Consider the following 288,358-nt stretch of genomic DNA (forward strand, 5'->3'; position numbering starts at 1 on the left):
GTAAGAGGTGATAAGATTAGATAGAGATTAAAAATCTGGAGTACTAACTAAAACCCTCCCTTTTCTAATTTCAGCTACAACACGTTTAGTAAGCACACAGGAACGGCTTCAGCAACATCCCACAACAAATAGTACAACTTCTCCTCTTTCCCCAGAACCACAAAGTAAAATGGGGCGTTTGGGTAAAGTAGATCCAAGTTCCTACTCAGAACCACAACGCATTACAACCAAACATAGTGAACTAACATGGACTGTGGATTTTGCTAAAACAAAACTTTTGGGAAGTGTGACACATCATTTCAGTGTCTTGGAAACAAATTTACCAGCTATTGTTAGTGCTGTTGACGTGTACAAGCTATTACATGCTAATTGAATTTTTTTATATCATTTCGCCTACACAGCTTTTAGATGTACGTGACATCACTGTAAAGAATGCATCCGTAATTTGCAACGGTGGATCATCTCTACCAATCAATTATTTTATAAGTGATCCTGTAAATGATATTGGTGCTAAATTGACTTTGGAACTGCCTGAGGGTACTGCCAAGGGAGAGTAAGTAAATGTTTTGTTTAAAATCATGCCATTTAACATTGGTTGGGCTCAATATGTTGTTGTTGTTGTTGGTGGTGTTGTTGTTGGTGTTGTTGTTGTTGTTGTTGTTGTTGTTGTAGCGATAAGGTTACTCCCCAAAGGATTTGGGAGCGTTATCGATGTGATGGTCCTTTGCCGGATATAGATCCTGTACGCTCCGGTAACAGAGCACCATTAAGGTGCTAGCCCGACCATCTCGGGAACGATTTATATGACCACATTAAACATTCAGGCCATCCCTCCCTCCCCATCCCCAAGTTCCATGAGGCACTTGGGGTCGCCAGAGCCTCGTCTGTTTGTGAAAGAGGATTCGCCCCGGCTACGTGAGGTTGACAATTGGGTTTGGAGAAGCTATATATAGCGCTGGCAGCCTGAAAAGCTTGCGCTACACAACCCCTTGAATCTGGTATTTTAGTCGCCTCTTACGACAGGTTCAATAGGTGATATGCTATCTTTATGGCTATACCTACCACAAGTCTTTTCTATTTGAGTGCAGCATAAATCAAATGCGCTTATCAATTTTGTACTTTAGTAGCATCTACTCACTAATGTGATATGCGGAGAATTGATAAATTCTTTTACAAAGAAAAGCAGATTTCCAGGTAGTTGGAACTTACTTTGGCTTAACTTCGACCTGGATACCTGTTAAGAATTACACCTTACATATATAGCATTCAATTGTAAGGGTGAGGCAACTCTAATAGCAGTATCTCTATGATGCAACCTTGTTGAAACTGACCGCTTCTTGTGACTTCCGTAGAACCTTTTAAATAGTTTCACTATTCTGTGGAACTACACGAGATCGACAGTAATATGTTAAAGGATAAATGTCAGTGGTTTTGACATCAAGATGCACAAAGTGACTTGCGGTCCTGAGTTATGAGCCCTATGTCGATGGCAAAAATAGAGTACTTCAAATTTATTGTTATTACTTTGACTAATCGCTTTCTTTATTTACCTAATAGCCTTTTGGTGCGCATCGAATACGAAACTTCAAATCGTGCTAGCGGTCTACAATGGTTAACACCCGAGCAAACTCTAGGCAAAAAGCATCCATATCTCTTCAGTCAATGTCAACCAATACATGCACGTTCTATTGTACCATGTCAGGATACACCTTCCATTAAGTTTACCTATAAAGCCACTGTGGAACATCCAAAAGAGCTTACCGCTCTAATGAGCGCACTATTGGAAAAGAAGGAAACCGGGATGACCACATTCAAACAGGAAGTACCAATACCGGCTTATTTGTTAGCCATTGCAATTGGTGATCTTGTCTCGCGACCTTTAGGTGAAAATTCAAATGTTTGGGCAGAAGAGGGTATTGTTGATGATTGCGCAGCCGAATTTTCAGAAACTTCGAAAATGTTAGAAACAGCGTCAGATATTTGCGGCCCTTATGTATGGAAACAGTATGATCTATTGGTTATGCCACCATCATTCCCTTTTGGTGGCATGGAGAATCCGTGTCTTACATTTGTAACACCAACATTGCTGGCGGGCGATAAATCTTTAGCCAATGTTGTAGCGCATGAAATTTCACATAGTTGGACCGGTAATTTAGTGACAAATAAAAATTGGGAACATTTCTGGTTGAATGAAGGTTTTACAGTATTTGTTGAAACGAAAATTGTGGGCCGCATGCAAGGCGAAAAGGAACGTGATTTTCAAATGCTAAGCAATTTAACGGATTTGCAGGAATGTGTGAGTGGATATGTGATTTGAAAATAATCTGTCTAATACGCTCATGTAAGATAATATAAAGTTTAATATTCTAAAACACAGTTACGCACACAATTGGCCAACACTCCCGAGCTTACCAAATTGGTTGTTGATCTATCTAATTGTGGTCCAGATGATGCTTTCTCATCGGTGCCGTATATTAAAGGTTCAACATTCTTGCGCTATATTGAAGACATACTGGGTGGGGCTAAAGTTTTCGAACCTTTCTTGCGTAGCTATTTGCAAAAATATGCATACAAATCGGTCGAAACTGATGACTTTAAAGCTACCTTATATGATTACTTCAATCAGACGGATAAAAGGGATAAGCTAACTCAAATCGATTGGGATTTGTGGCTTACGAGTGAGGGCTTGCCGCCAATAATACCAAAGTAAGCTTAAGATTTTGTTGATGTGAAACAAGAACGCTTTATTTCAGAATCCGGTCAACAAAAGCTCTAGTGAAGTATAAACTTAGTTCATATTCTGCTGAGATACAGTCTTACCTATATTCTGAGATAAAGTACTTGGCACATAATTCTAAGATAGTGTTTTTGCTATTTGCACTACTTCTGCATACCTTTACAACAATGTTTATGCATTTGTTTTCAATGCACAGATTCGATGAGACTCTTGCTAATGTTTCCAAGTTACTCGCTCAATTGTGGAGCACCAAGACGGCTGCTGAACTACTCGTTGACAGCGACATAAGTAAACCATTATCATCTCATCAACTTATAGATTTTCTTGGCAAATTAATTGAATGTAACGACATTGTTGAATTGAATGAGAATAAGATTGAGCTACTGGAGAGCACCTACAAATTAAAGAGCACAAGAAATGCTGAAGTACGTTTTCGTGTTATGCGTTTGGCTATTAGGGCGAGGTTGCTGAAACGTATCGATGAGATCATTGCATTTGCCAACTCGAATTTCCGCATGAAATTCTGTCGTCCAATTTATCGTGATTTAGCGCAATGGCCGGAGGCTAAACCAATTGCTATTGAAAACTTCCAACGTGTTAAAAATGAAATGATGACGGTTTGTGCACATACCATTGCAAAAGATTTGGGTTTGAAATGAAATATGCCTTTCTTTTTATCAACTGTTAATCTATGATTGTATTAATTTGATATAATTGAAACGTAAGTTCTTATTTAAATCTTTTGATATAACTTATAATAAAAAAGAGTAATCAAACAGAATTTTATAATTGTGTCAGCAAGGGGATTCAAGGGGATTGAAGGGGTTGTGTAGCGCAATATATAGCTTCTTCAACCCAATTGTCAACCTCGCCTTCGAGCGGCGAATACCGTTTCACTAACAGACGAGGCTCTGGCGACCCCAAGCTCCTTATGGAACTTGGGGGTGGGGTAGGGAGGGGTGGCCTGAAGGTTTAACGTGGCCATATAAATCGTTCTCGCGATGGTCCGGCTAGTACCTCAATGGTGCTGTATTACCGGAGCGTACCGGATCCGTATCCGGCAAGGGACCATCACATCGATAACACCCCGCAAAGCCTTCGGGGAGTAACCTTATTGCTACAACAACAACAACATTGGGTCTGCAAATGAGAGCAGCTATCTACTAACCTGGTTTGGAAGTGGAGAGGTTCATCCAGGCGATGAAGAGATGATGCGTGCTGATTATCTTGTCCTGCATCTTCTCCAGAACTTTATGTCAAAAACCAGTCGATTGAAGGCGCCGAGCCCGCACTGATATTGCTCAAGAAGTTCGTCGAACTTTCGCAAAAACCAAAAGTTGGATGTTGTTGTAGTATTAACGTTAAAGAGACTCCCCGAAGGTTTTGGGGAGTGTTATCGATGTTGATGGTCCTTTGCCGGATACAGATACGGCACGTTCCGGTTACAAAGCACCATAAAGGTACTAGCCCGACCATCTCGGAAACGATTAATATGACCACATCGAGGCCATACCGCCCCCCACCCGCTAGTGCAATGAGGAACTTGGGGTCACCAGAGCCTCGCCTGCTAAACATGTGTATGATACATTAATATTTGTAAAATGATTCCCCCCGCTTAGGTGAGGTTGACAATTGGGTTGCGGAAGCTTTGTATTGCGATTATCAGCCTCTTGAATCCAAAGTTGGCTCGGATTGCATTATGGCTTATCTTATAGATTCGGCTAAGCGGACTTAGGTTAGGTTAGGTTAGAGTGGCCACCGGTGTGAGCACCAGTGCACTTAGGCCCAAAAGGTCCCATTGGGATACCACGTGGATCTCTCCCCTACTCAAACCAACAGGTCGATTCAGCAAATGTCAGGAATTTCTTAGGTTCCAACTTAGCCAGATCACAAAGATCGTCAAAGAAGGGAGATCCCAGAGATTTCTTCCTCTTGCGTCAAAGCGCAGGAAAGTCGCACAGAAATTGCTTGACTGTTTTTATCTCCTTGTTGCTGTTTTTGTAGCAATGTTTCGCCCTACTTAATAGCTGCGACCGATCACAAATTGTCATCAATATCCTCTAACGGGAGTCCAAGGAAACTTGCTGTTTCGACAGGGGTGGACCATAATGAAAGGGGTGTTAGAGGCGTTGGTTCCACATTACAATTAAAGAGATGGTTGGTGTCATGTGGGGATACATTGCAAGCGGGGCATACATTTTGTATGTCGGGGTTGATTCTGGATATGTAAGAGTTCAACCTGTTACAGTATCCAGAACGAAGTTGAGCCAGAGTGACTCGCGTTTCCCTGGGGAGTATGCGTTCCTCTTCCGCAAGTTTTGGGTACTGTTCCCCGAGTACTGGATTCACCGGGCAATTCCCGGCATAAAGGTCCGAAGCCTGTTTGTGGAGTTCACCAAGCACCTGCTTGTGTTTTTTTGCTTCATACCGCTGAGTTCTCGGGTGCCGTATTTCCTCAAAATGCTTACGGAGATGACTCCTTAAGACCCTTGGCGGTGCTGGCTCATCAATCAGATGTCTGTTGGGATGCCCAGGTTTCTGGGTATTCAACAGGAACTGTTTGGTTAGCATCTCATTTCTCTCTCTGATGGTATTCTCGCCTCATTATATATGTAGATGGTGTTCTGGGGACATGAGAAGACAGCCCGTGGCAGTTCTGAGCGCAGTATTTTGGCAGGCCTGTAGCTTCTTCCAGTGGGTAGTTTTTAGGCTTGGCGACCATATAGGGGACGCGTAGCACGCAAGCGGCTGGCCAATTCCTTTGTTTGTGGTAATGAGCGTTTCTTCGTCTTTTCCCCAAGTACTGCCAGCAAGGGATTTGAGGATTTTATTACGGCTCTGAATTTTTGGAACAATTGCGGCTGCGTGCTCACCAAAATGTAGATCCTGATCAAACGGGAGGTAGCCGCTTATTCTGTTGCAAAGCTCATCGATCTTTGGGCCCGGGCCTGTGGCCCTTATTGTGCAGTCATCGGCGTAAGGAACGATAGTAGCTCCTTCTGGTGGCGAAGATAGCTTTGATGTGTAAAAATTAAACAAAAGTGGGGATAGGCGGTGGTGGTCCTATGGATTTTTCTAAAGCCATGTTGATGACAGGCTAGCTGCAAATTTGCTTTGAAGTGGGGGAGCAAAATGGCTTCAAGCGTCTTTGCTACCGGCGATAGGAGAAATATCGGGCGATATGACTCTCCTATGTTAGCTGGTTTCCCAGGCTTTAGTAGCGGGACCACCTTGGCCATTTTCCATTTTTCGGGTATGACAAAGGTGGAAAGAGACAGGTTGAAGACATGTGCTAAATATTTGAAACCCTCTTTCCCTAGGCTTTTTAGCATCGGCATGGCTATGCCGTCTGGGCCCACTGCTTTGGCTGGTTTAGCCTGACCGATGGCATCCTCAACCTCTTTGACGGTGATGGTAATTAGTGACGCGCTTAACTTATGTTTACGTGCATGTCTGTTGGCCCTCCGTCTATTTTTGTCGACCGTAGAATGCATTATGTATTGTCGGCAGAAAGGGCTCGCGCATTTTTTCGCATCCGACAGCACTTTGTCGCCAAAGGCGATGTAAACTTTGTCATTGTGCCTAGACGGATTCGATAGGGACTTTACAGTGGACCAAAGTTTACCTACACCGGCAGAGAGGTTACAACCGCTTAGGTGCTCCTCCCATTTCGCCGCTTGTGTTCATCCACAAGCAATCTGATGCGTTGGTTTATATCCCTTATTTGGGGGTCGCCGGGATCGAGCTGTCTTATAAGGTCACGTTCTCTCGCTAAACTTGCGGCCTCTGCCGGGAAGACATGTGGTCGGATGCCGAATTTCGGGAATTCTACTGGCGGGAATGAAACGAGCCTAGACGGATTCAATGACCTTGCGGAAAGCACGCTCCCCTTGGCGGGCATCAGTTGGGATAGGGAGGGCAGCAAAGCGGTTGTATGTAAAGAATTTTAATTCGTCCCACTTTCATTTTTTAAAGTTAATGAAAGTGCGTTTTTCTGCGACGATGAAGTCGGCGGGACGCTCGAGCGAAATAAGTATAGGCAGGTGGTCGGATGCCAATGTTGCTATCGGATGCCAGTTGACGCAGTTTACGAGTTCTGCGCTCACGATTGAAATATCCGGCGAACTGTGACAGCTTCCTACCATACGTGTGGGGGGTCTCCGTTTATAGTGCAGAACGTCGTTTCTTCTATTTGATCCGCTAACATCTCACCCCTACTGTTGATTGCCATAGATCGTGATGGGAATTGAAATCGCCTAAGATAATGCGATTGTTTCCAGTGAGTACGCCGCTGATATCAGGGCGGTATCCACTGGGGCAACAGGTGACAGGAGGGATGTAGATGTTGATGATTTCTAGATTTGCATCGCCCGACCGGACAGATAATCCTTGACGTTCTAAGACACTGTCACTGCGGTCGTTGCCGGGATCAAATATATGATATTGCACAGTGTGGTGTATGATAAACGTTAGGCCGCCTCCATTTCCGCTCTCGTGATCTTTTCTGTGGACATTATACCCGGAACAGGTCTGCAATGCAGATCTTGCTGTGAGTTTAGTCTCTTGAATCGCAGCAATGAGGATGTTGTGCCGCTTCATGAAGTCGACTATCTCCGTGATTTTCCCAGTTAATCCATTACAGTTTAACTGCAGAATTCTGAAGTACATAAGGGGTAAGTGACGGGTGACTACACCTGGGTTGTGGAAGGCCAGAACGCGATTGCTGTTGAGGCCCTGGGACTAGACGTCTTTGGGTAGGCATTGGGGTACCCGGTGTGTTTAGGTATGCAGCCTGGCAACATGGCGCAATGAAACCCGTCGGGGGGTTGCCGTCGCGGAGTCCAGAACATCTAGGAAAGTGGCACCGTCCATGGCAGGAGCTGCATTGGGCGGATGTAGCAAACGTATATATTCTGTGCTGGCAAACAGTGCAAAGGGAGGTAGGGACTAAGAGTCTGTTTCCCTGACCTACACAATTGCCCACCACACTTGAGTGGTGGTGGAGGTGGTTGTGTTATGTGATATTCTTTACGACATGATACTCAAATTTAATTTGGAAATTTTCCACTGCGCAATAAAATATGTATATATAAACTGGTATAAACAAATAAAAATATTGTATAAATACTGCGTAGTTAAACTCGATCTATTCAGTTGCTTATGGTAAACGTGCCAGGTTTTAAATATCTCGGACCGGGCAATAGTATATACAAAGGTGATCCATATAACGAAGCAGATTTGATAGCTCAAATTCATGATATTGATTATGCATTGGCACAAACAGATGGTGATATCAGAGCTGCAGACCTTGATGGGATAAGACATTTTCATAATATACAAAATCCATTTGATTTTGGACGGTTGTTAGGCAAATATGGTCTTGTTTTATATGGAGGAAATAAAGAAATAATGAAAAGAAATTTGGGTCAACAATTATACATTGAGCGTCAACATGAGATTCACGAAACTTTTCGTAAATTAAAAGAAGAAGGAAAATATAAGACATTATCCGAATTTTATAAAACTCCGGAATATAAAGAAATTTGCAGAGCTTATTCAAAAAATTCAGAAAATTATAAACGTATAAAATTACAATTTGAAAACGATCCATTGAATGCTGATGACAAACCTGGTACTTCTAAACAAGCTAAAAGTACCGACGCCGATCCCAATACCGAACCAGACAACAACAATAGAGCCAGTACTCCAATTTAACGAGGATCTGAACACGCTTCTGTCGATTGGGGCGATCTTGATAGGAAAGTTCGGACGAGGAAGAAGTGAACAAAGGATGTCAACTATTGGATTTAAATCCAAGTACGTCGTAAGCTGGCTCCAAGACAATGTATCTATTAGATCTATTGGAATTAATTTGGGATCCGATATTATTAGTCAAGATAAGTTTAGTGTTGAAGAAAGTAGAAAGAATATTTGTAAAACAAAGAAACTTAGAGATGAAGAGATTAGTGATACAGATCCACAACTTAATATCATGTACTGTGAGAGAAATGGAAAGTCATTCAATAGTATTAAAGAAGAGTTCGTTCAGTGCTTTCGAGAATTACCTCCGAAAAGAAGAGTCGTACACGACATTTATGAGAAGACAACTCCCTCAGGCTTTAATCGATTCGATTATTCAGACTTACGAGAAAAGCACAGAGGAGCTGTCTTCATCGTCTGTAGTCATGGAGAACATTTCCATGTTATCCATGACTGCACCTACCACAACTATTCTTGCCGATGTTCAACCATCGAACGATTTAAGTGCAACGAAGAAGTTGAAAGACGATTTTCTCGACGAACTGTTGCCAGTGTCGAATATTCAATCGAACACTGGGTCAATCTCGCAATCTATTGCGAGAGGAACGAACGACAAATTTGTTTCATGGACCTCGCCAGGAGAAACTGGGTACCATGTAATAAAGCTCGATGTATACAATTTCTCCAAAATTGTAAAGATGGAAAAGAAAAACTGGCGGAAGGAGGCGGAAATTCGATCGACTTTCTTAACGAATTCGCCTCTGGATCCCGTGTAGACCATTCAAAAGATACTGAAAAATGTGGCAGCGAATATAACAAAACTAGAGGGAACAAAGAAGATGGAAAGGCCGAAAAATTACTGGTTTGGCTCAAAAAATACCCAGTAACGCCAATTTCCCAAATTTTTTCAACTTCTTTGTGGTTAAACTCACAATGGAAATTTTTTAATAGGATGAGCCCTCTAATGATAAATATAATGAAAATTCATGGGGCCTTTTATAATGATTTAAGTATAGAAGAGTTATATACTCATTTTACTAATGTTGATCCTCAACATTTAATATTCAATGCACCACAATGTAACATTAAATACTATTATTACAATTTAGAATATTCTATTCATGTATTAAAATAATTAATTAAGTATCAATTTAATAATAATGAAGAAAATATTAAATCATTTTATATCAATTTATTTAATGTTCTAGATAAGAAAGTACCAAACAAAAATTGTATTTATATACAATTCAGGAAAACATTTTTTTTTTGATGCTATCCTTCATTACTGTATCAATTATGGTCAAATGGGTAATTTAAACAGATATTGCACATTTCCCCTAATGGAATGTGTAGATAAAAGAATTATTCTGTGGAATGAACCAACAATGGAGCCTTCAGTGTCTGAAACGCTTAAATGTATATTAGGAGGAGATACTTGCAACGCTAAAATCAAGTATCAAGGTGAAGCTGTTGTAATGAGAACTCCAGTAATTGTATTATCAAATAACGATATTTTCCCAAAGAGCGAAGCTTTTAGAAGTAGAATTTATTAATATAATTGGCGGTCTGCGCCATATTTAAAAAAATAAACACACAAACCATATCCATTAGCAATATATTTTTTATTTCAAGAATATATATTAAATAAAAAATAAAATACACATTATTTACTAAGAGTCTGTTTCCATGACCTGCACAATTGCTGCCGGAAAAGAGGGGAGAAGAAGACGGGGGCAGGGGCTGATGCTCGGCATTGCTCCTGACTCTACTACGGCGATTGTAGGTATGAGTGGGATCAGCCGTGTGAGTTGATGGCGCCGTGGGGCGCGAGCATCAGCGGGTACTTGTTGTGGCTTGCTGAGCAGCGGGACTGCTGGAAGGTAGCGGGCGGGGGGGGGGGGGGGCGCTAGGGCTCAGACTACGGGACGTCCTAGGACGTGAACAGCAAGGAGCCACAAAAGATTTATAGAAGTTACGTGGACGTCTGGTTTTGGGGTCTAGCCCAGAACAACCTGCCCAATGCAACCATCCCTTACACGAGACACACTGACAAGAGTATGACCGTCCTAAAAAGATTCTTTTCCGGCAGATGCAGCAAAACCATTTCTCAGGACCGGGATCAGGAGACGGACCCGGATTGGGTTCGATACCTTCCCGCAGCAAGAGAATATGGAGCAGTCCCGCTGCAAGGAGCTGCTGGGAGGATGACAATTTGTGGGAGGGACGCAACAAATTAAATGGGAATACACTGAAATGGCAGTCCTTGGTCGGGAAAAGTCCCGAGTCGCTCCGGTCTTCGTCTTTGCAGCTCCTGCAGTAATCATTATAGGGAGCACCCAGCCGTTGTGCATGCTTCCCGATTGCTATGTGACCGGTTATAAGTCCAAGCACCCTGCAAAAATCGTTGGACCATGTGGTCCACTGGAGTACTTACCATTCTACTCCACTGTAATGCAGCGATGGACCAACTCATGTTTCTACACGAACATGTTGTAAGCCGACCATTCCTCGTTTTTAACGATTGTAATCACTACACAATGTTTATTGGACTGTGGGTACTCCATGGATTTCTCTGATGTAATGCGGAGCTGGGTACTCCATGGATTACTCTGATGTAATGCGGAGCTGGAGTATATGGTCCGGTCCTAGGACATCGCAATGTTAATTGGACCATATTTTTTGTATGAATTGTGGTTAGTTTTAGAGCACTCGCTTGGTCCATAGCGAGTACTCCATACATGCATGCATGGAGTACTCTCGATTTTTGCATGGCACCAGAGATATGTCCCCCCTTCTAAGAAGAAGGAGAATTCTTGTACGTATCGTATTCAGGCCACACAAGCTTAGTGCTGTAGAAGGATACGAGATTGCTCCATCTCACACCTGCTTCCCTAAGAAGCTTACAGGTAGCGAGCGGCATGCTCAATCCCTTCAAGGACGACGAAAGCAGAGCGGATGTGCCCCCTCTTGCAAGTTTGTCAGCCATCTCATTGCCACGTATTTCCGAGTGTTCAGGCACCCATACCAGAATTAGGGACGTTTGCTCAGCGATCTAGTTAAGAGATTTGCGGCACTTTTCCAGTGTCCTGGACTTACATGTGACCGATCCAAACGCTTTTAGTGCAGCCTGGCTGTCAGAGTAAATACAAATTTTATTATAGCCGTGAACAGCATTCCTAAGGTGATCAACGGCCTCATTTATAGCAGCCACTTCCGCCTGGAAGACGCTGCAATGATCGGGTAGGCTAAAGGATAGATTCCACCCTAGTTGAGGTGCAAAGACCCCGCTGCCTACCTTTTTATCCAGTTTGGAGCCATATCCGGGATAACAACCTCGTACTTCAATAGTCTGACGAAGGCGAATCCAGATACTTAAGGATGGCTGCATGGCCAACCACATTATCTCTTCAGCCGGATAACTCCCGCAGCCGTAGAGCAGAAAAGGCCGCACATTGCTTGACCATTAAATCTATTGGCAACACATTAAAAAGAGTATCCAGCGCCTGCGTAGGGGTGGTGGGTAGAGCGTTACAACTGAAGGCATGCGCTCGTCTAATCATATTTTACATATGAGGATATGTATTAACTTTAAAAATATTTCACCTCCTTCCTTGAATATTTATTCCGGCCAGGATATTACTATACTCATTTGGTTGAACGTAATTTACATCTCTTTTTGTTTTACCCTGCACCTCGCTCAAGCTCTCAATTGCTACGTTACCATGGAAACTTATGAAATGAAATGATTTTTCATACAAGTTTATGATGCTTACTCAGTTTATGAATTTTGCGAAGGGGGTTTAAAGCTTTTATGAGTAGCTCTGTTATTTAGAAGAACTTGGCTTTGATGCAAATGAATTTGCTTTGGCGCTTCTTCACCTTCTTCTATCGCTATATGGCAGCTAAAGTAGACGTCAGAAAACGTTCTTTCTATAACTTATTCCATTCATCATATATCGTGCAGGGAAATGACGTCAGAGTTTATATTTGCGAGGGCATCTACCAATTTTCTTTATAAATTGCGGTTTAAATCAAAACCCCTACCAAAGAACAGTACTCGTTGCGCTAGACCTATCAAAAGCTTTTGATACGGTCTACCATGGCACGTTACTGCAAGACCTGGAAGGGTCTATCCTTCCCCCATGTCTTAAAAGGTGGACCGCAAATTATCTGGGTGGCCGACAGGCATCGGTGAAATTTAGAAACGAATCATCTAAACCAAGAAGAATTACTTACAATATGGACGTCCCAAATGTCGACCATTTTGAACATCCATGTCGATGGCACTACGCTACCGACTGTCCTACACCACAAAATGGTCGCCAAGCCTAAAAACTACTCACTGGCAGAAGCTACAGGCTTGCTAAAATACTGCTCTCAAAACCGCCACGGGCTGTCTTCTTATGTCCCCAAAACACCATCTACATAATGAGGCGAGAATACTCACCATCAGGGAGAGAAATGAGATGCTAACCAAACAGTTTCTGTTGAATACCCATAAACCTGGGCGTCCCAACAGACATCTGATTGATGAGCCAACACCGCCCAGGGGCTTAAGGAGTCATCTCCGTAAGCATTATGAGGAAATACGGCACCTGAGAACTCAGCCGTATGAAGCCCAAAAACAAAAGCAGGTCCTCAGTGAACTCCACAAATAGGCGTCGGACCTTTATGCCAGGAATCCAGTACTCAAAGAACAATACCCCAAACTTGCGGAAGAGGAACGCACACTCCCCAGGGAAATGCGAGTCACTCTAGCTCAACTTCGATCTGGATACTGTAACAGGTTAAACTCTTACCTATCCTGAATCAACCCCGACATACAAAATGTATGCCCTGCTTGCAATGTGTCCCCACATAACACCAACCATCTCTTTAATTGTAATGTGGAACCAACGCCTCTAATACCCCTCTCATTATGGTCCACCCCTGTTGAAACAGCATCTTTCCTTGGATTCCCGTTAGAGGATATTGATGACAATTTGTGATCGGTCGCAGCTATTAGATGGGGTGAAGCACTGCTACAACAACAACAACAACAACATAAAATTGTCCATGGTTATCATCATCATCACAAAAGAATGATCCTATTCGAGGCAAAAGTCAAACGTGTTTGTTCCTTAAGAATCGAACTGAACTTTTGCAACATTTCTACAGCCTAAAAACATGCTCAGTTGGTGAAAAATAAAACAAAATTTTTTATTTGTTTTTGAATGAACTTTATTTAAAAAGAAATTGCAGAAAATATTTTTTATCAGCATCATAATTTTTTTTCGTATTCTTCATGGGACTCACAAAAATTTGAATCCTCTATTTAATAATGATTTCTAATTTCTACTGGACGCAGTACACTCTCTAACAAGGAGTGTGGGGGGACTAAGAAGAATGCTGGCGCAGCCAACTTTCTCAATCGCCACACAAATTGATAATTCGTTATTTTTTTCTTTTTTGTTGGTTTATAATTTTTAATTTTAATGAATTTTTAATTTTTTGAATTATTACCTAACATAAATATGTTTGATCGTTTCCTACTTTTATTTTGTTTTCTTATTTTATTATTATTCTTTGTCCGCTTAATTTCATTATCATCATCATCTTCGTCATCATCATTAGCATCAGCATTTATTGCAGTTTTTAAATTCATTGAATTCTTAGTGGTTTTGCCTTTTTCTCATTTCATTATGTTCCGTTATTTTTCACACACATTAAAAACTATTATTTGTTATTGTTGCTATTGTTTGCGTTTTCACTTTAGTAATTTTTTATATTTTTTTTATTATGTTTTCAGCTATAAACAATTCGTTACAATTACCAAATGCATTTTGTTTGTTTTTATTTTTATAATAATAATTTTGTTTTTTTTTGTTTTCATCAGTATTCGTGTCCGAATCGAAATTCAGCTGTTTAAATTGTTTTTCATACACGCAGATAGATTATTGTTTCTTATTTTATAAATTAATATTTTATTTGCTTTATTATCATTCTTTCTCTCAGTTGCTATTATAATTAATTTTAATGATTTTTTATTCTTATATTATTTTTTTTTTAATGACAATGGGATTGTTTTTTATTGTGAACGAGTTATTGGTTTCTTTGTTTGTTGTTTTTGCAATTTTTTTTATTTATTAATTTTTTATTGTTATGCATTATATGAGGAATAAAAACTATCACGCACTAGAATTATCATTGGATCGGGATGTGGATGGGCCGGCCCCAATTTCATCGCCTAAAACGAATGTGGGACTCTGGCGGGACGTTGACGCAACTGGTTGATAATGATAGCCTTCACGGTAACGAGTATTTGGTTTCCTGGTTGTTTGTGTGTGACCCAGTGTTGGCCTTTGGTTAATTAATTCATTGGGTCTTTTGGCTGTAACGAAAAAAAACTTAATTATGATTTGTTTTAAGAAATATGCTTATTTTTTATGCCGAGTCTAGAAGTAAAAGCCCCGTCATATAAGCAGTTTTTCATATGGATGTGTCTTACTCAATCCAATGCATTATGAGAAGATTGTACGTATTTTTATGGAGAACGGTAGATTGAGCGATACTGGCGCCATCTGATATGAAAAAGTTGCCAACTCTCAAATTTTGTTGCAAGTAACCTTAAGAAAAAGAATTTGACATATTTGCTTTGGCCAAGGATGCAGGCACACTTTGGAAGTGAAATTTTTTTTACTACTCCTTGGTAACTTTTCTAGCATTTTTCGCAAATCAAAACTGTAATATAACAAATGAATACGACACAAAGAGGCTGTGTAGTGCAATATAGCAAAATAGCTTCTCCAACCCAATTGTCAACCTCACCTTCGAGCGGCGAATCCCGTTTCACTAGCAGACGAGGGTCTGGCGACCCGAAGCTCCTCATGGAACTTGGGGGTGGGCAAGGAGGGATGGCTTGAAGGTTTAATGTGGCAATATAAATCGTTCCCAAGATGGTCGGTCTAGCACCTTAATGATGCTGTGTTACCAGAGCGTGCCGGCTACAACAACAAGAACAACAACACAAAAATGTTAGCTAGTACTTTGGTTGTATAGGGAGAATGTTTATAACAGTGCTTCGCAAAATTTTCTATGTGAATAGGCAAAGCGAAATAAACTTAAATTGCCAAGTCTGAAATTCCTTCATGTTTATAAACGCAACATTTTGGTTGATTGTGGCGATGTTACTGGGAGGCATAAGCTTGTGTTAAACGCATCAATATGAAAAATTCCATTGTGTCGCGGCCTTAATAAGTGACGTAAGATATGAGAATTTTCCCTTTTTTGAGGGAAGAAGGGAATTTTTTTCTTCCATATAAAAAAATGGACTTTCTTGAAGCAAAACTATCTTTGTGTGAAAAGCAGATCATAATAAAACTAGGTGTCGTGGTGGTAGCCTGCTCCGCCTATCACAGCGAAGACCCTGGGTTCGATTCCCTGACAAAGTAACATTAAAAAATTTAGAAACAATTATTTCATTTGCACTAAGCAGCGGTTAGATCCGATTATCATATGAAAAATTCAACAAAAAATATAAATATATTTTAACCGATCGTATTACAAAACACAATTTTTTTTAATTAGAAAAAAGTGTTGGAAGAGAAGCTCTGCCTAAAATCTCATCGGAGGTTACCGCGCCCTGCATTTATTTATTTATTTAATATAACTAGAAATAATCCACACTTTTACTCAACTCTTACTATTTTTTACTTTGGCACACAGAAATATGTAAAAACAAAACTGGGATAACCTAAAGAGGTTTCTAATGTGGAGGAACTGGAGGAGTCGAATGGGTTTCCATCAAAGACGCTTACGACGGCGTATAACAGAGCTTGCCCTCTAAGAAGATTCCGAGGAAAAGCAAAGCCGCCATGGTGGAGGAATGAGCTGAGTTTTCAAAGAAGACTGGTAAAACAGATGTTAAAATTGGTAAAAGTAGCGGAAAGCGAAGCGTGCCGGACGAGTATAGGGATCTGTTTAGAATCGGCAAGCGTGAAGTTTCTAGTCTCGCACTAGCGAAACAGTGTGGTCGAGGAAAGTCGTAGCAAGGGGAAACATAGTCCGGGGCTAAGAAAGAGGTATGTAGAACGGGGAATGCTTAGGTAATACTGGAGAGTCGATTGAAGCGCTTTTCGACACACATTTTCCATTGGGTTATGATGCAAGAGAAACCTCTTATAAAATATCTAGGAATCATTATATACAGTCAGTTTTCGTGCAAACTTAACGTGGAGAGAGTGAAGTCACCTCCAAGGCACTTTATGCCTGCAAAAAAGTGTTGGGGTGTAAGAGGGGTCTATCGCCGTCACTCTATTTCTCGCATTGAGTATTTACAGCGACTGTAAAGCCTATTCTATAATATGGAGTCCTTGTTTAACCTACTTCAAATTAGAGAGGGTACGATATTTCTGGATGCCAAAATAAAAGGAAGTTCTGTGCACTGATTACGTTGGACATCAAGAATGCTTTTAACACTGCGAACTGGATGCAGATAATGGCAGCGCTGCGAAGCTTCGGCACACCAGCTAACTTACGCAGAATAATAGGTAGCTATCTTAAAGACAGAGTACTTCTTTTTGACACGGACCAAGGAGCAAAAGAGTACAAAATCAATGGAGGCATCCCACAGGGATCTGTTCTCGGTCCAACGCTTTGCAATGTAATATATGACGGGGTGCTAAAGATTGATCTACCAGAAAACACGCAAATTGTTGGATTTGCTGATGATGTAGCAGTGGTAGTAGTGGCCAAGAAACTGGACCTGCTTCAAGCATAATGTAATGACGCCGTAGGAAAGAATAAAGGAATGGCTGACCAATACGGGACTGGAGTTGGCTAACCAAAAGACGTAAGTGGTATTAGTAAGCTCCAAACGGTCGGCGAACGAGTTAGTCTTTTCTGTCGGGGATCACCAAATCACTTCAAAGGATTCTCTAAAATACTTAGGAGTACACGTTGACTCTAAGTTAACTTTCAAAGAGCACTTCAGAGCGGTGGGAGATAACATTGGGGGTCCGAGCGAAGCTACACGTCAGCTATTGTCCACAGTAATCAAGTAAATAATACTATACGCAGCACCAGTGTGGTATGGATCTAAACGAACCCATCAAAACGATATATTAGCAGCATACCAACTTGTTGCTTTAAGAATAGCAAGTGCTTATCGGACGGTGTCCGACGACGCGATCCTGGTTGTAACCCGGAAAATCCCAGTGGACTTACTGGCAAGCGAAATGGCCGATCTGTATAACATTAATATCGAGCGACCATCTGAAGAAGCCAAGAAAAGAGCAAGGACACAAACAATAGCTAAGTGGCAAGAACAGTGTGATGCCTCGAGTAAAGGGTGTTGGACCTTCACGCTAGTTTGGAACGTAGCTCAATGGAATGAGCGGAAGCACGGCGAACTGAACCACCATCTCACGCAGATACTGAGTGGAAATGGCGGTATCAAAGAATATTTATGGAAGCGTAGGATAGAGGAAGATCCTCTTTGCCCAATGTGTACCACGGAGTTAGAAAACGCAGAACACGTCTTGTTCCACTGCTCCCGTTTCCACGAGGAAAGACTTGCATAGAGTCTTTGGGGACGAACCTACCACGAGAAATTTAGTATCACAAATGTGAAACAAGAAAGAGTGCTGGACTACAATGAGCAAAATGCCATTTATAGTCATGAAACGCCTGATGGATGCTGAGAGGGAGCGCAGAGAAATGAGCATGCGAAACAGTGGCGATTAAATCGACACTCAGAGCAAATAGCGGGAACCTGGACGCAGGGACAACAGTAGGCTCTTAAAAAATAAGAAATATGTAACGCCACCCTGAAGTAATGCGAAAGTGGTACCGGGGTGGGCGACGGTTCCAAAACGGGACTGTTTTTTAGTCTACGGATACACGGTTGCTGCGACGGCAGAAAGCTACACTGTATGCCATTCTGCACGTTTCACCTGTAGATCTGGTGACAAAGAAGATAGCGTTTACACCAGCAAGGAGGCTCAGTGCCGCAGGGCAATTTGAGCGGAGATCATACGGCCATAGTAGTATAGCGTCATCAACACAGGGCGAACAGAGTACCTGACTTCGAATCTGCGCTTCGAAAGGTGTTTAAGAGCCACAATAGAGGTTCAAAAAGCGACCCTATACATGCTACAAACCCTCTCCTCCTTCACGAATTGAATTACATACCAGGTATATAAGGCTTTTGATTATAGGACGACGGCGATGATATTCGATTGTATTGTTGTTGCTGATTATTGTGATTTGTTTCGCTGTGTGCAGTGCTATTATTTCGATTGTTAAGTTCTTTTTGATGGTGTGTATTCGGCACATCAGTACTTTCGATTGGGCTCATTGGTGTCATTTCACGATCTTCGATATACATTTCGCTGCAATCGTCGGGCACCTGCCGATAATATTGTGTCCATGGCCATGAGGAAATACCAGACAGAATTAATGATTCAATGGCACAAATATAACCGAGTATCTGCAAAGAAACAATTTGCCAAATTTCAATATCGTTATTATCATCTAAGTGATCCTATTATGACTTAGCACTTAACATACCGCCGTAGTAAAGAGTGTATCTTTTGAGTGCTTGTTCACTAGTATGTATTCTTCAGCGTAAAGCACCATATGCGTTACAAGCGTCGAGCTCAATATTAATATCAAACCAATGCTCAGGTACATCCATGTATTCTGAAAAATATATAAAATTTGACAATTAAAAGTGGTTCTCTGTTCTCTGAGGCACGCCTCTTTTTGTCTAAACTCTTCCCTTATTGTATGTGACCCTATTGGCACGATGGGCTCGGATCCTATTGGCTTTCCGGCCGCTGCCAACCCGGCAAGCTCGTCCGCTCGCTCGTTACCATCTACTCCTCTGTGTCCAAGTACCCATGCTAGTCGGATGGTGTTATTGACTCCTAGACTGTTTAACCTCTCTACGCACTCAAGGACTGTTGATGATTTAATCTCAACTGAAGATAATGCCTTGAGCGCAGCCTGACTGCCGCTGAGTATAGCGATTTTCTCGTTGGTATATCCCTGCACACCGGCTTATGGCGGCAACTTCGGCTTGGAAGAAGCTCGGATATTTTCCGAGTGCTAGGGATATTTTGGTTCGGGGGCCGAAGATCCCCGCTCCTATGCCCTCCGGTACCTTCGAGCCATCGGAGTACCATATTATAGTGTGTTCCTGGTGAAGCGCTTCAATCCTGGAGGTGCCCACGCACACCTGTTCCCCAGCTCTATTTTGAAGCGCTTCTCAAACTTAATTATCTTCCTCGTGTCATCTCTGGGAAGTTGGAAGAGTGGAATCTGCTCCTTTAGCTTCTCCATATTTCGTGACTGTATCACTTTGCCTCTTCCACATCACTCTTTAGCTATGTTTACTAAAGTACTCTTGGCTGCCTGTCAATTATTATATGTAGAAGAACTTGGAATTAATTTACTTCCAAAAAGCTGCAATTGATCATTCCTGAGACGGATTTACATAGAACCGCGTTACTTCGCGAATGACGGCGCCATAAGTTAAGAATATCTTAACATTTTGCCTCGCTTCTTATCCCACGAGCTTTGTGTAGCAAGATACATATACGGCCATTCATTCAACTCATCTATCAGGCGAAGCAATGCAACAAAGCGCTCTATGTTAATCCTGGTTAAAGTGATGTCTTGGTACGCAAAGTTTCTAGAGCATCAATCGAACCGAAACGCACTCAGCTCTTCTAACAAAGTTGAAGCTCTTTCAGAGCTTTCCTTGTGAAGCCAGCCCTATTCCAAAATATATTTTACTCATCCAAAGATATTTTGAGTTCTCATTTCAAGGTACGTTATTGATCCGCACACATGCCTTGTCAATCCAGCATCGAAACTTTGACTCTTTTGAATTTGAAACTATCGCTTGCATGATGCTTGTAGAGCGATTCTTGATATGAGTATCGAATCAATCCTTTGCTTTCGATATCATGTCCCTACCGGCGACGCGTGGCACTTGAACGTTACACCTAAGATCTTTGGGTGACTGATTGTCGGTAACGTTCTATCGTGGACATGAAGGGTCAATATTTGCGTTATCTGTTCCTTCCACGTCGTAAACAGGTCGGTCGTGGACTTGGCCGGTGATAGTGTCAGACCGCACGAGTTGAAAATAGTGGAAGTTAACTATTGTTTTGGAAACTAATTCGTCTATTGGAGTACCAGGGCTTGTTGCCAGTATCGTGCAGTCGTTGCCATCGGCAGTGATGTATTACATATATAAACAAATTAGCGGTACCCGACAGATGATGTTCTGGGTCACCCTAGTCCACACTTTGGTCTCAATAACGCCTTCACATATACAACTAAGGGCCACTCTCTTTTAAAACTCTCATTAATACCTTTCATTTATTGTCCATGGCATACAAACATATTCCAGGGTTACCCTAGGTTCATTTTTCTACATGGTGATTTTCCCTTATTTGACAGAGGATGAAGGAAAAACGTTCGAAAAACCTCACCCTTGGTCTACAATTTGGTCGATATTTCCCAAACGTATGTGATATGGAATTAAAAACCACTTATAAACCATCTACGAAACTCTACGAAACCTACGCAGCTAAGCTCTCAGCTGAGTATGTAATGTTCGGTTACACCCGAACTTACTTATTTTTTTATTGACATTTTTTTTAAATTACTTTATATCCATAAATTTACTTACAACTTTAGTCCAATTGAAAGGGAACATGAGTGCTATATGTGAAATGTCTAAAAATAACATTAGACAGGTGATTAATAAAGAGAAGATCGCACAGAAGACCATTAATCTCAAGCGTCCAATGAGTGGCAGTAAAAAGAGGCCGACTTGTACTGTACCGGCGGAACATTCGCAGGCAAGACAAGCGGCTGATGATAACTGAAAAAGAATATACACGTGAAAAATTTGTATTACGGACATTTTTGTGGATTAATAAGAATTCAAACCTACCACCAAAAGAATTCTCACAATCCCTGTAGGCGTTTTTAAATGTTGCGGATCACAGTGTAGGGCTACACCCCATGGCAGTGGCGTTTGGCCGCTGCGCTGTTTATAATTGGCGTGCGAGTCCCAGGACGTGCACGTGCCCAGCGGTGATTCTAAGGATATTGACAGCTCACCGGCTCTGCTGCCAGCTATTTCAAAATCCTGTTCATCATCCAGCTGACAGCAGACCGGTTCTAATTCGCGTATTTCGTCCAGTAGGAGTTCTATCTCGTCCGTCCCATATAAATCAGATAAAGACGGTATATAACGTTGGGTTTGTTGCATTTCCCGTTCCGGGGGTTGTCCCACATCACCGGATCTTGTGCGAAATTATGATGATTTTAAAAATGACCAAATACCACACTTCAACCGCCAATTTGAACGTTTTTATATTAACTTGCTTGTGTTGTTGTTAGTGTTAAAAAGTATTACTTCTGAACAATTGTTGCTTCTCATTGGCAGTTGTTGTTGTACAATAAAACAATATATTTGTAGATGATGGATGGGATATTTTGTATGTGTGTACGCTGCTGCAAATATTTGAAGTCTGATTGATACAGGGAGATTGGAGCCAATGTTGAAGGTTTATATATTTGATGAACGATTTTTATGATAAAATCTGCAAATAAAAAGGAAAAATTTTATTTAGATAAAATCGGGTTAAGCAACTACTTGGAGGTGCACATACAAACATCTTGTTCTACTTAAACTAGCCTTTACCCGCGGCACAGTCCGCACGAAGAAGGCCCATACTAACACTAGGAGCTATAGCATGGTTGCCGGCCACGGAAAAACGGTACAACATTGAAAGGATGAATAGAGTACGGCCGGAAGCCCTCAGAGGGATAACAGGTGCACTTAGGCCGTGTCCAACTGACGCACTTAATGTGCTTCTAAACCAGGTACCTGATGAAGCGGCTCTGACAGTGTTCGAGAGAAAAGTTCTTCGAAAGATTTTTGGACCTCTAAGCGTTGGCGATGGCGAGTACCGAAGAAGATTTAACGATGAGCTGTACGAGCTCTACGCAGACATCAACATAGTCCAGCGAATTAAAACGCAGCGGCTACGCTGACTAGGCCATGTTATGCGACTGAAAGATGACGCTCCGGCCAAGAAGTGTTTCTATCGGAACACGCCTATGGAAGCAGAGGTAGAGGGCGGCCCCACTCCGCTGAAAGGACCAGTTGGAAAACGATTTAAACTCCGTTGGTGTGATTAATTGGCGACGGATCCAAAATGGACTGCGGACAGTCCGTCTACCCAACTTTGCTAGTATCTTCCAAACGGAAGTTCTGGGTATAAGAAGGACGTGTACATCTCTGCCGGAGGACTCGGTGAGGGTTGGGGGGGGGGCAGGTGTGTATTTACTCAGATAGCCAAGCAACGCTCATGTCGGTTAACTCCGCGATCAGTTCGTCTGAGGCCGTCAGCAGCTGCAAGAAGTCGGTTCAACCCGCAGCGAAATTCGCAAACATTACTGTTACATGAGTACCTGGTCACAGGAACATCGAAGGCAAGGAGAAAGTGAACGAACTTGCATGGTCAGGGGCACTGCTAGAGGCAGGGGAGATGATCGAGTTGCATCGTGCACTTACATCAATCAAAAGAAACATACATCGAGATTCATGGAGTTAGCGGTCTCATACTGGTATTCCTCCGACATCTGCAACATAACCAAGCAAACATGGACGAATTACGATAGTAGGAGAACAGAGTACCTACTAAATAGGTCGAGGAAACAAATCTTTTGGATCACTGCCACAATCACGGGACACTGGCCGCTTAGCCTGCACGCCTCGAGTGTAAGGATCCCTTTTATCAGAATTTTCAGGAGCTGCGGCGAGGGGAGCAATAAAGAAACAGTTGCGCACCACCTGTATGAATGCCCAGCTCTATCATATACTGGGTTTCTAACTATGGGCAGGTATATAACTCCGGAACTTAAAGAAATAGCTAAATGCTCTGTAAAAGAAATGAGCAGGTTCATCGGCCGCACCAAGCGGTTCAACAAACTAAGTACCGACTAGCCATACTAAAACAGTATCAATTTGTTACAGGACAAATATGCATCAAAATGGCTCGGGTCTTCGGCGTCCGGGCGATATGGTCCCGATATGATCCTGAAAACAGTGTCACGGAACTGGACAGGACATAAACTTGAAATATTCCGAAATTATTACGCAAACAATCATCAAATAGTCCGGAGATAAACCCACAATGATCTCAAAATATTCCAAATTTATTCAGGAAACAATTCCAGAACAAACCGGCGAAAGTCCTGAAATCATTCTGAAATAGTCAAGCCTAAAGAAAACCCCAGAAAAAGAATGTGTAAAATATCTAGAAATAGTACCGAAACAGCTATAATCTAATCATCCAAAGAAAGTCAAGAGCGATCAGGAGATAGTCTCGAAAAGATCCTTTAATTAAGCTGAAAACTGCCCACTCTAAAAAAAAGGTTTAGACGGAAATATAACATGAGCTATATATTAGTAATGCCAAAGTTTGGATGTTTGTATGTACAGATAGGTAATAGTCTCGAAGGATATATAGGACTAAATTTTTCGAAGGAAGTTACCAATTGCCCCTTGAGTTTTCGGTTTCAAAAGGAACAAAAATAACCTCGAAAACAACCTTGAAATTCTAAGGAGGCAATTTCGAGACGGTTACGAAATTCATCCGTTGATATTACAACGAAAACAACGAAGAAACTGGTCCGAAAGGATCCGAAAACAATCACTAAATTGTCCTGACACAGTCTAATAATCTTGAAATAGCCTCTAAAAGGTCCTTAAAGCAATAATGAAAAGAACTCTAAAAGTCTTGAATTTAACTTGAAATAGTCACAAAATGATTATAAACACATTCCCGAAATAGTCTTGAAATGAGTATAGTCCCGAAACAGTGCGAAATAGTTCCGAATTTATCCTGAATCGATCCAGAAAACAGTCCACAATGATGGCAATCCCGATGTTTACATCAAGACTCCCGAAAAGATTCTTAAACTGATGCGAAAGTTGTCCCGAAGTTATCGGAAGATTCTAAAATAGTCCTGAAAAATCTTGAACTAGGGCTCAAGAAATAACTTGAAGAATTCCAAAACGGTGCATATATATTCCCGAAACAGTATTGAAAACCAAAAGATCCCGAACCCAATCCCAAAACATTTCGGAAATAGTTTAAAAAATTATTTAGAAATAGTCCTGAGCACATCCTGAAAATGGTAAAAAATAGCCTCGAAGTTGTCCCGAAAATCATTCCAAAATACTTCCGAAATTATTTTGGAACCACCTCGGTGTAATCCTTAAATGATATCGATATGATTCTAAAAACGATCATTAAAAAAATCGGCACACTCAAGCTTGGCAACCCTGTTGACGGACCTAAATACGCGACTGTGATGGATTCGTCTATCTTGCAAACAGCATTACCAGCGGAAACGTATCGGCTTATTAATCAAACGGAGAATAACTTTTGTCCACAGGTGCTATTTTGGACTGAGTAGGCAATTGAGAAATTAAGTCCTCTCGTGACGAACGGCTCTACAAGTCGCTCATCATACCTGTCCTAATGTATGACTACCGAATCATGGAAGGTGTTGATAGAAAGTGAGATGGCCCTTGAAATGTTCGACAGAACAGTTCTCCGGAAGATTTATGGTACTATCAGTGATGCCGACGGCAAGTATCGGAGGAGTACGAGCTTTATCTTGATATGAAGGTAGTGCTGCTAATAAAATTCCCAAATTTTAAATGGTTACGATGACGCTCTGGTCAGGAAGGTAATTTTATCTACACCTGTTTTTGGAAGGAGAGGAAGCTTGGACCTCCACTAGGGTGGAAGCAAAAGGTACAGGGGCTCTGTAGCGCAACACCTTCGAATGGTTGCCAACGCAGCTTTGTAGCTTCTACAACCGAATTTTCAATCTCACCTACCTATTGCGAATCCTGTTTATTAACAGACGAGCCCAAAAACGTCACGGGTAGGGAGAGGGGGGGGGGTGGGGTTGGATGACCTAGAAGGTTCAACGTGGTCATATAAAAACGTTTCCACGGTAGTCGGGCTAGGACCTTAATAGTACTATTTTACGGAACTTACCGGATCAATAACCGGCAAAGGACCATCAACAACGATAAACCCCCACAAAACCTTCGGGACTCTTTATCGATACAAGCAGAAGAAGAAGGAAGGTGAGGAATATTTGACTTCCCTTAATGTGCTACCAACTGGGGCCAGTTATCGCTAGCTTACTTGATACTCCAAACTCTCCTAAGTGTTTAAGCGCCTATTAATGATGGTGATGATCTGGCATTCAATTTGTGGGTAAAAACGGAAGCGAGGCAGTATATGTTCGCACTGCAGCATGGCAATGTTTCTCATCTGTCTTGTCTTGCTCTATTCAAAGAATATTCTTGTTATAAACTGTAAACCATGTCGCCACTGTTACACACAGAGATGCCTTTTGGTTAAGCGACGACGCTTCAATGGCTCGGAAACCTTAAACTTAAGCAAAGTGAAAGATCCTCTTAGTAAATAGTAAATACCACTACCCACATTGCCATTTAGTTTGGAGCCATGGCATAGGTCTTACAAAGCTTCTAGTATTTGTAATGAAGACAGAGTTATTTTATAACATAGGCCCTGGGTTTTGTTAATGGCTTTCAGTTTGGTAGTTGAGAAAACTTCTGTTCAGTTCAACCTAGCCTAGCCTTGGAGTGATCCATGAAATGAGTATGGTATGATGTCCAAGACAACTCCTAGGTATTAAACTTCTATATCTCAAGCAGTAAACATTTCATGAGTAAATTCTATACTAAATTTTTTTCCACAATTATCCTAATCATTATATATATAATTTCTGATTGCTGTTTTTATGTTCGGGTCCCTTTTTCGCTCTTATTTGGAATCCAAATCTATAAATAAAGTTTTCGTTGTAATGATAGAGATTCGGGCTATTAGCGAGCTTTGGGCAATTTTGGTCGAAGTGCTTTTGTTTAGCTATATTTTATTAAAACAAACTAAACTAAAACTACAAAAAATGTTGCGTCTGTATTCGAAGCTCTGCTGGTTTTGTGCACCACTGATGTAAAGAGTTCAAGGTTGATTTCACTTGTTAACATTTCACTCCAAGAAGTCCCCAAATAATTTATATGTCACCATAAAAGCCTTTGAACATACATACATACATACTTTCATACATCCATATATATTGATATTATTAAAAATGTTTTTTAAACTATTTACCGCAACACGTTTTTCCAAAACTTAAGAGTACGCCATCAACCTTTACAAAATGTTTTCTTTACACACAAATCGAGTTCATAAATAACTAACGAGGTATGTATGTACACACACCGAGAGAAGTGTACTATAATACGGCCAAGTCAACTTAGAATGCAGCTTATGCATATTACCGTTATATCGTTAAGTGTACATGTGACTTGTGCGACAACAATAATGACTATGCAACAATGCAATAATATATCTGCATATTATACCCGAGGTGCAACTACTATCTTAATGGATACAGAAAACCAACTAACCCAACCAAACCAGCCTAAACCCACAAATTCACGAGCCCAAAGTATTCAGCTCAGTCAGTCTGAGTTGAATAGGCGCTTGAAGGAGTTGCATATTAAGAGATCTGAAAAAAAAAAAAATAATAACTAGGCTTTTATGCACTTCAATTGACAAATTTAGTAGTACGATGCGCCGGATGCAGATGTGCACAAATGGGTGGTTTGACCGGAATTAAAAGGGGGTTTAACGTTAAACCAGTTTATATGCAGATGAGCATAATTGATTTCATATTGAATGCATCCAACACGAACATACATGTCATATTTATTTGAATAGACGAGTACATACACATGTAGTACATAAATATGATGATAGGGTGTCATGTGTATGAAATACCCATCGAGAAATGCATGACAATCCTAACAAATGCGAAAAAAAGTTGAGACCATAATTTCAGTTCATTGAATATATCATGCTTATCCTAGAGTTCATTGGGGGGTCTCAGAAAAGGCTGACTACAGTCACAGTGCACTAAGCAAACGCTCAGTAGATGCTCAATGGTTTTCTTTACCGGCTAAAATGTCAATTGACCATGGCTGGGCATGAGTTAGCACCTGCTAAGCGGCCATATAGGTATACGACGAGCGAAAGAATAATAACTACTTCGTCAAAATCAACGACCAAACACATTTAGTTTGATTTCGACGTCCGTACAATAAGGAAGTGTCGCAATTCCTCTTATTTTCAACCTTTTACTAACGTTCGAATCACTAAACTGTTGAATAAATAACTCCACTATTCAATAATGCAAAATGGTTGGTCCATACCGAGTACTCCATACATGCATGCATGGAGTACTCGCGATTTTTACAGGGATCAACCAAGATGTTGCGTTTGTAAATATGAAGGAACTTCAGACTTGGCAATTGAAGTTTATTACGCCTTGCCCATTCACATAGAAAATTTTGCGAAGCATTGTTGTAAACATTCTCCCTATACAACAAAAATACTTGCTAACATATTTTGTGTCGTATTCGATTGCTATATTACAGTTTTTACTTGCGAAAAATGTTAGAAAATTTACCAACCAGTGGGAAAAATAATTTCACTTGCAAAGTGTGTCAACACCCTTAACCAAAACAAATGTCACATTCTTCTTCTTATGCTTTGCTTGTAACAAAATTTGGGAGATGGCTACTTTTCAATATCAGATGGCGCCAGTGTCGCTCTTTCTACCGTTCTCCATAAAAATACGTGCATTCTACTCATAATGCATAAGCTTGTGTTAAACTCATCTATATGAAAAAGTGCTTATGTGTCGGGGCTTTAAATAAATATTAGATTTTGCATTCGTACTCGCCACGTGTTCGTGTATACTAACACATTCTCAATTTGGTAATCGCTGCAATTGACATTATGAACAATGCAAATGGCCATAAGATCATTTGGTTTTATGTTTATATTATCATTAGGTCAATTGAATTTGTGACCTTTCTTAATTATGGTCATTTAGGAAATTGCGTTTTGTTCATATGACCATTTCTGAAAAAAAAAAAATAAATAAATAATAATATAACCGTAGGCAATAATTTAAGATTAGCTAAAAAATAAAAACTTTCGCAGAATGGGTTAGACGTTTAGTTGAATATATTCTTCCTACTACAAATGAATCTTCACCAGCCCAGCTTGTTCTGAAATTAAACCAGAATTACGAAAAGTAGAGCCGCAGATTTTCTCTAAACTTTTAGTTGAATAAATTTTTTTCATCTCCATTGAGTTAGTTTTTTATCCGATTTTTCGATAGAACGGGACTAAAATATAGGAAAAGGAGCGACGTATTCGAAAATTTTAATTAAACAAATTTCTCTTTTCATCTGACTAAACGAAAATATAGCAAAAACAATAAAACTTAACTGTAATTCAAAACTTATTAGAATTTTAGTATGTGGAGGAGCGTAATAAAATAATTGACCTCACTTGAAGAAAAAAGCCAGAGTTGAGAGGCGTCATGAGTCCCATCGATGCGATCTTCCTTCGTCAGAAAAACCAAATGTCACTCGCCAAATTCTTGTCCATTCCATACATTGACCAAGGAGATTTAACGATTATTCTAAATGATCCGCGAGCTCAAACAGTCACCTTGCTATGGGATACATCGTTACAGGGATCTTTTTTATCCAGTTATGATGTCATCGTGGTGTAGTTAAAGTGTTCCAGTCTAACTATCTAAGACTCAAGTGAAGCACAATTAACATAAAAGCATTCTAGAAATTTTCATAAAACATGGTTGTCTCTCGAAAGTAGAAAGAGGTTGCTATAGTTCCCGGCCCATCTTCCGAAGCTTAGGGGCAAAGGCGTAAGTCCCGAGGCCTAAGGACACCTTGAGATACAGTTTTCTTGATAGAGAGTTCGATCGTTGCTTATTCTGATCTAATTGCCACTACGATAGCACCACAGCCAGATCATTGCACTTTCTCTAGCATATTCTTCTTGGAGTTCGCGCTGACTGACTTCCACCAAACCAGTGCTGCATATGTTAAAATCGATTAACTAATCGTCTTTGACATTATATGTGTCATAAGCACTTTTAAGTATTTGGTATTTAGCAGACATCTCCTGCCTCAGACCGCATGGTTTTTTTTTTTTTGGATAGTTTTGTAAGCCCGTCTCAGCTCGTACTCTATGTTTATTCTCCAGTTCGGCATAGGGGTCAGAAGCACTTCTAAGTATTTTGCACTAAGCAGACTTAATTGGTGACCTGAATATCAAAACTGAAAATATTCGTCCTTGTGTTAAAGAGCAGTCATAAGAGTACTGTATTTAAAGGGTTAACGGTAATAAGTTAAGGGTTAAGGGTTAATAAGTCCTGGCGTCTCCGCCTAGTTACACTGCTTCTTAAGTGAACAACATCCACAGCGAAGGCCACTATTTTAGGCACAATTCTGTTGCGTTTTCGGAGTATGCTGGCTGTAAAGATGAGCCGGCTTAGTAGGGAAAGGACACCGCCCTCTGGAGTCCCTCTCCTCGGATATATTCTTAACTTTCTACCACTCAGGTTAAATTCAATCATTCACAGCTGCAGTTTAAGACTTCCGGTCTCTTAAGACCATATTAAGTTTTCAAAACGATCGTCGAAACCAAGGACATAGAGACATTTTTTTTGCTTGCATGCGAACATTATTAGAAAGACATCTTTTGTCCCCGAATGCAGCCAGAGCAATCAATTTGTTCTGAAGGTAGACGCCATCTTATGGAGTGGGGCAGTCTTTGTTGAGTGACCCCTGAGTTGGTCTGTTGGATGCCCCGAGGTATGCAACCTATTAAGAATAAAGCCAATGTTCGGGGAGTAACCTTATCGCTACAACAACAATAAAGCCAATGTGTCATCATTAATGCAATTTCAAAAAATTATTATAAGTGTGCAAATATTGTTAAATTGTTGGTTGTCATGTCATTAAAACTTGACTCCCTGAAGATGATGCCAAGTCATCAAAACGCGTAAGGCCACAACTCAGTAAATAAGATATACTCTTTTGCTTTTATAAAGATAATCGGAGACACATTTAAATTTACTAACCCTTAAGTCTACTTACAGTCTGATCACCGGTATGAATTACTTCGATTTGAAAATCACAATCGCATGTTTCACAGCATTAAAGTTGTCCGAGAAGGATTCATAGCCGAATTCTCTTTTTTTTGCTGGTTTAACCCTGCCGGATTACAATCATGCGTAATTTCCTACAGGGTTATTAGCGAATCATATTATAATCCTTCGATACATATAACGTATAGGATGCATATTAGGCTGGGTCAAAAATAACTAAACTTGATGTTTAGTAGGGGGGGGGGGGGTCTCTCGTAAGTGTAAGGCGCAAGTGTAAGTGTAGTCTCTACACTGCAGCGTAATGTAGCGAAATGCGATAGCAAATTAGTTAATGGAAATTGACGAAGTCTGAAGAACAAATAGATCATATAAATGGGTATTTAAAACGACAAAGAGAAGGAAGTGTAAAGAAGAAAGGAAGAAAAAAGCAGTATAATAGCGATTTCGATAGTCATGTCGATGATGATAATAACGATGCTTATGGTTATCGTCATGTTTGCGACGGCAAAGAATCGAAAGAAACAGTCGAGAAAGGTATGGAAAGAAGAAATGTAGGGTACAATAAATAAAAGATAAGAAGTCAAAACCGGAGCCAAAACCGAACCACAGGTGAATCCGGACGGTGTGTTATCAATTTGTTATCGAAGTCTTAATGGTTTGTTATCGAAGTATTATAAGCCATCTATCGTTAACACATGCGCGGTTCCAGGGGGGGGGGGGAGGGACTTTTTTTGTATTGACTGTAATGAAGTATATAATACAAATCTACATAGTAGTTTCTTATCACACAACGGATTTTTACTAATTTTTAATTTTTCTTGCTTTTTTACGTTCTAGGGGGTGGGGGGGGGGGGGGGGGGGGGGGGGAACTTGTTTTTTAAATATATGTAATAATAACGTAAAAGAGCAAGAAAAATTAAAAATTAGTGAAAATCCGTTGTGTGATAAGAAACTACTATGTAGATTTGTATTATAAATTGTTTTTGTTTTTATCGGCCTATTGATAAATCATTCAAGGTTCGAATCGAGCTCAAGGCCAGAACAATAATTTTTTTTTCTAATGATAATTATTGTTATTTTTTAATTTTTCTAAATTTGAAAAATTGAATTTTGTTTTTGGAATAGTAAGTAGAAAATTTTTCAGACAAACTGCCATAGCTGCGCAGATAGATCCATTTCGAAGGGTGCTAAGCCTTCATCATCAGTACGCTTTAGGCATGCTGCGCTAACCATTTAGCTATACAGCGGTGGTTTGTTTGACTGGCAAATTTGCTACTTCTATTCCTTTTTACCAACTATATTTATTCAGTGTTGCGCCATCTGGTGCAAAGCACTGATAATGCTGGATTTTTGTTTATTGTCAATTACTTTGTTTGACATTCCCAAGTGCTCATGGTTTATTAACAATTGTTTTTGTTTTTATCGGCCTATTGATAAATCATTCAAGGTTCGAATCGAGCTCAAGGCCAGAACAATAATTTTTTTCTAATGATAATTATTGTTATTTTTTAATTTTTCTAAATTTGAAAAATTGAATTTTGTTTTTGGAATAGTAAGTAGAAAATTTTTCAGACAAACTGTCATAGCTGCGCAGATAGATCCATTTCGAAGGGTGCTAAGCCTTCATCATCAGTACGCTTTAGGCATGCTGCGCTAACCATTTAGCTATACAGCGGTGGTTTGTTTGACTGGCAAATTTGCTACTTCTATTCCTTTTTACCAACTATATTTATTCAGTGTTGCGCCATCTGGTGCAAAGCACTGATAATGCTGGATTTTTGTTTATTGTCAATTACTTTGTTTGACATTCCCAAGTGCTCATGGTTTATTAACAATTGTTTTTGTTTTTATCGGCCTATTGATAAATCATTCAAGGTTCGAATCGAGCTCAAGGCCAGAACAATAATTTTTTTCTAATGATAATTATTGTTATTTTTTAATTTTTCTAAATTTGAAAAATTGAATTTTGTTTTTGGAATAGTAAGTAGAAAATTTTTCAGACAAACTGCCATAGCTGCGCAGATAGATCCATTTCGAAGGGTGCTAAGCCTTCATCATCAGTACGCTTTAGGCATGCTGCGCTAACCATTTAGCTATACAGCGGTGGTTTGTTTGACTGGCAAATTTGCTACTTCTATTCCTTTTTACCAACTATATTTATTCAGTGTTGCGCCATCTGGTGCAAAGCACTGATAATGCTGGATTTTTGTTTATTGTCAATTACTTTGTTTGACATTCCCAAGTGCTCATGGTTTATTAACAATTGTTTTTGTTTTTATCGGCCTATTGATAAATCATTCAAGGTTCGAATCGAGCTCAAGGCCAGAACAATAATTTTTTTCTAATGATAATTATTGTTATTTTTTAATTTTTCTAAATTTGAAAAATTGAATTTTGTTTTTGGAATAGTAAGTAGAAAATTTTTCAGACAAACTGCCATAGCTGCGCAGATAGATCCATTTCGAAGGGTGCTAAGCCTTCATCATCAGTACGCTTTAGGCATGCTGCGCTAACCATTTAGCTATACAGCGGTGGTTTGTTTGACTGGCAAATTTGCTACTTCTATTCCTTTTTACCAACTATATTTATTCAGTGTTGCGCCATCTGGTGCAAAGCACTGATAATGCTGGATTTTTGTTTATTGTCAATTACTTTGTTTGACATTCCCAAGTGCTCATGGTTTATTAACAATTGTTTTTGTTTTTATCGGCCTATTGATAAATCATTCAAGGTTCGAATCGAGCTCAAGGCCAGAACAATAATTTTTTTCTAATGATAATTATTGTTATTTTTTAATTTTTCTAAATTTGAAAAATTGAATTTTGTTTTTGGAATAGTAAGTAGAAAATTTTTCAGACAAACTGCCATAGCTGCGCAGATAGATCCATTTCGAAGGGTGCTAAGCCTTCATCATCAGTACGCTTTAGGCATGCTGCGCTAACCATTTAGCTATACAGCGGTGGTTTGTTTGACTGGCAAATTTATATAGTTGGTAAAAAGGAATAGAAGTAGCAAATTTGCCAGTCAAACAAACCACCGCTGTATAGCTAAATGGTTAGCGCAGCATGCCTAAAGCGTACTGATGATGAAGGCTTAGCACCCTTCGAAATGGATCTATCTGCGCAGCTATGGCAGTTTGTCTGAAAAATTTTCTACTTACTATTCCAAAAACAAAATTCAATTTTTCAAATTTAGAAAAATTAAAAAATAACAATAATTATCATTAGAAAAAAATTATTGTTCTGGCCTTGAGCTCGATTCGAACCTTGAATGATTTATCAATAGGCCGATAAAAACAAAAACAATTGTTAATAAACCATGAGCACTTGGGAATGTCAAACAAAGTAATTGACAATAAACAAAAATCCAGCATTATCAGTGCTTTGCACCAGATGGCGCAACACTGAATAAATATAGTTGGTAAAAAGGAATAGAAGTAGCAAATTTGCCAGTCAAACAAACCACCGCTGTATAGCTAAATGGTTAGCGCAGCATGCCTAAAGCGTACTGATGATGAAGGCTTAGCACCCTTCGAAATGGATCTATCTGCGCAGCTATGGCAGTTTGTCTGAAAAATTTTCTACTTACTATTCCAAAAACAAAATTCAATTTTTCAAATTTAGAAAAATTAAAAAATAACAATAATTATCATTAGAAAAAAATTATTGTTCTGGCCTTGAGCTCGATTCGAACCTTGAATGATTTATCAATAGGCCGATAAAAACAAAAACAATTGTTAATAAACCATGAGCACTTGGGAATGTCAAACAAAGTAATTGACAATAAACAAAAATCCAGCATTATCAGTGCTTTGCACCAGATGGCGCAACACTGAATAAATATAGTTGGTAAAAAGGAATAGAAGTAGCAAATTTGCCAGTCAAACAAACCACCGCTGTATAGCTAAATGGTTAGCCCAGCATGCCTAAAGCGTACTGATGATGAAGGCTTAGCACCCTTCGAAATGGATCTATCTGCGCAGCTATGGCAGTTTGTCTGAAAAATTTTCTACTTACTATTCCAAAAACAAAATTCAATTTTTCAAATTTAGAAAAATTAAAAAATAACAATAATTATCATTAGAAAAAAATTATTGTTCTGGCCTTGAGCTCGATTCGAACCTTGAATGATTTATCAATAGGCCGATAAAAACAAAAACAATTGTTAATAAACCATGAGCACTTGGGAATGTCAAACAAAGTAATTGACAATAAACAAAAATCCAGCATTATCAGTGCTTTGCACCAGATGGCGCAACACTGAATAAATATAGTTGGTAAAAAGGAATAGAAGTAGCAAATTTGCCAGTCAAACAAACCACCGCTGTATAGCTAAATGGTTAGCGCAGCATGCCTAAAGCGTACTGATGATGAAGGCTTAGCACCCTTCGAAATGGATCTATCTGCGCAGCTATGGCAGTTTGTCTGAAAAATTTTCTACTTACTATTCCAAAAACAAAATTCAATTTTTCAAATTTAGAAAAATTAAAAAATAACAATAATTATCATTAGAAAAAAATTATTGTTCTGGCCTTGAGCTCGATTCGAACCTTGAATGATTTATCAATAGGCCGATAAAAACAAAAACAATTGTTAATAAACCATGAGCACTTGGGAATGTCAAACAAAGTAATTGACAATAAACAAAAATCCAGCATTATCAGTGCTTTGCACCAGATGGCGCAACACTGAATAAATATAGTTGGTAAAAAGGAATAGAAGTAGCAAATTTGCCAGTCAAACAAACCACCGCTGTATAGCTAAATGGTTAGCGCAGCATGCCTAAAGCGTACTGATGATGAAGGCTTAGCACCCTTCGAAATGGATCTATCTGCGCAGCTATGGCAGTTTGTCTGAAAAATTTTCTACTTACTATTCCAAAAACAAAATTCAATTTTTCAAATTTAGAAAAATTAAAAAATAACAATAATTATCATTAGAAAAAAATTATTGTTCTGGCCTTGAGCTCGATTCGAACCTTGAATGATTTATCAATAGGCCGATAAAAACAAAAACAATTGTTAATAAACCATGAGCACTTGGGAATGTCAAACAAAGTAATTGACAATAAACAAAAATCCAGCATTATCAGTGCTTTGCACCAGATGGCGCAACACTGAATAAATATAGTTGGTAAAAAGGAATAGAAGTAGCAAATTTGCCAGTCAAACAAACCACCGCTGTATAGCTAAATGGTTAGCGCAGCATGCCTAAAGCGTACTGATGATGAAGGCTTAGCACCCTTCGAAATGGATCTATCTGCGCAGCTATGGCAGTTTGTCTGAAAAATTTTCTACTTACTATTCCAAAAACAAAATTCAATTTTTCAAATTTAGAAAAATTAAAAAATAACAATAATTATCATTAGAAAAAAATTATTGTTCTGGCCTTGAGCTCGATTCGAACCTTGAATGATTTGTATTATATACTTCATTACAGTCAATACAAAAAAAGTCCCCCCCCCCCCACCCCCCCTGGAACCGCGCATGTTTAACAAAGGTAACCGATTTCTTATTCACCAGATATTGGTTTGTTGGCAAAAGTTTTTGATTATTTTAGGAAGAGTCATCTATAAAATAGCAAAAATATATCGATATATCATCGAAAAGTTATCGATTTGTAACTGAAGTTTTATCAATTAATTATCGGATTGATTTATTTTCGAAAAGTTCTCGTTTTGTTATGGAAAAGTTGTCCATTTTTATCGATGCCTTAATCGGTTTGTTATGAAATAAAAATACCGATTAAAACTTCAATATAAAATCGATGAGAACATCCGTAACTCATTGATAACAAGACGATAAAAACCAATAAGAAGCCAATGACTCGGTGATAACAAGCCGATAAAAAACCGATAGCTCGATGATAATTTCGCTTTCGATAATAAGCCGATAATAGCAAATTAACTCGTAGTTATGAAAAAATAAAAAATTGCTTCTTCCGAGGTCTTTGCAACGCTATCTTTTCTTTTCGCATGTGGACCGACCCAGTCTAATATTCATGCACCGGTGCGACATCAATGCCAATATCCATTCTTGCAAACATAAATTCGTATTGAGCAAATTTATTACGTGTGCAAGTGTGTATGTGTATGTACGAGCGCCTAATAGTATGCAAAGCAAATAACACTTTCAAGGGGCCATTGTGTGTGATATTGGTGAAGGCAATTCACGTTTTATAAGAAGGAAATGAAAAACCACTACACCAACAACAATAAAATAAAACAACAAAAGGTATTAAAAACAGTGACTGCATTTAACGGTTAACCAGAAAAATCAATTCGGTTTAACATCAATAACAACCGATATCCAAGAACGAAAAAGCGCTTTCTCAGTGAGATTTGAAATTTTTCGATCTTTCTCAGTGATTAATTTTTATTTTCAAATGTTTTCTCACTATCACTAAGATCGTTTAGTGCGATTTATTGCCCAAGGTTTTTATAAAACTGTTATTTTGCCATCGAAATGGTTGTTATACTACTTCCCGATTGTATATTTTTGGGATCATGCAGGGACTATTTCCAGGACCAACTGAAGATAACTTATGGACTGTTCGGGGATACTATTCGGACCATTTCGAGAATTTTGTAGTAATGTAGGGATCACTCCGCGACTATATTGAGATCACTTCGGAATTGTTTTAAGTACTATTTCGTGATCAATTGTGAATATGTTAGAAAACATTTTTGGATTATTTGCGCAGTTACTTCGGGATTATTTCGGGACTATTTTGAAATCGTTTTTGAATAATCTTTGGATCATTCCAGAGTAATTTCGAACGATTTCGGTTTTCTTTTGATATTATTTTGGAATTATTAAGCAGTGTTCGGAAAAAAATAATTTATGAATACACAATATTATATTACGAGCCGGATCCGTGCGCATCTTGCGCAACAAATATAAAAGTCTCATATCAAATATCAACAGAAATCAGCTGCTCTATCAATCTGGCGAATGTTAGCAACTGCCGGTAATGCAGTGTCAGTTCTACTCAAATATTTACAATAGTGCCATATTACAAATAGATTTCTTTGTGTGCTCACAATCGTTTATTTTTAACAAATTATTTTAATAAAATATAGCTAAACAAAATCACTACGACTAATAATGCCGAAAGCTCGCCAATAGCTCGAATCCCAATCTTTTCAACCAAAACTTTATTTATAGATTTGGGTTCCATATAGGAGCGAAAAAGGGACCTGTACATAAAAACAGCAATTAGAAATAATATATAAGACTATTTTTAAAGAATAGCAAGGAATTAATAAATAAGAAGGATTAGCAAGGAATTAGTAAATAAGATACGCTTAAAAAATAAGCTTGGGAATAAGTGCAGCCAACGCCCGTTCAATGCAAAACTTCGAAGCCGATATAAGAAGTTATGTAAGGAATTGAGAAAGGAAGTTCCCTTGGAGCGTGATAGCTATTATCGTAAAGAGTTCAGGTCCTCGTATGGCAACCCGAAAAAAGAATGGAGTGTCATCAATAGACTTCTGAATCGTAAGTGTAAAACAACTGATACTTGGATTGCTTTATGTAATGGTGTCGAGAGTTATTCTAACCCTACAGCAGTGGCAAATATTTTGAATAATCACTTTGTATCAGTCGGGAAAAGTCAAGCTTCAGCATCTTCATCCGAATTTTCAACGCTGAGATCTGTTTTGTCTAACTCAGACAACAGTTTTTTCTTTGAGCCTTTTACCGGCCTTGAAGTTTTGAAGGTCATTAATGTATTAAGTAACTCCAGTTCATGTGGGCATGACGGAATCTCTAATCAAGTTTTAAAACGTGTGGCATTAAATTTAATTGATATATTAACTCATCTTTTTAATAGAAGTATTTGGTCTGGATCTTTACCTGACGATTTGAAATGTGCTACTGTTATTCCATTGTTTAAAAAAGGAATCAAAACAGATGTAAACAATTACAGACCGATTTCTTTACTTCCTGCAATTTCAAAAGTTTTTGAGAAACTTGTCAAATGTAGTATTAGACAAAAAAAAAAGAACTTGCGCGGGCTTCCGTGGCTTTATATATAGTTCGTTTAAATGTTACTTGTCAGGAAGAGTGCAGAAAGTGAAGCTTGGAAGCAGTTCAAGTAATCCTGTTATGATTAACTTAGGAGTGCCTCAGGGATCTGTTTTAGGTCCGTTACTATTTTTGGTATACTTGAACTCAATTTTTTCACTGTCTTTGTCTGGGAAAATTACCACCTTCGCAGATGACCTTGCTATTGCCTATGGTTCATCGAACCAACTGGATTTGGTAGCAGGCATCAATAATGACGTACATTTGCTAAGGTTGTGGTTTGCTTCACATAAGCTTACTGTCAGCAAAAAAACGCATATGATGTACTTCAACCTACATCCAAAAATAACACCTGATATTGGAATTGTGTTCCATGCCACTGATTGCAAGCGTTTTGCACTAAATAGTTTATCGTGTTCTGATACAACTTTCAATGCGGAAATAAAGTGCTGCGATGCGTATTTCACAATCGAAAAAGTAAGCGTTTTTCTATACCAGGGTGTTTCTGTTGACCAAAATCTAAGTTGGTCTACGCATATTTCTAGTTTTGAATCTAAAGCTGTAGTCATTGGTGCCGTTTGTCGTATCGCTGTAGTCGTATCCCTAATGTAATCAGCTGTTTATCGTTACGATGGTAAACCAAAAACCAGTTGGTTGGCTACGATACGGTTACGACCTTAACGGCACCAATAATCGATTGCATTGATTCTCATAAGGTTGGTCGAATCAGCTGTTATAAAGTTACCGATACGGTTACCGATAAAGCACCAATGTCTGCAGCTTAAGAAAGATTTGCTCAAACGCTACACTCAAAAGTATTTACTATGCCTTGGTGCACTCTAAGCTCCAATATGGCATCAGCTGCTGGGGAGGTGCATCTTTCACTAAATTACAGCAACTTATAACTATACAAAAATGCGTCATAAGAAAAATATGTAATCGTAATCGATTTCACAGCTCCATGGAGTTGTTCAGAGACCTGAAAATACTTCCTGTTAAGCATTTGTACTATTTCAAAAGTCTAAATATATTTTTGGTTCGCTCTGGTTATTTACATAGCCTACATTCGGATAATTATAACCTGAGGACGAACTCACATGGACTTGTTGTTGTTCCCACTTATCGTACTACACATTTCAATAATTTCTTTACTATTTTCTTATAAGGTTTTCAATGCGTTGCCCGTGTCTATACGTATCATTAGGAACTTACGTAAATTTTTACGGAATGTTAAATCGTTTCTCTTACAACTATCACACAACGATATCAAAAATTTGCTGAACTCTAGCACCTAGTAATTTAAACGCAGTTGTTATTCTTAAATTTAACTTTTAAGTTGTTACTCTTAATCTTCATAATTTTTTTTTTATTCACCCCGCACACTTTTGTAATTCCATTAATTTAATTTTGAGATGGCATTCAATACTAAAATACTATTTTTAAAAAATGCCTTACTTTTTCTTGCATTATAATGTTATCTGTTAGCTTAATATACTTATTTGTTACATACATACTTGTGAATTTTGTAAGAAAAATGAATGAATAAATCTTAATCTTAATTATTATCGGCATATTATTGGTTTTTTATCGACGAGTTATCGGTTTGATTTAGAAAACAACTGCTCTCGAAGATTTGTCGATATATTACCGTGTTACCGGTTAATTATCGAAAAGTTATCGACTTAATATCGAAAAAATACCGGTCTGTTATCCAAAGTTAATCGATATTTAATTTGTTATCGAAAAAATATCTACTTGTTATCGAAAAAATATATATCTGCTATCGAAAACTATTGAATTGTTCTCGAAATGTCATCAATAAATATTTATCTTGTCCAAAAATATCGATAACCTTTTGATAATCGATAGGTATGTGTATAAAAGAATGCTTGTTATCAAAAAATATCGATTTTTTACAGAAAATGATGGTTCGTTATCGAAAAAGATTGAGTTGTTTCCAAATATAACCGATGTTTTATCAAAAAAATATTGGTTATTGAAAAATATCTATTTGTTATAGAAAAACAACGAATTATTATAAAAAAAAATCCAAAAGAACTCGATGTTTTCGAAAAAATATGGAATTGTTATTGAGAAAAATTGAGCTGTTATCGAAAAAAATGTATCTTGTCGAAAAGTTATCGATTTGTTATTGAAGAAATATCGATTTGCTAACAAAAAATTTGCGATACCAAATCGATATTTGTTTGATAACAAAGCAAAAACTTTTCGAAAGCAAATCGATATTTTTTTCGATAAAAAAGCATAACATATATTTTTCGGTAATCGGCTGTACTCGCACACTGGCCCCTCCTTTTATTTTGCTCGCAAAACGGGCGGTTATACTTAACATTTATTTAAATAATTGTAATTATTTGTTATAGAAAAACATCGAATTATTATCTTAGAAAATAAAAAACTCGATATTTTCGAAAAAATATAGAATTTATTTAATAATTTGGGAAAAATTTAAACAACGTGACATCAGGACGGACAAGGCGACAGCTGTTTCGATTATACCTTGTAAATCTCTTCAAAGCCTTTTCTCCCGGGAGTGGGAGTCGAACTCGCACTCCTACGATAGTTGAAATGGTTATAAACGCATTCAGCTACGTCATGCCTTAGTTGTTGTAAAGTTTTTCCCAATTGCCTTCTTTTTGCATATTTTAATCTTTTACACATTGCATACATCGTATGCAATTATGTGTTAAAGCTATGCTTGGTACGGCGGTTTTCAAAGAAACTTTGGTTTTGTTGCTGTTTTTGTTCTATTTATAGAACTACAACGAATTAACCAATTTTGTCTGTTTGTATGAAATTATAAAATTAAAAAATTGCTTCAAATAAATGTTTTCATACATTTAAAAAAGCAATATGGGCAATCCCCGATTATTAAAATCATAAAAATATAGAATTGTTATCGAAAAATTTCTATTCGCTACCGAAAAATATTGAATTTTATATATCAAAAAGTATGATAACTTTTCAACAAATCGGTATGTGTATAGAAGAATGTTTGCTATCGAAAAAATGTCGTTTTGTTATAGAAAATGAAGGTTTGTAAATGTGATCGATGTTTTATCGAAAAAATATTATTATAAAAAAAATTCAAAAGAACTCGAAATTTTCAAAAAAATATGGAATTGTTATTGAGAAAAATTAAACTGTTATCGAACAAAAATGTATCTGGTCGAAAAGTTATCGATTTCTTATTGAAAAAATATCGGTTTGCTATAAAAAAATTTGCAATACCAAATCGATATTTTTTTCGATAAAAAAGCAAGATTTATATATTTTTCGGTAATCGGCTGTTCCCGCGCACTGACCACACCTTTTATTTTGCTCTCAAAACGTCGGTCATACTTAACAGTTATTTAAATAATGACCATTAAATATGTTACGGTCTGCTGCTACGGTCTACGGCTACGATCCACTTGGGAGCGTGTTCACGTGAACACACCTAGTGATGTGGCGAAAGTTGCGATAAAAAGTATCGAAAAAGAAGAAAAAAGACAGACCGGCCATCACTAGCAAAGGAGATTAAAAATGAGTTTCCGGGAAGATAAGTAAGTGAAAGGGCGTAAAATTTTGGTGATCGAAAAACATCCTCGCCGGCTGTGCACCTACACAGGAAATTGTCGAGAAACGAGGAAAGAGTCAATAGCGCAAAGCACCGAAACCGTGCTTTCCGACAAATCTCGTTTCTACGCGGCTATTTTGGGTGGTAATAAACTCTACACAGGTTATGTTGTGTGGACACAAGGTCCAGTGGAAGTAGGTCGGCATTCGCAGTCACACTTAGCGAGATAAACCTCTTCCTCTACGTTTACTAAGAACACTACCACCTGCGGAAAAGCGTCCGACACCACCTCCGCATCCAGGGCCAGCAGTACGCCGCCGCGTAATACAATTGACGTCAAAGAGCCAAGTCATCCGGCTCATACAGGGTAGCGCGGAGCTTTATCGCCAGCCGGTTCACTCGGTCACCTTGACCCAAAGCGCCCACCACCACCAACGGCGCCTACTATTATCACGGGCATCACCATCAGTAGTATCTCCCCCAACCCATCCATTAGCGCCAACCACGAGCGCAACAACCACCAGACGTACCGCCACCGCCAGCTGCAACGCACACAGCGGGGCCGCGAACATAGGCCTGCGGCCACTAATGTTAACACCTACAACAGGCGGTACCACCGACAGCAATACTAGCCGCATCTTCATCAGCTACGTCCATACCGGCTATAACAATACTAGCGTAATCCTATCAGCTACGACTATAACGGCTACAGCAACATAGCCGCATCTTTATCAGCTACGACCATACGGGCTACAATATATCAGCTACAATGACAACCACAGGGCAGCGAACCTAGGCCTGCGGCCAGGCCAAATGCGACAGCGAATATCAGCGGTTAAAGCGGTGAGTCCGCTCCCTTATATTTTGCCTTCGCTTGAGTGAACTCATAGATAGCTCTACAAGCTTTTTTTTTACAAAACAAAGAAGGTTTGCCACCGGCACCAGGTCGATGAGGAATGACCAAAGCATACGCACCACCCTATATGAAATGGTCATATAGCTAAAGCAGCCAAAACTATGTACAAAATTTTAATAATTCACTTGTAAATGTTTCGATTTTGTATCCGACATATTTTACCGCGTTAAAAAGTTAGTTAAATTGTTTTGAACAGTGGATTAGATTTTAATATGTAAAGGCTTGTATAATGTAGGATGTCGTACATACACCTGCGAGCAATAAAATTGCAGCAACAATGATACGCAATTTTTATCATTTTCAAAGCAAAATTCTCATTGTTGTATGGAACAGAATTATATATATAACCTGGAACTCTTCTTAAATTATACTACATCGCGCTCCAAAACGGTTTCGAAATTGGTTGACAGTCATTGTCGTTTAAATCAGTAAACCCGGTCTTACAATTGAGGGAAATGGAAATAGAAGATTAATTGCTGCAACTTGCAATCCAATTTGCTACTTTTTTTTCTCGCAGATGTACCTATCATAACTATATACCACTATGCCTTTGTACTAGTATAAGCCAATTTAAAGGAGACCATTGGAATTATCTGCCAGAAAATAGACTGTCATGTCAAGGCGACAAACTTCGCTATAGCGTAATATATTTTCAATGTATAAATCCAACCAAATTGTATAATAATGCGATTAGCTTTTAAACGTATGCCATTATGGTTTATTTGTATGTACGTACGTGCAACCCTTTGCAAGCACCAATTATGCCAATGTTGAAATATTTTCCCGACAACTTTTTTTTGATTCTGGACAATCATAAAGTATTTTACAATTAACACGAATACATACCTAAATATTATACACGTATTTATTAACTTTTACTGCCTACAATTGAAGTAACATAGCATTCAGTAAGACTCATTTAAGATAGAATACATATACATGCCTAGGCCATTCAATGCCATTTGGACGAATAAAGAAACATATGTGCCCTTTATTATGAAAGTGGTCTAAGTCATTTCATTTCGTTTCAGTTCAGTGATAATATGTTTGTATTTCCTTCCGCCTCCTGTTTGTTTGAGTCCAAAAGCAAATATATACAATTCCTGTCATTAGTTTATAGTGGTTTAATGATCTACAGACGCATTGCTTTAGAAATAGCAATGCATTTAAGACCATGAGTTGGAAATGACTTAGTCCACTTTCATAATAATGGGCACATATATATATATATTTTTTTTTTGGTATGGTTAATCACTCCTACCAGTGAATATCCATTTCTTTTTCTGCATATATTTTGATTCCTTCACTTCTAACATACCTACCTACTGACATGCATGTACCGTAGTTCATGAACTAGATATTTTTTTGTTGGGTACCTTGTTGGCAGAGATAAGGAAATCAATTCATATGTAAAGAAATGTACGGATGTGCAGATTCAAAAATCTTACTAATCCCTACCTACCCAATAAGTTAAATAGACTGCTCTATGTACATAAACACGTCAATAGTAAGTTAACTTAACCAAAACTTGCTATTAGACAGATAACAGAATTTATGTACGCAAAGCAGAATAGCATTTAAAGAGGGTATTTAGAAACATAGATACCAAACACATTACTATAACAAACTTATTATGCCGATAGGTGCCAACCTATATACGTTTATGAATTTATAAAATAGTTATGTAAGCCAACCAAAATTATAACTTAGACTCCACGAAAGTAAATAAAAAAAAAAGAATCAGATTGTATTGCCTTATGAGCAGGAAGCTCGCGAAAACACATAGATATACTTAATGATATTTCAGTTTTTTTTATGATGAATTTTAAATAAATTTTGTAATTTGAAATGGGAATGCTGGCGTCGCCACTTATTTAGAAGGCACTTAGGTAAACCAGGTAAGGGGCCACCGGAATTTTAGGTGCGACGGTGGCCATGGTTTTTGAGGGTGGGATAATGCACCGGGCGTCGCAACACCACCCGCGGCGCCCCTATGTATATTCGGCCTTTTTGTTTTCCTTTTATTTGTATTTTTATTTTTCAGCGTTTTTTTTTTTATTTTGATTTTGAACTTGTGGTAACCGGTCATTTCCGGTTCGGTAAATATTTTTTTGTTGCGTTAGATATTTTTTTTTTTTGAATTTAAATTTTTGAATGTTGTAACGGTCTGTCCGTGACATCCGGTTCGGCCGGATGTTGTTTTATTTTGTATTGATAAGCGTTTTGAGTCAGTCTCTGCGCTTCTGTCAGGTTTTTTTTTTTGATTTTGACAGTTGATTTTGAATAGGCATGATAGGAACTTTTTTCTGTTTATGGCGCAGGAACAGTAAGGTTGGCAAGGACCCGCCCCAGCCGACAATGACTAGCCACTGTGCACCAACACATCATGCCGACCGCCTTCCTTACTGCTTCCACTGTAAATGCGATTCCATAAAAAATAACTGTTTTGATTGAAAATATCGCTTGGGGGAACTGCTATTTGCGAACTCTGATTAAAAATGTAAAGAAATACACCAAAAACATAGACAAAATTACAAACATATGTGGAGAAGGTTTTAAATTTGCGGTTTGTGCATATTTTGATGCCATTGTAATTTTATTGTTTTCTTTAACGCCAACTGTAAAGTGAATGCACCACTTGATGGATCAATGCATTTTGTGGAATGATGATCCATTGTATACGGAAGTGTAAACGACCGAAAAATAATGGAACAACAACACAACATATGCAAATGAAGAAAAAACAAAAGCAACCAAAATTTCACTTATTATTGTCATAATAGGGACGTTCGCTTTGCAAACGTAGCAAGGATTGCACGGAATGCATGGATTGCACGGATTGTAAAGCTAAAACAACAAAATACATGCAAAAAATTGTATGCAATCCATGCAATTTATATTATGCTCAAACCTATGTATATTTTATTGCAACGAATGTTAGAAAATTAAAATCAACGGTATTTATCTCATTCCTCTCATTTCGCTCACAAGAAATTGGTTTTCATAATTTTTTGTCGTATTTTATTAGGGCTTCATTCTTGCGAACGATAGCTCAGACGAACGACTCGCCTCCAAATGATTTCGTCTAGCAATGGTATTCTCCATCATTTTTGTTTGGCCATTACGTTTCTTATGGGGATATCTTTTCTACACGAAAATATCGCCTTCACGCCAACTCTTCAAAAAGTTGTGTTCTGTTGTAAAATCAGTGTAGCCTCAATAGAGGGCATCATTATCTTTTCTAAAAATGGCCAAAAATGCAACACTACTTGCCCTCGCTGCCATTGACGGTGCAGACAACAGTCCTGTCAATCAACTGATGAATCACATTGACAAATAAACACAGTATACTAAAAACAGTACACTAAAATTAATTTTATTTGAATAAATATAATTTGCGAAAGTTTTTGTTTATTTGGCACGAAGAAACAGCTGATTACGTGACAGGGTTACAATTTTTGTTCTTTTCGAGTCATGCAGGGTGGCACTGAACATTTTAAGTGGCTACAATTTCACAGGGCGAAGAGAATCTTAAAAATGTTTGCCCCTGAAAGTGGCGACATTTTCGTGTAGAAAAGAAAACCCCCATTACTTTATGTCAATCAGGAAGGCAAAAGCAATTGTTAATTGATATGTTGGCTTCATTTAACATAGAGCAAATAGACGAGCGATTCGTCTCTGAGGCGAAACGAATGTTGTTTTCGTAATAGAGAATTAAGCCCTTAGTTTCTATGCCAATATTTTGACGCTTGTTACTGATGCATGTAATAACTCCGCTGTCATAGTATTGCGTAGGATATACACCATCCGTGCACCATTTGCAAGACAAAGTGAATCACCCTAATATACATATTTGAACGATAGAGCACGTACTGGTAGGCTTTGAGTTGCATCTAAACGAGTGGGTTAATGAGTAGTAAAACGTGATACAAACATAAGCTCTAAGTATTTATTAAGTGATTTTGAGAAGCTTTCATCGCTATTATTGATGGTAGTCAATGGAAATTACTTAATTAAGTTTTACCCCCCTTCTAATGTACATACTCTTATAATGTGTGTGAAAATGCTTACTAAGACCACTTGTAAAGAAAGTCATTGAAAAATAGTACTTCGATTTGTGCTGCATCAGCGAAAAGATTTAGTAGCAGCTATTCATTGATTTGAAACACTTTTTTGCTTCAAATTGAGTAGAACAATGGAAAATGTTTGCGGCCACCGTGGTGCGATGGTAGCGTGCTTCGCCTACCACACCGTATGCCCTGGGTTCAAACCCCGGGCAAAGCAACATCAAAATTTTAGAAATAAGGTTTTTCAATTAGAAGAAAATTTTTCTAAGCGGGGTCGCCCCTCGGCAGTGTTTGGCAAGCGCTCCGGGTGTATTTCTGCCATGAAAAGCTCTCAGTGAAAACTCATCTGCTTGCAGATGCCGATCGGAGTCGGCATAAAACATGTAGGTCCCGTCCGGCCAATTTGTAGGGAAAATCAAGAGGAGCGCGACGCAAATTGGAAGAGAAGCTCGGCCTTAGATCTCTTCGGAGGTTATCGCACCTTACAATCTTTTTATTTATTTAATGGAAAATGTTCCATTATTAACGAATTCTATGGGAAAAAGAGTTCTTTAAGCGGGTAGTTTACACTGTGCAACAATTTAACATTAATTTCCTGGCATTGATTTGGACTATGGATAACATCTCTAGACCGATTAGTAAAGTTAAAATTCATTAATCAGAAAATATACAGTTTTGTTTGACTTATAAAACTAAATTTTGTTAAAAACTAATCAATCACACTCACACATATCCGTACCATATGAAAAGACGGCTACCGGTACCTATACGTAACATTTTCTTATTATTTCCTTGCAAAAAATGCGATTAGTCTAGGATGAATCCGGGATGAGTCGCGTATGCGAGTATGCGTCCAATGCCAGTTTCGATCTCTTTGTATGATTGAACTGTTACCTCTTGTTTGAGTACGTCCTATGAAGACTCTAATTGTACCCATTTATACCCGAAAGGGATCGATAGGACCAATCCCAATTGAACATCCACGTCAATGGCACTACGCTACCGACTGTCTTACAACCCAAAATCTTGGGTGTGACGTTCGTTCAGGATCTACATTTTGGTGAGCATGCAGCCGCAATTGTACCGAAAATCCAGAGCCGTAATAAAATCCTCAAATCTCTTTATGGCAGTTCTTTGGGAAAAGATAAAGAAACGCTCATTACCACTTACAAAGCAATTGGCCAGCCGATTGCAATGCACGCGTCCCCGATATGTTCGCCAAGCCTAAAGACTACTCACGGGAAGAAGCTAAAGGCCTGCCAAAATACTACCCTCAGAACCGACACGGGTCGTCGTCTTATGTCCCCCGAACACCATCTTACATAATGAGAGAAATGAATTTCTAACCAAAAGTTCCTGTTGAATATCCAGAAACCTTGGCATCCCAACAGACATCTGATTGATGAGCCAACACCGCCCAGGGGCTTAAGGAGTCATCTCCGTAAGCGTTATGAGGAAATACGGCAATTGAAAACACAGCCGTGTGAAGGAAAAAACACAAGCATGTCCTCAGTGAACTCCACAAACAGGCGTCGGACCTCTATGTCAGGAATTGCCCGGTGAATCCTGTACTTAAAGAACAATACCCTAAACTTGCAGAAGAGGAACGCACACTCCCTAGGGAAACGCGCGTCACTCTAACTCAACTTCGATCTGGATACTGTAGCACGTTATAATCTTACCTATCCAGAATCAACCCCGGCATACAAAATGTTTGCCCTGCTTGCAATGTGTCCGCACATAACACCAACCATCTCTTCAATTGTAATGTAGAACCAACGCCTCTAACACCCCTCTCATTATGGTCCACCCCTGTTGAAACAACAAGTTTCCTTGAACTCCCGTTAGAGGATATTGATGACAATTTGTGATCGGTCACACCTATTGGATGGGTCGAAGCACTGCTACAACAACAACAACAACCAATCCCCTTTGTACCCATATGGGCTCATATGAAGATAAGCCCTTTTCGGTTCTATAAGGACTCAAATAGGAACCAGTCACATTTTTCATGGCAGAAAAACATGGGAGTCACGCCCATTTTGAATATATCTTTTATTTTGTATTTTGTTGCACTATATCATTACTGGAGTTGAATGTTGACATAATTTTCTTATATACTGTAAAGATATTGAATTTTTTCTTAAAATTTGACTTAAAAAATTTTTGTTTAAAAACTGGGCGTACATCCGATTTTGATAATTTTTATTAAGCACACATATAGTAATAGGAGTAATGTTCCTGCCAAATTCCATCATGATATCTTCAACGACTGCGAAATTACAGCTTGCAAAACTTTGAAATTACCTTCTTTTTTTTACTAATTTTCGATTCTGCGTCATAAGTTCAACCCGCCTACCAAGTTTCATCGCTTTATATGACTTTGGTAATGAATTATCGCTCTTTTTCGATTTTTCGAAATTTTCGATATCGAAAAAGTGGGCGTGGTTATAGTCCGATATCGTTCATTTTAGCGATCTGAGATGAGTGCCCAGGAACATACATACCAAATTTCATCAAGATACCTCAAAATTTACTCAAGTTATCATGTTAACGGACAGACGGGTGGACGGACGGACATGGCTCAATCAAATTTTTTTTCGATACTGATGATTTTGATATACGGAAGTCTATATCTATCTCGATTCCTTTATACATGTACAACCAACCGTTATCCAATCAAAGTTAATATACTCTGTGTGCAAAGCACGCTGAGTACAAAAAAAAAGGAAACAATCAAAAACCTTACTTACGCTAAGGTAAGCGCGAATGCAGATGCTGCACAGTTGGCCTAGATTTACTTCAAACAAAAAAAAAATCATGAAAATTTAAAATAAAGACGAATCATCTAAAGTCATTTGTTGTCATTGTTGTTGTACGCTGTCTATACGAAGGCAAATTCTTCTTCTTTTATATACATTTTATTCTAGTTTTTATAATTCCATTGTGTATAGGTTTCTTGTTCTTGAGTGCTGCTTTCTTCAGTCATTTTGACTGCTGTTTGGCTACTTTGAGTTGTTATTGTTGCCGGTATGGCAAGTGGAGCAAGGACACGCGCGCCAACTTTTCGGAGTTGTTGCATATTCGCAAATATGTACGAAATTGACATACTAAGCTTATTTATTCGACAGACATACAAAAATGCATGAAATACTCACACACATACATACACATAAGTATTTATGTCCGTGTATAACCCCCGCGGGTTATGGGGGCTAAGAATATTTCCGCGGTAGGTAATCCTGTCGTACAAGGCGACTATAATCCTCGGGTGTGCGCTGGCTTGGAACCTGCCATTTAAAAACGCTTTCCAATGACACTTAAGAACAAGCTATGGATGAAAACTCTCTTTTGCTGAAGACGACCACGACCATCGTTTAACGGACTATAATTTTAAACTCAATGATTTGAGGCATGCATCTGAAATTTCCGAACACTTTTGGTAGGCAGTTCTAATATTCGGCTATTTCGGTTCGTTCGTCAAGCTAATGGCCGAAATTACCACCATTCGGGAAACATGATGGACGGCGCAAGGCAGGAGAACGATAAGACCTCGGAGGTCTACTACAGTGACCATGTGAATAAAAGCGCAATTCGGAGCTAAGATGTTGGTTTTACGTTGGGAAATAAACTTGGTCCCGAATACTGTTGTTTATCGCTGCGAACGAGTGTTTCGCTGCGATCCGCTTTCAGGTGAAGTTTTTTAATATCTCGTTTATATGCGCTTATGCACCAAAAGACGATGCGAACGCAAAGGATAAGGATTCATTTATGGTGGTAGGGTGGGCAAGGAATCTTTGGTTACAGTCGGAAAATTTAGCTTCCACGAACTAGAATTGGGAGATGGGGTTCAGGCTGATTGATTTTGCCGCTGCTAAAAGTACGGTCATCTAGGGTCCATGTTCCAGCATGAAAAGATACACCAAGCCACTTGTCGGTCTCCTGATCGAAGAATACTAAACCAAATCGATCACATTCTGATGGGCGTACTTTTCGAGCTGTAAATATCGACTAGGACCACTACCTTATGCTGCAAAGAAAGGGCCGCTGCCTAAAGGACCATTTTACGTCCGGAGTGTTATCGTGACGCGACGAAGGAAGAGAAAGGTTTCAATACCAGGACGTCCTGGTAACTGATGTATAGAGCGCACTTAAGTTGTGGGGGGAACACTTCTCCTCATTGCTGGCTAGTGAGGGAGACGACATACGCGATGCACCAGACTGCGGCGAAGTGAGAATGGCAATATCCTGGCTAAGGAATAACATGGTGCCGAGTAATGATAGACTATCCAACTAGCTGTTCAAGCACGGAGGCGAAGAGTTGGCGAAAAGCTTGCATGAACTCTTATGCAAAATATGGCCGGATGAGCGCATTACGAAATATAGGCATTGAGTGTGCTCTGCCACAAGAAATCGTCCGCGGTAATTACCGAGGACTCAAACGTCTTAACATCGCGTATAAGGTTTTATCCTGTGTATTGTGTAAAAGACTGAAGCTCAAAGTCAGCGAACTGATTGAACCTTATTAGTGCGGCTCTGGTACTGGCCTACTATCGACCAGTTCTTCACGATGCGCCAGACCATGGAGAAAACTTACGAGAAGAGAATCGACACTCACCATATTTTTGTCGACTGCAAAGTTAATAGGGATCTGCAAAATAATGACGAGGCTAAAAGAATAGGTCTCGCGGTAAATGAGGATAAGACGAAGTACATGATGGCATCCACGAAAAGTTCGACGCATTCGCGTCTTGGCAGCCAGGTTACTGCGAATAAAAATTTGAGACTGTGATGGACTTCGTCTCTCGGAGAATCAGTATAAACGGCAAATAACTCTTGCCAACAAATGCTACTTTGGAAGAAAGAATATGATGGGCTGCATGAGCTTTACGCAAATATGATGATAGTGCAGCGAATAAGAACCCAAAAGCTTTCATGGAAGTGTTTCAATCGAAGGCGCAGTATGCAAGCAGAGGAAGGGGGAGACCTTCATTAAATTGGGGAGGTAGCCATGACCTATCAATCGGCACCAATCATCGCGAATCTTGATACTTTTCGTGAATGTCTTAGTGATGACGACGATAAAGATACGTGTCACCAAGTTGCCATCGAAGATTTATATAGAGCACGGAGTTAGGAAAGCCACGATTGTCTTGTATTACTATAGTGCACCGTTGGAAAGCGCTGGGGGCTATCTCCAAGGGTGATTCACTGGAGGTATGTTATGTTGGTCAAGCCGATCCTCTTCGATGGAGTCTTGGTATATTGCTTAACTTACAGTTGTTCGCTAGTTTTTCGAGAAATTGTCATTTGTAGGTATGAGTTTTGTTGAGCCCCACCAACAGGGGTTTGATACTCGACGCGCTACTGTCTGATTTCTTGAAAGCTTTTGTTGAATTCTATGTTACTTCCTTTTTAATTGGCGCTTAACTCAGCCGTCCAACAAGGCGCACCAGTCGACTCTTCTCTCTGCCAACCGACGCCAATTGCTCACACCAACGGAGTTTAAATCGTTTTCCACCTAGTCCTTCCAGCAGAGTGGAGGCCGCCCTCGTCCTCTGCTTCCATAGGCGGGTTCCGATAGAAACACTTTCTTAGCCAGAGCGTCATCTTTCATTCCCATAACATTGCCTAGCCAGCTCAGCCGCTGCGTTTTAATTCGCTGGACTATGTTGATGTCTGCGTAGAGCTCGTACAGCTCATCGTTAAATCTTCTTCCGTACTCGCCATCGCTAACACGTAGAGGTCCATAAATCTTTCGAAGAACTTTTGTCTCGAACACTCCCTCTATCACCAGAACGTAAACTTGAGTAGATGGCCTCAGTTAACGAACATGTTGATCTCGGTGTTGTTTTTGACTCTTACATCACATTTACCAACCACATCTGCTACGTGCTTCCGAAGGCCTAGAGATAACCATAATATTTGAGCGGTCCTTAGCCCGGAAATCTGTATTAATCCCTTTAGTACGCTCTAAACTAGAATGTGCTTGGTCAGACAACAACGCGCGATGAACGGATATGCTAGCCGCCTTTGATGAGTGATTCCAAATATTATGCTTCCTAAGGCACGTAAAAGTTACAAGCAGGTCAGCTCAGGGATCAGTCCTTGCAACGTCAGTTACGTTGCGGTTTTCAATCTTGAAATGTCCCATGATTTATTCTTATTTGCATATGGAGATGACATTTCCGTAGTCATTACGGTGCAAAACACGGTAGAAGCAGAAATAAAATAAAATCTGGTTATGAACACGCATAATGGCGGGCTATGGGAAGTACAAAAAAAAACCCAAAGGAAGCTGCTGATGAAAATCTACATATCCATGATACTGTATGGCTACGAACTGTGAGCAAACACACTTCGGGAAAAGAATCGCTGTAAGCTTCTAACAGCTGTATAACGAACAGGAGCTTTGAGAATAGCCTCCGCTTATCGGACTGTATCAGGAACAAACGTACAAGTGATTACCGGAAAAATTTACATCGACCTTTTAGCGCCGGTGAGGGGCTTTAGAACATACCCAAGGCAGGTACGCCTGTCGAAAGAGGCGACTAAAATACTCAACCAATTCAAGGAATTGTATAGTGCAAACCTTTTCGAAGGGTTGCCAGCGCAATTTATAACTTCTCCAACTCAATTGTCGACCTCATCTACACATGGCGAATACTGATTATTTAGCAGCCAAGGCTTTGGCGGACCCAAGTTTCTCATGGAATTATGGGATTAGACGGGTTGTCTAGATGGTTCAATGTAGGCTATAAATATCGACAACACCCTTAAAAACTTTCAGGGAGTATATTTATCGCTACAAAAATAGGGGTTGAGGTTTAGGATGCTGCAAGAATGATGAGAAAATTAACAACGAGGCGGATGGTTACTACGTTATCCAAATGCTTTCTAGAAAAGGGGACTTTAAAAAATACCTGTACAAAATAAAAAGGGGCCGAATATGCTGTGGAAGTTTATGGCGATGCAGACGAGGACGATAATGAACACACTTTCTTCAAATGCTTGCGATGAGAACAGAATTGACAAATGCTCGAGGAAAGAGTCAGATAAATACTCAGAGATGAAAAGCGAAACCTGGACGCAGGAATCACAAAAGGCTCTTAAAGACGAGTATGTAATATGGACCACCATCCTGAAGTTATGCGAAAGCGGTGAAGTGGTGGGTGACGGTTACAAATGCTGTGGTTTTTAGTCTATGGATACACGCTTTATGCGACGTGCAATTATGGTGCATTAGGCATAACCCGCACAATAATGAAAATACATATTGTGGAGGATATTATCATCACTATGATGTTAGTAAATAATAACAACAATAAAAAAGAAAGCAGCCACACTTATGTACATGTACACATTAAAGCAAGCAGCAACACTTATGTACAAGGCAACGAAGAATATTCCGTACACATAATCAGCAACTCGAAGTAATTATTTCACATACACATGTGTAATCATCAGATATGAGCAGAAGTTGTTACTCAAACATACACACGCATATAGCTAAATAACCAAGTATGAGATACAACTGTTCCAGAAGGAATGTTCGTGAAAAGTCTAGACCTTAGGAAAATTATGCGAATGAAGCAACAGAGAGTATAAAAGCAGCGCAAATTGAGGACTAACTAATCAGTTTTATTTAAACGCCCTATTAGTGAAGTATAATTGTAATTGCGAAGTACTCCCGAAGTAGTCTAAATAAAGACCATTTTGTAATACTGAATATTGGAGTTATTTGTTCAAGAGTTCAGCTATTCGAACGTTAACAGATAATCAGAATTTCCCTAAATTCGTTACAATTAGGGTCAGAAGAGGAATAGTTGAATAAATTCCAGAGGACAACAACCACATGGGCAAGTGAAGTGATTTGAAGATCCGGCAACTAAAAAAGGAATTGGAGAACCGTGGATTGAATACAAGCGGCAATAAGTCTGAACTTCAAGCACGGCTGCGAGACGTTATGGAGTCGAAAGGAATTAATGTGGAGGATTATGTCTTTCATCCTAATGTGGAAGAAGCCACAACTAAAATGGAGGAGAAAAACGAAACACCGCTGACAGTGACGAACACAGACTTGAATATGATATTAGCTGCAATAACTGCAATGTTACAGAAGCGAGCATAGGATACAGATATACCAAATTAAGTTGCAAAACCACTACCAAAAAGGAAATGAAACTTTACAGAAGTGTGCGTCGGATGTCGAGAGGCTGGCCCATCTAGAGAATGCAGACGCACCCGTGGAATACACCGAGAGGGTGAAGATCAAGAGCTTTATAAATGGCATACGGGACGTGGAAACAAAGCGAGCTACATAAGCAAACCCCAAAACCTACATTCGCAGAAACGGTATAACATGCACTAATTCAGGAAACAGAATCGCTTCTGTGTAAGCCAGCTTTCAAAGTACGTCGTGTGGAAGTAGAAAGGCCAGACTGGGTGAACACAATATTGGAGGCACTGAAAGGATCGCAAAAGCAGAGTGAAAGAGCCAAGTCACATTGCACGTTATTGCGATCTTGATCCTAGTGGTTACAACAGCATGGGTGGACTTAAACACAAAACTGAAGGAGATGAGCTAAAGCGAGCCAGATGCAAGGAACGAGAGCTTGCTCCAGCTATTGAATGTCCCGTGATATCTGTATCACTTACCGTCAGAGGACATGTGGTTGGCAAGGAGCGTTTATTGACTAGAGATACGGGCGCATCTTATTCCATACTCCGATCTGATTTGGTCAACAGGAGAGTAAAACCATTACATGGATCAAGATAGCGTACGGTCACTGGCGAGTATAACCAAGTCCAGGGAGAAGGTATGTGAAGTCTTAATTGGAAAGGTCATGGTTCTACACAAATTCAGTGTGGCAGAAGGTGCATAATAAACAGAATTTCCCTAAATTCTTTACAATATTTACATACTAACAGTCATATATACATATATATATGTATATGCAAATAGTAAAGCCGTTGTTGTGGCGTTATCGATTTTCATCAGCTTGATAGTGTCCTGGGGCAGCCTGACCCTGTTGGTGACTGTCTTTAGTGTACTAAATATACAATTTTGGTTTATGAATATACATATGGATGTGTGTATTTGGTTTGACTAAGCTTTTGTTTGTATTCACGCACTACGATTAATTATTGTTATTCATTGATTTTTAAAAAAATGAAGGTATTACCCTTATGAAGCTACAAAATATTTAATCGCATGTACTATATCAAACACATCTATTGGCCTGGCCCAAAACGCAAATGACGCGTATCTATATATAGAACTCTAATTACACTTATAAAAGTAATGAATGTGAAAGAATGAGAAATTTATTGTACCACAACAAGTGTTCAACAATAAAAACAAGTAAGGAAGGTTAAGTTCGGGTGTAACCGAACATTACATACTCAGTTGAGAGCTATGGTGACAACATAAGGGAAAATAACCATGTAGGAAAATTAACCGAGGGAAAGCCTGGAATGTGTTTGTGTGACATGCGTATCAAATGAAAGGCATTAAAGAGTATTTTATGAGGGAGTGGGCCATAGTTCTATAGGTGGACGCCATTTATGGATATAGCCATAAAGGTGGATCAGGGTTGACTCTAGAATGCGTTTGTACGATATGGGTATCAAATGAAAGGTGTTAATGAGTATTTTAAAAGGGAGTAATCCTTAGTTCCATAGGTGGACGCCGTTTCGAGATATCGCCATAAAGGTGGACCAGGGGTGACCCTAGAATTTGTTTGTACAATATGGGCATCAAACGAATGGTGTTAATGAGTATTTTAAAAGGGAGTGGGCCTTAGTTCTATAGGTGGATGCCGTTTCGAAATATCGCCATAAAAGTGGACCAGGGGTGACTCTAGAATGTGTTTGTACGATATGGGTATCAAATTAAAGGTATCAATGAGGGTTTTAAAAGGGAGTGGTGGTTGTTGTATAGGTGGTCGCCTTTTCGAGATATCGCCATAAAGGTGGACCAGGGGTGACTCTAGAATGCGTTTGTACGATATGGGTATCAAATGAAAGGTGTTAATGAGTATTTTAAAAGGGAGTAATCCTTAGTTCCATAGGTGGACGCCGTTTCGAGATATCGCCATAAAGGTGGAACAGGGGTGACCCTAGAATTTGTTTGTACAATATGGGTATCAAAAGAAAGGTGTTAATGAGTATTTTAAAAGGGAGTGGTTCTTAGTTCTATAGGTGGACGCCTTTTCGAGATATCGCCATAAAGGTGGACCAGGGGTGACCCTAGAATATGTTTCTACAATATGGGCATCAAACGAAAGGTATTAATGAGTATTTTAAAAGGGAGTGGGCCTTAGTTCTATAGGTGGACGCCGTTTCGAAATATCGCCACAAAGGTGGACCAGGGGTGACTCTAGATTGTGTTTGTACGATATGGGTATCAAATTAAAGGTATCAATGAGGGTTTTAAAAGGGAGTGGTGGTTGTTGTATAGGTGGTCGCCTTTTCGAGATATCGCCATAAAGGTGGACCAGGGGTGACTCTAGAATGCGTTTGTACGATATGGGTATCAAATGAAAGGTGTTAATGAGTATTTTAAAAGGGAGTAATCCTTAGTTCCATAGGTGGACGCCGTTTCGAGATATCGCCATAAAGGTGGAACAGGGGTGACCCTAGAATTTGTTTGTACAATATGGGTATCAAAAGAAAGGTGTTAATGAGTATTTTAAAAGGGAGTGGTTCTTAGTTCTATAGGTGGACGCCTTTTCGAGATATCGCCATAAAGGTGGACCAGGGGTGACCCTAGAATATGTTTGTACAATATGGGCATCAAACGAAAGGTATTAATGAGTATTTTAAAAGGGAGTGGGCCTTCGTTCTATAGGTATTCGGCTTTTCGAGATATCGCCATAAAGGTGGACCAGGGGTGACTTTAAAATATGTTTGTACGATATGGGTATCAAATGAAAGGTGTTAATGAGTATTTTAAAAGGGCGTGGGGCTTAGTTCTATAGGTGGACGCCTTTTCGAGATATCGCCATAAAGGTGGACCAGGGGTGACTCTAGAATGAGTTTGTACGATATGGGTATCAAATTAAAGGCATTAATGAGAGTTTTAAAAGGGAGTGGTGGTAGTTGTATATGTGAAGGCGTTTTCCAGATATCGACCAAAATGTGGACCAGGGTGACCCAGAACATTATCTGTTGGATACCGCTAATTTATTTATATATGTAATACCTGCCAAGATTTTAAGGGTTTTTTATTTCGCCCTGCAGAACTTTTTCATTTTCTTCTACATAATATGGTAGGTGTCACAACCATTTTATAAAGTTTTTTCTAAAGTTATATTTCGCGTCAATAAAACAATCCAATTACCTTACCATGTTTCATCCCTTTTTTCGTATTTGGTATAGAATTATGGCATTTTTTTTCATTTTTCGTAATTTTCGATATCGAAAAAGTGGGCGTGGTCATAGTCGGATTTCGTTCATTTTTCATACCAAGATAAAGTGAGTTCAAGTAAGCACGTGAACTAAGTTCATTAAAGATATGTCGATTTTTGCTCAAGTTATCGTGTTAACGGCCATGCGGAAGGACAGACGGACGACTGTGTATAAAAACTGGGAGTGGTATCAACCGATTCCGCCCATTTTCACAGAAAACAGTTAACGTCATAAAATCTATGCCCCTACCAAATTTCAAAAGGATTGGTTAATTTTTGTTCGACTTATGGCGTTAAAAGTATCCTAGACAAATTAAATGAAAAAGGGCGGCGCCACGCCCATTTTGAAATTTTCTTTTATTTTTGTATTTTGTTGCACCACATCATTACAGGAGTTGAATGTTGACATAATTTACTTATATACTGTAAAGATATTAAATTTTTTGTTAAAACTTTACTTTAAAAAAATTTTTTTTTTAAAAGTGGGCGTGGTCCTTCTCCAATTTTGCTAATTTTTATTAAGCGTACATATAGTAATAGGAGTAACGTTCCTGCCAAATTTTATCATGATATCTTCAACGACTGCCAAATTACAGCTTGCACAAATTTTAAATTACCTTCTTTTAAAAGTGGGCGGTGCCACGCCCATAGTCCAAAATTTTACTAATTTTCTATTCTGCGTCATAAGTTCAACTCATCTACCAAGTTTCGTCGCTTTATCTGTATTTTGTAATGAATTATCGCACTTTTTCGGTTTTTCGAAATTTTCGATATCGAAAAAGTGGGCGTGGTTATAATCCGATATCGTTCATTTTAAATAGCGATCTGAGATGAGTGCACAGGAACCCACATACCAAATTTCATCAAGATACCTCAAAATTTACTCAAGTTATCGTGTTAACGGGCGGACGGACGGACGGACGGATATGGTTCAATCAGATTTTTTTTCGATCCTGATTATTTTGATATATGGAAGTCTATATCTATCTCGATTCCTTTATATATGTACAACCAACCGTTATCCAATCAAACTTAATATACTCTGTGAGCTCTGCTCAACTGAGTATAAAAAAAAGAAAACTTAAAAGCCAGCAAGGCTGCCGCACCTACCGCATCATCACCAAATGGCCGGCATAGTTAGGCAGCCAAGTAGAGTAGCGCAGTGTCAAAAGTATAGAGCGCCTGGGTCAAAATGCCGCCACCAGTCATGTTGATCAATGTTAAAGTGACGTCGTCTTATTGTCTGTCTGCATTTAATGTCATGAAAATTTCACCCTTTACACGCATTTGTTTGCTTTATGATTTTTGGTAACATAGAGGCAAATCTGGATTCAGAATCGATTGGTATTGAAAATGAGTGAAATTTGATATATAACAATTTGGAAACACACAAAAAACTGATTATTTAGTAAATAATACACCGTATATGGGCTAATTTGGATGAAGAATAGATTGGTATTTAAAATGAGTGAAATCGGATGATAACCATGCCCACTTTTTATATATATAACATTTTGGAAAACACAAAAAACTGATTATTTAGTAAATAATACGCCGCATAAGGGTTAATCTGGATGCAGAATAGATTGGTATTGCAAATGAGTGAAATCGGATGATAATCACACCCACTGTTTATATATATAAAATTTTGGAAAACACAAAAAACTGATTATTTAGTAAATAATACACCGTATAAGGGCTAATCTGGATGCAGAATAGATTGGTATTTAAAATTAGTGAAATCGGATGATAACCATGCCCACTTTTTATATATATAACATTTTGGAAAACACAAAAAACTGATTATTTAGTAAATAATACGCCGTATAAGGGTTAATCTGGATGCAGAATAGATTGGTATTTAAAATTAGTGAAATCGGATGATAACCACGCCCACTTTTTATATAAATAACATTTTGGAAAACACAAAAAACTGATTATTTAGTAAATAATACGCCGTATAAGGGCTAATCTGGATGCAGAATAGATTGGTATTGCAAATGAGTGAAATCGGAAGATAATCACACCCACTGTTTATATATATAACATTTTGGAAAACACAAAAAACTGATTATTTAGTAAATAATACGCTGTATAAGGGTTAATCTGGATGCAGAATAGATTGGTATTGCAAATGAGTGAAATCGGATGATAACCACGCCCACTTTTTATATATATAACATTTTGGAAAACACAAAAAACTGATTATTTAGTAAATAATACACCGTATACGGGCCAATCTGGATGCAGAATAGATTGGTATTGAAAATGAGTGAAATCGGATGAAATCACACCCACTTTTTATATATATAACATTTTGGAAAACACAAAAAACTGATTATTTAGTAAATAACACACCGTATACGGGTTAATCTGGATGCGGAATAGATTGGTATTGAAAATGAGTGAAATCGGATGATAACCACACCCACTGTTTATATATATATAGCATTTTGGAAAACACAAAAAACTGATTATTTAGTAAATAATACGCCGTATAAGGGTTAATCTGGATGCAGAATAGATTGGTATTAAAAATGAGTGAAATCGGATGAAATCACACCCACTTTTTATATATATAACATTTTGGAAACACACAAAAAACTGATTATTTAGTAAATAATACGCCGTATAAGGGTTAATCTGGATGCAGAATAGATTGGTATTAAAAATGAGTGAAATCGGATGAAATCACACCCACTTTTTATATATATAACATTTTGGAAAACACAAAAAACTGATTATTTAGTAAATAACACACCGTATACAGGTTAATCTGGATGCAGAATAGATTGGTATTTAAAATGAGTGAAATCGGATGATAACCACGCCCACTGTTTATATATATAACATTTTGGAAAACACAAAAAACTGATTATTTAGTAAATAGCACACCGTATACGGGCTAATGTGGATGCAGAATAGATTGGTATTAAAAATGAGTGAAATCGGATGAAATCACACCCACTTTTTATATATATAACATTTTGGAAACACACAAAAAACTGATTATTTAGTAAATAATACGCCGTATAAGGGTTAATCTGGATGCAGAATAGATTGGTATTTAAAATGAGTGAAATCGGATGATAACCACGCCCACTGTTTATATATATAACATTTTGGAAAACACAAAAAACTGATTATTTAGTAAATAGCACACCGTATACGGGCTAATGTGGATGCAGAATAGATTGGTATTAAAAATGAGTGAAATCGGATGAAATCACACCCACTTTTTATATATATAACATTTTGGAAACACACAAAAAACTGATTATTTAGTAAATAGCACACCGTATACGGGCTAATCTGGATGCAGAATAGATTGGTATTAAAAATGAGTGAAATCGGATGAAATCACACCCACTTTTTATATATATAACATTTTGGAAACACACAAAAAACTGATTATTTAGTAAATAATACGCCGTATAAGGGTTAATCTGGATGCAGAATAGATTGGTATTAAAAATGAGTGAAATCGGATGAAATCACACCCACTTTTTATATATATAACATTTTGGAAAACACAAAAAACTCATTATTTAGTAAATAACACACCGTATACAGGTTAATCTGGATGCAGAATAGATTGGTATTTAAAATGAGTGAAATCGGATGATAACCACGCCCACTGTTTATATATATAACATTTTGGAAAACACAAAAAACTGATTATTTAGTAAATAGCACACCGTATACGGGCTAATGTGGATGCAGAATAGATTGGTATTAAAAATGAGTGAAATCGGATGAAATCACACCCACTTTTTATATATATAACATTTTGGAAAACACAAAAAACTGATTATTTAGTAAATAACACACCGTATACGGGTTAATCTGGATGCAGAATAGATTGGTATTTAAAATTAGTGAAATCAGATGAAATCACACCCACTTTATATATATATAACATTTTGGAAAACACAAAAAACTGATTATTTAGTAAATAATACGCCGTATAAGGGTTAATCTGGATGCAGAATAGATTGGTATTTAAAATGAGAGAAATCTGATGATAACCACGCCCACTGTTTATATATATAACATTTTGGAAAACACAAAAAACTGATTATTTAGTAAATAATATGCCGTATAAGGGCTAATCTGGATGCAGAATAGATTGGTATTGCAAATGAGTGAAATCGGATGATAATCACACCTACTGTTTATATATATAACATTTTGGAAAACACAAAAAACTGATTATTTAGTAAATAATACGCCGTGTAAGGGCTAATCTGGATGCAGAATAGATTGGTATTAAAAATGAGTGAAATCGGATGAAATCACACCCACTTTTTATATATATAACATTTTGGAAAACACAAAAAACTGATTATTTAGTAAATAATACACCGTATACGGGTCAATCTGGATGCAGAATAGATTGGTATTGCAAATGAGTGAAATCGGATGATAACCACGCCCACTTTTTATATATATAACATTTTGGAAAACACAAAAAACTGATTATTTAGTAAATAATACGCCGTATAAGGGCTAATCTGGATGCAGAATAGATTGGTATTAAAAATGAGTGAAATCGGATGAAATCACACCCACTTTTTATATATATAACATTTTGGAAAACACAAAAAACTGATTATTTAGTAAATAATACACCGTATACGGGTCAATCTGGATGCAGAATAGATTGGTATTGCAAATGAGTGAAATCGGATGATAACCACGCCCACTTTTTATATATATAACATTTTGGAAAACACAAAAAACTGATTATTTAGTAAATAATACGCCGTATAAGGGCTAATATGGATGCAGAATAGATTGGTATTAAAAATGAGTGAAATCGGATGAAATCACACCCACTTTTTATATATATAACATTTTGGAAAACACAAAAAACTGATTATTTAGTAAATAATACGCCGTGTAAGGGCTAATCTGGATGCAGAATAGATTGGTATTAAAAATGAGTGAAATCGGATGAAATCACACCCACTTTTTATATATATAACATTTTGGAAAACACAAAAAACTGATTATTTAGTAAATAATACACCGTATACGGGTCAATCTGGATGCAGAATAGATTGGTATTGCAAATGAGTGAAATCGGATGATAACCACGCCCACTTTTTATATATATAACATTTTGGAAAACACAAAAAACTGATTATTTAGTAAATAATACGCCGTATAAGGGCTAATCTGGATGCAGAATAGATTGGTATTAAAAATGAGTGAAATCGGATGAAATCACACCCACTTTTTATATATATAACATTTTGGAAAACACAAAAAACTGATTATTTAGTAAATAATACGCCGTATAAGGGTTAATCTGGATGCAGAATAGATTGGTATTTAAAATGAGAGAAATCTGATGATAACCAGGCCTACTTTTTATTTATATAACAGTTTGGAAACACACAAAAAACTGATTATTTAGTAAATAATACGCCGTGTAAGGGCTAATCTGGATGCAGAATAGATTGGTATTAAAAATGAGTGAAATCGGAAGATAATCACACCCACTGTTTATATATATAACATTTTGGAAAACACAAAAAACTGATTATTTAGTAAATAATACGCCGTATAAGGGCTAATCTGGATGCAGAATAGATTGGTATTAAAAATGAGTGAAATCGGATGAAATCACACCCACTTTATATATATATAACAATTTGGGAAACACAAAAAACTGATTATTTAGTAAATAATACGCCGTATAAGGGTTAATCTGGATGCAGAATAGATTGGTATTTAAAATGAGAGAAATCTGATGATAACCACGCCCACTGTTTATATATATAACATTTTGGAAAACACAAAAAACTGATTATTTAGTAAATAATATGCCGTATAAGGGCTAATCTGGATGCAGAATAGATTGGTATTGCAAATGAGTGAAATCGGATGATAATCACACCTACTGTTTATATATATAACATTTTGGAAAACACAAAAAACTGATTATTTAGTAAATAATACGCCGTATAAGGGCTAATCTGGATGCAGAATAGATTGGTATTAAAAATGAGTGAAATCGGATGAAATCACACCCACTTTTTATATATATAACATTTTGGAAAACACAAAAAACTGATTATTTAGTAAATAATACACCGTATACGGGTCAATCTGGATGCAGAATAGATTGGTATTGCAAATGAGTGAAATCGGATGATAACCACGCCCACTTTTTATATATATAACATTTTGGAAAACACAAAAAACTGATTATTTAGTAAATAGCACACCGTATACGGGCTAATCTGGATGCAGAATAGAGAGGTATTGAAAATGAGTGAAATCGGATGAAATCACACCCACTTTTTATATATATATCATTTTGGAAAACACAAAAAACTGATAATTTAGTAAATAATATACCGTATACGGGTTAATCTGGATGCAGAATAGATTGGTATTGAAAATGAGTGAAATCGGATGATAACCACGCCCACTTTTTATATATATAACATTTTGGAAACACACAAAAAACTGATTTTTTAGTAAATAGCACACCGTATAGGGGCTAATCTGGATGCAGAATAGATTGGTATTGAAAATGAGTGAAATCGGATGATAACCACGCCCACTTTTTATGTACATATTGTAACGAATTTACTTGCAAATCCTCTTATTTGCAACCTTCGGCTAAGTTCGAATCACTAAACTGTAGAATAAATAACTCCAATATTTAATAAAACAAAATGGCCTTTATTAAAGTACTTCACAATAAATAACTCTACTATTGCCCGACAGATTGCGTGCTTAATCAAAACTGATTGTAGCGCCTCTACCGTTGCTGCCTTTTATACTCTTTGATTTCCTCGTTGCATCTTCTAGGCGCTTCTGTTCTAGAATCTAGTAGTTGGTTATCTGTTAAAATTATAACTACAGATGTACGTGAATAACTCTCATATGCGCGTGTGTTTGTGAGCGACACTTCCACAATTATAATTGCATATCTCAGATAAGATATCTGCATGTGTTTGTGCGTTGTTTCTCCGCTCCGCTTCCCAATTACACTGCAATTTCGGGGACAAACCATTTTTTCGTTGTGGGTTGTATAACAGTACCAAATCTCCTTCCTGAAAGCCTTCCGAATTAATTGCTTTATCGTATCTGGCTTTCATCTTGTCACTCATAATCTTGTTCGTTGCCTTATCAGATCGTGTATTTCTCTCAGCTCTCCTTCCAAATCACCAGTGGATTTCTTGACATTTCTCTCAGCATCGGCATCTCTCCCAAACTTCAAATCAGCTGGCAGTCTAAGGTCATTGCCAAAAATTACTTTTGCAGGGGTTTGACCCGTGGTCTTATGCACTACCATCAAGAATAATGGTATGCGGGTATCCCACTCTTTATGGAACTTGTCCACTACTTTCCTTAAGTGCTCCTCCAATGTTCTATTGAATCGTTCCACCATACCATCCGACTGAGGATTCAATGCAGTTGTCCGTGTTTTTCGAATGCCCAATGATTTACACATTTCCTGGAACACAGCTGATTCGAAATTCCTGCCTTGGTCAGAATGTAACTCCATTAGTACACCATACCTTGTAGCTCAATTGTTCATAAACACTTCTGCTACAGTTTCCGCTTCTTGATTTGGGATTGGGTATACCTCTGGCCATTTGCTGAAATAATCCATAACCACCAGTACATATTTGTTTCCGCAGTTGCTAGTAGGAAATGGACCTGCGACATCTATAGCGATCCTTTCAAATGGCGCACCTGAGTTATATTGCTTCATCTGGCCATGACTTCGGGTTTTGGGCATTTTCGCTCTGTTGCAAACCTCGCAGTTGGCAATCCACTCGGTGACCGACTGACAGCAACCAACCCAAAAGAATTTCTGTTTAATCTTCTCGAGCGTCTTCGAGATTCCAAGATGACCTCCTCTTGGACCATTATGCAGCTCGCTGAACACATCAGGAATCCTCTTTCCGGTAGCAACTATCAGTTTCTTTTTTCTTTGACCGCCCTCACTCTCCCATACTCGATGCAAGCAACCGGATATCAATTCTAAACTGTTCCACTGTGCCCAACAGGACTTCGCAATGGGACTCTCTGCTGACATCTCCTCTCTGCTTGGTCTTTCGTTTCGTTCGAGCCCTTGCATAACATGTGACAGATCTGTATCTTCTAGCTGACACTTTCTTAGTTGTTCCTTGTCCCATTCATCCGTACACGTTATAGTCATTAGCCGGACATCTATAATGTCTTCTTTAGCCTCGGCCTTTGAACAGTGCTTGCATTCCAAACTACATGGTCTTCGTGACATCATAGCTTTGTAGTCACTCGATCAAATTGTCCTTCCGGATTACGGAACTGCAGAAGCCATTTTAACGCTGCGTGATCTGCCCTTACACGGAATCGCTAGCCGTAGAGGTATTTGTGAAAATGTTTAATGCACTCTACCAATGCCAACAGCTCTCTCCGCGTAACGCAGTAGTTCCTCTCTGATTTTCCAATCGAATGGCTGTAATATGCAACTACCTTCTCCTGCCCATCGACCAGTTGTGATAAAACGCCTCCTATAGCATATCCACTCGCATCTGTATCTAGAATAAATGTTGCTCCTGGAATCGGATATGCTAACATTGGGGCAGTGCACAATCGCTCCTTCAATGTTTGGAAAGACACTTCTTGCTCCTTCTTCCATTCAGAAGCTTTATTTTTTCTTGTAAGCTCATGGAGGCTATGGGCTACGCTGGAAAAATTTGGTACAAATCGGCGGTAATATGTGCTCAGCCCAAGGAAACTTCTTAATTCATGTAGGTTCTGTGGTCTTGGCCAATCCTTTACAGCCTCTATCTTTTCGTTCGCAGTGCAGATGCCCTCTGTAGTTACCTTGTGACCCAAATAATTTACTTCCTTCTTAAACAGCGCACACTTTTTGGGACTTAACTTCAGACCAGCGCCAGCTATTCTCTGGAAAACTTCCTCCAAGTTCTTAAGATGTTCATCAAAGTTCTTGCCCAATACGATGATGCCGTCCAGGTACACCAAGCGTGTTTTCCAATGTAGATCTTTCAGTACCTTGTCCATGAGTCTCTCAAGAGTAGCTGGTGCATTACAAAGTACAAAAGGCATCACTGTAAATTGCCAAAGACCATCACCGACACTGAAGGCTGTTTTCTCTTTATCTTCCTCCTTCACCTCAACTTGCCAGTAGCCGCTTTTCAAGTCCAGTGTGGAAAACCATTTCGTACCAGATAGCGAGTCCAGAGTGTCGTCAATTCTTGGCAATGGGTAGCTATCCTTTTTCGTAACGCCATTCAACTTCTGGTAGTCCACGCAAAACCTCATTTTTCCATCCTTCTTCTTTACAAGTACTACCGGTGAGCTCCATGAACTAGCTGATGGTTCGATGACGCCGCTGTCGCTCATTTCTTGTATGATTTGACTCACAACTTCCCACTTCGCCAGTGGAACACTACGTGGAGCTTGACGGATCGGGCTCGCATCTCCAGTGTCAATTCCACCATCCTGGTCAAATATGTTCGCGTACTTTAGAGCAGTTGTTTTGCCTTACTCTGATAGGCTTCCTCTAGCCCCTGCGTCCATGCCGTGATGTCATTTGAAAGATTAGTATTACTAGATCAAACGTGTTCCTGGAGCTGTTCACAGTTAATAACTAATTCAGCCTCTTGGCATCTTCCCAAAATAGCTCCTTTGGTCAAATTGAGTGGTGACTTGAACTCATTGAGTACTCTTACCGGAATACGTCCATCTTGTTTTGTCATAGCCAGGGTTTTTCCTACAAGTATGTTCAGTGCTGATTTGTTTGCTGCTTCGACAACCCACAATTTGTTTGTCCCACAATCTCCATCAACCTTTGCCCAGATCACTGCTTCGGATTTTGGTGGTATTTGCTGACTCTCTTCCACCAGCACCCGTTTTCTGCTGTAGCCTTTCTCGTAGCCGAAACTAAGTGGCACATCCATGTTCTTATATCGCATCGTCTTGCTTTTCATATCGATCTTGATCGATTAAGAAGTACACTCCAATTATTATTTCATCAACAATCTCTGCCACTATAAAATTGTGTAGTACCGTGACGTTCCCAATTGCTACTTCACATGCTACTTCTCCAATTACCTGGGCGTCCCCTCCCGTGGCTGTACGTAATCTTGCTCCAAGCAATGGTCTTATCTTCTTGTTGACTAAATCTGATCGAATGATGGAATGGGATGCACCCGTATCTACAGTCAATAAACGTTCCTTTCCATCCACATGTCCTCCGACAGTAAGATTGTTTGACCTTCTTCCAATTTGTGAGATAGAGATTATGGGGCATTCAATTGAGGGAGCCAGCTGTCGCCCCTTGCGGCTGACTCGCTTTAGTTTAACGATTGATTGGTCTTGGAGATCTGATCATCTCTTTCAGCTATGCGTTTACGACCACCCACATTGTTGGAACTGTTAGGGTTGGTGTTGCAATAACGCGAAATGTGCCCTGGCTTTCCACACTTAAAGCATTTGACTGCATCATTATTCTTCTGCTGCGTACCCTTCAATGCTTCCAAAATTGTGTCTACCCACTCTGGTCTTTCTACTTCCACTCGATGAACCTTATATGCTGGTTTACTCAATAGGGAGGCAGTTTCCTGAGTCAATGCATGTGATACCGTTTCAGCAAATATTTGCTTTGGGTTCCGGTATGTGGCTCGCTTCATTTCGACGTCCCGTATGCCGTTAATAAAGCTCTGAATCTTTACCCTTTCCGTGTATTCCACGGGTGCGTCCACATTTGCAAGATGAGCCAATCTTTCAATATCTGAAGCAAACTCCTCCAATGTCTCATTTGCTTTTTGATAGCGGTTTTGCAACTTAATTTGGAATATCTGTTTCCTATGCTCGCTTCCGTAACGTCTCTCTAAAGCGCTCATCAATGTTTCGTAGTGGTTCCGCTCGTACTCTGGGATGGTCTGTAAGATTTCCGCGGCAGGCCCTTTCAGTGCCACGAACAGAGCTGCAACTTTATCTTCAGCATTCCATTGGTTCACTGCTGCGGTCTTCTCAAACTGTAGCTTAAAGACCTGAAAAGGATCAGAACCGTCAAAGGATGATGTCTTTACCTTTGGATTACTCGCTGAAACAGCTGGGCGATTTAGTTGTAGCTGCTCCATAGGACCTTTTAAATCATCTACTTCTGCCTGAAATTTAGCCATTTTTGCATCCTGCGCTTCCAGTTTTGATGATACCTGTTCCAAAATTTCTGCCGACATTTCAGATATACGTGCCTCTTGCGCTTCCAATTGAGATGCCATATATGTCTTTTGGTCTTCCAGTTGAGATGACACTTGCGACGTCATTTCTGAAATACGTGCCTCCTGTGATTCCAGTTGGGATGCCATATATGTCTTCTGTTGTTTGAGCTGTGTTTCCATCTTGGATGTTATGCGTGTCTCCTGCTATTCCAATTGTGATGCCATTTGTGACGACATTTCTGACATTTGCGACGACATTGATGCTACTGTCGATGTTTGTGCAGATATTGCAGCCAATATCATGTTCAAGTCTGTGCTGGTAACCGTCTGCGATGTTTCGTTTTTCTCTTCAATTTTTGTTGTCTCCTCGCCATCAAGATGAAAGACATACTCTTCCACGTTAATTCCTTCTGCTTCCATTGCCTTCGTAGTCGTGCCTGAAGTTCGAGTTTAATGACGCTTGTATTCAATCCACGGCTCTCCAACTCCTTCTTCAGTTGCTGGATCTTCAATTCACTGAACTTTGCCATGTCCAAGTTGTATTCAAAATCTTCGGAATTTATTCAACAATTCCTCTTCTGACACCAATTGTAACGAATTTAATTGCAAATCCTCTTATTTTCAACCTTCTGCTAAGTTCGAATCACTAAACTGTTGAATAAATAACTCCAATATTTAATAATGCAAAATGGCCTTTATTAAAGTACTTCACAATAAATAGCTCTACTATTGCCCGACAGATTGCGTGCTTGATCAAAACTGATTGTAGCGCCTCTACCGTTGCTGCCTTTTATACTCTTTGATTTCCTCGTTGCATCTTCTAGGCGCTTCTGTTCTAGAATCTACTAGTTGGTTATCTGTTATAATTATAACTACAGATGTACGTGTATAGCTCTCATATGCGTGTGTGTGTTTGTGAGCAACACTTCTACAATTATTATTGCATATCTCAGATAAGGTATCTGCATGTGTTTGTGCGTTGCTTCTCCGCTACGTGTACGTATATATGTTTAGATATAATGATTGAATTATTGATGTGCATTCACGTCACTGCTTAGCATCGGCTTAGAGATGACAGTACCCCTTAGAGTTGCTAATATTCGTTACAATATATAACATTTTGGAAAGAAACAAGAAACTGATTATTCAGTAAATAATACAACTAAAATGTTGAAATTTTATGCGTGAACTGATATTACGAATTTTGATGCAAAGTTGAAACCAATTTTGAAAATGGGCGTGGCACCGCCCACTTCTGTTAAAATCAACCTTACAAATATTATTAATCATTAATCAACAACTGTTAAACCTATCATAACAAAATTCGGCAGAGAGCTTGCCTTTGCTATAAGGAATGCTTCGAAAATTTAACGAAATCGGTTAAGGGCCACGCCCACTTTTAAATTTTTAAAGGGATCGTCGACGAATAAAATAAGCTATACAATAATTGCGTCTACACATATGTACCATGTACGTATACGAGCAGCGGAGAAACAATACACAAACACATGCATATATCTGAGATACTCCTGAAAGTATGCAATGAGAGAAGCTATAAAATCGTGCAATTGTAGTTACAGCTTGAGAGCTGATGGCAACTAGTGGATTCTGGAAGCGCCTAGAAGATGCGAACGTTGAAATCAGAGAGTATAAAAGCCAGCAAATGTAGAGGCGCTGGAATTCAGTTTGAGTTGAGCTATCAAGCAGTTTCGATTAAGACGTTATCTAGCGAGCCATAGCAGTATTATTTTGAAAGTAGAGTTTCATTTGAGCTATCAATTAGTTTGGTTGTTAAGCCAGCTAGTTGCAAAGTATAAATGTTATTGTGAAGTACTTTAATAAAGGCCATTTTTCCATTATTCAATATTGGAGTTATTTATTCAACAGTTTAGTGATTCGAACTTAGCAGAAGGGCAAATAAGAGGATTTGCAAGTAAAATCGTTACAATTGGTGTCAGAAGAGAAATTCCAGAGTACAACAAGGCAAAGTTCAGTGAATTGAAGATCCAGCAACTGAAGAAGGAGTTGGAGAACCGTGGATTGAATACAAGCGGCGTTAAACTTGAACTTCAGGCACGGCTACGAGAGGCAATGGAATCAGAAGGAGTTGATGTGGAAGAGTATGACTTTCATCTCGATGGCGAGGAAATAACAAAAATGGAAGAAACACCGCAGACAATGGCGAACACAGACCTGAACATGATATTGGCTGCAAATCGGCACAAATGTCCGAAATGTCATCATAAATATCTACCAACATGTCATCACAACTGAAATCGCAAGAAACCCGTATAACATCACAATTGGAAGAACGGAAGACATATTTGGCATCTCAACTGGAAGCGCAAGAGGCACGTATATCTGAAATGTCGGCACAAATTTCGGAACAGGTATCATCGCAGCTCTTTGTGAAACTGGAAGAGCAGGATGCAAAAATTTTACAACATTGATGCCGAGATAGAAGCGTTAAAAGGTCGTATGGAGCAGTTACAACTAAACCGCCCAGCTATTTCAGCAAGCAATCCAAAGGTAAAAACATCATCATTTGACGGTTCTGTTCCTTTTCAGGTCTTCAAGCTACAGTTTGAGAAGACCGCAGCAGTTAACAACTGGAATGCGGAAGATAAAGTTGCTGGACTGTTCATCGCGTTGAAAGTGCCAGCAGCTGAGATTTTACAAACCATTCCAGAGGGCGAACGGAACTGTTATGAAGCATTGATGGGCGCTTTAGAGATACGATACGGAACTGAGCATAGGAGACAGATATACCAAATGGAGTTGCTGAACCGCTTCCAGAGGCCTGGCGAAACATTGCAAGAGTTTGCGCGGATATTGAAAGGCTAGCACATTTAGCGAATGCCGACGCACCCGCGGAATACACCGAAAGAGTAAAAATTCAGAGCTTTATAAATGGCATACGGGACGTCGAAACAAAGCGAGCTACATACGCAAACCCAAAGCCAACATTCTCAGAAACGGTGTCACAAGCTCTGATTCAGGAAACAGCGTCGCTTCTGTGTAAGCCAGTTTTCAAAGCACGCCGTGTGGAAGTAGAAAGGCCAGAGTGGGTAGACGCAATATTGGAGGCGCTGAAAGGGTCGCAAAAGCGGAGTGAAAAAGTTATCAAATGCTTCAAATGCGGGAAGTCCGGTCACATTGCACGTCATTGCGATCTTGGTCCCGGTAGTTCCAACTTGGGTGGCCGTAAACGCAAAGCTGGATGAGCAAGAGCGTGCCAGATGGAAAAATCGAGAGCTAGCTCCAACTTTTGAATGTCCTGTGATATCTGTCTCGCAAATTGGAAGGAAATCAAGCAGTCTTACCGTCAGAGGGAATGTGGATGGCAAGGAGCGTGTACTGACTGTAGATACGGGCGCATCTCATTCCTTGATTCGATCTGATTTAGTCAACAGGAGAGTAAAACCGTTACCTGGAGAAAGGTTGCGTACGGTCACAGGCGAGTATAGCCAAGTCCAGGGAGAAGTGATTTGTAAAGTCTTGATTGGAAAGGCCACGGTTCTACACAAATTCGTTGTGGCGAAGATCGTTGAGGAAGTCATATTGGGAGTGGGCTTCTTGGTTGACCATGACATCAAGATCGATATGCAGAAAAGGGTGATGCGTTATGAGAACCAGGATATACCACTTCACTTCAAGTTGGAGAAAGGGTTCAGTAGTAATCGAGTAATGGTGGAGAAAACTCGACAAAGGCCACGAAAGTCAAAAGAAAAGGTTGATGGATTGAATGGGCCAAATAGAGCGAAATTAAAAGTACCTGCGAGAAAAAGACCGGCATCGACAAACCCTCATGGACGCACTAAAACGACTGAAAGAATTTTTCAGAAAGAATGCAAGGGTGGTTTCAAGCCAGCGCGCAATACTGTTGTGAAACGTCCAGACGATAATGATGATGCAAAGTCAATCCGTCAAGCGCAAGCTCTGCGAAGAAGTTCATTGGCCAAATAATAGAGTGCGAGAGAACGAACAAGAATAATGAGTAATAAGATGAGACGCAGGTACAATGAGAACAAAAACAGCGGAGAAAAAATGCACAAACACATGCATATATCTGAGATACTCCTGAAAGTATGCAATGAGAGAAGCTATCAAATCGTGCAATTGTAGTTACAGATGAGAAGTTTGAGAGCTGATGGCAACTAGTAGATTCTGGAAGTGCCTAGAAGATAAGAACGTTGAAATCAGAGAGTATAAAAGGCAGCAAATATAGAGGCGCTGGAATTCAGTTTGAGTTGAGCTATCAAGCAGTTTCGATTAAAACGCTATCTAGAGAGCCATAGCAGTATTATTTTGAAAGCAGAGTTTCATTTGAGCTATCAATCATTTTGGTTGTTAAGCCAGCTAGTTGCAAAGTATAAGTGTTATTGTGAAGTACTTTAATAAAGGCCATTTTTCCATTAATCAATATTGGAGTTATTTATTCAACAGTTTAGTGATTCGAACTTAGCAGAAGGGCAAATGAGAAGATTTGCAAGTAAAATCGTTACAATATCAACGCTTGCTCTAAAGCGCAAACCTGCTTGCATAATAAGAGCTTTTGGAAGACGGAAGCTGCAATCTTCCATAAGGACTTACCACGAAAGTCAGGAGTGCCTATTGAAGCACCCTCTGCTTTAGTTCTGACGTTTACAACATTGCCCAGAATGTACGGCCGACGATGCAAGGGCCGAGAATGAGCATGGGCGTGCAACAATAACTGTCTATATAGCAGTAAAATCATAGCTAGGTAGTGCACGGAGCGTTAATGCCAGGCATGCTTAACGAACGAAACGATATCATTTCGTTACGATAATCAACGCTAATAAACGAAACGAAGTCACTTCGTTTCGTTTATTAACGTTAAGATCGTCAAATTAACGTTAATTTGTCGTTCTTAACGTTAATAAACGAAACGAAATGACTTCGTTTCGTTTATTAACGTTGATTATCGTAACGAAATGATATCGTTTCGTTCGTTAAGCATGCCTGGTTAATGCACATTTCTCCAGAAATCAATTGCTGCTGTTTTAGTACGCGAGTCACTACTCCGCCCGAACTATTTGGTTCGACTTATGAACATGCTGATCTTTTTTTACAGAGCTGTTAGCTACTTCCCTAAGGTTTGGCAGTATATAACTGCATATTGTTTGAAACCTAATGTGTGCTAGGGCTGGCCACGCACACAAGTGGTGTGAGCCTGTATTTTTGCTGCCATACTTTCTGCAGCGCCTGCAAATGCTGTTAAAAGACAGTGTCTTACGATTGTGGCAGTGATCCTAAGGTTTTCGTTCACTGCCCTATTTAGTAGGTTGTTGTTGTTGTTGTAGCAGTGCTTCGCCACATCCAATAGGTGCGACCGATCACAAACTGTCATCAATTTCCTCTAACGGGAGCCCAAGGAAACTAGCTGTTTCAACAGGGGTGGACCATATGAGAGGGGTGTTAGAGGTGTTGGTTTCACAATACAGTTAAAGAGATGGTTGGTGTAATGTGGGGACACATTACAATCAGGACATACATTTTGTATGTCGGGGTTGATTCTGGATAGGTAAGAGTTTAACATGTTACAGTAACCTGTTACAGTAACCTGTTACAGTATCCAGATCGAAGTTGAGCTATAGTGACTCGCGTTTCCCTAGAGAGAGTGCGTTCCTCCTCTGCTAGTTTTGGATATTGTTCTTTGAGTACAGGATTCACCGGGAAATTACCGGCATAGAGGTCAGACGCCTGTTGTGGAGTTCACTGAGGAACTGCTTGTGGTTTTTAGCTTCATGCTGCTGTGTTCTCAGGTGCCGTATTTCCTCATAATGCTTACGGAGATGACTCCTTAAGCCCCTGCGTGGCATAGGCTCATCAATTAGATGTCTGTTGGGATGCCTAGGTTTCTGGGTATTCAACAGAAACTGTTTGGTTAGCATTTCATTTCTCTCCCTGATGGGGAGTATTCTCGTCTGATTATGTAGATGGTGTTCTGGGGATATAAGAAGACAACCCGTGGCGGTTCTGAGCGCGGTATTTTGGCAGGCCTGTAACTTCTTCCAGTGAGTAGTCTTTAGGCTTGCCAACCATATGGGGGACGCGAAGCATGCAAATAGGAGGTAGCCGTTTATTTTGTTGCATAGCTCATCGATCTGTGGGCCTGGGCCTGTGGACATTAATGTGCAGTCATCAGCGTAGGAAACGATAGTGACTCCTCCTGGTGGCGAAGGTAGCTTTCATATGTAAAAGTTAAACAAAAGTGGGGATAGGACACCAGCCTGTGGCGTCCCTTTTTTTATTCTTCTTGGTTTGGATGTTGCGTTCCTGAATTGCACCGATGCCAGCCGACCAGACAGATAATTTGCGGTCCACCTTTTAAGACTTGGGGGAAGGGTAGACCCTTCCAGGTCTTGCAATGAAGTGCCATGGTTGACCGTATCAAGTCCTATTTAGTAGGTCCTCTATTCTTTTACTATCGTTATTCGCCCAGGCTTGTTTGGTTATCTTGCAGGTGGCCGAGGAGTACCAGTTGTAGAGTTCTTACTCTTTGAATCTGCTACGTATGCTTCTTTTGATTGATGTAACGACAGGAGCGTACACGCACTTTTCATACCCAGAGCAAAGTTGGGTAGACGGACTGACAGCGACACCTTAAGATGTTCACAGAAGACACCCACTCCCACAGCGCTGTCCAATTTGGAACTATTGGCGTCATTCCTTTGCACCCCGTCTTTTTTTCAATCTCCACTTGAGGGGAACCTTATGACAGGTCTCGACAGCCTAATGTGGGCGTGTGATAATCTGACGACGAAGCCACGCCGGGAAACCTTCTGAGAATACTACTGTGGCCATACAGCCTCGAGTTCCAATATTAAGACACACGAAGTCTTACTGCAGAAGAAGCGGCAATTTCGCGTATTCATATTTTTAATGTTGTACTATTCATCCATTATTCAATCACACTGTGTTCTTTCTTTGCGATTTTTCGAAAAATATTAGTAGTAGAAATAGAAACAATTAGTTTACAAGTACCCGATAAGTACTGAACTGCTAATTCCTTAGACAATTTTTTTTTAAATTTTGTGATGAATTTATTAACCATGCCATGGTCTATTAGTGTGGAAGTTAGGTAATTTTATGAAAAGTGAGGACACCGAGAAATCGTGCACTTTTGTCAAACTATGAAGATGGTGTTCGGGAGTCATAAGGAGACATCCGGTGGCAGTTCTGATTGCAGCATTTTGACAGGCCTATAGCTTTTCCAGTGTGTATCTTTAAGACCAGGCGACCAGACCGGTGACGCGTAGCTCATGAGCGGCCGGAAAACGGCTTGAGGATTTTGTTGCGACTTTGTACTTTAGAAAGAATCTCGGTGGCATGAGCCTAGAAGGTTAGAGTATTATCGAACGTTTCCTCTAAGATCGTTGGGTGACTGACAGTCGGTAGTGTGACACCATCGACGCGTACGTCCAATATTTCCGACATCTGCTTCTTCCACGTCGTAAACAGGGTGGCCGTGGATTTTGTCGGTAATGATGTTAAGTTGCGCTAGGTGAAGAAATCGGAAAGATCGAGGAAAGAGCTATTTATTTTAGAAACTAGTTCATCGACTGAAGTTCCAGGTCCTGTAGCCATAGTCGTGCCGTCGTCAGCATAGGAAATGTTAAATGATTGTGACTCCTTCTGGTGGGGAAGGGAGTTTTGATATGCAAAAATTAAACAAAAGTGGGGATAGGACACAAGTCTGAAATTATAGAAGGGTTGAAGAAACTGATTGAAATATGAGCGATTATATAAATGTGTTCCGAATATTCAAAATTAACGGTTTATCCGGAACACTTCCATGAATACTTAAACGGAAAAGAGCTTTCCGAAATTTCGGAATAAAAAGGAAAATACTCCCTGTGTAGCAGGACCGCACAAAAGCATAACTCTTCTACCAATGTCAATGCCGGAATATAAAGTTCTAAGTCAATAAGCCATTATCTTTAATTTTTGGTTTTTGTCAGTTCATTGCCGCTGCTGAGTAGAGTATCACCCCATGTCGGCTGCCACTTCGAAATCGCCCTATCTCAAAATATTCTTCGACGATTTCAAGACTTGTCACAAAGACGCCCTATATAAGAATTACGTTGAGGAACGCCTTATCTCAGAAAACGATTTTCATTAAATCCCTCTCATGTCAAAATGCATTGAACTTACGCTCAGATAGGGAGTTTTTGAAACAAATTTTGAGATAGCGTATATTTGAATAAACTCTGACGTACGGCATCCTTCAAACAAATTGTGAAAGAATGATAAAACCAACAAAACTCTATATCAATTCACGAAAGGTTAGGTTAGGTTAGAGTGGCCGCCGGTGCGAGCAGCAATGCACTTAGGCCCAAAAAGGTCCCATTGTGATACCACGTGGATCTCTCCCCTACTCAAACCAACAGCTCGATACAGCAAACGTCAGGAGTTTTTAGGTTCCAACTTAGCCAGATCACAAAGATCGTGAAAGAAGCGAGATCCCAGAAATTTCTTCCTCTTGTGCCAAAGCGCGGGACAATCGCACAGAAAATGCTTGACTGTTTCTATCTCCTCTTCGTCTTTGCAGCTCTTGCAGTAATCATTATAGGGACACTCGGCCGTTGTGCGTGCCTCCCGATTGCTATGTGGCCGGTTATAAGTCCAACCACCAGAGATATGTCCCACCTACCTAGTAGAAGGAGACTTTTGTGCATCTCGCATCCCATTCAGGCCACACGAGCTTGGAGTGGTAGCAGGAATCAAGATTGAACCATCTCACACCCGCTTCCCTAAGGAAAATCCCTTTCAAAATAAGCTTACAGGTAGCGAGCGGCATGCTCAATCCCTTCCAGGGCGACGAAAGCGGAACGAATGTGCCCCCTCTTGCAAGTTCGTCAGCCATCTTATTGCCCGGTATATTAGAGTGTCCAGGCACCCATATCAGACTGAGGGAAGTTTGCTCAGCGATTTCGTTAAGAGATTTGCGGCACTTCTCTACTGTCCTGTACTTACATGTGACCGATCCAAGTGCTTTTAGTGCAGTCTGGCTGTCAGAGTAAATACAAATTTGGTTATAGTCGTGAGCAGCCTTCCCCTTTCCAGCAGCCTCATTTATAGCAGCCAGCTCCGCCTGAAAGACGCTGCAATGATCGGGTAGGCTAAATGATAGATTCCACCCTAGTTGAGGTGCAAAGACATCGCTACCCACTTTATAATCCAGTTTGGAGCCGTACGTATATACCTGCAGCCTATCGCTCAGGTCCAGCGGCTCCTTCAACCAATAATCCCTATCCGGGACAATAACCTCGTACTTCATATTGAAAAAATACAGTCGGAGCGCAATAGTCCGACGAAGGCGAATCCAGATACTTAAGGATAGCTGCATGGCCATCCACATTGTCTCTCCATCCGGATAACTCTCGCAGCCGCAGAGCATGAAATATTTAATAGAAAATTAATTATTCCACTTTTTCCTTACTTCGTAAAAGCAACCCGTCCAGACTTTTAAACTTGGGAGTGTCAAAATCTCTGTCATCATTGAAGAGCAAACCTGTCGTAATTGAATCATGCTATTCATCCATGTCTTTAGCTCCATATGGCCTTCATTGTAAATATCTCTATTGTTTGTAACACGATTATGCATTTCATACAAAACAAAAGAAGCACAAAAGCATTCATAGTAAAATCAAATAAAGGCAGTTGTCAAAGTTCTGTCATGTCATTCAACAAATACTAATTTATATTTTATGACAGATGTACATATGTGTTACAACATGTACATATGTATTACAACATAACTCATATATGGAGGCGCATAGTTACAACAAAATTTCATGGTATATATTTATGTATATAGGAAACATCCAACACCAGTCACAAAGTGGCCGAGCACCTGAAAGCATTTTAGGCAACATTACCATCAGTGGCCTCATTCATGGACTTCACCGACAAAGGCATACATACACTTGCAAACAAGTTTTTCATTGCATGCATACCCAGCAAACATTTTGAGTCATAAATGTGGCAGAAAGGTGTCCTAATTCGAAGCTTTGGCGCCCATTTATTTATTAGTCTACAAATTTAACAATTAATCAGACTAAATATAGTTACGGATTACAGAAGCATACAAAGTGAAATTTATATTATAAAATATGTAAATATATTATTAAATCAGTTGTCGGAATGGACTGCGATGCCGAGCAACGGGAACTGATTATTAGTGCTGTCGGAATGGACATGATTTCGAGCAGGTGGTGTATATTTAACACACATTAAGTAGGGCTGCGATGTGTGGGAGGTTGGAAAGGACTTGATACCAAGCCATCCACCCAAATCATTTCGTACTTTAGTTAGTTAGTAGATATTTTTTTATTGCGTGGAGTGAGTCACACATACAATGATTTGCAGTGCCTATTAAAATGAATACACAGACAACGTGCATTTCAAAATGCGATTTGCATGTGCTTATATGAAGCGGTTGAAATTGTCTAGATGGTCTAAAGGGAACATTAATAAAATGTCCTCCAGCAGAAACGGGCTATTTACCATCCCTCTAATAAGTTTTACTCGTAGGGAGCTGAATCAGTTTTAAACGGCAGGAGTAAAGAGGAAGAATCCTTGAGAGGTCCCACGATAAGTCCCTTAGCGAAAAATTAGGAATTGCTTTTGAACCGTCCCTAATTTGTCGCAGTGGATCTGGTAACGAGGCTTCCAGATTATCGAAGCGTATTCCAATATTGGCCTCACCAAAGCTATAAAGAGAGCTTTATAATATATGGATCATCGACCATACACTGAAAGAAAAAGACTGGTAAAATCAACCGAAATACGGGTCAATTCAATCGAAATTTCTGTCAATTTTTATCCATAGCAACAAGATGTTGAATCAACTGCGCACAAATCGTTGATTCGTAATTGACCGTTTTAGTAGTCAAATGAACAAAAAAAGTTGTTGCGAAAGCTTTGTACGAAAGTACCTATGTTGCCATATACATACATACGTAAATATGTGAATACATAAATACGCATGCTTGCTACATATACATACATATGTACGCACTTACTAACCGAACTTTAATTGGGCGCACATCAAATATGCTGGCACACATTAAACATTATACACTTTATTATTTTGTTTTATTAAACGCACTTTCACCAAATTTTATATTTTATAATTTATTAAATTTATAGTTTTGAACTTCGCTTTGCAAAGAGAAATGAAAATAGTAGTCACAAAACTGATTCTCAATTCTTTCAGTTGCAGCTCAGCTCATTCACAAACTTGTAAATTATAGAAAAGTAAAGAATCAAATCGCAGGAATGTAATTCACCACTGGAGTAACTTTACATGTAATTCGGCAAGTTTAATTTTCGTAAAACTTTAAGTTGAAACGATTCCAAAACAACTCAAACTTTTATGTTGTAGGAAACATCAACATTAAAAAAGGATGTTCCTTATTATCTTATTAGATTCATCCGCGTGAGTGAAAATTTGTAAAAACTTGAACAAAATGTTACTAACTTTGGAAAAATCCTGTTCGTTTAAACAAAAATTTTGCAACAAGAGGGCGCAATTATGCTTCTCGCTTGGAGGAGAAGTTGCAAAATTGTACCCGAAAAATAGGTGTCCCGGTATCTCATAATTTTTTGCATAGTAAATTCAAAAAAGGGGTTATCGTTTTGTATTGAAAACTGAAAAAACTAGTTTTTTGTTGTTTTCCCATTTTGTGTATTTTTTCGATTTGGTGGCTTTCTTATTTTGGTGTTTTTTTTTTTAACAAATGGCACCATCGTCATAAGTACAAAGTAGAGAGCGCAGTGATCGTAAAATTCTCTTTGAAATTTGCTCATGTATTGACAGTTGAGCGCTGTTGAAATGACCAGTGAGATCAGCTGTGTTAACAGAATCAGTTAGACTGATTAGGAATCTGTCAATTTTACAGAATTTTGTTAACTTAAGACTGACAATTTCTCCTCTGTTGAAATGACTAAACTAATTTGTTCGCTTGGCAAAGAACTCGGTCGAATTAACCATAATTCGATCAATTTCACCGAATCTCCGTTAAGCCAAGAACAACAGAACCGATTCGTTGATTTTACTTGCACCATTTCTTTCAGTATATTTTGACGAATGCCAAACTCCCTTTGGCTGTGTTAACGCAACCTTCTATGTGTGATCTAAAGTCAAGTTTTGGGTCTATCGTAATGCCAAGGTCTACGAAGCTAATGACTTGATGAATTGTATAATCATCAATCATATACTCTTGGAATTGGTAGGATTTCCTTGTGAAGCACATGAACTTGCACTTCGGCAGGTTTAGTGTCATTATATTTACACTAAACCATTCAACTAGGCTATTCAGATCCGATTAAAGATTTGATCTATCATCAGCGTACATTGGCGGCTTGCTGTACTTCAAAACATTTGGAAGGTCGTTAATGAACAGCAGAAACAGCGCAGGACCAAGGTGGCTGCCTTGAGGAACACCAAAAGTAACATCGATAGGTTTTGACCTACAGTTATTAAAAACAACTGTCCGTTTTCTATGCATCAAGTATGAAGATATCCAAGATAGAAACAAGGAAAGGAAGTCAAATCCATCTAGTTTGAACAGAAGAAGTGAATGGGAAACTTTATCGAAAGCTTTACAAAAATCAGTATAACCTTAAATCCGTTCCGCAAATGAGTTGTCAACTCAAGCAAGTTTGTCACGGTAGATTTACCCATGCAAAACCATGTTGAGACAAGTCAATAGTTTAGAATACCCTATGAGCTAGTTGCTTTGTAATTTGAAACACATGATCTGTTCCCATTTTTGTAAAGAATTATTATAAAATACTTTTTCCAATTTCTGGGAATTATACCTTGCTTTAGGGATGCGTTAAAAAGGTATGTAAGAGGTTTATACAGGAATTCAGCACACCTTTTGAGCACAAGAGATGAGTTTATGCGGAAGTTCCCTTGCGGAAGTCGTCCGACATGTGCGCAACTTCGTAAAGTATATGAGCCTAAAAAAGAGTCAATCCTACATCGGTTCATCGTTCGCAAACTGCGCCGTTGTACATCTATTCGTAACTTTGGCACCGATTCAACCGGTAATTGTGGATATCCGTCGGCCAATACGCAGATTCTTTGAATCCACCACTAACTTTACTGTTACCTATGCATTTCTTCTCTTACCAGGAACCGAGTACCTAAACAACTACCTTTCCAGTTATACTCATGAAATCTTTAAAGTATTCAGCGCAGCAAAATACAGTTTATTTTGCTTCAAAAACTTCGTGGGACAAATAAGAAAAAAAGGCGAACCCTAATTTCCATTGTACCTGAAACATAGGCATAATTTGTGAAAAGTATTGATACCGTTACTCTTATAAAATACCGGGATCAAAGTACTCATACTCAGTAAGAGGTATCGAGTATACTCGATCAAAGTGAGTATTTCGGAATTTTTATCAAAAGTGTAAAACTTTTTTTAAATGAGATCATATGTTTTGAGTTTAAAAGAAAACAAGTAAGGAAGTTTAAGTTTGGACGAAAACGAACATTATATACCTGTATGTGTTCTCTTACATATATTTTAGGGATAAATTTAAAGTGGAACGTCACGAACATTAAATGATTTCAAAGACTATTGATCGACTTCTGGCGTTTAAAAAAAAAAAAAGGTTTTCAGTTACAAGGATGTTTTTCTAAAAGGCGTAGCCCCTCGGCAGTGGTTTGGTAAGCACTCCGAGCGTATTTCTTCCATGAAAAGCTTCCCAGTGATAATACATTTGCCTTGCAGATGCCGTTCGGAATCGTCCTGAAATATGTAGCAAGAAGCAAATTGGAAGAGAAGATGGGTCTTAATCTCCTCGCAGGTGGCGTCAAGTATTTTTTTGGCATTCAACGTTTTTTGGGGAGATTAACTACTCCCTTCCTGAGCGATTTCCGCCAGGTCTGGGAGCCTGATATAAAGGACTTGGTAGCTTTTATCATGTCCTCTAAATGGTTCGAAGAGGAGGGCTAATGGTGTCTTTCTGTGGTACCACAACGGGCCAACTGATACTGGCCTATATGTGCCCATGGGGCAACCACTACTACCTAACCTATGGTGTTAATGGACTGAACTTTGTTGATCTTAAACATGTAGACCATCGGCACTCGGTAAATTATCGGGGAAAATATCGAGGTAAAGTATCGATACTTTACTCAGTACTTGGAAAAAAGCTTCGAGTACGAAATACTCGAGTATTTTTTTGGAAAAGTATCGATACTACTTACTCAGTACTTGTATCTTTCTATCACTAGGTATAATTAAACCCGACATACTTACATATTTACATATATGCTACCTCATCAAGGATGATGCACACTCTAATTACAACCAGCACGAAACTTATAGAAAAAGGAAATAAAAAACCTACATAGAATATTCTTCATTTTTAACAATCCATCACCCAACTATTTGTATGTAAGAACTAATAACGGAATTTATAATAAAAAAAGAGTGTTGTAAAACATTTCAAAACACGTCACTCATTGTTCCCAACTGAAACATCATATTTTTATTTGTTTGCATGCTTAAATTTTTGTTTGTTTCTTTGTGCACAAATGTTTCTGTGAGTTTGTCACTTTTGACGCTTTTCCACACATTTCGACATACATTTTCTTTTTCGTTTTTAACATTTAAATTTATATGATGTCGTTTCTATGTTTAACGGCGTGTAAGTGAGTACCTTCCGTAAGGCAAACATATGTATGTATGTATGTATGTATGTATTACAGAACTGCCATAAAAAAAAAAACCATACGGGATAAACTAGGTCAGATTAGGTTGAGCTGGCTATTGACAAATACTAGAAGTTTATATGGATCTAGCTTAAATGCTGCCTCAAGATCTTGCAACTCTGCCGCCCTTAGTAGCTAGAGCCCAGATCGTGTCTTGCTGCAGCTCGCACTTTCTACATCTGCTGTTACTGACGTGGCCTAACTTATAATTAAGTATGTGAGGCCAGAAGGCAGAGTGCAGTTAGTATGCTCATCGTGAGCCTTAAGTATTGTCGCTTTAGAGATATGAGTATCTTTGATATCATCATAGAAATTTTGCAACCCCTTATCTCTGTCCACGCCTTTTCTGCTTGATAGATCATATGAAACCCTTGTCTTCTTTTGATTTCCTCCAAATGGATTGGAGTGTCTACCATCGCTTCATCGAGTGCTGCACCCTCCTTTGCTAAGTTAACGGCTTTTTCGTAGCCCTCTATCTCTTTATCACCAGATACTTAGTAAAGGTGTATGGTCCGGCATGAGCGAAGCCTCTACAATGCGTCTTTGCATTCCAGGACACTTCTGTATGAAGTACTATTTGAGATTATTGCCTTGATCGCCGGCTGACTATCAATATGTATGATAACGCGACTGCTGCTTAAGCATGCTTCCTCCAGCATTTCTTCTGATTTCTTCACGACTAAAATTTCCGCCTGTGAGACACTGCAGTGATCTGGCAGCCTGAAGGATTTAATTACTTCTCGATCGACACAGTATACAACAGACCCCACCCCTTTCGTTAATTTGAAACCATCGGTATAAACGTGCATATTAAGTTCTGGCATTTCCTTGCGCAAACTCTCCCGCTATCTTGCCGTCCCAAGATCTCTTCCGAAGCTCACGCGCGAATCCCTGGCTTGGTAATCTGCACTCCCTCTCAAATTTTTTGGTAAACGTACTTATTGCATGGCTTTACGTCAAAGTAGGACCTCATAGTAAAGTACGGGCTTGAGTATTGTCGTAATTGTCCAATGGGAGAGTTTAGGCGATAGGCCCTACGTGCATCCTCGTATCCTCTTGCATGCATACAGTGCCATGTAGGATTTCTTTTCTCCCGCTTCCAATGGATTTTCGACGACAATTTTGTGCTGCATTTTTCTTGTATGGTTACCCCTCCAAGCTTAGGTTAAGTCTAATAAGGGACCATCTATTTCCTAGTAAATAATACTAGATCTATGTTTTCTTCGTTACCGATTAGGCCGACTTCGGATGGTCAAACATGTACACCCCGAAGCGCCTGATACAGCAGAGAGCTGATTTTGGGTAGAAATCTGCCACTTATCATGACGCCTACATACGCCGTGAGTTTGACTGGTAGTTTTTCGAACCGCCCAAGCAAATTGGTTGTGGCGTTGATCTGTTTACAGATTTTGTGGTCTCGCATAGGCCCAATTGCGACGTTATCATTCTGCATCTTAACAAGGAGCCGATCCAACTTGTTAATACCGGATGCACTTCAATCGAGTTGAGACTGTGTAGCTGTTTACAATAACTGTTGTTAAAATATCAGAATAAAAATTTATGAACATAATGTGTGTGCTCAAGGACATATTTCCCATCTATATAAAGGAAGAGTTTACAAATTATCTAGCTTGTTTTTATTTCCATTCCAATGGTCTTAAAGTAAAGGACGGCAGCTATGGTCGGATTTGTGGAAGAGAAGATCAGCGGTTAAACACTACACACACGACGATACTAAAATCGTGCAGCTGGGGGGCATGCTTGTTGTAAAAGGTTCCTAAAATCCACAGACCTGAAGATTCGTGAATTTAAACATATCAGTCGAGCAATTGCCAGAAGGATTGCCCACATCATAATAATCCCTCCAGGCATTGTTTTTGCAATTTCAATAACAACAACAATAACTTAAGATAATAATATTTATTTTTTGATGGAGGACGCGGTTATTCATATTCGTCGGCCGTTGCGTATACGTAACTTTTTGACGGTAGAACAAAAACTAACGAAACGAGGAGTTAAAGTTTTGTTGTTGCTGTATTAACAGTACTTCACCCTATCCAATCGCCGCTAACACTTATATAATTAATATTTTTGTCAAAACCCTCTAATACGAGTCCAAGGTTATGATATTCAACAAAAGCTGCTTGTTCTGAATTTAATTTCGCTCTTTCTAATTGCCTTGCGTGTTTCTACCTTAGTACCGTTATCTTCTTCCAAGCTCCACCTGAAAGAAAATTTAAGTTTTAATATGGCTCTGAACTTAAGAGACATTACTGGTTGCAAGTGAACGGAAACGAGACTGGCATATCTGACAGTTGGTGGCCTTGGTGTTCTATTATCTGCTCCTTCCATGATATGAATAAGGTAGCCATTGGTTGTACAAGGCAAATCCAAATCGCACGATGCGAAACAACCGGATAGACTAGGGAGATTGGATTTTCAGTTTTTTTGCCTTCCATAACCTGGCACTATCACCGAAGAAGTCCTCGGTGAAGATGGCCATACTCTACCAACGTTTTGGCATCCAAAAAAACAAAAACAAAAAATGATGTTCGATGATGTATGACGTTCGATAATTACCTGCATTTCAGATAGCGTGCAACCGAAATTACACCTAAAGTTCATAGCTGTAACAAAATCCTCAAGTTCCCTCAGAACATCATCTATACAATGAGGCGCGAATGCTCCCCATAAAAGAGAGAGACGAAGTGCTGAACAAGCAGTTCCTGTTACATACTGGGAAAGCTGGGCAGACAACTGATTCACGAGGCCCCGCAGATATTCAAGGAGTTTATAAACGCAATACAAAACTTTATAGCTTCCGCAACCCAATTATTAACCTCACATACGCGCGGGGAATCCTGTTAAAAATATGAATGTATCATGCACATATTTAGCAGGCGAGGCTCTGGCGGTCTCAAGTTCCTCAGGGATCCAGGGGGTGGTGGTGGAAATAGGAAGGTTTAGTGCGGTCATATCAATCGTTCCAAAGATGGTCATTAATGGTGCTTGTTACCGGAACGTACTGGATCTAGATCAGAAAAAGGACCGTCAACGTCGATAACACTCCCCAAACCTTCGGAGAGTGTCTTTATCGTTAATCAAACAAAAACCACAACGAGGCTGTACCCGCAATAGAGAAAAACAGGCTTTCCAGATAAACGCGCATCAGCCTGGCACAACTTCGATCGCGATACTGTAATAGGTTAAACCCTTACTTATCTAGAATCAGCTTCACCATACGCCATGAATGTCGTGTATGTGAACACACATTTCACATGCCACCAATCCTTGGTTCATCCCTACTGAAATTGCAAGTTTCCTATTACTTGCGTTAGAGGATAAGAAGGAGCAGAACTAGGGAGATACATTTTTATATTTGAGCTTATCTCATCTAAGGAACCCATCCAAGATTCAACATGTAGAAAAATGAGTTGAAGTACAGTAATGGAATGCACACTACACTGTTGAGCGACCTCTGGTAGTATGTTTATCGCTACAACAACAACTAATATCCTGGAAAAAATTGCTCCGATTATTAACATGGAAACATCTCTCAAATTTATGATCCCATTAGAATCAGTTACAACATCTTGGTTTTAAAAACGCGGAGTTCTTTCGAAGCGTATTACCTAGGCTAAGGCATCCCAACACAATTCGCAACAAAGCGAGGCATCGCTTATAGCGCTTTTGTTTTCCTTGGTTTGCGTCTCCCTCTTTCATCCTCTTTGTTGGAATCAGATCTTGAGACGTTCATCTTGACCGTAAGACTACCTGCCCAACAAGGCGGGCTCAGCGATCAAATATTAAATATTGGGAAGAGAACCGCTCGCCCCAGCGGGGCCTTTTAATATGGTAAGCATACTTTCCGAGGTGGCCTGGTATAGGGAACGCTCCTTTGGAATACAGCAACAATTTTCACTGCAGCATATTGCTACCTGAATATATGTAAGTACGTACATACAAAAAAGTGGTTGAAAGATATAAATTACACATACACATGTAAATGAACATAAACATTTTTAAATTCTGCCTTTTGTGTTATGAGAGGCGCTAAATTTGAGTGAGTACATATGTATGTGTGATTGCACTTTGTTGATTCATGTGAAAAGCGTGACCAATCGTAATATCACATTTATGGTAACGAGTCTTAAATGATGGTGACTTTGAAACCATTATATATGTATGTTCACAAAAAGATTCTGAGATGGCATATTCATATACTATGGTATGTAGGAATGTATGAGTAACTAAATGAAGCATGTGTATGTATGCATGTAGAAAAGGACATATTTTTATACTCAGTTGAGCAGAGCTCACAGAGTATATTAACTTTGATTGGATAACGGTTGGTTGTACAGGTATAAAGGAATCGAGATAGATATAGACTTCCATATATCAAAATAATCAGGATCGAAAAAAAATTTGATTGAGCCATGTCCGTCCGTCCGTCCGTCCGTCCGTTAACACGATAACTTGAGTAAATTTTGAGGTATCTTGATGAAATTTGGTATGTAGGTTCCTGAGCACTCATCTCAGATCGCTATTTAAAATGAACGATATCGGACTATAACCACGCCCACTTTTTCGATATCGAAAATTTCGAAAAACCGAAAAAATGCGATAATTCATTACCAAAGACAGATAAAGCGATGAAACTTGGTAGATGAGTTGAATTTATGACGCAGAATAGAAAACTAGCAAAATTTTGGACAATGGGCGTGGCACCGCCCACTTTTAAAAGAAGGTAATTTAAAATTTTGCAAGCTGTAATTTGTCAGTCGTTGAAGATATCATGATGAAATTTGGCAGGGACGTTACTCCTATTACTATATGTATGCCTAATAAAAATTAGCAAAATCGGAGAAGGACCACGCCCACTTTAAAAAAAAATTTTTTTTTAAAGTAAAATTTTAACAAAAAATTTAATATTTTTACAATATATAAGTAAATTATGTCAACATTCAACTCCACTAATGATATGGTGCAACAAAATACAAAAATAAAAGAAAATTTCAAAATGGGCGTTGCTCCGCCCTTTTTCATTTAATTTGTCTAGGATACTTTTAACGCCATAAGTCGAACAAAAATTAACCAATCCTTTTGAAATTTGGTAGGGGCATAGATTTTATGATGTTAACTGTTTTCTGTGAAAACGGGCGAAATCGGTTGATGCCACGCCCAGTTTTTATACACAGTCGTTCGTCTGTCCTTCCGCATGGCCGTTAACACGATAACTTGAGCAAAAATCGACATATCTTTAATGAACTTAGTTCACGTACTTACTTGAATTCACTTTATCTTGGTATGAAAAATGAACGAAATCCGACAATGACCACGTCCACTTTTTCGATATCGAAAATTACGAAAAATGAAAAAAATGCCATAATTCTATACCAAATACGAAAAAAGGGATGAAACATGGTGAGGTAATTGGATTGGTTTATTGACGCGAAATATAACTTTAGAAAAAACTTTATAAAATGGTTGTGACACCTACCATATTAAGTAGAAGAAAATGAAAATGTTCTGCAGGGCGAAATAAAAAACCCTTAAAATCTTGGCAGGTATTATATATATAAATAAATTAGCGGTATCAAACAGATGATGTTCAGGGTCACCCTGGTCCACATTTTGGTCGATATCTGGAAAACGCCTTCATATATACAACTACCACCACTCCCTTTTAAAACTCTCATTAATACCTTTAATTTGATACCCATATCGTACAAACACATTCTAGAGTCACCCCTGGACCACCTTTATGGCGATATTTCGAAACGGCGTCCACCTATAGAACTAAGGCCCACTCCCTTTTAAAATACTCATTAACACCTTTCGTTTGATGCCCATATTGTACAAACAAATTCTAGGGTCACCCCTGGTCCACCTCTATGGCGATATCTCGAAACGGCGTCCACCTATGGAACTAAGGATACTCGCTTTAAAAATACTCATTAACACCTTTCATTTGATACCCATATCGTACAAACGCATTCTAGAGTCACCCCTGGTCCACCTTTATGGCGATATTTCGAAACGGCGTCCACCTATAGAACTAAGGCCCACTCCCTTTTAAAATACTCATTAACACCATTCGTTTGATGCCCATATCGTACAAACGCATTCTAGAGTCACCCCTGGTCCACCTTTATGACGATATCTCGAAAAGGCGACCACCTATACAACTACCACCACTCCCTTTTAAAACCCTCATTAATACATTTAATTTGATACCCATATCGTACAAAAAAATTCTAGGGTCACACCTGGTCCACCTTTATGGCGATATCTCGAAACGGTGTCCACCTGTGGAACTAAGAATCACTCCCTTTTAAAATACTCATTAACACCTTTCTTTTAATACCCATATTGTACAAACAAATTCTTGGGTCACCCCAAGATATCTCGAAACGGCGTCCACCTATGGAACTAAGGATTAATCCCTTTTAAAATACTCATTAACACCTTTCTTTTGATACCCATATTATACAAACAAATTCTTGGGTCACCCCTGGTCCACCTTTATGGCGATATCCCGAAACGGCGTCCACCCATGGAACTAAGGATTAATCCCTTTTAAAATACTCATTAACACCTTTCTTTTGATACCCATATTGTACAAACAAATTCTAGGGTCACCCCTGGTCCACCTTTATGGCGATATCTCGAAACGGCGTCCACCTATGGAACAAAAGATTAATCCCTTTTAAAACACTCATTAACACCTTTCTTTTGATACCCATATTGTACAAACAAATTCTAGGGTCACCCCTGGTCCACCTTTGTGGCGATATCTCGAAGCGGGGTCCACATATGGAACTAAGGATTACTCCCTTTTAAAATACTCGTTAACACCTTTCTTTTGATACCCATATTGTACAAACAAATTCTAGGGTCACCCCTGGTCCACCTTTGTGGCGATATCTCGAAACGGCGTCCACCTATGGAACTAAGGATTACTCCCTTTTAAAATACTCATTAACACCTTTCTTTTGATACCCATATTGTACAAACAAATTCTAGGGTCACCCCTGGTCCACCTTTGTGGCGATATCTTTAAACGGCGTCCACCTATGGAACTAAGGATTATTCCCTTTTAAAATACTCATTAACACCTTTCTTTTGATACCCATATTGTACAAACAAATTCTAGGGTCACCCCTGGTCCACCTTTGTGGCGATATCTCGAAGCGGGGTCCACATATGGAACTAAGGATTACTCCCTTTTAAAATACTCGTTAACACCTTTCTTTTGATACCCATATTGTACAAACAAATTCTAGGGTCACCCCTGGTCCACCTTTGTGGCGATATCTCGAAACGGCGTCCACCTATGGAACTAAGGATTACTCCCTTTTAAAATACTCATTAACACATTTCTTTTGATACCCATATTGTACAAACAAATTCTAGGGTCACCCCTGGTCCACCTTTATGGCGATATCTCGAAAAGTCATCCACCTAGAACTAAGGCCAACTCCCTTTTAAAATACTCATTAACACCTTTCATTTGATACCCATATCGTACAAACAAATTCTAGATTCAACCCTGATCCACCTTTATGGCGATATCCCTAAATGGCGTCCACCTATAGAACTATGGCCCACTCCTTCATAAAATACTCTTTAATTCCTTTCATTTGATACACATGTCATACAAACACATTCCAGGGTTTCCCTCGGTTCATTTTCCTACATGGTTATTTTCCCTTATGTTGTCACCATAGCTCTCAACTGAGTATGTAATGTTCGGTTACACCCGAACTTAACCTTCCTTACTTGTTTATACTCAGTTGAGCAGAGCTCACAGAGTATATTAACTTTGATTGCATAACGGTTGGTTGTACAGGTATAAAGGAATCGAGATAGATATAGACTTCCATATATCAAAATCATCAGTATCGAAAAAAAAATTTGATTGAGCCATGTCCGTCCGTCTGTCCGTTAACCCGATAACTTGAGTAAATTTTGAGGTATCTTGATGAAATTGGGTATGTATGTTCCTGGGCACCCATCTCAGATCGCTATTTAAAATGAACGATATCGGACTATAACCACGCCCACTTTTTCGATATCGAAAATTTCGAAAAACCGAAAAAATGCGATAATTCATTGCCAAAGACAGACAAGGCGATGAAACTTGGTAGGTGTGTTGACCTTATGACGCAGAATAGAAAATTTGTAAAATTTTGGACAATGGGCGTGGCACCACCCACTTTTAAAAGAAGGAAATTTAAAAGTTTTGCAAGCTGTTATTTGGCAGTCGTTGAAGATATCATGATGAAATTTGGCAGGAACGTTTCCCCTATTACTATATGTCTGCTTAATAAAAATTAGCAAAATCGGAGAACGACCATGCCCACTTTTAAAAAAAATTTTTTTTAAAGTCTAATTTTAACAAAAAATTCAATATCTTTACAGTATGTAAGTAAATTATGTCAACATTCGACTCCAGTAATGATATTGTGCAATAAAATATAAAAATAAAAGAAAATTTCAAAATGGGCGTGGCTTCGCCCTTTTTCATTTCATTTGTCTAGGATACTTTTGATGCCATAAGTTGAACAAATATTTACCAATCCTTGTGAAATTTGGTAGGGGCTTAGATTATAGGACGATAATTGTTTTCAGGAAAAAATGGCGAAATCGGTTGAAGCCACGCCCATTTTTTATACACAGTCGTCCATCTGTCCTTCCGCTCGGCCGTTAATACGATAACTTGAGCAAAAATCGATATATCTTTACTAAACTCAGTTCACGTAATTATCTGAACCCACTTTGTATTGGTGTAAGAAATGGCCGAAATCCGACTATGACCACGCCTACTTTTTCGATATCGATAGTTACGAAAAATTAAAAAAAATGCCATAATTCTATACCAAATACGAAAGAAGGTATGAAACATGGTAATTGGATTGGTTTATTGACGCAAAATATAACTTTAGAAAAAAAGTTTGCAAAATGGGTGTGACACTTACCATATTAAGTAGAAGAAACTGAAAAAGTTCTGCAGGGCGAAATCAAAAGCCCTTGGAATCTTGGCAGGAATACTGTTCGTGGTATTGCATGCATAAATAAATTAGCGGTATTCGACAGATGATGTTCTGGGTTACCCTGGTCCACATTTTGGTCAATATCTCGAAAACACCTTCACATATACAACTACCACCACTGCCTTTTAAAATACTCATTAACACCTTTCATTTGATACCCATATCGTACAAACAATTTCTAGAGTCGCCCCTGGTCCACCTTTATGGCGGTATCTCGAAAAGGCGTCCACCTATAGAACTAAGGCCCACGGCCTTTTAAAATACTCATTAACACCTTTCATTTGATACCCTTATCGTACAAACAAATTATAGAGTCGCCCCTGGTCCACCTTTATTGCGATATCTCGAAAAGGCGTCCACCTATAGAACTAAGGCCCACGGCCTTTTAAAATACTCCTAAACACCTTTTATTTGATACCCATATCGTACAAACAAATTCTAGAGTCACCCCTGGTCCACCTTTATGGCGATATCTCGAAAAGGCGTCCACCTATAGAATTAAGGCCCACGGCCTTTTAAAATACTCATTAAAACCTTTCATTTGATACCCATATCGTACAAACAAATTCTAGAGTCACACCTGGTCCACCTTTATGGCGATATCTCGAAAAGGCGTCCACCTATACAACTAAGGCCCACGGGCTTTTAAAATACTCATTAACACCTTTCATTTGATACCCATATCGTACAAACAAATTATAGAGTCGCCCCTGGTCCACCTTTATGGCGATATCTCGAAAAGGCGTCCACCTATAGAACTAAGGCCCACGGCCTTTTAAAATACTCATTAACACCTTTCATTTGATACCCATATCGTACAAACAAATTCTAGAGTCACCCCTGGTCCACCTTTATGGCGATATCTCGAAAAGGCGTCCACCTATAGAACTAAGGCCCACGGCCTTTTAAAATACTCATTAAAACCTTTCATTTGATACCCATATCGTACAAACAAATTCTAGAGTCACACCTGGTCCACCTTTATGGCGATATCTCGAAAAGGCGTCCACCTATAGAACTAAGGCCCACGGCCTTTTAAAATACTCATTAACACCTTTCATTTGATACCCATATCGTACAAACAAATTATAGAGTCGCCCCTGGTCCACCTTTATGGCGATATCTCGAAAAGGCGTCCACCTATAGAACTAAGGCCCACGGCCTTTTAAAATACTCATTAACACCTTTCATTTGATACCCATATCGTACAAACAAATTATAGAGTCGCCCCTGGTCCACCTTTATGGCGATATCTCGAAAAGGCGTCCACCTATAGAACTAAGGCCCACGGCCTTTTAAAATACTCATTAACACCTTTCATTTGATACCCATATCGTACAAACAAATTCTAGAGTCACCCCTGGTCCACCTTTATGGCGATATCTCGAAAAGGCGTCCACCTATGGAACTAAGGCCCACGGCCTTTTAAAATACTCATTAAAACCTTTCATTTGATACCCATATCGTACAAACAAATTCTAGAGTCACACCTGGTCCACCTTTATGGCGATATCTCGAAAAGGCGTCCACCTATAGAACTAAGGCCCACGCCCTTTTAAAATACTCATTAACACTTTTCATTTGATACCCATATCGTACAAACAAATTCTAAAGTCACCCCTGGTCCACCTTTATGGCGATATCTCGAAAAGGCGTCCACCTATAGAACTAAGGCCCACGGCCTTTTAAAATACCCATTAACACCTTTCATTTGATACCTATATCGTACAAACAAATTCTAGAGTCACCCCTGGTCCACCTTTGTGGCGATATCTATCTTGTCTAGAATACTTTTAATGCCATAAGTCAAACAAAAATTTACCAATCCTTGTGAAATTTGGTAAAGGCTTGGTTTCCTCCAAAAGCGGCGCCGCTTTATTACGATCGCTAAAGAGCGGCCGGTATACGCATCGTTTTCAGTGGTACCGTTTTGTTGGAAACTATGAATACCTACGGCAGGCGACCCCGTAAATTTCAATTTTTCATTTTCGCTTGTTTTTTTAGTTTCCTTATTTATTTTTTAAATGCGTATGTGCGAAAGAAACATACTCAGAAAAATTAAACTTCAATAATGATGTTTATTTTATTAATAATTTCAAATATTTGACAATATGTTCACCGCTTTGCGTATAGCGGTGGGAAAAAACGTTGATGAACGAGTTTGTGCTGTCATGACGGCCGTTATATTTATTGCCCCGCCGCTATTTTACGTTACGGTGAACTTCACCGTCTTCTCACTTTCCACATAATTACTTTTACATTGAAACATTTTTGACAACGTACTCTACCGTTACATAACGGGCGCTATATAGCGGCACCGCTTTCGAGGAAACCAAGCCTTAAGGGTATGGCTTTTATGAGGATAACTGTTTTCTGTGAAAATGGGCGAAATCGGTTGAAGCCACGGCCAGTTTTTATACACAGTCGACCGTCTGTCCATCCGCTCGGCCGTTAACAGGATAACTTGAATAAAAATCGATATATCTTTACTAAACTCAGTTCACATAATTATCTGAACACACTTTGTATTGGTATAAAAAATGGCCGAAATCCGACTATGACCACGCCTAATTTTTCGATATCGAAAATTACGAAAAATGAAAAAAATGTCATAATTCTATACCAAATACGTAAAAGGGGATGAAACATGGTAATAGGATTGGTTAATTTACGCAAAATATAACTTTAGAGAAAACTTTGTAAAATGGGTGTGACACCTACCATATTAAGTAGAAGAAATGCAAAAGTTCTGCAGTTCTTCAATCTTGGCAGGAATACTGTTCGTGGATTACGGTAGTAGCGGTACCCGACAGATTTTGTTCTGGGTCACCCTGGTCCACATTTTGGGCCGATATTACGAAAACGCCTTCACATATACAACTAAGGACCACTTTCTTTTAAAACCCCCATTAATACATTTAATTTGATACCGGTATCGTACAAACACATTATAGAGTCACCCTTTTTGGGCGTGGTACCGCCCCTTTTATAACTAATTTCTATGTTTCGGGAGCATCACTTTAACGGATCGTAATAAGACTGAGAACACATATTTTGCTAATAGCAGGAAATATTTCTAGAAAAAAAGGATGAGATCGGTTGAAGACTACGCCCACATTTATAGAAAAGATATTTAGCGAAAAGTAGTTTTGTATCAATGATATTTCACTTACAGGATTTTATTTTAAGAGGAAATTGGGAGACATTTATTTTTTTTTACATGGGCGGTGCCACGCCCCTACTCCGATCAAGCATTACACAACATTTCTTGAGCCTCAAAAAAAATACAACAATAATAAGTCCTTCGTAACAAAATTTTAAAAAGTGATTTATCTGAAATGAACTGTACAATTGAAACTCACGCTGAGTGTATAAAATCCGGTTACACCCTTATCACCCTTACTTGTTTTAATATAAAGTAGACACACTAAATATTGTTGAATATTGTTTGTATTGCGACAGTGAATATTGTTATATCTACACCTACATCTACATCTACATCTTATATATATAAAAAGAAGTGTACATTTTGATTGTCACTGCATAACTCGAGAACGGATAGAAAGATTGCCATGAAATTTTTAGGAAAGATACAGGAAGGAGAGATATGTATGTCATCGATTAACTCAAAAATTGGTATATATATGTATTTTTCCACGGGGAAGGTTTATATAATGAGTACTTTGATACCGGTTGACTAGGGTCTCGAGGTATAGGCCAATACGTGAACCCGGGCACCCCTAGAATGTGTTTATACAATATGGATATCAAATGAAAGCTGTTGCTGAGAGCTTTTAAGTAATTTTCATTGTGATATTCGGTTTAGTCGCATCAACCTGGCAAAACTGATAAATATGCATGCGAATCCGAAATAAAGTCATGAATTAATAATACCCACATACCTATATACATACGTCCTATTCGATTTGCCTGAAATTTGGTATATAAATTTACCTATATTAGTATTTGCGATGCTTTTTTCCGGGAAGTAGACCAGAGACGGACTGGGACTGGGATTAGGACTGGGACTGAGACTGAGACTCGGAGTGGGACTGGGACTGAGACTCGGAATTGGATTGGAACAAAATACATACCACCCTCTGGGGCTGGCAATAAGATATGAAGAATAATGAGAAAAACTTGAGAGAACAGAAAAGAGAGAAGGAGACTGAGAAAGAGATAGAAGATGAATCGAAAAATACGGTGGGAGGAGTGAATACAAAGATTAGGAAAAAGTGTAGAGGGGCGAGGGCATATTTAGACGGAAAAAGCTTATTAAAATGTATGCAGATATACCAAATTTAGGGCAAAACAACGTCTGCCGGGTCTGCTAGTAATTTAATAAAGAGAATTACAAAAATGAAATGAATACAAAGCACGGAACTAAAGATTATTTCCAAAGCTGTAATCTGTGATATTTATTGGCTAGCAAAAGCAGACTTGAAAAATATTTACGAGTTACAATGAGCTTACTTACTTACTTTATTGCCGCCTAACCGTTTTAAAGGGATGGCCTTCCTACAGGGAGCGCCAGTCACTGCTGCGCTAACTGGGGCCAATTGGTAACACCAATAGGTCCTCTTCTTTTCATTTTATTCATCAATGATATAGGAAATTGTTTTGTGTCATCGGAGTTCTTACTTTACGCTGATAACCGAAAAGTTTTCTCCAGTATTCAAAATAGTGATGGCGCTCAGCGTCTGCAAGAAGACTTAGATAGATTAGCAATTTGGTGCCGTAATTCTTAAATCTCGAATTCTATTATGCTTGATTTTTCTTATCCAAAGTCTATTTTTCTTAATTTACTTAACTCTGTTTGGGAGCTAGGCTTAGTTATTCGTTTTAGTCAGTAAGAACCATTGTTGTTTTTGACTTTTCGAAAAATATAAATAAAATTAAATTAAAATTAAAAGAATGTAAACTGTTTTCCACCTGGTCCTTCTAGTATAGTGGGGGCAGCTCTCTTTCTCTACTTCTATAGGCGGGTTCCGATAAAAATACTTTCTTAACCGGATCATCATCTTTCATTCGCATAACACCGCCTAGCCAGCGTAGCCGCTGTGTATTAATTCGCTGGACTATGTTGGTGTCTGTGTAAAGCTCGTACAGCCCTTCAGTTAATTAATAAATCATTTTCGATATTCGACTTTCGAAGAAATTATCTCTCGATACTCTCGAAGCTGCCTAAGAAGTCATTCTCATGGTCGACGCTTCGGCACCATATAGTTTGACGGGTACGATAAGCGACTTGTTGAGCATGATTTTTGTTTGCCGAAAGTCCAAAGTAGCATTTATTGGAACGTGCCATTCTTCGTTGGATTTCAACGCTGGTGTTGTTGTTTGTGTTAATGCTGGTTCGAAATTATGGTGGCGTAGTTGCCAAGGCGTAAATGCGCTGACTCTTTGCTTTTGACAGCAGCTACGTAATTTTGTCCTCACTCACCATAAACCCATCTTTACCACTTCTTTTTCCAATTTGGAGTAAGCAAAACTTAAGGCCCGGGTGTTAAGGCCGATGATATCAGTGGCGTCAGCATATGTCAGTAATTGCAAGCTTTTATAGAATATTGTTCCAGAGCGGTTAAGTTCTGCAGTTAGTATAATTTTCTTCATCATCAAATTAAAGAAATCGCACGATAGGGGGATCCCTGTTTCAAATGTATTTTGGTTCGATCGCCTCGAAGAGGTCCTTCCTAATTCTGACTGAGCTGATGGCGCTCCTCCTCATAATTTTTTACAACCGTATAAGTTTTGCGGGGAACCAAATTCAGACAAAGCGGCATTTAGGCATCTCTTTTCGTACTGTCCAAGCCGGCTTTAAATCGACGAAGAGGTGCTGTGTGTCAATTCTTTTGCACGAGTTTTTTCCAAGATTTAGCGAATAATAAAAGTCTGGGCGTTGGTTAAATGACCAGGTCTGAATATAGTACAGGTTTACAAGTATGATATGTATGAGAAGGAAACAATTCCTTTCTCTTTCGAACACACTGCCGTTTGACACTGAACGAAGTGTCAAAATTACCGGTTTTGCTGTCGTGGAAAGCGACGCAGGGAAACAAAAAAAGGAGCGGAATATCAGACATGGGTTGCTGTGATGGTAAATTTTTTTGAACGAATTTAGTATGAAAATGTAGTGCACCTATATGGATCCTACAGAAAATTACACAAAAGTCTTAAATTGGGGTATGTGAGGATACGTAGTTATTCCAGTATTAAGAATACAAAGACCGGTGCTAAGTTTTTCTACCCGTTCAAAAGTTCTCCGCGAAAAACAGTTTGAAACCGATATCGACTGCAATAACCCGTCCAAAAATGTGGAAAGAGAAATGAAAAGACGCGTTTTGTCCTATTATCAATAGTACAAAAGCGAAAAAGTATACGAATTATTGGAAGCGAGGCAAAAACGCGTCTATTAATACCTCCCCCGACGGTTTTGGTCGTGTTTTAGCAATCGTCCCGGTAATAAAGTATGACAATGTGTTAATTAAAATTGTCCAAAACATATGGATTTTAAAGAGAGACGTAATTAAGTGCCCGCTTGAAAGTAAATAAGGATATTTATTTGCAATTTTACAACAAAAATTTTACGCAGTTTTCGTTAGCAGTTACTACACTTTTCTTGGACCTAAGAAGTACAACAGTGCCAAATAGCATCCACAAAAAAAAAAAAACGAACAAGAACAAGTATTTTATCAGGTGAGCGTGGCTGTGTATGTGCATGCTGCTACATATCCTACTTGTAGACCTGTACTATGGGTCTGAAACCACACTGATAAGGTCCAATTAGCCGATTGAAGGTACGCTTCACTCTTTCGCAAAATACGCTTGCCAGGACCTTATATGCGATATTAAGAAGGCTGTTTTCGTAACAGTTGGCGCGGTTTGTAGGATTCCCCTTCTTGTCGACTGGAAACTTTGATTCTAATAGTCGGGCATGCACGCCGTCCACAGAAGCTGCTGCATACGCCTTACCAACTCCTTGGCGCCATACTTGAATAGCTCCGCAGCCAGTCCACCAGCACCATTGATCAGTGTCTTGTGGTTTTTTAATTTGGTTATCGCTATTCTTACTTCGTCATTATGGTGTGGGGGAACGTTAATTCCTACACCATCGATTGGCTCATCATCACTGTGCGGTATATCGCTGTATCCAGTTAGCAGGAAAGTGTGCCCTCCTTAATAGAAGTACTCTCTGGACATCGGTTTACAAGGTCACCGTTTTTGTTCTTGAAGAAGTTTTCACCGGACTGAAAACCTTCCGTTCGTCTCCGAAGTTTTCTTGCAAAAATTTGGGAGCGTTATTCCTGGTGGCTAGCAGCTCAAGCTCGTCGCACTCACACCTTTCCTTTCCTTTTTCTTCCTGTAAAAGCCCATCGCTTCTCTTGTCAACTCGCAAGCATTCACACATTCTTCTTGCCGCGCTCGCTTTAAACGTAACCCTGTAGGCAGCGTCTTTTCTTTCGATTGGACCGCGGCATTCTTCTTCGTACCAGCTGTTTTTCAGTGGTAAACGGAAACAGACTTTTTTCTCGGCGGCGGTGCGAAGTGCTGTAGAGATATGCTTCCACTACTCTTGCATTCCGTCGGTTTGGCTTGTGCTCTCAGAGAGAAGGTGTGAGAGTCGAATTCGATATCATTGGCAGTCTGTTGCGATTGCAGCCTTTCGATGTCTTGACATCCTTCTGTATTTTGTTCATTAGTTTTAGCCGCGAAGAGGCGGAGGCGTATTCTGGCTGCGACGAGATAGTGATCCAAGTCAATGTTAGGCGGTCGGATAGTGCACACATCTAAAACAACGGAGGCATGCCGTCCGCCTAACACAAAATGCTCGATTTGTTTGAGGGTATTTCGATTCGAGGGCAGCCTTTTAGCTTGATGTATATTTTTATACAAGTACCTCATGCTGAATATGAGCACAGGCATAGTCGATTAGCCTGAGTCCATTTGAAAATGTTTCATTGTGTAAGCTTAACTTTCCGACACTGAAAAACACTTTATTTGCCCACCCTGACGTTAAAGTCTACAGTCTAGACTTTTGATATCATAGCGGGGCAACCCCGGCACTTTTCAAGTGTTTATAGAAAGTGTATTTCACTTCTGAGAGATGCTCTCTTCTGTCGGTGCATGGGCGCAGATGAATGATATATTAAAAAAGTCTGCTTTTATGCGGAAAGCGGCGAGACGTTCGTCCAGTGAATGTCAGTACTTGACGACAAAGTCTCATGTGCATGACCACTCCAGTAAATGTCACAACTTTAAATTTTCTTCGTGCTTTGCTTGGTCCATCCCATTTCTTGGAAGACGGTGATTTTGGCTTTTGCAGTGACGAGGAAATCAACTAGCCGAGCATCTGCACAAATCCCATTTAGGGAATGGGCATTACAGATACATGCCCTCAAATCATAGTCCTTCTAACATTGGCGAGAGCCATCATCTGTAAAGCATTGCCTTCTTATCCGAAGCCTTAATTGGTATTTATTTGAAGTGTGGTTTTATATGAGAAGTCCCAAACCCATCGCAGAACCCGTTCAGCGGGAGTGAAAATATTACTTGCAAATTTAAAAAGCGAGCCGTTTTATCCAATATAGACCAATGCAGAAAGGTTTTCTACGCAAAAATACTATGGATCCCACCCCCGGTTTTGGAGCGCTCCGGGGCCATTTTTCGGCCTTGCTTGCAGCTGCATCTTGTGGTAAATAGACGCCGCCAATAAAATCTCACCCAGAGAGTACTTGGCTGCAAGTGACCGGCTGTAGTGCGTTGCTTGATCCGCATACAAAAGAATAAAAGAATCGCTCTGGCCATTCCCTGGTAAATGGCGTTCAGAAGCTTTCCCCACTTGCGAGGAATTCTCAAACGGCTCCCTTTCGTAAAACAGACGATAATATTTCAAGCCGCGGCCCGCGGCGAAGTCGAACAACCTTAAAACGTTGGTTTTGTATATTTGGTGATAATTTACGAATGTTGAACTAAACTCTTCAATTAATCATTTTATGAGGCGTTAATCATACGATGCGTAATTGGTGCATATTTCTTTTTTTTTGGCTGGTAAGCCTGAAATCCCATTAACTATATTGCACACGCTAACAAATATTTTGATAATTGGCAATTAAAGCAGTCACATGTACTAAGTGCACAAAAATATAGAGTATGTGAAAACAACAACAAGAAAAATTAAAAACAATTAAGGGTGTCTACGTTCGGGTGTAATCTGGCATTTTCGCTAAGATATATGTAGCTTTTTATTCTAGTCTAGTCTATGACCCTTTTAGACATATCTTCTTCTATAAATCTTATAAAATAAAGTCGCTCAATGTCGTTGTACGCACATCACTTCACACAGAATGCTCCGATTTTAAAACGGTTTTTTACATTTGAAAGCTTAGCTAAGTGAGATGGATATTGTCAATATAATTTGAAGGTATATATTATAGGGGCTGGGAAAATTGCCAAAATGTAGTAAAAAATCAGAAAATTTCTGTTTACATAGCTATAACTCATAAACGGATGGATGGATTTAAAAAATTCTACTTTTCAGTAAAACCTTGAAATATTTCCCTCTGTTCTGCATCAAAAAAATTCTTGATTCCTTTCTTATATCACCCAAATTGTTTAAACAAAAGTAATATTTTTACCAAAAAATGCGTGTGTTCAGTGTCAACTGTGCGCGCAAGTTGCTTTTGAGTGAGGCATGATGCGACACGTACGTACATACATAGCATTCGCTGCGTTATTTAACTTCGGACGTAGGTTTATAGGTACACCACTACATAGTATAAAACACAGTCGCTTTTTCTGTCCCTATGTTCCTTTGAATGCTTAAACCTTTAAAAATACGCAACGGATTTTTATGCGCTTTTTTTTATAGATAAAGAGTGATTCAAGAGGAAGGAACGGATGAACATATATGGCCGAAAAAGGTGGAGGGGTAGCTAAAAGCCAGGAAACAGACATAGGATAATTTTTATCCCGTTCTGGGATATGTATGTTTGTACAATATGGGTATCAAATGGAAGCTGTTTATGAGTACTTTGATACGGGGTATTTTGCGTACCCGCAGGTGACTAAGGTCTCGAGATATAGGCGAAAACGTGGACGCGGGTACCCCTAGAATGTGTTTATACAATATGGATAACAAATGAAAGCTGTTGATGAGTGCTTTAGTACAGGGTAGTTTTCATACCTATTTGTGACTAGGGTCTCGAGATATAGTCCAAAACGTAGATCAGGGTAACACTAGGATGTGTTTTTACATTATGGGTATCAAATTGAAGCTGTTGATGAGTGCTTTAATACAGAGTAATTTTTATACCCCTGGGTGACTAGGGCCTCGAGATATAGGCCAAAACCTGGACCCGGATACCCCTAGAATGTGTGTGTATTATGGATATCAAATGAAAGCTGTTGTTGAGAGCTCTAAAGTTCATTGTGATATTCGATTTAGTCGCATCAACCTGGCAAAACTGAAAAATATGCATGCGAAGCCGAAATAAAGACATGAATTAATAATACCCACATAACTATTTACATACGTCCTATTCGATTTGCCTGGCAATAAGGGATGAAGAAGAACGGGAAGAACTTGAGAGAAGAGGAAAGAGGGAAGGAGAAGGAGACGCAGAAAGAGATAGAGTGAGACGAAGATAGAGATAGATGAAGCGAACAAGACTGAGGGAGGAGTGAATAAAAGGATTAAGAAAAAGTGAGGAGGGGAGAGTTAGATGAAAAAAGCTTGTTAAAACGTATGCAAATTTAGGACAGAACAGCGTCTGATGGGTCTGCTAGTTTTATATAAAAGTACGCGTGGTTCATTACCCGTCTCTTCCGTTCTTTCTAGAAATATTTCCTGCTATAAGGAAAATATGTGTACCCAATCTTATCACGATGCGGTAATTTCTCTTCCAGTTATGGCTCCCGAAACATAGAAAATTGATAGGCGTGGCACCGCCCGCTTTCAAAAATTTGATTTTTTTCCTATTTCTTGTTATAATTCCACTTGGGAAAAGATATATAATTGATGTATAGCTCTTGTTTGATTTTATTACAAGTGGGCGGTGCCACGCCCTGTTTCAAAATTATTTTAAAATTTTCATCAAGTGTCTCAATATGAGTAAACACATAAAATTTTAACATTATATGTGTTTTATTTACTAAATAATCAGGTTTTTATGTTTTCCAAAATGTTATATATGTATATAAAAAGTGGTGTGGTTATGATCCGATTTCGCTCATCTCAATAATGATGGAAGATGAGTGCCAAGGTACCCATATACCATGTTTCAATAAGATATATGGATCGACTTGGCTTCCAACCTAGTCTCACCCAGTGGATCTCGTCGTATCTCTGCGGTCGAACGCAAAAAGTTATTTTTAAAAATACTCTTTCAAATGTCATCGATGTTCCCTCTGGCGTCTCACATGGCAGTCATCTTGGTACAATTCTGTTCATGCGATTTATTAATGATATCTGTACCACAATAAAATATTCCAAAATCTTAATGTATGCCGATGATATAAAACTTTCTAGGTCTTTTTAGGTCCCTTGCGGATTTAAACTGCTTAGTTGCTTGGTGCAGCGTAAATTCAATGCCGCTGAACCTCAATAAATGTAAATTCATGTGCCTCTCTCGGAGATCTTTGCCAGTAGCCTCTTAGGTAATTAATAATTTTTGTCTTCTATCAGTAAAATATTTTGTGGACGATTGATGCTAAACTTAGTTCCAATTAAAGCTACTGTCAATAAGGCCAGAGGTGTTCTTTCATTCGTGAAACGGTGGTCCAAAGAATTTAGTGATACTTGTGGCCCTTATGTAACTAAAGCACTTATCACCACTTTAGTTAGGCCGAAACTAGAATACGGATCAATAATTTGGATACGAATGGATTTCTTCTTCAACGTCCCATCACAATCGTCAAGAAGTTAGAAACCTCTTCTTTTGAGACAGTGTAGAACTAATTTCGAATTAAATTAACCTTTTCGATGCTTGTTTTATGATTATAACTCTCATTTCAATTCATTTGATATAACGTATGCACTTTTAAACAAAAGGAAAACTGTCCTATCATATCTTAACTCGTAACAAAATAAAATAAATCTTTATATAAAATGAGCACTTATTTAACAATGTAGTATATGTATAATTTTTAACTATTATATATAATACTCAGCTGATGATTTTTAATGTGTAACAAACCTCCGCCTATCAACAACTCGGCAAAAACAAATCCGTGGGTCATGCGTATGCGCCTCTCGCGTCGGTGGGACGGGCTTTGGAGGGTATTAGTCCGTTGTGTATTATTATTTACTCAAGGTATATGTGCACAGACAGACGGACGGACGGAGATGGCTAAATCAACTATTTTTTCATTATGAGCAGTTTGATATATGAAAGTCTATATTCGTCTATGCCTTCTATGCCGCTACGATCAACCGTTATGTTACCAAGGTTAACAACTTCCCTGTCCAATGAATCATATGTGATTCACAAGAGCGTATTGATATAAGTTCATGAGTCACGTGTGACTCATTTATTTATACAACTTAAAGACGCTTTCTTGGTATAAACGTGTCGTTATGTATTTGTGAATTCTATGTGAGCGTATATCAAAAGACCTAAACTTTAGGAAAATGAAAGAAAATTTCGAAATTTTTTTTCTGATACCTTTTTCTCATTTTCTTAAATTTTTGTATATACTTCAAACTTCAATTAAACAAAAAAGCACACTAATATACGCTTTTGACATTTATATATCATTTTACCGTTATTGTGATTCGAAAACTTAAATTATTTCTTATGGTCCTATATGTTCACATGTGACTCATTGAACGTGGTAAACAAAATTGTTTTTGCTACGTTCAGTAGTCACATTTGCTCACAAAATAAAATAGCCAAAATAAGGTAAATATATGTCAAATTATTTATAAGAATAATATTTTATAATATATATTCATATTATTCAATTAAGCAATACAAAAAAATAATGGGCGTGGGGCATTCTCAAAGCGCTTTGTATGGGGACAGGGAAGTTGTTAATATACTCTGTGTGCAAAACACGCTAGGTATAAAAAAATATGATGGAAACTAGGAAAAGTAATGTTTTGTATTCAATGCTTAAAATGAAAGTGAAATATCAACACTATAATTTACTTGCAATTGAGGCTCGAATAAGAAATATATGCACACATACACACTTCTCAAAATGCATATAAAACTACATACATACACCAAACATTACAACCAAAGGCGTAACAAATTGACACGCAGCAAATGTAAGAATGGAAGCACAGCGTGAATTAGAATGGAAATCGTACGAAAAATGAAAGGCAAAACAAGTAAGGAAGGCTAAGTTCGGGTGTAACCGTACATTACATACTCAGCTAAGAGCTTTGGAGACAAAATAAGGGAAAATCACCATGTAGGAAAATGAACCTAGGGTAACCCTGGAATGTGTTTGTATGACATATGTATAAAATGGAAGGTACTAAAGAGTATTTTAAGAGGGAGTGGGCCATAGTCCTATAGGTAGACGCCATTTAGGGATATCGCCATAAAGGTCGACCAGGGCTTACTCTAGAATTTGTTTGTACGATATGGGTATCAAATGAAAGGTGTTACTGAGCATTTTAAGAGGGAGTGGGCCTTAGGTCTATCGGTGGACGCCTTTCGAGATATCGCCATTAAGGTGGACCAGGGGTGACTCTAGAATGTGTTTGTACGATATGGGTATCAAATGAAAGGTGGTAATGAGTATTTTAAAAGGGAATGGGCTTTAGTTCTATAGGTGAACGCCTTTTCCAGAAATCGCCATAAAGGTGGACCAGGGGTGACTCTAGAATATGTTTGTACGATATGGGTATCAAATGAAAGCTGTTAATGAGTATTTTAAAAAGGGGTGATCCTTAGTTCCATAGGTGGACGCCGTTTCGAGAAATCGCCATAAAGGTGGACCAGGGGTGACTCTAGAATACCTTTGTACAATATGGGTATCAAACGAAAGGTGGACGCCTTTTCGAGGTATCGCAATAAAGGTGGATCAGGGGTGACTATAGACTTTGTTTGTACTATATGGGTATCAAATGAAAGGTGTTAATGAGTATTTTAAAAGGTCGGGGGCCTTAGTTCCATACGTGGACGCTTTTTCCAGATATCGCCATATAGGTGGACCAAGGCTGACTCTATAATGTGTTTGTACGATATGGGTATCAAATTAAAGGTGTTAATGAGGGTTTTAAAAGAAAGTGGTCCTTAGTTGTATATGTGAAGACGTTTTCGAGATATCGACCAAAATGTGGACCAGGGTGACCCAGAACATCATCTGTCGGGTACCGCTAATTTATTTATATATGTAATACCACGACCAGTATTCCTGCCAAGATTCCAAGGGCTTCTGATGGCGCACTGCAGAACTTTTTCAATTTCTTCTATTTAATATGGTAGGTGTCACACCCATTTTACAAAGTTTTTTCGAAAGTGATTTTTAGCGTCAATAAACCAATCAAATTACCATGTTTCATCCTTTTTTCATATTTGGTATAGAATTATGGTATTTTTTTTAATTTTTCGTAATTTTCGATTTCGAAAAAGTGGGCGTCCACGCCCATTTTGAAATTTTCTTTTATTTTTGTATTTTGTTGCACCATATCATTGTTGAATGTTGACATAATTTACTTATATACAGTAAAAATATTCAATTTTTTGTTAAAATTTGACTTTTAAAATTTTTTTTTTTTAAAGTGGGGGTGTTCTCCATCCGATTTTCCTAATTTTTATTTAGCACATATATAGTAATAGTAGTAACGTTCCTGCCAAATTTCATCATTATATCTTCAATGACTGCCAAATTACAGCTTGGAAAACTTTTAAATTACCTTCTTTTAAAAGTGGGCGGTGCCACGCCCGTTGTCCAAAATTTTACTAATTTTCTATTCTGCGTCATAAGGTCAACCCACCTACCAAGTTTCATCGCTTTATCCGTCTTTGGCAATGAATTATCACATTTTTTCGGTTTTTCGAAATTTTCGATATCGAAAAAGTGGGCGTGGTTATAGTCCGATATCGTTCATTTTAAATAGCGATCTGAGATGAGTGCCCAGAAACCTACATACCAAATTTCATCAAGATACCTCAAAATTTACTCAAGTTATCGTGTTAACGGACAGACGGACGGACATGGCTCAATCAAATTTTTTTTCGATACTGATGATTTTGATATATGGAAGTCTATATCTATCTCGATTCCTTTATACCTGTACAACCAACCGTTATCCAATCAAAGTTAATATACTCTGTGAGCTCTGCTCAACTGAGTATAAAAAGCTTAAACATTTGGGCACATATGTACATGCAAAAATATTTTGATGATGATGCAGCAAGAATAAATGGCGACCGACGGACGAATTAAGATTGGCCGCGGGGTAAACGGCCGCCATAGGCGTTCTTGACTGACTTCAACTACAACAGGCGACGTAGAACACGTTTGGCACGCGCACCCGCGACAATGAAACAGTTGACAGCGATATCAACGACTTTAGACACGCGAACTCTCACACGGCAATAAATTTGCATTGCTTTTGAATGCTCGAAATTGAAAACGAATGGAAAAGTGAACAAAAATTAAATGCTTGTATGCGCATTTCGATAGACAAAATGTTAAATGGTGAGAAAAAGTAAAGGGCAGATATACAAAGCAAAAACTAAAATTTAAAGTGAACACAAAACAAGTAAAGGTGTCTAAGTTCGGGTGTAACCGAACATTATATACTCAGCGTGAGCTTCCATTGCAGATTTCATTTCAGATAAATTAATTTTCTACATAACACGTGGCACCGCCAGTTTAAAAAAAAATGTCTCCCCATTTCCATTTTACAATAAAACTTGATAAGTGAAATATCATTGATTCAAAACTGTTTTTTGCTAAGTTATAGCTTATTGTTTTCGTCTACAACCCTTTTAAAAATCTTTTATATAAAAGTGGGCGTGGTCTTTAACCGATATCGTCCATTTTTTCTAGAAATATTTCCTGCTATAAGGAAAATATGTGTATACAATTTCATTACGATCCGTTAATTTTTATTGGAGTTATGGCTCCCGAAATGGCCATAGTAGTATAGCGTCATCAATTACAAGACGAACAGACTACCTGAGTCCCTATCTGCGCTTCGAGGGAGATCTTAAGGCCACAATAGAGGTGGACGGTTGGCGCAAGGGTGCGCAAATGGCGGACGAGGCGATACATGTGTACACCGATGGTTTCAAGGTAGTGGAAGGAGTAGGGTCTGCGGTATACTGTGCTGATCCGGAAATAAGCAGATCCTGCAGGCTGCTGGATTACTGTAGCGTTTTCCAAGCGGAAATATTAGCCGTAACCAAAGCAGTAGAAACCCTGGAAGAAAATATCTTAAGCAGCAACCGTGTTAACTTTTATATTGACAGTCAAGCAGCAATTAAACCAATAATCTCGCATAGCACAGCATCTAAATGCGTGCTAGAATGTAAATAGTCTCTGGACAGAATTGGGACAACGAGAAGCATATGGGAAAGATGGGAATTAAAAAGCGAACGAACTATCTAAAAAGGGCACATCCATTGAAGCTTGCTCCGTAGACGTCCCAATTAGATTGGGCGAGATTAAGCGAAGGCGAGAGGTGCACATGATCGACCAAGCGGGAAAGGCGTGGGTTCAAGCGCGAGGCTGTAAAGTGCCGAAGATTATGTGTAGGTCTTACAACCATAGATGAACACAGTTGCTTCTATCATTAAAAAGAGAGGACTGTAGACTCATGACGGGTATTCTGACTGGACACTGCCTTCTAGCGTCACATGCCTTTAAGTTAGGCTTGGTCAGCGATAGCAGATGTAGGAAGTGCGGGTTGGAGGAGGAAACGATCGAGCACGTTCTGTGCTCGTGCCCTGAACTTGCCAGGCTAAGACTCCAGCTATTAGAAGTGATAAAGCTGTCAGATATAGAAACAGCAAGTGGCTTAAGTCCTAGGGAGCTTCTAGTATTTGCCAAGAGGACGGAGTTATTTTATAACAGTTTTTCAGTTTGGTCGTTACAACAAACTTCTGGTAACACTAAGGACTCATTCAGTCTATGTGAGGTCCTCATCGACCGGCCAGTTCAACCTAACCTAACCTATGGCTCCAGAAACATAGAAATTTGCTTAGTCATAAAAGGGGCGGTGCTACGCCCATTTTTTAACATTTCAAGTTTTTCATATTTATTGTTATAAATCCACATGGGAAATGAAATACCATTGTTATAAAGCTCTATTTTGCAAAGATATAGCTTATTTTATTCGTCCATGACTCTTTTAAAAATCTTTTACAAAAAAGTGGGCGTGGTCCTTAACCGATTTCGTTAATTTTTCTTCAAAGCATTCCTTATAGTAAATGCCGAATTTTGTTACGATGGGTTTAACGATTTTTGATTTATGATTAATAATATTTGTAAAATTGATTTTATCACAAGTGGGCGGTGCTAGGCCCATTTAAAATGTTTTTTTCAAATTTTTGTCAAGAGTCTCAATATCAGTCCACATGTCAAATTTCAACATTCTAGGTGTACTATAATCAGGTTTTTGTGTTTTCCAAAATGTTGTATATATAAAAAGTGGGCGTGGTTATCATCCGATTTCGCTCATTTTCAATACCAATCTATTCTGGGCCCAGATAAGTTTGTTTACCAAATCTGGTGAATATATCTCAATATTTGCTCAAGTTATCGTGTTAACGGACAGACGGACGTGTGTGCAAACCACGCTGAGTATAAAAATAAATAAATAATATAAAGCTTAATAGGAGAGAAAGGGTTAAATGCCGCATTTCACTTATCTTGGCTTAACCCGCTCGTTAAAACAGACAAAATGTAAAGTAAACTACAACAACACTCACAAATAAATTGTAAAATAGTAAAATGAAATAAAGAAGAAAGTGAAAAAATTTAGTTTGTGGTGGAATTGAATTTTGTATACAAATATACCCAATTGCAGGATGTCAATTTTATAAGCGAAATAGACAAATATCTGAAATTTTTGGTCACCAAAACAGAAAAAAAATCTACATAAATGACGCCCTTACTTAAAAGGGTGGAGCCGTGTCTAGAAGTCTCCGCAAGTGGGTAAGGCATCTGACCGCCATTCACCAGGGAATGCTCTGGTTGTTGTTGTTGTTGTTGTAGCGATAAGGTTACTCTCCGAAGGCTTTGGGGAATGTTATCCATGTGATGGTCCTTTGCTGGATACAGATCCGGTACGCTCCGGTAACACAACACAATGAAGGTGCTAGGTGATAGGTGAGGTTGACAATTGGGTTTAAGAGAAGCTATATGTTGCGCTGGCAACCTGAAGAGTTGCGCTACACAGCCTCTTGAATCTGGTATTTTAGTCGCCACTTACGACAGGCATACCTACCGCGGGTATCATCTGACCCCCTAACCCGCTGGGAATGCTCTGGTCATTCTCTTTTGCATGTGGTTCGAGCAGCTCACTACTGCCGGTCGTTTGCGGTCAAGTAACCTCCGGTTAGCCACTGTACATCGGTTTAGTGATGAGCTAATGTGAGAAGGCGACAACCTGGCTAGACCCCTCCGACATAATCGGTTTAGGAGTTAGCTGGGGGATTTCATCACAGCGTCTGGTGCGGCTAGATCAAGCAACTCGCTACATAAACGTGCAACTATTACTTTCATTCCCGCTGAGCGGGTTGTACGCTGATCTTGGGACCCGCCACGTAAAACCACATTCCAATGAAAACTAACAAAAAGCTGCGTTTAATGACATTCCTTTATGATAACGACCACTGCAAACGTTAAAAGGAATATGATTTGAACGTATGTACCTGGAATGTCCATTCCCTCAATGGGATTGGTGCAGATGCCCGTCTGGTGGATGTTCTTAAAACGCACATGCATACGAGCACTTCTCCCGCCATGATATAAAAGTTATGCTTGGCAACTTTAATGCAGGGGTGGGCAAAGTAGGTGTTTTTAGCCCCAAAATCGGGAAGTTCAGCCTACACAATGAAGCCTCGCAAAATGGACTGTGGCTGACCGACTTGGCCGGTGCTCGGTCGTATCTAGCAAGCTTCATGCTCCCCGATCGAAATACATAAAATCAAATCAACAACGTTGTGATACACGTACGGCATGCCTGCAGTGTTTGAGGTGTACATACGATCCAAGGATTTAACATCGTCTCTGAACAACAAGAAGAATGTGTGAGCGCTACCGCGAGTGAAGAAGAAGCGGGAAGCGAGACGCCTTTAGAGGAGGAAAAAAGCGTAGGATGAAAGGCGTGCGTGCGAGGAGCTTGGAATAATGCCCGAAAATATTACCAAAAAAATTCGCCAACTGACGGAGGGGTTTGAGTACAGGAAAAACTACTGTCAGAACGAAAACGACGACCTTGTAAGCGATGTTCATGGGCTTGTTAGATTATGGCGGAAACACTTCGCTGCTCTTCTTAATGGAAACCGCGATGTACCGCCCGGAGGTCATGAACACAAGCCCGCAATCGATGATGATGGAATTGATGTCCACCCACCTTATTATGATTAAAGAATAAATGTTCTTTGCCCACAAGAAAGACGATCTTACAAACTGCGTCAATTATCATGGAATCAACCTTCTTAATGTCGTGTCAAGCGTGTTATGCGAAAGATTGAAGTCCATCGTGAATCGCGTGATTGGACCTTATCGGTTGTAGCCCTAGTCAATCTACCATGGAACAGATTTTCACTATGCCACACATCAACTCTTCGTCAATTTTAAAGCCGCCTGTGACAGCACGATAAGGAGCTGCCTATATGCAGCTATGTCTGAATTTGGTTTTCCCACAAAACTTATACGGCTGTGCAAAATTACGTTGACCTCTTCGAGCTGTTCGATACTAAACGAGGTTTTAGACAGGGTAACACCCTATCGTGTGATTTCTTTAATTAATCTGGTGAAAACAATACAAACTACAGAACATAACCACTCTGGATCAATATTCTGTACTGGCGTATGCTGACGACATTTGTGCATGGCAGACCACTTCACTGTTGGCAGTAAAAATTACGAAATAGTAAAAGACTTCGTTTATTTGGGAACCAGTACTAACACACATAACAACATCAGATTTGAAGTCCAGTGATAAGATAAATGCTAATTTGGATTGGTAGGCAATTGAAAAGTAAAGTTCTCTCTCTACAAGTCACTTATCGTACCCGTCCTGCTATGTGATGCAGAAGCATGGACCATGGCAACATCACATGAGGCGGCTCTGGAAGTGTTCGAGGGAAAAGTTCTTAGAAGGATTTATGGGGTTTTACGTGTCAGCAACGACGAGTACTGAGGAAGATTCATTCATTTGCTGTACGAGTTTTATGTAGACTCCAACATAGTCCAGTTAGGTCATATTAAGCGAATGAAAGATGAAGCTCCGTTTGACCGTTCAAACGGGTAAGCCCCAATTAGGTAAGTAGTTTATCGAACATAAATCGGCCAATCCTCAATTTAGTATATGGATTGTTTTAATGACAAAAACCGCTTCTTTAAGGATCAACGCGACCCGTGCTTGTCTTCTTCAGATGCAGACGTAAATGTGACTGAAGAGATAGAAGAGCAATTAGGAACATGGTATAAACACAAATACAGGAGCAAATCGAGCTGCACCCAAGCGTAATAACCAGCGAATATACAAATAATGATACTACAAATACAAATAAATACACACACATCCATACTCCTTAGACTGGGTCGATTTATTAACCGATATCGCGCCATCGATTTTTCGATAGGATTTGGGCTCAGGAAAAAAAGTTCCATTACGCATACCCAAAAAAATAATTTCCGAGCCTGCGAAATTTCATTTTTTTTTACTTTTTTCGACTTTGATTTTTAAGGTTTTTTTCATGGCCTACTAAAAAATTTGCATTTGATTGTAAAATTTTCACGTACCCTGTCCGACATGTCCGCTAAAAACGTTGGCGATAACAGTTTTTTGAAAAATATTTTTTTTTTTTTTCAAAAAACTGTTATCGCCAACGTCTTAGCCGACATTTTTGGGTCGGACAGGGTATACGTATGAAAATTTTTTAGTAGGTCATGAAAAAAACCTTAAAGATCAAAGTCGAAAAAAAGCAAAAAAATGAAATTTCGCTGGCTGGAAAATTATTTTTTTTGGTTTGCGTAGCGGAACTTTTTTTCCTGAACCCAAATCCTACCGAAAAATCGAAGGCGCGAAATCGGTTAACATTACAAATCGACACACCCTAATACTCATAATGACACAAAGTAGCACATAAGTGCGCTAAAGTCAACAGCAAGTGACTCTTGCCATTGCTACAGCCGCACCCTTCCGCCATCAGTGAAAGCACCAATCAACACATATGTAAGTATGTAGTACGTGCTGGTCGGCTGGTGGACGATGTTTAACGCATTCTAACAGTTTATCCAATGCGTTTAGCCACTTTTGGTGGGGGCGCTTTGGATGTAAGCTCACATCTACGCGTATAATACGAGCAGTACGGTGCATATGTATATGTATAAGCACGTACATATGCACTTGTATTAGAGATATACGCCGCCCATAAACGCCGCCGCCGATTTTGGTCGTTTTTCGCACGCCGCCGCCGAATGTCAAAAATATCGGGGTGGCGGCGCGGCGTCCGGCGCGTTACTATATTTTCTACTCGTTTAAGACTGTTAGGCCATTTATTGTTCATGTCGAAAATTGGTCGGATATGGTCGAAAGTGGTATCAACGGATGCGCATCAGTGCCAGTTATAAGAAACTAATTGCGAAATTTCACTCTTTCTAACTGTTCAAAAGTTATTTAAAAAAACAGGCGCTTTCGATGTCAGCTTAACACGGACTTTGCATCACCCAATTCACCAAGTTATTAAACCAAAGCACTAAAAGAAAAGTTATATAAATTATGAATTTTTTTTTTTTTTGGCGACCTTTTATCTTTAAATATGTATATATAGCTGGCTTTAGGTCCGTGTTTTATAATTGAAAATTTGAAAAATACCCTTTGATTCTTCTTTTAAATCGATATATTTCGATTGCTCAACGGCAATCATCTTCAGGATTGTAGCAACTAACAAAAATAATAAACATAACAATAAACAAATTTTGCATTTTACATTTCACATAAATATATACTTTTATTAACACGTCTGCTTTGTCCGACGTGGAGTATGGTACTGTTTTTTAGTGAGCAGGTGTTTGTAGATATGTGCGCTGTGATCTACGTCGCTCTTATAGTTCAGTCGTGTGTTAGTCGGAATATTAATAATGTGTAACATTTCTAGTGTGAAGCGTTTGTTATAGTGTTGTTCCTGTTGCAGTATTTTAGTCTCATCAAAGTTTGGTGTGTGGCCGCTGTCTGCACAGTGGGCCATGAGTGCTGTTTTTTGATTATTAACTTGATGGCAAAATTTAAAATCAGACTTATGCTGTGAAATTCTCGTTTTGAGTTTGGACTTTGTAGTACCTATATATATATTATTGCACGTTTCATCGCTATTGCCTTTACATGGTATCTTGTAAACTACATTATTTTTTTCCATTATTGGTATTTTCGATTTTGTTTTGTTAAATATGTTTTTTAAAGTGTTCGTAGGTTTATGCGCAATTTTTGTAGTTTCTTTATCATAGCAGTCAGATTTTGATAAACGTTCTGATAGCTGCGGTACATAAGCCACCGACTTGAAAATAATGGGTTTATCGGGAGTTTTTGGTCTATTTAAATTTTTGGTTTTTCTTAATAAAGTTTTTATGGTTTTTTTCGGAAAATCATTGTTTCTTAGTAATGTGAAAATTTCTTTTTTAACTTCTTTGTGGTATACTTCATCTGAAGTCTGCAACATTTTCCGTATACAGCCCTTTGCTGTATTCATAATCATTGTTTTCGGATGTTTTGAATTAAAGTTTATAATTCGTCCTGATGCTGTAGGCTTTTGATACCACTTTAGTTTTAATTGATTTCCTCGTCTGTTTATTATGGAGTCCAGGTATGGTAATTCCTCGTCGTTCTCTAGTTCTATACTAAATTTTATATTTTTGTCAAAAGTGTTTAGTGTGTCAAGTGTGTTTTGTATTTCATTTTCTTTTATTATCGCGAATAGGTCGTCGACGTATTTGGTAAGTATTCTTGGTTTATGTCGCAACTTCAGCATAGTATCATCTAATAATTTTTCCATAACTATATCCGCTATTATTGGGGATGTGGGTGCACCCATCGGCATTCCTTTTAGTTGCGTATAGATAGTATCATTGAATTTGAAATATCTGCTCTCTTGAATGCAGAATTTAATTATTTCCATGAACAGCGTTTTTGGTATCTTTGTGTATTCTTTAATTGTATTCCATTTCTCTTGTATTATTTCAAGTGCCAATTGTATCGGGATGCTAGGGAAAAGCGAAACTACATCAAAGGAAATAAGCTTTTCATCTTCGTATATGTATGTATTGTTTACTCTTTTTTTAAACTCAATTGTGTTTTTAATATTGTACGTAGAACTCGCCGTTACGTTTTTTAAAATGTCTGCCATATATTTGGACAGTGTGTAAGAAGGTGATCCAATTGCTGAGCATATTGGCCTTAATGGAGTTCCTTCCTTATGAATCTTCGGGAGGCCGTAGATTCTGGGTGGCTGTGCGGTGGTTGTTATCATTCTGTTTCTCTCCATCTTTCTGATTATTTCCATGTTAAAAAGTTTTTCTACTAGTGCATTATTCTTGTTTTGTAAACGTGATGTTGGATCCTGTCTCTGAACTCTATATGTTGTTAGATCCATTAATATATCTTCCATTTTCTTATTATACTCTTCAATTTCCATTGCCACCGTTTTATTCCCTTTGTCGGATGTTAAAATTCTAATGTTTTTATTTTCATTCAGGAATTTCTTAGTTTGCTCCACTGTATCTAAAATTGCATTGTCTATTCTACAATGTTTGTTTGTTGTTGCATGATTTGATATTAATAAAGAGAGATATTAAGAGAGAGAAGCTCGCACAAAACTCTCTTTATTAATATCAAATCATGCAACAACAAACAAACATTGTACAATAGACAATGCAATTTTAGATACAGTGGAGCAAACTAAGAAATTCCTGAATGAAAATAAAAACATTAGAATTTTAACATCCGACAAAGGGAATAAAACGGTGGCAATGGAAATTGAAGAGTATAATAAGAAAATGGAAGATATATTAATGGATCTAACAACATATAGAGTTCAGAGACAGGATCCAACATCACGTTTACAAAACAAGAATAATGCACTAGTAGAAAAACTTTTTAACATGGAAATAATCAGAAAGATGGAGAGAAACAGAATGATAACAACCACCGCACAGCCACCCAGAATCTACGGCCTCCCGAAGATTCATAAGGAAGGAACTCCATTAAGGCCAATATGCTCAGCAATTGGATCACCTTCTTACACACTGTCCAAATATATGGCAGACATTTTAAAAAACGTAACGGCGAGTTCTACGTACAATATTAAAAACACAATTGAGTTTAAAAAAAGAGTAAACAATACATACATATACGAAGATGAAAAGCTTATTTCCTTTGATGTAGTTTCGCTTTTCCCTAGCATCCCGATACAATTGGCACTTGAAATAATACAAGAGAAATGGAATACAATTAAAGAATACACAAAGATACCAAAAACGCTGTTCATGGAAATAATTAAATTCTGCATTCAAGAGAGCAGATATTTCAAATTCAATGATACTATCTATACGCAACTAAAAGGAATGCCGATGGGTGCACCCACATCCCCAATAATAGCGGATATAGTTATGGAAAAATTATTAGATGATACTATGCTGAAGTTGCGACATAAACCAAGAATACTTACCAAATACGTCGACGACCTATTCGCGATAATAAAAGAAAATGAAATACAAAACACACTTGACACACTAAACACTTTTGACAAAAATATAAAATTTAGTATAGAACTAGAGAACGACGAGGAATTACCATACCTGGACTCCATAATAAACAGACGAGGAAATCAATTAAAACTAAAGTGGTATCAAAAGCCTACAGCATCAGGACGAATTATAAACTTTAATTCAAAACATCCGAAAACAATGATTATGAATACAGCAAAGGGCTGTATACGGAAAATGTTGCAGACTTCAGATGAAGTATACCACAAAGAAGTTAAAAAAGAAATTTTCACATTACTAAGAAACAATGATTTTCCGAAAAAAACCATAAAAACTTTATTAAGAAAAACCAAAAATTTAAATAGACCAAAAACTCCCGATAAACCCATTATTTTCAAGTCGGTGGCTTATGTACCGCAGCTATCAGAACGTTTATCAAAATCTGACTGCTATGATAAAGAAACTACAAAAATTGCGCATAAACCTACGAACACTTTAAAAAACATATTTAACAAAACAAAATCGAAAATACCAATAATGGAAAAAAATAATGTAGTTTACAAGATACCATGTAAAGGCAATAGCGATGAAACGTGCAATAATATATATATAGGTACTACAAAGTCCAAACTCAAAACGAGAATTTCACAGCATAAGTCTGATTTTAAATTTTGCCATCAAGTTAATAATCAAAAAACAGCACTCATGGCCCACTGTGCAGACAGCGGCCACACACCAAACTTTGATGAGACTAAAATACTGCAACAGGAACAACACTATAACAAACGCTTCACACTAGAAATGTTACACATTATTAATATTCCGACTAACACACGACTGAACTATAAGAGCGACGTAGATCACAGCGCACATATCTACAAACACCTGCTCACTAAAAAACAGTACCATACTCCACGTCGGACAAAGCAGACGTGTTAATAAAAGTATGTATTTATGTGAAATGTAAAATGCAAAATTTGTTTATTGTTATGTTTATTATTTTTGTTAGTTGCTACAATCCTGAAGATGATTGCCGTTGAGCAATCGAAATATATCGATTTAAAAGAAGAATCAAAGGGTATTTTTCAAATTTTCAATTATAAAACACGGACCTAAAGCCAGCTATATATACATATGAAAAGTTATATAATAAATTTTTATGATCACTTTGCATATTTTTTTTCAAAAAATTAATAATGAGCAATGAATTCAAATAAAATAACCCAAGTGGAACATGTTTTCAAATTGTCCTCAAGTTGTTAAATAAAGCAAATCACCCAAAAAAGTGCCGATTTTTAAAAAAATTGTATATTGCGATTAGCTGGAAGAATAAGTAATCAGTGATGCAAAATCCTTTAGTAGGTTCTAGGGGCATAATCACTCCTTTGAAATTATTCTTACCTCATACTTAAGTTGGGGATATATGTACTTATGAGAAGGGTTGGAAAAATCACTAAGTCTTGCATTCAAACATCTGTTGTTTATTTGCGAAACTATACAATAGCGTCTGAAATGTTAATTTTTATTTTCACACTTCACCCTTCAACACCCAAGTCTCCCGGTTTGATATTTCCTAAAGTTGGCGGCCCTATCCAAAACTAGTCCCTTGGAGTGAATCACATTGATTATAGCCTATCAACCAAGTTTAAATATCACCTACACGTTACGGCTCCTTTTACAATTGTGAATACGTAGGCACATATATTTAACAGGTGAGGCTTTGTCCTTCGCAAGAACATTCAAAGTGGTGAAGCAAAAGCTTTCCCAAGACAGTGGAACTAATGACCATGTGTGATACTACCCTAACGTAGTGGACAGTCGAACTTGTCTGAAAACAGAAGCTACGCGGTCATCCATAATTAGCTCCTATATAGTAAGGCCGGAAAACAGTAGTTAACAACTTTCAACTTAAAATCCGTCGACTTTCATTCTAAATTTGATTTAACGAAGACTATTGAAATCAATCAAACGTCTGCAATCTTTGGTCTACATTTTAAAAATTTTATCCAGGGTCCTTGTAAAATTTTAATCATGTAGATGCGCCGAGGATTATACGATTTTCACCCATGTCGCAATGACATCCACTTAGACTGCTTATGATTTCGAGGGCGGCATCTTTGGCCGAATAGTCACTCCCTAACGTTTCAAGGTGTAGCTCGGCAGCATAGCGCGACAAAAGCATCCGTTGGAAAGTCTTCGGAGCTACACCTAGAGCTTAAAGGAAAGTGACGTAGACGAAGGTATGAGTTCGAAGTCGCAGTCCTATAGCTTCTGTACTGGCATATGGTGTGAGGCTCAGGAGACGTGGTAGCGACTGGTGGTAGGCATTCCTACTGTTCGCACATCGGAAATTGTAGCTCCTAAAAACAGCCGAAAAAACTGGCGGCGCCCTGTGCCACGATATTCATGAGTATTAATAGACCATTCATAGCAACCCTAAGTCGCCTCTATGTATGACCGCCAAGGAGCGACAAATGATTTAAAGAAATTGTGTTCGCGACGATTATTAGGAGTTAACCCTAGGTGAAACTACGCGTTGCACGAGATATACAGGCAAAAGTGTGACTATTTTATGTATCTCTATTTATTTTCAGCAGACGCAGCAGTACCAATTCCAAAGACCGGGGTTAGGTTCGAAGCCTCTCTGGAGCATGCGAACGAGGGACAATCCCTTCGCAAGGAGCTACTCCTGAAAATGTTTGAACGGTCTGCGAGATTTTGATGCAAAAACCCCGGATCTTTGCGAAATGGCCAACACGTTGATTTCCTTAAATACATTAAACAAAACCTTTCCAAAATATAATTTTTTTAAATAGAAAAATCAAGCTTTTAAAGTAAGAACACCGGCGTACGCCGACGCGCCGCCGCCGATAAAGTGATCGGCGTAAACCTCTAACTTGTATGTTTCAACCGTATGCATACGTAAATATGCATGTAGTTGGAAAGGTAATGGGCGGAAATACAAGTAGACCGAATGTTTGTTTGTGCATATGTATGACCAAAAACTTGATGTTTTTAGAATCGGTGGTTGTGACTGGTGTGTGTATGTATGTGTGTTATGTCGTGCTGTGGAACCCCGTTGACCTTGTTCCAGTTAACTGTTTAGTATCTGCATAAACATTTTCACAGAAACCTATGCACGTATGCACATATGTATATGTATTAGGGAGATTTTATTTTGTGGCAGTTTTTGTTTCGAAACACGTCGAAAAATCTCAAAAAACTGCTCTGAAAATATGAGAATATTAAAAATATTCGACGAGTGCATAAGACCGAATCATGTACCCCGCCCTGTTTTTCTACAAAAGGCGAGGAAGGTAAGTCGTATGTACTGCAAACAGCCCAAAGACCCATTAGCTTAACATAAGTTCTACTCGTGTCCAACTGTTCACCTCAACCCAATATTCGTACACCAACGGCAAGTCGGTAGACACGTCCCTGCCCAGCGTTGTTACAATCATTTAGAAAGCCTTGAAACATAAGGAGTACATCTTAGGTGTCTTCTTAGACATTGCCAGGGCTTTCAACAATGTTTAAAACTGAGGATCATGAATGGTCTTAATTTCCTTGAAATTCATTCAGCCTTTGCTAGATAAATCGGCTGCTTGCCAAATAACAGGAAGCTTACTCGGCCCTACGGCGTGGTAGCACCTTTGCTATGAACGCTGGTTTTCAACCAACTGCTGAGGCAGTTCGACCAACTACTCAACTTACGGCGCACGTAGAAGATGTTGCAGTTGACAATGCCTTCCAACAATTAGTTTTTTGATGGTTCGGGTGGTTTGGGATACACATTCAAGGCCATCAAATGTCGGAACCGGACAAGACCCAAGATAGAAGGGGCGAACCTGCAAGAGAAACCTTGTACAATATATCCAGGAATTATTATAGACAGTAAGTTGCCGTGGAACTTTAACGTGGAGGAGAAAGTGAAGAAGGCCTGGAAACAAAAATCTACCTCAACGACACTTGTGGCTTGAAGCAGCTTGAGCGTACGGCCGTAGTAGTCGTGCACTTCTATGGGATTCTTACAGCCACAAACGAGTTGGAAGGTAGGCGCAAGGGTGCTCAAATGACGGACGAGGCGATACACGTGTACACCGATGGTTCCAAATTAATAGGAGGGGTAGGATCTGCGGCTCATGATAGTTATTCTGAATAGACACTGCCATCTGACATCGCATGCTTTCAAAATAAGTCTCGTCAGTGTAAGGAGACGATCGAACATATGTTGTGCTCGTGTCTTGCGCTTGCCAGACTAAGACTTCAGCCATAAGGAGTGGACAGCTATCAGATCTGCAGCAGAAAATGGCATAGGTCTTTGTAGCTTCTAGTACTTGCCAAGAGGACGGAGTTATTTTATAACATGGGTCCAGGTTTTTGATAGTGTTTTTCAGGTTGGTCGTTAAACAAGCTTCTTGTAAAACTATGGAATCGTTCACTTTAAGTGAGGTCCCCACGGACCAATCAGTACTAATAGCTGGAGTCTTAGATTAGCAAGCGCAGGGTACGTTTCTTTCTCCAACCCGCACTTCCTACATCTGCTATCACTGACCAAGCCTTAGTTAAAAGCATGTGACTCCAGAAGACAGTGTCCAGTCAGATAAAAATTCATGAGCAAACAGTCCTTTATTTTTAATGATAGAAGTAACTTTGTAAGTCTTAGGTTGTAAGATATGCACATGATCTTTAACATTTTGTATTACCGCGCTTGGTTCCACGCCTTTCCTGCTTGATCGATCATGTGGAGCTCTCACCTTCTTTTTATCTCGCCCAAACTGACTCGAATGCCTACGTTGACGCGGCTGCAGTTTAAGCTATTTTCCTCTAGTGTTTATACTGCTTTAGACACGGCTTCTACTTACGTAATTTGTTTTGTTTCTGGATCTGCGCAGTATATCGCAGACCCTACTCGTTCCATTACTTTGGAGCCATCGGTATACACGTGTATTGTCATTTGAGGCGCTGGTAGGGAACTAGGTTGTCTGTCCGTGCAGTATTTCATGACGCTATACTACTATGACCGTATGGTCTACGCTTTAACTGACCCGAGCCATTGAGTCTCGCTGCAGTTGTAAACGCTATATTCTTCACCACCAAGTCTACAGGTGGAGTGTTGTTTGTGTCGGTGTTGTTTTCAAGGCTCCCGTTATGCTTGGAATTTATAGCCTACATACCCCTTCTAATTTGTTGAGCTACGTACTTGTTTTTGTGGCCGTCCACAGTATGGGATGGCCTTTACAGTCACTGTAAATATCCAATGAGGTACAGAGAGCCATATACCCCGCGTACTCCCTAGCATTCCTTTACATGCACGAAGTGCCGTCGAGGCCTTCCTCACTCTCTCGTCCACGTTGAGCTTCGACGACATCATATTGTCTTGAAAGATCCCTAGATATAGGGTTCTCCTGCAGGGTCACGCATCCTAGCTTAGTCCTACATCAATTTTCAAGCAAATAGAAAGTCGCTAAAAGCGCCCCAATATTTATATATGTATGTACATATATTTATCTAAGTATGTACATGTATATGTATCTAAGTAATCGACATAAGTATATATGTTTGATTATTTAGGAGGTAGGAAAGGAAATAAATTTATATGACTGTTAACCATGGTTAGCTTTTATGACAGACGTTGGAACATATGTAAATGTGGACATTATGTGTTACGCCATTGAATCCGTGAATTGTACATTTTATGACCACAAACAGTTTATAATTAGGTATGTTTAATTAAATTAAAATTTTTTTACTTGCCAGCTGCTGGTGACCGCAGTAGGATAAAGGTTTATATAAATATTGGCATTAGTCATGCGGCAGACTTTAATTGAGGTTGTTGTTGTCGTAAAGACAAAAAAAATTCCCAGAATATTTTGGACGACCGTTTTCGGCCGGAAATGAATGAATGGATTCATAAACTTTTTTGGATTTCCAGCCGTGACGTAATTGCTTTTTACTTGTTTTGAGAAAAATATCAGAGATAAGGCGATGCTTCCTAAGTTGATTATATATGTAATAAGGCAGTATGAGATAAGCCATTTTCGAAGCAGATGTAAGGATAATGGATAACATGCTCAACGCACTTTTTTATGCTCAATAAATCAGAAGAATTACAACGTATATCTAGAAGTCCGAAGCACAATAAAGCCTCATGGTTAGACGGAATCTCAGCATTCAAGACGCTGAAAATGTGCCCAGCTTGTTGTGGAATATATAATTTCCAGGCACATGATTTTTAATTGTTATCGATTGTTTTCGGCGAGCTAAGGATATATTATCAAAAAGTGGTCGATTTGTGATTAAAAATTATCGATTTACTATCAAAAAGTTAACGATTATGTTTCGAAAATTTACACCTCGGTTTGTTATCGAGGTGTAAATAAATTTGCTACCAGGGTTATCGTTATCGACCGTTTCGTTTGTTGTCGATTTGTTATCGAAAAGTAAAACAGAAAATTTCTCGATTGATTATTGAAAACATTTCTATTATCTATCAAAAAATTATCGGTACGCTATTAAAAATTTACCGATTTACTATCGAGTTTTTTTCATTTATCAGCGTATTATCGATTTTTATTTGAGGTTATAGGAGTGCTATCGAAGAGATTTGAAAAATTACCGACTTTTTATCGCAATGGTTTTTAATTGTTATCGACTGTTTTCGGCGAGTAATCGACATATTATCAAAAAATGGTCGATTTGTGTTTAAAAAGCTATCGGTTTACTACAAAACGATTATTTTACGAAAAGTTATCGATTTTTATGGGAAATTTATCGGTTTGTGATCGAGGTGTAAATCAATTTGCTACCAGCATTATCGTAAACGATCGTTTTGTTTGTTGTTGATTTGCTATCGAAAAGTTTATTAAAAGATTATTTTTCGAAAAGTTATCGATATATTATTGCACCTCGGTTGGTTATTGAGGTGTAAATCAATTTGTTACCAGCGTATCGTTATCGACTATTTCGTTTGTTGTTGATTTGTTAACGAAAAGTAGTCGATTTTCTATAAAAAAATTTTCGAGTTATCGGTATTCTATTAAAAATTTATCGATTTACTGTCGTGACTTTGTCATTTATCAGCGTATTATCGATTTCAAAAAGTTATCTATTTTTTTTAATTTATGGATTTTCTATCAAAAAATTATTTCCATCGAAATGTTATCGATTTGTTATTGATGTGTTACCGATTTGTGAATTGTTGTCGATTTGTTATTGATGTGTTACCAATTTGTGAAATGTTATCGATTTGTTATTGATGTCTTACCGGTTTGTCTTTGACGTGTTATCAATATGTTAATGCAAAGTTATCGATTTGGTATCAAAGAGTTATAAGTTTCTGTGTGTTATCAACAGCCACTGTGGTGTGATTTTACCGGTCTATGCCTACCACATTGAATATCCTTATTTTTTTGTTGCTTTGTTACTGTTAGAACGAACGGTTAATTCCAAATAAACAATTTGTGCAAAATTTATTCAACAGCTATTTGTAATGGAAGAAAATTTACAGAAATATCGGTAGAATTGACCCGTACTTCGACTGATTTTACTAGTTTTTTTCTTTCAGTGTACATTTTATACACATATATAATAGGTATAAAGACCTTAGATTAGTAACATACGTATGTACATACAAACATATTTACAATACATATCCAATATCGTATTTAATGGCAAAAAAATGAAGAGACAAAATCAATTTTGAATAATTTCCTTGGAGTATTTATTGCATAGACACGACACTAATGGTAATTATAATAATTAGAAAACTTTTTCTTCATATTTGTTTATTGCAACTAAATGATAATAATTATGTGGAATAAAATGTGTATAAGTCTTCATCTACAGAGTCGTGTCTGTGACCTCTACAAAAAATTTCAATCAATAATTTGGCATAGCAGGAGGGAGGGCTCCACGCCATATTATTTTAGTAAGCTATACAAAATCTGAAAAAATCACAATGAGTAGTGACTATCAGTTGGGCTTAGATTCAAAAACCAAGTACTGCTGAGGTTTGATATGTAAACATACAGGTCTAGAAAACGAATGCTTTATCGAAAACTAAAAATTTCGGGATTCCTCGGCTTCTTATCGGTAACAAGAAGTCATTATTTTATTATTGGCCTATTATTGATAGCGAGTTATTATCGTTTCAATAAATTTTCGGTAGTGAACCGATAACTTTTTGACAACGAGTCGATAACTTTTCGATAGTACATCGATAAATCGATAACTTTATGAAAACAAATTGGTAAGTTGTTGATAACATGTCGAACAATTTTCGATAAATAATATGGTTTTATAATCGGCTTATTACCGATAATAAATAATAATCGTCGATCTATCGAATTTTAATTGGCTTTTTATTTGTTTATTTCCAGTCTGTCACACACTTGTCATTGATTTTATATTAAACTAAATTTTTGATGACGAAATCGGTTACTTCTCCATAACACGGCGATAACAAATTGTTTACAATTCGATAACAAAATTTTAAAGTTTTCTAAAATATATTGGTATCTTTTTTATAATATATCGATAACTTTTCATTGATTTAAAATGGATATAAACTGTGTCGGCAATCTCACAAACCTGACAATATGAAATACGAATTTACTCTGCCAAAAAGCTAATAAATAATATACACACACAATCATACATATTACTGTTATTTGAACAAACACAATGTTAATTTATCATTTCATTGTATGCCCTATAAAATTATTCCTAAACAAAACACGTAATCAAAAATATCGATACATATGTATATATGTAAGTGGCTATATCTAAGTATATATGTGCATATATACTTTTTATCACATGTCAGCAGCTAAAAGTCACACCCACATTCGCATACACACAAACTACCCTGCAAGAAATGTGATCAGTCTAGGATGAATCAGGGATGAGTCGCAAAGGAGTATGCGACCAATGCCAGTTTTGATATTGTTTAAGCGACTTAAACTTTGACTTTTTTTCTTTCGTTTGTTTCATTAGCCATTGAGTGTGATTGTTATTCTCAACTTGTTAGTGAAATATTCTAAAGATATAGTTTTAGTTTTTAATTTAAAATTGAGGTTCTTCGAGTAGAAGATGGGGTGCCAATACCTCAGAGCCCAGTGCTCGCCTCCATATCACATTTTTTAAGGGTTCTTCAAATAGAAGATGAGGTGGCTCATTAGAGCGAAACCTCAGAGCCCCCAGTGCTCGCCCCAATGAATAAATACAAGAGGTTCTTCAAATAGAAGATGAGGTGGCTCATTAGAGCGACACCTCAGAGCCCCCAGTGCTCGCCCCCAATGAATAAATACAAGAGGTTCTTCAAATAGAAGATGAGGTGGCTCATTAGAGCGAAACCTCAGAGCCCCCAGTGCTCGCCCCCAATGAATAAAAACAAGGGGTTTTTCAAAGCAAAACAAGGTGGCTCAACCCGCAGCCAATACCTTGGAACCCCCAGTGCTCGCCCCCAATGAATAAATATAAGGTGTAACAGGTACATAGTGACCTCTCTCTAAATAAATTTAAAAATAACAAACAAATACATTAAAATAAATATATCATAAATAAGGTGTACCGATGCTTTGCATCGTCCCGTATTTTAAATACACCATAAACAAAGTAAAATAACATACAGTCCATTAAAATAGTAATTTATAAAAATAAAAAAGATAATAAATTTAAAAAATGCTTGCTTGCAGTGGGCTTTGAACCCGCAACCCCAAACGTGTGAGCCGGGTACGTCATCCACTGTGCCACGACTCATACGCCTACAAGCACATCAAAAATATTCCCTTATAACTCATATTAAACTGCTCGCCCTCAACTGCCCCACGCTTAGCTAGATATCGTTATATGAGTTGAACTGTTCCCTTTTCTTTGAGCATGTCCTATGAAGAGACTAATTGTACCCATTTATACCCGAGAGGGATCGATAGGACCAATCCCCTTTGCACCCATGTGGGGATATATTGTAACGAATTTAGAGAAATTCTGATTATCTGAAACCTTCTGCTAACGTTCGAATCGTTAAACTGTTGAATAAATCACTCCAATATTTAGTATTGCAAACTGCTCTTTATTTACGTTACTTTGGGAGTAGTATTTCACAATTAAACTACACAACCAATAGCGTGGTTAAATCAAAACTGATTGCTGAATGTTCAGCTTGCGCTGCTTTTATACTCTCTCAAAGTTGCTTCGTTCGCATATTTCTCCACAGATCTAGACGTTTCATCTTCTAGAACTCTTGTATCTCCTGCTTGGTAATTAGTTATATGAGTACATGCATATTTGTAGTCTATAGCCATATGCGTGTGTATGTGTGAGTAACTACTTCGGCTGATGACCACATCTGTGTGTGTGAGATAGCTCTTCGTCACCTACATAAGGGTTGGTAGCTTTAATGTGTACATGTACACAAGAGTGGCTGCTTCATGTTTTTATTTTTGTGTGATTATTTACTAACAGCTTAGCGATGCTAATATTCGTCATAATATAAAAACTAGACCCTTTCGGTTCAATAAGGACTCAAAGAGGGGACAGTCGCATTTTTAACCCCAATGGTAAGAGAATGATTATTCAGGTACTACGCTAATGCTATTCATTGTCGTTTTTTTAATATTTCTTAAAATGGGCTACATAGCTTTCAAACCTACTAATCCCAACTGTACCCGAAAGGGACTAAAGGAGATCAATTATGCCCAAATGTAGACAAAAGAGATCAATCGGAGACCAACCTCTTTAGCGATTAATCGTACGATTTTTTGCAGGGTATGTTTTTTGTTTTGTTTTAAATACATACATATATTGTTACTGGCAACATTAATGTATGTATGCAGCTTACTAATTTATATACTTTTATATATTTTGTCCTTGCATTAGTAAGTGCATACATAATTTATATTTATACGGGAGTAATGAGCTCATAACAATGTTAACCAATTAAAATGCCAATCCATTGAGACCTGACGAAGCACAGCACACAAATGTTGATGAACAAAGACAGTACACAAATTTACTGTTTGTTCTTTAGCTTCTGATGTATCTTGTTGTGTGTGTATGTATGTATGTATTTATTTTACCATTAGATTTATGACTTAATTGGTGGTAATGGTTGCTGTCTGATGACAGTCCATAACAGAAATATCCATGCACATACTGAAGTGGGATTGTTTATTTGTTCAGGGCATATAGGGATGCGCCCTTTTTAGCTAGTTTATCGGATTTTTCATTCCCATCTACTCTACCCTAGGCATATGGAACCTAATATAGAAGTTTGCTAGAGATATACGCCGGCGATAAACGCCACCGCCACTGCCGATTCGCGTTGTTTTTCAACCATGTTTAAATATGACCTACACCTGACGGCTCCTGTTGCAAACGTGAATACGTAGGCACATTTTTTAACCAGGTTAGTATGTTCTTCGCAAGAACACTCAAAGTGGTGAAGCAAAAGCTTTCTCAAGACAGTCGAACAAATTACCGGGTGTTCTGCTACCCTAACGTAGTAGAGATATACGCCGCCGCTAAACGCCGCCGCCACCGCCGATTTTGGTCGTTTTTCGCACGCCGCCGCCGAATGTCAAAAATATCGGCGCGGCGGCGCGGCGCGTTACTATATTTTCTACTCGTTTAAGACTGTTTAGGTCATTTATTGTTCATGTCGAAAATTGGTCGGATATGGTCGAAAGTGGTATCAACGGATGCGCATCACTGCCAGTTATAAGAAACTAATTGCGAAATTTAACTCTTTATAACTATTCAAAAGTTATTTAAAATAACAGGCGCTTTCGATGTCAGCTTAACACCCAATTCAGCAAGTTATTAAAACAAAACACTAAAAGACAAGTTATATAATAAATTTATATGCTCACTTTGCATTTTTGGAAAAATTAATAATGAACAATTAATTCAAATAAAATGACCCAAGGCGAACATGTTTTAAATTGTCCTCAAGAATAAGCGAAATCAGTGATGCAAAATCCTTTGGTAGGTTCTAGAGGCATAAACACTCCTTTGAAATTATTCTTACCTCATACTTAAGTTGAGGATATATGTATGTACTTATGAGAAGGGTTTGAAAAATCACAAAGTCTTGCATTCAAACATCTGTTGTTTATTTGCGAAACTATACAATAGCGTCTGAAATGTTAATTTTTATTTTCACGCTTCATCCTTCAACACCCAAGTCTCCCGGTTTGACATTTCCTAAAGTTGGCACCCCTCTCCAAAACTAGTCCCTTGGAGTGAATCACATTGATTATAGCCTATCAACCAAGTTTAAAAATCACCTGCACGTTACGGCTCCTTTTACAAATCTGAATACGTAGACACATATATCTACCAGGTGAGGCTTTGTCCTTCGCAAGAACACTCAAAGTGGTGAAGCAAAAGCTTTCCCAAGACAGTGGAACTAAAGACCGTGTGTGATACTACCCTAACGTAGTGGACAGTCGAACTTGTCTGAAAACTGAAGCTACGCGGTCATCCATAATGAGCTCCTATATCGTAAGGCCGGAAAACAGTAGTTAACAACTTTCAACTTAAAATCCGTCGACTTTCATTCTAAATTTGATTTAACGAAGACTATTGAAATCAATGTTGAGAACACAAACGTCTGCAATCTTTGGTCTACATTTTAAAAATTTTATCCAGGGTCCTTGTACAATTTTAATTATGTAGATGCGCCGAGGATTATACGATTTTCACCCATGTCGCAATGACATCCACTTAGACTGCTTATGATTTCGAGGGCGGCATCCTTGGCCGAATAGTCACTCCCTAACGTTTCAAGGTGTTTCTCTGGTGTACCTCTACAGCATAGCGCGACAAAAGCATCCGTTGGAAAGTCTTCGGAGCTACACCTAGAGCTTCTAGGAAAGTGACGTCGACGAAGGTATGAGACCAGGGTTAGGTTCGAAGCCTCTCTGGAGCAGGCGAACGAGGGACAATCCCTTCGCAAGGAGCTACTCCTGAAAATGTTTGAACGGTCTGCGAGATTTTGATGCAAAACCCCCGGATCTTTCCGAAATGGCCAACACGTTGATTTCCTTAAATACATATAAACAAAACCTTTCCTAAATTTTATTTTTTTAAATAGAAAAATCAAGCTTTTAAAGTAAGAACACCGGCGTACGCCGGCGCGCCGCCTACGCCGCCGCCGCCGATAAAGTGATCGGCGTAAACCTCTATAATGTAGGGGATAGTTGAGCTAGTCTGAAAACTGAAGGCGATCATCCATAATGAGCTCTTATATAATAAGGCCGCAAACGAAGACTATTGAAGTAAATTTATCCAACACAAACGTCTGCAAAATGTTGGTCTATATTTTAAAACTTTTATCCACAGTCCTTGTAAGTTTAAATTATGTAGACGCGCCAAGGATTATACGATTTTCACCCATGAGTTACGCAATGACTGTTTGTGATGTTGAGGGCGGCACCCTTCCAGAATATACTTCTAATGTTTCCAGGTGTTTTTTTGGTGTAGCTCGAAAAGTCTTCGGAGCAACACCTAGAGCTTCTAGGTAAGTGACGTCGACGAAGGTATGCGTTCGAAGTCGCAGTCCTATAGCTTATGTGCTAACATATGGTATAAGGGCCAGGATACGTGGTAGCGTGGGCGGGATTGCTACTGTTCGCACGTCGGGAATTGTAGCTGATAGAAACAGCCGAAAAAACTGAAGGCGCCCTTTTGCGCGATCAACAATAAGCAAGCATTGATGCTAATCGTTAAAACTGTGCCATGACTATTAGTAGATAATTGATAGCTACCGTAAGTCGCTTTTGGGCATGACCAGCATGTATCCACAAATGATTTAAAGAAATCGTGCCGACGACGGGTATTAGAGTTAGCCCAGAACATCTCCTTCAGTGAAACTGAAATTTTCTGAACGATCCGCGAGCTTTTGAGTCAAAAACCGCGGATCTCTCGGAAATGGCCGAAACGTCGATTTCCATAAATACATATAAACAAAACCTTTCCAAATATTATTTTTTTTAGTTTTTGCTTTACAAGCCTCCCAGATACTCATCCGCAAGTTAATCATGTTGTTCCAGATCGTCAAACATACCATTGTCGTCAGCAGAATGTGTCCATGTTCATTAGTTGTGGACAATGTGATACTCTGAAGAGCAGCCATTCAATTTAGAGGTTTACGCCGATCACTTTATCGGCGCGCCAGACACGCCGCCGCCGCCGGTATATAATAGAGCCTACGCCGCCGCTGGCGGTGATTAAGTGACTGGCGCAAACCTCTAATGTATGCTTCTCCTTGTTCCGATTCTTCCCAGGGATTGCTTACACTCTAACACACTTTCAGATGCCGTGCTATGCGAGCGTACGTTAATTTCTGCTTGGATGTCAGTATAGAAGTTGACAAAGCTGCAGTTTAAGCTATTTTCTTCCAGTGTTTCTATTGATTTGGTTACGGCAAATACTTCCACTTGAAAAACGCTACAGTGATCTGGCAGTCTGTAGGATCTGTTTATTTCCGGATCAGCACAGTATACCGCAGACCCTACTCCTTCCAATAGTTTGGATCCACCTGTGTACACATGTATCGCCTCGTCTGCCATTTGGGCACCCTTGCGCCAAGCATTCACCTCTATTGTGGATTTAAGAGGCCCCCCAAAGTGCAGATAGGAAATCAGGCAGTATTTTCGTCCTGTAACTGAGGACGCTATACTACTATAGCCGTATGGTCTGCTCTAAAGCTGCCACAAGGAACTGAGCCTCGTTGCAGTTATTAACAATATGTTCTATGCTACCAGGTCTACAGGTGAAATGTGCACAAGACAGTCTAAGTTCGGGAGAAATCGAACATTATATACGCGGCTGTGTGCTCTCATACATATTAGGAGTACATATAAGGAGAAATATCACGAGCTTTATATGATATCAGATATCGGCTATCTGGGGGCCAAAATTAATCAAACACTTTTGCCCCTTTGGCGTAATTGAGCAACAGTGACAAACAATTGGGTATACCGACAACTTTCGCATTGGTAATATTAGACCACTAAAGAGCAGGCGGTCGTACAACCAAGATCATCAACTAAAAAAAAAAAAAACATAAAGTGAAGAGAGAGGGACCGTGGCGTCGTAGGTTTGGAAAAAATATAATGCTATACATAAGTGGTGAATCGGAATCCCTAAAAATCCCGATATAATCCCTAAAATTTTGTAAGAGCTCTAAAACGATCATGCAAAACTTTCCGTAAAACGGTGGGAGCAGGCCCTTTGTTGCGCCAAACTCTTGATACCGCTACTGATTTGAGAGGATCAGGCTCCGGGAGGAATAACAGAAGCAGCGGCCTACTGAAGGTGAAAAGACTGCTGAGTGCGGAATGTGCAGCCCCAGGCCCATGTGGAAATGTAGTCACGATGGCAAGATATTAATTTCTAAGGCTGGAAGTCATAGTGAGGAATATCGAGGAATCATGTACTCGAAAACTGTAAAGTAGCCATTGGGGGTAAATAGCGGTAGCGAAGAGGGGACGAAATGTTTGATAAACCAAAGCAAGCTGAAAAGGCTGCTGCGACGGAGAAGCAAAGGGGCCCTGCGCTGTGACTCCCGTTGTTCCCGACACTATGAGCGAAGTGATAAAATATCCCTTGATTGTGGCACCAAGAGATCACAGCAATTTATTTTAGCAGATAGCTACCGAAATGTGGAGTTCTCTATAAATGGAGCTGATTGGTGAAATGATCAGGATGATGCCCGCCTAACCAAATAAATTACAACCATTCTTCGTTCAGCGGGATGCTTTAATTGGTCTAAGTTGATAATATGCAACGATAGCGCGAACTTTTGTGGTGTATTCGGATGGCGTGGAAATCTCTGCGTCGGAGTCTGAGGAGTACAACATGGGATCGGAAATAATTCGCCTAAAGAGGCGCAGAACCTAGTGTTCGAACAAAATGTCCTAGCCGTTTGAAAAAAATATCCTAAAACTCACAAGAAGAGGGAACCTAGAGAACCTCCGATTGAGACAAAAGAATGCATTGGCAGAGTTATGGGAGGATTTTCTTGGGATCTTATATAATAAGGTCCAATACAGTTAAGTATTGTCGAACTCCTCCTCCCGACCATTGAGGAGAAATTGTTCGATGCAGCAATGTTACAAGAACCAGGGCTCCCATCTGGTAGGATAAGTGCGTTTATTGCGCAAAATGTAGAAAGAGAGCTTCAGTCGTGGAAAATAATTTTAGCACTAAAGCGTCCGGTGGTAGTAATCGAACAGGGAAGAAAATCCTCCTCCTCTAATATGATATTATATGGCGCATAGCGGAAAGGCCCTACCAGAAGTCTGCAAAAGGTTGCAAGTAGTTTTCGAAGTTATAGCTGTTACGTTCTTTCTGAAAAGATACATTTTTCACAATGACGTGTACTATTTACAAGAAATATTGACCCGTTGCATCTCGTAAGTTGCGCCGACTATATATACGTGGATGTGGCACGGAACTGTCTAGTTCCGCTAACGTGTTCCATGTATATGTCCCGGTACTAGAGGATGGTGTTGTTTATTATGAATCTCCTCCTGAGGCTCGGATAGTATCGCTAGATGTTGAGGAAGTTTATGCATCGTTCGTTTACAAGTTTCCCAGGGTCTCCCACTAAAGACGTCTCAACCCAGACCCCAAAGACAAGCGCCATCAGCTGCTGTCGAGCCTTTTGAAGGATTCCATTCTATTCTCAAATGGAATGAACCCAGCGAAGAGCCGCCTAACTTCGTCACGTATGACGATGTCAGGTCTTAATATGCCAGCAGTACTATGGAAGCCCTATGCTGTTCTATTTTATCTCATGTCCCCGGGATATATCAGAGCTCGAACCAGTCTATCTGAATGTTATGTCGGAATGGTTTAGTACATGGGGCAGGGTCTCCAAGATTATTCTGATTGTGCGAAGTTCTATCATGAAATGCTCCTCCGTGAAAACTTAGCTGCCCTGCAGACGCAGTTCGAAGTCGGCTTAAAATATGTGGGTCCCGTGCTGCCAATTCGTACTGGATATTTAAAAGTTGAACAGGCCGGACCGTGGAAAGCTCATATAGACTAAATGAGTTCATAGTGTTACAAGATTTGGTAGCGACCAAACTGAAAAACCCAATCAAAAACCAGGACGATTTTGGCCGTTTCGTAACAAGTCACGCAAGATATCCCTGTTTCGCGATAACTGATGCCAACTGAGAGCAACAAAGGGGTCAAGTAATCATCCGTCTGCATCTCCCAACTCAGTGGAGGTATCGCCCTTGATCTGCTTCCAAAATGCGGTGCCGACTGAAGCACTTTCTTTGTCGGATCGTCTCCTTTTCCAATCGCACAGTCAAAGAAGCCTTTGGGTTTTTATTCGCTGCTCTATCCTCATATCTGCGTACAGCCCATACAGCTCATTCCTACACCACCTTCGGTACTCGGCATTCCGGATAGAAACTTAAATCTTCCGAGAACTTTTCTATCGAACACTCAAAGAGCCATTTCATCTTCTATCGACACCGTCCATGATTCCGAGCCAGGTAGGAGGAGTGACTTGTACATCGTTGTTTTTGATCGTCGAGAAAGGACTTTACTTTTCAATTGCCTACTCAGTCCAAAGTAGCACTTGTAGGCTAGAATTATTCTTCGTTTGATTTCTAAGCTGACATTGTTTTTGCTGTTAATGGTAGCTCACAAATAGACAAAATCCTTCTCATATCCGTCAACAGTGCGAGGAGGCCAAAGCGCGTATGCGCCAAGCAAGTACATCGTCCTGTCCTCATTGTCTTCCTTTAACCAGACCTATTTTATAAAATAACTCCGTCCTCTTGTCAAATACTAGAAGTTTTCGAGGACCTATTCCACTTGCTGCTTCTGGATCTTATTGCTGTAGTCTTAGCCTTGTTATAGCTGGAGTCTTAGCCTGGCAAGCGCAGGGCATGACCACAAAACGTGCTCTAATCGTTTCAACCCGCACTTTCTACATCTGCCATCACTGACCAAGCCTAATTTAAAAGCATGTCATCCCCGAAAGCATTTTCCAGCCAGAAAGCGCCTCCTAAGTCTACAGTCCTCTATTTTCAATGATGTTAGTAGCTTTGTTAGTATAAGGTTGTAAGATCTACATATGATATTCGACACCTTACAGCAACGCGCTTGGGTCCACGCCCTTTCCGCTATGTCGATCATGTGCAACTCTCGTCTTCTCTTAATCTCGCCGAATCCAATTGGGACGTATATTCCCATATGACCTAGGACACTTGGTTCTTGGTACGTTCAATCTGTCCCGGGGCACTGAACCTCGGAGCTAAATCCTGAAAAGATATTATTTTATTTATCTGCTTTACTTTATATTTTTCTAGGACTACTCCGATTTTTGATACACTCTAATATGAAAATGTCCATACATATAAACGCACCATATGCGAGCATCGTTGTAAGTTTAATATTTAGCGTCTTCCGGAATAAAAAAAAAAAAAAACCAATGCACGCAAACCAACGAGTCAGCCAAATGGACTACCAAATCAATAAACCTCATAAGCCCAGCAGTCTGTCAATGTCTTTCAACCAGACAAAGTTTTTGTTGTGCAAAGAAATTTGTTCAGAAATTAAAAATAAATAAACAAACAAAACATACAAAAGCGAAGGAAATCAATTTTGAATAACATGAAGTAACAATGAAGAATGCTCACTTAACTCACTCACTCTCTAATACATGCATGTGTATGTGTGTTGTTCAATGTCCTTAGGAGAGCGCATTGGGATGGATTGTAATAAATGAAATGCCACAAATAGGCAAAGTTGGAGCACAAATGGATATAATGAAACGCATGCGCCATAACAGCAGAAAGCTTTTCACCATAGGACAATGAGCAGCAAAGAAAAAGGTGTAAAACAGAATAGCGTAAGAATGTTGTGTGTGTGTGTGTGAATGCGGAATATGTGGTGGCACTTCAAGGAAGTGGAAATGTTTCTATATTTTTGAGCTATAAAAAGAAACACGTTTTTGTGTGACAGCAACTGTGATGGCAGCAACGGCTGGCTGGTTGACTCTTTGCTGCTACCCAGTTATGCCTTTTATTTCATTGTGTGTGTAATTCATATGTGTAGTTATGCATAGATATGTACATTAGGGTGGGCATATTTTAATTTTTATAGCACGTGGTAAATTTCTAACTGATCACAAAGATTTGTTTATACGACATAAATCATGATATTGGGTACGTTTATATGTTATTAACTCAAAAGTCATGTTTTTTGAGTTATGACACTATTGAAGTAAATGAGCGATGTATAAGACCAACTGAACCTTAATAAATTTATGCCACGCCTCACATTTTTAGAAATTTCAACTGCCCAACGCTTTTATTTAATTGTTTGATCAACGAACTAGATTGATGAGGAGTGTGATGACTAGTACCTATGACCTACCTAATTGTTTTCTAGCTTTTAGTATTATTACTTCATGTATGTATGTATTGTTTTCAATAAAACCGTTTAACTTAAAAAGGTTTTTAATTTATTTTATTTTTACTTTTTTTCGACTTTATTAGAAAAATTTTCATATGTATACCCTGTACGACACAAAAATGTCGGCTAAAAACGTTGTCGATAACAGTTTTTTGGAAAAAAAAAATGAAATTTTTTTAGTAGGTCATGAAAGAAACCTTAAAAATGAAAGTCGAAAAAAGTAAAAAAAAAATGGAAATTTCGCAGGCTCAAAAATTATTTGTTTGAGTATGCGTAGTGGAACTTTTTTCCTGAACCTAAATCCTATCGAAAAATTGATGGCGCGCTATTGGTTAATAGATCGACCCAGTCTAATTTACATATATAGACAGATAAATAGAAATTTTAAGACCAATTTGATATTGTACTAACGTTCGAATCACTAAATTGTTGAACAAATAACTCCACTATTCAATAATGCAAAATGGCCTTTATTCAAGTACTTCACAATAACACTACTACTTCTCGACAGATAGCGTACTTACATCAAACTGATTCTCATGCCTCAGCTGCGGCTGCTTTTATACTTTTTGGTTTCCTCATTGACATATTTCTAGAATTTGCTACCAGCTATAAAATTACCGGCTATAGCATAACTACAGATGCACGTTATAGCTTCTCATATGCGCGTGTATATGTGAGTGATACTTCCACAGATAATTGCCTACTTTTGGGAGCATCTCAGATAAGATATATGCATGTGTTTGTGCGTCTCTCTCCGCTGCGTGTACGTACATATGTGTAGACATAATGATTGATTCGTTTATGCCTGCTTCATTGTTGTTGTGGCTTCAAATTCGAATTCATAACCGCTGTTTTGATTTTAAAATAATGAAGCGCAAGCCGTTTGGACGGCCATAACCGTTTAGACGGTTAAAAGCGCCAATTAAGTAAGTAAGCCGTTTTAAACACAGAAATGAGTTATAATCGGGGAAAGCAGAAAAGCTCGACTTAAGCACTTAGCTCAAAGGGGTGAAACCCGGCACCTAAAAAAATATCAGTCTTGGCGCGATTTACCTATGAGCAGATTAAGGCCAAGTTACATCTCAGTTTCGTTTCGTGCTACTTTTTAATTTTTCCTAGAAATTAGCCGAACGGCATCTGCATGCCGATGGATTTTCGCTGAGCAGCTTCCCATGGCCGAAATATACTCGTAGAATTTGCTAACCGACTGCAAAGAGACAACCCTGCTTATCATTGTTTTTCTAATTGAAAAAAAAATTGTTTCTAAAGATTTTGATGTAATTTTTCCGGCGAGCACGTTACCGCCACCAAGTCTCAAGGTACTTATAGCCATGCTTGGATAGGAAAGGCACTAGCTTCCTTCTCAAACTGAACAAATCCGCGCTGAGGGTACTCACGGGTGTCATCACAGGTCATTGTGCTATCGCACCAATGCTCCGGCGGTGGCGAATACCAACAAGTTCCCTCTGTAGAAGATGTCAGGATGACGAGGAAGAGGAGCCGGTCTACCACTTTCTCTGCTGATGTCCGGTGCTTCACAGAAGAAGGCTCAGATGTCTGGGCGCATCCGACAATCCTGCAGAGGTTGGGAAGGCGGACGTCTCGCTTCTTCTTGGGTTTATCAGGGAAAGCAAGTGGTTCGTTCCAGGAGGTGATGGTTATAAACGAATGTGCCTGTATTGACCGAACAATTTTTTTTGATGTGTGAATGTCTTTGCTCACTGTATAGGGTAATCCTGAGTTTATGCGCTGGGTGTAAAGTGTAAACGTAAGCATAAGCCTAGTACTTGTAAGTGGTATGCTATATTGGGGGTATATTTATGTATTTATTTATGAAAGCCAGGCATAGTGACTGGTATTGGTATGCTGTATGGAGTAAAATGAATGTAGGCCAAGGCGAGGCAAGGAAAGGAAAGGAAATAAAGGGAAAGGGAAGGAAATGAAAGCAAATTTTGTTAAAAATTTACTATGGACGAAATAAAGGCGAGTTATCGGTTTGTTAAAAATTTATTATCGATAAAAAACATTATCGATGAGTTGTCGGTTTGTTATAGAAAATACATCTAATTATTTTGAAAAACTTAACAATTTTAATGGCAACGCCTTATTTTTTTAGTTATCGGTGTGTTTTCGAAAATGTATCTTTGCTATCGCAAAGTTTCAATTTGTTATCATAAATTTATCAATTTGCTATTGCAAAAACTATCGATTCATTATCGCATTGATATTGAGATGTCATCGGAGTGCTACCAATTAGTTGTTGATTTGACATCACAGAATTATCGATGTGCTATCGATATATAATATCGATTGGTTGACTATCGCATTTTTACCAATTTGTTATAATTTTCGATATTTGATCACAAAGGTATGAATGTGTTAACGAAAATGTATCGATATGTTTTTCGAAGAGTTATCAATTTGTTATCGGAGTGTTATCAATTTATTATCAACGTATTATCGAGTAGTGAACGATAACCGCATGCCTATAAAACTTAAATATAAAATCGATGACACATTTGTAACCCGTCGATAACAAGCCAAGAACAAGCCAACAAGGGATTGAGTAGTGCAAACGTCTCAAGGGGTTGCCAGCACAATATATAGCTTCTTCAACCCAATTGTCAACCTCACTTACCCGTGGCGAATCCTGTTTCATTAACAGCCGAGGCTCTGGCGAGCCCGAACTCCTGATTAATCTATGGGGTGGGAGGCGGTATGACCTTGAAGGTTGCATGTGGTCATACCAAATAGTTCCCGAGATGGTATTGCTAGTACCTTTATGGTGCTTGTTAAGGGAACGTACCGGATCTGCAAAGGACCATCAACATCGATAACACTCTAGATCTATATGGAGTGATAGGGTCAACAAAAGAAAGCCTTTGTGACCCCTTCTAGTCTGTTCATGTGACAATCGTTATCAAAGCGATTACGTCGTTATAAACGACAGACATAGCGCCAATGACCTGGATGTATACACTCTACAAGGTACAAGTATCCGTTCGCACCATTATGACTTTTGGTTATACTTTTCGGTACTTACACCGGGTTTAACTCGCGAAATCGGACACTGTCACCGACAGCGACCTTATTTACAACGTGGATATAGCAAACATGGACCATATTGTACATCCACGTCAATGGCATAACGCTACCGATTGTCTTACATCAAAAAATACTGGGTGTGACGTTCGATCAGGATCTTCATTTTGGCGAATTGCAGCCACAGTTGCACCTAAATTTGAGAGCCGTAAAAAATTTGCAAATCTATTGCCACAAGCACTAAGGACAAAGATAAAGAAACGCTCATAACTACGGCCGCTGGTATCATCCACCTCCCCAATATGGTCGACGGGCCTTAAAGAAACATATTGGAGGAAACTGCAGGCCTGTCAAAACACCGTATTCAGAACTGTCATGGGATGCCTTCTTATATCTCCAGAATATCATCTACTTAAATTAAGCAATACAAGCACCCTACATCTCCCCAAGAAGAGAGAAATAAAATGCTGCACAAGCAGTTTCCGCTGAATACACTGAAACCTGGGCATCCCAACGGAACATTTCGGGATTAATTGCACGATTATAATGGGATCATATTGGATTTATTTTGTGAACACGAAAAATCATCAGCCTGTTATTATTATCGGACTGATGTTTACATTTTATTGGTTTACTATCGACGATAACTGTACTAGAAGATTTGTCGGTATGAATAAAAACCTATTTACTATCGAAAAAATATCGACTCGGTGTCCTAAAAATATGGAAAAGTATAAAAAAAATATCGATTTTTTATTGAAAAGTATCGATTTGTTATCAAAAAATTATCAATTTGTTATAACAAAAATATCAATTTACTTTCGTAAAAACATCGGAAAAAAATGTATTCATTATCGAAAAAATATCCATTTGATATCGTTATCGTCGTGCTATCGGTTTATTGTTGGAAAGTTTTAACAAAAATATCGATTTGTTACCGAAATGTAATCGATGCGTTAACAAAAAGTTTTATCGAAAATTTAACGATTTGTTATCGAAAAACATCGATTTGATATCGTAAAAACATTAATTTACTATCATAAAAATAGCGAAAAAAACCTATTTACCATCGAAAAAAATTCGATTCGGAATCCTAAAAAAATCAAAAAAGTATCAAAAAATAACGGTTTTTTATTAAAAATTATCGATTTGTTATCGCAGAACTATCGATTTGCTGCCGAAAAAATATCTGTTAGATATCTTTAGTAAAAAATATCGATTTGTTATCGAAAAAATATCAATTTGATATCGTTTTTGTCATATCTACTTCGATGTGTTATCAAAAAAATATCGATTTGATATCGAAAATATATCGATTTGCTATCTTAAAAATATTGATTTGATATCGTAAAAATATCAATTTACTATCGTAAAAATATCGAATGAAACCTATTTACTATAGAAAAAATATCGATTTAGTTTCCTAAAAATATCAAAAAGTGTCAAAAAAATAGTTTTTATTGAAAAATATTGATCTGTTATCGAAAAATTATCGATTTTTTATCGCAAAAGTATTGATTTACTGTCGTAAAAATATCGATTTGCCTACGAAAAAAAAATCTATTTAATATAGAAAAAAACAATCGATTTGATATCGTAAAAATTTCGATTTGTTAACAAAAACATATCCATTTGCTATCGAAAAAATCGATCTCTGCTTTGATCGTGCACTCATTCTACATTCCACTTTATTTTAATTTAATTCAAAGATTAATTAATAACAACAAGACCTTGTAATGAGTATTTAAGTGGAATCACCCACAAGTATAGTGAAATGTTTATTCATGTTTATTCAACAAATACATACAAATGCAGATGCAAAAAGAAAAACACGCACATACATACATACAAATCACAAGAATAGAGTTATGTCAATGTAAAATTCGATTCAATCGTTGAAAGAGCGCTCGTTCGTACATGGAGACAGAAATTTGTTACCTATTGTTACGTTGATGTTACAACAAATGTAGCAACAACAATGCAACAAGAAGACAATAGCAATATTAGCATCAACATGAGCAGGAATAGAAAGCAATAGCAGAAGCTATTGTGGCTTCAGCGGCATCAAAGTCTATGTTGGCTATGCAGACGCTATCGCTGATTTTCATATCGTAGTATGTAGTATACAAACTTACACACACACACACACAAATATTTGTACAAAGCGTATTTTGTGTGCAAATATGATGCAGCATACATTTTATATTCGCTAACATGTAAAGTCATTTTGTTTGTGTAACAAACTTTTTTGGTTTATAATGCGAATATGATTTCACGTTTATATCATATCATAGGTACACTCATGTTTATGGAATTTTGCAGGCATGTGTGAATGTATGCACATGTATGGCATGTCCTGCCGCAGGCATTCCTGGTAATTTATGAAACTGGGCACGGGCTCAAAATAAATTTATCATTGGATACTAACAATAGGTATGAAGTAAAGTTTTAGTTCATTGGAACTCTAATAACGATGCTTTTATGGTATTTTGTTTATGCGGATATATATATATTTTTACTTATACACCTTGGAGTAAAAAATTAGCAGAAAATAAATTTTTTTATAAAATTTAAATAATTGGTGTAACGAAAATGCTGGCAACCTATTTCGAAAACGATTTAAAAAAAAATAAGGACGTTATGCCAAGTACTAAAACCTAACTAATTACACGCAAATATATCTGTATCCTGAAAAGACGGATGACGTTGCGTATACGTAACATTTTTGAAATCACCCATACATTTGATAAGATGGGGTCGTTTAATGTTGTAACTCCGCACAGAAAGCTCCGATTTGAAAACGGTTTTTTTCATTTAAAAGTTTAGCAATGTGAGACAGTTAACTTGGTGTGATAAAGAATCATAAAATTGTAGTTTAGTTCATAAACTGAATGAGTCCATAGTGTTACCAGAAGTTTGCTTAACGACTAAACTGATAAACTCTATCAGAAACCAGAAGCTAAGGTATAAAATAACTCCGCCTTCTTGGCAAATACTAGAAGCTTTCTAGGACCTATAACACTTGCTGCCTCCACATCTGATAGCTGTATCACTCCAAATAGCTGGAGTCTTAACCTGACAAGCGCAGGGCATGAGTGCAAAATGTGCTCGATCGTTTCTGTTCCAACCCGCACTTCCTACAAATGACAACGCTTCATTTAAAAGCCAGAAGCCAGTACCAGACAGAATACCCATCATGAGCTAACAGCCGCTTCTTTTCAATGATAAGAAGAACTCTGTTAATCTAAACTTGTAAGAGCTGAACATGATCTTTGACACTTTACATCCATGCGCTTGGTTCCACCCCTTTAGTGCCTGGCCGATTATGTGCAGTTCTCACCTTTTTTTAATCTCGCCCAATCTGATTGGATCGTCTATGTTACGAGCTCCGAACGATGCTTGCTATTTAGCTAGCTCATCCGCTCCGAGGTATTGAGTCTCGCTGCAGTTGTTAACGCTATGTTCTTGTAGTTTATACGCCTATTAATCAGAGACGAATCATACAAACGAAATGTTTCTTACTTGCAATTGAACTTTGAAAAATTTACCGTTGCTGTTTTAGTTTTGGCCAGCTAAATTGATCCAATACCCCACCGTGCGTTATTCTGCTTTAAAAATGTAATAAATTCCTTTCTAACTATTACGTTCTTGATTATTAAGACGTACTTTCAATTAAGAGATTTAATCAATTAAAATAGGATGACTATATATATAGACAAACTACTTCACAAATAAAGTTAATATATGGAATGACAAAAATTATGGTTTTATGCCGTTAGCTGATGTCGACCGAATGACCAAATATCTCAATTTGTCTTGTCACTTTTACAGTTGTATAGGGTTGCCAACACCTCCCCTGTTTGGTTGGATACTTTACCCAGGAACGAATCGTTCCACTGGGCGACGTAAACGCCGAATGGCCGAGAATGGTCTTTTTTGCGATGATGTCGTATTCGAGTCTGTCCGGTTTGAAACTAAATTTTTATGAGTTTGTGTATCTTCATATAGATCGAATGCATCAACGAACATCGACATCGACATCGACATCGACATTGGGTTATATGGGCTTGAACGTAGATGGACAATGCCATTCTCTTCTAAAAACTGTTAAAATAACGCGCTTGTAAAAGCGTGCAAATATCTCGTTCAAGATATCAATTGTTGGTTGTGTTGTTATAGACATGGTTGGAACTATCTCTGGCCATTTGGAATACACGTCGACAATTACCAGAAAATATTCGTTTTTTATCGGTCCCGCGTAGTCAATATGTAGGCGTTCCAGGCGTGTGATGGTTTTGGCCATGGATGTAGTGACGTTTTATTTGGCATCTTGGCTGCAGAGGCACAGCTAATGCAGTTCCGTATTAGCTCTTCTATATCGAAATCAATGCGCGGCCAATATACAAAACTTCTGGCGATTGTTTGGTTCGCTCCATTCCTAGATGCCCCTTATGTATTTGTTTGATGATCCGTTTACGTAAAACTGCTGGTATTACCACACGGGGGCCTAACATAATGCAACCATCAATGATACTAAGCTCGTTGCTTCTCACCACGAATGGTTTTAATTCCGCTCCAATTTCTGTAGACTTTGGCCAGCCGTTGTCGATATAATTTGATTGTTGCTTGAGTGTTGTATTTCTTTCTGTTTCGTACTTCACCATTCTGTGCGTTACTGGTAGCTTGTCAATTGCATCCGACAGAATTTTTTTGATTTCGCCTTCGAACTTTACCGAAGCGATGATGTAGTCTTCTGAGGATTTTTTGTTTTTATTTATGAGGCGGGACAGAACGTCAGCATAACCGAACCTATTTGTTGAGATAAAGCTAATCTCAATGCTAGTAACTGCAACGCCCATCTCTGTAGTCGGTTAGCCTGATGTGCCGAAATGCCCGTTTTCTTACCAAAAATGGCGAGTAACGGCTTATGGTCCGTATGTAGCTTGAACTTTCTGCCGAATATCATCTTACGAAACTTGGTGACTGCAACAACGAGGGCGATCCCCTCTTTCTCGATCTGGCTGTACGCTTTTTCCGCTGGTGTAAGGGAACGTGAGACGTGACAGACTGCTCTTATCGAGCCATCAGCATATTCGTGGAGAATACATGCACCAAGGCCATAATTAGATGCGTCCGCTCCAACGACGATCTTTTCATTTGGGTCATAGTGTGTCAATAGCAAATATGAAGTAAGGATATCCTTGAGGCTGTTAAAACACTTGGTTTGGATGGACGTCCAATTCCATGTTACGTTTGCCTTTAGAAGCTCGTCCAACGGCCCTCTAAACTGAAGCATTTTGTTGATGAATTTCCCGTAAAAATTGATAGCGTCCAGAAAAGATCGCAGTTCGGTTACGTTGGTTGGTTCTGGCATCTCCTTAATCGCTGATATACGCTCCGGGTCAGGTCGGAGTCCGTCCTGGGATATAATGTAACCTAAGTATTTAACTTCGGTCGCCGCAAATTTGCACTTTGCAAATTTTACTTTAAATCCATAGTCTTGGATTCTTTTCAAAACTTCCCGTATGGGAACCATCATGCTCAATTTGGTCCTTTCCCGACACAAAAATATCATCTATATATGCTGCTGCACAGTTCAGGCCAGATAGCATTTTATCCATTACCTGTTGGAAGATGGCTGGGAATGTCTTTATTCCGAATGCCATTCGATTGTAACGAAATAGACCCAAATGCGTATTGATCGTGAGTAACTCCTTTGATTTGTCATCAACTTTGATCTGAAGGAAAGCATCCGACATGTCAATATGGCTAAACAATTTTGCATTGCCGAGTTTCGCAAATATATCCTCTGCCAGCGGGAGGGGATACTGGTATTCTTCGAGAGCGGCGTTTAAGCCTGTCGAAAAGTCGGCACAAATACGTATGCTGCCATTTGACTTTTTTGTCACGATTATTGGCGCAGCCCACTCAGAATTTGAAACTGGTGATATTACATTAATATTTTGTAGTCTTTGTAGCTCCTCCTCCACTAGATGCTGAATAGCGTAGGCCACTGGTCGTTTTGGTCGAAAAATTGGAGAATGCTCTGGCTTAACTACCAACTGCGCTTTTGCGCACTTGCACAGACCAAGCTTATCCTCAAAGACATCTGGAAAAGATTGTTTTAGAAGTAAAATGTTGTTATTTATATTTGTAACTTCACTTCCCCGTGGTTCTGCTATTAATTGATTGCAGATTGTATTTATGGACATGTCTTCGAGATTTAGAGATGTGATCCAGTCGAGCCCTAAAACATTCAAATCCCGGACAGGTGTAACAAAACATGTGAGTTCTAATTCTTGCTGTTTGAATTTCACATTACATTGAAATTGCATTGTTAATGGTAGCTTTCCTGTTGCGCTACGGGCTGTGTCTTTAGCTTCGACTGCGTTTAGCTTTCTAAAATTTTGTTGTCATATAATTGTCATATCAGATGCGGTATCGAGTTGTAGGGTCAGCTGTATGTTGTTTACGGTGATGTTCACAAATTTTTGGCTGCGATGTATTGATTCGGTTGACAACACAAACACTCTTTGATTGCAGACGGGAGCTTTTGGATTTATTGTTGTGCTTTTGTTTTTTTTCTTTGCACACTCTTCTTTGAATGGCAGTCGCCTTCCTTGTGACCAATTTCATTGCACTATTGGCATTTATGTTTACCGTACGAGCAGTCACGCGCGTAATGCATGCTGTCGCAAAACCAGCAAGGTGTTTTTGGTACCTGCTTTGCTTTTGCGCTGCCAGAATGCAAACGTTTTACTTGCGCTTCATTTTTCGGGGTTTCAATTAGTTTTGTGTCTGTCTTTAAATTAATAAAGCGTTGGCACTCCCTTGATAGCCCATCGAGCGTGAGGGTCGTATCAGTATCTAATTTTTTTAGCATTTTGGTTCTTACATATGTCAAGGTCACCTTCTGACTTTAGACCCATTATAAATACTAAACATCTAAATTGGTCTAATGTAAGCTCCGTGAGTTTAAATTTTTCGCAGTGCCTGTTTACGATACCTGCATATGTAACAAAGTCGGTTGTATTCTGCTTCGCTAACTGCAAACAATTGAACCTAATATTAAACAGTGACGTTTGAAGGCCAAAAAGTTGCTTAAGCTTTTCCACTGTTTTTTTAAATGATAAGTGACGAGGATGTTTAGGCAATATATAATTAATATAATTATTGTGTACGACTGTACTAAGTTTTCGCAAAAGTAGCCTGACATTAGCTGCGTCATCTAATTTTACAGCGTCGATTGTGAATAAGTCCTTGTATCTCGCATACCACATGTCGAAAGTTAGGTTAGACTCGGGATCAAAGCAGAATTCTGTGGTGTTGGATGCAAGGGCTTCTATAGTGAATTCCTGGACTTTTTCCTCTGATTGGATTGTTCGTTGTGGAATGAGTTGCTCTATTAACTCTTGCATAGTCTGTATATCACGATCATGTTGCTCTTTCATCTGCGTGAGTAGTTTTTTTACGGTTTCATCCATTGTAGAGGTTGGGGCTGACTTTTGGCGTCTAAAATTTTCCTCGTCGTCACTATTACGTTCTTGATTATTAAGACGTACTTTCAATTAAGAGATGTATTCAATTAAAATAGGATAACTATATATATAGACAAACTACTTCACAAATAAAGTCAATATATGGAATGACAAAAATTATGGTTTTATGCCGTTAGCTGATGCCGACCGAATGACCAAATATCTCAATTTGTCTTGTCACTTTTACAATTGTATAGGGTTGCCAACACTAACATAACCAAAATTGTTTAAAAAAAAGAAAGAAAGAACATGAAGCAGTTTGTTTGTGCATTCCACCACCCCAGATGTTGAATCACATCAAATGGTGCAAAAATATCATCTAGCGAAAGCAATCCTACCTATCTATGTAAGATGTTTGATTTGAGTTCGTTTTGTTTTCGGCGTCGCATACAAATTTCTGCAACCCTGTAGTTCTGCAGGTCTGCCAATAAGCATGAGGATCCTGATACTCTTTGCAGCAGCAGCAGCCCTGGCTATACACATTATATTCCATTTTAACGTTGGAATATAGTTTGAGGTGGGGTCCTGCGGGGAGGAAGAAAGGGGGGGAAATAGAGAAGGTGAAAGATACAGAGAGGGAGGAGAAAGAAGAGAAGAAGACGGAGAGGTAGGGCGATATAGAGAAAGAGAGGAGAGGGAGGAGCCAATAAAAGGAGGAGGAAAAGAGAGAGGGACAAAAATTCCTTAAAGTTCGTAGTGCCGCTTTCAATAGCATAACATGAATTTCGTTGCATCACCAGCTCACATTTACATAGTTACCACAACATTCGGGCCCACTTTAACAGCGTTCAGAGGTACACTAACAAAATGCCAAGCTATCACTTGCCTGCATTTCACTCGAGTAACAGTCGCCTAATCGCCTAGATCGTCGAAGCACTTTGCGCGAATAGACGTTATTCCCTTGTTTTGCACAAGCACGCCACTTTTGATCAGTGAGTGACCTCGGTCGGAGATTGTGTGTGAAGGAATCTAGTTGTTAATCTTTCTTTTTTCCCAGACACAGGTGCGTCCACCGCCACTGTACCTACGGGGAGAGGACACCATATAAATCACCTGGGGATACTTCCACCAATCCATCGCTTCATCAGCTGCGACTCGCCGGACCTCGATTTCACCAAACACCGGTTTTACGTTAATTTACGTAAATCAAAAATAAAAACAATTCGCAATGAATTTAAGCTGCTATTTTTTCACTCGCAAGTATATGTATGTAGATACATAGGCATATGTGAATATATATTGATAATATTACCAAGCGGTAAAAAACAAATTCTTTATTAATCATAAAAATTGAATTTACGTGTCTAGCCTTTCTTTGTGCAAACTTCAAGTTAATTAAATAATAAAAACAGATAGTCAACAAGTAAGGAAGGCTAAGTTCGGGTGTAACCGAACATTACATACTCAGCTGAGAGCTTTGGACACAAAATAAGGGAAAATCACCATTTGGGAAAATGAACCTAGGGTAACCCTGGAATGTGTTTGTATGACATGGGTATCAAATGGAAGGTATTAAAGAGCGTTTTAAAAGGGAGTGGACCATAGTTCTATAGGTGGACGCCATTTCGAGACATCGCCATAAAGGTGGATGAGGGGTGACTCTAGAGTGTGTTTGTACGATATGGTTATCAAATGAAAGGTGTTAATGAGTTTTTTGAAAGGCAATGGGCCTTAGTTCTATAGGTGGACGCCTTTTCGAGATATAACCATAAAGGTGGACCAGGGGTGACTCTAGAATGTGTTTGTACGTTATGGGTATCAAATTAAAGGTATTAATGGAGGTTCTAATAGGGAGTGGCCCTCGACGAAAATGTGGGTGACCCAGAACATCATCTGTCAGGTACCGCTAATTTATTTATATATGTAATACCACGAACAGTATTCCTGCCAAGCTTAAGAAGCCACTGCCTCTCACAGACTCGGTAACAATAAAAATTATAAATTATAAAAAATATAATAATAATAATGAATTAGGATACAAATAAAAAAAAACTATGTATGAATTAAAAAAACAAAAAAAAAAAAAACAATAACAGGATTAGCCTGGTTTCATCAGGGGAAAAAAAGGTTTCTAGACGAATTAAATGAAAAAAGGCGGAGCCACGCCCATATTGAAATTTTTTTTTTTGGATTTTGTTGCACCATATCATTACTGGAGTTGAATGTTGACATAATTTATTTATATACTGTAAAGATATTAAATTTTTTGTTAAAATTTGATTCAAAAAAATTTTTTTCTAAAAGTTGGCGTGTTCGCCATCCGATTTTGCTAATTTTTATTTAGCACACAAATAGTAATATGAGTAACGTTTCTGCTAAATTTCATCACAATATCTTCAACGACTGCCAAATTACAGCTTGCAAAACCTTTAAATTACCTTATTTTAAAAGTGGGCGGTGCCACGCCTTTGCCCAATATTTTACTAAGTTTCTATTCTGCGTCATAAGGTCAACCCACCTACCAAGTTTCATCGCTTTATCCGTCTTTAGTAATGAATTATCGCACTTTTTCTGTTTTTCGAAATTTTCGATATCGAAAAAGTGGGCGTGGTTGCAGTCCGATTTCGTTCATTTTAAATACTGATCTGAGATGAGCGCCCAGGAACCCACATACCAAATTTCATCAAGATACCTCAAAATTTACTCAAATTATCGTCTTTACGGACGGACATGGCTAAATGAATTTCTTTTTTCGCCCAGATCATTTTGATATATAGAAGTCTATACTATCTCGATTAGTTTATGCCGTTACGGATTTCCGTTATGCGAACAAAGTTAATATACTCTGTGAGCTCTGCTCAGCTGAGTATAAAAAGAAAGAAGTTTGTATTAATTCTTCTAGGGAAATGAGTTCAATCTGTATGAAATCCAGTACGGAAAAACATGAAAAATTACAGTAGCGCCTGGGTTTTTGTCAACATAGTCCAGCCAATTAAAACGTAGCGGCTGCGCTCGCTAGGCTATGTTATGCGAATGAAAGATGAGGCTCCGGCTAAGGAAGTTTTTCTATTGGAACCCGCCTATGGAAGCAGAGGAAGAGGGCGGCACCCACTCCGCTGGAAGGACCAGGCAGAAAACAATTTAAACTCCCTTAGTGTGACCAATAGGCACGAGTTGGCAGAGAAGAAGCCACTGAAGCGCCTTGTTGGACTGCCATAACCGTTAAAATAGTTAAGCGCCAATTAAGAAAGTAAGTAAGGTTTTTTTCTTTAAACTCTGTTAATGTTCTCCAAGGATGGTTTGGAATTTAGTTGAGGGAGACCTCCTTACCTCAGATGAATGCACAAGCAATTAGGAGTGGGGTGGCAGAGTTAAATACTATACAAATTTGGTGCTGTGGTACCGGAGCGTACCGGATCTGTATCCGGGAAAGGACCATCACATCGACAACACTCCCAGAAGGCTCTGGGGGTGGGGAGGGAGGGAATGGCCTGAAGGTTTAATGTGGCCACATAAATCGTTCCCGAGATGGTCGGGCTAGCACCTTAATGGTGCTGTGGGACCGGAGCGTGCCGGATCTGTATCCGGCAAAGGACCATCACATCGATAACACTCCCCAAAGCCTTCGGGGAGCAACCTTATCGCTACAACAACAACAACAAGACGAAGTTATTCTATAACATAAGTCCTGGTAACTAATTGGGGTTCTGCCGTTGATCGTCAAACAAAAATTTTGGTAGCACTATAAATGCATTCAGTATATGTGAGGTCTTTATTGACCAGCCAGTTCAACCTAACCTAACCTCTTAACGAGCAGCTTTGAAATTTCGATAGGCATACTCACGTGTCACTGCAGACTAAATGGAAACATGCACATACTATGCATATGGTCTGATAATCTCTTTCGGTTCAGTGGCAGCGAGGAAGAAGCTGCAGAACACATCCTTCGCGAATGTGATACCGTCACGAGTATAAATCTGAGGATCCTTGGAATGTTTGCAACTGGAAAATAAACATACACTCCATCTAAAGCCGGGTAGCATACTGGATTTCTTCAGGGACCTTGGCTTGGATGAAGTAATGTGAAGAGAATGGGAGCACAAAAGACCTATACGTCGCAATGTGGGACGTCAATGCTAAAAGGGTACAGAATGTGCATAGGCGGGGCTTGACCCAAAGTGACTCCTGGTACAACGTGCAAAAGAACTCTCATAACTAGTGGCTAACCTGCAGAGCTACAGAGCTATGTTCTCCCTAAAAAATTATTTTATAATTCCCTCCTCAAGCGCTACGCTTGAATTATACAATAAATAAAAAATGTGACTTGTATCCACAGAGAGTATAAAAGCAGCGCAAGCTGAGGAATGAATAATGTGTTTGATTTAAATAGGCTATCAGTTGCGAAGTGAAGTATAATTGTGAAGTATAATTGTACTACTCCCAAAGTAGTCTAATAAATACCATTTTGCAATACAGAGTATTGGAGTGATTTATTCAAAAGTTTAGCGATTCGAACGCTACCAGAAGGTATCAAATAAGAGGAAAATTCTTTACAATATTATTGCTTTGCGTGTCGTTATGCCATATCTTTAATGTGTCATTGTTCACTGGCGTTTTCATTGAACGATGGAAATTGGATTTTATTACTCCAATCTAGAAACAAAAGCGAGGTAGCAAACTACAGGTCACTCTCTAAACTATCATGTCAGCATGGGATTGTTGCTTGTCGTTCAACAGTAACAAACCTAGCTGGTTTTTCTCAATACTGTGTTTCTGCGTTTAAGGATGGGTATCAAGTTAATACTATATATCTCTAACACGTTTGATACAGTGTCCCACAAAATACTTCTGCTGAAACTTGCATACATTGGTTTCCATTCAACTTTTTTGTCATGGTTAGAGTCTCATACTTGACAAACAGAACTTTATTTGTTGAAATCGAGAATATGTGGTCCTATGAGTTCTTGGCAACTTTTGTGGTGCCACAAGGTAGTATTCTCGGTACAATCTTATTTGTTATTTTCATCGATGACGTCGGGTTATATTTAAAGCATTACTTATACTTTATGCTGATGATTTAAAACTGTTTAAGCGTATCACCTCTGCATTAGATACAACGCCCCTGCAGAAAGATTTGGATGGTCTTAATGTGTGGGATCTTAATAATCATCTGCGATTTAAAAATAGTAAATGTTGGCATATCACGTTTTCTAGATCTACTAGTACGCTTTCGTCAACATACTCTATCGCTAATATATATCTTGCCTCGGTCAAAGAATTTCGTTTACTATCTTATACCAAAATCTTGTGCTAACTTAGCTTTTTTACGGCGTTATGGGAAGGATTTTAGGGACCCATACCCCATATTGTATAATTCTTGAGTGCGATCTAAATTAGGGTACGCCTTTATCATATGGAATCCCATTTACACGACATACTCTGCAAGAACTGAAAGAGTTCAACGTAATTTCAATCGTTTTGCCCTCCTACCCCTCCATTTTGTTCATCCCTTGCCTCCCTATATATGTGCATGGTGCAGGTGCATGCTTATAAACGTTATGCCACTGCATGTCAGACGTTCAGTACAACATTTAATGTTTATTTATGATATTTTCTCTTGTACTGGGATGGACCCGGAGAGGTAGCTCAAGTAGAAGTAATGGAACAGCAGAAGTCTACTGACCAGCTTATAGCTAATCTTTTAGCGGAAGATAAAATCGCCTGGGCGATAAACAGCTTCTCGCCATACAAATCACCAGGGGTTGATGGTATTCTCCCCATCATGCAGCAGAAGACTCAAAAATTCTTGGTTAAGGAGCTAAAAGATATTTTCTCTGCACATATACGCTATAGGCACGTTCCTTTCTCTTGGAGAAAAACTAGAGTGGTCTTCATACCTAAGGCGGGAAGAACTGGCCAAGGATTTTAGGCCAATCAGTCTTACCTCTTTTGTGCTAAAGACTCTGGGGAGGTTGCTTGATGTTCATATAAGAGAATTTCTGGATAAGAGTCCTCTTTCCACGGCACAACATGCTTACCTGAGGGGAACTATACAGAGACTGCGCTACATTAGGTGACGCGGACGGTGGAGAAATCCCTCATGCATAAACAATTCACTCTAGCCGCGTTTGTTGACGTGGAGGGTGCTTTCAATAACGTGAAGGCTGACGCAATAAGATCAGCTCTCGGAAGGATAGGGGTGGAGGAACCAATAAGGAATTGGATCTCGTCTCTTCTCCTCAACCGCAAGATAACAGCTGAGCTCGGAGGAGCAAAATTGGTAAGCAGATAAGTAGAGGCACGCCACAAGGGAGGGTGCTCTCGTCTCTGCTATGGCTTACTACCATGAACGCCATTTTCACAAAACTCGCCGCTAATGGTGTGAAGGTCGTGGCGTACGCCGACGATGTGGCAATCCTGGTTTCGGGTTCTTTCCCTTCAGTGATGAGTGAAATCATGGAGAGAGCGTGGGCAAACCTAAGTCGGTGGGCACAGGGATGTGTGCTTAGGCTAAATCCGGAGAAGACGGATTTACTAGTCTTCACAAGGAGGTACAAACCACCCACCTTTGAATTACCAATGTTAAATGGCCAGCAACTAAAACTATCAAGCAGTACTAGGTTCCTGGGACTAACAATGGATTCAAAACTCAATTGGAAAGCGTTCATCGAGGAACGAGTGCGGAAGGCCTGCGTCGCTTTATATGCTTGTAATGCGATGTGCGGTAAGAAGTGGGGTCTCAGGCCGAAGATGGTCCTTTGGGTGTATGGGTTAGTAGTATGACGTATGGCTCTATAGTGTGGTGGGAAGCTCTTAGCAAGAAGTGCAACCTCACCAGCCCACAGAAGGTCCAACGAACTGCGTGCGTTGGGGCCACCGGAGCCTGCCGCACCAGCGCCACTGCGGCTTTGGGCCACATCTTAAACCTGCTACCGATTGACATGCACATACTGTGTACAGCGGCGCAGACCGCACTGAGACTTAGACAGTTGGGTGTTGGAAGGATACTCAGATGAGGCATGGCAGCATCCTTAATATACTCCCAATGGGAGCACTAAATTCCGATATAGATTATAATCCCCGCAAACTTCTGTCTGAGGGCAACATCACCACTATCATTCCAAGTAGGAATGATTGGAAAAGGGGAGCGGCTTCAGTGGGTAGCGGCATACTAATCTACACTGATGGCTCTAAGATGGGCTCAGGGATGGGAGCTGGTATCTTCACGCACTCCCTAGAAGAAGGAGATTCAGTGCCGACAACCATAGACTTATAGCTATCTGCACAGCACTGGTCACTGGGCTTTGGGCACGCTTCCGGAAAAGATGGGTATTCCGCACAATGATCACTGCAGAAGTTGTAAGGAAATATATGAAAAAGAGACTGTCGAGCATTTTCTGTATAAATGCCCGGCTCTGGCTAGAACCCGTTTAAGATCATTCGGAAGCTCTTTTTGGAAAATCTAAGAAGATTAGCGGAAATAGGGAAGGCAAACATTCTTGATTCTATAAACAACTCAGGTTGGTTGTAAAACATATCCATGTAGTACTCAGTAGGTTCAGACGAGTTTTATGGCGTCAAAACGGCTTTTCATTAGCTACTTGGGCGATCATGGTTGCAGCCATTATACCTACCTACCTACCTGGTACTATTTATTGCTCTGCTCTGCTTGGGCAGTTATATTTTGCTGTGCCTAGTACAGTACGCTCTCATAATACCTTAGCTTTGCCCCTCTCATAAGAGGCCTCGAAGTGTTTAATGATCTTTCTAGAAGGCTAAATCTTGACTTTGCCATACCCAGGTCTTTGTATAAGTTACGTATTGAGTCTTGCTATCGAGAAAATTTATCTTATCCTTGATTTAATTGTTATTTAGGTTTAAGTTAATTGGTAAACTTGTAAATCTAGTCAGTAAGGTTTCTGCCATTGACTTAATAAATACGAATATGAATATTTGCTACGACGATGTTCTGAATAACAAAATAGTTGGCGTTTATCCTGCACTGCAATACTTGCTTACATTCATACATATGTATTTACATACTTTACGTACACATTTATTACTTTTTTAGGTCACCTTTGGCAATATGTTTTCGCGAAGATTCATTTTATGATTTAATGCTTTAATGAGGGGGGGATGGGGGGATTCCCCCGGGCCGGTGTTTCTCAGGGGACCCGCGATTTAGAGGTACTAAGACATTTTTTTAATTCAGGAGAGTCTTTAGTTGTGCAAAATGTGCAAATTTTAAGCCGAATTTCAAAAGCAACGAATATTGATAATAATTTTTTGCCTGGGTGTGAGGAGACAATAAAAAAATCAAACAAAAATGTATGTTTACATGAATCCGAAATTGTAAAGTTTTCGTGGTGACACTGATGGAGGTTCATCTTAAAAAAGTCTTCCAAAAATACCACCGACTCTATATCAAAGTCCAGATTATTTAGAAGACTTCGATATCGGTACCGTGAATAATAAGTTTTTGCGATCTGAAGAAGTCAACGAAATAATTCGTCGAGGTCATCAAAAGTGTCCTGTTATTTTTCCACGTGATTGTCATGACGAGGCATTTCCTACCTCGTTGTTAAACAGAAACTTGCCAAATGGAGAGTGGAGTGTGACTGGTTAGTGTGGAGTGCCAGTAGCAATGCTTTTTATTGCCTACCATCTCGTCTGTTAAGCACCAATACTTTAAATCGCCCTAAAATTTGTTGTCCTGGCGGATATTCGAAATTCCAGGTATGGAAGGAGCTATACGATAAACTGCCATCACACGAAAATACTCAAGATCACATTAAATGTTATATTCAATGGCAAAATCTAATTCAAAAGGAGGCTACAATTGATATACTTATCAATGAACAGCTAATCACTGAAACTCAAAAGTGGAAAGAAATTTTATATAGAATTTTTGTACACTATTTAATTTTTGGGTGAAAGAGATCTAGCTTTCAAAGGCGAAAGTATATATCTTGGTGAACGAAACGATGGAAATTTTTTGGGCATCTAAGACCTCATAAGCCAATATGATCCGATAATTAGAGATCATTTGGAGAAAGTTAGGATTTCACAACAGCAGCACAAACTTTTACAAGTTCACTATCTTTCCCCAGACATTCAGAACGAGTTTATAGAAATTTTGGAAACTATATTAGATCAAGGCAAGAAAGCCAAGTATATTGCGATTATCGTTGATGCTACGTCTGATGCTAGTCACGTTGACTACGCTCATTTTGGGCTAACTCCATTTCAATTCGAAAGCAAGAAATTTTACAATTCTAGAACGGTTTTTGGCTTTCGTAAATTGTAACCAAAAAACTAGTCAGAAAATCGCTGATCTAATTCGCCATACTTGATTGAAGATTGTCGTGCACAAGGGTACGATAACGGCACCAATATGAAAGGAGCTTACAACGGAGCACTACGTCACATTCTCGACAAAAACCCGAATGCTGATTACTCGCCTTGTGCAACCCACAGTCTAAATTTATCTGGTGTTGATGCTGCAGAATGTTGTACGGCTGCAATTACTTTCTTCGGAGTTGTACAAAAATGTTTTACTATTTTCAGCAGCACTCCACAACGATAGGACATCCTCAAAAAAAATGTACCGAGCTCTCTTCATAGTCTTTCAGCCAAAAGCCAAATTTGACTGCGCAAGCATTCTCAAGTACATCAACAAGTTCGAATGTATCTTACTGTCCTCAATTTGGTTGAAAATACTGACTACCATTAATGAAAGCAACGTGGTCTTCCAAGCTAGAAACGCCACCATAGATGTTGAGGTCCGACATCTAGATGCCTTATTAGCTGATTTGAAGTTGATCAGGAACCAATGGGAAACAATTCTAAACGAATGCAAAACAGTTGCTATTCAATTGAACACCTCGCCAAAGTTTCCGGACATGCGAAAGAGAAAACCGAAAAGACGTTCTGAAGATAATTTAAATAAGATGATTACGGATGATTCAGAGTCTGATTTTAAAAACAATACATTACTGGTGATGGTTGATTCGGTAATCAGTGGCATTACTGAACGATTTACAGCTATGAGAAATTTGAGCGAGACGTTTTCCTTTTTGTGACAATTTGAAGACATGGATGAAACTACGGTTCGGGCGAGCGCAGCAAAATTTGCCGAAAAATATAAGTCGGACATTTCTCAAAGCTTAGAATATGAAATAATTCACTGGAAACACATTTACGAAGCAAATTTTGATAAAGGTCTGTCGCCATTGGAATTGCTAAATGCCATCTACATATGTTCAAAATCTGTATACGATTTTCCCCAACATTTGTGTTGCTTTACGTATCTTATACACTATACCTGTCAATGTAGCTAGTGCAGAACGTTCCTTCAGCGTCCTTTCAAGAATCTAAAACTTTCATCAATCGTGTTCATCTCAAGAGCGAGTTTCAGGACATGCCGCGCTTTGTGTTGAATCCCTTTTGGCAAGACAGTTAAATTTTGCTATTATTATAAAAATTTTGCAGCGAAAAAAGGAAGTAAAGTCACTCTTTGAACTTTCTATATTGAATAATTAAAATTTATAATCATCATTAAATTTATCAGAAATGCACTAAAATGTTACCAAATAACTAGAAAAGATTATTTAAAATAATAATAATAATACCCAACGGATTAAATCCTCAAAAGCCCGCCCGACCGGCGCGAGGGGCGCATCCGCATGACGCACGGATTTGTTATTGCCGAGTTGTTGATAGGCGGAGGTTTGTTAAGCGTCGAGATCTAAAACTGCTCAGCTACAGAATAAAAATCATCAGCTGAGTACTATACATAACTGTTAGAAATTACATAGAAATTATACATATATATACTACATTGTTAAATAAGTGAACATTTTTAATTTATTTGATTTTTTTTTTTTTTTTTTTTAAGAGTTAAGTTTTCGTTATGGTAAAAAGTGAATCCGTTATATCAAATGAATTAGAATGAGTGTTAAAATCATGACACAAACACCGAAAAGATTCATTTAATTCGAAATTAGTTCTACACTGCCTCAAAAGAAGAGGTTTGTAATGTCTTGATACCCGTGATGGGACGTTGAAATTTACTTCGTTCAAAAGAATTGGACTAGAAATCAGTCCATTCAGGAGTTTAGCCATAAATATAACGCCTAGCATTTCTCTACGACTTGCAAGAGTTGGAAGATTGATAAGCTTCAACCGACTAGTATAAGGTGGAAGATTATACGCAGAGTCCCACTAAAAATTCCTTAAAGAGAAAAGTAGAAATTGCTTTTGTATTGATTCAAGTATATCTGCATGAACTCGATATTGTGGATTCCAGACTATTGATCCGTATTCTAGTATCGGTCTAACTAAGGTGATGAAAAGGGCTTTAGTTACATAAGGGTCACTAAATTCTTTGGACCACCGTTTCACGTATGAAAGAACACCTCTAGCCTTATTTTTTAGCATCTATCGTGACTCCCAAGTCCTCAAAATAGTTTACTGATAGAAGACAAAAATTATTAATTACGTAAGAGGCTGCTGGCAAAGATCTTCGAGATAGGCACATGAATTTGCATTTATTGAGGTTCAGCGGCATTGAATTTATGTTGCACCAAGTAACTAGGCAGTTTAAATCCGCTTGAAGCAAGGGACGTTCTTCGAAACAATATGTGGCTGTTAAAAGAGAATTTTATAGCTACGTTACAATAAAATAGTATAAATAGTAAATATTCTGTGTTAATTTTATTGTAAGCTCTTAGTCTTAAAATCATTTAGTTGTTGTGGGAAAAAATTTTTTTGATGTAATCCAGCAATAATGATTCATGAATGAGACGTCATTAATTCAAGTTAATCATATGTATTAGTGAATTTTTTATAGGGGGCCGGTAAATGGTTTAGTCCCGGTCCCGGATTTTCTCTCTACGGCCCTGTGTATGTATGTAGGTATTTTTGCATTTTACTATTCCGCGCACATATTATAGGTTTCTAGGTACATGTATATGCCTTTTGTCTATTTGTATTCACCAATTGCCTGCTTGCCTGCACTTGACCCACCTTTTTCTGCAGCAATGCGCCAGCAACAACAAAAGTAATTTCGCGTGTTTTGTATCTTGACAACTTTCATTTGGTGCTTATATGAATCGGTACATTGTGTAACATTTGCTTTTTAGTATGGGTGTAAATATGTTTTATGTAGAACTGACAAAACTTTGCTCTTTTATAACATTTGTCATTTGAAGAGAAGTCATAAAACGTGCACACACAGTCACAGGTAATCCATCGTTTGATTCACAAACGTACTAAATCTCTGAAACAGGTGCATATGAATCTAACATAGGGTCGACCACTGCTCCAAAGCGTTGGACAATTCTTATCTCCCAAGCGTTTTACGATTCGTACCCTTCTCCGTTTGGATTCGTATGCCTTTCCATCCCTGAGCTCGCTGAATCTCCACTACTTTCGCTCCCCGAGTCTGACTCATGGCTTAAAGCGTTTCTAACTCCCTTTGCTTGCGACTCCCATCTCCATCTCTCATCCTCATAGTTGTTAGGTCACCATTACTTTCTGAGACGTCAAGATATTGGGAGCACTACATTCGAACACAATAGAATATCCGGCCTGGCTGCAAATCACCCATGATCGCCAAAAATTCTTGGATTAAGGCATGGTGACCGACATTCCGCCTCCGTCTATAGATAGGCGTAGACGTAGGTTCCTGAACCACTCCATCACATAGTTCGCTATGGAGTACTCACACGATCAGCAAAGGTGTCTACTCCTTAGAGAGTCACTCAGCAGTCGATATATGAACAAATTGTTTCAAAATGAAAAGCTTTGAATTGATTTGGAGCAGTTTCCAGGTAGAAAGAGAAAAAGGTGGGTCTTGCTGTGAACAGGGATGGTGAGTTAGCGATTTGGAAATGCAATGTTAGGCGATAAAAGTCTGCTCTAGGGAAATACTTTAATAATTCAGTTTATATAAAATACAGGCCAAGTCCAAACAAGAAAAGGCGTAGGGTTAGGTTAGGTTAAGAGGGCATGAGTGGGTATTACCCACACTTTCCCTCTGAGAAATTTTTGTCCATTGTGAGTGCCCTCAGTAAGTGCCGGGTGGTGGCACATTCGTTTAACCCCATTACCTCCTGGTGGTCCCCAACGAACCACTGGCAGACATCCGCCTTTCCAACCTCTGCATGGCTGTCGAAGAACCGTGCGCCCAGAAATCTGAGCCTTCTTCCTTGAAGCCTGGGAAATTGGCAGAGAAAGTGGTAGATCGACTTCTCTTCCTCCTCATCCTGACAGCTTCTGCAGAAAGAGCTTGTTGGTATTCGGAAGCGTCGGAGCATTGGTGCGGTGATGACACCCGTAAGTATATCCGCACCGCGGATTTTTTCAGTTTTAGAAGCAAACTGGTACCTTTCCTCTGCAAGTATAAGGACCTTGAGACTTCGCAGTCAACCCTGTCGGTCCATAGCAAGTCCGTTGCCCTGATCTCATATTCTCATATTCATTCCCTTCAATGGCGCTGTGCCCAGGTACCCAGCAAAGGGAGACATTGAGATGACTTATAGAAGCCGATTTTATCATGTTGAACTCTAATGCCCTTAAGTCGGAATGATTGGCCTAACTGTAGATGTGTTGAGTACATCCCAGCTCCAGTTCTGTTTTCCGTTTTCGAGCCGTCGGTGTAGATTGTAATGCTCCTGCTATTGTCTAGGGCTGCTTCCATTCCTCCCTTCAAGGATATCGTGTGTTCTGAATCTCGAAGACCAAAATCGCTGTGATGTGGTCGGTTTTGGATGTTAGTTCGGTTATTATACCGTTTAATTGTCCCTTCGTTATGTCATCCAGAATCGTCGCATGTATGCGCTTAGCTGATTTCCACATGTTGGATTATTTTAGTCGTAAAGCTCCTCCTGCTGATAATCCCTGCACGAAGACTTGCAGAAGTGTCAAGTGAAATATTATATTTAGCTCTTCCCACTTAACACTGCTCACGGCACCTGACGTTCCCAGGCATGCCAGCCTTTGCACCTTCCCGACTCTCTGTTGATTACTCTTTTTGTTTAGCGCCTTCCCCCAGACCAGAGCTCCATATATTAGTATCGGTCGAATGACTGTGTTGTACATGCCATAAATGACATGTGGTGCCAGTCCCAGTTCCGCCCAAAAGCCCTTTTGCAGGTGTAGTATGCTGCTAGAGCTTTCTTTGATCTCTCTCGACGTTCCTTCTCCAGCTTAATTTGGAATCGAATATAATGCCAAGATATTTGGCTTCCGAAGAAAAGTTTAACGTTGTGCCGTTTAGCCTCGGTAAGTCAAAGGAGAGTACCTTTGTCTTTGTCGTGAACAGGACAAGTTCGGTTTTTGTTAGGTTTACCCCCAGTCCATTTTGCCTTGTCCATCGCGAAATGCCGCAAAGTGCCGTTTCCATGAGATCGCTGATGGTTGGCAAGAATTTGCCTCTGATCAGAATCACTAAGTCGTCGGCGTATGCAACTACCTTTATTCCTTTTCTTCTAAAGATTTCTAGAATTTCATTGACCACAGGTATCCAGAGAGGAGGCGATAGCGCCCCGCCTTGGGGGGCAAGTACTCGTGAAGTTCGATGTATAAATTGATGTATATGAAGGTGTAGGTCTAGACAACTTTTAAGTTAACAAAAGCTCGCCCAGGAGCTGGAGTCAAACCACAACAGAGGAAAGTTTACCAGACAAAAATAGTTTTGGACTTTTGGAAAACAGTTTCTTTTTCTTGAGAAGAGTGGCTTCTTATCGGTAACAGCCAATACCGACATACCATTGTTTTATTATTGGCTTATTATCCATAACGAAATACTATAATGGAGTTAACGGTTTTTATTGGATCTTTACTGACGACTTACAGATGTGTTTAATCGATTTTATGTGTATTTTTTATATAACAAACCGATGAGTTGCCGATAACAAATTGGTAACGTTTCGATATCAAATCGAAAACTTTCTGATAATCAATCGATAACTCCTTGATAACAAATCGTTTAATTTTCAATTGCAAAACGATAAATTTTTCATAATATCTCAATAAATTTTCAAAAACAAATCTACAAAACGTCTTTTATAAATTAATAGCACCCCGATAGCAAATAGATAAGATTTCGGCAGCAAATCGATAACTTTGTAATGAGAAATCGATAAAAGGTGAATAATTTTTCAATACTAAGTCAATATCTTTCGATAACTTTTTGATATTGTGACGAATATCAGTATCACTAAATGATACTCACATCACTAAGCGGTTATTAAATAAAGGCACAAAAACAATAAAGCAATCTGCCACTCGTTGTACGTAAACAAATCACTCATCATTTACACACATATGTACATACAAGGCAACGAAGAGATACTCGCAAACACATGTAACCATCAGCCGCAGTAATACTCACATATACACACGCATATGGCTATGCGAGAGGCTATAAACTACAAATACACATGCATATAGCTGGTAACCAAGTAGTAGATTCTAGAAGGAGAAACGTTTAGACATTTGGAGAAATATGCGCACAAGGCAACAGAGAATATAAAAGCAGAGCAAGCTGAATAGTCAGTAATCAGTTTGATTTAAGCACGCTATTGGTTATGAAGTATAAGTATTATTGTGAAGCACTTTCAAAGTAGTCTAATAAAGACCATTTTGCATTATTGAATATTGGAGTTATTTATTCAACAGTTTAGCGATTCGAACGTTAGCAGAAGGTTTGGAATAAGCGGAATTTCCCTAAATTCGTTACAATATCGTAGCTTTAACTTTGCGATAAATTATCGATAACCTTTTGGTAATAAGTGGATAAATTGATAAATTTTCGATATAAAATCCATATGATTTTTATAATACGTATATCGATAAATTGTTGCTAACAAATCAATAAAACGCCAATAGTACATTGGTGACGCTTCAATAAAAAAGCAATAAATTGTCGACAGTAAATCGAAAACTTCCTGATGACAAATCGATAAATATAATTAAACATAATTTTTCGATAGCATGTCAATCCCTTTTTAATATAATATCGATAACTCATCGAAAATTTTGTTATAGATACAAACTTTATGACACTTCGATATCAACTCATTAATTCGTCTATAACAATCCTATAACAAACCCATAACTCGTAGATAAGAAATGAAAAACACGTCAGCAGCCCATAGCTAACGAATTGATAACTCATCGATAGCAAACTATTAACACTTCGGTAGCAAATCGATAACACGCCATCCGGTTACGGTTTTGACTTCAAATCTTTTCTTTCTCTCCCCTCACCGTTTTCCCTTTCTTTCCTTTCCTTTACTCTCTTTTTCTTTTCTTTTCTTTTCTTTTCTTTTCTTTTCTTTTCTTTTCTTTTCTTTTCTTTTCTTTTCTTTTCTTTTCTTTTCTTTTCTTTTCTTTCCTTTATTTTCCTTTCCTTTCATATTCTCTCCTATCCTTACTTTGCCCTTACTTTTTTCTCTTCCTTACTTTTCCTTTGCTTGATTTGCTGTTTGATTTCCCGCATACCAATTCTAACTTCATATTCCCCCTACACAGTATACCCCTTCGAAAGACTACACTGACGCTTACACCTACCTTACGCTCACATTTTGTGTTCGCCATACCATGGGTAAAGATGTTCACACATCAACAAGTTTCTAAATTTTATAAATGGTTTTACGAAAATTATAGAAATATTGAAAATTTTACTTCCACTTTCATGCTGAAACGTACAATGAAGTATATTATGTAGCGTTTGAGGAAAATTTAAATTTCTTACTTCTAAGTTTTCTTGTTTTGTTTTACAGTATAGTGGGTGTGTAGTGTAGTGTGGGATGCGGGCTTAGGGTGTGCCTAAAATGATGAGAGCGAAAATACGCTACTTGCGCTTAGCTGCATTTTCTTTTTGCGTTTATATGTATATGGATGTGTGTGTCAATGCTGATGTATTGTGGTCACGGTTGCCAAAACATGTTTTCATTTGGGACCAAAATTCATCGAAAAAAGGACCAAATCTCAAAAAAAAGGACCAAATTTAGGATGTTTCCATGGTTTCCTATATACAATCTTACTAGCCATAGTAAAGACTTTGCTTTAATTTAAGCTAAACAAACAAAAATAAAATGTAAAAGTTCATGGTATTATATTTTCACATTTCTATGATAAGTCTATGTCGTTCGCCAACCTAACGTTGGGAACCTAGTTTTGCTCACAAAGCTCTAAGTTCCGTCATTATGTTGTTGATTGCAATGAAATAAAATGTATAGCGCAGTTAAGTTTTAGTAAGGAATGGTTCAAATTTTCGGTTCTGGTGTTGCCGAACTATGTTGAAAACTCAGTTTAGCATAGATGAAACTAAGCAATTTTGTTAGTGCTGTTTTTATATTTACTTACTTTTCTCTTAACGTTTAAACTGTATATCATAGCCTATATTCAGTAAGTGTGAGTTTTGATACCAGGCCTCAGGGATTAATGGGGTTCTGCTAGCACCTACTGGAATAATTTTACACAAAGTATTTCTTCCAAAATCAAAAATCTTTTGCATTTGCTTCAAAAGCTGAATATAAAAATACAATTTTTTAATCGCATGCGTGGTACATTTATAAAGTTATCGCCTTCAAGAAGTATTTCTGCCTTCCAATTAAAACATTTCTTGTACCAAGATACTTCGTTTTAAAGTACCTTGCCTTGAACTCATTGAGCTGGGTGAGAACGATTTAAATATCGACGTGTAAATGTTGTAAACATTTTGAAAGTGTTAGGCTCACGACAGAGTGCTCGCTATAAGCTATGCTAGGCGTAAATCAGTTTTTATTTTCATATATAATTTACAAGCTTGAAACGTTTCTGGCACTGTCACAGTGTCACTTTAACAATTTTCTATAAAGATTCATTTTAATAGAAATCTATCTTTATATTGTAACGAATTTACTTGCAAATCCTCTTATTTGCCCTTCTGCTAAGTTCAATCACTAAACTGTTGAATAAATAACTCCAATATTGAATAATGGCCTTTATTAAAGTACTTCACAATAACACTTACACTTTGCAACTAGCTGGCTTAATAACCAAGCTGATTGATAACTTAAATGAAACTGACTTCTCGCCTCTACTGTCACGCCTTTTATACTTTTTGATTTCTCATTGCATACTTCTAGGCTTTTCCATTCCAGAACTTACTAGCTAGTTATCAGCTACAAAATCGCCAGGCACAACTACGTTTATAACATCTCATTTGAGTAATACTTGCACAAATTATTGCCCTCTCTTGTGAGCAATTCAGATAAGATATATGCATGTGTTTGTGCATTGCTTCTCCGCTGCTCGTATACGTACATATGTGTAGACGCAATTATTGATTCGTTTATGTAGATAAATTTTTCCAATTATTTTCCTTGTCGTACCTGTGTTTCATCTTACTACTCATTATCCTGGATCGTTCCCTCGCACTATGTTGTTTGGCCAATGAACTACTTCGTAGAGCTTGCGCTTGACGGATTGGCTTCGCATAATCAGTATCGGTCCCACGTTTCACAACAGTAGTACGTCCCGACTTGAAACTACCCTCGCATTCTCTCTGGGAAATTCGTTCCTTCGTTTTTGTGCATCCATTAGGGTTTGTCAATGCCAGTGTTTCTCTCGCAGGTACTTTTGATTTCGCTTTATTTGGCCCATTCGATCCATCAACCTTTACCTTTGACTTTCGTGGTCTTTGTCGAGTCTTCTCCACCAGTACCCGATTACTGCTGAACCCTTTCTCCAAACTAAAGTTAAGTGGTATATCCTGGTTCTTATAGCGCATAGTCTTTCTCCGCATATCGATCCTGATGTCATGGTCAACTAAGAAGTCCACTCCCAATATGACTTCACCAACAATCTCCGCCACAATGAATTTGTGTAGAACCATGACCTTTCCAATTAATACCTCACATACCACTTCTCCTTGTACTTGGTTTTACTCGCCAGTGACCGTACGCAACTTTGCTCCAGGTAACGGTTTTACTCTCCTGTTGACCAAATCAGATCGGATTAAGTAATGAGATGCGCCCGTATCTACAGTCAGCACACGCTCCTTGCCATCCAGCTTTCCTTCGACGGCAAGACTGCTCGAGACACAGATATCACAGGACATTCAATAGCTGGGGCAAGTTTTCGTTCTTTACATCTGACACACTCTTGCTCATCTCCTCCAACTTTGCGTTTACGGCCACCCACATTGTTGGAACTATTAGGACCAAGATCGCAATGACGTGCAATGTGACCGGGCTTCCCGCATTTGAAGCATTTGATAACTCTTTCATTCCGTTTTTGCGATCCTTTCAGCGCCTTCAATATTGCGTCTACCCACTCTGGCCTTTCTACTTCCACACGGCGTGCTTTGAAAACTGGCTTACACAGAAGCAATGCTGTTTCCTGAATCAGAGCTTGTGACACCGTTTCTGCGAATGTTGGCTTTGGTTTCGCTTTGTTTGAACGTCCCGTATGCCATTTATAAAGCTCTGAATCTTTACCCTTGCAGTGTATTCCACGGGTGCGTCCGCATTTGCAAGATGTGCCAGCCTTTCAGCATCCGACGCAAACTCTTGCAATGTTTCCCAGGTCTCTGTAAGCGAGTCAGTAACTCCATTTGATATATCTGTCTCCTATGCTCAGTTCCGTATCGCATCTCTAGAGCACTCATCAATGTTTCGTAGTTGTTCCGCTCCCCCTCGGGAATAGTCTGTAGGATTTCAGCAGCAGATCCTTTCAATGTCACGAATAGTGCAGCAAATTTATCTTCAGCACTCCAGTTGTTCACTGCTGCGATCTTCTCAAACTGAATCTTAAACACCTGGAAAGGAACAGAGCCGTCAAAAGATCTCGTCGACATCAAGATGAAAGACATACTCTTCCACGTTAATTCCTTCTGCTTCCATTGCCTCTCGTAGTCGTGCCTGAAGTTCGAGTTTAATGCCGGTTGTATTCAATCCACGGCTCTCCAACTCCTTCTTCAGTTGCTGGATCTTCAATTCACTGAACTTTGCCATGTCCTTGTGTTGAAGACCTAATATAAAATAAATTAGTTTCATACCAGTGTGCAATAAACCGAACGATTTGAATAACATTTTTTACTCAAAAACTCATGGATACTTTTCAAAATCAAATTACAAAGCGAAAACAGAAATGTTATCATTAAAACAACATTTAATATTGCAGATTAAGTCAAGTATTTAATATAATGACAGTTTATTACTCGTGTAATTAAAGATTAAAAAAGTTACCACCTAAAATGTTATGAAAAATGTGGTTGTGGACATGCCACGGTTGTGATATTTGTAGGGTATTATGAACTATAACTTCATAAAACTGATGACCAGTCAATAAAATTCAACATCAGACTTTAAAATAAACATAATTTTAACTCCATTACATTATTTAATTCATAGAAAATGCTTTAATATATTTCAAATTTCGAAAAGACAAAAAAACTGTAAGCTCGCGGAGAATCACCCATATATGTATTGTTGTCTAAAAAAATCATACAGATCGGTGGTATATAAAGTATATACTCCATATAAACCATGGTTCAACTATATGGTTGGCTCATCTGTACAGCAACAAATTATGTCTGTTCAAATTGTCAAAATCTGTGTATTGGTATTAGGCGAATGGAATGAAATGAAACATAAAACATATCAGTCTTTATGTGTGGTAAGAAAATGTTGTCAATGTGTTGGTTTCATTTTGAATTTGCCATCTCCTTTTGATAATCCCATCGACCATGCAATGATAAAAATAAAATCAGCTGATGAGATGAGCCAACTATATAATTGAGCGATGATATAAACTGTCATTTCTGCCCCCTTCTTTCTGCTAGAAGCTTCAAATTTCATCAAATACTAACGATTACGTCATATATTGTTGAAATAAGTGATTCGTGGTCATACTTTTTACGTGCAGACCACAAAAAAACGTGACACTTTGCATCCTCACACAAAGCACCTACCTATTTTTTATTATTATTATTCAACCTAATACTGTTTTCACACAGAAACTTAATGATCTCATTTCACCTGCTAATGAAATCGTAAATTTTTTGCTTTCACACAGAAGTAACTGCTCGATTAGTATGAAGGATGAGACAGACAATCATGGCGGAACGATACAAGGTGGGAGCATGGTGACATACCTACAAACATAAAAAAATTCCATGTACTTGTAAATTCGATGGACAAATGTCAAAATAGTACTGCGCCGGTAGTTGATGTATCAAATCAAATAAAAAAGGTTATAATCAACTGTTCGATGCGGCCACCTTGTATCGTTCCGCCATGCAGACAATGACATTTGCTTTGAAAACTAAGAAGCGGAAACGGAAGTGGAACGCTGCCAACAGAGTTACATTGTGCTTTTGACTTCATTAGGCATTCGATTAGCTACTAATGAAATAATAATAGATTCGAATGTTTTAGGGAAGATTGAGCTCAATAAGCTTCTTAATGTAGAAAACTGCCTTTATTATTCAATAAGCCGTCTGTGTGAAAACAGTATAACCTTTCTTGCTCCATTTGTATAAATGACGTTCTCAAAACATTTGTATCTTCTTTTATTTACTCTAATATTTATTGCTATAAGTTTATAATTTCTGACGCAACAATAAATATCGCCATTACGAGAAAAATATTAACATAGCAATCAAGTACTGTTAATAGACAATTTACATATATATTTACAAATTCGTTTCATAACATTTAACTTAGTATGTACTTAAGTATATAAAAAATAATCCGATTGTAAAATGAAAAGAAATGTGTGTAATTGATTTTAATTCTTTTTTATTTTCTTCTTTATCAATTGTACGCAAGAAATTTTGTAGAATTGCTCAAGCACAACATCTTCAACCAAAAGAATGGGCAATACGCAAGCAATGAACCTCAAACACCAAAGAATGGCAGCACAAGTGGTATACCAGGCGGTGGCATTGGAGGTAGTGATACAACGTTGAAAAATAGGCGCAGTAGTCTAGTAAAAGTTTTTGCACGTTTCGGTCAAAGAAAGCAAACTCAACAACAGCTGCAAGCGACGCCATCATCTTTCACCAACATTGCTGATGCTGCTGCCACACCCGCATCGACTTCCGCTTACGATGATTCAATCGAAGAGGAGCTGATGCTAAGGCAAAGCCATGTGGTTGTGATAAGGCAATTGGAAGATGAACAAATGGATTTCCGTAAGTTTTTTGATTCTTATTATTCTTTTACTTGTTTACCAATTTATTTTTATACTCAGCTGAGCAGAGCTCACAGAGTATATTAATTTTGTTCGCGTAACGGTAGTCCGTAATGGCATAAACTAATCGTGATAGATATAGACTTCTATATATCAAAATGATCTGGGAGAAAAAAGAAATTTATTTAGCTAGGCCCGCCCGTCCGTCCGTCCGTAAACGCGATAACTTAAGTAAATTTTGAGATAGTTTGATGAAATTTGGTATGAATGGAGACTTATCTGAGATAGCTATTTAAAATGAACGAAATCGGACTATAACCACGCCCATGTTTTCGATATCGAAAATTTCGAAAAACCGAAAAAGTGCGATAATTCATTACCAAAGACGGATAAAGCGATGAAACTTGGTAGGTGGGTTGACCTTATGTCGCAGATTATAAAATTAGTAAAATTCTGGGCAATGGGTGTGGCACCGCCCACTTTTAAAAGAAGGTAATTTAAAAGTTTTGCCAGCTGTAATTTGACAGTCGTTGAAGATATCATGATGAAATTTGTCAGAAACGTTACTCCTATTACTATATGTGTGCTAAATAAAAATTAGCAAAATCGGATTACGAACACGCCCACTTTAAAAAAAAAAAATGTTAAGTCAAAATTTAACAAAAAATTCAATATCTTTACAGTATATAGTAAATTATTTCAACATTCAATTCGAGTAATGATATGTTGCACAAAATACAAAAAAAAAAGAAATTTTCAAAATGGGCGTAGCTCCGCCCTTTTTCATTTAATTTGTCTAGAATACTTTTAATTCCATAAGTCGAACAAAAATTTACCAATCGTTGTGAAATTTTGTTAAGGGCATAGCTCCTATGCCGGTAACTGTTTTCTGTGAAAATGTTCGAAATCGGTTGAAGCCACGCCCAGTTTCTATACACAGTCGACCGTCTGTCCTTCCTTTTGGCCGTTAGCACGATAACTTGAGCAAAAATCGAAATATCTTTACTAAACTTAGTTCGCGTACTTATCTGAACTCACTTTAATTTGGTATTAAAAATGGGCGAAATCCGAGTATGACCACGCCCAATTTTTCGATATCGATAATTTCGAATAATGAAAAAAATCCCATAATTCTATACCAAATACGAAAAAAGGGATGAAATATGGTGTTTGGATTGGTTTTTTGACGCAAAATATAACATTGGAAAAAACTTTGTAAAATGGGTGTGACACCTACAATATTAAGCAGAAGAAAATGAAGAAGTTCTGCAGGGCGAAATATAACCCTTGAAATCTTGGCAGGAGTACTGTTCGTGGTATTACATATATAAATAAATTAGCGGTACCCGACAGATGATGTTCTGTTCTTTTACCTGGTTATCAATTCATTAAACTTGACGCTTCATCAGTGGCAAGCCTTGTCAAATTTCTAAGAGGCACTCGTGCATTTGAAATACATACTTTTAGCTCTACTAGTAACAAAAATCGTTCATTAAGTGTTTAATAACTGATCGATATATCTAGCCATTATTATTATAATTATTATAAAACAAGAGTTTTTTTCATAAATCGGTTGTTCCATCAACAATTAACGACAGTGTGTTTCCCAACATTTTTCTTTTCAATGCCTAGGCCATTATACAAAAAATGGAGGTAGTTCCATTTAGTGTGACGTTAGCCACTTGACTTTTGCGGGGACAATAACAATTTAACCAAAAACAAGCTACCAGATTGAAAAATGTAAAGAATTTTTCTAATTTTGATGGATTTCATATTACCGAAACGACTAAATTACTTTCATAGTTATTTTAAATAAAAAAGAAAAAAAAATAGAAATATCAGCCTAGAAAAGAACATTTTAAATAAGTTTTTCGAGCTCCCGAAAATTGTATTGGTGGAAAAAACATGGATCGAAGTATGCAAAGCAAGGGAATATAGCCTTCTTAAGTGTACGTACGTTTGCTCAGAACATGTTTGACAAAACATACACGTTTGTCAATTGCTTGCTCAAAGGAGGTCCTTATAAACCGACACCGCAATTTCTTGATAAATTAGTTACAAGTCCACCTTTTTCTTTTTTTATTTATTGTATAATTCAAGCATTAGGAGGGAATTGTTAAACAATTCTTTAGGGAGAACATTACCCTGTAGCTCTGCAGGTTAGCCACTAGTTATGAGAGTGTTTTTGCCCGTTGTACCAGGGATCATTTTGGGGCAGCCACGCCTATATACATTGTGTGCTCTTTTAGCATTGACATATTTGTGCAGACGTTGGAGGTACATTTTTCCTCAACATGCCCTGAGAAATATTCACTGTAGCGGCATGATAATAGGGCCTTTCTAGAACAACAGGATTTTTCGTGTATTTTTTTTTTTAAATTGCATATTTTGCTGTATTCTCAATCGATATATATGCACATAAATCGTGCTAAAGTATATTATTATTGTCTCAGATGATTACGTTTTCATCCTAAAGGAAATTTCCATCTCGGAAAACCACAATTTCGCCTTAAACAGTAACGGCATGGCAACGTTTCTTGCAAAACAACAATCATTATGAAATACGTCAAAAAGTTTGAGTGGAACTACCTTCTTTTTTGTATCATGGCCTAGCCTTAAATTACATATTTCCTAGGTGAAATGTTACATTTTTATTGACTGAGCAATTTTTTGTGGTGGAAAATTCGTTGAAGTAAATTCAAAACAATTAAGGAAGGTCAAGTTCGGGTGTAACCGAACATTACATACTCAGTTGCGAGCTATGGAGACAAAATAAGGGAAAATCACCATGTAGAAAAATGAACCTAGGGTAACCCTGGAATGTGTTTGTATGATATGGTTATCAAATGGAAGCTATTAAAGAGTATTTTAGGAGAGAGTAGGCCATAGTTCTATGCGTCGACGCCATTTATGGATATCGCCATAAAGGTGGACCAGGGGTGACTCTAGAATTTGTTTGTACGATATTGGTATCAAATGAAAGGTGTTAATGAGTATTTTAAAAGAGAGTAGTGGTAGTTTTATATGTGAAGGCGTTTTCGTGATATTGACCAAAATGTGGACCAGGGTGACCCAGAACATCATCTGTCAGGTACCGCTAATTTATTTATATATGTAATACCCCGAAGAGTATTCCTGCCAAGATTGCAAGGGCTTTTGATTTCGCCCAGTAGAACTTTTTCATTTTCTTCTACTTAACATGGTAGGTGTCACACCCAGTTTGCAAAGTTTTCTTCTAAAGTTATATTTTGCGTTAATAAACCAATCCAATTACCATGTTTCATCCCTTTTTTCGTATTTGGTATATAATTATGGCATTTTTTTCATTTTTCGTAATTTTCGATATCGAAAAAGTGGGCGGGGTCATAGTCGGATTTCGGCCATTTTTTACACCAATACAAAGTGAGTTCAGATAAGTACGTGAACTGAGTTTAGTAAAGATATATCGATTTTTGCTCAAGTTATCGTGTTAACGGCCGAGCGGAAGGACAGACGGTCGACTGTGTATAAAAACTGGTCGTGGCTTCAACCGATTTCGCCCTTTTTCACAGAAAACAGTTATCGTCCTAGAATCTAAGCCTCTACCAAATTTCACAAGGATTGGTAAATTTTTGTTCGACTTATGGCATTAAAAGTATCCTAGACAAATTAAATGGAAAAGGGCGCAGCCACGCCCATTTTGAAATTTTATTTTATTTTTGCATTGTGTTGCAACATATCATTACTGGAGTTGAATGTTGACATAATTTACATATATTCTGTAAAGATATAAAATTTTTTTTTTAAATTTGACTTAAAAAAATTTTTTTTAAGTGGGCGTGGTCGTTCTCCGATTTTGCTAATTTTTATTAAGCATACATATAGTAGTATGAGTAACGGTGCTGCCAAATTTCATCATGATATCTTCAACGACTGCTAAATTACAGCTAGCAAAACTTTTAAATTACCTTCTTTTAAAAGTGGGCGGTGCCACGCCCACTGTCCAAAATTTTACTAATTTTCTATTCTGCGTCATAAGTTCAACTCATACCAAGTTTCATCGCTTTATCGGTCTTTGGTAATAAATTATCGCACTTTTTCGGTTTTTCGAAATTTTCGATATCGAAAAAGTGGGCATGGTTATATCCATTATCGTTCATTTTAAAAATTGATCTGAAATGACTGCCCAGGAACCTACATACCAAATTTCATCAAGATACCTCAAATTTACTCAAGTTAACGTGTTAACGGACAGACGGACGGACGGACGGACGGACATGGCTCAATCAAATTTTTTTTTCGATACTGATGATTTTGATAAATGGAAGTCTATATCTATCTCGATTCCTTTATACCTGTACAACCAACCGTTATCCAATCAAAGTTAATATACTCTGTGAGCTCTGCTCAACTGAGTATAAAAAATTGTATATGGGTTAGCGAATATGGCACAAATTATTTGTGCAATGTTGTGAATTTTTTCCTCAGTGAAAAGGAAAGATAAGTACAAAAATCATCGCAACTGCCTAAAAAGGACCAAAATTGAAGAAAAGGGACCAGCGAACCATTTTTGGTCCAAATGGACCAAAGTGGCAACCATGATTGTGGTGCCTGCGCATGTATAAGTAGTAGTAGAGGATATCAAATATCTTTCCATTCATGCTCAACTTTCAAATTTGTTCAACACTTTTAATAGGATATTTGAGTCGTTCTAAGATTCTTCGCAGAGTTTATTTTTCGGCTTTTTGTACTTTCAACTTCATTTAACTTACGAGCACAAGTTTTTCGATTTTATTACTGCAGAATCAACGAATTTATGTACAATAAAGCGGTACACATTTCGAATGTTTTAATTTGTAAGTTTTTTCATTCAGATCATAAATATTTGTTCGCATATTTTGTTTAAATTCTTACTTCAATATTTCAGTAATATTTGTTTTACACTCTCTTGCGCGCTCACTCACTTTTCCATCACTTAAGTATTTGCCACTTTTTATTTTTGTCTACATAGTATTTTGAGCTTTTGTTCACAACTTTTCCTTTTTTCATAAATATCTTTATTTTTCAATTTTTTTTAATAATTTTGGGAAAAATTTAGGTAACGTGACATCAGGACGGACAATTTAGTTCTTTTTTTTGTGATAGTCGGCTTTACGCACTTCGGTGAACACTGCGGCTCGGTGGTACTTTCAAAAATTAATTATTCACTTGCCCTGTTAAATTAACATTTGCCTAAGGCCTCTACTCACTAACATCAACTTTGCATGGCTGAATGAATGAATGACACTGGCGAATAGCACGAGAAAGTCATTATGAAAATGAGAGGAAGAGGAAACTTTACTCATAAGGATATAATATTAGTAGAAATATGCTTATGCTTGTAACTGAAAGTGACATACATACATACATATGTACACATGTATAAACATAATTGAAATTTATATGCATATACCTATGTATGTATATGTGTGTATGTGCTTTTATTTTTACAAATATTTAGTATATAATATTGAACTCCTACAAAACTGAGCCGACATACGAATGAGTACAAGGACTATATAAAATTTTCAGCAGTTCAACCATGTGACCTACCGACCGACCAAACGACCAAGTTACTGTAAAACGTTGCACAGTGGTGTATTAGAGCAAATATTTGGTATCTTAATACAGACCATATTCAAAAAATAAAAACTTCCGCAGTACAACTTAAATGGTAATTAGAATACGAATTTTTTTGCAATTCATTATTTTGAGAGAAGATATTCTATGAGTTTAAATAATGCCGTTGATTGGTTCCTGTGCCGCCCGGACACCAACGATGCGAGCCCAAGTAGCGCATTTTAATGCACATTTCTTCTGGTTGTTGTTGATGTTGTAGCGATAAGGACACTCCCCGAAGGACCTGGGGAGTGTGAACGATGTTGATGGTCTTTTGCAGGAAGCAGATTCGGGACGTTCCAGTAACAATCACCATAAAGGTACTAGCCCGACTGTCTCGGAATCGAATTGGTAAGACCACATACAACCTTCTAGGCCACCCCCTAGATCTATCAGGAGTTTGGGGTTGCCAGAGCCTCGGCTGTTAATGAAAAACGATTCGCTACGGATAGGTGAGTTTGACAATTGCGTTGGTGAAGCTATATATTGCGCTGGCAACCCCTTGAGAGGGTTGCGCTACACAACCCCTTGAATCAATTTGGTATATTAGTGCTCAGGTTGCCAGCGCAATATATAGCTTCTACAAACCCAATTGTCAACCTCACCTATCCGTGTTGAATCCTGTTTCATTAACAGCCGAGGCTCTGGCGACCCCGAACTCCTCATGGATCTAGGCGGTTGGAGGGCGGGATGGCCAAGAAGGCGCATGTGGTCATAACAAATCGTTCCCGAGATGATCGGGCTTGGTACCGGAACGTACCGGATCTGCATCCGGCAAAGGACCATCAACATCGATAACACCCCCCAAGGCCTTCGGGGAGTGTCCTTATCGCTACGACAACAACAACAACTGCGGATATATTCTAAGCCCCTTAACCCGCTGGGACGATTCCCCTGGTACCGATTGCTGCTGTTTTGATATGAGTAATCGGTATTCCGTTCGAACCATTTGGTGCGGGTTATTACCCTGCTGATATCTTTAACATAGCATTTATCTACTTCTTTAAGTACCGGCAGTATATAACTATCCACAATTAGCACCCTAGTGTGTGCTAGAGCTGGACAGTGATTCTAAAGATTTTTTTGCTTGACCTATTTAGTAGGTCATCTGTCCTCTTAGTATCGTAATTCGGTCAGGTTTGCGTCGTTAACTGCAGATGTTCGAGGAGTAACAGTTGGAGACTGCTAACTCCATGAACCTGCTAGGTGTGTTTCTTTTTAATGATGTAAGTGGATAATGCATCCCGACCTCCTCCGTTGACTCCAGCAGTGCCTTTTACTTTAAAAGTTCGTCTGCATTCACGCTGCCCTCGATGTTGCTGTGATCAGGTACCCATATAAGAGTTATGTTTGCAAATATAGTGGCGGCTTGAAGCGACCTCTTGGAGCTACTGACGGCCTTAGACGAAGTAATGAGGGAGTTAAGCGCAATGAGCGCTGGTTGGCTATCTGAGTAAATGCACACCAACATTCGATTTCCAGCTAAGGTTGCTGTCTAGCTCGACCGCCCAGATACTTGACTCTGGTAGAGAGAGAGAGAGAGAGAGTGAGGGCACTAACATTTAGATAGGGCAGTCGAAAGTGTGGTATTTTGTTCTTGTTAGCTAATAGTATCAGCACCGGTGTACTGTGGTTTACTTTAAGGCCGGTTGTAAAGGCCAGACGTAAAGCCTTCGCAGCGCTCCGTATTGTTATTCACTTAAAGTGGTGGACCATAATAAGGACCTTATAAAGCAGTTACGACAACGTGTGCATATGCAACTACCTTCGCCGCTTGTTTATTGAGCTCCAGTAGAAACACGTTTAGCGCGACTACCCACAGAAGTTCCTCTGCTCACAAGGCAGGTAGTTGCAACTGAACCCATTTTGACTTTTATTGCGCTATTCTGCAGCATTGATTTCGTCCATTGTCAGATGAGGCTGTTTATTCAAGCCATGTTCGTGGCGTTGGTTCCTATATTGTTAAAGCATCCCTATATATCTAAAAACGCAGCCAGAGTGTATTATTTGTGGTATGTGGATCTCTCTATTGTACCTATGAGCTCAGGGAGGGCAACTACGGTAGACCTGCACTTCACGTACGCATGTTGTGCGGTAGAAACTTGTGTGCCCATCTAACGCCGACCTAATGTGGAGATCTAAGAGCCTTTTTAGAACCTTCAGCTTGAGTATTTATCGTGTTCGATTACACCTGCCTGCTTTGGGTAAGAAAATTACTTAAATCCTTCTCCAGCTTGCTTGTTCTATACACTCTTTCCAGCCAGAAAATAATAGGCTCATCAAGTTTCTGGCGCATCGCCCGAGTGATACCGCCAGGGCCCGGTGATTGGGAGGGAGAGAAGGTTTTGATAGTGAATCTTATTTTTTCCCTGCTAATGACCGAGCCCAGCAACCTGTCGCATTTCCGCAGCGGGATTACTTGCAATCAATGATTGTAGCAGAAAACTGATTGCAATCATATGAATACAAATGACAACCAAATCAGAATCTTCTAAACTAATAAATAAGTTGAATCGATCCTGGAGCCATCTCAACCAAAAAACAAGTCTGGTAATGCAAGCGAGTTTGGGCTGAAAAATGTTTGCTTTCAGAATAATCTTGCATTACTAGAAATGTACAAGTAAGTTCTGTCATGTTTAGGGAATCGGGCAACTGATCAAACTTTCACATACGTTCTTGGACGATCTTGGCCGTTGCGTAACAAGTTAGGCTAGTTATCCTCGTTTCGCGATAAATGATGCCATTTGGTAGGACCAAAAGAGTTTACTACATTGGCGTTAAACTCATACATCTCATCATTAACTTGGCCATGAATCTTACAGAGAACTTTTCTCCCGAAAAATGAATAAGCCATTCCATGTTCTTCCGACACCGTCAATGATCCTGAGCCATACAAGAAAGATTAAAAAGGCGTAATTTTTGTTTATCAAGATAGAACTTTACTTCCTCCTTTAGATGTGTAAGAATTTGAACCAATTTGTCCCCAAATTGCTCTTGAGATAGTCGAGTTTGTACCTTAAAAGTGCTATTTATCGCAATGTACTGGCTCCTTATCCGGCCATGGACTATCAACATCGACAATATAAGGGAAGGCTCAATAATACAACAAAAAATTGATCATTTACATTAAAACGTAGTGCTGGGTATGACCATGTTGGGGCCTGTATCCGTTAGGTTAGGCTTCGTCGAGTAGACTGAAGGTTGTACCTTGGTGTTGAAGTCGCATGACAGCGTTCTTATGTGGGCTATCCACATCCACCAGCGGACTTCGTTAGATTAGGTATTCTACTCCTTCTGGCATCTGAATTTTGTTTTTAAATTTTAAGTATCTGGCTTACCGGGAAGCTTCTTAAAAATCGATCACCAGGTTGTATTTCTCATCAATTATGAACCCGTGCGCCACCTAGCGAACATTTTTTCCCTGCTTTAGTTGCGCTGTCTCGGTGTAATATGTGTGAAATTTCAATTTTATAGTTCGATTGCAAACCTCTTAATAATTGATCGCAAGACTCCTCCACATTCTTAGTAAGATTTTTCTAAATAGCGCGTCAGTATTGTAGTCGTTTGAGTAGTGGAAACTAAATAAAAATTTAACGAAATATTCCAAATGTCGTACGATTTTTTATTATAACGAAGAGCGTGCTACAAGTAGAATTTTTTTCTCCTTTTGCTTGATTGTCTTGGTCCTCTAAACCATGTGTGAGGTTGCAAGTTTGTGCCCCAATGGGTTAGGTTAGGTTAGGTTGAACTGACCGGTCCATGAGCACTTCACATCGACTGAATGAGTCCGTAGTGTTACCAGCTAGAAGCTTCCTAGGACCTAAGCCACTTGCTGCTTCTAGATCTGATAGCTGTATGACTCCTAATAGCTGGAGTCCTAGCCTAGTAAGCGCAGGGTACGAGCACAGACCATGCTCGATCGTTTCCTCCTCCAACCCGCACTTCCTACATATGCTATCACTGACCAAGCCTAATTTAAAGGCATGTGACGCCAGAAGGCAGTGTCCAGTCAGAATACCAGTCATGAGTCTACAGTCCTCTCTTTGATAGAATAAACTTTGTTAGTCTAAGGTTGTAAGACCTACACATAAACTTCGACACTTTACAGCCCGGCGCTTGAACCCACCCTTTCCTGCTTGGTTGATCATGTGCACCTCTCGCCTTCGCTTAATCTCGCCCCGTCTAATTCAAGGGATAGGCCCTCTTTAGCTAGTTCATCCGCTTTTTCATTCCCATCTATTCTCATATGCCCTGGGCCCAATATAGGTGCTTCTCCCTGTCCCGATTCTCTCCAGGGACTGCTTACACTCTAATACGCATTTAGATGCTGTGGTATGCGAGATTATTGCCTTAATTGGTGTTTGACTGTCAATATAAAAGTTAATACGGTTGCAGCTTAAGCTATTCTCTTCCACGGTTTCTACTGCTTTGGTTACGGCTGATATTTCCGCTTGGAAAACACTACAGTAATCCGGCAGCCTGTAGTATCTGTTTATTTCCGGATCAGCACAGTATATCGCAGACCCTATGGGATTTTTCTTAAAACTTTATCGCCAAGTTCCTTCGATTGGCACAAACTTTCTAAATAGCTTGCTCCCGGCGCCATTTATCGACATTTGTTCCCTTATTTAATGCATTATCGTCGGGCTTCCATAGTTTATGTTCGAGGAAAGTTTCTTAAAACTCTAAAGCAAAACTTCCAAATTTGAACATCTTTTTTAATTTTCACGAACCCTGGAGCGAGCATTTTTTCCCTTATATTGCATTTTCATGGAGTTTTGAAGTACGACCTTAGTTTCAAAAATCTAGATCTACGTGAAGTTACTGTAGAGCGGTGCCAAAATTCCTTATGTTCTAAGCGGAGTTTCAAAATATCTCTAAATAAATCGATCCATGCCCCATCTAGAAAACTCATTTATCCTAAATATAATAGCCTTATAACGGAAAATTTCTTAAAACCCGAAAAAAATGTCCAAGTTCGGACGATTTTTTGAATTTTCGCGATCCCTGGACCACCTAGCAAAAATGGTTTCCCTCATATTTCTTTTTCATGGGGCTCTGAATCATGTTCTTAGTTTCAAAAATCTAGATCTACTTGAAATTACTCAAATAGCGGTCGCTAGACTTAACATGTACTAAACGAACTTTTTGAATATCTCAATCCCTGCCCATCTATAAAACTCGTTTTTGCTAAATATAATAGCCTAATAGAGCCCAACGCGGCATTCAAAGTTTCAGTTATCGGGAAGTTGCTTAAAAATCGAAAGCAGAATATCCGAGTTCGGACAATTTTTTGAATTTTTCCGTTCCCTGGATCACCCAGCAAACAATATCTTTCCTCATGTTGCATTTTCATCGGGCTTTGAATTATGTTTTTAGTTTCAAGAATATAGCTCTATGGGAAGTTCCTCAAAAAGCAGTCGCAAAATTCCACATGTAGTAATTAAATAGACTTTCTATACATCTCTAAATATCTTGATCCCTGCATCATTTGAAAAAACCACTTTTTGCTAAATATTACAACTTAGTAGAGCCTGAAGCTTCATTCAAAGTTTCAGATTTCTGCATTACTTGGAAAATCCTTAAAAATCAAGAGCAGAACTTCTAAGCTCAGGCGATTTTTCGAATTTTCACGATCCCTGGACCACCTATCAAAATTTTTTTCCGTCATGTTAATTTGACATGCGTGTTCCAAGTTTCAAGACTGTATGCTCTCCGGAAGTAACTCCAAAATGTATTGCACGCACTTGAAGCGAAATTAATATAAAGGAAGTGAAAAAAAGGCCGCCGTGATGTGATGGTAGCGTGCTGCGCCTACCACACCGTGTGCCCTGAATTCACACTCCGGGCAAAGCAACAACAAAAAAATTTTAGAAATAAGCGGTCGCCTCTCGGCAGTGTTTGGCAAGCGCTCCGAGTGTATTTCTGCCATGAAAAGCTCTCAGTGAAAACTCATCTGCTTTGCAGATGCCGTTCGGAGTCGGCATAAAACATGTAGGTCCCGTCCGGCCAATTTGTAGGGAAAATCAAGAGGAGCACGACGCAAATTGGAAGAGAAGCTCGGTCTTAGATCTCTTCGGAGGTTATCGCGCCTTACATTTATTTTTATTTAAAAAAGGAATAGTGCTGCACCACTGTGCGCTGTTGCAGCACTACCAGCCACACCAACACATTCAGCTATTTAGTAAAAAACTGATTTTTTATCCAATATCGAAAACAAACAAAATGTAATTACTTAAATATACAAAACTTGTTAAATCATGTAATGAAATTCCAAAGCAATACATTTATTTGTATGTATGTATGTATGTTTACCGTCGTTTGTTTTTTTGTGTGGGCAGCGTAACACAAAACCTTAGATCAGTTACACATTTCCGTTGCTCTTTTTGTGCTTTTACACATACTATTACATTTAACAATTTTTTTTTGCAAAATTTTCATAATTTCTTTTATATACTTTTTTCACACATAATTCACTTTTTGGATTTACATTAATCTGCACAAATTTCAAAAATATGTAATTTTTTATTCCTTTTCCTTTCTTTTTCGCCGTTGCACAATTTCTTTTCCTTTTTTCTTTGCCTTTTCTTTTTCAATTTTCAACTTTCATTCATTTTGATTTTCTGTGTAGGTGTGTGGTTAAGCTTCCGTGTGAAAAATTCGTTACCGCAGAATTTGTAATAAATATTTTTCATCAAAACATATTTTTTTAAAATTTTTTTTATTCTTTTTTATTTCATTTCTTTTTTTTTATTTTTTTTCTATTTAATCTAACAAAATCCACAACAGCAGCGCCGCGCAGCACATTAAATTATTATATTAACTACGGCAAGCACTGCGATTCTAAATTCTCTGCGATAACTACGACCAACACTCAGGAACATCTTTGCCAATACTCACCAGACCAGAAGACTTACGTATCCTGTTAACCCAATATATTAGTGGTTTGTGCAGCAAGAGTTAGCGCCCAATTGTATGCTTCTTTTTCATGCGATGTTTTCGATGTTTCTTTCACGATGGTGTTGCACAATGGGACATTACACTAAATTTGTTGGTCAAAAATCAACAAAATTTTAAATTCATTTAAAAATTATCTTAAAAGGTTTTTGCGGACTATGGGATTGATTGGGACTCTACAAGCTAGGTTAGGTTGAACTGACCAATCAATAAATATCTCATATAGACTGTGTCCACAGTGTTACCAGAATTAGTTTTACGATCAAACGTAATAACCCCAATTAGGTATCAAAACTTATGTATGTTATAAAATAAATCGTCGTCTTTGCAAATCCTAAAAGTTTTCCTTTCCTTTGTCAAGATCTGGCAACTCAGTCATCCCTAGTAGTTGGAGCTTTGACAGGACATGAACACAGACCATTCCAACCCGTTTCCTCCTGCAGCTCCCACTTCCTACATGAGTTTTAACTAACGAGGGCGAACTAAAAAGCAATTTACGCCAGGAGGCTGTAGTTTGCCCATCATGAGTCTTTAGTATTCCCTCTCTAAAGATATGAGCAACATTGTCCACGCCTTCGGTGCTTGATGGATCATATACAACTCCGGTCCCGTTTTGATTTCTTCCAAGTGGATTAGGACATCTACGGTCGCTTCATTGAGTGCTGCAACCACCTTTGCCAACACATTGGCCTTTTCATTACTTTATATCCCTGTATGGGCGTGAACCCAATATAGATGTACGCTCCGGCCTGAGAGAATTTTCTTTATATAATGTTCAAGGGTGGACTGAAACGAGGTAGAAATGAAATAAGGTAGTCGGAGTGCTGTTATAACTGCTATAAACTTTCTGCGCCGTTTTGACTTCGCGCACTTTGCGCTGGAGATGGTGGGTGGATTCCGCCTCACAATACAATCCTTACATTTTTTCTTCCAGTGTTCTTTCCAGTTTTGGGAAAAGTTCTCCTTACCTCTTATATCCTATATTTTATTAGCTTTAGGTGAGAACGATGGTGAAATACTTCTCCCAAGGCGACGAGCTAGACTGATACTGAGATGCCTAATGGACACAAGAGTCGCTCGACACCTCCAATATCCAGTATCCAAAAGGACTTTAGTGTGTTTAAGTTGGCTTAAGATTTTGAATTTGCCAAAAAGGTTAGAAATGAATATGATCGAGATACAAGACCATCACTGGGTTATCTCCCGCGGTTCGATACTTGTTTTATGGGAGGCCAAAAGGAAAGACCTTCTTTCACACAAAACAAACCTGTACTGAGAGTACATACCATCATTATAACAATTCACTGTGCTCTTACTCGCATGCTTCGACGATGGCTTATACTGACAAGCTTTTACTGCCGCAGTTGTCAGGATACCGAGGATTAGAAGTCGATTAATATGGAAAAGTAAGTGGCTTAATAAAATCTAATAAGGAAGTATCCGATTGTATCTGTGTATCTCCACTAGACTTTCTAAAAAATTTGGAAAAGCCCGAATGCATTTTTTATTATAACTTGGTTGATTGATAGTGTGTGCCTAAATCAGGCTGATAAAGCCAAAGTCATAGGGGTTGCTCTGGACGAAAAGCTGAACTGGATGGACAGCGTCAATCCGCTCAAAAAAAGAAGCGTATAAAAGAGCAATGGTGGATAGTTGTTTGGTGGTCAGCCTTAAGAAAAGCGTAAAACGGAACTTGTTGGGTAAAGTTAACAGATCTAGTATGATCAGTATAAGTGACTCTCTAAAACGCCTAATGCTAACCTTAGATCTTGCTAGTTACAGAGCAGCAACCATCATGGATGTCGCAGTTTGGATTGGAACTAAAAGGGGCCATCAAATAATTTGGTTCTTACTCGCTCAATTATGAACTAATACTAAACTGTCGCCGATCTCTTCAAGAAATGTACAACTCCCTTATGTTCCGGGGCACAAGGACATCGAAGGAAACTGCATTGCAGACGAGCTCGCTAGGCAGGGTAAGATCGACACTTCCAAGCTAACGCTAAAAGAGCACATCTACCGACAAGCCTACAAAATATGGCTACTAACTCCCGTCTGTCGGACATCTAAGCACACCGAAGATCCTGGGTTCAAACCCCGGGCGAATCAACATCAAAACTTTGTAGTTCTGCCATGAAGAGCTACTCAGTGAAAACTCATATTCCCCGCAGATTCCGTTCGAAATCGGCGTAAAACATGTAGGTCACGTCCCGCCAACTTGTAGGACAAATTTAAAGGAGAACAACGCAAATCGGAAGAGAAATTGAGCTAAAATCTCGTTGGAGGTTATCGCGCCTTACATTTATTTATTGCACAATATATTCCGTCACCTTTAGACCCTATATAAGTGAGGTAGGCATGCAGAAGGGTTGGGACGGCGTTTGCTTTGGGAGTTGAAAAGCAGACGAAGAGGAGAAAACAGTGGATCACCTCATCTGCGGCTGCCCGGCGCTGAGTGGCGCAAAACAGCTCTTCCTGACAGCTCCGTTTCCGGATAATCTACGCCAAGTCGTGGAGTACGATATTATGGACTTGGTAGCCTTTATAAGGAGGAAAGGTAATGGTGTATTTACGTGGTATCACACTGACCAATGTGAACATTTGTGTGCCCTCACTCTTTTAACCAATTAATAGTTACATTCTTTTTTTGAGGCGAGAAAGTCCGGGTCACCAACTCTGATAGTTCTATACTTATACTTTTCCATAGTAAACTTTCGACATAAAGTTGGATCCAATTGAGACAAGAAGGATTCTGTAGGAAAAAATTCGTTTCATTGGGTTAGCCGTTGCATAGTTAAATGACAGAATTTTATTGTTTTTAAAAAATAAAAGTCCCGATGAAACTTTTATTTTCGGACTTATAAATAAAAGTCCGGATTTAATAATTTCTTTCGGACTAAAAAAATTAAAGTACGGAAATAATTTTTTGAAGGACTTTTATTATAAAAGGAATAACAGTTTGGACTCCTGTTTTTAATACCTTTTTGAGATCTGGAGTCGTTTTCCCTTGTCGAGTGTTCCCTTCTAAACATAAGCTTAACTACAGGATCAGCCTTTCGCTACTTTTCAATCTCATATTCGCAACGACTCAGCCTAGTCGCGACCTCACGCCCCCTCAACTTAACCTACAAGCTCCTATAATATACTGTGTCAGTTTGGTTCAAACAGAGAAAGGTTTGATATTTGTCGAATCCTTTTCATAGGCTTCTTGAAATATCGGTCAATATTAATATTATAATATTAGGTATACTAAGCCTGAAATACCTCCGTTTTAACATATTTCAAAATATTCCTGGCTGGCCCACAGTGCGCTACAGTGCTTTTATGTGCGGTCATAATTACTCTGTTCTCTGCTACATATGTATACTCGTACTATTTACTGGGTTAGAGCATCTGAGTGTGCGTCTCTCACAGTTTACGCTTCTATTGAGTTTTCTGCGTTACAACAACAATAGTTTATATTATGTTGCTTTCCAATTATATTCACCACATTTGCTTATCCTTGCTATGCTTAATTTTCATTGCTTATATTTCTTTTGTTCTTAGTAGAGAGTGTGGTAAGCTTTCAAGCGTTATTTGATGCTCTTCATACTTGTAGTGCAGACATAGATGGCACAGGAAAAGGATAACAGTATTGATAGATTTTTTTGTTGGTGTAAGCGTAAGCGCCAATATAAAACATCGCAAGAACCATGTGCTATATGACAAGACAGGGTGATGCGTAGGAATTTTAGCTGAAACTTCAATTTAAAAGCATAAGATGAACAATATCTTAGACACCAACATTGCTATACTCCAAATCGAAATTGGGAAAAGTAGACCAAGCCGTCAGGGATTAGCAGAGTCTCTTCCCCGCACCAATATATTATTATTATTTCGAAAAAAATAAAAAATCAATGTGAAATGTACTTCCAAGCAGATTTAGGCCGATATTCTCCTCCAGTTTGTATCCTGTTACTTTTTAACTTTTCCTATTTGCAGGACAGGACCTACACGTATGTTTCATGCCGACTCCGAAAGGCATCTGCAAGCAGATGGGTTTTCCCTGAGGAGCTTTTCAGGGCTAAAATATACTTGGAGTGTTTGCCAAACCATTGCCAGGGACGGACCCGCGTAGAACTTCTTTCGAATTAAAAAAAATGTTTATGTTGCTTTACGGGGCCTTGAACCCAGGACCTTAAATGTGCTAGGCGTAGCACGCTTCCATCATACTATGTTGGTCGCCATGACCTAGACCAATATGGGTCATAGAAATCGAGGTGTAAGCATTTTTGCGAAGTAAGCGGTCTTGCCCTGCACCTCCCAATAACTCCGAGTATACATAGTTTGAGGAATAAAAAAGTTTGGATATAAAGGACAATGTCACCTATCTCTTTACGAGAATGGTTGTTTTAGGTTATAATTCGGGTTCAGATCGTGTTTTTGGAATTTCTGTTTCGACCTCGCAATGGTTTGAATTTTTCACCATTTCGGAATTATTTGGAGATGACTTTGGGGACTGTTTTTGGGATCATGTTAGGACTATTTCGGGATTCTTCTTTTGGTACAATCTACGGGTAGTTTTGGGATTGTTGTGGAAAGCATTTGGAATAATCTGGGAACCATATCAGAGTTATTTTTAAATTGTTTCCTAGATAATTTTTGGATCGATTTCGGAATCATTTTTGAAAGTATTAAGGCAATGCTTCGAGGTAAATTGTATAAAACTTCAAGATAATTTCGGAATAGTAGTCGGCATCATTTTGTGATCATCCAACGACCATTACGATGTTGATTTGTGGATTTGTGAGGAAGCATTTCGGGACTATAATCGGTATAATTTCGGGACTGTTTAGGTATAATTTCGGTATCATTTGGGGAGAGTTTCGGAAAAATTTCCTGATTGATTTCGAGCTCTTTCTAAATTGTTTTCGTTATTATTTGCGGGCTATATCCGAATAATTTTGTGATCAGTGTGAGATTATTATTTGCTCATTTCGGACCCATTTATGGATCATTTAGCACTATCTTTGAATCATTGCGGCACAGTGTCTGAGATCGTTTTTGGATAATTTGGGAACTATCTCGGGATCGTTTCTTAATTGTTTTTAGTATAGTTTTTATCTTAGGATCATTACGGAATCATTTATGGGTCATATTTTGTCTGAGGGTACTCTTAGGCCAAATATTAAATATAGAGCAGCAATTTTAACACTTTAGAATCTTAAAACTTTGACTAATAGTAAGATATAAGTCCCAACGTGAGGATCGGTGAGCAACCCAACTAAAACTTTAGCTGAATTTGAAATATTTGTGCATTTAAACACTAATAAAGGCACTGGTGAAATTTTGTATAACAAAAAAAAAAAAAAACAACAACAAGCTAAAGACACTAAAATTATTTAAAAATGAAGTAAATACCTTTGACTATATAATGATATTTTATGTATTTGTAAATAGCTTAAATTTGTACTTTATTTTTAACTTGCTCACACTGCAAAAACCAACTAATACTTATAACCTCACTTTTGAAGATATTCTTAAAGAGTACAGTTCGAATACAGCAAAAACAAATATCTATATATTAATACGCTAACTAAATTTCCATACAAACAATTGACAGGCGGTTTCGCATAGTTAGTATACGTAAAATCATATAAAAGTGATATTAATCGATTCGTATAGATCAGCCGCAGTGCATAGGCCTATTTTTGTTAACAAATATTACTCTATTTGTCTATAATTAATAGAAAAAGTTTTTTGTAAATCCAACAATCTCTGCAAATTTGGATATTTACTTTCTTGCACAAAAGCGCGCCATTTTGGACAAATAATGTAAGTGCTCTAAGCCCCAAACCTACATAAGCGTGAAAGATTAAAACATGGTTTCCCATTGTTGCAACTTACCTATAATAGCCTCTACCAAAATCCTAAATAATTGTTCCAAAATAATTTGTAGCGTACCAAAAAATCTTAAATAGAATTAAATTCTGACCTGCCCATTTTTTGTGGCAAATTTCACTTACACGTAAATACATAAGTCTTTATTTAACAGATTCTTTGTTTTTTATTTCAGTTGTTTACAAAAAAATATGAAATCGCAAATAATGAGTTAATTTTTGTTGAAACTAACTAATTTATTTATAATAATTAATGGCAAATTTGCCCCAAAATGTTTTTGCATTTGCAGATTTAATCCTCATTTTAGATAAAGTACGTCTTATACTGAACAAAAAAAAATTACAAAAATATAACATTAAATTTTTTATATTGTTTTTTATGCTAATTTATTTTATTTCTTATTTTATTATATATTCTTTTATTTCAACTTAGGTTATTATTATTTAAATGCAACTTGACTGAATCGGAATTTCACGTTGTATATTAAATGAAAAAAAAACGTCCCAAAAACGTTTTTGATTTTAGGGCAAAACGCCAACCGGCATCATGGCGGCCGTATTGTGTAGGCAGTATATTACCCACTATCTATATATTAATACGCTAACAGCATTTCCATACAAACAATTGACAGGCGGTTTCGCATAGTTAGCATACGTAAAATAATATAAAAGTGATATGAATCGATTCGTATAGATCAGCCGCAGTGTATAGGCCTATTTTTGTTAACAAATATTACTCTATTTGTTTATAATTAATAGAAAAAGTTTTTTGTAAATGCAACAATCTCTCCAAATATCGATATTTACTTTCTTGCACAAAAGCGCGCCATCTTTGCACAAATTATGTATGTAAGTGCTCTATCCGAAGATTAGAATCTTCATATTTCCACAATGATCACATTAAAAGCCGGAAAAAAGTCTAAGTGCACTTATTGCGTTTTTATATGGAACTGTTTGTTCACTTCACTTAATTTCACCATAATTCTATGTCAATTTCATTTGATTTTACATAATTTTTATATTTTTCTTTAAGGAGCTCCATACCAAAACGTTATAATTACATGTGAAAAGTTTGTAGAAAATTTAAGAAAATACAATCAAAAAGTACAAAGTCTTAGATAAAATTCAAAATTTTACAGAAAAAGTTAAGTAGGTTAGACCAGTCTGCTATATTTCCAACACTTGATGCATAGACTGAGTTGAAAAAAATACACGTTGGTCGAATTTCGACCACAGGCGATACTAGTACCTTTTAAAAGGCTGTTCTAATAAGAGATACTAACGACACATTTGGTGACAAACTTTTCACTTTGCTATTTTTATTTTTGGCCTATGGAACCGACCACTGTGCGTTGGGACAAATTTGAAATAAATTTTGCTAGATATTTTAATAAACCCAGTGGATGCAATTCTTCTTGCATATATCTTGGTTTCTACATGTTTAATATCAACTGCCACTTTCTGCCACTAACTATGCTTTGCGACAGTTTTCTGATAGCGTCACCCTGATAAATTATTATCGTATGTTATATGTCCTCATATGTAACATACGACATTATTTTATGCAGTCGACGATATGCAAATGTAACTTTTGTGTGTTTTTGTTGTTTTGTTATTGTTATGTATGCAAGATCTTTTAATAACTTTAATTTCTTTACTTATTTTGTTTAAAGCTGGCTTCAGGTCAAATTGAGTAAAACACAATATGCTTAATTGATATTAGAGAAAAATTGTAAGTTTACAAACGGCGATGGTTACTAGGACATGTTTCTGAATTTCACTTCTTCATCAGCTAGCTTTTCGGGAGCTGAGCGTTAAACTCGAATCTCCAACATTCATATCAGTGCAAAGGCTGATGCCTTTAGCTGCTAAGCCATATAAATATCCCGTTGTTCGCTGTACAATTGGTCTCTAAGAGTTGCCTTTTTGTTTATATTCCTTTTGATCACCATGTAGGCACATATACTCTGTATGTAGTTTATTCCTAAAGGTGTGGATATGATTTTTAGGCGCGCTTTTTGAAAGCTTAGTAACATTTGTTCGGATTTTTACAGTATTTGATTTTAATACTTCCGCTGTTACTATTATATCAATATGATCATATGTATTTAATTAGCGAGCTTTGCTCATATTGCTTTATACAATGGTTTTTGTAATTGATATTAGAGAAAAATTATCTAATCTAATATATACTTTCCTGAATACAGAATTTTACTATTTCCATAAATAATGGCTTTGGTACCAACTCTCTGAACGACTCGCGACCTTGAAAAACTTTTTCAACAAAACAAAATCTAAAATACCCGAAATTGAAATTCCATGCAAAGGAGATAAAAACAATGAGCCTTGCCATAGTGTTTATGTAGGAACAAGCAAACAAAAATTGAAAAGTAGACTTGCCCAACACAAGTCGGATTTAAAACATTGCCATAATGTAATGAATCATAAAAACAGCACTCATGATGCACTGTAAAATGAGAGCACATACACCAAATTTTTAAGAAACAAAGATTCTCCAGCAAGAACAACATTATAGCAAACGTTTCACTCTAGAAATGTTACATATCGTCGACAAAGATACAAACATTAGGCTCAATTATAAGACAGATATAGCGAACTGCGCGCACAGCTACAAATATTTAATTTCCAACAAGACAGTATACAGCTCCACGTCAGACAGAGCAGACGTGTAAATAAATGCAATGTATATACATATATGTATTTTGTTCAATTTTATAATTTTATAATATGTACAATTGTCAATGTTTTATTTTATTTTGTTTTGATTTTGTCAATAGTTACGCCCTGAAGACGGTTACCGGAAGAGTAACCGAAATATATTGGTAGTAAAACTTAAGCATATTGTCTTTTACTCAATTTGACCTGAAGCCAGCTTTAAACAAAATAAGTAATTAATTAAGAGGTCGCCAAAATCCCATTTATTTAATTTCTTTATTTAATTCTATTAAACATTGTATTTGCGATAGACATATCTTACCACTTTTCCACCCACATCTACTTACTTTTTGTATGCATGCGGTGAAATTGGGTGCTTGTGGGTAAAGGTATCACCCGCACCAATTTTATGAAAAAATAATTCTCACATATTTGTAAAGCCGTGACCAAAGTTTCACGTTGATATCTGTACAGGAAGTATTTTTGGCCACCAACTCCATATAAGTAAAGTACTCTCTCGGCGAACGAAAATCATACTCTACAAGTCACTTATCGTACCCGTCCTGCTATATGGGACAGAAGCATGGACCATGATATCAGCAGATGAAGCGGCTTTGGGAGTGTTCGAGAGAAAAGTTCTTGGAAAGATTTATGGACCTCTACGCGTTGGCGACGGCGAGTACCGAAGAAGATTTAACAATGAGCTGTACGAGCTATACGCAGACATCAACATAGTCCAGCGAATTAAAATGCAGCGGTTGCGCTGGCTAGGCCATGTTATGCGAATGAAAGATGATGCTCCGGCCAAGAAAGTGTTTCTATCGGAACCCGCCTATGGAAGCAGAGGTAGAGGGCGGCCTCCACTCCGTTGGAAGGACCAGGTGGAAAACGATTTAAACTCCCTTGGTGTGACCAATTGGCGCCGGTTGGCGGAGCGAAGAAGTGACTGGCGCGCCTTGTTGGACGGCCATAACCGTTTAGACGGTTAAGCGCCAATTAAGTAAGTAAGTAACTCCATATAAGACTGACCAGTGTGCAACGTTCAGCTGAACTACGAAGGCTAACATGCAAAGATGTTGAATTCGATTGGAGAGATGAACATGAACAAACGCAAAGCTTGTTGCAAACAATAATATCTGATCCTTTATAAGCAGTATTTTATGCTGAAAACCCCGTCATAGTGCAAACGGATGCAACTTAGGGTTATGCTCGGAAGCTTAATAAAAAAATACTATTTTATTTTAGGCCACGAGGTCCAGTTTATACAAGCTGGTTGGAGGTTGCTTAAAAACTAAAAACTTTATTTGAATTTACTCTTATTTATATATTTACAACAACAGCTTATATTCCAATTTCACCATATTTTGAAATACATTTGCCTTGAAAGGAAGGTATTAATTTCTTTTTGATGGGAAGTTCCATCTGAATAGATGCGCCAATATCCGATCAAGTAAACAAAGCAGAATACTTTGTATTCTTAAGGCAACAAACATGGATCATAATACTATTTTAAGTAACTTGAATCATTGATTCAAGATCAAATTCTTTAATAATTGCAGCTGTAATAACAAAGAGGTGAACTTGTGTTTATTTAAGATGCGATTTCAGTTCACAGCATGAATTGATTGAAAAGATCAATTTTGTTTACAGTTATGGTAAGGCTTGTGTGTGGAAGCTGCCGGTTACTTGCATCCAAGGATAGTCTGGGATGTGTATTCATACGAAACGGACATCCAGAAGCGTTTACCTCCCGAACCGTTAGCAGCAGTGAGCACAAAATGGGCTCAAATTGAAAAGGAGTTGCTGTCCATTGTTTCTACATGTAAGTGATTTCACTTTTTCTTATATGGGCGAGATTTTACTATCGAAAGTGATCACAAGCCACTTGAAACTTTGGCGAAGCGTGATATGAAAGACGTGAGTGCAAGGATGCAATGGATGTTCATGGTTCCTTTTAAATTATCCAAAAATGGCCGTGGTTTATAAACAGGGAAAACAAATGCTGGTTGTGAACTGTTTGTCATGGGCGCAATTGCCAAAAGTGCCAAAAAACACAAATCTATCGGGTGTTACACATTCTGTAATTTAATCAGCTTGTCTATCGCAAGGCAATTATGATTTATTTCAGTTAGCCATAGACAGGTAAAAAACGGCTGGGCAAATTATAACCTTTTGGATAAGTTGGGTAGGACATTTCATAAATTTAAAAATAAGCATCATTTTGGAAATGGGGTGCTTTGGTTGTGCCGACAGAATTACCAGGTATGATCAAGAAATGGCTGCATGCAAATAATCTGGGCATTGAGAAAACTCTCGCATGAGCGAGGATGCATTACTACTGGCCTACTGAATGAGCATATAAGAAATGTAGTTGAGTCCTATCATATATGTTAAAAGTTTGAACGAAATTATAAAAAGAAAGAACTAGCTAATGCAGATAAGCCGCAGCACCCTTTTCATGTTGTTCTATAGACCTTTTTGAATACGCGCGTCGGGATTTTTTGTCTGCCATTGGTTCTTACTCAGGGTTACTTGATTTTTGAACCATTATCAAACAAAACTTCACAACACATAATTGAAAAATTAAAACATACCTTCAACAAGCTGGAATTTCAAACTATTGTAACGAATTTAGTGCAATTCCGCTTATTTGCAACCTTCTACTAACGTTCGTATCGCTAAACTGTTGAATAAATAACTCTAATATTTAATAATGCAAAACGGCCTTTATTAAAGTACTTCACAATAACACTGATACTTCAATAGCTTGCTTAAATCAAACTGATTGCCGTGCCTCAGCGGGCGCTGCTTTTATACTCTTCGGTTTCCTCGTTTGCATATTTCTAGGCATTTCTATAATTTACTATTTGTTTACCAGCTATAAACTAGCCAGCTATAACTACAGATGCACGTTTATAGATTCTCATATGCGCGTGTATATGTGAGTGATACTTGCACAGATGATTGCCTACTTTTGTGAACATCTCAGATAACATATATGCATGTGTTTGTGCGTTTCTCTGAGTGATACTTCCATCGATGATGCCTAATTTTGGGAGTAGCTCAGATATATGCATGTGTTTGTGCGTTTCTCTCCGCTGCTTCTATGGATACAATGATTGATCCGTTTATGTGCATACAAGTAAGGATACCGGCTTAGAGATGATAGAATCCCTTAGTAGTGCTAATATTCATCACACTGCCCTCCACATAAATCTCTCGATCTAAACGCTGCTAGCCTCTCCAAATGAACCACTTTCATTTTGGTTCGTGGTTTGCCAATGGTTTGTATACGGTACACTACATCGTCGATCCATTTTACAACTTTGTATGGGCCTTCCCAATTACACTGCAAGTTCGGGGATATACCTTTTTTCGTTGTGGGTTGTATAACAGCACCAAATCTCCTTCCTAAAAACCTTCCGAATTAATTGCTTTATCGTATCTGGCTTTCATCTTGTCACTCACACCAGTGGATTTCTTAACATTTCTCTCCGCATCGTCATCTGTCCCAAACTTCAAATCAGCTGGCAGTCGAAGGTCATTGCCAAAAATTGCCTTTGCGGGAGTTTGGCCCGCTGTCTCATGAACTGCCGATCGGTAAGCCATCAAGAATAATGATATGTGGGTATCCCACTCCTTATGGTACTTGTCTACTACTTTCCTTAAATGCTCCTCCAACGTTCTATTGAAACGTTCCACCATACCATCGGACTGAGGATGCAATGCAGTTGTCCGTGTTTTTCGAATGCCCAATGATTTACACATTCCTGGAACACAGCTTATTCGAGATTCCTGCCTTGGTCAGAATGCAACTCCATTGGTACACCATACCTTGCAACCCAATTGTTTACAAACACTTCTGCTACTGTTTCTGCTTCTTGATTTGGGATTGGGTATACCTCTGGCCATTTGCTGAAATAATGCATAACCACCAGGACATATTTGTTTCCGCAGTTCCTAGTAGGAAATGGACCTGCGACATCCATGCGATCCTTTCAAATGGCGCACCTGAGTTATATTGCTTCATCTGGCCTTGACTTCGGGTTTTGGGCCCTTTCGCTCTGCTGACATCCTCGCAGTTGGCAATCCACTCAGTGACCGACTGACGGCAACCAACCCAATAGAATCTCTGCTTAATCTTCTCGAGCGTCTTTGTGATTCCAAGATGACCTCCGCTTGGACCATTATGCAGCTCGCTGAGCACGTCAGGAATCCTCTTTCTGTGAACAACTATCAGTCTTCTTGCATTGACCATCCTCATTCTCCCATACTCGATGCAAACAACCGGATATCAACTCTGAACTGTTCCACTATGCCCAATATGACTTCGCAATGGGACTCTCTGCTGACATCTCCTCTCTATTTGGTCTTTCGTTTCTTTCGATCCCTTTCATAACATGTGACAGATCTGTATCTTCTAGCTGACACTTCCTTAGTTGTTCTTTGTCCCATTCATCTGTCGTAGTCAATAGCCGGACATCTATAATGTCTTCTTTAGCCTCGGCCTTTGAACAGTGCTTGCATTCCAAACTACATGGTCTTCGTGACATTGCATCAGCATTTCCATGGGTGTACGAGATTGAGTCAGTGCAGTTCGATTAGTATGTGCTGACCGCCTTATGTATTACCGTCTACTCAAAGTATCATCTCTATGTATTTTTCATTGTCCTAACAGAATAATAATCATACGATTGTGCCGTTGTTTTTTTTTTGCGTATAAAAGGCCGGTTGGCAACAATAAAGTGTTCAGTTATTTTTATACCTTTCATGAAAATGAAATGGTATATTAATTTCGTCACGAAACCGAAAATTGTAAGTCCTTAAAGGAAAATAGATAGACCCACCATTAAGTATACCGAAATAATCAGGTTGAAGAGCTGAGTTGATTTAGCCTTGTCTGTCTGTCCGTCTGTCTGTTTGTATGCAAACTAGTCCCTCAATTTTTGAGATATCTTGATAAAATTTGGTGAGCGGGTGTATTTGGGTGTCCGATTAGACATTTGTCAGAACCGACCGGATCGGACCAATATAGCATATATCTTCCATACAACCGATTTTTCAGAAAAAGATTATTTTTGTAATATCTTACTCAATTTAACAGATTGAAGCTTCAAACTTCTCCATATAATTTCGTATATTGCACATATTGTTGCCTGAAAAAATTAATGAGATCGGTCGTATATATAGTATATATCCCCCACAACCGATTGTTCAGATAAGAAACTTTTCGTAATTTCTACCCCATTTTAACAGTTATAAGCTTCAAATTTCACCGATTGCTTACGTATATGGCATATATTGTTGTCTGAAAAAATCATAGAGATCGGTTGTATATATAGTATATATCTCATACAACCGATTGTTCAGGTAAGAAACTTTTCGCAATTTCTGTCCCATTTTTTTTTTTCTTTATTCATTGGATATCGTATACAATAATACATATGCATTCTCAAAAAAATTAAATTTTTGTGTGAGAATTTAGCTCAGATAATTAACAATTTCTACGCATACCGTCATGCAGTTGCTATTCAATTATATGTAGAGAAAAAAATAAAAATAAAAATAAAAATGAAAGATATTTAATGGTATATAAAAATGTAACACAAATTGATAAATACAGTGGAGTTAGTATAAAATATAAGGTTTTGGTTTCTTTTAATGTTTGATTAAAAGATAAAAGAGAAAGAAAGGATTTTTCAGCACAGTTAATTAAATGCATTGTATCATGAATATTGGTCGATACTGAAATCGTGTCTTTGAAGTAACAACAGAATCACTTCACGTTTAAAAGTGATAATGTTGTGAGATGTTTTAACATACTCTGGTAGTTTGTTGAACAGTTTCACACCATAATTGCGTAATGAATTTGCACTTTTTCCTGTTCGAAAGAACGTGGTTCTGATACTCGTTACCTGACGCAGACTATATACTGAACGATCTATTGTATTGAGCTTAAGGTTATGCTTTATAAGATTATTTTTGATCTTGAAAACCACTAATAGTGTTTGCAGAATACATATTTGTTTAATATCAAGCCTATTTTCATACAGACTTGTAGTGGAAGTTCGTATTGGAAGCAAGAGAATATTCTTTATTACTTTATTTTGCAAACGTTGAAGTTCATTTATTTTATGTTCTGCACACCGACTTCAAATTGGATTTAAATAACTGATCTTGGACATAAAATATGCATTATATAAGAGCCACAATTGCTTACGTGGAATGATGCCCCTATTTCTGTATAGAGCAACGTTAAAAGGAATCAATTTCAGTTTAATGTTATTTATTTGTTCGCTCCAATTTAAATTGGAGTCGAACCAGATACCTAAGTACTTTAGCTTTTCTACTCTAGAAATCTTTACATTATTAAACATTATTCCAGAAAACTCATTAATGTCCGGAAGAGGTTTGTAATTTTTGAAAACAATAAAATTGGTCTTCGAAAGGTTAATTTTCAGCATGTTTTTGTCAAACCACTGACTAATTTTTTCCAAGTCTAGTTTTATGTTTGTAATTAAATTTTCGAATGATTCTTCTGCATACATAAAGCTACCGCCATCCGTATAGAACTGCGGAGTCCCGTGAAGATTGAGTTTTAGCGCGTTGTTTATATATATGAGAAACAAGGTGGCTGCTAATTTAGAACCTTGGGGAACTCCCGTCTTTACCTGCCTTTTCGCACTTTTAACGTTGTTTATCTCAACATATTGCTCCCTATCTAATAAAAAACTTTCAAAGATTTTGAGTTCCTTATCGTTTAAACCTAACTCCACCACCTAACAACCAGTTTTCTAATCATTATATATAAGTTTACCGAGTCAAATGCTTTTGAAAGATCGATTTCCAGTAATGCTACATATTTCTTCCTGTCTAAGTTTTCATAAATATATTCAGTACACGATATGCAAGCAGACAGCGTGTTCGAGTTTTCTATGAAACCAAACTGATTTTTGTAAATGGTTTTATTTTCAAGGAGAAAGGATTTCAACCTATTGAGCAAAACACTTCTAAAAATCTTGTCGATCGTACTTAATTTTGTGATGGGTCTGTAGTCTGCACACATTTCTTTACTTCCAGATTTGTGCACTGGCACAACTGCGCATATTTTCAATTCTTTAGGATACTCACCTTTTCGGAAGCACTCATTAATAATTTGGCATAAGGTGTGGCTAAAATACTCTATATGTTAATTCATAAAACGAGCTGAAATGCCATCAGGCTCGTTCGCAGATTTTACGTTTAAGTTTCTTATGACTAACTCGATTTCTAATGGATCACATTCACTTAGGGTAAAAGGTGTATTGATATTCGTTGCTGGCTCGTCTACGTACTGAATATTTGAGGGAGAATCTATAACAGTTGTGAAATATTCGTTAAAGCAGTCTGCTATTCTTATAGGGTCTGTTACAATCTCTCCTTTGTACGATAACTGGCTGATTTCCGTAACACTGTCAGGTATTTTGCCATAAATTAGTTCTTTAAGAATAGACCAAGTTCTGTTTGCAGAGTAAAGGTTTTGCTGGATTTTTTGCCCAAAGTAGTTTTTCTTTTGGAAATGTGTTAAGTTTCTGACCTGAGTTTTGAGTCTTTTAAATTCCGTTTCAAAGTAAATATTATTTCTATACTTAGTTTTTAATTTGTATAGCCTGTTTCTTTTCCCAATTAGATTTAAAAGTTCACTACTCATCCACGGACTATTATACTTTTCACTGGACTTTTTAATAGATTTTGTTGAGTTACATATATATGCTAGAGCACAAAGACGCATGAAAATCAGAGAAGGTCCTACTGCGTATAATGTCATTGATATAACCGTTTCTCTCAAAAGCATTATAATCCAATACATCCATATAATTGCTAGAAGCTTCAAATTTCACCAAATGCTTACGTATATAACATATATTTTTGTCTGAAAAAATAATAGAGATCGGTGGTATATATATTATATACTTCATATAAACTGTCATTTTTGCCCCTTTTTTACGGCTAGAAGCTTCAAAATTCATCAAATTTCATCAAATAGTTACGTTTACGTCATATATTTTTGAAATACGTGATTCGTAGTCATAGTTTTTACATTCAGACCACAAAAAATGTGAAGCTTTGCATCCTCACACAAAGTACCTACCTATTTTTTATTTTATATTTATCTTAAAAATCGTTTAGATATGTTCAAATTTCACCAAATGTTTACGTGTATAGCATATATTGTTGTCTGAAAAAATCATAGGGCCCGGTGGTATATATAATCTCATACAACCGATTGTTCAGATAAGAAACTTTGCGAAATTTCTTCCCCATTTTAACAGCTAGAAGCTTCAAATTTCACCAAATGCTTACGTGTATAGTATATATTGTTGTTTTTACACGCAGACCACAAAAAACCTGAAACCTGAAATCCTCACACAAAGTACCTACCTATTTTTATACTCAGTTGAGCAGAGCTCACAGAGTATATTAACTTTGATTGGATAACGGTTGGTTGTACAGGTATAAAGGAATCGAGATAGATATAGACTTACATATATAAATAATCAGTATCGAAAAAAATTGATTAAGCTATGTCCGTCCGTCCGTCTGTCCGTTAACACGATAACTTGAGTAAATTTTGAGATATCTTAACGAAATTTGGTATGTAGGTTCCTGGGCGCTCATCTCAGATCGCTATTTAAAATGAACGATATCGGACTATAACCACGCCTACTTTTTCGATATCGAAAATTTCGAAAAATCGAAAAAGTGCGATAATTCATTACCAAATACGGATTAAGCGATGAAACTTGGTAGATAAGTTGAACTTATGACGCAGAAAGAAGGTAATTTAGAAGTTATGCAAGCTGTAATTTGGCAGTCGTTGAAGATATCATGATGAAATTTGGCAGGAACGTTACTCTTATTACTATATGTCTGCTCAATAAAAATTAGCAAAATCGGAGAACGATCACGCCCACTTTTTAAAAAAAATTTTTTTTAATTCAAATTTTAAAAGAAAAGTTAATATCTTTACATTATATAAGTAAATTATGTCAACATTCAACTCCAGTAATGATATGGTGCAACAAAATACAAAAATAAAAGAAAATTTCAAAATGGGCGTGGCTCCGCCCTTTTTCATTTAATTTGTCTAGGACGCTTTTAATGCCGTAAGTCGAACAAAAATTTACCAATCCTTGTGAAATTTGGTAGAGGCTTAGATTCTAGGACGGTAACTATTTTCTGTGAAAAAGGGCGAAATCGGTTGAAGCCACGCCCAGTTTTTATACACAGTCGAACGTCTGTCCTTCCGCTCGGCCGTTAACACGATAACTTGAGCAAAAATCGATATATCTTTACTAAACTCAGTTCACGTACTTATCTGAACTCACTTTATATTGGTGTAAAAAATGGTTGAAATTCGACTATGACCACTCCCACTTTTTCGATATCGAATATTACGAAAAAAGAAAAAAATGCCATAATTATATACCAAATATGAAAAAAGGGATGAAACATGGTAATTGTATTGGTCTATTGACGCAAAATATAACTTTAGAAAAAAACTTGGTAAAATGGGTGTGACATCTACCATATTAAGTAGAAGAAAATGAAAAAGATTTGCAGCGCGAAATCAAAAGCCCTTGGAATCTTGGAAGGAAGACTCTTCGTGGTATTACATATATAAATAAATTAGCGGTACGCGACAGATGATGTTCTGGATCACCCTGGCCCACATTTTGGTCGATATCTCGAAAACGCATTCACATATACAACTAAAGGCCACTCCCTTTTAAAGCCCTCATTAATACCTTTAATTTGATACCCATATCGTACAAACACATTCTAGAGTCACCCCTGGTCCACCTTTATGGCGATATCTCGAAAAGCGTCCACCTATAGAACTAAGGCCCACGCCCTTTTAAAATACTCATTAACACCTTTAATTTGATACCCATATCGTACAAACAAATTCTAGAGTCACCCCTGGTCCATCTTTATGGCGATATCTCGAAAAGGCGTCCACCTATAGAACTAAGGCCCACGCCCTTTTAAAATACTCATTAACACCTTTAATTTGATACCCATATCGTACAAACAAATTCTAGAGTCACCCCTGGTCCATCTTTATGGCGATATCTCGAAAAGGCGTCCACCTATAGAACTAAGGCCCACGCCCTTTTAAAATACTCATTAACACCTTTCATTTGATACCCATATCGTACAAACGCATTCTAGAGTCACCCCTGGTCCACGTTTATGGCGATGTCCCGAAAAGGCGTCCACCCATAGAACTAAGGCCCACTCCCTTTTAAAACACTTATTAACACCTTTCGTTGAGAGTCACCCCTGGCCCACCTTTATGGCGATATCTTAAAAAGGCAACCATCTATAGAACTAAGTCCCACTCCCTTTTAAAATACTCATTAACACCTTTCATTTGATACCCATATATTACAAACGAATTCTAGAGTCACCCCTGGTCCACCTTTATGGCGATATCTCAAAAAGGCATCCACCTATAGAACTTAGGCCCACTCCCTTTTAAAATACTCATTAACACCTTTCATTTGATACCCATATATTACAAACGAATTCTAGAGTCACCCCTGGTCCACCTTTATGGCGATATCTCGAAAAGGCGTCCACATATAGAACTAAGGCCCACGCCCTCTTAAAATGCTCATTAACACCTTTCATTTGATACTCATATCGAACAAACAAATTCTAGAGTCACCCCTGTTCCATCTTTATGGCGATATTACGAAAAGGCGTCCATCTATAGAACTTAGGCCCACGCCCTTTTAAAATACTCATTAATACCCATATCGTACAAAATAAATTCTAGAGTCACCCCTGGTCCACCTTTATGGCGATATCTCGAAAATGCCCACTCCCTTTTAAAATTATCATTAACACCTTTCATTTGATACCCATATCGTACAAACAAATTCTAGAGTCAAGCCTGGTCCACCTTTATGGCGATATCCCTAAATGGCGTCCATCTATAGAACTATGGCCCACTTCCTCTTAAAATACTCTTTAATACCTTCCATTTGATACACATGTCATACAAACACATTCCAGGGTTACCCTAGGTTCTTTTTACAACATGGTGATTTTCCCTTACTTTGTCTCCACAGCTCTCAACTGAGTATGTAATGTTCGGTTACACCCGAACTTAGCCTTCCTTACTTGTTTATTTTATATTTATCTTAGAAATCTTTTAGGTATGTAGATCTGTTCACTATATATTTCTTATCTTATACATCCGATTATTCGGAGATTACGAATGGGATAAGATTATTGTTCAGCCCCATTCATGAAAGGTATGAAGTCTTCGGCAAAGCCGAATACAGTCCCGTCCTTACTTGTTTTATCTTGTCTAATTCGCTTTTTTGGATTTATCATACATTTTTTGGTGCCTCCTGTGAGGAGTGCAAACGCGTTAATTGTTTTCAGTATTTTTAATCGTATATGTTTGTATAGTCGCGTTTAGTTTACTTGTTTAATTGAATTAAAATTTGCGAACTATCAGATTTGCAAGCGTACAACCATGGCAGCAATCAACATAAGAAGATCCGCAAGGAGCAGTATTTTGCGCATCAAATCCGAGGAGGACGCTGAAGGGTATAGCCCGGACGAGGTACAGGTAGAACACACAATCACTACGTTGGCCAGCCATTGCAATCCTTTATAGAAAACCACATGATTTTAGTGGGAGAAGCCACCTCAGAAGAGCTTGATGCACATGAGCAGCTACTAGCGCAGGTGGAGACCATATATGGCAGCATAGTTACAAAACTGCAGCGTATTCGTGTTGCTGCAAATACAACAACAAACTTTGCGTCTAGTCATTGCCAAATGGACTCAATCCTGTGAATCTACCTACATTCGATGGTAAGCAGGAAAACTGGCGTTTTCGAATCAATGGTGCACAATCGTACTGATCTAGACGATACCTACAAACTCAGCCGGTTGAGTCAGTGCGTGGATGCCCAGGCCGTGCCTATGGTTGGTGGCGTATACACTGGAGGTTATGAACAGCTATGGGCAGAGTTGAAGCGGCGCTACGACAATCCAAGGCGGTTGGTTGAGTCTCATGTGAATCGTTTATTAGACTTGCCAGAGCATCCAGCTTTAACGCAACGTAATGTTCGAAATCTTATCGACGTAATACGAAGCACACTGCGTATACTCAATGTGCTGGGATTGGCAACAGATCAATGGGATGCCATTGTATATCCCATAGTTCTCCGAAAGTTACCAAGATCAGCGGTAACTCACTGGACTGTCCTCAACCACTCGGATACGCTTCCACAGTTACAGAAAATACTAGAAGAGATCGAGACATATGCTGACACATTGAGGATGTGCTCCACTGCGCCGTTAAGACATTCTGCAGCTAACCGTTCTGTACAGTCACATGTGGTGACCCCGAAAGTGCCAATATGCGCTCTACGTGCCCACGGTGCTCCGAGTCACATCGTCTATTCAAATGCCCTCAATTTTGAGCATAAAGTCTGGATCAACGCCAACAAATGGTACGTCAATCATCGCTTTGCTTTAATTTGGGATCAGGTCACTCTGTCAGTGATTGTATCTCGGGCAATTGCAACAATTGCAAGCAGAAACACAACACGTTGCTTTGTAAGGGCAACTCGACAAGCGAGCGGGCACCAACAAACACAAGTACGGTATAGCAAACGTCATCGGGAGCCGGCACTACCGCTCCTCAAGTACTACCCCGTATTGACGCTGTTCAGTTCCTCCTGGCGCATTCCGAGGGAATCGTTCTTCTGGCAACTGCAAAGGCCTTAGTGGTAGATAGCGTGGGAGAAGAGATGGAGTGCCGCGTCTTATGTGACATGGGCTCTCAGGTAAGCTTCATTAGGGAGTCATTTTTTAACCGTCTGAGTCTCCACAGAAGACGATCCAAACTCCTTGTGGAGGGTATCGGTTCACAGAGCTCCACTACATAGCGTGGACAGACGACTATGATTATGCGTTCTTATCATGATGCGAAGTTCGAGTGCTGCTTTGAGGCACACATCTTACCGGACATTACTTCAACTATTCCATCGTCACCCATAGACATTAGCCAGGACAAGCATTTACATGGTATTACACACCAGGTATCATGTTGTTGTTGTTTTTGTAGCAATTGTTCGCCCCACCTAATAGCCACGACCGATCACAAATGGTCATCAATATCCTCTAACGGGAGTCCAAGAAAACTTGCTGTTTCGACAGGGGTGGACCATAATGAAAGGGGTGTTAGAGGCGTTGGTTCCACATTACAATTAAAGAGATGGTTGGTGTCATGTGGGTACACATTGCAAGCGGGGCATACATTTTGTATGTCGGGGTTGATTCTGGATATGTAAGAGTTTAACCTGTTACAGTATCCAGAACGAAGTTGAGCCAGAGTGACTCGTTTTTCCCTGGGGAGTATGCGTTCCTCTTCCGCAAGTTTTAGGTACTGTTGCCTGAGTACTGGATTCACCGGACAATTCCCGGCATAAAGGTCCGACGCCTGTTTGTGGAGTTCACCAAGGACCTGCTTGTGTTTTTTTGCTTCATACGGCTGAGTTCTCAGGTGCCGTATTTCCTCAAAATGCTTATCGAGATGACTCCTTAAGTCCCTAGGCGGTGTTGGCTCATCAATCAGATGTCTGTTGGGATGCCCAGGTTTCTGGGTATTCAACAGGAACTGTTTGGTTAGCAACTCGTTTCTCTCCCTGATGGGGAGTATTCTCGCCTCATTATGTAGATGGTGTTCTGGGGACATAAGAAGACAGCCCGTGGTGGTTCTGAGCGCAGTATTTTGGCAGGCCTGTAGCTTGTTCCAGTGGGTAGTTTTTAGGCTTGGCGACCATATAGGGGACGCGTAGCACGCAAACGGCTGGCTAATTCCTTTGTATGTGGTAATGAGCTTTTCTTTGTCTTTTCCCCAGGTACTGCCAGCAAGGGATTTGAGGATTTTATTACGACTCTGGATTTTCGGAACAATTGCTGCTGCGTGCTCTCCAAAATGTAGATCCTGATCAAACGTCACACCCAAGATTTTGGGGTGTAGGATAGTCGGTAGCGTAGTGCCACCGGCGAGGATGCTGAAAATGGTTGACATTTGGGACGTCCAAGTTGTAAATAAGGTCGCGGAGGATTTAGTCGGTGATAATGCCAGGTTTCGTGAGGCGAAAAAACTTGAGAGATCATGGAGGTAACCGTTTATTATATTGCAAAGCTCATCGATCTGTGGGCCGGGGCCTGTGGCCATCATTTTGCAGTCATCGGCGCAAGAAACTATAGTAACTCCTTCCGGTGGCGAAGGTAGTTTTGATATGTAAAAATTAAACAAAAGTGGGGATAGGACACCACCTTGTGGCACCCCTTGTTTAATTCTTCTTGGCTTTGATGTTTCGTTTCTGAATTGCACCGATGCCTGCCGACCACCCAGATAATTTGCGGTCCACCTTTTAAGACATGGGGGAAGGGTAGACCCTTCCAAGTCTTGCAGTAACGTGCCATGGTTGACCGTATCAAAAGCTTTTGATAGGTCTAGCGCTACGAGTACTGTTCTGTGGTAGGGCTTCTGATTTACACCACAATTTATCTGGGTGCTAATGACATTTAGCGCCGTGGTGGTGCTATGGGGTTTTCTAAAGCCATGCTGATGACAGGCTAGCTGCAAATTTGCTTTGAAGTAGGGGAGCAAAATGGCTTCAAGCGTCTTGGCTACTGGCGATAGGAGAGATATCGGGCGATATGACTCTCCTATGTTAGCTGGTTTCCCAGGCTTTAGTAGCGGGACCACCTTGGCCATTTTCCATTTTTCGGGTATGACAAAGGTGGAAAGAGACAGGTTGAAGACATGTGCTAAATATTTGAAACCCTCTTGCCCTAGGATTTTAAGCATCGGCATGGCTATGCCGCCTGGGCCCACTGCTTTGGATGGTTTAGCATGACTGTTGGCGGTGATGGTGATTGGTGGCGCTGAATTTGTGTTTATGTGCGTGTCTGTTGGCCCTCCGTCTATTTTTGTCGACCGTAGAATGCATTATGTATTTTCGGTAAAAAGCGCTCGCGCATTTTTTCGCATCCGACAGCACTTTGTCGCCAAAGGCGATGGAAACTTTGTCATTGTGCCTAGACGGATTCGAAAGGGACTTTACAGTGGTCCAAAGTTTACCTACACTGGCAGAGAGGTTACAACCGCTTAGGTGCTCCTCCCATTTCGACCGCTTGTGTTCATCCACAAGCAATCTGATGCGTTTGTTTATATTCCTTATTTGGGGATCGCCGGGATCGAGTTGTCTTATAACGTCACGTTCTCTCGCTAAAACTTGCGGCCTCTGCCAGGAAGTGGGGCCGAAATTCGGGAATTCTACCGGCGGGAATGAAACGAGCCGAGGCGGATTCAATGACCTTGCGGAATCACGCTCCCCTTGGTGGGCATAAGTTGGGATAGGGAGGGCAGCAAAGCGGTTGTCTGTAAAGGATTTGTATTCGTCCACCTTTCCTTTTTTAAAGTTAATGAAAGTGCGTTTTTCTCCGACGATGAAGTCGGCGGAGCGCTCGAACGAAATCAGTATAGGCAGGTGGTCGGATGCCAATGTTACCATCGGCTGCCAGTTGACGCAGTTTACGAGTTCTGCGCTCACGATTGAAATATCCGGCGAACTGTGACAGCTTCCTACCATACGTGTGGGGGCGTCTCCGTTTAGTGTGCAGAACGTCGTTTCTTCAATTTGATCCGCTAACATCTCACCCCTACTGTCCACCCGCAAGTTTGAATGCCATAGATCGTGATGGGCATTGAAATCGCCTAAGATAATGCGATTGTTTCCAGTGAGTACGCCGCTGATATCAGGGCGGTATCTACTGGCGCAACAGGTGACAGGAGGGATGTAGATATCGATGATTTCTAGATTTGCATCGCCCGACCGGACAGATAATCCTTGACGTTCTAAGACACTGTCCCTTCGGTCGATGTCGGGATCAAATATATGATATTGCACAGGGTGGTGTATGATAAACGCGAGGCCGCCTCCATTTCCGCTCTCGCGATCTTTTCTGTGGACATTATACCCAGAACAGGTCAGCAATGCAGATCTTGCTGTGAGTTTAGTCTCTTGAATCGCAGCAATGCGGATGTTGTGCCGCTTCATGAAGTCGACTATCTCCGTGATCTTCCCAATTAATCCATTACAGTTTAACTGCAGAATTCTGAAGTGCATAGGGGGAGACGTCGCCACTCTGGGAGTAAGTGGCGGGTGACTACGCCTGGGCTGTGGAAGGCGCGCGCCAAGGCGCAGACTACGGGACATCCTAGGACGTGAACAGCAAGGAGCCACAAAAGATTTACAGAAGTTACGTGGACGTTCGGTTTTGGGGTCTAGCCCAGAACAACCTGACCGATGCAACCATCCCTTACACGAGACACCCTGACAAGAGTATGACCGTCCTAAAAAGATTATTTTCCGGCAGATGCAGCAAAACCATTTCTCAGTACCGGGGTCAGGAGACGTACCCGGATTGGGTTCGATACCTTGCCGGAGCAAGAGAATATGGCGCAGTCCCGCTGCAAGGAGCTGCTGGGAGGATAACAATTTGTGGGAGGGACGCAACAAATTAAATGGGGTTACACTGAAATGGCAGTCCTTGGTCGGGAAAAATCCCGAGTCGCTCCGGTACATAGAACTGACGGCCTTGGAAAGCGCACCAGGTATCATCGATGTGCTCATTGGAGCTGATATTTTGGCTATGCTTCTCTTGGGTGATACTATTATCGGTGGGGCCAAGGAGCCATGTGCTCTGTACACGCTTCTTTGTTGGGTCATTTGCGGACCTATGTCACCACACTGTTCGTCACTTGTAGCCTTGGACACCCAGTCCGAAATTAGTATTGCGGAAGAGCGGCTTGATGATCTTCTACAACGCTTCTGGGAACTGTAGGAACCACCTCGTCCCAAAGCTACAGAAACCATCTGCGAAGAGATTTTTCAACAGACCGTATCACGTAAACCTGACGGTCGCTATAGTGTTCAGATACCGTTCGCTCCAAATGCGCCACGGCTCGGGGAGTCCTACATCAATACAATTCGTAGTATATTCAATCTTTAGCGGCGTCTGGGCAAAGATGAGCAATTAAGAAGTAAATATGTGGAGTTTATGCGCGAGTACGAGGGACTCGGGCACATGGAGAAGATCGCACACGAGGGGCGTGACAGCTCTCATGGCTATTTCATACCACACCACACCGTCACTGCGAAGTTCCGTGTGGTTTTTAATGCTTCGGCAAAGACCAGCAATGGTATATCCTTGAACGACATTCAGCTGGTTGGACCATCAGTTCAAGATCCACTATTCAATATTCTTCTACGCTTTCGCCGGTTTCGTGCGGCTATTACGGCAGACATCGAGAAGATGTTCCGACAGATTGAAGTCGACCCGAGGCATCGCTGTTGGCAACAAATCCTCTGGCGAGAGAATCCAAAGAACCCCTTATGTACATATCAACTCAAGACAATAACATATGGTATGGCTTGCAGTTCTTTCAATGCGACTCGGGTTCTCAATTTTAGCGCCGTTGACAACCAATTCGCTGTACTTGACGTAAAGCGAGCCAGTCGAGCACGGGAGAGTATTCTTCACAACTTCTACGTGGATGATCTACTTGATACCGCTGATACACCACATGAGGCAATCACTTTAGCGCGTGATATTTCTACAATATTGAATGAAGGTCAGTTTCGTCTTTGTAAATGGAAATCCAACATTTCCAATGTGATTGCAGCGATATCTAACCCTGAACTATCTACCTCAGCACTCAGCTTGGGCGATGCCGAGGCCAAGGTTTTTGGAACCTTCTAATAATGAGCTTCTTTATCGAGTATCGCTGCAAGATGGAAATCTTATTCCCACAAAGCGACAGGTGTTGAGTGAGGTGGCTAAAATCTTCGATCCTCTTGGACTCTTGGCTCCAATATCAGTGACAGCCAAAATTATGATGCAACTAACATGGACAGCCAAGATCGATTGGGATACGCCCTTACCACCAGAACTCCGAGAGAAGTGGTGCAAATTTCGAAGCATCCTACCAACGATCACCTCATTCATACCACGATGGATTGGGATGTCAAGATCGGCAGCTATCATGCTCCACGGTTTCTGCGATGCCAGCGAGAGAGCGTATGCTGCTGTTATATATTCGCGCAGTTGCGGCGCAGATGACGAGGTTAAGATCAGAATATTCGCAGCGAGAACAAAGATGAGCCCACTCAAAACGATGACGATTCCGCGGCTAGAATTATGTGCCACACACTTACTGACAATGACTATGGTCAGCGTACGAGAGGCGCTTCAGCTCAACAAAAATCAATGCGTTTATTGGAGCGATTCCAGCATAGGTCTGTCCTGAATCCGCAAATAACCTCATACGTTGATGCAATACGTCTCAAACCGTGTGGCATATATTCAGAAGCACTCTAATATTCCAGACTAGCATCACATTCGTACAAAGGATAATCCAGCCGACTGTGCCAGTAGGGGCATGACACCAGCACGCTCAAAAATTGGCCTTTGTGGTGGAACGGGCCAAGCATAATTTATAATGGTAATTACGATCAGGAAGAATCCCACACATTCGACAACGTAGAGCAACAGGTACACGATTCTGAGCTGAGGCCAATTCGAGCACTCCTCTGCACTACCATAACTCCGACAATACAGATTTGGTATGCCAACGATTCCTAAGCCTTCATTCCACTTGTTGACCGGTTTAGCACACTACAGCGAGTTTTGCACACAACAGCCTATGTATTACGATTTCGACCAGCTGGTAGATCCCATTGGTGTACACCAGTGATATCAGCAGAAGAGATTCGCCAAGCATTGCTGCTGCTCGTTCGCGAGGCACAAGGTAAATATTACATATCAGAAATTAATCGTTTGCGAGCTTCTTCCAGTTTTTCTGCCTCAAGCAAGTTGCTCCCTCTGAATCCCATGCTGGGTGACGATGAAGTTCTACGTGTTGGTGGTCGACTGAGAAACGCAGATCTCCCCTACGAGCAGCGTCACCCCATAATTTTGCCAAAGGAATGCACATTGGCTACCCTCTTGGTGCGCAACGCACATAACGTAACTATGCATGGTGGTATACGAGAGGTGCTACAGTATCTTCGTCGAGAATTATGGATTGTGCACGTGAGAGCTCTGGTAAAGCATTGCATACATCAGTGTAAAGTTTGCAGGTTACATCAACAGGCTATGCAACAACAACAAATGGCTGATCGTCCTCGTTCCCGCATGTTAGTTGCTCCACCATTTTCCAACAGTGGGTTGGACTACGCTTGGCCTTTTCTAGTGCGCCATGGCGGCAAACGCTCTAAGACCACCACAAAGACGTATACAGCGATTTTCGTATGCATGTGTAGCAAGGCTGTGCACATTGAATTGGCAGAGGACCTAAGCACCAGAGCATTTCTTGATGTCTTCAATAGGTTTGTCAGTCAACGAGGTTATTGTTCCAATCTCTATAGTGACAATGGCAGTCAATTTGTCGGTGCAAATCATCTACTCCAATCTGACTTGGCAAACTGGAACAACACGTGTTCCAAACAAAGACTGTCGTATGCCGGTGTCCATTGGCATTTCATAACTTCCTCAGCGCCACATCAAGGAGGTTTATGGGAGGCTGCGCTCCGCTTCGCCAAGAAGCATCTTAAGCGCATCATTGGTGACACAGTCCTCCCCTACTCTCAACTTAGTACATTGCTGGTGCGCATCGATGCCTCAATTCGAGACCGATTATCGCTGTCCATGACTATCCTGAAGGTGCTGTTGCGCTATCGCCTGGGTATTTTCTTATCGGTCGTCCATTGAATTTACGACCAGAAGCCAGTGATTCGGATGCACCTGACAACCGTCTCAAGTATTATCAGCGACTGCAGCGCATGCTCCAACATTTTTGGCAACGGTGGAAGGAGGACTACTTGGTACAGCTGCAGGTTTGTAGCAAATGGGCGCGACCTACCCCTAATATGCAGGTTGGTGACATCGTAGCTATTCAAAATGAGCAATTACCACCTTCCCGCTGGCGAATTGGTCGCATTACTGAGGTACATCCGGGGAGCGACGGATTGGTACGTGTGGTCACCATAGAATTTAGCACATTCGAAAGAGGTTTACATCGCAACCATGTGTGTTAACGCCCTGTCCAACGGGTATGCCGCTTTGTCGAATCTAGCGAAGGAATCCTAAGTCCACAGGACTCAGCCGGGGAGGATGTACGAGATTGAGTCGGTGCAGTTCGATTAGTATGTGCTGACCGCCATATGTATTACCGTCTACTCAAAGTATCATCTCTATGTATTTTTCATTGTCCTAACAGAATAATAATCATACGATTGAGCCGTTGTTTTTTTTTTGCGTATAAAAGCCGGTTGGCTACAATAAAATGTTCAGTTATTATATTATAAAGAGATTGCATATTACAGCCGTTCAACTGGAAAACCAGATAGGAACTATTGCGTTACACGGAGAGAGCTGTTGGCATTGGTAGAGTGCATTAAACATTTTCACAAATACCTCTACGGCCAGCGATTCCGCGCCAGGACAGATCAAACAGCGTTGAAATGGCTTTTGCAGTTCCGTAATCCAGAAGGACAATTAGCACGGTGGATCAAGCGACTACAAGGCTATAAAAGCTATAACTTTTCCATTGAGCATCGAAAAGATATCTTGTCTAATTCGCTTCTTTGGATTTATCATACAATGGGTACTACCTTTTACTACAAGATATCTTGTCTAATTCGCTTCTTTGGATTTATCATACAATGGGTACTACCTTTTCGATGCTCACTGGAAAAGTCATAGCTTTGTAGTCGCTTGATCCACCGTGCTAATTGTCCTTCTGGATTACGGAACTGTAGAAGCCATTTCAACGCTGTGTGATCTGTCCTGGCGCGGAATCGCTGGCCGTAGAGGTATTTGTGAAAATGTTTAATGCTCTCTCCGTGTAACGCAATAGTTCCTATCTGGTTTTCCAGTTGAACGGCTGTAATATGCAACTACCTTCTCCTGTCCATCGACCAGTTGTGACAAAACGCCTCCTATAGTATATATACTCGCATCTGCATCTTGAATAAATGTTGCTCCTGGAATCGAATATGCCAACAATGGGGCAGTGCACAAACGCTCTTTCAATGTTTGAAAAGCCACTTCTTGCTCTTTCTTCCATCCGAAAGCTTTATTTTTTCTTGTAAGCTCGTGGAGGATATGGGCTACGCTGGCAAAATTTGGCAAACATCGGCGGTAATATGTGCACAGCCAAGCAAACTTCTCAATTTATGTAGGTTCTGTAGTCTTGGTCAAACCTTTGCAGCCCCTATCTTTTCGTTCGCAGTGAAGATGCCCTCTGTCGTTACCTTGTGACCCAAATAATTTACTTCTTTTTTAAACAGCGCACACTTTTTGGACTTAGTTTCAGACCAACGCCAGCTATTCTCTGGAAAACTTCTCCAAGTTTTTAAGATGTTCATCAAAGTCCTTGCCCAATACGATGATGTCGTCCAGGTACACCAAGCATGTTTTCCAATGTAGTCCTTTCAATACCTGATCCATGAGTCTCTCAAAAGTAGCTGGTGCATTACAAAGTCTAAAAGGCATTACTGTTAAATTGCCAAAGACCATCTCCGACACAGAAGGCTGTTTTCTCTTTGTCTTTCTCCTTCACCTCCACTTGTCAGTAGGCATTTTTCAAGTCCAGTGTGGAAAACCATTTCGTACCAGAGAGCGAGTCCAGAGTGTCGTCAATTCTTGGCAGTGGGTAGCTATCCTTTTTCGTAACGTCATTCAACTTCCGGTAGTCCACGCAAAACCTCATTTTTCCATCCTTCTTCTTTAGAAATACTACGGGGAGCTCCATGGAATAGCTGATGGTTCCATGACGCCGCTGTCGCTCATTTCTTGCATGGTTTGACTCACAACTTCCCGCTTCGCAAGTGGAACACTACGTCGAGCTTGACGGATCGGCCTCGCATCTCCAGTGTCAATTTGATGTTTCACAACGTTGGTTTGGAGCCATCTTGGTCAAATATGTTCGCGTACTTTAGGAGCAGTTGTTTTGCCTTTCCTGATAGTCTTCCTCTAGCCCCTCCGTCCATGCCGTGACGTCATTTTAAAGATCAGTATTACTAGTCGAAACGTGTTCCTAGAGCTGTTCGCAGTTAATAACTACTTCAGCCTATTGGCATCTTCCCAATATAGCTCCTTTGGTCAGTTTGAGAGGTGATTTGAACTCATTGAGTACTCTTACCGGAATACGTCCATCTTGTTTTGTCATAGCCAGGGTTTTTCCTACAAGTACGTTCGGTGCTGATTTGTGTGCTGATTCCACAACCCACAATTTGTTTGTCCCACAATCTCCGTCAACCTTTGCCCAGATGACTGCTTCTGATTTTGGTGGTATTTGCTGTCTCTCTTCCACCAGCACTCATTTACTGCTGTAGTCTCTCTCATAGCCGAAATTAAGTGGCACATTCATGTTCTTATATCGCATCGTCTTGCTTTGCATGTCGATCTTGATGCCTTGGTCGATTAAGAAGTCCACTCAAATTATGATTTCATCAACAATCTCTGCCACTATAAAATTGTGTACTACCGTGATGTTCCCAATTGCGACTTCACATGCTACTTCTCCTAGAACCGGGGTGTCTTCGCCCGTGGCTGTACGCAATCTTGCTCCATGCAAAGGTCTTATCTTCTTGTTGACTAAATCCGCTCGAATGATGGAATGAGATGCACCCGCATATACAGTCAGTAAATGTTCCTTTCCATCCACATGTTCTCCGACAGTAAGATTGTTTGACCTTCTTCCAATTTGTGAGATAGATATTATGGGGCATTCAATTGAGGGAGCCAGCTGTCGCCCCTTGCGGCTGACTCTCTTTAGTTTAACGATTGAGTGGACTTGGAGATTTGCTCATCTCCTTCAGCTCTGCGTTTACGTCCACCCATATTGTTGGAACTATTAGTAACGGTGCTGCAATGACGTGCAATGTGGCCTGGGTTGCCGCACTTGAAACATTTCATAACTCCAGAGTTTTTCTGTTGTGATCCCTTCAGTGCTTCCAAAATTGTGTCCACCCAATCTGGCCTTTCTACTTCCACACGATGGGCTTTGTACACAGGCTTACTCAAAAGTGAGGCAGTTTCCTGTGTCAATGCATGGGATATCGTTTCAGCAAATGTTGGCTTTGGGTTCGCATATGTAGCTCGTTTCGTTTCGACATCCCGTATTCCATTTATAAAGCTCTGAATTTTAACCCTCTCGGTGTATTCCACGGGTACGTCTGCATTTGCGAGATGAGCCAGTCTTTAAACATCCGACGCAAACTCCTGCAAGGCAGGTAGGTTGAACTGGCCGGTCCATGAAGACCTCACATAGACTGATTGAGTCCGTAGTGTTACCAGAAGTTTGTTTTAACGACCAAACTGAAAAACCCTATCAAAAACCAGGACCTATGTTATAAAATAACTCCGTCCTCTTGGCAAATACTAGAAGCTTCCTAGGACTTAAGCCACTTGCTTCTTCTAGATCTGACAGCTGTATCACTCCCAATAGCTGGAGTCTTAGCCTGGCAAGTGTATGGCACGAGCACAGAACGTGCTCGATCGTTTCCTCCTCCAACCCGCACTTCCTACACCTGCTATCACTGACCAAGCCTGATTTAAAGGCATGTGACGCCAGAAGGCAGTGTCCAGTCAGAATACCCGTCATGAGTCTACAGTCCTCTCTTTTTAATGATAGAAGCATCTGTGTTAGTCTAAGGTTGTAAGACCTACACATAATCTTCGACACTTTACAGCCCCGCGCTTGAACCCACGCCTTTTCTGCTTGGTCGATCATGTGCACCTCTCGCCTTCCCTTAATCTCGCCCAATCTAATTGGGACGTCTACGTAGCAAGCTTCAAGGGATGCGCCCTTTTTAGCTAATTCGTCCGCTTTTTCATTCCCATCTATTCCCATATGGCCTGGTACCCAATATAGATGTATGCTTCTCCCTGTCCCGATTCTCTCCAGAGACTGCTTACACTCTAACACGCATTTAGATGCTGTGCTATGCGAGATTATTGCCTTAATTGCTGCTTGACTGTCAATATAAAAGTTAACACGGTTGCAGCTTAAGCTATTCTCTTCCAGGGTTTCTACTGCTTTGGTTACGGCTAATATTTCCGCTTGGAAAACGCTACAGTAATCCGGCAGCCTGTAGGATCTGCTTAATTCCGGATCAGCGCAGTATACCGCAGACCCTACTCCTTCCACTATTTTGGAACCATCGGTGTACACATGTATCGCCTCGTCCGCCATTTGCGCACCCTTGCGCCAACCGTCCACCTCTATTGTGGCCTTAAGATTTCCCTCGAAGCGCAGATAGGGAATCATGTAGTCTGTTCGTCTTGTGACTGAGGACGCTATACTACTATGGCCATATGGTCGGCGCTCAAGCTGCCCCGAAGCATTGAGCCTGGTTGCGGTCGTTAACGCTTTGTTCTTTGCTACCAGGTCTACAGGTGGAATGTGCAGAATGGCATACAGTGCAGCCGTCGGGGTTGTTTTCAGGGCTCCCGTAATGCAAAGCATCGATAGTCTGCATACCCCCTCTAATTTTTTGAGGTATGTTGTTTTTTGTGTGGCTTTCCACCAAACAAGAACTCCATAGTATAGAATAGGGCTTACAATCGCTGTAAAAACCCAATGAGAAAGAGAGGGCGATAGGCCCCACGTACACCCCAGCATTCTTTTACATGCATAGAGTGCCGTTGAGGCCTTCTTGACCCTCTCCTCCACGTTGAGCTTCCATGACAGCTTACTGTCTAGGATGATTCCTAGATATTTTGTGCAAGGTTTCTCCTGTAAGGTCACCGCTCCTAACTTAGGCCTGGTCCAATTTGGGACCTTGTACCTCTTTGTAAACAAGACCATATCCGTCTTATCCGCATTGACTTTCAGCCCGAAATTAGATGCCCAGGTATGAATATCCCGAAGCGCCCGATCCATCAAAGAACTAATCGTTGGAAGGCATTTTCCACTTATGACAATTGCAACGTCATCTGCGTAAGCCGTAAGTTTTACGGGTCCCTCATCGAATTGCCTGAGCAGTTGGTTGATGACCAGTGTCCACAGCAGAGGTGATAGCACCCCTCCCTGCGGCGTGCCCCTGTCCACTGATTTCGTGGCCTCGTACAATCCCCATTGTGATGTAATTATGGCAGGATGTACTTTAATGTAATTAAGCCCACCCATAATCGCCCATTTTGCAACATTATTGAAAGCCCCGGCAATGTCCAAGAAGACTCCTAGAGCATACTCCTTATATTCCAGGGATTTCTCTATGCCTTTGGTGTACGCATGCTGTGTTGTGGAGAGCAGCTTTTCATCCACGTTGGACTTTATGTACACATCTATCAGCCTCTCAAAGGTTTTGAGCAGAAATGATGTTAAGCTAATGGGTCTATAGTCTTTGGGATACACGTGACCGATCTTCCCCGCCTTTGGTAGAAAAGCTACACGAGCAGTTCTCCAAGAGTGCGGTACATGATTCAGTCTTATGCACCCATCGAATATTATTTTAAGCCATTCCACGACCGCCCTACTTGAGACTTGTAGCATGGCCGGGAATATACCATCTGGGCCCGGCGATTTAAACTTAGAAAACGTCTTCACTGCCCACTCGATCTTGGTATCGGTCACCAAGCCCGGCACCACTAGCTCCGTGATCGAAGTGTGAGTGATGTCTGCTGGTTCTTCTAAACCGTCTCCCGATGGGAAATGTGTATCGAGAAGCACCTCAAGGGATTCCTCACTATCACGTGACCATTCCCCGTTCTCTTTCTTTATTAGTCCCTGGACTATGTTTCCCTTTGCTAGGACTTTTTTCAACCGTGCTGTTTCACTGGAGCACTCTATGTCCGTACAGAAACTTTTCCATGAGTTTCTCTTCGCCCTGGTAATTTCACGCTTGTATATCCTCAGTAGATCCCTGTACTCGTCCCGACACGCTTCGCTTTCCGCGGTCTTTGCGAGTTTAAACATTTCTTTTACCTGTCTTCTTAGAAGACTCAGCTCATTGCTCCACCATGGCGGCTTTGCTTTTCCTCTGAATCTTCTTAGAGGGCAAGCTTTGTTATACGCAGTCATAAGCGTCCTTGTTAGGAATTCATTCGACTCCTCCAGTTCCTCTACATTAGCAACCTCTTTGGGTTGTCCCAGTTTCGTTTCTACATGTTTCTGGAATTTAGTCCAATTCGTTACCCTAGGGTTTCTAAAGGTTCCTCCCTTCTCTACCCTCTTTAGTGGGATGCTGAAGCTTATATACGCATGGTCGGAGAAGGATGGTCTATCGAGAACCATCCAATCATACCTTGATATATCACGCTCGGAGCTCAATGTAATATCCAGAACATTGCTGGATGTTGGACCAATGTATGTAGGAACATTTCCCCTGTTGGCTATCTGCTAATTGGTTTGCAGGATGTAACAAAATAGAGATTCGCCTCTCTCGTTCTTATCTGCTCCTCCCCACGCATTGTGGTGCGCATTTGCATCTGCGCCTATGACCAACCGCCCTTTGCGCCCTTCCTCCTGTACTAGCCTTTTGCACTCCATCGGTGGAACCTCCGCAGCATGGGCCATGTAGCAGGACGCCAGGATAAATGACTGCTTATTCTTTTGCTCAACGGCCACCGCTACGAGATCTTCGGTGGTGTAATTAGGCAGCATATATGAATGCAGCTGTTTCCTTACCATTACTACAGCTCGCACCCGTCCTTCCGTTTGTGCGTAGTAAACGCCAAACCCGCGCGCGCTAAGTCCAGAAACCTTTCCTCCCGATGAGAGCCACGGCTCCTGGATCAGCGCCACGTCAAACGAACCCTCCTCAAGGGTTAGGAGGAGTTCGCTCGACGCCACTTTACTGTGTTGGAGGTTTATCTGTAGGACTCGCAGCACCATTGGGCTGTTTGTCCCCCTCCAGCACCTTCGTCTTGACGTCGTCGTCCTCCTCTTGCCCTTTTGGTTTAGAGTATCGAGGCCCCCTTCAGCACCTCGTGAATGTTGTGCCGTGTGTTCCTCTGTGCGAGTCACAGCACCATTTAGCGGTTGGTCCTCTTCTAGCACGTTCGTGGTGACGTCGGGGACCTCCACCTGTCTTTTTTCCCTTAGGCTTCTGAGGTCCTTTTCGACTTCGCCCACTTCCAGCGTGTTAGGATTTTTATCCTCGGGACTTCTTTTCCTGAGTCGCATGTAAATTTTGCCAGTGCCAAAGGACATTTTGCCAAGCTGCGTGTACAAAATATCCTCCGCCTGCTTGTTTATTTGGAAGATGTAGAACTGACCATCCTCGGTAGGCCGAGATACAGTAAGTACCTTCCAATCCTGTGTCGGTATGTTCGGATTCTGATTCTGCAGAAGTCGCAGTGTATCCTCCGACTTCATCACGCATGGTATCCATACCTTAACTTTTGGTACCGTGGGGATTTGCGCTTTATCCAACACCTCAAACCGCGCGTTCGTGCCTTGCCTTTGGAGGTTTGGAACGACTTCATCCAGCCACCGCAAGCTCGCGATGTTGTCGCACGCTATCATCTTCACACCATTATACCATCCCCCCGAATCAAAGGTTGGAAGGGGCTTACTTGGTTGTTCCCGCATCATCTTAAGCATTAAGCTAATAAGCTTCCTTTCCACAGATCTCCACCTTTCAGTAGTCATTTGTCCGAACGGACTGCTACGATCAACCAGCGCCACAGTCAGTGACTGCTTTGCCACATCACTCATCTTCTCGGGAAAAGCAGGAGTCTTAGTGTTATCTCCCTTTGGAACCTCCGAGAACACCGGAGTCTTCGCGTTAACTCCCTTTAGCGCCTCCGAGAAAGCCGGAGTCTTAGCGTTATCTCCCTTTGGCTTATCTCCTACTTCCGTAGTTGAAACTTCCCTCTGACTCGCAGCTTTCGAGGTAGTTGCTACCTCGCCATTGGATCCCATCTGTCTTACAGCTGTGGGCCTACCTATCTTGTTTATGCGACTACCCCGCCTCGCGGCTTTAGGACTGGGTCCTTTCTGCCTCTTGAAAGCAGGCTTGTCGCCTTCTGCGGAACGTTGCCTCTTCATTCTGCCATTCGACGCTTCTTCCTCCTCGTACCGGTTGCAGAACCGAGGGTTTCTCGCAGCAAACCTTTTGAACTGCCTTCGACCTACTTCTACCGCTTCATGGGCCCATTCCAAGCGCTCGATCTCCACTTCTGTTGGGTCGACCACTGCTCCCAAGCGTTGTACAATTCTTAGTGCTGCACGGTACTGCGAGAGAGCTCTTTTACTTTACATCCTCCTTATTACGTTCAGGTAATGAGTTGTTCATCTTGGTCGTACGACCACCTGCCCGACAAGGCGGGCTCAGCGGTCCAGTATTATATACGGGGAAAGAACCGTCCGCCACAGCAGCGCCCCTTACTGCGGTAAGGCCATAAATACTTCCCGAGATGTCCCGGTATCGGGAAGGCTCCGTTCGAATACAGCCGAATTTATCCCCTGGCTGCAAATCGTCCAATAGGCACGGTCCGCATAACACCCTGGATTAGGGGGTTGGCAGTTCTTGGTCACCGACATCCCGCCGCCCTTCTATGAGGCGAAAAGGCGTAGATGTCAGTCCTAAACAGCTCCGCCTCATAGTCGGGCGCTATGGAGTTCGGCTAAGCCCTCACACCAACGACAAGGTGCCTACCCTAGTGAGGGCAAACTCCTGCAAAGTCTCATTCGCTTTTTGGTAACGGTTTTGCAACTAAATTTGGTATATCTGTTTTCTATGCTCGCTTCCATAACGTCTCTTGACAGCGGCCATCAATACTTCATAACTGTTCCGTTCGTACTCTGGAATCATCTGTGAGACTTCCGCTGCAGGCCCTTTCAATGCCACGAACAGAGCTGCAACTTTATCTTCAGCAATCTAGTTGTTCACTGCTCCAACTGTCTTCTCCAACTGTAGGTTAAAGACCTGAAAAGGAACAGAACCGTCAAAGGATGGTGTCTTTACCTTTGGATTACTAGCTGAAACTGCTGGGCGATTTATTTGCAACTCCTGTATACGACCTCTCAAAGCTTCTATTTCGGCATCCATTTTGTCCTCGAGCTTTACAATTTTTGTATTCTGTGCTTCTAACTGCGAAGACATTTGTGCCACCTGCAATGATAAGCGCTCCTCTTGTGCTTCCATCTTGCTCACAAAAGTAGGCAATCATTTGTGCAAGTATCACTCACATATACACGCTCATATGAGAAGCTATAACGTGCATCTGTGTCGGCTGGTGAGTTTATAGTTGGCAAACAAATAGTAAATTCTAGAAACGCCTAGAAATGTGCAAAGGAGGAAACCGAAGAGTATAAAAGCAGCGCCAGCTGAGGCATGGCAATCAGTTTGATTTAAGCAAGTTATTGGTTGTAAAGCATCAGTGTTATTGTGAAGTACTTTAATAAAGGCGGTTTTGCATTATTGAATATTGGAGTTATTTATTCAACAGTTTAGCGATACGAACGTCAGTAGAAGGTTGCAAATGAGCGAAATTGCACTAAATTCGTTACAATTGGTGCCAAAAGAGGAATTGTTGAATAAATTCTAGAGTTGCAGAGCACAACAAGGACATGGCGAAGTTAAGTGAATTAAGGATCCAGCAACTGAAAAAAGAGTTGGAAGCCCGTGGATTGAATACTACCGGCAATAAGATCGAACTTCAAGCACGGCTGCGAGACGCTATGGAGTCGGAAGGAATTAATGTGGACGATGATGTCTTTCATCCTGATGGGGACGAGACAACAACAAAATTTGAAGAGAAAAACGAAACATCGTAGGCAGTTACCAGCACAGACTTGAACGTGATATTGGCTGCAATATCTGCACTAACGTCGACAGTAACATCGAAGATTGAAGCACAAGAAACGCGTATTTCAGAAATGTCGATACAGATAACATCTAAGATGAGAACTCAACTGGAAGAACATAAGACATATATCACATCTCAGTTGGCTGAGCAGTTGAAAGCACAAGAAACGCGTATGGCAGAAATGTCGACACAGATTACATCAAAGATGGAGACACAACTGAAAGAACAAGAGGCACGCATAACAGTACAACTCGAAGCGCAAGAGGCGCGTATATCATCAAAACTCGAAGCACGTATGTACGAGAAAATAACGCAGTTTGAGGAAAAAATCGAAGCCGAGGTGGATGCTTTGAGAGGTCGTATACAAGAGTTGCAATTAAACCGCCCAGCTGTTTCAGCAAGCAATACAAAGGTAAAAACACCATCCTTTGACGGTTCTGTTCCTTTCCAGGTCTTTAAGCTACAGTTTGAGAAGACCGCAGCAGTGAACAACTGGAATGCGGAAGATAAAGTTGCTGCACTGTTCGTGGCATTGAAGGGGCCAGCAGCGGAAATTCTACAGACGATTCCCGAAGGAGAGCGGAACAATTATGAAGCATTGATGGCTGCTGTAGAACGACGTTATGGAAGCGAGCATAGAAAACAGATATTCCAAATTGAGTTGCAAAACCGCTACCAAAAAGCAAATGAGACATTGCAGGAGTTTGCTTCAGATATTGAAAGATTGGCTCATCTTGCAAATGCGGACGCACCCGTGGAATACACTGAAAAGGTAAAAATCCAGAGCTTTATAAATGGCATACGAGATGTGGAAACGAAGCGGGCTACATATGCGAATCCAAAACTAACATTTGCTGAAACGGTATCGCATGCTCTGATTCAGGAAACAGCGTCGCTTCTGTGTAAGCCAGTTTTCAAAGCACGCCGTGTGGAAGTAGAAAGGCCAGAGTGGGTAGATACAATTTTGGAAGCTCTGAAGGGATCACAACAGAAAAATGCCGAAGTTATGAAATGTTTCAAGTGCGGTAACCCAGGTCACATTGCACGTCATTGCAATAGCAATTCCAATAGTTCCAACAATGTGGGTGGCCGTAAACGCAAAGCTGGAGGAGATGAGCAAGAGCGAGTAAGAGGTAGAGAGCTAGATCCAGCTATTGAATGCCCTGTGAAATCTGTGTCGCAAATTGGTAGAAAATCGAGCAGTCTTACCGTCAGAGGGAATGTGGATGGTAAAGAGCGTGTACTGACTGTAGATACGGGGGCATCTCATTCCTTGATCCGATCTGACTTGGTCAATAGGAGAGTAAAACCGTTACCTGGAGCAATGTTGCGTACGGTCACTGGCGAGTATAATCAAGTCCAAGGCGAAGTGGTATGTGGGGTATTAATTGGAAAAGTCATGGTTCTACACAAATTCGTTGTGGCGGAGATCGTTGATGAAGTCATATTGGGAGTGGACTTCTTGGTTGACCATGACGCCAGGATCGATCTGCGGAGAAAAATTATGCGCTATAAGAACCAGGACATACCACTTAACTTTAGTTTGGAAAAAGGGTTCAGCAGTAATCGGGTACTGGTGGAAAAGACTAGACAAAGACCACGAAAGTCAAAGGCAAAGGTTGATAGATCGAATGGGCCAAATAAATCAAAATCAAAAGTACCTGCGAGAGAAACACTGGCATTGACAAAACCTAAAAGACGCAGGAAAACGAAGCAACGAATTTCCGAGAAAGAATGCGAGTGTAGTTTCAAGCCGGAGCGCACTACTGTTGTGAAATGTGGGAACGATACCGACTATGCAAAGCAAATCCGACCAGCGCAAGCTCTACGAAATGGTTCATTGACCAAACAACAGAGTGTGAAGGAACGGCCCAGGGTAATGAGTAGTAAGATGAAACACTGGCATGACAAGAACTTTAATTCGGAAGGTTTCTTGGCGGGAGATTTGGTACTGTTAAACAACCCTCACCGGCGGAAAGGTGTTCCAGCCAAATTTCGGTGCAGTTGGGAAGGCCCGTACAAAGTTGTGAAGAAGATCAGTGATACCATCTACCGCATACAAACCACTGGGAAACCACGGATTAGAAGAGTGGTACATTTGCAGATGCTAGCGGAAGTTAGATCGGGAGATTTGTCTGATCGGGACGATCAGACTTAGGTGGAGGGCAGTGTCACGGATATTAGCATCACTAAGCTATACCCACTAAGGCGATGCTAAGGCCATGCCAAGCAGTATTTACGTCAATAATCAAATCATGTATACACATATATAAGGCAGCGGAAAGAGATGTCACACACAGATGCATTTATTTATACGCCTATGTGTGTGCGAGAGACTGTAAACTACAAATTCACATACATCTGAGAGACGCTGAAAAGTAGAAAATTGTAAACAAGTAGAAACTATATGAGAACTATAAACACTCGAAATAGTTGGTAAGTTCTGGAAATAGAAGAGCCTAGATGTATGCAGCGTAAACTATAAAAGCGGCACAAGCGAGTAAAAAGTAATTCAGTTTGAGTTGAGCAATCAATCCTAGATGAATGGATTTGCAACTCTTTGTTTCGAGAGAGCGCTGTCAAAATGCACATTTTTTATAACATTTGTCAATGATGCCACTCCAAACAAAAATTAATAGATCTGAATATGGAGATTTTTGACATACATTTCGGCGATTATAGTTTCAATCATTTAAAAAAATGATAGTCGTAAAATATTCATTTCTTTAAACTCATTTTACAATAATACTACTAGTTGGAGTCAAATATAAACAAATCTAAGTAAAATTTACATTTTGATTAAAGTAATTAGTCAAATATTGTAACGCATTTAACTCACAGTGAAAACCATATATTCTTTTGAAATTTCAGTAAATCCGACCTATGATATAATAGTTAACATCATTCAATGGTAGGGCCTATCCTACATATCTGACGTTCCAGGTTCTGTGATCAAAATTACTGGTTGCATCGGGACTTCATATTTACAAAACCTGTTTTAGCGATAACTTTTGATCGGGAAATAATATTTACCCTCCGCCTTCGAACTAATAATATTTACACTAAAACAAGTATTTTTATCCTTTTTCCCATAATTTTCAACGCTATTCTACAGTTGTAGGTCAAACTAAAGTTTACCTAAATTTTTGGCACGTTTTTCGTTTTGGCTGGCACAGTTTTTGTTCTGGCACCCGCTTCAGCTGGCGCGAGGGATTTATCTGTGATTCTTGCCAGCATCAACTAGAAGATAAATCCCTCGTGAGAGCGAAAATATGAGAGCGTAAACAAAAGATTCGTATCAACCTAATCTATGAATCAATATTTGAGTTATCAATCAGTTTGGTTATTAAGTCAGCGAGTAGCAAAGTATAAGTGTTATTGTGAAGTATTTTAATAAAGGCCATTTTTCCATTATTCAATATTGGAGTTATTTATTCAACAGTTTAGCGATACGAACCTAGCAAAAGGGCAAATAAGAGGATTTGCAAGTAAATTCGTTACAATATATAAAAAAAAAAATTACATAAAGCCCTACAATAAAAAAAAGAAGCCCTACAATGCAAGTAGTCGAACGAACAGCCCGTATAATAAACATGCCAGAAGCACTATATGCACATTGTTTAAGGTAAGTTTCCAAATATTCGTAGAAGTCGTAGGTGTCAAGCACCTCTTTACCTATGCCGCGGGACTATCAAAGTACAGCAACGTGACCCCGACAGACGTAGAGCTTAGTGCTCAACCTACCTCCCGACGGAATACTTGACGGTGGTACCAGGGGGTAAATGGTACTCAGACGGTAGGAGGTTTAGTGCGGTTAAAGTCCCTCACTGACTCTGAGGCTTTCGATGCTTCCTCCTCGTAAAAAACTAATATAAACTTATTAAAAACCGTTCTGCATCTACAATTCACGTTTATGATCATCGTAGCTGTACTTTCTACTCAATTAATTTATCACTCGTATGAAATACAATTTGAACGGCTTCTTTTGAGTGCGCTCTTCAGCCAATGAGAGCAGAGCGCTTGTTTTTCGAATTTGTGATAAGAAAGTGTCGTAACGCAAGATCCATGATAACAACAACTAGTTGTCACAACAAATAGATTATCCCTGCAAAGCTTTTAATTCAGTTCTATATTAATACTCAAATAAAGTAGAAGAATTAATATAAACGGAAAGTATTTTATGAAAAAAAATTTAATAAGAAAATAATAAATATTCTAAATATTACGAGTGCCATAAAATTTCAAATATAAAAAAAATAACTTCCGAAAAAAGTGAAAGGAGCAGTGAATTCAAATATTTCATTAATTCCAGATGTGAATGTTTTAAGGCGAAATTTGCTGATACCACTTAAATTGTTGCAACAAATTGAAAAAAAAATAATAATCTAAAACCTATATTCACGTGTTTGTGTTTTCATATTTGTTTACATCGATTTGGTGATGTGAAAAATGGGAAAGTAAAGTATTCCAAAATCAAAACTAAATGGAACTTTTGGCTTAAAAGATGTTTTAAACTTTTGTAATACTATTTTGTTTTCATTTTAGGATATTTAACCAAATAAAATCGTTTTTCAAAACATTAATATGTTTTCTAATCGCCTGCTGTCTACTGCCGATGGTTTTTTTGTCATTTGTATGTAAGTATGGTGATCATGTGTGTGATTACTTTGATCAGACATGATCATCATTTGATATCACTAAGACCACGTTTACACAACCTTAATCTACAATAAATAGTCAATAGATAATCTACGCATTTACATATCTTCCATCCCTGGGAATTAAATTTTCTTCTGTCATATTTTCGCGTTTCTTTTTTATTTTGTGCTTCCAATTAAAAATTACACTCTAGAGGTGGAACTGCTCATCTCTAAATTTGTTCATCTCTAAAATTTGTTCATAATTACCGATTGTCGAAGGAAAAAAACTAAAAAAATAGTATGGGAAATCTCGTTTTATAATTAACGATTAGGAGTGAAACACATTAAAAATAATATAAAAAAAATGTTAAGCACGTCCTTTATATAAATAGACAAAAATCAGCGAAAATGTCTCCTTATATAAAGACATATTCTTGCTAAATGTTGATTTTTAAATTTTGACATAGAAATTGCAAAAATATTTATGAGAAGTAAAAATATAAAAGTGGAACACACATTACTTGGATTGGAAAGTTGGCAGGAAAGGAGATATTATTAGTCAATCAATTGCGCTCCACCTTTATATTTTTACTTCTCATAAATATGTTTGCAATTTCTATGTCAAAATTTAAAAATCCACGTTTAGCAAGAATGTGTATTTATATAAGGAGACATTTTGCGCTGGTTTTTGTCTATTTATATAAAGGAAGTGCTTAAAATTTGTTTATTTTGTTTTTATTTTCTCCTTTTCTTACATTTTCTCGGTGTCTTGACCTATCTGTTAAGTTTTACGCTTGTAGCTCAATGAGAACTTACATAAAAATGAATCCCAAAATTCCCTCCGTTTCGTTTGGTTTTTCTAAATATCTCAGTCCGTGCGCCCCTAGCGAAACTTTTTGTATTGTGTCATCGGCTGTCGTCGACCTCTGAATTAAGCTCTAAATTTTTAGCCTCTAGCTCATCGAGAAGTTACTTAAAACCCGGTTTCAAATTTCCAAATTATTATCTAATTTTTTCGATCCGTGCGTCACCTAACGGAATTTTTTTCTCCTTTTGTTCCTTTGTCACGCTGTCTTAACCTGTCTCTGAGGTTTCATGTTTGTAGCTCAAGGAGGAGTTACTTTAAAATCGATCTCAAAACACCAAATTTCCAAATTCTTATCTAATTATTTCAATCCGTGCGCCACCTAACGGAACTTTTTTCTCCTTTTCTGAAATTTTCTCGGCGTCTTATCCTATCTGTGAAGTTTTACAGTTGTAGCTCAATGAGAACTTACATAAAAATCAATCCCAAAATTCTCTCCGTTTCGTACGATTTTTCTAAATATCTCATCCCGTGCGCCCCTACTGATTTTGTTTGTATCGTGTAATCGGCTGGCATCGACCTCTGAATTAATTTTGAAATTTTAAGTCTCTAGCTCATCGAGAAGTTACTTAAAAGCTGGTTTGGAAATTTTCAAATTCTTATCTAATTATTTCGATCCGTACGTCACCTAACGGATGTTTTCCTTTTGTTGCATTGTCACGGTGTTCTAACCTATGTGTAAAGTTTCACGTTTGTAGCTCAATGAGAAGCAAGATTTGTATGAAAAGCGGACAAACATTCAACCGACCTAATATAAAGGAAGTAAAATGGAGATAATCTCTTTATATGTAAACTAAGTCTAATAGTGGATAACTAACCCTAAAGGTCCTGGCAAAGTTGACATAGGCATAATGACATGTTTTCACGTAGTTGTATCTTTGGACATAAGGAAGATTCCATGAGAAAGTTAACCTTGGTGCGGAGATAATTTGTCTTAATAAACTGGAGTCCGTGTGGATAAAAATGTTGTAAAAACCTTCAATCAACCGAAATATATGAAATTTATTTTTGAAATGCATTTTCAACACTCTTTTTTCCTCTCAAAGGAATATGTTGATTGAACATAATCTATAAGATAGAAAAAGCTTGTTTTCAAAAATCTGTCAAAACATTTGTGATTTAACACTCGAGTGAATGATAAGAAAAACAACTGCATTGACTCATCATTGTTTAATGGGGCTGATTAAAATACAAAATTATATTAGTCATATATTCTTATTATAAGATCTATCGAATAGTATTAGCTTTGTCCTTCCCGTGACAAAAAAAAGTCAAAGGTTGTTGTTCTAAATTCATGACGTTCTCTTATTTCGTATTTATTTTACAATGTTAGAAACTCGTTTTAAAGAAATCTAACAATTCAGATTTGGTTTCTTTGAAGTTGTTAACGAATTCAACAATAAAGTTTGTCCCACCCGTTACAAGTAAACTGTTGTTAATAAGTATAGTTTAAAATACTAAAAAACATGCCGTAGCACATCTAGCATACAATAGCAACTGCCGGTAATGCAGTGCAAATATTCACAATATTGCCAGAGTACAAATAAATTTCATGTGCTCACAATCGTTTATTTTTAACAAATTAGTTTAATAAAATATAGCTAAACAAACGCACTACGACCAAAATTTCCCAAAGTTCGCAATAGCCCGCATCAACAACCAAAACTTTATTTATAGATTTGGATTCCAAATAAGAGCGAAAAAGGGACCCGCACATAAAATCAGCAATTAGAAATAATATATATGATGGTTATGGTAAAAAACCAAAAACCAATTGATTGGCTATGGTATGGTTATGGACGTTATGGTGTGGCACTTGACAGATTACATTGATTTCCACAAGGTTGTTTGGATCATCTGTTTTATATAAATCCAACGACAGCATTAACGAACATTGAACAAATAATTTTTAAGGCTCAAAGAGATTTATACTTTTATCAAACTTTGGAGCTTCTCTACTTAATAGCCTATGTACATAGTAGAGCTTTTGATAATCGACTTAGGAACAATGAAAGTTGTTTGAAAAAAAAAAAAATGATTATCACCAATCGACTAGTTGTTTGCATTCGATGACGGATTCGACTCTTCGAATAGTGTTTTCTTAACTTGTATGAGTTCTGCAATTCGTAAAGATGTTGTGGAGTTATTAGCCGTTTTTATACTCAGTTGAGCAGAGCTCACAGAGGATATTACCTTTGATTGGATAACGGTTGGTTGTACAGGTATAAAGGAATCGAGATAGATATAGACTTCCATATATCAAAATCATCAGTATCGAAAAAAAATTTGATTGAGCCATGTCCGTCCGTCCGTCCGTTTACACGATAACTTGAATAAATTTTTAGGTATCTTGACGAAATTTGGTATGTAGGTTCCTGGGCACTCATCTCAGATCGCTATTTAAAATGAACGATATCGGACTATAACCACGCCCACTTTTTCGATATCGAAAATTTCGAAAAATTGAAAAAGTGCGATAATTCATTACCAAAGACGGATATAGCGATGCAACTTGGTAGGTGGTTTGAAATTATGACGCAGAATAGAAAATAAATAATATTTTGGACAATGGGCGTGGCACCGCCCACTTTTAAAAGAAGGTAATTTAGAAGTTTTGCAAGCTGTAATTTGGCAGTCGTTGAAGATATCATGATGAAATTTGGCAGGAACGTTACATGTATTACTATATGTATGCTTAATAAAAATTAGCAAAATCGGAGAACGACCACGCCCACTTTAAAAAAATTTTTTTTTAAAGTGAAATTTTTACAAAAAATTTAATATCTTTTCAGTATATAAGTAAATTATGTCAACATTCAACTCCAGTAATGATATGGTTGAAGCCACGCCCATTTTTTATACACAGTAGATCGTCTGTCCTTCCGCTCGGCCTTTAACACGATAACTTGAGCAAAAATCGATATATCTTTACTAAACACAGTTCACATAATTATCCGAACACACTTTGTATTCGTGTAAAAAATGGCCGAAATCCGACTATGACCACGCCCACTTTTTCGATTCGAAAATTACGAAAAATGAAAAAAATGCCATATTTCTATACCAAATACGAAAAAAGGGATGAAACATGGTAATTGCATTGGTTTATTGACGCAAAATATAACTTTAGAAAAAAACTTTGTAAAATGGGTGTGACATCTACCATATTAAGTAGAAGAAAATGAAAAAGTTCTGCAGGGCGAAATCGAAAACCCTTGGAATCATGGCAGGAATACTGTTCGTGGTATTACATATATAAATAAATTAGCGGTACCCGAGAGATGATGTCCTGGGTCACCCTGGTCCACATTTTGGTCGAAATCTCGAAAACGCCTTCACATATACAACTACCACAACTCCCTTTTAAACTTCTTATTAATACCTTTAATTCGACACCCATATTGTACAAACGCATTATAGAGTCACCCCTGGTCCACCTTTATGGCGATATACCGAAAAGGCGTCCACCTATAAAACTAAGGCCCACTCCCTTTTAAAATACTCATTAACACCTTTCATTTGATACCCATATCGTACAAACAAATTCTAGACTCACCCCTGGTCCACCTTTATGGCGATATCTCGAAAAGGCATCCACCTATAGAACTAAGGCCCACTCCCTTTCAAAATACTCATTAACACCTTTCATTTGATACCCATATCGTACAAACAAATTCTAGAGTCACCCCTGGTCCACCTTTATATCGATATTTCGAAAAGTTGCCCACCCATAGAACTAAGGCCCACTCCCTTTTAAAATACTCATTAACAACTTTCGTTTGATACCCATATTGTATAAACGCATTCTAGAGTCATCCCTCGTCCACCTTTATGGCGATATCTCGAAAAGGCGCCCACCTATAGAACTAAGACCCACTCACTTTTAAAATACTCATTAACACCTTTTATTTGATACCCATATCGTACAAACAAATTCTAGAGTCACCCCTGGTCCACCTTTATGGCGATATCTCGAAAAGGCGTCGACCCATAGAACTAAGGCCCGTTCCCTTTTAAAATACTCATTAACACCTTTCATTTGATACGCATATCGTACAAACAAATTCTAGAGTCACCCCTGGTCCACCTTTATGGCAATATCTCGAAAAGCGTCCACCCATAGAACTAAGGCCCACTCCCTTTTAAAACACTCATTAACAACTTTCGTTTGAAACCCATATTGTACAAACGCATTCTAGAGTCACCCCTGGTCCACCTTTATAACGATATCCCGAAAAGGCGTCCTCCTTAGCCCACTCCCTTTTAAAATACTCATTAACACCTTTCATTTGATACTCATGTCGTACAAACAAATTCTAGAGTCACCCCTGGTCCACCTTTATGGCGATATCTCGAAAATTCGTCCACCTATAGAACTAAGGCCCACTCCCTTTTAAAATACTCATTAACACCTTTCATTTGATACCCATATCGTACAAACAAATTCTAGTGTGACCCCTGGTCCACCTTTATGGCGATATCTCGAAAAGGCGTCCACCTATAGAATTAAGGCCCACTCCCTTTTAAAATACTCATTTACACCTTTCATTTGATACCCATATCGTACAAACAAATTCTAGAGTCACCCCTGGTCCACCTTTATGGCGATATCTCGAAAAGCCGTCCGCCTATAGAACTAAGGCCCACTCCCTTTTAAAATACTCATTAACACCTTTCATTTGATACCCATATCGTACAAACAAATTCTAGTGTGACCACTGGTCCACCTTTAAGGCGTTATCTCGAAAAGGCGTCCACCTATAGAACTAAGGCCCACTCCCTTTTAAAATACTCATTAAAACCTTTCATTTGATACCCATATCGTACAAAAACATTCTATTGTTACCCCTGGCCCACCTTTATGGCGATATCTCGAAAAGGTGTCCACCTTTAGAACTAAGGCCCACTCCCTTTTAAAATACTCATTAACACCTTTCATTTGATACCCATATCGTACAAACAAATTCTAGAGTCACCCCTGGTCCACTTTTATGGCGATATCTCGAAAAGGCGTCCACCTATAGAACTAAGGCCCACTCCCTTTTAAAATACTCATTAACACCTTTCATTTGATACCCATATCGTACAAACAAATTCTAGAGTCACCCCTGGTCCACCTTTATGGCGATATCTCGAAAAGCGTCCACCTATAGAACTAAGGCCCACTCCTTTTAAAATACTCATTAAAACCTTTCATTTGATACCCATATCGTACAAAAAAAATTCTATAGTCACCCCTAGCCCACCTTTATGGCGATATCTCGAAAAGGCGTCCACCTATAGAACTAAGGCCCACTCCCTTTTAAAATACTCATTAGCATCTTTCATTTGATACCCATATCGTACAAACAAATTCTAGTGTGACCACTGGTCCACCTTTATGGCGATATCTCGAAAAGGCGTCCCCCTATAGAACTAAGGCCCACTCCCTTTTAAAATACTCATTAAAACCTTTCATTTGATACCCATATCGTACAAAAAAATTCTATAGTCACCCCTGCCCCACCTTTATGGCGATATCTCGAAAAGGCGTCCACCTATAGAACTAAGGCCCACTCCCTTTTAAAATACTCATTAACACCTTTAATTTGATACCCATATCGTACAAAAAAATTCTATAGCCACCCCTGGCCCACCTTTATGGCGATATCTCGAAAAGGCGTCCACCTATAGAACTAAGGCCCACTCCTTTTTAAAATACTCATTAAAACCTTTCATTTGATACCCATATCGTACAAAAAAATTCTATAGTCACCCCTGGCCCACCTTTATGGCGATATCTCGAAAAGGCGTCCACCTATAGAACTAAGGCCCACTCCCTTTTAAAATACTCATTTACACCTTTCATTTGATACCCATATCGTACAAACAAATTCTAGAGTCACCCCTGGTCCACCTTTATGGCGATATCTCGAAGAGCCGTCCGCCTATAGAACTAAGGCCCACTCCCTTTTAAAATACTCATTAACACCTTTCATTTGATACCCATATCGTGCAAACAAATTCTAGTGTGACCACTGGTCCACCTTTATGGCGATATCTCGAAAAGGCGTCCCCCTATAGAACTAAGGCCCACTCCCTTTTAAAATGCTCATTAAAACCTTTCATTTGATACCCATATCGTACAAACAAATTCTAGAGTCACCCCTGGTCCACCTTTATGGCGATATCTCGAAGAGCCGTCCGCCTATAGAACTAAGGCCCACTCCCTTTTAAAATACTCATTAACACCTTTCATTTGATACCCATATCGTACAAACAAATTCTAGTGTGACCACTGGTCCACCTTTATGGCGATATCTCGAAAAGGCGTCCCCCTATAGAACTAAGGCCCACTCCCTTTTAAAATACTCATTAAAACCTTTCATTTGATACCCATATCGTACAAACAAATTCTAGAGTCACCCCTGGTCCACCTTTATGGCGATATCTCGAAGAGCCAAGCGCCTATAGAACTAAGGCCCACTCCCTTTTAAAATACTCATTAACACCTTTCATTTGATACCCATATCGTACAAACAAATTCCAGCGTGACCACTGGTCCACCTTCATGGCGATATCTCGAAAAGGCGTCCACCTATAGACCTAAGGCCGACGCCCTTTTAAAATATTCATTAACACCTTCCATTTAATACCCATATCGTACAAACAACACATTCCAGGGTTACCCTAGGTTCATTTTCCTACATGGTGATTTTCCCTTATTTTGTCTCCATAGCTCTCAACTGAGTATGTAATGTTCGGTTACACCCGAACTTAGCCTTCCTTACTTGTTTTTAGAATAGAAATACCATAACGTTTTCGGAAACTCATTTTGCAGCAAACGATTTATTTTTTTCAGATTTTATTATAAAAAATCGAGTACCAGCTAATCGATTTTTAATTTATGCAAAGTTTCTACACGATTAATGCCTCGTCCAGCCCTAGTACATAATTTTCATGCAGAAGAGCTATCTTCCAAAGCATCATCAATGCCAGCTATAAAGGAAAGCTTTTTTGTAGAGAACGTTATGATTTCCCTCTTGAGAAATAACGTTGAAGTTATGTAGCTCTCAGCTTAACCTCAAAATAAAGCAAGCGTAAAATGTTTATTGCTTTAAATTTGTACTGGTGGCTCGCTTGTGGCACTCATACATATATACATTAGGGTAATCACAAACACGAAAACTTTAATTGAAACTAAAGCGATGGTTAGGCTAGGTAAGGTTGAGATGGCGTGCAAGGGAGCGTCCCACACTTCCACCCGGATACAGTTTGCCCATTGCTAATGCCTTCAGTGAGTGCCGGAACGTGTGAAAGCAAGATCCACCTTATTCGAAGTCCTAAACATCGGCAAAAAAAATGATGAATCGTAGTCATTCCGCCCACGGAAAGTCCGTTACTCCATTATGTTACCGAATTTTCCTCAGATCATAACACACCAATAGCCGTACGGAGCTGTCCGCTTTACTTATGTCCATTTTGGATCCCTTCCGATCATCTCATTTGCAAATTCATTCTTTTCATTCACACTGTCCACAACGACACACCAAAGTAGAATATGAAAAATAAGTTGAGAAGAAGAGTAAGTTGGAGGTGGAATAGAACGAGAGCCTTCTTGTCCTAGAAAACTTTTAGTATTTCCCAAGCGGACGGAGTTATTCCATAAATATGTCCTCGTGCCTGAGCGGGGTTTTTTCTATTTGGTCGTCAAGCAAATTCTGGGCACATTCATTTGTTGTTGTTGTTGTTGTAGCGATAAGGTTACTACCCGAAGGCTTTCGGGAGTGTTATCGATGTGATGGTCCTTTACCGGATACAGATCCGGTACGCTCCGGTATCACAGCACCATTAAGGTGCTAGCCCGACCATTTCGGGAATGATTTATATGGCCACATTAAACCTTCAGGCCGTCCCTCCCTCCCCACCCCCAAGTTCCATGAGGAGCTTGGGGTTGCCAGAGCCTCGTCTTTTAGTGAAACAGGATTCGCCACGGATAGGTGAGGTTAACAAATGGGTTTGGAGAAGCTATATATTGCGCTGGCAACCTGAAAGGGTTGCTCTACACAGCCCCTTGAATCTGGTATTTTAGTCGCCTCTTACGACAGGCATACCTACCGCGGGTATATTCTGATCCCCGCTGGGAGGGAGGGGGGCACATTCAGTCTTTGCAAGGTTTTTATTGAAAGGCCAGTTTAATCTAACCTTGGTGGAAGGGATAGTACGTAAAAGTGTGCACATTTGAAATTCAAAGTTCGGGTAGAAGAAAAGTTGTAATAACATTTTTCCTTATTTTTTTTTTTTTAGGGGCGTGACGCGGTCACGGGAGGACAAGAAACTAAGGTCCGCGTCACGGTCTATAACGGTCCCAAGCAAGCGTCTCAATTTGTCACGCAGGGGGAGGGGCTCAAAATGAGCAATCATGTAAGATTTACTTGCGCACCTTTTTTTGCATTAAATTACATTTAAATAAAGGAATGAGATGAACCGTAGTTTCTTACAGCAAAAAAAGGTTCTTAATAAAATTGGGGAGTATCGGTGAGTAACTACTCCTATGCTCCCCGAAGCTTAGGGGGGCTTTTGCAGATGTGGGTAGTCCTTTGCCAGATAAGAATCCAATACAGTCCGGTACTTCTACCGCCTGTTAATAGCCCAAATGCAACGAAAACGATAAGTTTGACCCCTAGAAACTACGGATCGGGCGCAGTGCCAACGGTGAGTAAAGAGGCCCACGTTGGGCATGCCGGTCGTAAGAGGCGACTAAATCCACAGCTCCGAAGGTAAGAGGGTTATAAAAGAATCGTTCCTGAGTCAGTCAGGCACTTACTAGTAGGTGCTAGTATAGGAGCATGCCGTAAAACTTCCTCATCCTTCAGCTAGGGCTTAGGAGGCTGTCCGGCTCGAGCTACTTATCGTTTTTAATATCGATTGGTGTGGCGACAGCATGTTCCGCCTACCACACCGTTCAAAATCCCAAAGGAGTAGGTAGTGTCCCTCAATGTTTGGTTAGAACATTTCCAGAAAACCCAACTTCAGACACAGGTACATATATATAGAAGTTTGAGTTGTACCTGTCAAATGTCTAAAGATCTTTGACGCATCACGAAGAACGATAGGTCTCAACCCGCACTCTTAATGCATTCGTCCATGTAAGAAGTCGATGTAAGAAGGGAGTGAGAAATACACTTCCACTCCTCGGTTATATCGATGAAACACTAAAACAAGATTTCTCGCTCTATCTCTCTCTCTGAGAGAAAGTGAAGAACATTAGCCGGGAGCTTGCCAGCTGTCGCTTTCGTGAGTAGCTTCGAGATGTCAAACCTACCCTTAAATTCCTTCTTTGTTTTCCTTTCGCGTTTTCCATCAAAGGCGGTTACTCAAGTCACAGCAAAATCAATTCTCCTTCGCTTATTAAAATTAATTTACTATATAATATCTCAGTAAGTCCAAGTAGCTCCCAGAAGAAAAGTTATGAAACTCTGTCTTTGAGAAGACTTTACAAAAGAGCAAGTGCAACGCTTGTAGGCGCAGGGCTTCACTGAAAAAGTATCCTGTGCTCCATTCGGGAAGCGAGTACGCACGGTGTTAACCGAATGAGCTGTTCTATAATAGAGATGTCCCATGTGATATTTTCGAACAGTTCTTCTACTAAAAGCTATTCCTTCGGAGAAGAAAAAGCAAGACCTTGCGATTTGTCCATTTTCAGATAAACAATAGTAATATTAAACGAAAGTGTCCTCTTGGTAAGACCCTCTAGACAATGCAAAACGGCTGTTGCTAGTTCTGCTTATTCCTTCATTTTTCTACTGGCTCATAAGGACCAAACAATCGATCATAAGTGATAGCGGATGTGTAATCCATCCGATTGTGCGTTGGTATAATGATCGGCTACATTAAAGACTTTTGCAATGATAAACAACAAAGAATAATATACGCTGAACTTATTGGTATTAAATTAAAGAACAATAAAAATAACAAGTAAGGAACGCTAAGCTCGGGTGTAACCGAACATTACATACTCAGCTGAGAGCTGAGGGTAACCCTGGAATGTGTTTGTATGCCATGGGTATCAAATGGAAGGTCTTAAAGAGTACTTTAGAAGGGAGTGGGCCTTAGAATATGTTTGTACAATATGGGTATCAAATGAAAGGTGGTAACGAGTTTTTAAAAGGGAGTGATCCTTAGTTCTATAGGTGGACGCCTTTTCGAGATATCGCCACAAAGGTGGACCAGGGGTGACTCTAGAATGTGTTTGTACGATATGGGTATCAAATTAAAGGTATTAATGAGGGTTTTAAGAGGGAGTGGCCCTTAATTGTATATGTGAAGGCGTTTTCGAGATATCGACCAAAGTGTGGACCAGGGTGACCCAGAACATCATCTGTCGGGTACCGCTAATTTAGTCATATATGTAATACGAACAGTATTCCTGACATGATTCCTAGGGCTTTTGATTTCGCCCTGCAGAACTTTTTCATTTTCTTCTATTTAATATGGTAGGTGTCACACCCATTTTACAAAGTTTTTTCCAACGTTATATTTTGCGTCAAAAAACCAATCCAATCACCATGTTTCATCCCTTTTTTCGTATTTGGTATAGAATAATGGCATTTTTTTCATTTTTTGAAATTTTCGATATCGAAAAAGTGGGCGTGGTCATAGTCGGATTTCGCCCATTTTTAACACCAAGATAAAGTGCGTTCAGATAAGTACGTGAACTACGTTTAGTAATGATATATCGATGTTTGCTCAAGTTATCGTGTTAACGACCACGAGGAAGGACACACGGTCGACTGTGTATAAAAACGGCGTGCCCTCAACCCATTTCGAACATTTTCACAGTTACCGGCATAGAAGCTATGCCCTTACCAAATTTCACAAGGATTGGTAAATTTTTGATCCACTTATGGCAAAAAAAAATTTTTTTTTTTTAAATGGCCGTGTTCGTCATCCCATTTTACCAATTTTTATTTAGCACACATATAGTAATAGGAGTAACGTTCCTGCCAAATTTCATCATGATATCTTCAACGAATGCCAAATTACACCTTGCAAAACTTTTAAATTACTGTTACGAATATTAGCAAAACTAAGGTGTGCTGCCATCTCTAAGCCGATGCTAAGCAGTGACATGAATTCACATCCATAGATCAATCATTATGTATCTACATAAACGAAACAATAATTGCGTCTACACATATGTACCATGTACGTATACGAGCAGCGGAGAGTCAATGCACAAACACATGCATATATCTGAGATACTCCTATAAGTATGCAATGAGAAAAACTATAAAATTGTGCAATTGTAGTTACAGCTGAGAAGTTTGAGAGCTGCTGGACTAGTAGATTCAGGAAGAGCCTAGAAGATGTATAAAATTGTGCAATTGTAGTTACAGCTGAGAAGTTTGAGAGCTGCTGGACTAGTAGATTCTGGAAGCGCCTAGAAGATGCGAAGTTTGAAATCAAAGAGTATAAAAGGCGACAATTGTAGAGACGCTGGAATTCAGTTTGATTTGAGTTGTCAAGCAATTTCGATTAAGACGATATCTAGCGAGCAATAGCAGTATTATTTTGAAATTCAGTTTCATTTGAGCTATCAATCAGTTTGGTTATTAAGGAAGCTATTCGTTGCACAGTTTGAGTGTTATTGTGAAGTACTTTAATAAAGGCCATTTTGCATTATTGCAAATTGGAGTTATTTATTCAACAGTTTAGTGATTCGAACTTAGCAGAGGATTGCAAATAAGATGATTTGCAAGTAAATTCGTTACAATTTTTTTTTGTTTTTTTTTTTTTTTTTTTTTGTATTTGGTGTATCTGCTTCCTGTGTTCGCTTCCGTATCGCCTCTCTAGAGCGCTCATCAATGTTTCGTAGTTGTTCCGCTCTCCCTCGGGAATAGTCTGTAGGATTTCAGCAGCAGATCCTTTCAATGCCACGAATAGTGCAGCAACTTTATCTTCAGAACTGCAGTTATTCACTGCTGCGGTCTTCTCAAACTGAATCTTAAACACCTGGAAAGAAACAGAACCGTCAAAGGATGGTGTTTTTACCTTTGGATTGCTTGCTGAAACAGCTGGGCGATTTAGTTGTAACTGCTCCATACGACCTTTTAAATCATCTACTTCTGCCTTAAATTGAGCCATTTTTGCATCCTGCGCTTCCAGTTTTGATGATACCTGTTCCAAAATTTCTGCCGACATTTCAGATATACGTGCCTCTTGCGCTTCCAATTGAGATGCCATATATGTCTTTTGGTCTTCCAGTTGAGATACCAAATATGTCTTCTGTTCTTCGAGCTGTGTTTCCATCTTGGATGTTATCTGTGTCGACATTTCTGACATACGCGTTTCTTGTGCTTCAATCTTCGATGTTATTCGTGTCTCTTGGGTTTCCATCTGTGATGACATATACGTTTTCTGTTCTTCTAGTTGAGATGACATATACGTTTTCTGTTCTTCTAGTTGAGATGACATTGTCGATGTTTGAGCAGATATTGCAGCCAAAATCATGTTCAAGTCTGTGCTCGTAACTGTCTGCGATGTTTCGTTTTTCTCTTCAATTTTTGTTGTTGTGTCGTCCCCATCAGGATAAAAGACATACTCGTCCACATCAATTCCTTCTGCTTCCATTGCCTCTCGTAGCCGTGCCTAAAGTTCGAGTTTAACGCCGCTTGTATTCAATCCACGGCTCTCCAACTCCTTCTTTAGTTGCTGGATCTTCAATTCACTGAACTTTGCCATATCCTTGTTGTCCTCTGGAATTTATTCAACAATTCCTCTTCTGACACCAATTGTAACGAATTTACTTGCAAATCCTATTATTTGCAATCCTCTGCTAAGTTCGAATCACTAAACTGTTGAATAAATAACTCCAATTTGTAATAATGCAAAATGGCCTTTATTAAAGTACTTCACAATAACACTCAAACTGTGCAACGAATAGCTTCCTTAATAACCAAACTGATTGATAGCTCAAATGAAACTGAATTTCAAAATAATAATGCTATTGCTCGCTAGATATCGTCTTAATCGAAACTGCTTGACAACTCAAATCAAACTAAATTCCAGCGCCTCTAAATTTGTCGCCTTTTATACTCTTTGATTTCAACCTTCGCATCTTCTAGGCGCTTCCAGAATCTACTAGTCCAGCAGCTCTCAAACTTCTCATCTGTAACTACAATTGCACAATTTTATACATCTTCTAGGCGCTTCCAGAATCTACTAGTCCAGCAGCTCTCAAACTTCTCAGCTGTAACTACAATTGCACAATTTTATAGTTTTTCTAATTGCATACTTATAGGAGTATCTCAGATATATGCATGTGTTTGTGCATTGACTCTCCGCTGCTCGTATACGTACATGGTACATATGTGTAGACGCAATTATTGTTTCGTTTATGTAGATACATAATGATTGATCTATGGATGTGAATTCATGTCACTGCTTAGCATCGGCTTAGAGATGGCAGCACTCCTTAGTTTTGCTAATATTCGAAACATTACCTTATTTTAAAAGTGGGCGGAGCCACGCCTGTTGTCCAAAATTTTACTGATTTTCTATTCTGCGTCATAAGGTCAACCAACCTACCAGGTTTCATTGTATTATCCGTCTCTGATAATGAATTATAGCACTTTTTCGGTTTTTCAAAATATTCGATATCGAAAAAGTGGGCGTAGTTATAGTCCGATTTCGTTCATTTTAAATAGCAATTTGAGACGAGTGCCCAGGAACTTACATACCAAATTTCATTAAAATATACTCAAGTTATCGTGTTTAAGGACGGACGGACATAAATGAATAATAAATGAATTTCTTTTTTCGCCCAGATGTTTTTTATATATAGAAGTCTATATCTATCTCGATTAGTTTATTCCGTTACGGGGTACCGTTATGCGAACAAAATTAATATACTCTGTAACCTCTGCTCAGCTGAGTATAAAAATAAAATAAAAGGCTTTTTATAGTAATTTATTAACGACCAACGTCATCACTCATTAGAGATATACGCCGCCGCCGCCGATTTTCGTCGTTTTTCGCACGCCGCCGCCGAATGTCAAAAAAATGGGGGCAGCGGCGTTCGGCGCGTTAACATATTTTCTACACATTTAAGACTGTAGGCCATTTATTGTTCACGTCGAAAATTGGGCGGATATGGTCGAAACTGGTATCAACGGATGCGCATCACTGCCTTATAAGAAACTAATTGTGAAATTTAACTATTTCGAACTGTTCAAATGTTATTTAAAAAACAGGCGTTTTCGATGTCAGCCCAATTCACCAAGTTATTAAAACAAAACACTTAAAGAAAAGTTATATAAAAAACTTAAATGCTAAATTTGCATAATTTTTTGAAAAAATTAATAATGAACAATGAATTCAAATAAAATGACCCAAGTGGAACATGTTTTCAAATTATCCTCAAGTTGTTAAAAAAAGAAAATTACCGAAAAAGGTGCTGATTTAAAAAAAAATCTATATTATGATTTGCTGAAAGAATAAGCGAAATCAGTGATGCAAAATCCTTTAGTAGGATCTAGGGGCATAAACACTCCTTTGAAATTATTCTTACCTCATACTTAAGTTGAGGATATATATATGTACGTATGAGAAGGGTTTGAAAAATCACTTGGGTTTACATTCAAACATTTGTTGTTTATTTGCGAAACTATACAATAGCGTCTGAAATGTAAATTTTGATTTTCACACTCCATCCTTCAGCACCAAAGTCTCCCGGTTTGACATTTCCTAAAGTTGGCGGCCCTAATCAAAACTAGTCCCTTGAAGTGAATCACATGGGATATAGCCTATCAACCAAGTTTAAATATCACCTACACATTACGGCTCCTTTTACAAATGTGAATACGTAGGCACATAAATTTTCCAGGTGAGGCTTTGTTCTTCGCACTCAAATTGGTGAAGCAAAAGCTTTCCCAAGACAGTCGAACAAATGACCGTGTGTGCTACTACCCTAACGTAGTGGACAGTCGAACTAGGCTGAAAACTGAAGCTGCGCGGTTATTTATAATGAATTCTTGTATGAAAAGGTAGGAAAAAAACAGTTTGGACTAAAAATTAACATCTTTGAACTTAAAATCGGTCGACTTTCGTTCTTAAATATCATTTTGGTTTAACGAAGTCTATTGAAATCAATGTTACGAGCATAAACGCCTGAAAATTTTGGTCTACATTTAAAAAAAAATTATCTAGGGTCTTTGTAAAGTTTATTATGTAGGATTATACTATTTTCACCACTTGGACTGCTTACGATTTCGAGGGCGGCATTCTTGGCCCTAATGTTTTAAGGTGTTTCTCTGGTATTGATCGGCTGCATAAATAAATAAATGTAAGGAGCGCTAACCTCCGAAGAGGTTTTAGGCCAATTTTCGTCTTGCTCCTTTTAATTTTGCTTTCAAACTCCGAACGGCATCTGCTTTGCCCGGGGGGTGCATCCAGGATCTTTGGTGTGGTAGGCGGAGCACGCTACCATAACACCACCGCGGCAGCATAGCACAACAAAAAAATCAGTTATACAGGCTTCGGTGTTACACCTAGAGCTTCTAGGATAGTGACGTCGACGAAGTCGCAGTCCTATAGCTGCTGCGCTGGCATGTGATGTGAGGGTAAGGAGGCATGGTAGTGATTGGTGGTGGACAGAATTACTACTGTTCGCACATCGGGAGTTATAGCTATTAAAACAGCCGAAAAAACTAGACGGGCCCTTTGCCGCAATCAACAATAGGCCAGCGTTGTTGGTGTTAATCGTTAAAACTGTGAGCCATGAGTATTAAAAGGCCATTATTAGCAACCGTAAGTGTCAAATCCGCGAGACTTAAATACATACAAACAAAATCTTTTCTAAATATTATTTTACAAATAGAAAAATGAAGCCCTTTGAAGTAAAAACAACGGCGTTATCCGTCGCGTCGCCCACGCCGCCACCGCCGATATAGTTATCGGCGTAAACCTCTATCACTCATGAACAAAAAAGAGTTGTACTAGTGAACTTTGATTGTGCCTATTACTCACCAAACGCTTTTTCTTTGTGATGATTAGCATTAGCCGCTTTCTGCAACAACAAAAATTGATAAGTACTTACATTGTATTTGTTTGAATATAATATATTAAATATGTACATTAGGGAGCCTGGGCCTCCAGAGTTGATACTGCTTTGTTTTTGTTTGAATATGTCAATATTTTTTTGTGACTGAGCTCGATACTAGCAATCAAAGCAGGGAACCGCAGCTCTACAAGATCATCGATTCATACTAGCTAGTAGACCCCCGAAGATACTTCAGAATTTCCCAGTCGAAGTGGTAAAAACCTACAAGATTCCCAAATAAATAATCTCACCATGAAAATCGGATGGCTATCGTACTAACATAAAAGAACCAAAGCAAACCTTGTGAGGCAGCAAGACCTCCCCAAATCAGGAACATAAACCTGTGCATCAGAAACTCTGCCACTCTGTGTTAGTAAGCTCTCCAACTAAGTGCAATGGCAGAGTATCCATCGCCTTTGGTTTTAACGTACAAATCCACACGCAGGCCAACAGATGCGCACATAAGCATTAGCACTGTGCCTCTCCGGTTAAATTCACAACCACAGAGGCTAAAAAAGCTATCAAACTTGCTAAGCTATCTAACCATGCCGATGCTGAAAAACCTTGACTATGAAAGACTTAAATACTTGGCACTCGTTTTCATCCCTGGGAAACCGAAGGAGACTCATGTCGCACGATATCTCTGCTATCGCCAGTAGCTAGGTTCCTGTACCCTTATTTTACCGCAAATCTGCGATTTGCCAACCACCAATATGCTTTACGAAAATTACATGACACCGCCACCATACTAAGTGCAACAAATAAATTGCGCATTGAGCCAAGAGCTCCACAAAAGAACCTTAGTACTAGTAGCTCTAGGCACTTCCCAAGGTAGTCGGTTCTATGTACCGGAGCGACTCGGGATTTTTCCCGACCAAGGACTGTCATTTCAGTGTAACCCCATTTAATTTGTTGCATCCTTCCCACAAATTGTCTTCCTCCCAGCAGCTCCTTGCAGCGGGACTGCCCAATATTCTCTTGCTCCGGGAAGGTATCGAATCCAATCCGGGTCCGTCTCCTGGCCCCGGTCCTGAGAAATGGTTTTGCTGCATCTGCCGGAAAAGAATATTTTTAGGACGGTCATACTCTGTTCAGTGTGTCTCGTGTAAGAGATGGTTGCATCGGACAGGTTGTTCTGGGCTTGACCCCAAAACCCGACGTCCACGTAACTTTTATAAATCTTTTGTGGCTCCTTGCTGTTCACGCCCAAGGGCGTCCCGTAGTCTACGCCTAAGCGCCCCCCACTACCTGCCAGCAGCCCCGCAGCTCAGCAAGCCACAACAAGTACCCGCTGCTGCTCGCGACCCTATCCGCAAGGCCTATCTGTCCGGTCAGGCGATGCAAACCTAGAAATCATCAACATCTTCATCCCTCCTGCCACCTGCTGCCCCAGTGGATACCGCCCTAATATCAGTGCTTTACTCACTGGCAACAATCGCATTATCTTAGGCGATTTCAATGCCCATCACGATCTATGGCATTCAAATTTGCGGGCGGACAGTAGGGGCGAGACGTTGGCAGATCAAATAGAAGAAACGACGTTCTGCACAATAAACGGAGATGCCCCCACACGTATGGTAGGAAGCTGTCACAGTTCGCCAGATATCTCAATCGTGAGCGCAGAACTCGAAAACTGCGTCAACTGGCAGCCGATGGTAACATTGGCATCCGACCACCTGCCTATACTTATTTCGCTCGAGCGTACCGCCGACTTCATTGTCACAGAAAAACGCACTTTCATAAACTTCAAAAAAGGAAAGTGGGACGAATATAAATCTTTTACAGACAACCTCTTTGCTGCCCTCCCTATCCCGAATGATGCCCGCCAAGGGGAGCGTGCCAGGTCATTGAATCCGCCTCGGCACGTTTCATTCCCGCCGGGAGAATTCCCGAAATTCGGCCCACTTCCCGGCGGAGGCCGCAAACTTAGCGAGAGAACGTGACCTTATAAGACAGCTTGATCCAGGCGATCCCCAAATAAGGGATATAAACCAACGCATCAGATTGCTTGTGGATGAACACAAGCGGGTGAAATGGGAGGAGCACCTAAGAGGTTGTAACCTCTCTACCGGTGTGGGTAAACTTTGGTCCATCGTAAAGTCCCTATCGAATCCGTCTAAGCACAAAGACAAAGTTTACATCGCCCTTGGCGATAAAGTGCTGTCGAATGCGAAAAAATGCGCGAGAGTTTTCTGCCGAAAATATATAATGCATTCTTCGCTCGACAAAGATAGACGGAGGGCCAACAGACACGCACATAAACACAAATTCATCGCCACCAATCACCATCACCGCTAAAGAGGTTGATGACGCCATTGGTCACGCTAAACCATCCAAAGGAGTGAGCCCAGACGGCATAGCCATGCCGATGCTTAAAAGCCTAGGGAAAGAGGGTTTTAAATATTTAGCGTATGTCTTCAACCTGTCTCTTTCCACCTTTGTCATACCCGAAAAATGGAAAATGGCCAAGGTGGTCCCGCTACTAAAGCCTGGGAAACCAGCTAACATAGGAGAGTCATATCGCCCGATATCTCTTCTATCGCCAGTAGCCAAGACGCTTGAAACCATTTTGTTCCCCTACTTCAAAGCAAATTTGCAGCTAGCCTGCCATCAGCATGGCTTCAGAAAACTCCATAGCACTACCACCGCGCTAAATGCCATTAGCACCTAGATAAATTGCGGTTAAATCAAAAACCCTACCATAGAAGAGTTCTCGTAGCGCTAGACCTATCAAAAGCTTTTGACACGGTCAACCATGGCTCGTTACTGTAAGACCTGGAAGGGTCTACCCTTCCCCCATGTCTTAAAAGGTGGGCCGCAAATTATCTGGGTGGTCGGCAGGCATCGGTGCAATTTAGAAACGAAACATCAACACCAAGAAGAATTAAACAAGGGGTGCCACAGGGTGGTGTCCTGTCCCCACTTTTGTTTAATTTCTACATATCTAAGCTACCGTGGTGTGATGGTAGCGTGCTCCGCCTATCACACCGTATGCCTCGGGTTCAACTCCCTGGCAAAGCAACATCAAAATTTTAGAAATAAGGTTTTTCAATTAGAAGAAAATTTTTCTAAGCGGGGTCGCCCCTCGGCAGTGTTTGGCAAGCGCCCCGGGTGTATTTCTGCCATGAAAAGCTCTCAGTGAAAACTCATCTGCCTTGCAGATGCCGTTCGGAGTCGGCATAAAACATGTAGCTCCCGTCCGGCCAATTTGTAGGGAAAATCAAGAGGAGCACGACGCAAATTGGAAGAGAAGCTCGGCCTCAGATCTCTTCGGAGGTTATCGCGCCTTACATTTATTTTATTTTTTAAGCTACCTTCACCACCGGAAGGAGTCACAATCGTTTCCTACGCCGATGACTGCACAATAATGGCCACAGGCCCAGGCCCATAGATCGATGAGCTATGCAATAGAATAAACGGCTACTTTCCTGATCTCTCCAGTTTTTTCGCCTCGCGAAACCTGGCATTATCACCGACTAAATCTTCCGCGACCTTATTTACAACATGGGCGTCCCAAATGTCGACCATTTTGAACATCCACGTCGATGGCACCACGCTACCGACTGTCCTACATCCCAAAATCTTGGGTGTGACGTTTGATCAGGATCTACATTTGGGTGAGCACGTGGCCGCAATTGTTCCGAGAATTCAGAGCCGTAACAAAATCCTCAAATCCCTCGCTGGCAGTACTTGGGGAAAAGATAAAGAAACGCTCGTGACTACATACAAAGCAATTAGCTAGCCGATTACGTGCTACGCGTCACCCATATGGTCGCCAAACCTAAAAATTACGCACTGGAAAAAGCTACAGGCCTGCCAAAATACTGCTCTCAGAATCGAATCGGGATGTCTTCTTATGTCCCCAGAAACCCATCTGCATAATGAGGCGAGAATACTCCCCATCAGGGAGAGAAATAAGATGCTGACCAAACAGTTCCTGTTGAATACCCAGAAACCTCAGCGTCCCAACAGACATCTGATTGATGAGCCAGCACCGCCTAGGGGCTTAAGGAGTCATCTCCGTAAGCATTTGAGGAAATACGGCACCTGAGAACTCAGCCGTATGAAGCGAAAAAACACAAGTAGGTCCTTGGTGAACTCCACAAACAGGCGTCGGACCTTTATGCCGGGAATTTCCCGGTGAATCCAGTACTCAAAGAAAAGTATCCAAAACTAGCGGAAGAGGAACGCTTACTCCCCAGGGAAACGCGTGTCACTCTTGCTCAACTTCGTTCTAGATACTGTAACAGGTTAAACTCTTACCTATCCAGAATCAACCCCGACATATAAAATGTATGCCCCGCTTGCAATTGGTCCGCACATGACATCAACCATTTCTTTAATTGTAATATGGAACCAACGCCTCTAACACCCCTTTCCTTATGGTCCACCCCTGTTGAAACAGCAAGTTTCCTTGGACTCCCGTTAGAGGATATTGATGACAATTTGTGATCGGTCGCGGCTGTTAGGTGGGGCGAAGCGCTGCTGCAACAACAACAACAACTAGTAGCTCTAGACTTTTCAAAAAGTGTTGACACGGTTAATTACACCACGGTACTACAAAACTTGGAAGGATGTACCCTTCCGTCTAGTCTCAAATGGTGGACTGCCAATTATATGTGTGGTCGACAGGCACAGGGCAACGTTAAATCAAACCCAAGAATAATTTAACAAGCGTTGCCGGGTGGTGCCTTTCCCAAGCTCTTGTTTCCTACGCCGATGTCTGTACGATAATGGCAACGGGTCGTGGGCCTTCCATCGATGATTTACGCTGTAAAATTAACCACAATCTCTGTAGCCTTACCCTTTTTTTGGACCGCGTAAAATGTCACTCGACTCGACCTTGTAACTGATGTCCAGAGTGTGCTTAGATTATGGAGGGAATACTTCTCTGCTCTCCTAAATGGAGGCAGCAATTCACCGCGCAGAGATGAAGAACCCGATCCCGCCATCGATGATGACGGAATATACGTCCCCCCTCCCGATTATGACGAAGTTAGAATAGCAATAATCAGATTGAAAAACAACAAGGCCGTGGGCGCTGATGGATTGCCTGCGGAGCTAGCGCATGCAGCAGCTTCTTAGCAAAATATGGGCGGACGAGTGCATGCCCGACGGTTGTAATCTAAGTGTTCTTTGCCCAGTCCACAAGAAGGGGGATACCGCAAAATGCACCAACTATCGCGGAATCAGCCTTCTTAATATCGAATATAAGGTCCTTTCAAGTGTATTGTGCGAAAGATTGAAGCCCACCATGAACCGACTGATTGAACCTTATCAGTGAGGCTTCAGACCTGGTAAATCTACCACCGACCAGATTTTCACAATGCGCCAAATCTTGGAAAAACCCCGTGAAAAGAGAATCGACACACATCACCTCTACGTCGACTTTAAAGCCGCCTTCGGCAGCACGAAAAGGAGCTGCCTATATGCTGCTATGTCTGAATTTGGTTTCCCCGCAAAACTTATCCGGCTATGCAAAATGACGTTGAGCAACACCATCAGCTCAGTCAGAATTGGGAAGGACCTTTCCGAGCCGTTCGAAACTAAACGAGGTTTCAGACAGGGTGACCCCCAATCGTGCGATTTCTTTAATTTGATGCTGGAGAAAATTATACTAGCTGCAGAACTTAACCGCACTGGAACAATATACTATAAAAGCGTGCAATTACTGGCATATGCTGATGACATTGATATCATCGGCCTAAACACCCGCGATGTTAGTTCTGCTTACTCCAAACTGGAAAGAGAAGCGGTAAATATGGGTTTGATGGTGAATGAGGACAAAACGAAGTACCTGCTGTCATCGAGCAAAGAGTCAGCGCATATGCGTCTTGGCAACCACGCTACTGTTGGCAGCCATAATTTCGAAATAGTAAAAGACTTCGTTTATTTGGGAACCAGCATCAACACTAGCAACAACATCAGCACTGAAATCCAGCGACGAATCAATCTTGCCAATAAATGCTACTTTGGACTAGGTAGGCAATTGAAAAGTAAAGTCCTCTCTCGGCGAACTAAAATCATACTCTACAAGTCACTTATCGTACCCGTCCTGCTATATGGGGCAGAAGCATGGACCATGACAACAGCGGATGAAGCGTCTTTGGGAGTGTTCAAGAGAAAAGTTCTTCGAAAGATTTACGGACCTCTATGCGTTGGCGATGGCGAGTACCGAAAAAGATTTAATGCGCTGGCTAGGCCATGTTATGCGAATGAAAGATGATGATCCGGCCAAGAAAGTGTTTCTATTGGAACCCGCCTATGGAAGCAGAGGTAGAGGGCGGCCCCCACTCCGTTGGAAGGACCAGTTGGAAAACGATTTAAACTCCCTTGGTGTGACCAATTGGCGGCGGTTGGCGGAGCGAAGGAGCGACTGGCGCGCCTTGTTGGACGACCATAACCGTTTAGACGGTTAAGCGCCAATTAAGTAAGTAAGTAAGTAACATGGCACTAATACGGATAAAATCCTCGGCGATCTAACTCACCACGTTGATGGTGTAAATGTTGGAAATATTACTCTACCGACTGTCCGTCATCTAAAAATATTGGTTATGACGTTCGCATGCAGCCGCCATTGCAGCCTAAGTCCAGAGTCGTAGCAAAACCTACCGAACCCTTGTTGGCAGCACTTGAGGAAAAGGCAAACAAGCGCCCATAGTTACCTGTATAGCAACCGCTTGTGTGCTTAAAAGAAACGCGCTGCACTTTGTAGTAATCTGGCGCATGAGAATTAAGCCGGTTGAACCTAATAAGCATAAACAAGCCCCCAACCTCATCCACTAGGAGTCGCAAAGTTTTCTGCCTATAAAGGCGTGGCGAACCTGGTTGCCAGAGTACAACTCCCTAAACGCAGTTGGGGAAAACAAACTCCTCAAAGAGACGCGCGAATCTGACACAAATTCGATCTGGATACAGCAATAGGTTAAACTCTTACATATCCAGAATCAACCCCGACTTACGCAATGTACGTCCTGCATGCAATGCGTCCCCACATGACACCAACCATCATTTAAATTGCTTTGTGGAACCAAAATCTCTACCCCCCATGGCCCTTTTGTCCATCTCGATTGAAATTGCAAGTTTCCTTGGACTTTCGTTAAAGGATATCGATGACAATTTGTGAGTGACCGCACCTATTGGATGCTACAAGAAAAATAAGAAAGACGGGCAACATACTCCGAAATTCAGCATCAAAGTTTTGCTGGAGCGGATTAAATACAACAATCTCATATTTTTACTATCATGAAGGCATTCCAAGTATTACTGCGGCGATAAGTGGTTGGTTAGTTAGAGTGGGCGTTGAGTCCAGCGGCATATAATATCTTTGATTTGGGTGCTGGGGCGTTGTAATACGGGCAACTAAATAGAAGATAAGGTAGTACGGCCAGTAACGGAGGATCACTGCTGGCACTCATCAAGGGAAGCATTTTGCAGAGTTTCTAAAAGCATGTGGCCATCATAAAACCCAAATCGTTTTTCAGGCATTCTTAATATGAATGGATGATTCAAATTAGTCGCTGAACTGTGGATGTCGCCGGATTGTAAACATGTAAGACTGAGGGCTCTTCTCAAATTTATTAACTCTATGGGATGGACGTAGATTGCCGGTAATTCCAGCAGGGCTTTGGAACATCCGCTAGTATTTTTACACAAACCATGGCGGCCACCGTGGTGTGATGGTAGCGTGCTCCGCCTATCACACCGTATGCTCTGGGTTCAACTCCCGGGCAAAGCAACATCAAAATTTTAGAAATAAGATTTTTCAATTAGAAGAAAATTTTTCTAAGCGGGGTCGCCCCTCGGCAGTGTTTGGCAAGCACTCCGGGTGTATTTCTGCCATGAAAAGCTCTCAGTGAAAACTCATCTGCTTTGCAGATGCCGTTCTGAGTCGGCATAAAACATGTAGGTCCCGTCCGGCCAATTTGTAGGGAAAATCAAGAGGAGCACGACGCAAATTGGAAGAGAAGTTCGGCCTTAGATCTTTTCGGAAGTTATCGCGCCTTACATTTATTTATTTATTTATATTTTCATTTGCAAAGTAAGACCAACTCTGTTAATACTATAGGGATTATAATAGCTCTTGGAGCCTACCTATGAGAGTGAGCGCAGGAGGCAAGGAGTCCTAACGGAACAGCTTGGGAACTTCTCTAGTGGACTGGAGGAATAATTTATGATTAATAGTGTGGAAATTTTATTACTTCAAATAAGGGGATTTCACTAATGGAGCCAAACGATAACAACGAAATTGGGTATATTACTTTTATTCGTTTGCAACGCATTTTAACAAACAACGGTATATGTGCCCCGCTCTATGAAAATGTGGCTTAAACAGCAGCAGGTGCAGGCCGGGTAGCAGTAGGTTAGGTTAGGTTGAACTGGCCGGTCCATGAGGACCTCACATAGACTGAATGAGTCCGTAGTGTTACCAGAAGTTTGTTTTAACGCCCAAACTGAAAACCCCTATCAAAAACCAGGACCTATGTTATAAAATAACTCCTCTTGGCAAATACTAGAAGCTTCCTAGGACTTAAGCCAATTGCTGCTTCTATATCTGACAGCTGTATCACTCCTAATAGCTGGAGTCTTAGCCTGGCAAGCGCAGGGCACGAGCACAGAACGTGCTCGATCGTTTTCTCCTCCAAACCGCACTTCCTACATCTGCTTTAACTGACCAAGTCTAATTTAAAGGCATGTGCCACCAGAAGGCAGTGTCCAGTCAGACTACCCGTCATGAGTCTACAGTCCTCTCTTTTTAATGATAGAAGCAACTTTGTTAGTCTAAGGTTGTAAGACTTTACAGCCCCGCGCTTGAGCCCACGCCTTTCCTGCTTGGTCGATCATGTGCACCTCTCGCCTTCGCTTAATCTCGCCCAGTCTAATTGGGAGCAAGCTTCAAGGGATGCGCCCTTTTTAGCTAGTTCATCCGCTTTTTCATTCCCATCTATTCCCAGTAAGTGGATGTTCATTTCGGTACCAATGCCATTCAAACTTTGAGTTTCAAAGAATGCTGTGATTATTCTCTGTCATTCTATCGAAATCGAATTGGTCCTTGTTGGGAGCCAGACGGAATCAAAGTGATGTTGTTGGGAGCCATAATGAGCCAAATGAGCCATTGCCTGGGCACCCTTGCTTAAAATAGCACTATACTGGGGACTGAACACTAATACGCAGTATTCTTCGGTCATTTACGATATCATATGAAAGTCGCTTGAATGCTAGAATCGATTGGTATTGATTTCTATTTAGTTTGTCAGCCAGCTCTAGTTTGTATGCGCCATGCATGATCGTTTATCGCCTAAACGGCAATGCACAACTAAACAAATAATAATAATTGCTATAAACAAAATAGATTTATTGGCATTGGTGTTATCACCATGACATATCGAAATACATAAATGCTATGTGCTGCTGTATATTCGAATACGTAGAAAATCTAGAAACTGATATTTATAGACTTAGATGCATATGTCCATAGGTACGTAATAGTTAGTGATGCGCAAATCCAGGAAACTGAAAAAGAATAACCAAGTACTTTTAAACTTGATAATTACAGAAGACTCAATGCCACCGTATTATAGTGCATAGTGTGGCTAACCTCCATACCAAAAGTGCAAAGTTTAAGTACCTTGGCAGATAATATTTATCTAAATTGCTTCTGAAGGGTTTTTTCAAAACGTGGTCGGCCAGCTGTTTTGACGTTCGCGGTGCACAGGATGGGCCAAGAAATAGTCAATAGTCGTTGGGTGTATCCCATCATTCGGAATACTCGCTAAAAAGTTCCCATCCAGGTTACAAAATTCATATTTGAGTTATGGCAAACCTTTAGTGAATAAGCTTGCGCTCCTCTACGTCTTTGGTCGAGGGTCTTTGCCCAAATATTGTTATGCGCTAGTGTTGTTAGCTGATATTAAGGAGACATTAAGAGGCACAACGTGCCTGTTCAGAGTTCAATATTAAGATTACTTAGTATTTGGCCAACCTCATTATAAGTTGTCAGTACTGCCACCCTATTTTTTCGGGAGTTGGCCGCTGTTTTATATGTATAATGACAGATCTCGTGGTTATACTCACGAATATGTGCTGCTGTTGTTGCTGTTGTAGCGATAAGGACACTCCCAGAAGGCCTTGGGCAGTGTTATCGATGTTGATGGTCCTTTGCCGGATGTAGATCCGGAGCGTTCCGGTAATAAGCACCATAAAGTTACTAGCCCCACTATTTCGAAAACGATTTGGTATGACCACATGGAACATTCTAGGCAAGACCGCCCTCCCACCCTCTAGATCCATCAGGAGTTCGGGGTCTCCATAGCATCGGCTGTTAATGAAACAGGATTCGCCACGAGTAGGTGAGGTTGAGAGAAGCTATATGTTGCGCTGGCAACCCCTTGAAAGGGTTGCGCTACACAACCCCTTGAATCAATTCGGTATTTTAGTCGCCTCTGACGACAGGCATAGCTACCGCGGGTATATTTTAAGCTCACTGACCCATTGGGATGACGAATATGTGCTCTTATTTAACACTACACACGTTATAAGTATCATCATGATCTTTCAGAAACTAGAGAAACTATCGAGGAAAGGCCTGACATTCCCTACTGAACTAAACTTCTTAACCTTTACGAGACTCGATCTTTGAAATAGGTTACCGTGGCTTTAGCCGGCTAAATATCTATATATCCTTATCCATCTCTTTGAAACCACCGAATGGGATATGCACCTTGTTCTTGTGTTGCGCAGAATTGGACGAATACATTACGGGGTTAGTGAGCTTGTCCAGTTCCGATGTAGGTTGATCGCTGTTGTGAACTAATTGACATAGCCGCACAGCTGAGAATCGGTTTCAGCGTAATTGGTTCTACGAATAAAAAGTAGGAGAAACATACAGCACTTGTACAAGTACATTAATTAGTCTTTAATATGGCAGACATTGTTGTTTCTATGGAAAGCATTAGGCAGGAACGAAAAATGTTTTCTGGGAGATTTTTTTAACTATTATTAACTAACAACAAAAATTGTTATTATTAATATTATGAATATTGTGAAAGTTCTTTTTACTAGTTTTCTAGCTCAGTCAAGACCGAACGGCTCGCCGATTTTTCTAGAAAAAGGGGTAGTTATCCCAAGCTTTCTGGGTGCGGTGATCCTTTTTTTAATGGGGTTACACTGATATGACATCCCGAGTAGCTCCCGTTCATAGAACCGTCTGCTGTGGGAGTCGAACCCCATTTAATTTGCTGTGTCCCCCCACAAATTATAATCCTCGGAACACTTCATAGCAGCCGGTCTGCCCCAAGTGTTGAACCTAGCCTTGGCCCAGACAAGTCGTTTTATTGCCTTTGCAGGAAAATTATTTATTTAGGACGGTCGCACTTCTGTGATTTGGTTAGGTGCAAAGTTGCATCGAGCGAAGTGTTCTGGGATAGATCCCAGCATTCCGCATTCAGTAGTTTGCGCCTTAGCGATCCGAATCTGGCAATCATTAACATCTACATTTCAAAGCCCATCATGATATGTGTGATTCCAACCTCCACACGACGTTGTGCAGGGTGAACGGAGATGCCCCGGCGCAGTTCATAGTTTCCGCAACCCAATTGTCAACTTGACTTACACAAGGCGAAATATAGTTTAAAAAAAATAAAAATCCCGCTTTTAAATAATATTAAGCTTAAAAGCTAACAAGTAAGGAAAGCTAAGTTCGGGTGTAACCGAACATTACATACTCAGTTGAGAGCTATGGTGACAACATAAGGGAAAATAAGCATGTAGGAAAATGAACCGGGGTAACCCTGGAATGTGTTTGTATGACATGTGTATCAAATGAAAGGTGTTAGTGAGCAGTTTAAAAGGGCGCGGGCTTAGTTCTATAGGTGGACGCCTTTTCGAGATATCGGCATAAAGGTGGAGCAGGGGTGACTCTAGAATGCGTATCATACACATATTTAGCAATCGAGGCTTTGACGACCTCAAGTTCCTCATAGAACTAGGGATGGGGAAGTTACTAGACCTTAGGAGAAATGGGTGAACGAGGCAACAGAGAGTATATAGGCAGCGAAAGGTGAGTAGTCAGTAATCAGTTTGATTTAAACACGCTATCAGTTTAATTGTGAAGTATAATTGTACTACTCCCAACGTAGCCGAATAAAGATCATTTTGCAATACAGAATATTAGAGTGATTTATTCAACAGTTTGGCGATTCGAACGTTAGCAGTAGGTTGCAAATAAGTAGAATTTCCCAAAATTCGTTACAATATCATTAAGTTTGGGCTGTATTCGGATCATTTCAAGAATATCTCGGTATAGTTTCCGAATCAATTAGGGGCCATTCGAGTGTTGTTTCGGAACTTACACCGAATCATATCGAAGCAAGTCCATACTACTATTAATATATTGTGACGAATATTAGTGACACTAAGTGATACTCCCATAACTAATCTTATACTAAGTAAATAAAGCCACATCACCAATGAAGTAAGCTGCTACACTTGTATGTACGTAAACGAATAAATCATTTGCCGTCTTTCAGTGAGTTTTACTGCTCCGGCTCACGCTCAATTCGCACGGGAATGCTCTGGATCATTGAGAGACTTGAGAAGCAGATGTCGTGAAATTTTCGCACACGTGAAATGTGATAGGCAGATGTCGCCGCTGTTTTTCATTTAACTCATACGGCGAAAGGCTAAGCAGCGCCATCTATTTTTGAAAAAGTAGGTATACTAAAGGCCGCGTTGCCAACCTAAAAAGAAGTAATTAACAAATTATCTGGCTCACAAATTGAACCAGACTTCTATCTGGATTTATCTGGCTCAAATCGTTGTTGTTGCATTTACATGCAAAATTATTTATCTGGCTCAGGATTTTGCCACCGGATGATAGCTATTATGTCTACACATATGTACGTACACGCAGCAGAGAAGAGATGCACAAACACATGCAGATATCTTATCTGAGATGCTCCCAAAAGTATGCAATTATAATTGTGGAAGTGACGCTCACAAATACACGCATATGAGAAGCTATATACGTGCATCTGTAGTTATAATTATATGGCGGTAACTAAATAAATTCTGGAAGCGCCTAGAAGATGCCACGAGGAAATCACAGAGTATAAAAGCACCAGCGGTAGAGGCGCTAGAAGCAGTTTTCAGTTAAGCACGCTATCTGTCGGGCAATAGTCAGTTTCATTTGAGCTATCAATCAGTTTGGTTATTAAGCAAGCTATTCGTTGCAAAGTATAAGTGTTCTTGTGAAGTACTTTAATAAAGGCCATTTTTTCCGTTATTCAATATTGGAGTTATTTATTCAACAGTTTAGCGATACGAACGTTGGCAGAAGATTGCAAATAAGAGCATTTGCAGTAAATTCGTTACAATTGGCGTCAGAAGAGGAATTGTTGAATAAATTCCGAAGACTTCGAATACAACTTGGACATGCCAAAGTTAAGTGAATTGAAGATCCAGCAACTGAAGAAGGAGTTGCAGAGCCGTAGATTAAATACAACCGGCATTAAACTAGAACTTCAGGAACGACTACGACAGGCAATGGAATTAGAAGGAATTGACGTGGAAGAGTATGACTTTCATCTTGATGGCGAGGAAACAACAAAAATGGAAGAGGCAGTTACGCAGACAGTTACGAGCACAGACTTGAACATGATTTTGGCTGCAATATCTGCTCAAACGTCGACAGTGGCTTTTCAAATGGAATCGCAAGATACACGTTTAACATCCAAGATGGAAGCACAGGAGGCACGTATTTCAGAAATGTCATCGCAAATGTCATCTCAACTGGAATCGCAAAAGATAGATATAACATCTCAATTGGCATCTCAACTGGAAGAACAAAAGACAAGTATAGCATCCCAACTGGAATCACAGAAGACATATATGGCTGAGCAGTTGAAAGCACAAGAATCTCGCATATCTTCGCAACTGTCAGAACAGGAAGCAAGGGTATCATCAAAACTGGAAGCGCAGGATGCAAAAATCGCTCAATTTCAGGCAGAAGTCGATGATTTGAAAGGTCGTATGGAGCAGTTACAACTAAATCGCCCAGCTGTTTCAGTAAGCAATCCGAAGGTAAAGGCACCATCCTTTGACGGTTCTGTTCCTTTCCAGGTCTTCAAGCTACAGTTTGAGAAGACCCCAGCAATGAACAACTGGAATGCTGAAGATAAAATTGCTGCACTGCTCATGGCGTTGAAAGGGCCTGCAGCTGAGATTTTACAAACCATTCCAGAAGGCGAACGGAACTGTTATGAAACATTGATGGGCGCTCTAGAGAGATGATACGGAACTGAGCATAGGAGACAGATATACCAAATGGAGTTGCTGAACCGCTTCCAGAGGCCTGGTGAAACATTGCAAGAGGTTGCGTCGGATATTGAAAGGTTAGCAGATTTAGCGAATGCGGACGCACCCGTGGAATACACTGAAAGGGTAAAGATTCAGAGCTTTATAAATGGCATACGGGACGTCGAAACAAAGCGAGCTACATACGCAAACCCAAAGCCAACATTCGCAGAAACGGTATCACATGCTCTGATTCAGGAAACAGCGTCGCTTCTGTGTAAGCCAGTTTTCAAAGCACGCCGTGTGGAAGTACAAAGGCCAGAGTGGGTAGACGCAATATTGGAGGCGTTGAATGGATCGCAAAAGCGGAGTGAAAGAGTTATCAAATGCTTCAAATGCGGGAAGCCCGGTCACATTGCACGTCATTGCGATCTTGATCCTAGTGGTTTCAGCAGCATGGGTGGTCTTAATAACAAAGCTGGAGGGGATGAGCAAGAGCGAGTAAGATGTAGAGATCGAGAGCTAGCTCCAGCTATTGAATGTCCTGTGATATCTGTGTCGCAAATTGGTAGAAAATCGAGCAGTCTTACCGTCAGAGGGAATGTGGATGGCAAAGAACGTGTTCTGACTGTAGATAAGGGCGCCTCTCATTCCTTAATCCGATCTGACTTGGTCAACAGGAGAGTAAAACCGTTACCTGGAGCAGGGTTGCGTACGGTCACTGGCGAGTATAACCAAGTCCAGGGAGAAGTGGTATGTGAAGTCTTGATTGGAAAGGTCACAGTTCTACACAAATTCGTTGTGGCGGAGATCGTTGATGAAGTCATATTGGGAGTGGACTTCTTGGTTGACCATGACATCAAGATCGATATGCAGAGAAGCGTGATGCGTTATAATAACCAGGATATACCACTTAACTTCATTTTGCAGAAAGGGTTCAGTAGTAATCGAGTACTGGTGGAGAAGACTCGACAAAGACCACGAAAGTAAAAAGCAAAAGTTGATAGATCGAATGGGCCAAATAAAGCTAAATCAAAAGTACCTGCGAGAGAAACACTGGCATTGACAAAACCTAATGGACGTACAAAAACGAAGCAACGAATTTCCCATTAAAAATGCGAGGGTAGTTTCAAGAAGGAGTGCACTACTGTTGTGAAACGTGGGAACGATACTGATTATGCGAAGCCAATCCGTGAGTGAGGGAACGGCCCAAGGTAATAAGTAGTAAGATCAAACACTGGCATGACAAGAACTTTAATTCGGAAGGTTTCTTGGAGGGAGATCTGGTACTGCTATACAACCCTCGCCAGCGGAAGGGTGTTCCATCCAAATTTCGGCGCAGTTGGGAAGGCCCGACCAAGTTGTAAAGAAGATCAGTGACACCATCTACCGCATACAAATCATTGGTAAACCATGACGTAGAAGAGTGGTACATTTGGAGATGCTAGCAGCGTTTAGATCGGTAGATTTGTCTGATCAGGACAATCAGACTTAGGTGGAGGGCAGTATGACGAATATTAGTGACACTAAGTGATACTCCCATCACTAATCTGATACTAAGTAAATAAAGCCACAACAACAATGAAGCAAGCTGCTACACTTGTATGTACGTAAACGAATAAATCATTATGTCTACACATATGTACGTACACGCAGCAGAGAAGAGATGCACAAACACATGCAGATATCTTATCTGAGATGCTCCCAAAAGTATGCAATTGTAATTGGGGAAGTGTCGCTCACAAATACACGCATATGAGAAGCTATATACGTGCATCTGTAGTTATAATTATATGGCGGTAACTAAGTAAATTCTGGAAGCGCCTAGAAGATGCCACGAGGAAATCACAGAGTATAAAAGCACCAGCGGTAGAGGCGCTAGAAGCAGTTTTCAGTTAAGCACGCTATCTGTCGGGCCAGAAGATTGCAAATAAGAGCATTTGCAGTAAATTCGTTACAATATCATTTCGGATTGCCTTCTATTACGGTACTATTTCTATCCTTTCGTGATTGTTCTCGAATAATTTCGTGACTATTTTGGGACCATTTGTGGACTATTTATGTAGTAGTCCAAGATCATTTCGCGACGATTTCGGAGTTGTTGTCGGTATTATTTTGGAAACATTTCGGAACTAGTTTAATGTACATATCGGGACCATTTTGGAACAATTTCAAGTTTATTTTAGAGATAACTTCTGGAATATTTTCGGAACATCTCCTTAAATTTTTTGAATGTTTTGTGCTTCCGTTGCGATTTATTCCGGACTGTTTTACAACAACTTGCCCTTACCCCCTCTTTACTCCGGCAAAGAATTTTTTTTAATAATTACATCTCTGAGTCGACTTAGATCAACATTATTTAGGGCCGTTTTTTTCATATAGACTTTAAGGTTTATGCGTCCGATAAAAAATATTTTTGGTGAAAAAAGTTGTGTTAACAGGGCAGTAAGTTTTATGTTCATATGGGGAAAACGTTTGTCAGAAACGGCTCATCTTGGTATTTGTTTAAAAAACGGTAGGGATTGAAGAAGTTGTGTCCACTTACCCGTAGCGAATCCAGTCTGTTTAGCAGAAGAGGCTCTTACGACCCCAGTTTCCTCATGCGCGTGGAGGTGGGGTGGCCTAGAAGGTTCAATGTGGTCATATTAAATAGCTCCCGAGATGGTTGGGCTTGTACCTTATTTGTGCTTGTTATCGGATCCATATCCATCAACATATATAACACTCCCCAAAATCTTCAGGGAGTGTCTTGATTGCTATAACAGCAACAACAAAAATCAAACGGTCATATCAGTAGTGTGTTGAAAACTTATCTAAATAAGAATTTTGTTTAAGATCGTTGTTGTTGTTGTTGAAGCACTGTTAACTTCGCCCCATTCAATGGCACGACCACTCACAAATTGTCATTAAATTCTTCTAACAGGACCAAGAAAACTGGTAGTTTTAACAGGGGCGGACCATAGGAAATTTGGTCCTAGAGGCGTAGGTTCCACATTACAATTGAAAACATTGTTGGCGTCATGTGGGGACACATTGCATGCAGGACATACATTACGTATGTCGGGGTTGATTCTGGACAAGCAAGAGTTTAACCTGTTACAGTATCCAGAACGAAGTTGGGCCCGTGGTGACTCGTGTCTCCTTTGCTAGGGTGCTTTCTTCTTCTGGTTCTCACGGCAGCCGGTTCTATGTACCAGAGCGACTCGGGATTTTTTTCTTGACCAAGGGCTGTCATTTCAGTATAACCCCATATAATTTGTTGCGTCCCTCCCACAAATTATTTAAGATCGTCCTGTCTCAAAGCGACCTATGCCAACATAAATTTATTATAGGTTCAGCTTTATTAGAGCGTTTCGCTATAAAATTCTGAAATAGGGTGGCACTTAATGGTTGCTAGTAAATCACACACCCACATATTTATATATTTACCCATAATTTAAAATTTAAGCGGGATCGCCTTTTAATATATCTACATTCATCCTTTCAGGTGTCCACTACAGTGACGAGTTGGTTAATTATGTTCTTAGCATCAAATACCCGACGCTCACAATCTCCAAATCGAAAAAAATTCGTACTCTTATCGATACACCGCGCAACGCAGGAATATTTCACTTTCTTCTTCAAATTAAAGGTCAGTGTGACTTTGAAGAAATAAAACGTTATTACGCCAGACATTTAACCGATGCACGAGATAAGGCCGGCTATTTGCGTTTCCCAAAATTACGCCAAAAATTAGTGACCTGTTGGGGTCACTATGCTTGGGTTAATGATATCAGGTGAGTGTGGTTAAAGAATACAAATTATTTATATTTTTTTAGAAAGACAATTAGTTACACTTTCCTATTGGTTACGGAAGTTTTGTTAGCACCCTTTGAAAGGGTTGCCCTACACACCCCTTGAATCAAACCTCTGTAGACAGTTAATGGAGTTCAGTTATAAGCTGTCATGGTTTTAGTTTAAGTAAATATGAACTCCTTTGAAGGTGCAGAGCTAGAATGGTCTCGTGAGAAGGAAGAGAGACGAGTATTTAGAACAAAAAAACGTAGACAAAATGGCGTAATTACGAGGAGCTTCAGATGCTGGCTAATGAGAATAAAACCAGAAAATTATACCAAAAAAATATGGGGCAAGGCTTCAAGGACTCCATGAATGATAATGGCGACCTGGTAACTGACGTACAGAGTGTGTTTGTTTAAGTTGTGCAGGGAGCACAAATGGAACGATAACCTAAACGCCGATGACTGAAAGCATGTTCCAGCACCCGACTATGTCGCTCAAATGGCCTCTACAGTTATGAAGAGTGGGTTAGGGTAATTAGAATACTCCCGCCCTACGAATGCGCAACGTTAGAGAAATCGCACGAAAGGCATTTGTCACGTCGGAAGCTTCGTTTGGTTTCGAGTTGCTGAGAGGGGTTCTTCCCTATCCTTATGGTGTTGCTCAACTTCATTTGGCAGAGCCTTTTTACATTTACAAGAAGCTTTAATTCAGACATGAGAGCATACAAGCAACTTCTTTTCGCGCTGTCAAAGACTGCTTTGAAGTCGAAAAAAAGATGTTAGGGGTTCATTCTTTTGTCATGCGTATTATCCAGGATCTAGCGCAAATAGAACCTTATATGCGATATTAAGCAGGCTGATGCCATAGTAATTGGCGCAATTTGTGCGATTGCTCTTCCTGTGGATTGTGCAGAGCACACTTAAACTCAAATCTGTAGGCAAGCGCTCATCCGACTATATTTGCATATTCTTTACCAAATCTTTCCCTCCAGCTTGGGTAGTCCGTCATTACACGCCGCCTTGCTATTTTTTAGTAGGGATGTTGCAGTTCTAATTACATCGTAGTCGGGTAGCGAAACGTGTTTTCCGTCGTCGGCGATTAATGCATCGGGTTCGTTCGGTGTTCACACCCTACACGTCAGTTGCCCGGCCACTATTATTATTCCAGCAGAAATCTGCCGCAGTCGCAAAGCCTTCTGTCATCCGCCAGATTATTTAGTAGTGTTCTCGGACATTGTTCCATTCAGCCGGAGGGTCTTTTGATATACTTATGTAGATCCGGTACGTTCCAGTAACAAGCACCATCAAGGTACTAGCCCGACCATCTCTGAAACTGTTTAATATGACCACATTGATCCTTCTAGGTCACACACCCCCTAATTGCATGAAGAGCTTGTGGTCGCCATAGCTTCGCCTGCTAAATATGTGTATGCTACACTGAGGTTTGTAACAGGATTCACCTCGAGTAGATGAAGTTTACTATTGGGTTGCGTAAGCTGTTATTGTTGTTGTTGTTGTAGCGATAAGGTTGCTGCCCGAAGGCTTTGGGCAGTGTTATCGATGTGATGGTCCTTTGCCGGATACAGATCCGGTACGCTCCGGTAACACAGCACAATTAAGGTGCTAGCCCGACCATCTCGGGAACGATTTAAATGGCCACATTAAACCTTCAGGCCATCGCTCCCTCCCCACCCCAAGTTCCATGAGGAGATTGGGGTCGCCAGAGCCTCGTCTGTTAGTGAAATAGGATTCGCCGCCGATAGGTGACGTTGACAATTGGATTTGGAGAAGCTATATATTGCGCTGGCAACCTGAAGGGTTGCGCTACACAGGCCCTTGAATCTGGTATTTTTTCGCCTCTTATCAACCACTTAAATCACGAAGGCAATTACCTTCCTTCTTTGCGTCAGGATAACGCGTTCTCGCGACCGTACAAAGATAGCTTAGGCAGAAAATATCCAGACTGTTTTGTCTTTCTAGTTCCTTTAACATAAACAATCAAGTAATACTAAGTACACGCACCTATCGGGGACGTCCGGTGAACGATAGCAATATACAAGACTTCGTTAGCGATTTGGCTACTAAATACATACCTTCTGACTTACCACAATGGCAAGTGATTATAATACCCACAACACCAATTACATCAAATACAACAAATACACAAACCGATGTTATAGCCGCCGACCATGCAACAGGCGCACAAAGACTGGTTCGTATAATTGCTATTAAATGGCTCTCAAATTACTAACCGAATATCTCCATCTATAGGATGACCACTATTATGTGCTCATTAAGGTGCATCATCTCATCATAGCCGAAGAGGAAGATCTACATATAAGTGAGTTACTAATGTTACACGAAAATGGATGCAAGCCTGCAATCGATATGGATTACATGGGTAGGTCCGTAAAGTCACAAAATCTCTCTAGCTTCGTGCGTGAACCCGTCCACATACGACGGCTGTTGAATCATATTAGCGCACAGATTGTGAACAGTTGGAATGCTTTCATCTATGAGTTTGAGTCTTTAGAAACACCCGATGGTTATCGGCCAGTACCTATTAGTAATGTAACACAGTTACTCTCCGTCCTAATAATCATCGCCGTGAACGTATTCATGGACTATCGGATTACGATGCAATTACGTCAAAAGTTGCGAGGACATTACAATGTGGAGAAAGAAAAATGTGGACGTCTGAGTATATTATCTACACTATTGATGAAAGAAATCGAACATCGGAATCTTACATGGCCCACCGCTTGGGGAGCGATGCGAACATCTTGGCATCCTGCAAACATAGCCAAAACATTGACAAAATTCTTGTGGCGTGTTAGTATCAATAATACCATACTGCTTCCTTATCGTATCTATTGTGAATTGATGGCAATAAGCGAACTCATCTTCAAGGGTCAAACCCATTTAACGCATACTCATATTGGGCGTATATCTATATATCTGCCAATGTTATTGTACGCGCAAATTGAAGTCTTTAAAATTTGTTATGAAATCTACAAAGCGCCAGTCAATATATACGAAGAGCTCTTCGTGAATCCCTCAAAGGAAGCGAATATATTACAAATGAAATCTTATTCTGGCCGAAAAATTGTCTCATTTTCCAAATCTCTTAATGCAGCCAAGATAAGGCAACGTCACAAATTTGGTGCGGAGCTAAGTGAGTCTGATTTTATTCTCTCCTGTTTGGCAGGCGCTTTGCGCGATTACTTCGCTATGCACAATCGTTTGGCGGCAGTGCCCAAGGTGCTCAATACCACATGCCGTACAATGGCAAAAGGATACTTTACAGAGAATACGGGCAATAAATCGGAATATATTGGAGGTGTGGTATTTTTGCAATTACCACTGCAGGCGCCTAGCCATCAGCATGCGCGCCAAATTCATTCGATTGTTAAGAATATACGTCGCAAGCAGATTATGATCTATCTGGCTTCGATGGGTCAGACGCGTTTCGATTTGCTGACCGCATTGGTGCCGCGCGTACTCACAAAAGTTTGTTTGAATTTCTTCTCGCACAACTTTCCAGTAACAATAACGGATATACATGGTGCCACTTCAGATTTTCAGACGCTATGGGGGCATATCGTTGAGGATGTGCTGCTGTTTAGACCCCCGCAATCAAAAACATGTAAGGAATTCGTTGTGAATTTTGACTGTCTGTAGGGTAAAAAGAGATCGCATTTACTAAATGGTTTTCTTTTCAGGTTTATCATTGAATATTCATCGCTTTGGCGACCGATATCGTTTAGCTATAATGGCCGATACACAACTTGGTCCGGATCACGCTCAAATATCCCGTGCATTTGAGAATTACATAGAATCTGTAACACTTTGAAACAAACCTTTATACTCATATATGGATTCAATTTCTGTGATTAAGTACTTTTTAAAAATATATAAAATTTTCAGAACAATTGTAGCACTAGGTTTTTTGGTATGGATATCGGATGATTTTCATTTCAATATCTCATTCGCTTTCGGATGGCCCAGAAATGTGAATCAAGTTAAATATATGTATTAGGGAGAGCAGAGGTAAAGGTATACATAGAGATTGAGGTAAAGGTAGAGGAAGCGGTAAAAGTATACATATTGTAACGAATTTAGTGCAATTCCTCTTATTTGCAACCTTCTACTAACGTTCGAACCACTAAACTGTTGAATAAATAACTCCACTATTCAATAATGCAAAATGGCCTTTATTAAAGTACTTCACAATAACACTTCTACTTCTCAACAGATAGCGTGCTTAAATCAAACTGAATCGTCGTGCCTCAGCTGCTACTGCTTTAATACTTTTCGGTTTCCTTGTTGACATATTTCTAGGCATTTCTATTTCTAGAATTTGCTACCAGCTATAAAATTACCAGCTATAACATAACCACAGATGCACATTATAGCTTCTCATATGCGCGTGTATATATTAGTGATACTTCCACAGATAATTGCCTACTTTTGGGAGCATCTCAGATAACATATATGAATGTGTTTGTGCGTCTCTCTCCGCTGCGTATATATGTGTAGAAATAATGATTGATTCGTTTATGTAGATAAAAGTGACTGCCTGCTTTATTGTTGTTGTGGCTTCATTTACTTAGCATCAGACTAGTGATGTGAGTATCACTTAGTGTCACCAATATTCGTCACACTGCCCTCCACCTAAGTCTGATCGTCCCGAGCAGACAAATCTCTCGATCAAAACGCTGCCAGCTTTCCAAATGAACCACTTTTTCAGTTTGGTTCGTGGTTTGCGAATGGTTTGTAAACGGTACACTACATCGTTGATCCGTTTTACAACTTTGTATGGGCCTTCCCAATTACACTGCAATTTCCGGGACAAACCTTTTTTTCGTTGTGGGTTGTATAACAGCACCAAATATCCTTCCTGAAAACCTTCCGAATTAATTGCTTTATCGTATTTGGCTTTCATCTTGTCACTCATAATCTTTGCTCGTTGCCTTTCAAGATCGTGTATCTCTCTCAGCTCTTCTTCCAAGACACCAGTGGATTTCTTAACATTTCTCTCCGCATCGGCATCTGTCCCAAACTTCAAATCATCTGACAGTCGAAGGTCATTGCCAAAAATTACCTTTGCGGGAGTTTGGGCCGTTGTCTCATGCACTGCCGAGCGGTAAGCCATCAGGAATAATGATATGTGTGTATCCCACTCCTTATGGTACTTGTCTACTACTTTCCTTAAATGCTCTTCCAAGGTTCTATTGAAACGTTCCACCATACCATCGGACTGAGGATGCAATGCAGTTGTCCGAGTTTTTAGAATGCCCAACTTCTTACACATTTCTTGGATCACAGCTGATTGAAAATTCCTGCCTTGGTCAGAATGTAACTCCATTGGTACACCATACCTTGCAACCCAATCGTTTGTAACCACTTCTGCTACTGTTTCCGCTTCTTGGTTTGGGATCGGGTATACCTCCGGCCATTTACTGAAATAATCCATAACCACCAGTACGTATTTGTTTCCGCGGTTGCTAGTAGCAAATGGACCTGCGACATCAATGGCGATCCTTTCACCTGAGTTATATTGATTCATCTGGCCATGACTTCGGGTTTTGGGCCCTTTCGCTCTGCTGCAAACCTCGCAGTTCGCAATCCACTCAGTGACCGACTGACGGCAACCAACCCAATAGAATCTCTGCCTAATTTTCTCTGGCGTTTTCGTGATTCCAAGATGACCTCCACTTGGACCATTATGCAGTTCACTGAGAACTTCGGGAATCCTTTTCCTTGGAACAACTATCAATTTCCTCTTACTTTGACCATCCTCACTCTCCCATACTCGATGCAAGCAACCGAATATCAACTCTAAACTGTTCCACTCTACCCAATATGACTTCGCAATGGGACTCTCTGCTGATATCTCCTCTCTATTTGGTCTTTCGTTTCGTTCGAGCCCTTGCATAACATGTGACAGATCTGTATCTTCTAGCTGACACTTCCTTAGTTGTTTCTTGTCCCATTCATCTGTACATGTTATAGTCATTAGCGGGACATCTATAATGTCTTCTTTAGCCTCGGCCTTTGAACAGTGCTTGCATTCCAAACTACATGGTCTTCATGACATTGCATCAGCATTTCCATGGGTACTACCTTTTCGATGCTCAATGGAAAAGTCATAGCTTTGTAGTCGCTCGACCCACCGTGCCAATTGTCCTTCTGGATTACGGAACTGCAAGAGACATTTCAACGCTGCGTGATCTGTCCTGACGCGGAATAGCTGGCCGTAGAGGTAATTGTGAAAATGTTTGATGCACTCTACCAATGCCAACAGATCTCTCCGTGTAACGCAATAGTTCCTCTCTGGTTTTCCAACTGAACGGCTGTAATATGCAACTACCTTCTCCTGTCCATCGACCAGTTGTGAGAAAACGCCTCCTATAGCATATCCACTCGCATCTATATCTAGAATAAATGTTGCTCCTGGAATCGGATATGCTAACATTGGGGCAGTGCACAAACGCTCTTTCAATGTTTGGAAAGCCACTTCTTGCTCCTTCTTCCATTCAAAAGCTTTATTTTTTCTTGTAAGCTCATGGAGGCTATGGGCTACGCTGGAAAAGTTTGGTACAAATCGCCGGTAATATATGCACAGCCCAAGGAAACTTCTCAATTCATGTAGGATCTGTGGTCTTGGACAATCCTTTACATCTTCTATCCTTTCGTTCGCAGTGCAGATGCCCTCTGTCTACTTTGTTTTCTTTTTGTCTTCCTCCTTCACCTCCACTTGCCAGTAGCCACTTTTCAAGTCCAGTGAGGAAAACCATTTCGTACCAGAGAGCGAGTCCAGAGTGTCCTCAATTCTTGGCAAGGGGTAGCTATCCTTTTTCGTGACGTCGTTCAACTTGCGGTAGCCCACGCAAAACCTCATTTTCCCATCTTTCTTCTTCACGAGTACCACAGGTGAGCTCCAGGGACTAGCTGATGGTTCGATGACGCCGCTGTCGCTCATTTCCTGTACGATTTGACTCACAACTTCCCGCTTCGCCAGTGGAAAACTACGAGGAGCTTAACGTATCGGCCTCGCGTCTCCAATTTCAATTTGATGTTTCACAACATTGATGCGGCCTGGTTTGCAACCTTACTTACTTACTTAATTGGCGCTTAACCGTCTAAACGGTTATGGCCGTCCAACAAGGCGCGCCAGTCGCTCCTTCGCTCCGCCAACCGGCGCCAATTGGTCACACCAAGGGAGTTTAAATCGTTTTCCACCTGGTCCTTCCAACGGAGTGGGGGCCGCCCTCTACCTCTGCTTCCATAGGCGGGTTCCGGTAGAAACACTTTCTTGGCCGGAGCATCATCTTTCATTCGCATAACATGGCCTAGCCAGCGCAGCCGCTGCGTTTTAATTCGCTGGACTATGTTGATGTCTGCGTATAGCTCGTACAGCTCATCATTAAATCTTCTTCGGTACTCGCCATCGCCAACGCGTAGAGGTCCATAAATCTTTCGAAGAACTTTTCTCTCGAACACTCCCAAAGCCGCTTCATCTGCTGTTGTCATGGTCCATGCTTCTGCCCCATATAGCAGGACGGGTACGATAAGTGACTTGTAGAGTATGATTTTCGTTCGCCGAGAGAGGACTTTACTTTTCAATTGCCTACCTAGTCCAAAGTAGCATTTATTGGCAAGATTGATTCTTCGCTGGATTTCAGTGCTGATGTTGTTGCTAATGTTGATGCTGGTTCCCAAATAAACGAAGTCTTTTACTATTTCGAAATTATGGCTGCCAACAGTAGCGTGGTTGCCAAGGCGCATATGCGCTGACTCTTTGCTCGATGACAGCAGGTACTTCGTTTTGTCCTCATTCACCATCAAACCCATCTTTACCGCTTCTTTTTCCAGCTTGGAGTAAGCAGAACTAACAGCGCGGGTGTTTAGGCCGATGATATCAATGTCATCAGCATATGCCAGTAATTGCACGCTTTTATAGTATATTGTTCCAGTGCGGTTAAGTTCTGCAGCTAGTATAATTTTCTCCAGCATCAAATTAAAGAAATCGCACGATAGGGGGTCACCCTGTCTGAAACCTCGTTTAGTTTCGAACGGCTCGGAGAGGTCCTTCCCAATTCTGACTGAGCTGATGGTGTTGCTCAACGTCATTTTGCACAGCCGTATAAGTTTTGCGGGGAAACCAAATTCAGACATAGCGGCATATAGGCAGCTCCTTTTCGTGCTGTCGAAGGCGGCTTTAAAGTCGACGAAGAGGTGATGTGTGTCGATTCTCTTTTCACGGGTTTTTTCCAAGATTTGGCGCATTGTGAAAATCTGGTCGATGGTAGATTTACCAGGTCTGAAGCCGCACTGATAAGGTCCAATCAGCCGGTTCACGGTGGGCTTCAATCTTTCGCACAATACACTTGAACCATTTTGGGCAACCATTCTGGTCAAATATGTTTGCGTACTATAGGAGTAGTTGCTTTGCCTTACTCTGATAATCTTCCTCTAGCCCCTCCGTCCATGCCGTGATGTCATTTGAAAGATCAGTATTACTAGATGAAACGTGTTCCTGAAGCTGTTTACAATTAATAACTACTTCAGCCTCTTGGCATCTTCCCAAAATAGCTCCTTTGGTCAGTTTGAGTGGTGACTTGAACTCATTGAGTACTCTTACCGGAATACGTCCATCTTGTTTTGTCGTAGCCAGGGTTTTTCCTACAAGTATGTTCGGTGCTGATTTGTTTGCTGCTTCGACAACCCTCAATTTTTTTTGTCCCACAATCTCCATCAACCTTTGCCCAGATGACTGCTTCTGATTTTGGTGGTATTTGCTGACTCTCTTCCACCAGCACTCGTTTACTGCTGTAGTCTCTCTCGTAGCCGAAATTAAGTGGCGCATCCATGTTCTTATATCGCATCGTCTTGCTTTGCATATCGATCTTGATGCCTTGGTCGATTAAGAAGTCCACTCCAATTATGCATTCATCAACAATCTCTGCCACTATAAAATTGTGTAGTACCGTGACGTTCCCAATTGCTACTTCACATGCTACTTCTCCAATTACCTGGGTGTCCTCTCCCGTGGCTGTACATAATCTTGCTCCAAACAATGGTCTTATCTTCTTGTTGACTAAATCTGATCGAATGATGGAATGAGATGAACCCGTATCTACAGTCAGTAAACGTTCCTTTCCATCCACATGTCCTCCGACAGTAAGATTGCTTGAACTTCTTCCAATTTGCGAGATAGAGATTATGGTCAATTCAATTGAGGTAGCCAGCTGTCGCCCCTTGCGGCTGACTTTCTTTAGTTTAACGATTGAGTGGACTTGGAAATTTGCTCATCTCCGTCAGATCTGCGTTTACGGCCCCCACATTGTTGGAAGTATTAGGACCGGTGTTGCAATGACGTGCAATGTGACCTATGTTGCCGCACTTGAAACATTTCATAACTCCCGCATTTTTATGTTGTGATCCCTTCAGTGCTTCCAAAATTGTGTCTACCCAATCTGGCTTTTCCGCTTCCACACGATGGGCTTGTGCGCTGGCTTGCTTAGAAGTGAGGCTGTTTCCTGAGTCATGCATGGGATACCGTTTCAGCAAATGTCAGCTTTGGGTTTGCGTATGTAGCTCGCTTCGTTTCCACGTCCCGTATGCCATTTATAAAACTCTGGATTTTTACCCTCTCGGTGTATTCCACGGGTACGTCCGCATTTGCGAGATGAGCCAATCTTTCAACATCCGAGGCAAACTCCTGCAAAGTCTCATTCGCTCTTTGGTGATGGTTTTGCAACTCAATTTGGTATATTTGTTTTCTATGCTCGCTTCCACAACGTCTCTCGACAGCGGCCATCAATGCCTCATAACTGTTACGTTCGTACTCTGGGATGATCTGTAAGAGCCACGAACAATGCAGCAACTTTATCTTCAGCATTCCAGTTGTTCACTGTTGCCGTCTCCTCAAACTGTAGCTTAAAGACCTGGAAAGGAACAGAACCGTCAAAAGATGGAGTTTTTACCTTCGGATTGCTCGCTGGAACAGCCGGGCGATTTAGTTGTAATTGCTCCACACGACCTTTTAACTCATCGACTTCTGCCTGAAATTGTGCGATTTTTGCATCCTGCGACTCAAGTTTTGATGATACCTTTGCTTCCTGTGCCTCCAGCTGCGAGGATATGCGGGCCTCTTGTGCTTTCAAGTGCTCAGCCAACTGAGATCTCATATATGTCTTCTGTTCTTCCAGTTGTGATGACATTTGCGACGACATTTCTGAAATGCGTGCCTCCTGTGCTTCCATCTTGGATGTTATACGTGTCTCCTGTGATTCCAGTTGGGATGTTATACTTGGCTTTTGTTCTTCCAGTTGAGATGACATTTCGGTTGATATTTGTTTCAAAACTGCTAGTATCGCGTTAGTGTCAACACTTGCCAATGGATTTGGAGCCTCTATCTTCTCCTCCACTTTAGTCGCTGGCTCTTCCACATCAGGATAAAAGACATACTCGTCCACATCAAATCCTTCCAACTCCATTACCTCTCGTACCCGTGCTTGAAGTTCGATATTATTGCCGGTTGTATTCAATCCACGGTTCTCCAACTCCTTTTTCAGTTGCTGGATCCTTAATTTGCTTAACTTTGCCATGTACAAGTTGTATTCGAAATCTTCAGAATTTATTCAACAATTCCTCCTCCGACACCAAATGTAACGAATTTAGTGCAATTCCTCTTATTTGCACCTTTCTACTAACATTCGAATCACTAAACTGAAGAATAAATAACTCCACTATTCAATAATGCAAAATGTCGTTTATTAAAGTAATTCACAATAACTGCTCAACAGATAGCGTGCTTAAATCAAACTGAATCGCTGCTACTGCTTTTGTACTTTTTGGTTTCCTCGTTGACATATTTCTAGGCTTTTCTATTTCTAGAATTTGCTACCAGCTATAAAATTACCAGCTATAACATAACTGCAGATGCACGTTATAGCTTCTCATATGCGCGTGTATATGTGAGTGATACTTCCACAGATAATTGCCTACTTTTGGGAGCATCTCAGATAAGATATATGCATGTGTTTGTGCGTTGTTGTTGTTGTTGTTGTAGCAATGCTCGCCCCACCTAATAGCCGCGACCGATCACAAATTGTCATCAGTATCCTCTAACGGGAGTCCAAGGAAACTTTCAACAGGGGTGGACCATAAGGAAAGGGGTGTTAGAGGCGTTGGTTCCACAATACAATTACAGAGATGGTTGGTGTCATGTGGGGACACATTGCAAGCGGGGTATACATTTTGTATGTCGGGGTTGATTCTGGATAGGTAAGAGTTTAACCTGTTACCGTATCCAGAACGAAGTTGAGCAAGAGTGACACGCGTTTCCCTGGGGAGTATGCGTTCCTCTTCCGCGAGTTTTGTATACTTTCCTTTAAGTACTGGATTCACCGGGCAATTCCCGGCATAAAGGTCCGACGCCTGTTTATGGAGTTCACCAAGAACCTGCTTGTGTTTTTTCGCTTCATACGGCTGGGTTCTCAGGTGCCGTATTTCCTAAAATGCTTACGGAGATTACTACTTAAGCCCCTAGGCGGTGCTGGTTCATCAATCAGATGTCTGTTGGGATGCCCAGGTTTCTGGGTATTCAACAGGAACTGTTTGGTCAGCATCTCATTTCTCTCCCTGATGGGGAGTATTCTCGCCTCATTATGCAGATGGTGTTCTGGGGACATAAGAAGACAGCCCGTGGCGATTCTGAGAGCAGTATTTTGGCAGGCCTGTAGTTTCTTCCAGTGGGTAATTTTTAGGCTTGGCGACCATATGGGTGACGCGTAGCACGTAATCGGCTGGCTAATTGCGCTTAGGCGTAGACTACGGGACGCCCTTGGGCGTGAACAGCAAGGAGCCACAAAAGATTTATAAAAGTTACGTGGACGTCGGGTTTTGGGATCAAGGCCAGAACAACCTGTCCGATGCAACCATCCCTTGCACGAGACACACTGAACAGAGTATGACCGTCCTAAAAAGATTCTTTTCCGGCAGATGCAGCAAAACCATTTCTCAGAACCGGGATCAGGAGACGGACCCGGATTGGATTCGATGCGTTCCCGGAGTAAGAGAATATGGAGCAGTCCTGCTGCAAGGAGCTGCTGGGAGGATGACAATTTGTGGGAGGGACGCAACAGATTAAATGGGGTCACACTGAAATGACAGTCCTTGGTCGGGAAAAATCCCGAGTCGCTCCGGTACATAGAACCGACTGCCTTGGGAAGCGAAGTGTTTGTGCGTCTCTCTCTGCTGCGTGTACGTACATATGTGCAGACATAATGATTGATTCGTTTATGTAGATACAAGTGACTGCCTGCTTTATTGTTGTTGTGGCTTCATTTACTTAGCATCAGACTAGTGATGTGAGTATCACTTATTGTCACTAATGTTCGTCACAATATGTAGGTATATGTAGAGGTAGAGGTAGGGGAAGAGATAAAGTAATACATTAAAATCGGAGTTAGAGGTACAGGAACATGTAAAGTTAGAGGTAAGGGTAGAAGTGGAGGCTCAAAAAGATGTATTAGCAACCTACCGAATTACTGGTTTATTATAAGCAAGTGCTTATCGGACGGTGTCTGACGACACGATCATTATTTTAGGTCGAAAAATCCCAGTAGATCTGCTGTCAAGGGAAATGGCCGATCTGTATAACAAGGCCACGAACAATAGCTAGGTGGGAAGAATCGAGAAAAGGGTGCAAGATTTTCATGTTAGTTCATAATATAGAGGAATGATATGAGCGGAAGCCCGGCGAACTAAACTACCACCTAACGCATATTTTGACTGGACACAGCAGTTTCAATGAGTATTCACATAAGCGTAGGATATAGGAGGATCCTTTCTGTCCACACTGTACCACCGAATTGCAAACCAGGTAATATTTCATTGCCTTCGTTTTCTCAGCAAAAGACTGTATATACAGAGTTTTTGGAGGGGAACCTTCCGGAAGAAATTTAGTTCCCCTAATGTGCAGACAAATAGATTTTTGGACTATTATAGAAAGGCCACCTAGTTATGAAACGATTAATGCATGCTGAAAGGGAGCGCAAAGAATTGTGAATGCCAAGCAGTGACGCCTTTCGCCAGTGACATTATGCCTAGCGGCGGTCCCATGTAGTGTCGAAACCAGAGAGGAAAAAATGTGGAAATAGAGATAGAGCCTGAACCATTCTTTCTTTATATTCTTTTAGCGATAAGGGGACTCATCAAAGGTTTTGTGGAGTTTTATTGAAGTGATGGTCCGGATCAATATCCGTCATGTTCCGAAAAATAGGACGTTTAAAGTTCTAGCACATCCAGACATATCTTTCCTTGAGGAAGTTAAAGTCATCACAGCCTCGCCTGCTAAATGTACAGCGTTCGCACAGGTAGATGAGGTTGACAATTGGGTTGAAGAAACTATGAATTGCTCTTGCAACCCCTTGGGATAGTTACGTTACATAGGCTCATGTATCCCAAGGCCATTCTATGTTGTCGTTGTTGTGTTAACGATACACACTCCCCGAAGGTTTTGGGAGTGTTATCGATCATCAACCATCTTCGGAACGATTATATGACCACATTAAACCTTTGAGGCCACCCCCCCCCCCACCCCCTGTTTCCATGAGGAAATTAGGATCACCAGAGCCTCGCCATTCTTAAATGCAGTTCAGTGATAAATTAAATGTGAGAAGGGGAACCGTACCCTAAGAAGGAGCTGCATGTAGGCATTTGACTCGGGTCAAGCGACTGGCTATGTTGTCGTTGCTGTAGCGACCGCCACTTCCCTAAGGTTTCGCGAAGTGTTGTCGATGTGTATGGTCCTTTGCCGAACATATAATCGGTACTTCTCCAAAATGATTTAATATGACCATGTTGGACCTTCTAGGCCACCCCCATGGTTCCATTAGGAAGCCCTTGCCGGTAGATGATGTCGGAATGTCGTTGATCGTGAGACCTCCTTCGGGAGGGCCGCCTCGGCTTCCTATCATTGTTCCATTGTGGCACCCCCACGATTTGCTTTACCAGGTCCGCAATGGTCTGATTAGTACTGTCTCCAAATTTTTTAGATGACTTGCCTTTTCAGTTTCACTTCGGAAATCGGGTTGTGAAAGCTCTGAAGTTATAAACCTTAATATTGAGCTAACCAACCTCTTGAATCTCTGCGAATGGTTCTACATACTTGTAGAAATACACACCTTAGAGCGCCTTTTACGCTGTGCTTGGGATCCGCCACTTAAATCCACATCAAAATGATTCCCAGTTAGACGGTCCAGACTAGTCTGGGATACGTCTGCTTTTTCAGACGACAACCTTGGCTAACTTTTAAAGGCCTACGATTTAGCAGAATGCAGGCTTTAGTAGCGGGACCAACGTGAGCAATTCCATTTTTCGGAGATGGATAAGGTGGAAAGGGACAAGTTGAAGACATGTGCTAGATAATTAAATCCCTCTTTGCATAGGTTTTTAAGCATCGGCATAGTTATGCCGTCTGGGCCCACTGCTTTAGATGGTTTAGCATGAACGATGGCATCCTCAACCTCTTTAGCAGTGATGGTAATTGGGGACGCACTGTATTTATGTTTGTGTGCGCGTCTGTTGGCCCACCGTCTAACTTTGTCAACCTTAGACAGCATTATATATTGTCGACAAAAAGTGCTCGTGCTTTTTTTCGCATCCGACAGCACTTTAACGCCAAAAGCGATGGAAATTTTGTTATTGTGCTTAGACGGATTCGATAGGGACTTTACGGTCGACCAAACCCTACCAACACTGGCAGAGAGGTTACAATTCTTTAAATGCTCCTCCCATTTCGTCCACTTGTGTTCATCCACAAGCAATCTGCTGAAAAGAAATAGAGATACATAAAATGATCACACTTTTGTCTGTATATCCCGTGCAAAGCGTAGTTTCACCTGGGATTAACTCCTAATAATCGCCGCGAACACAATTTCTTTAAATCTTTTGTGGCTCATTGGCGACACGCACAAAGTCGACTTACGGTTGCTATTAATGGTCTATTAATGCTCATGACTCTCGTGGCACAGGGCGCATCCAGTTTTCGAGCTACAATTCCCGATGATTAAGAGCTACAATTCCCGATGTGCGAACAGTAGCAATCCCGACCACCAGTCGCTATCACGCCTCCTGACCCTCACACCATGTGCCAGCACAGAAGCTATAGGACTGCAACTGCGAACTCATACGTACCTTCGTCGACGTCACTTTCCTGGAGGCTCTAATTGTAGTTCGGAAGACTTTCTAACGGATGTTTTTGTTGCGCTATGCTGCCGTGCTACACCAGAGAAACACCTTGAAACGTTAGGGAGTGACTATTCGGCCAAGGAAGCCGCCCTCGAAATCATAAGCAGTCCAAGTGGACGTCATTGCGTAACTCATGGGTGAAAATCGTATAATCCCCAGCTAATTAAAATTTTACAAGGGGCCTGGATACAATTTTTAAAATGTAGACCAAAGTTTGCAGACGATTGTGTTCACAACATTGATTTCAATAGTCTTCGTTAAATCAAAACGATATTTTAGAATGAAAGTCGACCGAAAGATGTTAACTGCTGTTTCCCCGGCTTTATGATATAAGAGCTCATTATGGATGACCGCGTAGCTTCAGTTTTCAGACTAGTTCGACTGTCCACTACGTTAGGGTAGTATCACACACGGTCATTAGTTCGACTGTCTTGGGAAAGCTTTTGCGTCACCACTTTGAGTGTTCTTGCGAAGGACAAAGCCTCACCTGGTAAATATATGTGCCTACGTATTCACATTTGTAAAAGGAGCCGTAACGTGTAGGTGATATTTAAACTTGGTTGATAGGCTATAATCAATGTGATTCACTGTTGTTGTTGTTGTTGTAGCAATGCTCGCCCCACCTAATAGCCGCGACCGATCACAAATTGTCATCAATATCCTCTAACGGAAGTCCAAGGAAACTTGTCTGGAAAGGGGTGTTAGAGGCGTTGGTTCCACATTACAATTAAAGAGATGGTTGGTGTCATGTGTGGACACATTGCAAGCAGGGCATACATTTTGTATGTCGGGGTTGATTCTGGATAGGTAAGAGTTTAACCTGTTACAGTATCCAGAACGAAGTTGAGCAAGAGTGACACGCGTTTCCCTGGGGAGTATGCGTTCTTCTTCTGCGAGTTCTGGATATTTTTCTTCAAGTACTGGATTCACCGGGCAATTCCCGACATAAAGGTCCGACGCCTGTCTATGGAGTTCACCAAGGACCTGCTTGTGTTTTTCCGCTTCATACGGCTGGGTTCTCAGGTGCCGTATTTCCTCAAAATGCTTACGGAGATGACTCCTTAGGCCCCTAGGCGGTGCTGGTTCGTCAATCAGATGTCTGTTGGGATGCCCAGGTTTCTGGGTATTCAACAGAAACTGTTTGGTCAGCATCTCATTTCTCTCCCTGATGGGGAGTATTCTCGCCTCATTATGCAGATGGTGTTCTGGGGACATAAGAAGACAGCCCGTGGCGATTCTGAGAGCAGTATTTTGGCAGGCCTGTAGTTTCTTCCAGTGGGTGGTTTTTAGGCTTGGCGACCATATGGGTGACGCGTAGCACGTAATCGGCTGGCTAATTGCTTTGTATGTGGTCAAGAGCGTTTCTTTATCTTTTCCCCAGGTACTGCCAGCAAGGGATTTGAGGATTTTATTACGGCTCTGAATTCTTGGAACAATTGCGGTTGCGTGCGCACCAAAATGTAGATCCTGATCAAACGTCACACCCAAGATTTTGGGGTGTAGGACAGTCGGTAGCGTAGTGCCATCGACGTGGATGTTCAATATGGTCGACATTTGGGGCGTCCATGTTGTAAATAAGGTTGGGGAAGATTTAGTCGGTGACAATGCCAGGTTTCGCGAGGCGAAAAAAATGGAGAGATCAGGGAGATAGCCGTTTATTTTATTGCATAGCTCATCGATCTTTGGGCCTGGGCCTGTGGCCATTATTGTGCAGTCATCGACGTAGGAAACGATTGTGACTCCTTCCGGTGGTGAAGGTAGCTTAGATATGTAGAAATTAAACAAAAGCGGGGATAGGACACCACCCTGTGGCACCCCTTGTTTAATTCTCCTTTGTTTTGATGTTTCGTTTCTGAATTGCACCGATGCCTGCCGACCACCCAGATAATTTGCGGTCCACCTTTTAAGACATGGGGGAAGGGTGGACCCTTCCAGGTCTTGCAGTAACGAGCCATGGTTGACCGTATCAAAAGCTTTTGATAGGTCTAACGCTGCGAGTACTGTTCTATGGTGGGGATATTGATTCAAACCGCAATTTATCTGGGTGCTAATGACATTTAGCGCGGAGGTAGTGCTATGGAGTTTTCTGAAGCCATGCTGATGAGGGGCTAGCTGCAAATGTGCTTGGAAATAAGGGAGCAAAATGGCTTCAAGCGTCTTTGCCACTGGCGATAGGAGAGATATCGGACGATATGACTCACCTACGTTAGCTGGTTTCCCAGGCTTTAGTAGCGGGACCACCTTGGCCATTTTCCATTTCTCGGGTATGACAAAGGTGGAAAGAGACAGGTTGAAGACATGCGCTAAATATTTGAAACCCTCTTTCCCTAGGTTTTTAAGCATCGGCATGGCTATGCCGTCTGGGCCCACTGCTTTGGATGGTTTAGCGTGACCAATGGCGTCCTCAACCTCTCTAGCGGTGATGGTAATTGGTGACGCGCTGAGTTTGTGTTTATGTGCGTGTCTATTGGCTCTCTGTCTATCTTTGTCGACCGTAGGATGCATTATATATTGTCGGCAGAAAGCGCTCGCGCATTTTTTCGCATCCGACAGCACCTTATCGCCAAAGGCGATGGAAACTTTGTCTTTGTGCTTAGTCGGATTCGATAGGGACTTTACGGTGGACCAAAGTTTACCTACACCGGTAGAGAGGTTACAACCTTTTAGGTGCTCTTCCCATTTCGCCCGCTTGTGTTCGTCCACAAGCAATCTGATGCGTTGGTTTATATCCCTTAATTGGGGGTCGCCTGGATCAAGCTGTCTTATAAGGTCGCGTTCCCTCGCTAAGCTCGCGGCCTCCGCCGGGAAGTGGGCCGGATTTCGGGAATTCTCCCGGCGGGAATGAAATGTGCCGAGGCGGATTCAATGACCTTACGGAAGGCACGCTCCCCTTGGCGGGCATCAGTCGGGATAGGGAGGGCAGCAAAGCTGCTGTCTGTTGCAGATTTATATTCTTCCCACTTTCCTTTTTTGAAGTTTATGAAAGTGCGTTTTTCGGTGACGATGAAGTCGGCGGTACGCTCGAACGAAATAAGTATGGGCAGGTGGTCGAATGCCAATGTTACCATCGGCTGCCAGTTGACGCAGTTTACGAGTTCTGCGCTCACGATTGAGATATCTGGCGAGCTATGACAGCTTCCTACCATACGTGTGGGGGCGTCTCCGTTTATTGTGCAGAACGTCGTTTCGTCTATTTGATCCGCCAACATCTCACCCCTACTGTCCGCCCGCAAGTTTGAATGCCATAGGTCGTGATGGGCATTGAAATCGCCTAAGATAATGCGATTGTTGCCAGTGAGTAAGGCCTCGATATTAGGGCGGTATCCACTGGGCAACAGGTGACAGGAGGGATGTAGATGTTGATGATTTCTAGATTTGCATCGCCTGACCGGACAGATAGGCCTTGACGTTCTAAGACATTGTCACTGCGGTCGATGCCAGGATCAAATATATGATATTGCACAGAGTGGTGTATAATAAACGCGAGGCCGCCTCCATTTCCGCTCTCGCGGTCTTTCCTGTTGACATTATAACCAGAGCAGGTCTGCAATGCAGATTTTGCTGTGAGTTTAGTCTCTTGAATCGCAGCAATGCGGATGGTGTGCCGCTTCATGAAATCGACTATCTCCGTAATCTTCCCAGTTAGTCCATTACAGTTGAACTGCAGAATTCTGAAGTGCATGAGGGGTGACGCCGCCACTCTAGGGGTAAGTGAGGGGTGACTACGCCTAGGTTGTGGAAGGCCAGGACGCAATTGCTGTTGTGGCCTTGGGACTGGGCGCCCTTGGGCAAGCATTGGGGTACCCGGATGATTTGGGTTTGCGACCTGGCAACATGGCGCGATAAAACCCGTCGGGGGGTTACCGTCGCGGAGACCAGAACATCTAGGAAAGTGGCACCCCCCAAGGCAGGAGCTGCATTGAGCGGATGTCGCAAACCTATATATTCTGTGCTGGCAGACGGTGCAAACGGAGGCAGGGACTAAGAGTATGTTTCCCTGACCTGCACGATTGCTGCCTGAAAAGAGGGGGGGAGAAGAAGACGGGGGCAGGGGCTGATGCTCAGCATTGCTACCAGCTCTACTACGAAGGTAGTAGTTATGAGTGGTATCAGCTGTTTGAGTTGTTGGCGCCGTGGGGCGCGAGCAGCAGCGGGTACTTTTTGTGGCTTGCTGAGCAGCGAAGCTGCTGGAAGGTAGTGGGGATACGCTTAGGCGTAGACTACGGGACACCCTTGGGCGTGAGCAGCAAGGATTCACTCGAAGGGACTAGTTTTGGATAGAGCCGCAAACATTAGGAAATTTCAAACCGGGAGACTTGAGTGTTGAAGGATGAAGTGTGAAAATCAAAATTAACATTTCAGACGCTATTGAAAAGTTTCGCAAATAAACAACAGATTTTTGAATGTAAGCCCAAGTGATTTTTAAAACCCGTCTCATACGTACATACATATGTATGTATATCCTCAACTTAAGTATGAGGTAAGAATAATTTCAAAGGAGTGTTTATGCCCCTAGAAACTACTACTATTCATTGTGCATTATTAATTTAAAACAAGTAAGGAAGGCTAAGTTCGGGTGTAACCGAACATTACATACTCAGCTGAGAGCTTTGGAGACAAAATAAGGAAAAATCACCATTTAGGAAAATGAACCTGGGTAACCCTGGAATGTGTATGAAATGGAAGGTATTAAAGAGTATTTTAAAAGGGATTGGGCCATAGTTCTATAGGTGGACGCTATTTCGGGATATCGCCCTAAAGGTGGACCAGGGGTGACTCTAGAATGCGTTTGTACGATATTGGTATCAAATTAAAGGTATTAATGAGGGTTTTAAAAGGGAATTTTACTCTTTTCTAAAGATATATTTTGCGTCAATAAACCAATCCAATTACCATGTTTCATCCCTTTTTTCGTGTTTGGTATAGAATTATGGCGTTTTTTAATTTTTCGTAATTTTCGATATCGGAAAAGTGGGCGTGGTCATAGTCGGATTTCGGCCATTTTTTATACCAAGATAAAGTGAGTTCAAATAAGTACGTTAATTAAGTTTAGTAAAGATATATCGATTTTTGTTCAAGTTATCGTGTTAACGGCCGAGCGGAAGGACAGACGGTTGACTATGTATAAAAACTGGGCGTGGCTTCAACCGATTTCACCCTTTTTCACAGAAATAAGTTATCGTCCTAAAATCTTAGCCCCTACCAAATTTCACAAGGATTGGTAAATTTTTGTTCGACTTATGGCATTAAAAGTATCCTAGACAAATTAAACGAAACAGGGCGGAGCCACGCCCATTTTGAAATTTTCTTTTATTTTTGTGTGGGCGTGTTCTTCATCCGATGTTGCTAATTTTTATTTAGCACATATATAGTAATAGTAGTAACGTTCCTGCCAAATTTCATTATGATATCTTCAACAACTGCTAAATTACAGCTTGCAAAACTTTTAAATTACCTTCTTTTAAAAGTGGGCGGTGCCACGCCCATTGTCCAAAATTGTTAACGGACAGACGGACGGACGGACATGGCTCAATCAAATTTTTTTTCGATACTGATGATTTTGATATATAGAAATCTATATCTATCTCGATTCCTTTATACCTGTACAACCAACCTTTATCCAATCAAAGTTAATATGTTCTGTGTGCAAAGCACGCTGAGTACAAGAAAAAATAAGCAAAGTGAGCATATAATTTTATTATAAAACTTTTCTTTTAGTTGTTGTTGTTGTTGTTGTAGCGATAAGGTTACTCCCCGAAGGCTTTGGGGAGTGTTATCGATGTGGTGGTCCTTTGCTGGATACAGATCCGGTACGCTCCGGTAACACAGCACCATTAAGGTGCTAGCCCGACCATCTCGGGAACGATTTATATGGCCACATTAAACCTTCAGGCCATCCCTCCCTCCACACAAGTTCCATGAGGCGCTTGGGGTCGCCAGAGCCTCGTCTGTTAGTGAAACAGGATTCGCCGCGGATAGGTGAGGTTGACAGTTGGGTTTGGAGAAGCTATATATTGCGCTGGCAACCTGAAGGGTTGTGCTACACAGCCCCTTGAATCTGGTATTTTAGTCGCTTTTTACGACAGGCATACCTACCGCGGGTATATTCTGACCCCCTAACCCGCTGGTGAGTTTTTTTTCTTTTAGTGTTTTGTTTTAATAACCTGGTGAATTGGGTGATGCAAAGTCCGTGTTAAGCTGACATCGAAAGCGCCTGTTTTTTTTTAAATAACTTATGAACAGTTAGAAAGAGTTAAATTTCGCAATTAGTTTCTTATAACTGGCATCCGTTGATACCACTTTCGACCATATCCGACCATTTTTCGACATGAACAATAAATGGCCTAAACAGTCTTAAACCAGTTGAAAATATAGTATAGTATGTAGATGTTGACGATTTCTAGGTTTACATCGCCTGACCGGACAGATAAGCCTTGACGTTCTAATCCGGAGCCTACGGGACGCCCTTGGGCGTGAACAGCCACAACAGATTTATAGAAGTTACGTGGACGTCTGGTTTTGGGATCTAGCCCAGAACAACCTGTCCGATGCAACCATCCCTTACACGAGACACACTGACAAGAGTATGACCGCCCGAAAAAGATTCTTTTCCGGCAGACGCAGCAAAACCATTTCTCAGGACCCGGATTGGGTTCGATACCTTCCTGGATCAGGAGAGTGTGCCGCTGTCACGCTGCAAAGATCCGGTACGTTCTGGTAACAAGCACCATTAACGTACAATCCCGACCATCTCGAAAACAGTTTAATATGTACACATTGAACCTTGTAGGCCATCCCGCCCCACCCCCTACTTCCGTGAAGAGCTCGGGGTTGCAAGTCTAAAATTACAGAAGGACTCTCTAAGAGCACAAGAACGCATGAGCAGTGCAAGTGGGATTCAAGGGGTTGTTGATAAGGGCGGTACAAAACTTAATAGCTTCAGAGCTTCCGCAATTGTCAATCTCACCTACTCGAGGGGAATCCGGTTACAAATATCCCAAATTACTCATTGAACTAGGGGGCGTGATGGCCTAGAAGGCCTAATGCGGTCATATTAATATTTCCCGAGATGGTCGGGCTAGTACCTTAATGGTGCTTGTTACCAGAACTTGCCGGATCTATATCCAGCAAATTATTATCAACCTTCGGGGAGTGTCTTTATCGTTAATACACTAACACCAGCAGTGGAAGCATTTCTCTAGAATACTACCTATTGCCGCCTCGTACTGTAACCGAAAGAAAAAACGCTGTCTACGCGGCTACGTTGAGATCGAGTGTTTGGAGAAGAATGACGGTGAAGAAGCGACGGTGAAATTTATGTGCCCCACCTGACTAAATCTCAAGTCCCTCCGGAAAGTAGAACTGGCTGCCGTGGAAAAGGGGAACTCTTTTCAGTTTTTCGACCTAAAAGATGTCGAATAATTAGTTTTAGTAAACTCGAAAAAACAATATGGCAGATAGTCTATCAGGATCAGTGGGATTTTGTCAATATTTTTTCTTGAAAGGCAGTACCAATTAGCTTAGGCTTTAGAGCTTACGATTTCTCGAACATGTTCGAGAAGAGATTTCTCGCGAGTCTCGCCTTCTTGCGAGATTCTCGAATCTCGAATTACTCGTAAGGCTCGCGAGCTTCTCGACATTCAACTTTATCGATTCATTGGCTGTTTTATATAGAGCTTACGATTTCTTCTGGAGCACAAGCCAAAATGTCGGCAAAACCACATGTAAAAAACCCCGAAATGTATAGAATATTGCCTATGCAGCGACTGAATTGAAAGTCAATCAGATCGCGAGTATTACGAGAAATCCGAGATTCGTGAAGTCGAGTTATCGGGTCTAGAAAATCTCCCTTGTGTTCGAGAAGAAATTGTAAGCTCTATTAGGCTTTGTTAAATCATTTCCATCCAAATTACACTTTGTGCAACGCATTTGGCTAAAGATCAAATAAAATTTCCTATTTTTACATCGGTTCATAACTCAAAAATCTGACAACGGTTTTTGAAAGTTGAAAAACAATTTCAATACATACCAGTAATTTTGTATGTACTTTTCTTTCTACTATCTAAAAATAGTTATATATTTCGTAAAGCACATTTTAAAATTAGCAACTTGCAATGAATCACATAAATGAGGAGTCCTATCGTTCAGAATTGAGAAAACATTTTATGGGACAAATGAAGAATTCGAAATTACAAGTAAGCGCCAATAGTAATACGAGTACAATAAAGCGTACGAAATTTATCAAAAATTCGGAATTTTCTCAAATTCAGCAAAGTGCAGCTCAGCACTACAAGGACCATGCATTTCGTTCACAAAAAATGCCCGAATTAGACATCTATTCACAAGAGACCCATCAGCGCCGGCAAGCAATACGTTCCAGTGGCGGTGATGCAGATCGTACACTCTACGATACAACATTTGCTGGACACCCTAGTAGTCAAGCGGATAGTTATCGCGGCAGTAGCTACAATGAAAATAACAATTACAATCGCCAATTCGGTAATAAAACAACGAAGCCCACACCTGGGGTGGCAAATGCTGGTAGTGGCGTTAATACGCATAAATACCATCCAGATGATACTAACCTATTCCTTTACGAAACTGATTCAAATATTGGAGGTGGTGGTCCAGGTTCCGAGGAGAGTAATAAATCACAGAAATCATCAAAGACTGTGGTAAGCAAAAAGAGTTCACAAGATTTGCGCAAAATGGTCAAGTCACAATGCAAGCTACATGAAGTTATTGATGAGACATTAAAACAAATGTGTGCCACGGATCCTGATCCCATGTCTGAGCCTACAGATTGTCGTTTGAAAGATACAAATGTTACGCATATGGCAATACAGAAACCACCACCAGCTTCATGCAAACGTTGCAGTGATAAGGTATATACGCGTTCAAGTCAAAAAGATGTTATGACTGAAATTTCTAAAGGTGATTTTTTGGAATGTCGCTCAGGCGAAACTTTAACCATATCTGTAGATGATGTGGTCAATTCCAAAGTTATTAATCCAATGATACGTAAACTGCAGCGTATGTACCTGAATAATTTGCGTGAGGAAATGTCGTTGATGGAAGATCTTGAAAGATTGCCACATAAGGTAAACGAAGTATATAAAGCGACTATATTCAAACAGAAAGAGTAAACGTCGTAAGGCTTGGAGGTGGTGGCATAATATATTGAGCGTATTGGGACTACACATATTCGATACATATCTATATTGTTATGTATGTGATTTAAGCACTGTCTGTATATTCATTACGCTTTTATTTTTATATATATAAATCCAATTATGCAGCGGTTCTTTTACTCGAATAAAATAGTTTTTTTGTAATTATGTATCTTAAACTATTTGCGTATAAATTCTAAAATTTTAACGGCATCAGCCGCTTTTATAAATATCCTTACAGTTATTTAAAAATTCCACCATCATATTGTATGCATCTTCATCTAAGGCGGGGTCGTCCTCTGCAAACAGAATTGTCTGCAATCAAATACAAATAAATTAACATACAAGTATACAATAATGCGCTTCTTAACCAACCTCTTTAGCATCTATTGTATCGCTACCCATTGGTTTACCAATGACTTCTACCCAACTGCCACACCGCCCACCAGTAGGATCCTGGAGTTTTACCCGTATTTTTTGCTTGTCTGTAGACACTGCATTCAGATTGGTTCCAGCTTCATCTTCGATGCGCAGTAGTATACTCACATATTGCCCATTGAATTTACGCAACATTGCTCCATTCACGAAAGTACGCGGTTCAAAAGCCGGTGCCATTTTTCGTATAAACACAATTTGTTTATAAAGCTGTCTAAGAAATTATTTGCGAAATGACGTATTAAATTTTGTAAATGCCGCCAAATGTGTGTACACACAATCAAATGTCAAAATCAGCTGTAACCAGTATGACTGCTGTTATGGCCGATACACATGAAGTTGTTCGTATAGATACGTTCACCACTAATTACATTCCAACCTAATAAAACCGCACTGCGTTTTTTTAGCACTCGCAACCAACCGGCGTTTTTTGCCCAAACCGAAATAAGTATGCGTTGTTATAATGTAAAACACCCAAACGTCAAATCTAAATATCACGCAGAACAAAAATTGGAAATCGAGTTAGGTTTTCACGCAGCAAATTCAATTTTGGTTTCTCTCACACAAGTTGTATGTGCATGACACATATTTGACAAACAATTACTTGCGTGCGTTTATATAAGGTTGGCATGTTATACCTTGGCGACCACCGTGGTGTGATGGTAGCGTGCTCAGCCTACCGCACCGTATGCCCTGGGTTCAAACCCCGGACAAAGCAACATCAAAATTTTAGAAATAAGATTTTTCAATTAGAAGAAAATTTTTCTAAGCGGAGTCGCCCCTCGGCAGTGTTTGGCAAGCGCTCCGGGTGTATTTCTGCCATGAAAAGCTCTCAGTGAAAACTCATCTGCCTTTCAGATGCGGTTCGGAGTCGGCACAAAGCATGTAGGTCCCGTCCGGCAAATTTGTAGGGAAAATCAAGAGGAGCACGACGCAAATTGGAAGAGAAGCTTGGCCTTAGATCTCTTCGGAGGTTATCGCGCCTTACATTTATTTTTTTTTTTTTTTTATGTTATACCTATATGACATTATTTTTTCTCTTGTATTTTTTCTAAATTTTTTTTTCGCCTGCACTCCTAATACGGTTTCAGTCCTGGTGCAAGCATGATACAAAAAATGGAGGTAGTTCCATTTAGTGTCACAAATCACACAACAAACATTATGTAACTTCTAAAATCCCCAAATACGTCAAAAATGTTTGAGTGGAACTACCTTCTTTTTTATACCATGGGTTCAAAAAAACTAACGAAATATAAGAAAAATAAAACCTATTTCATTATACCTATATAACACTACTTTATTTTTGCTTTGATTCCAAGCTTAAAATACTGACGAAACTTTATCGGAAAGGCAAAATGCAAAAACAATTTCCAACGAGAGCAAGGGAGTCCAATATTGCCCAAAAAAGGAATATGTTTGAGATGTTATTGTTGACTTATTTCATTTAATTTTTCAACAAATTTTTTTACAATAAAACTATGAAAATATAGCCGAAAAAATATTGCACGATCGTTTGGTTGTTTTTTTTTCACAAGAACGTTGATTTTCCCTACATATTTGTGCACAAAATTTTCAAAATAAAATTAAAATTTTCATTTATCAGAAAAACTAAAGAAAAACCGGCCGAATGCCAAAAAAACCCATCGAAAAATAAACTGGCTCGTTTGTTTTTAATAAACTAGGGTGTATTTTTCTTGTATTTCGTTAGTTTTTTGGAATATAGTTTACACACTCGTAATAGTACTGAAGTTGTATTAGGAGGGAGGGCGACAAAAACTATAAGAGAAAATACAAGAAAATACAGAGAAAATAAAGTAGTGTTATATAGGTATTAAAAACAAATGAGCCAGTTTGTTTTTCGTTGGGTTTTTTTGGCATTCGGCCGTTTTTTATTTATTTGTTCTGACAAATCACAAATAAATTTTTATTTTGAAAATTTTATGCACAAATATGTAACGAAAATCAATGTTCTTGTGAAAAACAACCAAACGATCGTGCAATATTTTTTCGGCTATATTTTCATAGTTTTATTGTGAAAAAATTTGTTGAAAAATTAAATGAAATAAGTCAACAATAACATCT

The 288,358-nt window shown here is 39.7% G+C and overlaps 5 protein-coding genes across 13 annotated transcripts in view; 3 read left to right on the top strand and 2 right to left on the bottom strand.

The window, feature by feature from the left end:
- LOC137240655 (large ribosomal subunit protein uL13m) overlaps nt 1–3,518 on the top strand; it is an 18,549-nt gene extending 15,031 nt beyond the window's left edge. For 2 of the 3 annotated variants that reach the window (XM_067767189.1, XM_067767191.1), the window contains 5 exons: nt 75–331; nt 402–553; nt 1,558–2,296; nt 2,378–2,706; nt 2,934–3,518. In XM_067767189.1, coding sequence (XP_067623290.1) covers nt 75–331; nt 402–553; nt 1,558–2,296; nt 2,378–2,706; nt 2,934–3,396 — 1,940 coding nt within the window. In that variant the 3' untranslated portion in view covers nt 3,397–3,518. Of the gene's footprint in view, nt 8–74; nt 332–401; nt 554–1,557; nt 2,297–2,377; nt 2,707–2,933 lie in introns of all 3 variants that reach the window. The other variant, XM_067767190.1, reaches the window with a different exon arrangement.
- Nucleotides 3,519–13,678: 10,160 nt separating this feature from the next.
- LOC137240648 (uncharacterized) lies at nt 13,679–183,195 on the bottom strand. 5 transcript variants are annotated; one of them, XM_067767158.1, is made up of 6 exons: nt 182,638–183,195; nt 21,447–22,101; nt 21,180–21,374; nt 19,046–19,177; nt 18,668–18,965; nt 13,679–14,867 (listed from the first exon to the last, which is right to left on the bottom strand). In XM_067767158.1, exons 2-6 carry the CDS (start codon nt 21,765–21,767, stop codon nt 14,665–14,667), a joined length of 1,149 nt encoding a protein of 382 aa, XP_067623259.1. In that variant the 5' UTR covers nt 21,768–22,101; nt 182,638–183,195; the 3' UTR covers nt 13,679–14,664. The 5 variants fall into 5 exon arrangements, with proteins under 5 accessions (XP_067623259.1, XP_067623262.1, XP_067623261.1 ...); XM_067767161.1 differs by lacking the exon at nt 182,638–183,195 and adding an exon at nt 175,437–175,450; XM_067767160.1 differs by lacking the exon at nt 182,638–183,195 and adding an exon at nt 115,641–115,659.
- A 42,699-nt stretch (nt 183,196–225,894) lies between these two features.
- On the top strand, nt 225,895–265,337 carry LOC137240649 (uncharacterized). Of its 3 annotated transcripts, none has more exons than XM_067767163.1 (6): nt 225,895–226,207; nt 226,296–226,387; nt 261,116–261,404; nt 263,388–263,619; nt 263,679–265,053; nt 265,130–265,337. In XM_067767163.1, exons 1-6 carry the CDS (start codon nt 226,200–226,202, stop codon nt 265,258–265,260), a joined length of 2,127 nt encoding a protein of 708 aa, XP_067623264.1. In that variant the 5' UTR covers nt 225,895–226,199; the 3' UTR covers nt 265,261–265,337. The 3 variants fall into 3 exon arrangements, with proteins under 3 accessions (XP_067623264.1, XP_067623266.1, XP_067623265.1); XM_067767165.1 differs by having other exon boundaries at nt 263,457–263,619; XM_067767164.1 differs by having other exon boundaries at nt 226,296–226,383.
- An 18,965-nt stretch (nt 265,338–284,302) lies between these two features.
- Nucleotides 284,303–286,004, top strand: LOC137242627 (uncharacterized). The gene is made up of 2 exons (XM_067769897.1): nt 284,303–284,866; nt 284,942–286,004. Exons 1-2 carry the CDS (start codon nt 284,786–284,788, stop codon nt 285,815–285,817), a joined length of 957 nt encoding a protein of 318 aa, XP_067625998.1. The 5' UTR covers nt 284,303–284,785; the 3' UTR covers nt 285,818–286,004.
- On the bottom strand, nt 285,917–286,552 carry RPA3 (Replication protein A3). The gene is made up of 2 exons (XM_067769898.1): nt 286,217–286,552; nt 285,917–286,156 (listed from the first exon to the last, which is right to left on the bottom strand). Exons 1-2 carry the CDS (start codon nt 286,454–286,456, stop codon nt 286,055–286,057), a joined length of 342 nt encoding a protein of 113 aa, XP_067625999.1. The 5' UTR covers nt 286,457–286,552; the 3' UTR covers nt 285,917–286,054.
- Between the last annotated feature and the right edge of the window lie 1,806 nt (nt 286,553–288,358).

This window comes from Eurosta solidaginis, chromosome 2 (genome assembly GCF_040869045.1).
Source record: "Eurosta solidaginis isolate ZX-2024a chromosome 2, ASM4086904v1, whole genome shotgun sequence".
NCBI classification, from domain to species: domain Eukaryota; kingdom Metazoa; phylum Arthropoda; class Insecta; order Diptera; family Tephritidae; genus Eurosta; species Eurosta solidaginis.

Excerpts from the sequence above, each read along its gene's own strand:
- LOC137240649 (XM_067767163.1), top strand. Across the intron at positions 261,405-263,387 it reads GCTTGGGTTAATGATATCAG|TTCCTTTAACATAAACAATC; the intron begins GTGAGTGTGGTT and ends TTGTCTTTCTAG. Across the intron at positions 263,620-263,678 it reads CAACAGGCGCACAAAGACTG|GATGACCACTATTATGTGCT; the intron begins GTTCGTATAATT and ends CTCCATCTATAG.
- LOC137242627 (XM_067769897.1), top strand. The coding sequence starts at position 284,786 with ATGAATCACATAAATGAGGAGTCCTATCGTTCAGAATTGAGAAAACAT. Across the intron at positions 284,867-284,941 it reads TGAAGAATTCGAAATTACAA|CAAAGTGCAGCTCAGCACTA; the intron begins GTAAGCGCCAAT and ends TCTCAAATTCAG.
- RPA3 (XM_067769898.1), bottom strand. The coding sequence starts at position 286,456 with ATGGCACCGGCTTTTGAACCGCGTACTTTCGTGAATGGAGCAATGTTG. Across the intron at positions 286,157-286,216 it reads ATACAATAGATGCTAAAGAG|ACAATTCTGTTTGCAGAGGA; the intron begins GTTGGTTAAGAA and ends ATTTGATTGCAG.
- LOC137240648 (XM_067767158.1), bottom strand. The coding sequence starts at position 21,767 with ATGCAACAAACCCAACGTTATATACCGTCTTTATCTGATTTATATGGG. Across the intron at positions 18,966-19,045 it reads ATACACTCTTTACTACGGCG|ATACTCGGTTATATTTGTGC; the intron begins GTATGTTAAGTG and ends GTTTCTTTGCAG. Across the intron at positions 14,868-18,667 it reads TCAAAAGCCTTATATACCTG|CCAAAAGACCCAATGAATTA; the intron begins GTATGTAATTCA and ends TTTTCGTTACAG.